Genomic DNA, 288,358 nt, shown 5'->3' with positions numbered 1-288,358 from the left:
CTTTTTCCGAGGTCCTGGATCATCTTCACTGTCATTACTCTGAATTCTTTTTCTGGATGGTTGCCTCTCTCCACTTCATTTAGTTGTTTTTCTGGGGTTCTATCTTGTTCCTTCATCTGGTACATAGCCCTCTGCCTTTTCATATTGTCTATGTTTCTGTGAATGTGTTTTTTGTTCCACAGGCTGCAGGATTGTAGTTCTTCTTGCTTCTGCTGTCTGCCCTCTGGTGGATGAGGCTATCTAAGTGGCTTGTGCAAATTTCCTCATGGGAGGGACTGGTGGTGGGTAGAGCTGGCTGTTGCTCTGGTGGTTAGAGCTCAGTAAAACTTTAATTGGCTTGTCTGCTGATAGGTGGGGTTGGGTTCCCTCCCTGTTGGTTGTTTGGCCTGAGGCAACCCAACCTTGGAGCCTACATGGGCTCTTTGGTGGGGCTAATGGCGGACTCTGGGAGGGCTCATGCCAAGGAGTACTTCCCAGAACTTCTGCTGCCAGTGTCCTTGTCCTCATCGTGAGACACAGCCATCCCCTGCCTCTGCAGGAGACCCTCCAACACTAGCAGGTAGGTCTGCTTCAGTCTCCTATGGGGTCACTGCTCCTTCCCCTGGGTCCCGATGCACACACTACTTTGTGTGTGTCCTGCTGGAGTGGAGTCTGTGTTTCCCCCAGTCCTGTCAAAGTCCTGCAATCAAATCCTGCTAGCCTTCAAAATCTGATTCTCTAGGAATTCCTACTCCCGTTACTGGACCCCCAGGTTGGGAAGCCTGATGTGGGGTTCAGAACCTTCACTCCAGTGGGCGGACTTCTGTGGTATAAGTGTTCTCCAGTTTGTGAGTCATCCACCCAGTAGTTATGGGATTTGATTTTATTGTGATTGTGCCCCCCCTATCATCTCACTGTGGCTTCTCCTTTGTTTTTGGATGTGGGTTATCTTTTTTGGTGAGTTCCAGTGTCTTCCTGTCGATGATTGTCCAGCAGTTAGTTGTGGTTCCGGTGCTCTCGCAAGAGGGTGTTGAGAAAGGAAATCTTATGTGCCCACAAAAAACTGTACATAATTGTTTATAGCAGTTTTTTTCATAATTTCCAAAAACCAAAAATAACTTAAATGTCTTTTAATGGATGATGGATAAACTGTGACATATTCATGCAATGGAATACTACTCAACAATATAAAAGAATGACACACTTACACACACACAAAACAACTCGGAGGAATCTCAAAGCATTATGCCCAATGAAAGAAGCCAGTTGCAAAAGGTATCATGCTTTGTGTTTCTATTTACAAGACACTTCAAAAAGACAAAACTATAGTGATCAGTGGTTGCCAGGGGCTGGTAGGGTGGGGGTGGAGGAAGTGGCCACAACAGGTGTTAAGAGAGTTTTTGTGGGGTTGATGAAACTTTTATCCATAAAGAAGCCTGCATTTCAAACTGCTGGGTTTTCTTTGAAGGTGAATGTTAAATACTTGTCTTTTAAAAACTTCTTTTAATAAGCAGCTCTATGAGTAGCTCATGGCAGGTAGGAGAAAAATCATGCCCAAATTCTCAGTTCATCAAATGAATTATGAATAAATACATATTAACCACACTTCAGTGTTTTGATGCAGGTGGGATTCATTGAAGGGATGATTATTTTGGATCTGGCTTCTCCTGGAGGGAGTTTTGTCCTCTGATGGCAGCAGAGGGGTTTTGTCCACCGACATGTCTCTGGGGACAACAAGATGACTATTTCAGGAAACAGCTTGGGGAGCGGTGAATTCCATTGGAGCCCTCCCACCCCATCCCTTTTCCCATAGCAGACCTGTGAGCCCTCTCATAGCATCTAATCACAGCTCTCTTCTGTCTTGTTTGGGAATCAAAGTGACAGGTTTCTCCCCATTTTATTTATGGAGACAGATATCAGAAGAGCAAGCAAGCAAACAAGAGCTCTAAACCCCAAGCACAAGGTTTACATATGTTGCAGATTTGCGTTCCCAGTACAGATGTGCAACCTTGCTTTTCAGAAGGGACCTGAGACCTCTAACCCCTCGCTAAGAACAAAAGATAATAGTCTCAGTTGTGGTATCACATGTGTTTCCCATGAGAAGGGAGACTCTCTAGGGTCACCCCCCAGTGGCCGGGCTGTCCTGTGCGCACCCCCTGGTGGTCACTTAGATGGAGTGTCTCTCTGTTCCTTGCCTCTAGCTGCTCTCAGGCTGGAACCCTGGTATAAAACAAAGAGAAACATTCCGATTTATTTATTTGGAGTAGCAAGAAAGAAATAGCTGACCACCAAGAGAAGAAGCAGCAGAAAAAAACAAAGTATCATCTGACCAAATGGTGTTAACTGTGATCATCAGAGCTAGGAGTCCTGGCGTTTTCTTCAGCTCCATGAACAGGACTCTTTGCCACCCCCTGCCCTTGTGCTTTAGTTTTCTCATCTGGAAAACAGGAAATTTAAACTAGGTGATTTCTAAGGGTGCTTCCGGCTTTAAATTGTCTATTATCTAACATATGTATATATGTGTTTAGGAGGTGTCTTCTGCAGAGGTGTTGGATGCTATTTCCACCACCTGACTTGGCACCAGCCAAGAGATCAGTGCCTGGAAAATTGAAGAAAATGGAAAGACATCTTGTAGGTATCTCTTTGACCTCCATCATCCAGCCCTTTCTACTTGTGGCAGCTCACACTTTCTGACGATTTGAAACAGATGATTGTGATTAGAGCATAATTAAAGCCAATTGAAACTTAGTTTACTTTCTTCCAAAAGGCTCTCATCCAGTCATGATGAAAACACACTAGTCTTCAGAGAGAACTGAGGATGTAAGTCTAAATCCAATGCTCCTGCAAAAAATGTAGACAAGACCCTCTTTGCACACCTTTGGGTCCTGCCCATCATTTTAAGTCTTCATAAGTCCTGAAGTTAGAAGTTATATTTTACAAACATACCTCACATTTACTTACATTTCACAGAGAGCGAGGCAATTGATCCCTACAATGCCCAGTGTATTTTTAATCCAGTTACTTAATTGCTCTCACCTTTCATCTCCTTACCTGTGAGTTGGGGCCGTGGAAGTCAGAGACAGCCCATGGGGACATGCTTTGTAAAGTGTTACACAAGCTTTGGGGAGTGATTTCACAGCCAGATCCCAGAGATGGTGCCTGAAAGTTGCACTGTTTTCCTACAGAACATCAGTCAATTACTTCACATGTTTCTTAGCTTAAAACGATAATTCCTCTTCAGTGCAAATTGTTGTCCTTATTAGAAGGAAGAAACAGAAAACATTTCTTAGAGAAAAACTCATCCTAAAAGTGATGAACTGACCACATAGAAACCCAGAAAGGCTCACAAGAAATAATGCATTTCTCATCAATTTGGCTATTAAAAAATAAATTTTGTCCAGAGGAGGGGACAGAAAAAGGTTTTTCCATTCTTTTATGAGGAAGCCTCCATTTCATGCTACTGTGGTTGAAGAACAAGGTTTTCTCTCAAGATGAATGTTAAATTCTCTTCTAAAATATTTATTTTAATAATCAACTTTAGGAGCAGTCCACAGCATGTATAAGAACAATAAGCTCTTTCTACCTTTGTAGTGTGATTCCAACTTTCCTGTCCTGTTTGAGCCACTGTATTTCTGAGAAGTGACCCCATTCCCTTTGGACCAGTCCCCAGTCTCCTCAGCACCTACATTTTCAGCAGGCAAGTCTTAGTGTGTCTCCTGCTTTATGTGAATACACCTCCCCTAGACCATGCCCATCCCCTCCTCCTTTTGACCAAGGAAGATTTGGGGACCATAGCTGTGCTTCCCATGTCACAGTCCGATTGCTCCCCCTTAGTGCTGCTTTTCCTCAGAGTTGTCCTGACACAACGCCTGGCAGGTTGGGGAAAATGCTTGTGACAAGTGGCCATGTACCTTTCAGGACTTTGATGGTGGGTGGCAGGGAATCTATGCAGAGAAATGAAATGGTGCCGCCTTTTCCCAGAGTGTACACCTAGTTGTTCCGAGGAGCCAGGAAGGACTGTGGCTTCGCTAAGCGTTTTCTGCCCTGGCTTTATCAAATGTTGTCTCTTCCTACAGTAATCCTGGGGACTCTTTTCATCCCAGGGTTTTATTCCAAATGGAATGTTAAGAGGGTTCAGATGTGGAGAGACAGGTCAGGGCGGTGGGGGTAGGGAGAGGTGTGAGCTTGTCCAGATCTGTGGCTTTGCCAGAACTGTTTTTAAGTTGACACAGGGCTAAATAAAAAGCCCCCTGGCTTTGATCTCGGGGACTTCCTGGGTAGACTGTCTGATTAGATAAAGATCACGTCTCTAGCCCCACCCCCATCATCTTTTAGGCAGTAATCTAAAGTCTGCAGCCATTCCTTGTCCTAGGCTCCTGTCTCTTTCTCAAAGTATGTCTCTCTCTGTCTCAGTGGGTTCCTTCCTGGGTCTTGGGTTTTTCTTTCTGTTTGAGCAGGAAAAGGAGGCTGAGAAAATAGAGCACTTCTTCTCCTTTAATTCTTCTTAAGTTGTCTAGAAACAAAGCAAAAGCTTTGTTCGAGAGCCTCATATGGACCTCGTCTGGTCCTGGGCATCAAAGGGAATTGATCTCTGTGTGCAACATGGTCAGCTGCTGGTATGCTATGGAGAGAGTGAGTTGGCAGGTGGAGGGTTTGGAGAGAGAAATACCATCAGTCCCTGCACTGGGTTCATCAGCCAAGACAGAAGGCTGTGAGGGGTGTGGAGGAGAGTGTCTTCTCTGTGACTCTTTAACCTAGAGCTGGTCACCCAGGAGATGCAACAGAAACCATCTTCGATGATGATGAAGTAAATTGCTCTTAGGAGTCGGGCAATTTTAAGAAATGCTTGAACCTAAAAGCTACCAGGTTGAAAATCTTCTAGGCTGGATCACAGCTTTTTAGCTTTGCTGAGAGGAGAATCTCTTTATGACATTAAAAAATGAGACTTTACACAAGAGGATTTGCACTTTTAATATTTTATTTTACTTAACCATCTGTGCTGATCACTGTTTTAAGTGACACACACACACACACACACACTCACAGTTTACATAATATAAATATTAGCTCATTAAACCTTCATGACAACCCGATGAGCATTTGCTGTTAGCATTTGCCAACAGTTCCATTTGCTAATCATATTTGATAAACTAGGAAACTAAGGCAGAGAGAAGTTAAATATCTTACTCAAAGTCACACAGCTAGGGGGGCAGCAGATTAAGGATTCAAACTCAGGCAGTCAGATCCAAGAATCTGATTCTGCTGCCTGCCCACACCCCCCTACCCCCCAACACACACACACTTAGAAATTCACTAAGAAAACACACATGGATAAAAAAGTTATGAATTTATGAATTCAAGAATATTTAAAAATATTTACATACACATGAAAAATAGTCACATTTTTATGTGGGAGGCAGTTGAATGTAGCGATTTATTCATCAGCTTCACAAACATTTCTTTGAGAGCCAACCAGGCCCTGGGCTCGGTGTTGGGGTTTGAATGGTGACTGGAAGGTGGTAGGTCCCTGTGTTTAACTTAGGCTTCAAGACACCAGGTCTGGGCCAAGAGACAAGCATCACGTTTACGCTGCAACATTACTGAAGGCTTTAGGTGCTGTGGGGCCAGGGTTCTGGAACTTCCTGGAACAGAGCATTTCTCTCCTTGGATCCAAGCAGCCATCATCACTTCCCCAGAGAGAAGCCCAGCTCCCGGCGGTGTGCTGCAGACGGACCCTTTACCTACAATTGTCACCTTCAGGGTTCATATGGTTAATGCCCCTGTGGCAGAAACTGCTAATTTTCTCTTCAGCATCTTCTTTATTCATCATAGAATCCCTATGCGTTAGCTGGGGCACATGGCTGCCACACATGAAGATGGTATTTATTCCTCATCATCTCTTGCAACTAGGTGTGGCTGGATGACTAAGTTCTGGTCAATGGGATGCAAAGAGAAATGGTGTCTGCAACTTCTGGGAAGTCCTGTTTTACTTCTTCCTCTTTTTTGCTGGCAGGAATATGGACGTGATGGCTGGAGCTTGGGACGTCATCTTAGACCATGAAGTGAGACTGCTGGCATAGAAATGTAAAACAGTGAGATTGAGGGATCCTGGACCCCATACCTACCTGGGACTATTTTCCTCCTGATGTATTTTTCACAGGAGAGGAATAAAATTCTATCTTATTTAAGCCATGGTTACCTTGTTTCTCTCTAACCTAATGCAGCTAAACCTAATCCTAAATGATATAGCATCCCTCTTCATTAACATGTGATGTGGTTTTATTCATTTGAATCTTTCTAAAGCTACATAGTATCTGTCCAATATGCTTTCATTCTGTTTAAATTAACAGAGTTAAGTTCTCGTTTTCAGCCTTGAGCCCCGACTGGTACCATCTGTCTCTAAGTTCTGCCTTAGGGTTTGCAAACACAGGATGATGCCAATGATTTTAGGGTTAAAACACCTCCTTAAACACAAAGCCAGTGTACCACACACAACTCTGCTAGTGAAGTCTGAACTCTCTTGGGAATTTGGAAAGTCGTTTTGCTCTATCATCCTTTCCAAGGATTTGTCTTCGCTCCTAGAAAAAAGACAACTTTGTTTTCAAGGGCCCCCGAGCCCCTCAGCAGTGGTGTTGAGTGAGTGGGGTGAGGGCTCTCACTGCAGGGCCGGATTAGTGGGGCTAGTGGTCCAAGTACGGGTCACTTCCCACGGGAAAGGGAGCCCCGGGCTCTTTCCCTGCAGCGCCACCTACTGCTACCCCACCAGCCTCTGACTTTGGGGACTTGGGTCACCTCCTCACAGCAGGCTGGGGCAGATTTTCTAGCCCCCAATCCTTAGGTGGGGTTTTTAGAACAGCCAGTGCTTTCACTGGAAGAGCCCTGAACCGCCTGCATGTGAACGATGCTGGTGAGAGAGCCCCTTCCTCTAAGCCGACTCCAGCTAGGCCCATGCCAGGGCCCCTGCTGGGGCCACAGGCCAGGGGGCCACAGGCCTTGATGCCCCTGTGGGCCTCTCCCACATCTCTGTGTGTGTGTGTGCACGCACACATGCACGTGTGTGGCGGGGAGGAGGTTAACTTGTGGTGATCAGTTTCCTGTAGGTAACACTTAACCCCTTCATATCTTCAGGCACTATAGCACGCTTAGAACTCTGAAAACCAGCCCTCTTTTTTTTTTTTGACAAATAGATGAGCTAGAATGTGGGATGTTATTTTCAAGGCATGTTTCAACTTTTTTTCCCTTTAGTTCTCGCTTCTCTACTCTGTGCCTTGTCCATTTCTGCTCTCCCACTCTCCGAGGGACTGTTCCCTGTTAGGATTAAGTGAGGTTCAGTCCTCAGCCCTTGGCCTCTGGAAGACGCAGACATGATGTGGACGGGCAGTGCCTGGTATTCCTATAACTTCCAGTTTCTGACTAGAAGCAGAAACACCTGCTGTGTGGGGCTCATGTCTGGTTCACCCAGCCGAATCCAGAAGGTGCCCATAGTCTAGTTCTTACCCTGTTTGACTTTCTGCAGTTTGATTTTCAGGGGAGCAGCCTGTGGGAGAAATCTGTGGGCAGACTTGAGTGCTGAGGCCACGGTGACCTGTGGGATGGGTGGCAGGAAGGCCCATGGGGGCCAGGGGCCTCTGCTTGAACTTGGAAGGTGCTCAAATGAGAATCAAATCTCATTGGCTCATATTCCAGCCAGAGGTTGGTTTGGTGCAGGCAGGATGGGGCAGAGATACCATCTCCAAGTTTGAAGCCCAAATGGTGAGAAGAAAGATGGATTTGGAGCCACACACCCAGGTTTAAATATGAATCTACGCGTGAGATGGAGGGCGCATCTCTCCAGGGTCCTCAGGGTCCTCACCTGTGACATTTGTAAAAGGTGATGGAGGTGATTTCCCACTCCGGTATCCAACACGAAAGAAATGCTCAGTAACCGGGCGTTTCAGGCTCAGGTGGGAGCCCTTGGCTCCAGAGCTGGCGATTTTATCGTCTCCAGGCTCCTCCTGGAGCAGGACAGCAGGGGGGGTGGAAACGGGGGCTCAACAAGGCGGGACGGGCTCGAGGCCTCCGTCCAGAAAATGCTGGATTTGGGACCAGGTTCCCAGTCCGGGGTTCTGTTTACCCCAGAACGTGCGTGTGAGAGAGGAAGGGAGAAGTCGGCAGAGGAAGGAAAGTGGGAGCAGGTGAATGCAGCGTCCCAGCCTCAGCATCATTGCCGTCAACCCGCACGGCTGGCCATCTCCTGCTACGTGTGTGCACCCACAGATGCCGAGGGGTGTTAGAGTCATGAACGTGTGGGAAGTCTTCTAAACTCACCACTTCATTTAGATTTCCTTCTCAGTTTTTTGCTCCTCTTTAGTAATTAGTTTTATTTTTTTTAATTTTTCAATTTTATTTTATTTATTTTTTTATGCAGCTGGTTCTTATTAGTTATCCATTTTATACATATTAGTGTATATATGTCAATACCAATCTCCCAATTCATCACACCACCACCACCACCCCGCCACTTTCCCCCCTTGGGGTCCATACGTTTGATCTCTACTTCGGTGTCTCAGTTTCTGCCCTGCAAACCAGTTCATCTGTATCATTTTTCTAGGTTCCACATATATGCATCAGTATACGATATTTGATTTTCTCTTTCTGACTTACTTCACTCTGTATGACAGTCTCTAGATCCATCCGCGTCTCTACAAATGACCCAATTTCGTTCCTTTTTATGGCTGAGTAATATTCCATTGTGTATATGTACCACATCTTCTTTATCCATTCATCTGTCGATGGGCATTTAGGTTGCTTCCATGACCTGGCTATTGTAAATAGTGCTGCACTGAACATTGGGGTGCATGTGTCTTTTTGAATTATGGTTTTCTCTGGGTATATGCCCAGTAGTGGGATGGCTGGGTCATATGGTAGTTCTATTTTTAGTTTTTTAAGGGACCTCCATACTGTTCTCCATAGTGGCTGTATCAATTTACGTTCCCACCAATAGTGCAAGAGGGTTCCCTTTTCTCCACACCCTCTCCAGCATTTGTTGTTTGTAGATTTTCTGATGATGCCCATTCTAACTGGTGTGAGGTGATACCTCATTGTAGTTTTGATTTGCATTTCTCTAATAATTAGTGATGTTGAGCAGCTTTTCATGTGCTTCTTGGCCATCTGTATGTCTTCTTTGGAGAAATGTCTATTTAGATCTTCTGCCCATTTTTGGATTGGGTTGTTTGTTTTTTGAATATTGAGCTGCATGAGCTGTTTATATATTTTGGAGATTAATCCTTTGTCCACTGATTCGTTTGCAAATATTTTCTCCCATCCTGAGGGTTGTCTTTTCGTCTTGTTTGTAGTTTCCTTTGCTGTGCAAAAACTTTTGTTTCATTAGGTCCCATTTGTTTATTTTTGTTTTTATTTCCATTACTCTAGGAGGTGGATCAAAAAAGATCTTGCTGTGATTTATGTCAAAGAGTGTTCTTCCTATGTTTTCCTCTAAGAGTTTTATAGTGTCTGGTCTTACATTTAGGTCTCTAATCCATTTGGAGTTTATTTTTGTGTATGGTTTTAGGGAGTGTTCTAATTTCATTCTCTTACATGTAGCTGTCCAGTTTTCCCAGCACCACTTATTGAAGAGACTGTCTTTTCTCCATTGTATAGCCTTGCCTCCTTTGTCATAGATTAGTTGACCATAGGTACGTGGGTTTATCTCTGGGCTTTCTACATGTTCCATTGATCTATATTTCTGTTTTTGTGCCAGTTCCATGTTGTCTTGATTACTGTAGCTTTATAGTATAGTCTGAAGCCAGGGAGTCTGATTCCTCCAGCTCCGTTTTTTTCACCCAAGACTGCTTTGGCTATTCGGGGTCTTTTGTGTCTCCATACAAATTTAAAGATTTTTTGTTCTAGTTCTGTAAAAAATGCCATTGGTAATTTGATAGGGATTGCATTGAATCTGTAGATCGCTTTTGGTAGTATAGTCATTTTCACAATATTGATTCTTCCAATCCAAGAACGTGGTATATCTCTCCATCTGTTTATGTCATCTTTAATTTCTTTCATCAGTGTCTTATAGTTTTCTGCATACAGGTCTTTTGTCTCCCTAGGTAGGTTTATTTCTAGGTATTTTATTGTTTTTTTTGCAATGGTAAATGAGAGTGTTTCCTTAATTTCTCTTTCACATTTTTCATCATTAGTGCATAAGAATGCAATAGATTTCTGCGCATTAATTTTGTATCCTGCAACTTTACCAAATTCATTGCTTAGCTCTAGTAGTTTTCTGGTGGCATCTTTAGGATTCTCTATGTATAGTATCATGTCATCTGCAAACAGTGACAGTTTTACTTCTTCTTTTCCAATTTGTATTCCATTTATTTCTTTTTCTTCTCTGATTGCCGTGGCTAGGACTTCCAACACTAGGTTGAATAATAGTGGCAAGAGTGGACATCCTTGTCTTATATCTGATCTTAGAGGAAATGCTTTCAGTTTTTCACCATTGAGAATGATGTTTGCTGTGGGTTTGTCGTATATGGCCTTTATTATGTTGAGGTAGGTTTCCTCTATGCCCACTTTCTGAAGAGTTTTTATCATAAATCGGTGTTGAATTTTGTCAAAAGCTTTTTCTTCATATATTTTGATGATCATATGGTTTTTCTTCTTCAATTTGTTAATATGGTGTATCACATTGATTGATTTGCATATATTGAAGAATCTTTCCATCCCTGGGATAAATCCCACTTGATCATGGTGTATGATCCTTTTAATGTGTTGTTGGATTCTGTTTGCTAGTATTTTGTTGAGGATTTTTCCATCTATATTCATCAGTGATATTGGTCTGCAGTTTTCTTTTTTTGTAGTATCTTTGTCTGGTTTTGGTGTCAGGGTGATGGTGGCCTCATAGAATGAGTTTGGGAGTGTTCCTTCCTTTGCAATTTTTGGAAGAGTTTGAGAAGGATGGGTGTTAGCTCTTCTCTAAATGTTTGGTAGAATTCACCTGTGAAGCCATCTGGTCCTGGACTTTTGTTTGCTGGAACATTTTTAATCACAGTTTCAATTTCATTACTTGTGATTAGTCTGTTCATATTTTCTATTTCTTCCTGGTTCAGTCTTGGAAGGTCATACCTTTCTAAGAATTTGTCCATTTCTTCCAGGTTGTCCATTTTATTGGCATAGAATTGCTTGTAGTAGTCTCTTGCTATGCTTTGTATTTCTGCAATGTCCATTGTAACTTCTTTTTCGTTTCTAATTTTATTGATATGAGTCCTCTCCCTCTTTTTCTTGATGAGGCTGGCTAAAGGTTTATCAATTTTGTTTGTCTTCTCAGGGAAGCAGCTTTTAGTTTTATTGATGTTTACAATTGTTTTCTTTGTTTCTATTTCATTTATTTCTGCTCTGATCTTTATGATTTGTTTCCTTCCGCTAACTTTGTGTTTTGTTTGTTCTTCTTTCTCAGGTTCCGTTAGGTGTAAGTTTAGATTGTTTATTTGAGATTTTTCTTGTTTCTTGAGGTAGGCTTGTATTGCTATAAACTTCCCTCCTAGAACTGCTTTTGCTGCATCCCATAGGTTTTGGATCGTCGTGTTTTCATTGTCATTTGTCTGTAGGTATTTTTTGATTTCCTCTTTGATTTCTTCAGTGATCTCTTGGTTATTTAATAATGTATTGTTTAGCCTCCATGTGTTTGTGTTTTTTACGTTTTTTTCCCTGTAATTCATTTCTAGTCTCAGAGTGTTGTGGTCAGAAAAGATGCTTGATATGATTTAACTTTTCTTAAATTTGCTGAGGTTTGATTTGTTACCCAAGATGTGATCTATGCTGGAGCATGTTCCATGTGCACTTAAGAAGAAAGTGTAATCTGCTGTTTTTGGATGGAATGTCCTACAAATATCAATTAAATGTATGTGGCCTACTGTGTCATTTAAAGCTTGTGTTTCCTTATTACTTTTCTGTTTGGATGATCTGTCCATTGGTGTAAGTGAGGCGTTAATGTCCCCCACTATGATTGTGTTACTGTCAATTTCCTTTTTTATAGCTGTTAGCAGTTGCCATACGTATTGAGGTGCTCCTATGTTGGGTGCATATATATTTATAATTGTTATATCTTCCTCTTGGATTGATCCCTTGATCATTATGTAGTGTCCTTCCTTGTCGCTTGTAACATTCTTTATTTTAAAGCCTATTTTATCTGATATGTGTATTGTTACTCCAGCTTTCTTTTGATTTCCATTTGCATGGAATATCTTTTTCCATCCCCTCACTTTCAGTCTGTATGTGTCCCTAGGTCTGAAGTGGATCTCTTGTAGACTGCTTATATATGTGGGTCATATTTTTGTAACCATTCTGTGAGCCTGTGTGTTTTTGTTGGAACATTTAATCCATTCACGTTTAAGGTAATTATCGATATGTATGTTCCTATGACCATTTTATTAATTGTTTTGGGTTTGTTTTTGTAGGTCCTTTTCTTCTCTTGTGTTTCCCACTTACAGAAGTTCCTTTAGCATTTGTTGTAGAGCTGGTTTGGTGGTGCTGAATTCTCTTAGCTTTTGCTTGTCTGTAAAGCTTTTGATTTCTCCATCGAATCTGAATGAGATCCTTGCCGGTTAGAGTAATCTTGGTTGTACGTTCTTCCCTTTCATCACTTTAAGTATATCATGCCACTCCCTTCTGGCTTGTAGCCTTCTGCTGAGAAATCAGCTGTTAACCTTATGGGAGTTTCCTTGTATGATATTTGTTGTTTTTCCCTTGCTGCTTTCAATAAATTTTCTTTGTCTTTAATTTTTGCCATTTTGATTACTATGTGCCTCGGTATGTTTCTCCTTTGGTTTATCCTATATGGGACTCTCTGCGCTTCCTGGACTTGGGTAGCTATTTCCTTTCCCATGTTAGGGAAGTTTTCAACTATAATCTCTTCAAATATTTTCTCGGGTCCTTTCTCTCTCTCTTCTCCTTCTGGGACCCTATAATGCAAATGTTGCTACGTTTCATGTTGTCCCAGCAGTCTCTTAGGCTGTCTTCATTTCTTTTCATTCTTTTTTCTTTATTCTGTTCCGCAGCAGTGAATTCCACCATTCTGTCTTCCAGGTCACTTATCCGTCCTTCTGCCTCAGTTATTCTGCTATTGATTCCTTCTAGTGTAGTTTTCATTTCAGTTATTGTATTGTTCATCTCTGTTTGTTTGTTCTTTAATTCTTCTAGGTCTTTGTTAAACATTTCTTGCATCTTCTCGATCTTTGCCTCCATTCTTTTCCCGAGGTCCTGGATCATCTTCACTATCATTATTCTGAATTCTTTTTCTGGAAGGTTGCCTATCTCCACTTCATTTAGTTGTTTTTCTGGGGTTTTATCTTGTTCTTTCATCTGGTACATAATCCTCTGCTTTTTCATATTTTCTGTCTTTCTGTGAATGTGTTTTTTGTTCCACAGGCTGCAGGATTGTAGTTCTTCTTGCTTCTGCTGTCTGCCCTCTGGTGGATGAGGCTATCTAAGAAGCTTGTGCAAGTTTCCTGATGGGAGGGACTGGTGGTGGTTAGAGCTGGCTATTGCTCTGGTGGTCAGAGCTCAGTAAAACTTTAATCCACTTGTCTGTGATGGGTGGGGCTCTGTTCCCTCCCTGTTGGTTGTTTGGCCTGAGGCGACCCAACACTGGAGCCTACACGGGCTCTTTGGTGGGGCTAATGGCGGACTCTGGGAGGTCTCATGCCAAGGAGTACTTCCCAGAACTTCTGCTGCCAGTGTCCTTGTCCCCACGCTGAGACACAGCCACCCCCCACCTCTGCAGGAGACCCTCCAACACTAGCAGGTAGGTCTGGTTCAGTCTCCTATGGGGTCACTGCTCCTTCTCCCTGGGTCCCGATGTGCACACTACTTTGTGTGTGCCCTCCAAGAGTGGAGTCTCTGTTTCCCCCAGTCCTCTCAAAGTCCTGCAATCAAATCCCGCTAGCCTTCAAAGTGTGATTCTCTAGGAAATCCTCCTCCTGTTGCCGGACCCCCAGGTTGGGAAGCCTGACGTGGGGCTCAGAGCCTTCACTCCAGTGGGTGGACTTCTGTGGTATAAGTGTTGTCCAGTTTGTGAGTCTCCCACACAGCAGTTATGGGATTTGATTTTATTGGGATTGTGCCCCCCCTATCGTCTCATTGTGGCTTCTCCTTTGTCTTTGGATGTGGGTTATCTTTTTTGGTGAGTTCCAATGTCTTCCTGTTGATGATTGTTCAGCAGTTAGTTGTGATTCTGGTGCTCTCGCAAGAGGGAGTGAGAGCACGTCCTTCTACTCCGCCATCTTGAACCAATCTCAGTAATTAGTTTTAAATATGTCACATATACAGAAAATAATGTAACAGTTGTGCTTTACCCAATACTCAGATTTAACCAGTATTAGCATTTTGCCATATGTACATATACATGTTTTAGGTTATATATATGGTTTTATATTAGGTTTCTTTTTTAAAAAAGAAATAAAATATTATCTGTAAAGTTTCTCTCCTTCCCCACCCACTCACTGTCAGCCATCCCCAGAGGTAACTGTTATCTTGAGGTTGGTTGTTAGTCCTCCCATGAATAATTAAAACTTTAATTCGCTGTGTCAGTGTCCAGTCATAATACAGTATTGTTTTGTGAATTTTTAAATGATTGAAGACTGTATAATACTTTCATATCCATTTGCAATTTCCTTTTATACACATTATATTTTTATGACACATCTGTGAGCCTATGCCTAGCTCTAGATCATTTAATAGGTGGATGGTATTCTATCCTATGAATGTAACATGGTGTATTTGTTCATTCCTCTGTTGGTGAGTGAACAATTTTACTTATTTCTAATTTTTTTTAAAAAATTTATTATTATTTTTGGTTGCATTGGGTCTTCGTTGCTGCGCGAGGACTTTCTCTAGTTGTGGTGAGTGGGGGTTACTCTTCATTGCGGTGCATGGGCTTCTCATTGCTGTGGCTTCTCTTGTTGTGGAGCATGGGCTCTAGGCACGTGGGTTTCAGTAGTTGTGGCACGCAGGCTCAGTAGTTCTGGTTCCTGGGCTCTAGACCATAGGTTCAGCAGTCGTGGCACACGGGCTTAGTTGCACCACAGCATGTGGGATCTTCCCGGACCAGGGCTCGAACCCATGTCCCCTGCATTGGCAGGCAGATTCTTAACCAGTGTGCCACCAGGGAAGTCCCTCTTATTTTTGATAATAGAAAAAAGACCCTCAGGAGGGAAATTAGTGAATTTTGCTACATTTCAGCTTCAACTCTACTAGGTATAGTCAAATTATTCTCCAGTTTACATCACCACAAGCAGAGGTGAAAAAGAGTTTCTGTTTTCACACCCTCTTGCCAACACTTGGTATTATCAGACTTGTTTTCCTAAATAAAATGTGGCAACTCTGGCTTGTTAGTTACAGTCGCCATGGTTAATCATGTCCTCATCTGTCCCCATAGCACCTATCACAATGTATTATAGTCATCTGAGTTAGTCACCCCCACGGGACAGGGTTCCTGTCTGTCTTTTTTTTGTATATCCAGTAGGTACCCAGCATGTGAATGGTGACTGGCACACACTTACTTAGTGTTCAGTACACATGTGTTGACTTAAATATAAGAATAAAGAGATCAAAGAACAGAAGAGTCAGGGAAGACTTAGTGAAAGGGGTAGAACCAATATTGGTCCAAGAACCAGAACCTTCAAACACTCCTGGATAGAGTGTCAACCAATGTAACCACTTTGGAAAACCCTGGGGCAGTATCTGCTAGATTGTGCATGTCCTCTGAACTACCCATTTCACTTCCAATAGAAATGTTGTGTGTGTGAGCCCCAAAGACACACCCTGGAGTGTTCATAGCAGCACTATTTGTAAGAGCTCCAAACCAGCAACCACCCACATGCCCACCCATGGTAGAACAGTTAAATAGACATGTGCCATACTTGGCAGCGATGGGCAAGCAAGACCTATAGCTGCAAGGAGCAACGTGGGAAAATCTCACAATACGATGTGGAGCAAAAGGTGACAGATCTCAAGGAGCATATGCTGTGTGATTCCACTGACTTGAAGTTCAAAATCAGGCAAAACTAATCTAGTGCAGAAGTTGTGATACTGATTACTTTTGGTGGGAAGTGGGTACTGACTGGAAGGGGACAGAGTGCTGGTAATGTTTTATTTATTTATTTTATATTGGGGTAAAATTTACATACGATGAAATTCAATTTTCTTAAGTGCACAATTCAGTGAGCTTTGACAAATGCATACAGTGGTGTAGCCACCACCATAGACAACACTTAGAACATTTCTATCATCCCCGAAAGCCTCTCATGAGCCTTATGCTCCATTTCTTGACCTTTGTCACAGTGTTGGTTACATGTGGTTGTTCACTTTGTGAAAATTCACTGAGCCGTGCACTTATGATATGTGTGTATTTTTTTCTGAATGCATGCTTTGTTGTAATAGTGTTCGAAGAGCATCTTTAACAAAAGATTGGCTACAAAAATGGCAATTGGCTGCAAGGTGGCCAACTGGGTGGCAGAGGGGATGGGAGAGGAGCAGTCAGGAAGGTGACTGGGCTGTAAAGTGTAGAAAAAGCAGTGAAAGGGAAACAGTGCGTCTGCAGTTTTATCTCAAGCTTTAGCTTCTTACCTTTGCTGCTGGTGAGTGGTGAACCAGCCTTTATATTTCTAGCACTGGATCACTGCCCTCCTCCTTTTTTTTTTTCTCTTTATAATATCCTGTAATAGTAGGAGAGAGAACTCAACAGTGGCTCAGAGGCAGGCTCCTTCCTGACTCAGAGGAGTCCCCAGGAAAGGGGACCTGAAATGTTCCTCTCAGAAAGTTCTACCCTCCACAGCCAATCAGCATAGGACACCTTGCTCTCTTTTGACTGGAGGAATATGTGACTTTAAGTCATGAGGTCTTTGGAAATCTCTTCCTGGTCTTGTCTGGGCAGGACCCAGCCATCCCTGAGGGGAGATTGGAAGGCTCTGTGGGGTCAGGAGCATCAGTGGTGTGGGTCTCTCCAGTCCCCTGTTTGTGAAGATCCCACCTTAGTTACGTTAATAACAGGGACAGTGAGTTATTTTAGAGGTTCCAAACAGACTTTCATCCTGGGAGATCCTGGGTTTTTCTTTTCTTTTCTTTTCTCTTGCCTTTCCCCTTCTCCATTTGTTCAGCTCTCCAAAGATTAAAAAAAGAAAAAAAAAAAAAACCCAACCCCCCAAACAAACCAAAAACACAGCCAAGCGGGGTCTAAAAGGGGTTACAGCTAACCAAATAGAAACTCCCTGGCTAATGGTGTAAAATTTTAAAATGGTGCTTTTCAAGATCTGCTACCATTCCCGGTCACTAAAGAATTAAAAGTTTACTTTACTTAGACTGTTCTCTTCCATAGCAAATAAACCTAACATTTAGCCATGACCTTTGTGAAAAAATAACTTAGGAACTTGCATAGAAAAGAGAATTCCTCTTTCTTTTTTAAAAGTCAGCCTTGAAAATTTTATATCCTTTGAGTCATATTCTTGAAGCAATTGGCTGATTAGTTCAAGAAATGTTACCTTCCCAATTCAAACATGACATTTTGAAAATCATCCATGAATTACATGCCTCGGGAATGAAAGGCTTTTCTGTGCCATTTAAAAGTTTTTTTTTTTTTTTTTTTTTTTTTTCATTTTAAGGGCAATCATGAATATCTATAAGGGCACATTTATGACTCCCAGAACAGATAGAAAATTAGCAGTCATAAAATTTTTACCCAGCTTTGCTATTGCAGCTGTATCTCAATCCAGTCTCCCACCAATTCCCCTGCCACTAAAATGGTTAAGGATGATGTTATTTTTGCCATTACAGGCAAGGCACTGGTCTTTGTATGTTGGCTTTCTAAATCTCTACATGAAGGTCTGGAAAAAAAAGGATCTGTTCTTCTGGTTCAACAAAAAGTTGCTGGTCCCATAAATTTGTTCCTGACAAGTCTTACCTTCTGGTCCCGGAAAATGCCCCTCTTCTTCTAATCTCATAGAGTAAACCAATGTTAAACCTCAGAAAATCAACTGGCTGTAAGCTTTCTGCCTTCATTTACACTACTGTATTCAGGATATGTAGACATGGATGTATGTTTCTGTATATACCCACCCAGTAATTACTGAGGCAAGCCTTTAATTTGTCTGAAACCGTGCAGGCATAATGGTGACAACCCACACATTTTTCCATTGGAAATTGTAAATGGATGACAAAGTAAGAACCCAGGCCACCCCCCACCCCCCCGTCCCTTCCTGGGAAGCTTTTTCATGACTCTTTGTCCATCAGGCCAGAATCAACTCAATGCTCATGGGCTGTTGATCACTGTCGCTCAGGTAATTAGAACAGTGAGACTCAAAGTGTGGTCCTTAGAGCAGAACTGGTCTTTAGTCAGCAAGGAGATGAAGTCAAAAATTAAGAAAAGACATTCAGAAATGTTTAGAGGTATTTGGTGGAATCCTTTTCTGCCTGTTGAACCTAATCATAAAAACTGGGGGTTTATCTTCATTTTGTAAAAACTAAATGGAATTGAAATCTAATAGAGTTTCTATCTCTGGCCAGACTGAGAGTGAATTTTCTCTTTTAGAAGAGCTGTCAGCAACACAAAACCTCGTCTCACATGAGCTCGATGGCAATAATATTATTATACACTTATATTTGAATAATGAACTTATATTTGAATATTAAAGCACGAAATGATGTCTTGGTTTGGGACCACTCAGAAGCAGATCCAGAGAGAAGGATCTGGGCAAGTAGCTTATTTGGGAGACAATTCCAGTGAGCGACAGTAGGGGAGTGGGGAGGAAAGACAGGGAAGGGAAGGAGGCCAGTAATTGGCGTGTTAGCAAGCAGGTCCCCACCGAGGGTGGCAGGACCTCAGTCTCACTGGGAACTCGGGAATGGTATAAAACACGCTTCAGAATTGCCCCACTCGAGGGATGAGAGAGATGGGGTATTCATCCACCAAGGTCCTGTTAAGCCTCCTGGGAGGCACTGTTTACTCCCTGGCACTTCAGCCCCATCTGTGAGAGCTGCGTGGCCCCTGGTTAGACAAAACCATCAGGGAAGGACTTGCAGGAGCTGCCAGTTGAAAGTTGAGCCGGTCTAAATGAGATGAGAAGGATCGCTCCCTTTGATCACTAACTTTGGGCCCATCCAGAACCCCTTTCACTAGCTTTCTCTCTTGCCTTGTGTAATTAATTAGTTGGTGGTCTACCTATGTGGCAGAGACTGATCGGGTGCTCACACAGCCGATCTCTGCTTCCTGGGCCCCCAACTGGACTCCATTTCCCAGTCTCCCTTGTAGAAGAGTGTGGCATGAAACAGCTGTACTTCCCTGGGCCACCTATATAAGTCATTGCCCATATTCTCCCTGCTCTTTACTCCTTAAGCCTCCTGGAATAGAGATGACCCGCAGGGCACCCTAGAAAGTCAAGCCTTGAAGATGGAAAGTTTGGGTCCTTGGGTCATCACTTAGAGGAGAGCCACTTGACCAGAAACATACCTTTAGAGGTTTTTGTGTTAAGCCATTGTGATTTTGAGGCTTATCTATTACAGCATCTAGCATTACTTTAAATAATGCAACATACACGTGTGATCAAATAATTTATTTTTCTTGATATCACTTACCATTATTTCAGATTATGTACTTATTTATTTATCAGCCGTCTCCCCTCCACCAGGAAAACTTGGATTTGTACACTGCTGTATCTCTGGCATCTAGAACAATGCCTGGCAACTAGTATACGCGCAATAAATATTTCTCCAATGGCTCAACACCGACACACATGGTACATGACAGGCCCTATGCTAGGAACTTCATATCTCTTATTTTATTTTCTGAACAACTGTGTGGGGAAACTGGAATATACACAGGCTGATTAACTTATCCAGTGGTACCCAGCAGGCAACTGAGGGAGCCAGGATTGGAATCTAGGCAGTCTGACTCAACCCTCAAATTCTTCCGCCCTCTGTACCTTGCCTGATGACATCTGCCAGGTACAGAGCAAGGGGCTGGGGGTGTAGAAAGCATGAGACATGGCACCTGCCCTTCAGGTCGACCCAACAGGCGACAGTTGGCGTGGGGCTTGAGTGCAGCAGGGAAAACAGACCAGTCTCATTCTTATCCATGGAGCAGGCTATCTTCTAGAAAGTTAGGCTCTGCTACTCAGCCAACCTGAGCAAGGGCTCAGATACAGGATTCAAATCCTCTTATGGAATATGAGAGAACTGAGCAGACTATATAGAGCTAAAGCCAGATCCACTGTCACCAACGCGAGACACGTAAAGGGTGGTGCAGGGACATTTGGTGGATTTGAACAATTGGAGCAAAGGCAGAGTGAGTCGGAGGCAAAATCCTGATCCTGTGTGTTGGGAAGAATTAGGAAGAGAGTTGAGTAGAGGGTAAGGTTAAGAACACGGCCTTCAACCAGCTTTGCCATGTACAGAGCCTTATGACTTGGGCAGGTTAGAAGGCCTTGTTGGGCTTCTTTTGCCTTATCTGTAAAATGGATGTAACTTGCTTGCCTCTCATGGTAAAGTGATTAGCACAGAGGCACAAAGTGTGTGCTCAGGAAGGGTGGCTGGTATCGTACCTATTCTTTGATCCTTGCTCCCGGGTCTTAGGGTGGGGAAATCTATCCCCTGGCCACTGAGCTACAAAGACGGAAAGGCTTGGAGACTAATTATGGTGGATAATAATTGAATGGGGTGAGGAGGATGCCCAGCTCTTCTGGGGCCCTGCCCTCATCCTTCCCATGTGCGGCCACTAGAGGGCCTTGGCTTCTCTGTCTGCCACTATTGGCTTGCTCAGACGTGGCACCTGAGAGGCCCAGTGGGTCACTAGAAAAAGGGATCTCTTTCCAAGGAGCAGCAAAGGAGCAAAGCATTCGATGAGAGGCATCTGTAGAGCAGTTGCTGAGGGGGTCCTATAAACAGGTGCTGCAGGTGAGGGGGCAGACAGCCTACTCTGCGGTGGGCAAAGTTGGCCCTTGCTCACATGATCCCCTTTCCATGAAGGAATTACCCAGGGTTACCCTGGGGCTGGCTTGGGGCCCTATAGTAAATGAGATACATCTGCATAGAGGCAGGTTATAGTTCAGCAAATTTCCGGAGGGGTGGCACCATCTGGATGATGGATGGGAAGCTAGCGGTGTTCTCAGTAGGCCAAGAGCCCAGGAGCCCTCTCCAGCTCCCAATTCACCCCACCTTCCAACTCTCAGTTAGTTATGTCAGGAAGGTCTTAAATAAAGAGGCAAATAGCCCACTGGAAACATGGCTCATATCAGTCATTCTCACTGTATTAGGAAACAGCTTTAATTTTCCATGCTAAATCCTTAGCAAAGACACCTTAGACACAACTCCATAACTTGCTGTTCTTGTCCCTCTGGCTCATCACTGTAAACATCCCAGTTTTCGGAAAACACCAAGCTCTTGCGTAGTTCCTTGCCTTTGCCCATACTGTTTTCTTACTCCAAATGCATCTACTTGCCCTCCCTCTTCTCTGCTTTGTGAAATACCACTCCTCCATTAGGTCTAGCAGGTACTTCCCTGATTCCTGCCTCTATTTTCCCAGAGTACTTTCCACTTACCCTTTATAGAACACTTATCAGAGGGGGTTATTGCTGTACATTTTTGTCTCTCCTGCTCACTAAAATGAGCTTCTCATGTGATTCATCTCCAGCTCTGCTTGAATACCTGTCCTGACAGGGTACTCACCATCCCAAAGGCAATGCATTCCATTGCAACCAACTCTCTTGGCAAAAATGGTATCCCTATTATTAGGAACCAAATCTGCTTCCCTGATACATGGACCTACTGATTTTCTCCCTACCAGTTCAGTTGCCTAAACTTCCTTCAGATGTGAATAAGGATTCTCATTCCATAGTTAGAAATAGGTCTTAAATATAAATATCCTGAGAGTGAGCAATACATGGATAACTCATTCTAAAGTGTAAATGACTGATAAGAGCTTTTCCATTAAAACAAGATTTTATTATGAGAACCTAAGGGTAGGCTGATATAGTAGATAGAGCACTGGACTAGGAAATGAATGATAGATCCAATGTGATCTGTTTTTTTCTGAGCTTTGGTTTCCTCATCTGGAAATGGAATAATTTGCACAATGAGGAGTTCTACTTATTACTGTAATTGCAGAATTTTGTCTGGAAGCAGTCCCACTCACCTGGGCTGTCCTAAGCCTTTGCTCTGGCTTGGATTTCTTAGCTCTTTCTTAGCTCTGGGTGGGCAAAAAGTTGCATGTGTATCAATGAGCTCTAGCCTCCTGGGGGCAGGGTTGATATTCTTGGTGCCAAAGATGCTATGACTTACACCACCCACCATCACATCAATCAATGAGCCTTTTATTCTACCTGGTTTGAACCTTCCTCTCCCCTGCCTTGAAGCCCTGCTTTACCAGGGCTATTTATGGAATTCGTATCATAAATATTTGCAGGTAACACATTTACTGTAGGTAACACATTTTATTATGATTTTATTATGTAATCTCTTTTCCCGGAGTTTTGCAAGTAAAGATTGCATAAGAACCAACTTTTTATTTGTCCTAAGTTCCACCCTACAGAACCAGGCCATATTACAATTGCTTGATGCACAAGACTCAGTGACTCAATAAATACTTTACAAAAATAATGTATTTTTTTTCTTTCTTAAAACATAAAAAAATTAGGTTTTCCTAGACTTGAGTTCCTCTCCTTGTTTTTATATTTATTTACTGAGACTATATTGTGGAGAAAAAAATTGTTAAGCTGGTATTAAAATAAAATAGATGAAATGAAGTTCATGATTTCTCCCCATTTGTTTTGCATTTTTTCTTTGGAAAAGTGCTACTCCTTGTTTTTATGTCTGACCTTCCTGTAGCCTTCTGAACCTATTAAGGCATGAGCAGAAATTCTATTCTGGGGTCTTTTAGTAGAATCATAGCATTGTGTTAATATTGGCCTTTGTTTTAAAGTCCATTTAAAACCAGGCCTCAGATTTTCTCCTAAAATACCCATTTGCCCCCCACTCCCTACCCAGGCTGAGGCAAGGGCATTTTGGAAGCTGAGACTTCATCAAGGTACCTCACTGGCTAACTAACACTTGGTTTCAGGTGGGTGTTTCCTTGTTTTGATATCTTTCTGTTGAATTCTTTATTTTTAAAGAAGTCATTACTACAAAATTCCCCTTCTCTTCCATCTCCCTAAGCCCCTTTCTGAACTCTCATGGAAGTGATTAAATAGTTTCACGATGACAACTCCAGAGAAAAGGTGACGTATAAGTCACATTCATATTAAATAAGTTATATATAAAAACCGCTTATCACGTTTACAACTTCGTTCTCTTTGCCCCTTTGCTTCTCTCGGAAATGCTGGATCCGGGGTGTGAGTTGAATCCCACCTGCTATGACCTCCAGGTTCTTCTTCCAGCTTCTTTCTCCCCATCCTCCTGAGGACATCCCCCCTAGGAAGAGTTCCAAGGAAGCCGTTGGCATTGAAGAGGCAACGGTGGCTTCAGATGGCAGTCACAAGGGCCTGGCGCACACCCCTAGTGTAACTTATGACAAATACTCACATGGTATATGTACATATACATGTATGCGGGTAAGAGGGACTCTGTGCCAGGTGGCGGATCAGTGCAGTGTGTTTGTGTCATGAACAACAGAGGTGGTGTCTCTTTAATACTCTCTGGCCTCTTGAAACTGCTTGATATAATCTTCGTCCGAGGGGCTCTCTGTGCACTTCTGTCCGTTGTTGGGAGGCCGGGCCTCGTTATACCTGCTCCAGTCGCCCTTGCAGATAATCCAGGGCAGGATGTCCACTTTGTAGTGGAGCTCCGCTGAGAACTCAGTGCTGATGAGATTGGGCGTCCCCGCCCCTTTGCCCCTGGTGATGAGCTGCATGTTGTCGCCATAGCAACAGTGCTGGGCGGCCAGTGTGGTGCTCTCCAGGGACAGCATGGAGCGAATGCAGTACCGGGCCGTGGGCTTGTAGATCTCCAGCTTCTCCTTGGGCCCGCTGGCATCCTTCCAGCGGAAGTCCTTGCGCTTGATGCGGTCGAAGATGTCGGCCGTGCTGTAGGCCACCTCGGTGGGGTAGGAGCAGGGGCAGCTGGGCAGGTCGTTGATCACCTTGTGCATGTACTTCTTTAGGAACTCGCTCTTGCAGCTCATCCAGCGCTCACAGCTGTCCGTGTCTGAAACGGGCCAGAGAAACCCTCTGATCGCATGCAAAACCGGCTGCCTGACGACTTTAAAGTCAACCTCTCTCTTCCCTGACTGGCAGCCCCTGGAACCCCCCAGGCCATGGGTGAACACGATCATGGCCCTTGAACTTGGGGACTTTGTTCTCGGCCCCACCAACTCCTTAATTTATATTATGAAAACTTTTCACATACATAGAAAAGTGGAGAGGATATACGTATACAATGACTACCCAGATGCCATCACCTAGACTTAATCATCACTGTATTTCCCTCATTAAAATTTTTTGTGGAAAGATATGATATTATTACCCCTAAGTTTTAGTAGGCGTCTACAAAAAAAGGAGGATAATTAAACCATATTTTCCATGTTTTCCTAGATAACCGTAACCCCATTTCCACCCATAACAAAACGAACAATAATTCAGAGGGCCATTTTGAATCTCCTCTCTAAATAAGCGATGAGTGGCAGAAAATGCCTCAAAGGGATATTTGTAGGACTAAGTTTTATTTCTGCCACTCACTGACTGTTTTAAACTAGGCTAGTGGCCTAACCTCTTAACCTTAGGCAGGAAAGAGTTAACAACCGTTACATGCAAATCCCTATGATAAGAGGTCTCAAAGAGGAAGAGGCTGGTGGTCCCTGCTTTTAGGGAATTTAATATTTAGGCCAGGGGACACTGACCTGTAGACTTTGAGCCAGAACCTGCCCCAAGAGGTGTGTAGTGTTTGGCCTTACGGTATTAAAAAATATTGAATTAATTGCCAACGTTTAAGAATTATGTGATTCCACTTATTAATGTAGGTTCCTGGTTTCATTTGAAAAACCCAAAGATAGGTTGACGTCAGTCCTGCATTGCCTTGTGAACAGGTAACCAGTGACCGCTTCTTGGTCAAGACAGGAGGTCCCCAGTTCACCACAGTCCCTACCTGATCCCGTCACTCATGGGTGGGTGTTCGCTCTTGGTCCCTTAGTCATGAGAGTTCAGGACCTCTGGTTTAGTGAATGTCTCAGTTTGTGTTTTCCCAGACCCTGAGACAAAGATGCCAGTGAAAACGGTTCTTTGGGAAGTGATTCTGGGAAACACCAGCAGGGAGCAGGGAGGTGGGACAGGGAAGGGAGGGTGGCAATATGGGATGTGGATCAAACAAGTAACCACTGTAGAAACTGAAGCATCTTCCCTTTGGACCTGGGAAACCCATCCAGTGACAGGGGGGAACTTTACCCAAGCCCCGTGATTTTGGGAAACAGCCTAGGTTAAGACTTTCCCTCACCCTTGCGCATTCTGGAAAACCACTTACTGTAAGAACCCTCTTCCCCGCAGGACTTGATAAGACTCACAGCTGCTGCCTTGTTTACCTATGACAAAACCACACACAGACCCTCCAGATTCCCTTTCTTGGTCTCATAAATGATTAGCTAAACTGCTCATTCCCAATCAGAACAAAACGCATCCCAACTAAACTTTAGTTAATATTCTCCCCTTCTTTCAAGCCCCTGAACTTTTTTTTTTTAACTTTTTATTTTGTATTGGAGTATAGCCGATTAACAATGTTGTGATAGTTTCAGGTGCACAGCAAAGTGACTCAGCCATACATATACATGTATCCATTCTCCCCCAGACTCCCCTCCCATCCGGGCTGCCACATAACATTGAGCAGAGTTCCCTGTGCTATACAGAAGGTTCTTGCTGGTTGCCCTTTTTAAATATAGCAGTGTGTACATGTCAACCCCAAGCTCCCTAACTAGTCCTTTCCTCCACCCTTCCGCCCCTGTAACCATAAGTTCATTCTATAAAAGTCTGTGAGTCCGTTTCTGTTTTGTAAATACGTTCATTTGTATCATTTCTTTTTAGATTCCGCATGTAAGCGATATCATATTATATTTCTCAAGCCCCTGAACTTTGACCTACCCTCTGCCTGGGCCAGCATATAGCCTCTCCTTAGGGGTCCCTACCGAAAATAGGCTGGTCTCAAGGCAGAACATTCTCTGATGCCCTATCTGATCTCACCAGCCTTCCATCCCACTGCCTCACGTGGGGTTCTTCTAGCCTTATTTACTCCTCTGTAAAAGAAAACCCTTTTGCCTAACCCTTGAGATGCTTGCAGGCCTATAGACACAGTGTTTTCTCTATTGCAAATAGGCCTTTTCCCTTTTGCAATATTCCTTTGAATACAGTCTTTGAAGAGAGATGTTTTATTTTATTTGGCGGGGATCTGAGTATTATCCACCAGTTCCCATCAATCACTGATAGGGGGCTGCTCCTGGACTTCTGGATGACCATGGATTCATGGGCTGGTGGCTCTGGGGGCCAGAGCACGCTGTCAGGCAAAGAACCACAGGGGCTGCTGGGGTGTAGGGACGTGGTGTGGGCAGTGGCATGTTTCCCATCGCGTGTGGCTCAGGAGGCTGCAGCGGGTAAGGTGAGCCATATCTAAGACCGCCCACCATGGTGGAATGTGGGGTGCGTTAAGGGGGCCAAAGCAAAAAGTCCCACCGGTGCTAAAAAGTGTCATTTCTATCAGTGCAAGTCAGGGGGTGCTTCAAGGAGTGTGTGACACCGGGCTGGCCCTGGAGCTCTTCAGGGCTGCATGGTGCCCACAAGTGTCCTGCTCAGAGCTCCGGCAAGGAAGCCTGCTGGGGGCACTTTGCTGCCTGGTGGCCTCCAGCTGTAGCCGCTGTGGATCTGCCGTGGTTTTCACATCCACGTTGTGCTCCCCCGGGGCTGCTCTCGGTCGATGACTGAGCCTTGCACGGGTGCTGCCCAACGGGGGACCCCTTTGTCAGGCAGCCTTTGCTGGGGGTCCCCGTTGGCATGGCCGAGACTTTCTCAAGCTGCTCTAAGGCTCTTGCTTCCCAGTCCTCCTTCCTTCCCTCCCTCCCTTTGCAGGGGTCAGGCCTGCATCTTGGTCTGAAAGCCTTCCCTGCCTACTCCTGCTGCTTCCCCTCTATCCTTCCCGGGCGCTTCCCCAGTGACTCTCTTGAATGTCCAATCCCACCTCAGAAGGCTGGACCTGACTCAGACTACATACAAGGGCAGAGATGGGGCCGGGTGAGGGGAGGGCCATCCAGGTTGGTATTAAGTGTGCAAACCACAGTTAAGCAGAAGAAGTCTGGGGGCAGGGTGCATGTTCAGTTTCCCTGGAGCAGAGGCTATAGGGAAGGAAGGTTGCTAGTGTCAGGTCATGGGGTCTTCAGTGTGGTTTAGGCTCGTTTCAGAGGGCACTAGGGAACCACTGAAAGTTTCTGAGTGACGGTGAGCTCTTCACTGAGCTATGCAGTAGGAAGAAAGATTCAGTGCTGATGCCAGTTGTAAGAGCCCAGGTGAGACACTCTGGGAGGAAACAGCGGGTGGGATCAAGAGTAGTCGGGGAGGTAGGGCTGCCAGGCCTTGGTGGGCTTGGGGGGAAGGGAGGAAGGTATCAGAAGTGACTCTCCAGCTCTGACCCAGGTGACTGGGAGGCTGGTGGTGTCATGAGTGAAAATCAAACGGTTGGGCTTGGGGGGCAGCTTGCAGGGGTGCTCAGGTTTCTCTTGAGGGATATGAGAAAGAGAGAGCTGGGGCACCTCCCAGGAGCTCGGAAAGGCCTGGTCTAAGATGAAACACCTGGGCTCTTGTGCCAGACTGCCTGGGATCGAATCCCAACTCAAGTATTTAGTGGCTCTGTGACCCTGAGCAAGGTATTCTACCTCACTGTGCTTCAGTTTTCTCATCTCTAAACTGGGTATAAAAATTGCACCGATCTCAAAAAGTGCAATGAGGATTAAACCAGAGGGAAAGCGGGGAGTACACAGAACAGGGCTGAGGATGCTGCCTGCGGGGATGGGCTGAATGCTATGATTCCATCCCTGAGAGCCCCTGACTGAGCAGTTGCACAGAGATTGGAGGGTCCATCCTGGGAAGTGTGTGTCTGCAAAGCCAGTGGGGGTCTCCCTTAGAGGGCAGGGTTTTCAGAAACAAAATTCAGCGAAGCCCCAGAAAATAGCTTTGTAATTTTCCTCCAGAGTAGAAGGTCATCATAATTCATGTACAGGACATAGGTCCTTTGACTTATTTTTTATCAAATTTACATGGAGTATTCAGTGTGAATGTTCTCAATGCTTTACAAGTATTAACTCGTTTCACTCTACAATAGGTCTAGGAGGTAGTCACCATTACCTTAGACCATTTTACAGATCAGAAAACTGAGGCAGAAGTAGGTTAAGAAACTTGACCTTGTGCTAGTCAAGCTTTTCTCATCTCTGCTGGGCGTCTTCTACATCCTTATTCCACATTTTTCCTTGCCATGGAAGGCCGCCCTGTATGCACCAGATCTGTGGGCTCCCTGAGCCCTGGTTTCTAATTGGGGTGAGCCAATGGGAGGACCGGGTCAGGGACCAGAGGGAGGGAGGAGCGAAGTCAGGGTATTATTCCCGAGGCTCCTCCCTCACTGTTACAGGTTGGCTACCTCCTTCTGGGAGCCGGAAGTACTGTCAGGCAGCTCTCTCTACACAGTGGCTCTGGGAACCACTCCTTCCCCTGGTCCCTTCAGGCCAGTGGGTGGTAAGGGCTCCCCATGCTCGCCAGCCCCAGGGTTCTGTACAAACCCTTCTTGGTTTCCATCCACCTGCTCACACCTTTGCCAAAAGGCCCTCATCAAATGCTCCTCTATTACCTGATCTGCGTGTGAGCCTTGTCTGCTCCTGCCCAGAACCTGCCTGACCCGCCAGCCCCCCTCATCCCTGTGTGTCCTCAGCTGCCCACTGGGCGCAGCTGGTCCCATCCCCTGTGAAAGGGCAAATAGCTGCCTGCCTGTGGGGTGAGATATGGGGAGGCCTGAGACGCTCTCTTCCCCAAAAGCCCATCTTGTTGTTTTATCATTTTATGCAAAATTCCCGCAAGTAGTCTTTAATTTTTTTTTTTTGGTCAAATGCATTGTGTGTGCAGAAGGCTTCTGCTAATGGTGTTTTGGTTGCATGTGAAGGGCTGTGATGGAAACCCCGGGCAACAGAATTTCCAAACTGCCTCCAGTGTGGCTGAGGAGGGCAGAGTGAAGAGGTGAGGAAAGGGTTTTGGGGGGTCGCAAAAAGAAATGGGGCAGAAGGAGTCTTACCGCTCTGTAATATAGAATTACATCCAGAAACACGTGGAGCTATTTTTATTCAGCAAGCTTTCCCCTTGCTGAGTAGACACTTTCAATTTTGTTTGGTCCACGTTCATTGTACTTGCTCTAGCATTTTCGAGCAGATGAGTAGCAGGGTGTACCAAAGGGTTACGAAAGATTCACGTGGCGGGGAGTGAGATGGGGGAGGCATAATGTCGAGAAATTTCTCGTTCTCTTCCTTCCTCCCCCACCCCCCGTCCTTCTGCTGGAAAACTGACATCACCATATCTTGATTTTACTGGGGACACTCGGTGAGAGTTGGGAGAAGAGATGCCCTGAGGCTCGAGGCCCGAGTGTGGACGGATCCCGAGCTAGGGGCAGGGCGTCCCGCCTGCATGCTATGGATACTGCGTGGCTGGCGGGGCAGATACAGCAGGGCTGCTGGGCTCTGTCTGGTGCAGGAGGAATGGGGCGGCTGCTCTCTCTTGCTTGGTGTATATTCAGCGAGCAAGAAGTATGCTGAGAAAATTGGACCCCGTAAGAGGAAAACGAAACATTTAAATGGATCCAAGGATGGCACGGCAAAGGCAGAAGGAATCTCCAAAACGCTAGATCAATATTTGGATGGAAAAGAAAAAAAAAACAAACTTTCCTTACCAACTTCGAACAGTTTGGTGGCATTAAACTCTTCACTTCCCGCAAGCAGACTCACTTCGGTGGCAGCTGTCCTGAAGGTGTCTTCGATTCCTAAACACAGACAGGAGCTCATTTTCCCTAGTTATATGGAAGTCAGCCCTCCACCCCCTACCCCACCCCCCCAGCCCCACTGGCAAATAAAAAAAACAAATACACTTGAATAAAGCCTTTTTTGTATTCATTACTACTCATGGGCAGAAACTTGCCAACAGAGGAAACAGTAAAAAGCAGGTAGAGAGCATAAAATATATTAAAACCCTAGATACCATTTGCAGCATGAAATCAGATCCAAATGTGCCTGAATGTGCCTAAGGAACTCATTCCTTGGGCCTAGGAATGGGATTTTGGGCGGTGCGGGACACACGTCAGGATGGCTGTCTATCTAGAGCTGTCAGGATGGCAAACTAAACTAGAGGCTGTAGAGCGTAGTGGTTAACAACTTGTCTCATGGTCAACACCAGTCTTAAGGACTGACTCACTGGGTCCAAATCATTACTAGCTGTGTGACCTTGGGCAAGCCCTGGAACATCTGTGTGACTCAGTTTTCACATCCGTAAATGGGGAGGACCAATGACCCAGCTCGTAGTGCTGAATGAATTAAATGAGTTATGTGTAAAGAAAGCACATAGAGTACCAAGTGGTAAGTGTTGGCTGACATTTTTCCCTTGAATATTTGTCTAGTTCATTTTGAGGATGCAGCAGTCCATAGCCAAAGACCCGATCTCTCATATGCTGGGACTTTTAGCATTACTGATGATGTTTCAAAAAGAATAAGCTGGGGGAGCGATGAATTGGGAGTTTGGGATTAGCAGATGCAAACTATTATATATAGAATGGATAAACAACAAGGTCTTACTGTGTAGCACAGGGAACTATATTCAATATCCTGTGATAAACCATAATGGAAAAGAATATGAAAAAGAATGTATATATATATATGTATAACTGAGTCACTTTGCTGTACAGCAGAAGTTAACACAACATTGTAAATCAACTATACTTGAATGAAATAAATTTTTTTAAAACCCCCAAATTCAACATTTAAAAAAAAGAATAACCTGGGCTTGTTATTACTTGCTCTGAGCGACTGAACCTAGCTTGCCTCAAACTTCCTGGCTCCCTCCCCTCCTCAAATGACCACCCCCACCCAGGCTTCCTTTGCAAACAGGAATCCCCTGTAAATGGGGGCAGTCAGGAGAGGAAGGAGCGTGGAACGTGGATTATTTGTTGGAGAACCTTGACTGTCTTGCTAAGCATGAGTTGATTTCCTTTAAGGGGCTCTCTCTGGTTTTATGTGAGGCCCCTAGCACTTATTTGTATGGTCAGCCTAAGGGACAAACTTTTACAGTGTAATCACTGCAAGGCCAGGGAGATGGCCTGTCCCATGAGTTTTTCCAGTAGAGCTGAGAATCAAGACACCAAAAAAGGAAAGAGATCCTGCAAAAGGAGATCCTTCATGTTCAAGGGAGCCCTGAAAAGCTGGAAGAGTCAAGAACAGAAAGGCAGAAAGGATGGAAGGAGGGCAAGTTCAGATGAGAAGAAAATGTATGAACAGGGCTGCTGGCCACTCTGCTCTCAGTGGTGAGAGAAAACGAGAAGGAAACATTCAAAATGGCGGCAGGGAAGATACCTGCTATCAAGATATCTAGGTCTACTGCTTTAGGTCTGGGTGCCAGCTCTGGGAGAGAAAGCAATAAGCAAGCCCGCCCAAGCCCTGACATTAAATGCTGTCTGTATTCACCTGTGGCTGAGCCCGATACCCTTCCGCTTGACAGAGGTGTAAGAGTCTAATGGTTAAGAACATGGATTCTGGAATCAGACTGCCTAGATTCAAATCCCAGCTGGACCACTTGCTGCCTGTGTGACTCTAGGCAAGTTAGCCTGTGTGCCCCAGTTTCCACAGCTGCCTAATGAGTACCATCATCAATAGCTAGTTCATGAGGTTATTGTGAGGATTAGATGAAGTAACACATGCAAAGACCTTAGAAATTTGCTTGATACTTAAATACTCAAAAAGGCCTACTCTTCATGAACCTCGTTATCATCTTTTTCCCTTCTTCATCTTCCCAATCTTCACCTTCATCTTTATCTTCATTTTCTTTTGTTTCGTCTTATCTTCATCATCATCTTCTTCTTCTTCCCCTCCTTATCTTCTTCATTTCTTCCTGCCTTCCTCCTCTTCTCCCTTCTCATATTATTATTATTTATTGGTTTATTTCTACCCATTCAAATCCCATCCCACCAGACTTCTAACTCAGCTGCATTATGATGAACACCGGAAAGATCAGGACAAGCATCTTGATGGTTGTTTCACTTTTGGAAATCCACCTGCATGGCTGACGGGGGCTAGAACTGCCTCTTCTCATACCATCAGCCCTGTTTTCTGCATACACCCCCTTTGCTATCACACACATCGCCAATCTGATCTCTCTCCTCAGAAATCCCTTTGCTCTTCCAATTTTTTGTTCTAAATCTCAGCCTGAGAGATTTAGAACAGAGTTTCTAGGGGTAGAAAAAGGAAGTCTGGGGTGTGGGGATCAAATGTTCTGCCTCTGAAATTTCTTTCAGAGGAAGCCATTTGGAGCGTGTGATTTCTTGGAAGAGCCCGAGATAGTATTTTAGGCTGGTTTTCTACCTGACCATGGGGAACACATGGTAGATGGAAAACTATAGACCAGGAGTTGGTAAACTTTTATGTAAAGGGTCAGAAAGTAACTATTTTAGGCTTTGTGGTTCACATATGGTCTTTTTTTATTGAAGTATAGTTGATTCACAATGTTGTGTTAGTTTCAGATGTATAGCAAAGTGATTCAGATATATATACATGTATATATATATATAATTTTCCATTATAGGTTATTACAAGATATTGAATATAATTCCCTGTGCTATACAGTAGGTCCTTGTTGTTTATCTATTTTATATATAGTAGTTTGTATCTGTTAATGCCAAATTCCTAATTTATCCCTCCCTGTTGGTAACTGTAAGTTTGCTTTCTGTGTCTCCGAGTCTATTTTTGTTTTGTAAATAAGTTCATTTCACATATGGTCTTGGTTGCATATTCTTCCTCCTCCTCTCTCTCTTCTTCCTCTTCCTCCTTCTTCATAACCCTTTAAAAATGTGTGGGCCATACTGACATGGGCCGTGGTTTGATAACTACTGCTATAGACACTATTATTTTTCACCCCAATATGGCCTCTTACCAAGTTTGTAATTAGTTAAGTTTTTAAAACACTGACAATGCAGTTTAAAGTGATACTTAACTGCCAAGCTGCCCCAATTTGCTCCCTCTAGAGCCTTCAGCAACTCTCAGGCTAACACATGGTTTTTCTGTAGACGGCCATTAAGCCTCTGGTCCTGGCTTTCTTATTAGACCATGAACGCCTGTCTTCATGTGTCTCTTTAAGGTACAACCCATCCCACATCAAAGGCTCAAATTAACCAGAGTCCCTCCTTTAAATTAAGTACATGGTGGCATTGTCTTCTAAGTCACAGTTACTGCAATTGTGTATAAGGCTCAGAAAATCCATCTTTTCATCCACTAAGCTCATTACTCGTCTCTTGTCCCAGTCTGGTCAGAATTCTTAGGAAAATGGTTGCCCTGTAAGAAGTCAATTTCTATAAGTTTTTAAATATAAACTAAAAGCTTCCCCAGACTCACAGATATAGAGAACAAATTAGTGGTTACCAGTGGGGGGGGGGGGGAGGGACAATATAGGGGTGGGGGGGTGGTAGGTACAAACTGTTGGGTATAAGCTAAGCTACAGGGATGTATTGTATACAACATGCGGAATATAGCTAATATTTTGTAATAACTGTAAATGGAGTGTAACCCTTAAAAATTGTATAAAAAGATAAAAAAATAAAATAAAAAAAAAGCTGCCCTTGAATGTGGAGCCACACCCCTGCGTAAACCCACCTGGGCAGTTTGGGCGGTCACACGTCCTAGATTCCGTTGCAGTGCACGCGTAGCCACAAGACCTGGTCCGTTTCTGGTTGCCGTTCCCACAGGTGACGCTGCAAACAGACCAGAGACTCCAGTCTCCCTCACCGTCTGTGGAATCTGGAACAGAACCAGGGAGGTGGTCACCAGCCTTGGCCAAAGAGTCCCCAAATCTCCCCCACTGAACTGCCAGCCAACTGTCCATTTCTGACGTTCCCACCGTTAGAGGGGGCCAGATGCCAGCTGGAGTCGAAAGCCTATGGCTCCAGGGTTCATTTTAGGGATTAGCTTAGTAATGGCAGGGACTCTGTCTGAGGTTTTGGGCACATGGCCAGGGAGGGCCTGCCCCCTAGAAGGTGCCCAATAAGTGCTTGTTGAGAATGTGTACATTCACAGAGTGTGGAGCCATGGAATAATATGGTAGGGATTTTCCAAAATGACCACCATCAGTTCCTTCATACACAAAGAGAGGAGTCACATGAAGGGCCCCCAAAACACTACACATGGGAATGAAGCCTTCTTGGACCTTCCAGGCACTTCTCAGTGGACAGCTGAACTCAGCTGATGCCATTGGCAGTAGAAGAGATGCCCAGTGGGGCCCCATCTGAACTCCTGAGCCACAGAATCATGAGAAATAATACACTGCTGATGTTTTAGTCACCAAGTTTTGGAATGGTTTGTTATGCAGCAGTAGATAACTGATACATAATGGTAAAGCTAGAAATGGTCCTTGAGGTCATCACTCAACATCCCTTCAACAAATACTGAGCCCCTATTATGTGCCAGGCACAAATCAGGGTATGTGAGATATATCATTAAATAAAGCTTTCAAAGATCTCTGCCCTGTGTTACTAATATTTTTGTGAGAAGATTCAGACAATAATCAATAAACACAAAAAAATGAGTAAATTATACAATATATCAGAAATCGATGAGTGGTATGGAAAAAGGAGAAGTGGACCAGACTAGGGGGGCCTGGAAGTGTGAGATCCGTGAGACAGGTTGGTATGTTATCTAGACTAACTTCCTCTTTTTAAAAGTAAGGAAACTAAGTCCTGGAGTGCTTGGGTGACCCATTCAAGGTCATAAGGGTAAGAGGAAGGAAAGCTTGGGCCCTAGTGCTAAATCTTTGATCTCTAAAGCTTGACCCTTTCTGCAGCATCTCCCCTCTGAACTACCTTTTCTTGCTTTATCCAAATCTTCCTCCAGACTTGGGGCCTCTGCCAGGGCCAAGCAAAGAGCCCCAGACATGTGCCTTGCAGGGAAGGGGTCCGCTCTGCTCAGAACAGGTCTCGGTGATCGTTATTACGAAGGCCTGGCAAGAATGCAGTCCACACATGTTTCTACCTGAACCGCGGGCCCCGTGCCAGGCTCCCAGGCCGTTGTCTACACGGTGATCACTCTGAATGCCGCTCAGGCAAACCCAGGGCCACTGAGTCTCAGCCCATCATGCAGAGTTGGTGGGGGGATTCCTGGTCCTCTTCCCTAACCCAGAGCCAAGAGTCTGCTCACACCTCACCTGCTCCCAGGGGCCCCATCCGTTTCTCCCCACTTCCCAAAAGGGATTTTTCCAAACTTTGATTTCCTTCTAAGACATGGTTTTCCAACCACAGGGCCAAGCAGATGTTTGAAACTACTGCCTTGTGTGAGGGAGGTGGGCCTGCTTCCCCCTATCAGCTGCCTCTGTCTCTCCCATCTCCTCCTGGGCATCAACGCAGTGGAACTGGACAGACCGCTGAAGAGGGGGCCGTGGCTACTCCCTCCCAGACCTCTTGGTAAACTCTCCGAGAACACGAGGGATGTGCCTGGAACAATCACAGGATAGCACTCCTGTCAGCCGGTGTATCCATGTGTAGCGGGTTATACGCACACGTGAACACACTCAGAGCCTCCTGTGTGAATCACCCGTACCAGATTTTGTTAAAGGCAACAACCAACACACCAAAAAGTCACCAGTAAAGATGATACTGTTTTTAGACTCATAAGAAGGGGGCAGTGTGTCAGTCGGAAAAAGCTGATTAAATCACACAGGTAGAGTCCATGTCACCTGTGGGGTGGGTACCGGCCTAAGACATGATCCAATGATGCCAAGAGGTGTCCTGCTTGGCTCAGAAGAAGCAACGGGGCCTCAACCATCTAGAAATTTCTGGCGACCTTTCCTCCCTGTTGCAATAATTTTGGGAAATATCATCCCTGAACTTTGGGATTTTAGCATTAAACATACCATTTTGGAATCTCTGCCGGAGGTAATTTCTTGTTTTGGTTTCTTGGTTCTGAATTACTGAATGCTAATACTGTGTCTGATGATGTGAAAAATGACTTCCATAATTCTTCTCCCTGTATCCACCCCATTGGTTACTACCTTTTCACACCAACCCTAGTCTGGGCCATGTGACTTGCTCTGGCCAATGAGAAAATAGCAAATATAGTGCAAACAGAGGCTAGAAAAGTGCTTGTGCATTAGGGTTTGCCTTCTCACTGTAGAAAAGTCTTCCACCACCACATGAAGAGCCCGGACTAGCGTCCTGGAGGGTGAGGGACCAGAAGGAGAGAGGCCCAGATATCCCAGCACCCCCCGATGTCCAGCTAGGACCCCATCATTGTGAATGAAGCCATGCTAAACTGTGCAGCCCCAGCCAAGCCAGCCCTGGGCAGAAGAACAGTCCAGACAATCTGCAGACTCTTGAGAGAGAAGACATTTGTTCTTTTAAGCCACTAAGTTTTAGGGGTGGTTTCTAAAGCAGCAAAAGCTAACTGTCACAAATACACTATAACAACCCTCCCTATGCTATGCTCTCTGGATGGCTAGCAGACCCTGGAACCTTGACGGATTTATTACTTCACTAAGTGGCTGTCTCCGTGTCTTTATTTTATTTTATTTATTTATTAAAAATTTTTTTTTCTTTTTAAAGATCCAAATCACATTTAATGAGATTAAAAACTACTAAACCTGAGGTTTATTTATTTATTTTTAATGGATAGGATTAATGGCAGATTCAACACGGCAAAAAAAAAAAAAGATTGGTAAACTTTAAGACATAACAATAGAAACTATCCAAAATGAAACAGGGAGAAAAAGATGGATTAAAATGAACAGAGCATTGATGAATTGTGGAACAACCTAAAGCATCCAAATACACATGTAATTATAGTCCCCAAAGTGGGAGGGCAGGGGTGGAAGTGGGGGTTATAGAAAAAATATTTGAAGAAATAATGGCCCCAAATTTCCCAAATATAATGGAAACTGTAGACCCACAGATCCAAGAAATGCAACAAACCCCTAGCACAAGAAGCATGAAAAAGACCACACCAAGGCCATGTCTTTATTTTAAATGCTCACAAAGCCATTTATTTTCCAAACATTTAAAAATACTGGTCCCCCAAAGTTAGGCACAGAACATGTATACAGCCATGTGGCTGATCATTTCTATTGGGCTAGCAACGAAGTGAAACAACCTCTTGGGGAAAAGTGGGCACGTCAGCCCATTCTCCGGAAGCATCTGTAGCATACAGCCCTCGATGAACACTCCATCCAAGCCCCTCCTCATGGGGATTTCTATTTGTTTAATGTGTTTGCAGCAGAGAAAGAGAATTTCTGACTGGGGGACAAAGCTTTGAGGGCAGTATTCCTTTCTGCTATAATAAAATAAGCCTGTTCTCATTGGCTCACCTACCAGGGCATCACTCAGAGCAGAAGATGAACTTGAGCAGCAGTAATTACAAAGATGACAACAAAGACAGCAGAAAACAGTCCTTGTGAACATTTACATGGTGCTTGGACAGCCCCTATATAGGTGACATCAAAGAGCTTGGTGAGGGCAGAGAACAATCCACAGGGCAGTGGGCTGAGGGCCGGGTTACAGGGATGTTGTTTGAAATTTTAAAGTGGTCATTATATACTTTCAGGGCACTAGAGTTCTGTGGGCCAGTTATAGTGTTTGGACAACTGAAGTGACTTGGGTCTTGGCTCGGCCACTGGAGAGCCTCTACCCTAATCCTAGATGATAGTGGCTGCCAGTTATTGAGGGCCTGCCTTAACCAGTTCCTCTGTCTACACACCCTGATTGAGCTCCTATAACAATCCTGCAAGGTAGATAGAAACACTCTCCTTTTATGGATAAGGAAACTGAGGCTCAGAGAGGTTAAGGTACTTGATTAAGGTCACACAGCTCAAACTTGGCAGAGCTGGGAGTAGATCTGAGATCTGCCTGCTCTGGCCATATCCTGTTCTATATCCTGATATTCCAGGAACTTTGATTCCGGCCCCAGCAGCCCTTTCTTAAGATACTCACTTATGTGGCCATAATTTAACATTACAAAGAAAAACCCTTGCAAAAAATCACTGTGGGATCTATTAAAATAAGGCCATGACCCATCAGAGAATTGCAAAGAACTGAGTCCCTGCCCAGTTACACTAAGCCGTGTCCATCTGATTTCATTATGCAGGTTATTCAGAGCAATCTGGGGAATGGTATACTACTATTTGAAAGAAAAATATTTATTTGGACTCTTTCTTTGCCCTGGATGATACCTTAAGTATCTCAAACACATACGGTCCAAAGTTGAGCTGACTCAATCACAATTTAGGTCTAACTATCTTCTGTTGTGTATTTTATAATTTATTCTACAGATGCTGTTACATTCTACTTATTCATCTAGGATTTTTTGAAATACTCTTTGGCCACAGACATTTACATTCTTATTAAAAATCCTGCCTTCAAATATTTGAGATTGACATCTTCCACTAAGCCCAGTTCCTGTGGCAATTGTAGCTGGTCTCAGACGAGGCAGCAAGTCCTCAGGTTCAGTGACGTGCACTGCTTTGCCACTGCATGGACCTCACCTTCCTGGGCTGTATATTCTCTCCTTGTATCCTCCACAGCACCCGACACAGGGATAAATACTTAGAAATTGCTCTATACTTTCTCGTTGATTGAAATAAAAGAGGACTTAGCTCATCTGATGCTGTAAAGAATTCTGGAAATCACATGTTCCCTGTGAGTCAGACTGAGAAGCAGTAATTATTCATCCATGTTGCAAATGCTACTGAGTGACTGTAGCGTGTAAGCTACACACCTACGGTCTCGCTTCTAAAAGTGTGGTCCGAGGGCCAGCAGTGTCAGCTTCACCAGGGCTCCCGGCCCTTTCCGGCATCTACGGCTTCAGAAGCTGCCTTTACCAAGAGCCCCAGGTGATTTGTGTGCACATAAAAGTCTGAGAAGCACTGCTTTAGAGGTATCATAAGGGACAAGATTTTCTTTATAAAGTAGCAATTCTGATGTCTAGTCTAATGATGGTGACGTTACTAAGAGAGACTCTAAAATCATCAAAGATGGGAGTTTCCCCATGACCCAGGGATGCTGTAAGATCCAGATGCAGGGCACTCACTCCCTAGGTATTATAGATCTAGAAAGCTGGGGTGAAGGTGGCTCTGGTAGCCACAGTAACTGCCCCAGCAGAAGCAAATTCTACCCTCAAGACTGAAATGGAGGGAGTATTCTTAATGGTCATAAATTTGGCAGAATATATTCTGTGAAAGCTTTGAAAGCTGTGAAAGATGAAAAAGTTGTTTCTAAGTGGTGGTCTTCAAACTTCAGCAAGCATGAGAATCACCTGCTGACCTTGGTTGAAAAAAGAAAGAAACAAAGAAGCCAAGAAAGACCCCAGGTCTCACTCCTGTACATTCTGATTCAGTAGAAGGACAGTAGTGACCCTTGACCTGGAATGCACATTGGAGTCACCCACAGAGCTTTAAAAAAACCTGATGATTGGGTCCCACCCCCAGAGATCCCAAGATAATTGATCTAGAGAGAAGTCCAGCCATCGGGATTTAAAAAAAATTGCCTAGGTGAGTATGAGCAACCATACTAAGAAACACTGGTGCTTTGGGCCCCACTGTTCCAGATCAGAGCCTGCTGGAGGGCTTGTTCAAACAGATTTTTGAGACCCACCCCAGAGCGTCTGATTCCGTAGGCCTGGAGTGGGGTCTGAAAATTTGCATTTCTATCATGGTGATGCTGATCAACTGGCTTGGGAGCCACACCTGGAAAGCCACTGGTATATAGGGAAGGGGCTGGGGCTCAGGATGGGTGTTAAATTTTAACGGGCAAAGGAGGGATTCTGAGGTCCAGGGTCTGAGCCCCACCCAGAGAGACCTTGTTCCATGTGGTCTGGGCAGACAGGTTCAGCTTTAGTCCTGAACCCAGGTTCAGTTCCACCCTGGCCTTTTCCTCCCATTCCTATCTTCCAATCTAACTGTCCCTTTCTAAATACACTTTACTGTCCTAAAAGATGTGCTATTTACTTAGTTTTCCAGAGAGGCAGAATAACATAGTAGTTAAGAGGACAGACTCTGGACCCAGACTGTCTGAGATGGATCCTAGGTCTTGACCCTTGAGGTCAAAGTTGCTTAACTTCTCCAGGCTTCAGTTTCCCCATCTATAAAATGGGTCCCTGCCTCAGTGAGCTGATGAAATGAGCTAATCTGTGAGAGCTGCTATGAGGAGGAACTGTGAAAGGCAAGTGCTGTAGAAAGGTTGGCTACTGTTCCCAATCCTTTGTCTTGGAAAATAAATTGGACTTCTTCTGGGAAAGGAGAAGGTTTTATGAGCCTCCTGATTGGGTGGGGTCTGGGAGCTCTCTTTCTGCTCCCCTAGCATTTGATGTATATCTCTGCTGTGACACCCTTTGCTCTATCAGTTAACTTTTCTCCTTTTGTCCATAGATAGGTGAGATGCTCTTTAGGGAAGGACTGTGTCTTAATCATTTTTGGATTCCCAGTGCCTAGCACAGTGATGGGCATAAGACGTGTTCAATGTCAGTTGAACAACTAAATGATGTGGCTGGGAAAAAAATGGTCTTACTCTTTTGGAAGTTGCCTAGGATCATCTATTAGCAGGTAGAAACAACCTCCAATATACAACTGGTCTTTCTGCTGAAAAATGGGGGTAAGGGTGAGAATGCAAATGGTGCTAGACAAGTCATCCTCATAGAGTGTTCGCTTAAGTCTGCTGAGGCTGAACCACAAGAACATCACGATGGTGGATGCATTTGTAAGATACCAAATACTCTTATTATAACACAAGGCACACTGCCTGATTCCTCATGAAGCCTGGCCAGATGCTTTCTGAATCTGTTTCCTCTTCATCTAGGACACACAGAAAACAGTTCCCAGCCTCCCTTGCATCTACGTGGGGCCATATGATGAGGTCTTGCCGATAGAATTTGAGCAGATGTGATGTGTGTCATCTCCAGGCTGAGGGGGTTAAGAGCGTGTGTGCCTTTTCTAGGTTCTATCTCTCTACTGTCTGCCAGCCAGATGCAGAGCATCCAGTGGATAATTTGCAGGCCCTCACAGTTGGTGAAGCTTCAGGATGGAAGGAGCCTGGGTCCCTGAATGACTGAGTGGAGCAGAATTCCCCCAACCCTGTCTCCCATCCCAGCTTAAGTGAGAAAAGAACTTTCATTATTTTAAGTCATTGAACTTAGAAATTGCTTGTTATCTCAGCTATCCTACTCTAAAAGCAGGGGAAACTGTAAGTCCCAATTTGGGGTCCTGAAATTTATTGGTGGGGAGGCCTCGCTTTGACAACTCGTGACATACATGTCCATGAAGTTTTCCAAGAGCCACTCCACTGCCTACGATAAACATAACACAGTTGCCTGGTCAAAGGAGACAGTGGGGTACATCTCTTTTACTAAATTGATTTTTAGTATGAATTTTTACAGTCAAACATATGAGGAAGTGAACTCGGTGATTTTGTCATTTTGGGAAAAAAGAAAAGAAAATTTTTGGGAAAAATAAGGCAGAACCTCTAAGACCCCTAACTGAAAAAAAATTTTCTCCTAGGATAATTGGTATTATTTTAAAATTATAGTCTTTCTAGAAAAATGTGGCTTTGGGGGTCTCTCAGGGCTTCTGTGGACAGAGCGGACAGAGTCTATATGAGGTCTGCCTCATTGAAGACCCAAAGCCACACACTGTAAACGGGGTTTTGTTTGGCTCCACGTCCGCTGGGCCTCATCGTCTCATTTATTCTCCCCACCAATTTTATATTACTGGGTGGTAGACTCACCATATTCTGGCTGCTCTGTGGATTCAAAAGTCCGGTGGCCTGGGGCCGGACGGTCCCACCCCCCAGGGGGGTTGAGGAAGTTGCTGTCGTCTGAGGTACTGTCGTACTTGTAGTCCTGGTCCCCGCCGTTGGCCCTTGCCAAGGACAAGGACCTCTGCCACCAGGCCCGCCAGTCGGGGGATGGGACTGACCAGCTGGGCTTATTCTCCGGTTGCTGGTCTTTATCTGCTTCAGAGTCAGGACCGTCCACCACCTCTATGGTGACCTGAAGAATTCAGAACAGGCCAGGGTCAATGAGGAGTCAACAGCCTCTAAGCCGGGTGACCCTTGGAAGACAGTCTGAGAGGACGGAGGGAAATGTGCATCCCTCACAAAGGAAAGCTGAGGCTGCACGGTGACACAGAATGGAAAACCTCCAGGGACGCCCAAAGGAACTGATGCACACGGGCCTCGGGCTGGGAGGAAGCAATGTATCACTAGGGTCCCTGATTTACTGACGACTACGTTGCTGGGAAGCCTTTAACTCAAGGAGTAAACACGTACCGTGTATGTTCTTGAAGTGGCACAAGAATAATTATAAGAAAACTGAACACTTGCTGAGTACTAACTCTGCACCAGGGACTGTTTTAAAGGCTCTACATATATTAATTTATTTAATCCTCAGAACAGCCTTATAAAGTTGGTTCTATTGATTGGCGCTTTGTGGCTGCTGATCTCCAAAGATGTCCCTGGCAATTCCTCCCATTCTGGTATGTGTGTGCCACCCCTCTCATCAAGAGGTGGAGTTTGTTTCCCCTCCCTTTCAGTCTGGGCTGGCCTTGTGACTCACTGTATCCAGTAGAATGTGTTAGGTGTGACAATGTGACAAGCCTTACCGGGTCTTGAAATTTCCATTTTCATTCTCTTGGAATGTTCCTACCATTACGTACAGAAGCCCAGCCTAGACCACTGCTCCCAGAGCCACCATGTGAAGAGGCAGGGCACACAAAGGAGATCAAAGAGTCCTCTCAGTCACCAGCCAGCTCTGAGGCCCTGGTCTTGTGTGGGGGGCCATTTTGGATCCTCCAGCCCAGCTGGGTCACCCTAGCTGATACCACGTGGAACAGAGATGAGCTATCCCGGCTGAGCCCTGCTCAAGCTCCTGACCCACTGGACCGTGAGCAATCCAGTGGTTGTTGCTTTAAGCTATTAAGTTTTGGAGTGGTTGCAAGACAGCTTCTTATAGACAGGGAAACTGGCACACAGAGAAGTTAACAACTTGCCTAAGGTCACACAGCTAGTAACTGGCAGCCATGGGTAGTCTAGCTCCAGAGCCCATGCTCTTACCGACTTTGCCATACTGCCTCTCCAAAAGTCAGTCACCGAGGTAGTGTCCCCTCCTGTGACCAAGTGAGCAAAGAGGCCACTGATGCTGGTGGGACTGGATGCCACAAGTCGTGTAGAGATGTGAGCACAAGGTCCTCAAGGTCCAGGATGTCACAGCTGTGAGTTTCACTCATCCCCTAGTCCAGACCCAGCACGTACTCCTTAACTGACCCTCAGGGTCAGAGCAGATAGTCCCAGAGTCAAGGTCAGAACTTGCTCTTGGATTTATGGAGCCTAGTTTGGAAGTCATGGGGCTGAAAGAATGCAGCTTCTTGGCTCCGAGAGACAATCAACATAGAGAAACTTGTTTAAAAAACATAATAAAAGACTCCTTGGGTTCCTTTGGCCATCGCATAGCTCTTGCAACACCCCCTGGATAAGTTATGTGCAAATGAATCAGAAACATGCGCTCCAAGTAATCAGCGCAAGATGTACTGGGCAGATGCTTTTCCAGTTTTGCCCTAACCGGACATCTGAGAGATTTGCTGACACACTCTGCCACATTGCACCAGGTCGTGCCAATCCCTGAGACAAACAGACCCTTCCTTTTGTTTTAGGAATGGGAAGGTTTGAATTCTACTTGCTTTGACATTGAAAAGAAGTTGCCCAGCTCATGGTGGGCCTCGGCTGTGGCCTTGTGTGGTCCAGACACAAAGTTAAGGGTGTGGCCCAGACACAAAGTTAAGGGTGTGGCCTTCCGTCCCAGAGTATACTTGGACCGTGGCAGGCCGAGTGCATCTCTTCCTCTGGTGTGGGATGCCTAGAAGGGCACCACTGGCTTGCTTCCATGCCACCACCATTACCCCAGTCTCATAAGCATCCCTTGCATATTTGTAAATAATTATGGAACATTTAGTAATCCCCGAAAAGGAAAAAAGAAAAGAACGAATTACATCATTTGCCCTGTATCATTGCTGTTTGCTGGAGGGATGGTTGTTGGAAAGGGATGGGGACCTGGACCCACACGCAGCGCTGTAAGGGCAATGCGGAAGAAACACACAGCTGGGCTGCGCAGACCCGAGCTGGGCAGTGACGCGGTGATGCCGAGCCTTTGAAGACATAACCTTTCTCCTCTGCAGTCCAGGCCCCCTGTGCCTGCAGACAGAACAACTGAGCCGCAACAATCGTCTGCAAGGCTATTAAGGGTTTTGGAGGGGAGAAGCTGCCAGGAGCCAGGCAAGCCTGCAATTATGGTAATGAAATCAGACTCTGGGTAGGAGATAAGGGGGAATGGGCTGGACAGTTTTGGTATTCCATTTGTATCCAGACTGGAGTCAAAGGGATTGCCTAAACAAAACGTGCCCTGCAATTTCTCCAAGCTGGGAATCAAAACAATTTCATGTTTTAAGCTATTACTGTCAGTATGATTTTTTTTTCCCCCCGCAAACTACTGCTCAGATCCAAACAAAATAGATTTGTTGCCTGGCCAGGCAATGAGTAGCAAAATATGAATTTACTCCAAAAACTATATTGATGACTAAATCTCATCAGTTTAGAGGTTTCGTTTTCCCCTTTCATTTTTAGCCACTGCTCCAACTGAATTAAAAAAAAAAAAAAAGAAAACAAAAAACACACAAACCTTAGGATCCACCCTTCCCTGCAGTTAAGAATATGGAAACCTCATACAGACATCAAATGAAGAAATGTAATCTTGAGCCTGAAATTTCATAGGCATCCAATTAAAAAGACTTAATGAGCACAATCATGACTTCTCGAATGGTGCGGATTAGTTTTATGTTTCCTGTTGCTCTTATTTTATTTACACGTTCTTTAGCATCAAAGAATCTGTTCCTAAAAATGTCTTGAACAATAATAGGTGTGATGAGCTGAAGGTGTGGTAGTGAGCACAGCAGATTTCCAAGCTGATAGATCTTACCATGCTTTTGCATCCTTAATACACAGAATTGAAGCATCTTTAGTACAATGGTTTCTTCTGGAATTTTCTGTACCATGAATCAAGATAGTAAAAGAAAGGGAACTTTTCCAAAAGACCCAACTCCAACTTCTGGCAGAATCTTGTCAGCTCTAAGAAAGAGAGTCTAGAATAGGTGCCAATTTGGAGAGTTCCATCCAAAATTAGGAAAGGAGGATAAAATCCTTTGCAACATTACCTGTTTCTTTCTTCCTCTTGAGAGTTTAAACATTTATTAGAAACAAACTCTTTACTCTTGCTCTGAAAAGCACTTTCCACTGGGAAACTAACACAATTCTTAGTCTAACTGATTAACAAACTAATGACACTGGGAATACAGAAGCCTTGACCTTCTGAACTCAGGAGAATCTTCTAGAAGCTTCTAACTTGGTCCTCTAAGCCTTGAGAGCTATGGTGACTAGGCAGATTTGGGTTTGTATTTATTTCCCAGAGAGGAAAATGAGGCCTGGGAGGTGAAATGATTCCTCAAAAGCACAGAGCATCCGGGGACAGGACGACAGTCTCCAGCAAAGGGTTAGACCCCCGATTATGTACCCCTTCTTCCTTGACAATTGCCGAAGAAAGAACACAAAGGACTAGGAAGATATATAATCCCTCCCTCTCAGACCCAATGATGCTCTAAAAACAACTCTGGCAGCTCCAGTAAGTGTGGTTAATGCTTTGAGATTTGCAGCGTGCTCGTTCAAATATCATTGCTTGTTCTACACAAGTTAAACCCACATTTCAGGCATAGAAACTGCCCTAGAGAATTCACATTCCTGAGGTGAACAGCAAGGAAGGTGGAGAGCTGGACTCAAAACTCCTGATTCTTAATTATTTTATACGTTTCCTCTGTCATCTTCACGCTCACTGACATCACCAACCAGCATCCACCAGTCTGGGGAACCTTCCCATATTCCTGTCTCTGTGCTGAGTGCTTCACATGGAGGATTTCATGTAATCCTCACAACAACCCTACTACTACAGAGTATTGTACTGCAGAGGTACTACTCACAGGCTGTGTTATCATTCCCATTGTATAGACAAGGAAACTGAGGCATAGAGTGGTTGAGTAACCTGCATGCAGCCATAGAGGCCAAGCCTGGTCAACAAAAAGTGGTACCAGAGCCCAAGGGCAGGTTGGTGTACTCTAGCTCATGATAGGGACTGCAGGGCCCCCATGAGAATCTGAACAATACCGGCTTGTCCCCTGGAGTGTGTGGGCCCATCTCTTGGGCACAGAGATTTCTTGGTTCTTACTTGGCCAGGCCTGCCGTTCCAAAAGGATTTTAGGAAAAACGGAGGAGGGGAAATCAGAAGTAGAAGCACGTACAACACCTGCAGCCCTGGCCAACTCATCTGATTGTATCAAGAGGTCTACGGCCGTGTAAATAAGTCTGTGCGAGGGGAAAAAAAAGGTCTTTAGATGACTATTTTTGAGTCTCCCTCAATGGAAGAAAAGAAATAAATACATTGGTTGAAATGAATACAGATCTCAGATTGACCCAGAAAAGAGAACTATTTGGTGGTGAATAGCCACTGTGGTCATGAACTGATGCAGTGAGCCTAATAATGAGTTTATTTTAGAGACTTTTGTCTTTGCTATCTGACCATCAGCTGCAGACCAGAAACTTAGCCAAGGATACCGAAGTTCACGTTGAACTTCTCCTGGGAGATTTACTTTCTTTCCTGAGTGATTTATTTATTTATTTATTCGTTGCCAAAACCCCCAACTTCTAGTTTTGTTTTAAATTTAATATGGAGATTGGGTTCAGGAGTTGGAGGCTATTTCTTTCTCTTTTGTGCATTGTTTTTTTTTTTTTCCCCCTCACTCACTTCCACAGCCTGAAGCCAGTCTTCAAATGGAGAGCCCAATCCACTTGGGACAGAGGCCACCTGGCTTCAGGGGTTTAAAAAAAAAACAAGCTCTAAAAAGCTGGGCTTTTTAAAGGATTTCCCTTCCTAAAAGTCAAGAGGCCCAAGAGCTCAGCATTGTCACTTTGGAAAGGTGTGGGCAGTTTGGCAGGGGGGGGGACAGCAGACCCCAGCCTTGGAGCGTGGGAAATGCTTGCAGACACAGGGTGGCTGGGGGAAGTTCAGAGAGAGGGGTATCAGATTCCTGGGCAGCTCCCGGCTCCAGTGAGGGCTGGCTAGGTGGGGGTGAGGGGCAGGTTGACAGGGGATGGGGGGAGACCAGGCCAGGGGCCCCGGCAGCGGAAGCCGACCCACTGATATGCCTTCACCTGTTTTCAGTCCGCTCCCCAGGGAGAGACAATGCTTGGACGGCCCGGGGTGACCGGTGGGACTGTCTGCTTGGCTGAATGGGCCCTGTGTCAAACCAGTGGATTTCAACAAAAGACCAGAGCTCTGAGGAAGGGGCGAGGGCTGACAACGTGAAAATCATCACCTTCTTTTAGAAAGTACCTCATCTTTTAAAGGACCACCGGGGAGCTGGTTTACTCAAGTGCAGTGGGGCATGAGGCTACAGCGGCCAGTGCTGCATGTGTGTGCGTGTGAGTTTGTGTGTATATATGTGCCCTCACACACACTCACACTCAGACCTAGGGCTGGGGCTCCCAGGGGTAGCAGCTGCGTCAGTCTTTCTTTGAGCACCTTTCTGAGTCACTAACGCTCCCCTTTCACAATCTTCCAGAAAGAGAAAGGACAGGAATGCAGTTCAGTGTTCCATCATCAGATCGAAAAAACATAGGCTGCCCTACCCCCCAAGACTGCCTGTGGAAGGTTAACAGACACAGGGCTTGTGCAAGGCAGAAATGGGATGAACCAACTGGCCGGCGGGCAACAGGACAGCACTGGCCTGGTCTTTGATTCTGATGGCATCTGGGTTGGAGCCTCATTCGTTTCGAGTCCGTTTTGCCAGAAACCCTGATATTTGGAGCTACGGGGAAACCTATACTCTTGGGAGGTATAGTGATTTCTTCTGTCCAAAGGGTAACTCAAGAAACATACAGGGACCTCATAGGAGTGGCCTGGTCCCCTTCCTGCCTTGTGCTCCAAAGCATCCCTTTCCGAAGCAGCTCCTGGAGGCAAACATCTTGTATGTGCTGGGGCGGTGCTGAGACAGAGTGAAGACAAAGTGGGGATTCCTTTGCACCTGTTAGAAGTCTATACAAACAGGTGGCTGTGGGCTCAGAGGGGACAAGGACGAATGATTTCCATTTGTCCCATCTCCGCTGCCATCCTTTGTGACGGCACAAGGGGAAGCTGCATTTTATAAAAGTCCAAGAGGCTTTGTTGGAGACTCTCAAGTGTGGTGATCTCATAACTCATCCTCCACTTATCCTCTGTTCCCTTGTCTCACCTTATAGGTCTCTCCACACCCATAAACTCCAACCACCCTCTCATCCCTCAGGAAGCCCAGCGGAACTGTTCCAAAGCACTCTTCACTTCGCGTCTGGCTAGACAACACAGCTTATTCTGATGAAAAATGGATTGCGAGCTCAGGGGCTTTACTGAGCTCGTGCACAAATCCATCGCTTCATGGTTGCCCTTTTCTTTTTATGGAAAAGTCATTTGGGTTCCCCAGATCTGAGGATCCCAACCACTTTTGCACCACTGTTCTTCCCTGACAGTCAGGTTAATGTTTTAAAAAGGCCCAAGTGGGGTCTGAGGACTTCCTGATGGATGGATTTATCTGGGAGAGAGAAAGGGGATCCTGAGAAATTTTGTTAGAAATTCGGTTCTAGGTGGAGCTCCATGCGCTTAGTAAATTTCTAATGAGGGGACTGCAGCCTTCCAGCTCCCTGTATCCAGGTCTTTTCTTGTAAGTTTATATTAGTAACTCTTAAATCGACTACATTAATAGCTCAGCATTAAGCCCCACAACGACATTTCCCATCTCTGAAAAAAGGATGCAAGCTACAGCAAACCTAAAATTGTTGTGGGCATGATCTAAGCATCCTTGGGATAAGGGTGGTTTAGTCCTAGAACCGTAAAATCTATCAACAAGGAAAAATCACTTCCTGTCAATGAAGGCGTGATGGGGAGCCTCTTTGAGCAACAGTAAGGAGATGTCTGTGCCTTTTTTTGCCAGTCTGCACCTCCCCCAAGTGGATCCTTTGTTCTTTATCAGAGAGCCATGTGGCCAGTTCCCAGAGAGAGGGCAATGGATTGAAAGGCCCGTTTTCCCCATTAATCAATTAGAACAGTACAAGACCTATTGGAAATATTAATTGGTCCATGCAGTGATTTCAGCACATGGGTTGTCAAAGAGTGACCTCCGAAACATTTTTCACTTATGTACCCTCAACGCTGCCCTGCCCTAATCTTCCCAAATGTCCCATCTATTCAGGTCTGTCCTCCATGGAACGCAGCGCTTTTTCTGCCTCTGTCTCCACAATCCTTCTGGCACTGTCTTGGGTGGTAGCCGGGATCTTTACACCTACGTCATTTCCTGGAGGGAGAACACCTTGCATTTCTTAACTTCCCAGAAGCTAACATGGCATTGAGGTGTATTCTCAGGGACATTCAGTAGTCACAACAACACTGGTGTTAGGAGCAAAACAACTCTGGCCAAGGAAATCTGATCTAAAAGGGTGTCACGCAGACAGCGTTAGTCTTGCGAGTGAGACCACTAACCTAATTATGGATCCATTGTTCCAAGGTCAGGTTCAGGAACTTTCTGCCATGGAAGCTAATTGGAATTTGATGCAGAGAAAGAATAAGGACAAGCTGCCCTTCCTCCAATGACAAGAGTTGAGGATAAACTTAAAAGTATGGAAGCAGTCACTGGAGGACTCGGGCTGTACAGGGCCAGGCTGCCTAGGGGGACGAGCTGCCCTTGGCCGCCATGGGTACCGTCTCCGGGAAGAAACAGTGGGAGGCACAAGCAAAATTCAAAATGAGGAGTTTTTGTTTTTGAAACACAAAATGGTAGGGTGAGTATTTTTGGGAGCCTGAGAGACTGGATTTGAGCCCCAACTACTGTTTACTAGCCATGTGGCCTTGGGAAAACCAAATGGGAACTTCCTGAGAGTCAGTTGCATTACTGATAATATTGAAGGAATGATGTGGGCTCCATGCGGGTATTGGGAGAGTCAAATCGGATCCACCTTTACTGTGTAAAGTAAATTGTGCTATTTCAGTGCAGATGAGAGTTCTTATTTTCAGTTCCAGGTACCTCTTTCCTAACCTCCCATTTCCTTCAGCTTCACCCCATCCCATCTTAGTGATATGTATTCCTCTCTCTCCTAGGAACTTCTGTTATCACCTCCTTTCCTCTTATCAAAAATTTTTTATCAGTCATTTACACTTTAGAGCAACTGTAGTGTTGTCAGTGCCTAAAGGGATTTCTGGTGTCTAAGGCAAGCTAGAGAGACATTTGAGAGACAGTGTCTTCCTGAGCATCTTAGAAATCACACTATGATCTGCCTCATCTACTCATATGTCTGACTGGCCTTTCCCTATAGCTAACATATTTCATCAATTTCAGGGCATATTATTTTGTTTTGTTTTGACATTTCTTTTTTTTTTTGATGTGGACCATTTTTAAAGTCTTTATTGAATTTGTTACAGTATTGCTTCTGTTTTATGTTTTGTTTTTTTGGCTGTGAGGCATGTGGGATCTTAGCTCCCTGACCAGGGATTGAACCCGCACACCCTGTATTGGAAGGCAAAGTCTTAACCACTGGGCCTGCAGGGAAGTCCCTGTTTTTACATTTCAACAGCTCTGAAATCAGGAAGTATCTTATAATCATTGGTGTGTCATACTCTAATTAGCACTGTTTTCTTTTTTCAGTGGTTGATAAAATAATGCTGCATCTCACAATCCAGGGTGTTACACAGATGAAATACAACACTGCTCTTATAGAGATAACATGATTGTCAGCAGGATTCATTAAGGGGTCAAGGAGAAAAGTGAGGTAAGGCAGCAGTTGCTTTGGAATCAGATCAGGAAACAAAGACATGGGCTGTTTCATTTTCTTTCACCTTTCAGTTGCTAAGCATTACCTGGATATTTGGATTCTGCCCATTGATATCAGCTTTGGAAAGATCTGGAAAGTTTGGTAGATCAAGGAGAAAGGATCTGGGGCCATCTCTTTGCAATGAAGGGGGCCCAGCCTCTTGCTGGAATTGCTGTCTGGGGAATGGTTGGTGTGCAGCCTGGTGGTCCGAATGCTCCCCTGATGTTTCTTTGGAGAGAGGAGAGCTGGTTTCTGATGTCGAGGCACTTTCCATGTTGAGGTTATTCTAAAACAAACAAACAAGCAAATGAACAAATAAATAGGAGAAGCATGATTTAGAAATGCCACCCTTAAAAATTCAGGACAAGGACAATTCCAGGGGCTGGAATTAAGCCAGGATGGTATTCCCAACTTGTTTTCCTTCCATGGCTTAGTTTTTCTATCTTCAAAAAGCTAAATCATCAGGAAATTTTCCTAGCCTGCAACTTGGGAATTTTCTGAGGGCTAATGTGTGATGGGATATTAATCAAACATCAAAGCATATCAACAAAAAGTGCTAATTTGAAGGAGACTATGTGCTCATTTAGAACTGGAATCAAATTATGGTTTCCTTATCACAGCTTCAATTGATTAACCACTCTGGCTTGAGTTATAGCCCCAGTATCCAGTGTTTGTTCCTTTGGTGTGGGTCAGCAGATGATCTGACCAAACTGGGTAAAATACTTTAGCCAAATCATTGATTATTTCTATCCATCCATCCATCCATCCATCCATCCATCCATCCATTTTTTCATCCATCCACTCACTAACCTATTTAACTTCCCTTCCTCCTTCCTTCAGTTCTTTCATTCATCTACTCATCCATCCTTCCATCCATTTATCCATCCATTCATCCACACAATCAGCAAGTGTCAACCACATGCTAGACACAGGAAAGCCATGAACAAGACAGACACGGGTCCTATTCTCTTAGAGAGTACGTCTAGTTGGGGGAAATAAACAATAAATACACACATAAGTAAGATCAGGTCAGAGAATGGTGATTGTTAAGAAGAAAAGGAAGAAGAAAATGACAGAGAGTGGTCAGGGCAACATTAGATAGGTAGCTGGGGAAGACCTTCCTGAGAAGGTGACATCTGAAGTGAAACCTGAACACCTGTAATTATCTGGGGTAAGAACATTCTAGCAGAGGGAACAGCAAGTAAGACAGTCCTGAGATAGGGATGGCTTGTCTCATTTGAGAAACACAGAGAAGGGCAGTGAGGCTGGGTTGGAATGAAGGAAGGGAGAACGACCCAAGATGGGGATGAAGAGGTGGAGACAGGCCAAGAAAAAGTGACAAAAAGGCATTCTGAAATTGAATGTCTTTATCCCGGAAAGAAAAGTCCAAGTCTGTTGTTTTTCCAAACTAGCGAAAAATGTCTGTGTTTAGTTGTCACTAGGGGAAATTTTTTCCAGTGACTGAAGACTGTAGTAGTTGCTGGACTTCTTTCTCAAACCAGCCCTTCTTCTGCTCTCATTCTTCATGGACCTCTTGTTGGATGTTTCCTCCATCCCTTCAGGGATAGCATTTTCACATTTACTGGTGGAGGGAGATGTGGAGATAGAATTTCACCAGTGTTTGGGTCAGTGGTTAATGTTCTTGTTATTCTTGGGCATGTTTGGGGGTTTTGGAGTGAATATTCCAGCACATTGCCTCCACACACACACCCTGCCCCCTCTCACAGCAGTGTCTTTGACCCAGTCAAGGGGTTACACCTGGTATCAAAACACTCCCGACTCTGAGTACCCAAGGTCAAGAATGGCCTGAGGATGAAACACATGCAGTGGGTAATGATCTTATTAGAGAGCTGACCTGCGGGGATGGATTTTTCTCTCTTTAAACAGACATGGGACTGCGAGGAATAAACTCACTTGTGCAGAGACCATGTTTGTGAATGTTCCCAGAGGCCAAGAAGAGGCTGAGTTAGAAAGAAGCATGTCTGCTGTCTCTTCTTTAACATGTACAGTTACGGCAGGGGAAGCGGGCTGCTCTTCATCATGTCTTTGCTTGCCCTGCCTCTTTGCTCAGGAGATGTGGCCAGGGGCAGTGTCTTTGTTCACCTCTCCTGTCACCTTTCTGCCATGTTTTCATCTCCTGGCACATCGTCCTAGGGGGAGTTGCCCTGCCATCCCCAGGCACTGCTCAGTGCAAAAGAGGCCAAATGTATTATGCTGAGATTGTATTATCCAGCACATGGAGAGAGAGAGACAGAGAGAGGGAGAGAGAGAGACATGCTAATTCTTTCCTCAACATAAGACCTCTCTATCATAGCCCAGGGGAAGATAACTGAATGAAACTGTTCCCTTGTTTTTCTCCCTGGATCCTCAACAGTGTTAGTAAGGACAGTTGACTTCTCATGGAGAATTTCTTGCACAGGTTTTTGGGAATCTAAGTCTCAGAAGGGACCCAGGATTTGCTTGTCCATGGCTTGAGGGATCCCCTGCAAATCCAGCCCTCACTTCATTGTAGCAACTGGGACATACTGTTTAACTGTGTTAAAAATGGAGCTCTTTTTCCTTTTCCCTGTGATGAAGTACTCTTTCTACTATGAAAACTTATATTTTATTTTATATTTGGTACTTTTTTTTTTTTGACCACACTGCATGGCATGTGGGATCTTAGTTCCCCAACCATGGATTGAACCCATGCCCCCTGCAGTGGAAGTGAAGAGTCCCAACCACTGCACTGCCAGGGAATTCCAGAAAAACTTGTATTTTAGAAGAAGAGATAGGAAAGGTATCTGTGCTGCTTATTTGGCATTTCACTTAGATGGCTGAAAAAACAAGGACTGAATCTGATGGGTTTCTTGATCTGACTCTGGAATTTTTCCTGAGAGGAGATACACCACCCCAGAGTGATCCTGGCTTAGACAGGGACCAAGAAAACCCCTTAAACTCTCTGTGGCTCAATAATCCTCCATGTAAAACAAAGCAGACAATAAGGAGAATCCCATGCTGTCCCAGCAGGATGGTCAAGAGAACTCAGGGTGGGTTGTGACTACACTTGAAAAGAGAAATGTAGAGTTAGGGCAACTGGGCTGGACGATTCAGGCCTCAAGTGTCTCTGCCTCAAAGACGGGGGCTAAAGTACGTTTTGGCTTGAATTATGCACACAACTGTGGCATTTCTCCATCTTTCCCCGATCCTCATCCCCCAGACCCTCAAACAACATTTGGAAGCTGAGAATGGGAAAAATAAAAAATGCTAATCAGGATCTCTGAATATCTGAATTATTCTTGCATTTTTACCAAAACATATTTATCTGGAAACCTTGGCTCCTTCCAAACCGTGGCATGCCCACAAACTGTTCAGAAACTGGAAGCTCTACGGTAGGGGGAGGGGGCCTTACAGTGAATCATATAAAATGAAGCTCCACTTTATTCAATCAATGACCAGATTCAGGGAGTAACCATTATTTTGGTAATCAAGAATTTAAATCTGGGACGGGAGACAGTAGACAGGGTCTGCTAACAAGGCAGGAAAACACCTCTTCTTCATTCTTTCTCAAAGATCCACTGTACAGCTTCCTTGTAGAGGCCCCACTGGAGGTCTTGGTTGATGGACCAAGCTCACTCACCAAGAGTTCCACTTAATTAGTCTAGCAGAGTAAAGATTCTCAGGAAGGGTGGATCTCAAAATGAAGATTTAAACAGTTTGTATGTTATTCAGAAAAGCAGACATTCTTCTCTGAAGACGTGAGCTTTGGACAGTCCAGGGATTGAAGAAAAGAAATATCACCATTCTTTCCAAGGTGCTGCAGGATTCATTTTGTTTAAATTCAAGTGACATGAGGGCATCTGCTCAGTTTGGGAAAATATTTCTTTACCCACAATGTGTCTTTGAGTTGACTTTCAATTTGTGACAATGTTGCAGCTCCAGGAGCAACGTTCTCTCTAATCTGCGAGCTGTGACTACTAATAAAGAGAGGTAGAAGAACTAAAGCTAGTTAGTGGTTTATACGCATGCAGTGTTCCACTGCTAAGGAAGGTGACCTATGGTGGCCAAATTATCCAGCTGCTGCTTAACGCTCCCCATCTTTGGGCATAGCTCCTGCCCCTCCATTATTTTACAACTTATTCTTATTTAAAATAGGAATAAAGTAATAATATTGTAAAATGTTAACAATAATAATGCAATTATAAAATAGGCTCCATGCTCATGCAGCCTGGTGTTTTGCCTTAGATGGCAGTATTATTGTGGCAGATATTGCAGTTTCCTCCCCAATATCCATTCCCCACTTTTTTTTTTACTCAGTGTTTATTTCAGGTGGCAACGTGCCTGGCTAAAACTACATGTCCTAGCATCCACTGCAGCTAGGGATGACCATGTGACACAGTTCTACCCAATGAGATGTAAGTGGAAGGTGCCTGATGGTACTATTGGACAGAAGGCAGAGTCAGTTTGCCTTTTGCCTCTTTTCTGTCTTCCATTTTCTCCTGGCTGAAGTGTGGATAGTAGTGTTGGAAGTGAAATGATGCCACTGGCAAGAGGTTGAAGATATAGGCTAAAGGTGGCTGAATGGAAAGATAGAGGAGCCGGGGTCCCCGATAGCATGGTAGAGCCTTCATACTAGTCCTGGAATGATGACCTCTGAACTTCTTGTACCCTTGATACAAACAGTAGTATTGACAATACTGCAGCCCTAGTAGCAATGTTCCCTGTTTGATTCTAATTTGAGAGCTGTGACCACCAATAAAAAGGGAAAAGCCCTGTTCAGCAAAGTGACTCAAGATTGGGTACCATCCTCAGCTGAAGGAGGTACCAACAGGGCATATAGTGAATCATCACCATGACCTTCACAATGGCAGCCAGCTCAGCTCTGCTGCTAATTTTCATAATATCCTTTTCCAAATCTGCCCTCTACCCCCTTCTCTGCATACGTATAGAATCTTCTATTGTTTCAGCATCTATACCTTACATTTCTCAAATCTATTACTCACTGGGTAATGTAATATTTCCTTTAATTTATCCAAAAATACTATCATTAAGGTTCAAGGACTTTGCCCTCAAAGAATCCAGAGCTCCTTGGACAAATGGCTGATTCCAGAGCTTGGGCAGGGAAATCAAGGTGAGTTTGGGATATTTTGCTGAGTCAGAAAGCAAGGAGGACTTCAGTGATTAATGGTGTCCTCTTGAAAGAAGACGGGAGCCAGATTGAAGGGCCCACCCTGCACCAGGATTAGACAATTTGGGCGTTAAAACAAAAAGGTTGCCGTTGACTGCCATAAATTGCATCTATGACATTCCATGAGCCTATGATGATACTCATAAAAGAGAGGAAGCCAGAAAAACCATCACCCCCATTCGAGGTAGGGATTATAAAACTCCTTACTTTGAACCTTTGTATTAAAAAGAAGTAGAGTTTTGTCTAAGGAAATAAAGTTTGAACTGAGATTGAAAAACACAGGTAAAATGAAGCCCGTGAAGCAGGTGAAGAGCACAGAGCAGAGGGGGAGATGGGCCAGCGAACACTGCGATCCTGGCAAAAGATACGGTGGGTGCAGACTCCCTGAGACCTCCCAGGGCCTGGCGCAGAGGCCCAAAGGCTATCAGAGCTGGGACGGAGTGGGTGTTAGGCTCAGTGCCAGTCTGCTGTCTTAGTAAAGCGATCACTGAGTAAATAATACAAGTGCTAGGCCCAAACCCAGACGTCTGGACCCACCAGCCTTCGGTCAGAAAGCTTTCTATCCTAGTGTACTGTGACTTTTCCATTAGGTCCCCACTTCCCCAGTGGCATTCTCTGGGTCATCTGGAGTCTTGCTAAGCTTTATGTGTGGGGATCGCCTCCCTGGCTCTCATCGGCTGGCCCTGGATGCCCCTGGGAAAGCTCTGTGAAGATGAGCTGAGAAGAGAAAACCTCTCATCTGCAGACCGGGTACAGTTTCTAAGATAACAAGCCCAGGCACTTTGTCATTCATGTCCTTTCTCCCCAGGACATCCCTGGCCCAAGACCAAGGATGCCCAGCAAATGCCCTTAGCCCCTGCGGCGTGGACTCGCTCATTTTGGCTGTCCTTGTGACCAAGGTGGACCACCACGGCCACATCAAGGTCAGCATGGTCACAGTGGACAGAGTTGCCAGCTGGTCATTTGACATAGGAGCGAGAGAGAGGGAGGGGTTCTTGGGAGAACCAAGTCACAGGGGAAATTAGGGCGATCAGCTCGAGGGGGACAATCAAGGTGTGAAAACGGGCGATGGGTCCACCTTTGGAAGAAGCGTGCTAAGCGTCATTGTCCCAAGTCTGCAGCCAGCCACCTGCCCTGTTCCGCAAACATCAACCAAAGGCTAGAGTATGAAAAACCGGGCTGATGTGACCACTTCCAGAACCTCCAGAAGAGGCACAAGCTAGTACCAAATTGTGGCTGGCTTGGACAGTTTTAGTGCTTTTTTTGTTTTTAAGGCTGTGGTAACTACTCCCAGATTAACACAACAAGGCAGACTTCTTGGAGGCAGAAGGGATGGCAAATTTCTGGAGGGCAAAGAACAGGCCGTATCTACAATCTCAAACCCCACACCCTCCAATTCCACAAGCTCGGGGGGCACCCAATAAGTACTAGTTGATGATAATGATGGCCACGGGCCTAGTTAGGTTTTGTTTTAATTAGGCTCAGGCTACAGGCCTCATTACCCCTAATGTGGCTTTTATGTGGGATTCTAAAGAAAAAAAAATCCAAGAATCTTCTATTGAGGATATTAAAGAAGATATTATTAGCAATGCTTTTGGTCTCATAGACTTTGAACAACAAACAACAAAGATTATAATTAACGTCACTGCAGCCTCTCTCCTTAAAATATATTAACAATATAGCTAATTAGCAATATGTCCTCATTTGGGGCTGGACATCTGCATATTATTATCGACAATGCTTGTTTCCTTTTTCCAGATTAAAGGCAGCCATGCTGCACACAGGCATATGGCCACACTCCTTCCACATTAAAACACTCGATATTCTTCTCCCCACGATAAACACACTTGGGGCTTTATCTGTGTCGGGCATCGATTTTTGTCTGGAATATTTCCACACGTCTAAAAATAGGTTCAAGGATGCCATGGGTGGTATTTCAAAGGGAAGAGCAAAAATTTCCCTGTTTGGGGAGAAAAAAAGAATAAAAGGGTACTCTGATTATCTTTACACATGGCTAGGGAGCAAGCGCTCCCAGGAAGAGAAAACCAGGAGAATGAACAATGTGAATTTCAGACGGGAAAACCTGCTTTCTCAGGGGGTGCGCTCTTTCTTAGGGCTTGGGAAGATGGCAGAGAGATGGTGATCACAGGAACGGAAGCAGGGGTGGTGGAGGCTTATTCAGTGCAGTGTTGGAGAGGAGGAACCAGGATCCATGGGGAGGTCCCCGCGCTGTTGAACACACCGATGGGGAGGTCAGCTACCTTCTTTTCTCTCTACCGGTGTGTGATGGTAATCACACCCCTTCAGGCAGCAGGAACAGAGCAAATATCCGTGGCTCTATTTTATGGCAAGCATGAGCATGCAATGCCCCTTTGCAGGAAAATACAAATTCCTGGCAGAGGGAAGTGGCCAGAATTGTGCTTCAATCTTTGCTGTCGGAACCTGAAGACAATCCTGGCAGCTAGTGACATAGGCACATCGTGTTTCAAGAATGCAGGAGTGTTTCATCTTGGTTGGGAATGGAGCCCTCTGTTGAAAGTCTGACTAATAGCTGAGGAATCTTCTGTTATGGGGGCAGAATGTATCAGAAGGCTGTTTACTCTAGGGCTTGGGAGTGACCTTGCTTATGATCTCAGGCGATGCTTTGGAAGGAATGAAGAATGGCCGACTCCTTGCACTTGGGCAGGGAGCTGGCTCCACAGGGGAAGGGGCCGCTGGTGTGGGTCTCCCACCCCTGTGCTTTCTCCTTGATCGAAGTCTCTTGGGGCCGGCTGACAAAATGGAAGTCAACGCCCCACTAGCTCGTCTCGGATACTTCTGTAAACAGCTTTGATCTTGAAAATGTGCGGATTATTGGTGATTTTTCAAGTTGTACTTTCTCCACTGCTGGCCAAGAAAACAGAGTGAGAACCACCCAGGCCCCATTTCCTTTATGTCCTGTTAGGCTAAAGAATGAACAGAAACGAGACGCAAATTATTCTTTTAAGTCTAAGAAAACATGTGAGAAGTAGAGTTCAAGGCTGGAAAGCCAATTTGGCTAAAGAAAACTTCAGCCATCATCTAAACCATCTCTGCCAACAGAGGGGGATGGAGAAATTATATTTTCCAGTCTCCTTCTCCGGGCAAATGGTGGAACTGCCTAGAAGGGACGCTTGTATAAATTCTCTTGGGGTGTGAGACAAACCTGCTCCCCAGTAAGCTGAGGGAAGATTTTGTCTGCTGAGAGGGGTATTTGAATTTGAGGGCAGCACTAACTTGCTCAGGGCTATAAGGAACAGGTCAAGGGTGGCCACCAGGGGGCTTCAGCCACGTGGAGCTCAGCCTCCCCTCTAAGTCAAACTTTGAGCAAATATTTAATGAGTGTGGATTATTGTGGATTTTTCAAATTGTGCTTTCTCCATATCTGGGAAGGAAAACAGAGCGGCAGCTATCCAGATCCTTTTCTGGGGCCCAGTTTGAAGAGGTACCAAATTATTAGCGTGCCTAAATGGCCTAACTATCTAAGTCCTCCCTTGGAGGACTCCTTGTCTCCTCCCTTGGAGGACTCCTGGGGACTCTCCTTGTCTCCCAGGACAAGGAGACCCCGAAGGTGAATGCCCCCTGCAGTGATTCTGCGCCTCTGCACATGGCCTGGGGGGCACCCAAGGCCAAGTCAAGGCTGGCGTCCGCTGTCACGAGGCAGAACCTGGAAAGCAAGTTGAAGGGCAAAGACTGGCAGAGTTCAGACTGGCCTGGGGGGGGTGGTGGTGGCCTTGGGGACCCTTGCCCAGCTTATTGTTTTAATTAAGAAGATGGATTTCTCTCAACACCCAAAGTTAAGACCCATCACTGAAACCTACCACAAATCTTTCTGCTCCAAGTGCCTCTAAACTAGGTTTTAAAGGGAACTGGACCTTAACCTTGGAATCCTAGAGAAGGGCTCATGGTGTTGAGGAAGGGTCCTAGGCTAGGAGGTATGAGGCCCGGTCTATGTCTCAGCATTGCCCCTACCTAGTTTTATAAGCTTAGGCAAGTTCCTGTACCTTTGCACCTAGATTGGTAGAGTTTGTAAAAACGTCCACAGATTCTCTTTCTGTAAATATCTATGCATTGGGTAGTTGTCTCCTACACTGTCTTTGCATCTGGTCATGTGACTTACTTTGGCTGATGGATAAGCAGAGATAAATGTGTCTTGGAGCTTGCTTTTTTTTTTTAATTTTTTTTTTTTATTGCTCTTTTCAATCTCAAGGTCTGGGCTAGCCTGTGGGATGAGGACAGACATGTGGAACAGAGACAATCTACCCCAGACTGAACAGCCTGCCAATGACCAGTCACTCAAATGGAGACCATCCTAGACCATCTGGCCCCAGCTGAGCCGGTCCAGACTAGGAAAGCCACCCAGCTGACCCATGGAATCGTGAGAAATGATAAACATTTGTGCTTTTAAGCTAATGAATTCAGAGTGGTTTGTTACATGGCAAAAGCTAACTGATATCAGTTAGCAAAAGCTAACTGATAACAGGACCTCAGTTATTTCTTCTGTAAAATGGGTGTGGTGACATAGGATGGGAACTAGAGAAAACCTCTCAATCCATCTAGTTCTGACCTCCTAGGAATGGAAGCCTCAAGAGACACTTGTCCTGGAGAAAATGTTCTCAAACAATTAAAGAAAAAAACCTGATACCAAATGCTAAAAACATCAAACTGAGGGTGGGGAAATTAAACAAAAATGTGATGGTTCTAAATGCATGAAGTGCAAATACTATCTTCAATGTCGACCACGCTTCCTTCTTTCTCCCATCCTTCTACCTGTTGACTCAAAGCTGGGTCAAATCTGTTGGAAAACATCCCCCTGCCTACTGCTTCCATCATTTACATGTGCTGCTCTGTTAACAGCTCCAAGGTCAGTGTTTCAAAGATTCGGAGCTGAGACTTAACAATTCTCCCTCACACATTCATGATGCACCTGTATGGCTTTGTTGGCTCTCAGAAACTAGTAATGCTCATTTATTAGGGAAACCCTACTGACACTATAAAACAATTATAGAGCCATCATAGACCAACTATAGCCTGGGGTGAAGAGAAAGCTGTACACCACCAGGACCGGTTCCCTTTCCCACCTGTCCATACAGATTGTTTTTATTTGGACTCCTGTTCTGTTCTCCTCCAGGGAAACTGTTTGATCCCTGCTTGGAAAGCTGGCAGCTGATGTGATTGTGGGCCCTGGACTTAGCTTGGCTAATCTTTCTCTATAAATGGATGGAGTTTTGTTCTGTTTATAGATTCACTCAACAAACACTTTCTGGGCATCTATGGGTTGGCCAAAAAGTTCCTTCAGTTTTAAAGTAAAAGTAAAAGACACGTTCTTCATTTTCACCAAGGACGTTATTGAACAACGTATTCACTGTTTTGTTCCACTACCTTCTGCCATTTTTCAGGCAACTTCATAATTCCATCTTCCCAAAACTTTTTATCTTTTTGAGCAAAGAACTGTTCCAGGTGCCTTTTACAGTCTTCCAGGGAATTGAATTTTTTTCCATTAAAAGAATTTTGTAAAGACCTAAATAAATGTAAACTGAAGGTGCAATGTCTGGTGAATATGGCAGATGAATCAGAACTTCCCAGCCAAGCTGTAACAGTTTTTGCCTGGTCATCAAAGAAACATGCGGTCTTGCGTTATCCTGATGGAAGATTATGTGTTTTCTGTTGACTAATTCCGGACGCTTTTCATCAAGTGCTGCTTTCAGTTGGTCTAATTGGAAGCAGTACTTGTTGGAATTAATCGTTTGGTTTTCTGGAAGGAGCTCATAATAGAGGACTTCCTTCCAATCCCACCATATATACAACATCACCTTCTTTGGATGAAGACTGGCCTTTGGTGTGGTTGATGGTGGTTCATTTTGCTTGCCCCACGATCTCTTCCATTCCACATTATTGTACAGTATCCGCTTTTCATCGCCTATCACAATTTGTTTTAAAAACGGAACGTTTTCGTTATGTTTCAGTAGAGAATTGCATGCGGAAATACGGTCAAGGAGGTTTTTTTCGCTTAACTTATGTGGAACCCAAACATCAAAGCGATGAACATAACCAAGCTGGCGCAAATGATTTTTAACTCTTGATTTGGATATTTTGAGTATGTCGGCTATCTCCCGCGTGGTGTAACGTTGATTGTTCTCAATTAATGTCTCAATTTGATCTCTATCCACTTCAACTGGTCTACCTGACCATGGAGCCTCGTCCAGCGAGAAATCTCTAGCACGAAACTTCGCAAACCACTTTTGACATGTTTGATCAGTCACAGCGCCTTCTCCATACACTGCACAAATCTTTTTTTGTGTGTTTCAGTTGCGTTTTTACCTTTCTTGAAATAATAAAGCATAATATGCCGAAAATGTTGCTTTTTTCCCCATCTTCAATATTAAAATGGCTACACAAAAATTCACCACTTTTGGTAAGTTTTTTTTTAAATGCACGCTAATATGACAGCTGTCACAATACAATCTAACAAAATTGTTTCGAATGAAGTTAAAGACAACTAAACGGTACCAGAGCCATCTTATGGAAAAAACCAAACGGATGTTTTGACCAACACAACACTTTGTGCCAGGTGCCTTGTTGGGATGAGACAGTTGAACAGCATACACCTTGTTAAGAGAAATGATCCAAAACTTGGAAATAAAGCAAAAGGATGATTGCAAGTTGATTAGTTCATAGCAGGGCATAGTATGACAGGCCTGTCCTACTTTTCTAGGAGAATGGACCTTTGTTTCACTTATTGTTTACTATTGCTTAGGGCCTAGGCTAAAAGTTACATGCTAACTTGGAGATTTTCACCCTGTAGACATATAAATTTTTTTTTTTGGTCTGGTAGAAAAAATAACTCATTAAAAGTTCTCATCACAAGGGAAAAAAATTGAAAGTATGTGAGGTGATGGATGTTAATTAAACGTACTGTGCTAATCATTCAAAATATATCATATATCGGGACTTCCCTGGTGGCGCAGTGGCTAAGACTCTGCGCTCCCAATGCAGGGGGCCTGGGTTCAATCCCTGGCCAGGGAACTAGATCCCACATGCATGCCACAACTAAGAGTTCGCATGCCACAACTAAGGAGCCCACATGCAACAACTAAGACCCAGCACAACCAAATAAATAAATTAATTAAAAAAAAAATCATATATCAAATCATTATGTTGTACACCTGGAACTCATGCAATGTTATATATCAATTACATTTCAATAAAACTGGGAGAAAAAGAAACAATAACTCAAAGCTTACTGTTTTATTGCCCTATAGGACATTAACCAGTTTTTCTTCTAACTCGCAAATTTACTTTGTCATGATTTTCCTCACTAATTTTATAAATATCTGTTCCTCACATGCTCTGAACTAGAATTAGCATGTCCCTAGTTCCCTCACTAATTAGTTAAATAAACCTTTGACATGTATTCATTTTATATGAGACATTTTTAACATCATGAAAATCATATTTGGAGAAGGTTTTGTCTTGAAGGACTTCAGACTCCAGTGGGGAAGTTAAGAAATGCTTACATATAAAATGCCAGGTAGAAAGTGGGAAATTCTCTAGGAGTGAAAGAGTTCAGCGTCAGGAAGTAAAATGATCCATACTTCTAATTATGATTCCACAACTCACCGTCTACTGAATCTTTAACAATCACCACATATTCTTCTTTCATTTTCTCTAAAAGACCCCTATCTATCAATAGATACCGGTCCAATGCACTAACAAGCTGAAATAAGTATGGAGAAGAACAGTTTGTGAGCAGGACTTTTTGTGGGTTTCTCCTTTTACTGGGGAGGGCAGAAGGCCAAGTGTCAGATGGCAGAGGGCACACCCCCCCTCCCCCGCTTTCAACCATTTTATTACCTCCCTTCCCCCATACAATTTCCTACTCTGACCTTAGAGAAACAAAGCACCTACTAGTTTTTTTCTCAACAAAGATCATTCTTCCACTAGAACTCAGTTAGCTGAGCTTCAAGGAAAGAGAAGAGAAAGTTTCTCAGGGGCTTTCTTTTGGGGATGGTCATGAAAGGGGGGTACGATAGAGAACGTGTTTACATGTTACTACTCTCCCCAGGATAAACATCACGGTACTAGGATGTATCCATCTGAATCTGGGCAGCAAATGGATGGCACTGAGGTATGTGTGGGTGACCAAGGGAGCTTAATGAAAGAACAATTGACAGATGTCTGGACAAAGAGGCGGGAAACCACCAAAGATGCTACAGTATGGCCAGGAAAGCCAGGGAGATCTTACAGTCCCAGGCCTGAAGAGGCAAGGAAAGGGAGAGGTTACTCTTCCCCAAAGGGAGAGAGAGGTGTGGCTGTGTGTGTGTGTGCATGCACACGTGCACGGGGGCCTTACTAAATACTGCAACCTCCCTCTCCTCTTCCTCTCCTCTCTTGCCACCTTCACCATTGGCCAAGTCCAAACAGAAGCTCCAGAGCAAGGGAGCCCGTTGATGGGATACATTCCGATCACACATCTGAGGCACAAGTTAGGATGGAGAAGGGTGAAAGGTGGATCTCGAGAGGTGAATGGAAGATACTGAGCACACAGGACATGTCTGGGAGAAACCACACTATCACCCAGGCCAGGCACTGGAAGTTAGATCTAATCTTCACAACGTCCCTTTGAAGGAGACATGAGCACTGGTGTTCCAGGGAGAAAGAAATTAAATCCCAGAGGCCCCTGGCTGGCAAGTAGGCACCACAGTCCCGTTCCTTCCACTGCGCGGTGCCGTCCTAATTTCTCTCCTGGAGGTCTTATTTAGAGTAAAAGGATCTGCAGCCACCTTGGAGTTCCCATCTTCCCCCAACTGCAGCCCTCGCCCAGGTAACAGGTCCAAGAGGCCTGGTTCAGGCACACTGGCCTGCAGTGCACTGTTGATTTAATCCTCAACTCTGCTCCCCTACTTTGTTTGGTAGGGGGGTCCTGGCCGCATTTTCTTAGGAAAACTCTTATCTAGATACCAGTCCAGCCCAAAGCTGCTTGGCTTGTGCAGGCTGATGACTTCGCAGGTCCAGTTAGTGCTGGTCAACAAAAACAGTTGGTATAATGAGGCTGAATTACAATAATGGCAGCAAACTCGTGATGGAAGAAGACAGGAATGAAATGGCGCATAGCACTTCATGCAAACGTTATGGGAGTTATTTCGATGGGCCAGATGAGGCAGAGAATGGAGAAAGTAGGTCACAAAGAGCCAGGTTCCAAACTATCGCTTTGGATATTAGCTCTTGGGGTCATCACATTCCTCCTGAGATTTGCTAAGCATTTGGGGTGAACTTTGAAAGTGACAGGGACCCAAATGGCCATCTACAGTAGAACGTATAAGGAAGGTGTATGCATGCAATAGTTATAGAATGGAATATTATCAATGAAGCTTTCAAATGAAATGTTGAACAATCCAGATAAAACATATGATTCCATTTATATAAAGTTGAAAAGCAGGTAAAACTAACCAATGTCGTTAGAAGTCAGGACAGTGGTGACCCTGGGGGTGCTGGTGACCAGAGGGAAGCCCGGGGAGGGGGGTGTCTGGAAGGAGCAGCCATATTCTGTTTCTTGACCTGGCAGCTGGTTACATGATGTGTTAGCTTAGGGGAATTTGTTGAGCTGTACACGTATGATTTGTGCCCCTTTCTGTATGCAGGCGACTTATCTACGGAACTTATATAACTACCAAGAACACAAGGGAAAATAATAAAATAGAAAGGGAATCATAGAGAAATGGCAGTTGGCAAGGTCACAGAGATTTCTGAAAGACACCAAGCTTCTGTTACTGCTACTTTCTGAATAATTAAACGACGCAGGAAAATATGGTATTTGAAACATGAGGGCCTCCACTCTGCCCATTATTTCCCTGTAACCTAGTGTTCTCACCTCTAAAATGAGGAGCATCTCTGTAATAAAAACATTTCTTTTCTCCCCTTTATTATCCCCTCTCCCATTGGTCTTTCCTAGGTCTCACTCTTACCTTGTTATCTTTTCTCTTGAATGTTTTCTTCTCAGGCCCAGCGCCCACCTTCCCTAGTCCAAACCTCCACCTCCACCTCCACCTCCACCATCACCATCTTTTCCAGTGTTGTGCCTCCAAACACTCTTTATGGATCATCTCAATCAATGTCTCCCGAAGCTCCCCACCAGATGGGTACAATTATCATCACCCCCATTGTACAGATGAGAAAACCAAAGCTGAGAATGTTCCCAAAGTCACCAGCTCCTGAAAGGTCCAGTGGGGACTGACCATGACTGTGAAATCTGGCCGACAGGCAGGTGCTGATGGGGTTCATGCTGGACCAGTGGAGACAAGGGAAAGCAGCCTGTGTTGGCTGAAGCCACGGGAAAGAATGTCAATACCTCTTTCAACCACCGCAGTGTCAAGAGTGGCCAGGATACAGAAGGAGGACCTAGACTCTGGCCAGCAGCCTTTCCAAAGAGGCCCGACTTTGGGAAGGATGGGGAGGCCGGTGCATTAGTCTTTTGAGTTTTAAAGCCATTTTCATCTCTACAATCCATATTAAAATACAGCTAGTCCTGAGAATAGTTACACCAGACCTGCCAGGCAGGAGCAGGACACAAGGTGGGTCCCAGGATTCAATGCCCCATCTTTACAGAACATGGTGCAGGGGTTCATTGGGCGGAGGCGGCACATGAGAGGGTATCTGGCCTGGCCCTGGAATACAGGGTTCCTGCCTCCCAGCCTGGTGCTCTTCCTATTGAACTGGCTGCTCTGGCTGTCCCATTGCCCTCCATGCTTTCCCAAGATTGAATTATAAAACATTAGCCTTTCCCTTTAGAATTGCAGTCACACCAAAAAGTCTGGACCTTGCTAAGTGCTCTCTGAGTGAATGGATGGATGGATATCCATCCATGGATGGGTGAAAAAACAGAATTTCAAAGCCTGATGAGTGTGGGCACAGCTGACTCCCTGTGGTTTCATTCAGGGCCACCATGCAAGTGGTGTAATCTGTGTATGGAAGAATAGAGTCTGGTGGGGGGCAAGTAGGGGTTGAAATTGAGACTGGAGGAAGGGGTGTCGTCTGCCCAGACAGAGTGCCTTGCTGTAACTCATATAGAGGCTAAGAGGTGCTCATAGATGCCTTCGGGTCAAACCTCTCTGTCTCCTCTAGCTGCAAAGACTTTCTTTCCCTTGGCTACATAGAAAACTCCTATGCATCCTTAAAAACCCTGTTTAGATATTGCCTTCTTTGTGAAGCTTCTCTGAGTTTCAGCAGAATTAGTCTCTCCTTGCTCTGCATTACTTCCCATACCTTATACATACTTTTTTTTATTGTCTTTTTATACGTTATTAGAATTTTTTCATTTTTGTCCAGTTTCTGGCTAATAAAGGCACACAAAAAGTGATTGAACTGCAAACTCAGCTGCACAAGGGGTAAACTATATTAGCCATGTTAGCTTCTTCAAGTCCATTGATCCCTGCTGACAGCACAAAGAGTATTTTGTCTATTTCTGAAATTCCTCTGCCATCGTCCTAGTCCAGGCTACCATCATCACTTTCTCCTCTGTCTTTCAAATCTCAGCTTAAATATCACCTCCAGAGAGGGAGGACTTCCCTAATCATCTAAGTAGTGTCTCTCCTCCCAGACAGTTCCCTTTCATCATTCTGCTTATTTCCTTTATAGTATTTGTCACAAGCCAAAACATTTCCATTTATAGGCTTTCTACTTTGTTGTCGGCTCCCTTCAGAGTGTCACCTCCTTGAAGAAGGGATTGTGTCTGTTCTGTCACTTCCATATCTCAGCACTTAGCCCAGAGCCCGGCACACAGTAGGACCTCACTGCTGCCCTCTGAATGAATGGATGGATGGATGAATAAATGGACAAACAGGATTTCAAAGTCCGATAGGCTAGGCACACTTTACTCACCCTACATGTCTGGAACCACATCTGGGTCTCGGGATGTGGGAGTGAGGAAGGTCTCCCTGGCTTGGTTCCTGGCTTGTTCTGCATTTGCATGGTGACTGCAAGTCCTGGCACAGTCACTTCTCCCCAAGTCATGTCATGAGCAATGCCTGGTGCCTCCCTTTGCCCAGAGAGAGAATGTGGAGACTGCGCTGGGGGTACCAATGGTGACAGCGCCTGGGTGGAACCAATTCACCGCTCAACACCCAGCCAATGCAGCAAGGAGCGGCCCTGGTGGAGCTCAGGGGACAGTGGGATTGGGAAGCAGGGGCCAAAAGGAGACTCTGAAGGAGACGAAGCACAGGGACCCAGGTATTTTGCTCTTTGGAACTCATTTCTGACCCTGAACATTCTCTGAATCTACTTGCTTCTCTTCAATGTCAAATAATTCAAAGACTTTATATAGATGTATATCTATATACGTATTTATTTATAAATGCACATTCTTATGTGTACATAAGTGTATATAAATATATATTTGTGTATATAACCATGTATATAAGTATATATATATGTGTATAAATATACACACATATTTATATATACACATATGGAGATGTGTGCTTTAATTTTAATTTCTGTTTTAATTTTTAATTTAAAGATATCCTAAGTAGCCCATTCTCTCCTAACCAAGCTCAGAGAAAATATGGTAATAATGCAGAGTTATCACTTTAAGTTAGTGGTTCTCAAAGTGCCGTCCTCAGAACAGCAGCATCTGGCTACTTGTTAAAAATGCTGATTCTCAGGACCCACCGTCACCCTGCAGAATCAGAGTCCCTGGGGTAGGGCCCGGTACCCTGTGTTTTAACACGTTCTCCCAGTGATTCTGATGCAGGCTGACATCTGAGACCCTCAGCTCAAACCAGGGGAAGACGAGGAACGGGCGGCTGAGCAGTAGTTAGGAGCTCTTCTTCTGAGGGTCACTTTGGCAAAGGGAAAGATTTCCAGAAAACGAAGGGCTCTCAAAGGGTTGGTGTACTTTTTTTAGGGGAAATGTAAGCAGGGAAACAGCAAATGAGCCCCAAGCACCAAGTCTGGCCTGGGGAGACCCTCTGAGCAGTCAGGGATCCCCCCATGATGAGGACACTGTGATGCGAAGGGCAGAGCCCCTCGCCCTCCAGGGTCCCTGAGTCAAGTGACATTCGACACCGACACACAGGGTGAAGAGACCAAGCCCTGAAGATGGAGGGTGAACCGCACAACTCGACCGGCTTCCCACTTTCCCCGGCATCCGTGCCTTCCTGTCTCATCACGCTCGCTTGGGTAGCAAGTGCCCCCCATGGGGCAGCAGAGGGCTTCTGGCTGATTTCTCCCTCACTGTGTGTCTGTCTCCGAACCAGCCACATGGGTCCGTGGGGAAGGACAGGCTTGTGTCCTGATTGGCAACTGGATAAACTTTTCTAGCTCAGGGGGCTGGCAGAGGATTAAACAGGGCCTGGAAGGGGGCCCTCAGGCAGGCCTAAGAGAGAGAAATTATCCGTCAGTTTATGAGACATGTGGAAGAGAGATGATGGGAGATGGAGAGTTGGACAAAGAGTTTCTCCAGGTGCCCCGATGCCAGGTGACTGTTCCCATGGTTTGCAGATGGCTCCTCTTTCACCTGGGAGCTCCCTGGTGCCCATCAAGCCCCTCCACCCGCAACCCCATCGGCAAGGATCAATCAGAGACCATCCAACTCCTAACTTGCAGTTTTCCGGGAGATTTAAGCAAAGACTCGTGTGAAGTTGGAGAAGCAAAATCTATCTGTTCCCAACACATCCACAGCAGTCACCGTCTAAGCCAAAGGTTCCTTCTTGAAGGGAGAGCGTTCATTCACCAACTTGCACACCTGCTCCTGGTTCTTCAGGGTGATCTTCCAGAAAACAGAAGCCTGATGGATGCTTTCACCCTGGGGGTCTGAAGTCCCTGTAGGCAGTGTCCGCTCCTGCCAGGAATCCAACCCTACAAAATGGTCTCTTCAAACAAGCCACACAGGCCCCAACTGGAAAGGCTCATGTAGCAACCAGAGCTTTGCTCTCCGCTAGCAAATTTATCCCTCGTTCATTGACAACACCATGTAACTGCTTTAACTCCAAATCTTTCCTATTTACTCTCCACGTCTGCACATAGAGGGACTGGTTTTTAGATAGAGCCAAACCCATTTTTAACCAGAGCCCTGGGTATTCAGTCACTAAAAGCTCCAAACACCCTCTCCAGGGCCTACAGAAAAGGCACACTGTCGGCAGAAAGTTCTCCACCATGGCCCATTTCATGAACTTATGAATGGCTTCTTTCAAAATCCTGATTTTGAAAGCAGCCTCCAGAAGGTCAGGAGACAGTTTGTTACAAGTGGATCTGTTCCCTCTCTGACCAAAGGAAATAGTTTCTAGCTTTTCCAAGGAGAAAGGAAGCATCTTTTGCCCAGTCCTGGTTCCCTCCCTCCCTCACACCTTGCTCTCTCTCTGCCGGATCATGATCTCAGGCCTGAAGCCCCAGGAATAAAAGATCCCTGTCCTCGGAATTCTCGTCCCCGCCCCAAGCAGAATTTTGCTCGTTCCAGGTCTTGAACAGATTCCCCGGCACACGTTTGATCTCTTCACGCTCCGTTCTCATTAGTCCTTCACACTCTCCATCACTTGGAAAAATACAAACAGCATGGTTCAGTTTTAAGGTTAAGAACTGACAGTCTCCATAAACATTGTTACAGTAAAAGCCGACTTATCCACTGCCAGCATTCGGTGTCTGCGGGAGGGGGACGTGGAAACCCTGAGCATCAGAACAAGAGAACAAGTGCTGAACTTCCAACTGCTGGGTGAAGGATGCCCCCATGGCGTGGCTGGCAAAGACCTGTGTGGATCCATCCCTGGATGATAGTTAAAGGATTACAGGGAGAGACAGGGAAATTCAAGGAGCAGGGTGGCTCAGGTATAAATTTCTGACCTATGAAAAACACAAAGCCATCAACGGTCCTAAGTTGTGAGATCGCAGAAATTAAAAGTGGTCCATGAAGAGGTTATACAATCATTCTCAGGATGCTATAAGTAGGAAGAAGCAGAGGGTGAAATAGATGGAGGCAAGGAAGACCTTGAACTTCAGCCACACTCCACCCTCAACCATGTCAAATATTTACGTGCTGAAATCATCTAATTAGCAGGGATTTATTTTGATGGTGTGTGGGCAGATGAGCATCAGAACCCTTATTCATTTACTCACTTATTCATGCAACATATAATCACTGAGAGCCAATTGCTCTGTTCCAAGTGCTGGGAATACAACAGAGGGGAGACAGGGACAGTCCTTGCCCTCATGGGGTTTAATAGTCTCCAGCGGCAGTTCTCAAACTTTGCTCACCTCCTGATGTCCGGGTCACACCCCATGCCGTTTAAATCAAGGTGACTGGGTGGGATCCAGGTACTAGCACTTTTAAAAGATCCCTAGGGGATTCCAATGTGCAGCAAAGTTTGGGAACAACATAGGAGTTTTAACTGTGTTGACACGATTGGCCCGATCAGTGAGCGTGGAAGCCTGGCCCGTGGCTCACCTTAGCAGCTCCTACTCAGCTCTGTGAAACTACATGTGCCCGCAAAGACTGCATCCTAACATCTTCAGTGCAAGGGCAAAATTCTCTGTCAGCTCAATCCTCTCTGAGCTCTCCCCAGGGAGTTTCCTAACTAAAAGGAATAGCCACATCCTCACACGCTGGTAGGGAAACTTCCTTAATCCAAACCCGAAATCAGGACACATTACCCTGCACCTGATCTGATAATGGTATAAAATATTTGAAACCCAGGCCATCCCAGAAGCCCTAAGCCCCCTGGCTCCCGTATTGACAAGGTCATTTCATGGCATGAATCCTGGAAGCAGACTCCCAGCAGGCTTAAATCACACGATTTCTTTGTTAAGGTTGAAAAAGAGAACTTGCTTCTTAAGCCTTTGCCTTCCGTTCTCTCTGAGCTTTGATATCCTTCAAGTGATCAATGGAAATCCATTATAGACTTTCTTGGACCTACTCCTGGATTTTCATCAATTTAGAAAGGAAATGTTACATTAAGTCTTTTTTTTTTTTTTTTTCCTGGAAGTCCCCAGGAATTTTCAAAAATGAGAATAAAGGAAAAGAGAAAGAAAAGAGGCGTCGGCTTTGAAGTTGCAATGACCACGCCAGAAAACAAAATAAAACAAAACAAAACAAAGATGGATCTTGAGAAAAGTGTTTTAGGAGAAGGACGTCCCCCTGCTTCCCGTCGCGCCTTCTTAAGGGTGAAGTGGTCTCCACTCAAACCACCAGAGCCTGCCAGTTGGCCAACTCAGCAGCATTCCGCTATAGAGATTAAAACCAACTTTATGATTGTGGTGCAAATAATAAAGAGCCTGGCAGGATTTCCTTCCAAAATGAAAGCTCATTTATTTTCTGAGGTGTATAATTTGGTTGTAAATGTTTCCTTTGGGCCCAAACATCCCAGATTGGGTTTTTGCCTGGAACACATCACTGCTTTGCTGGGGAAGAATGGACTCTGTGTGGTCCCTCCACGTCCATCCACTCGGGGCATGGAGGGGTTCAAGCAGGTCCACTCTTGCTTCATGTCTGGTCTGGCGGCAGCAGTCTAGGAGACAGAACCAGGCATGGGGAAGCAGGAGGCGCTGGGCCTGGACTGGCTGCACCCACTCCCAAGTCCTGGTCCATCTGTGAAATGGGCGGGTTCACTGCTGGCTCCCACTCAGGCCTGTTCCCATCCCTCTCAGCGGTGGGCAGAGTGGAAGGGCCTTAGGAACCCTGTTCCCTGTGAGACGTGTCTTCCAGGTCTTTGCATCCTTATTTTGTTGATCTTTTCCAAAAAAATCATCCTAAAAAAATCCACCCAGAAATGACTAATATTTGGATAAAGGCAAAGCCAGCTTCTTTCCAGGGCTCATGGGCTTACCACACGTACCTGGGACCAGAGTTTGGCCCATGGTGTTAAGCGAGTCTCACCCAAATATAAATAGCTTTCTCTCCTATACAAGTAGATTAAGAAATAACAAGGTTTGCTACCATTTTCATGTTTATCAACCCTCTTCCTTACGTCATATACTTTTAACCTGCCTTCCATTTGCATCTTCACATCAAATTCAAAGCCAGTGCTATGCTTTGTAGATGAAAACATATTTATTCCACAGTTTTTTTTCTTTTCCTTCCAAACAGCTGGTAATGCAGAACAGGAAAACATCTTGTGGGATCTAAGGGATGGCATCAAAAGTCATCATGTGACATCCCTTTAGGATATCAGAAGTTGTTCCTCTAACACTGGGATTGGGTGAAGGAGGGGGAAAGAAGTGGGCTGAAAGGGGAAACAAAATCAATGCAGTTCACCCAGGGAGCATGAGAAGAACAGTGGTAGAAATTATTAGGGTTACGGGACCTGGCTCAAGAGGTGAAGTTCAACGGTGTCATGTATCATGAAGTCACCTGCCAGGAAATGATGGAGCATACTTTCACTGAACCTGAGATCCTCCTGAAACAGACCTCAGCAGTATGTCAGGCAAAAGGTAACATAAAAATAGCTTCCTATGGCGTGTAGATGTCTCACTGCTAAGATGAATGATCTACCCACTTGTCAAAATTATATCTAATTTGCCAGTTGGCCATGGCCACTCTGAGTCAGTTCATACACCAGCTACACAGTTCATGTTCAGCTTTTTGGATAATCACCTGCTACTGGACATCAGGCCCCTAATTCAAGTGGAGCAATAAGAAATGTTCTCGAAGGAGAATGGAGTGAAGAAATGCTAGAGAATAAAGGTTTCTGACGATTCATGTACAAAAAAAGATTCTAATATGGACTGGGCAGCCACAGCCTCAGTCTCCGAGTAACCCAGCGACTCTAGATAATTCCTTCAGCAGTTTCGGCCACTGCCATAAGCAACACATCGCCCACCTGCAACTTGGAAAATCAGATTCACACGTTGTTTGGAAACCACAATACTGACACAGGATGAAAAAGTCGTAGAGGAGATTCCGGCTTTCCTCAGTGTCAGACGCACAAAAGCAAGGGATTCAAACCATGCCTGCTGCATGAATGTCAGTTCTGCACTGTGGTTAGAGGGTTTTATTCTAGGACACACACATCATACTGCAATAAAAGAAAGGCCAAGAGCGACTTCTTTTTGAAAATCATAATTCTTTCCTACTTCACTACCTTATGTCAATACATCTGAGCCTCTGGGGCTGTAAGTCACTTCCTGTCGTGGTCAAGTTTCATTTCCTCTAGAAGCTTTCAATCCTTTTCACAGTTCCCAGGTGCAAAGATGACTTGACTGAAAGTCATTTTGAATTCAGAATGTTGCTCACAGAGTTTGGACAGTGGGGTTTAAGAAATAATTATCCCTCATGCCTTAGTCCCCCTTTTAAATTACTCTTCCTCCTGTGAACATGCATGCACAAAGAATCACACACACACATACATCAGCAGACACATACAGACACACACACACCAACAGACAGACAGACAGACAGACAGACACACACACACACACACACACACACACACCACTTTCCTGCAAAAATGCCTGTGGTTCCTGCCAAGGCATCTGGCAAAGGGATCCTAAGTCACTAGAACCTTCCTGACCTGTGCAGGCTACAAGCTGCATGACACCTTACTTCATCTCATGGTCAGAAGTGAGTCAGGGGACAGCAAGAGACATACAAAGTGACATTTTAAAACATGATGTTTCCTGACATTGCTTTTTTGGGTAAGTCGAAATGGTTAATTCACAGAAGAACAAGAATTGCAGATCCAGGCCCTCCTCCTGCCCTGATGGTCTTTTATTTATTTATTGAAAAAAAATCTCTGTTCTACTCCATCCTTTGCCCTGGAGTGGTTAAAAAAATCAAAGAGTAGGATATTCATTACAGTGCAGGGGTTGGTGAGTGACTGAACTGTTCCATTAAAAAATCAGGTCAAGTTAGGTGGTTTTACATTTAGAAGAAAAAAACAAATATGAACAGAGAAGCCCAAACTAGTCACTTCCTGCTTACAGGCCAGGCCACTGGGAGATTGGGTGATACCTTGGAACTCGGGAATTTAATCAGGGCTCTGCCACAGTCTGCTGTTAGCAAATAGGTAAACCTTCCAGGTCTCAGTTTCTTTTCCTATAAAATGAAAATAACAATATCCACTCCCCAAATGTGGGGAAGGCATTTTGGAAAGCACAACACTAAGTGACATATCAGATTTTACCAAACAGGTGCTATATGCCGGGGGCTACAGTATGTGCCGTGGGGTATGAAAGAGAAGTAAGTTACCATCCTGTTCCCTTACTCCATTCTGGCAGGCAGAGTGGGGAGTAGGGATGTTTTGTATATTTTATCTATACACATATATATGTATATATACATATGTATATATGTATGTATATACATATATATGTGTATATATACAACTATATATACACATATATCTATAGCTATGATTGCATTATATAGATATAGATTAGACAGATAGATAGATAACTGTACATAAGGAGGAATGTAACCCTCGCTTAATGGATGTGCAATGCTGTAAGTGTTAGAAATGAGCCATTTCTACATCGACAGTTCACAGGAAAGTTTTTGTGGCTTGTCCAGAATTTTTGCATCTGGAAAGAGGGAGAAGTTAGTTGTAGCTTGAGCAGAGAGGCAAAAGAGCATGGGGAGGCCACAAGGACTAGTAAGAGTCTAATTTGGCTGCAAATACAGCCTATAAAGAAAAGGGCAAGAAAAGTTGATTAATTCCAGATACGCAGCTCCTCAATACACGTTTTCAGGCAAGAAATGGGGCGGGTGGAACCACTGGACTTCTTAAACAGGGAGGGCAACAACTTTTAAGAAGATGAAGCTGAGTATTTATTATATTTTGATGAGTATGAGAAGAGAGACACTGGAATTGAAAAGGAGATCTGGGAAAGTAAAGACACAGGTTGCCGCACCAGAGAGCAAAGGGGAATTGTCACCATTGGGACAAGAGAAATAGGTAGGGACCGATGTCTGTTTGGAGGGGAGTATGATTCCATCTCCTGGAATTCACACCTCTGTGCAGTTCACTCCCTTTGAGTGTGGGATGGAGCAAGTGACTTGCTTCTAACAAACAGAATGAGGCAAAAGTGATTGGGAAAAAAAGAAAAGTGATTGGAGGTCACTGAGATTAGGCAGCAGAAATCCATGGATTTCATCTTGCTAGTGCTCTCTGGCTCTGATGAAGCCAGCTGCCGTAGTTGGGCTGCCCCATGGAGAGGCCCACATGGCAAGGAGCTGAGGGTACCCTCTGGCTAACAGCCCTCAAGAAAATGGAGAAAATGGAGTCCTCACCCAGCAAGTGAGCTCGGAAGCCAGTCTTCCACCAGCCACACCTGGACATGACTGCAGCCCCAACTGATACACTGGATCAGCCTGGGAGAGGCCCCGGACCGGGGCTGCCCAGCTAAGCTGTGCCCCAATCCACAGAAATTCTAAGATTATAAGTGTCTGTTTTTTAAGCTGCTAAATATTGGAACAAGAGACAACTAATACAGGGAGGAAGATACTTAACTGACCTGGATGTTGAGGAACAGATGCTCTCTGAGATTAAAATCCCAGACTCATGGGCCAAAGTTGTACATACTCTTTCTTCTAGGCTTTGTTGATTTTAGAACCTTTTCATAAAAAGAAACCTCTCCACCACCCCTTTCTTTCACTGTTTCCTAGGGCTGATTAAAGAAACATGACTTGATTTTCAATTTCAAGAGACTCAGGGGGGCATTCCAATAGAAAAGCGTCAGGAAATTAATGCCATACACACCAGGCAAGGCAGATGCTTCTGAAGCTGACACGTAGGTGAAGCACACCTTTCCTTTGTACACATCTTACACTCTTTTGATTTTACACTGGTATTTGTTTTGGGGGGCCTGGGAAAGGGGGACACATCCTCTCAATATAAAATGAGTCATTCCAGAAATGCATGAGTGGCACCAAAATACTTGAATGAGAGTTAAAAAAAAACTTGGCCATGGGATTTTTAGGAAATCTCATTATCTCTTCATTTATGTTTGAATTACGGACGTATTTAGAAAATATCGTGCCTGTGAACTGTGAGATAAACCTCCATGCTAACCTTTCTATTACATTTTTATATGAAGCATGATTAGTTGTAGTTAAATTCTTTTTACCCATCTTTTTGCTGTGAGTAAAAGAAATTGAAGAACTGTCTTGCCACATAATTTGTAGAACTTAAAGATATGTAACGTCCAAATAATGAACCACACTCTTTTTATCAGCTAAGGCTGGTTTTGCATGGTAGTGGAAAACAGAGCCTCCGTACTTGAGCTTGACACCTCAGTGACACTGGTGGTCCTCTCAGTGCTGAGGGACTGTCACTTGCAAACCAGTCAGAGGTAAGCTGTTCTGAATCATCTCTTGCTCCTGTAGACTTTTCAACCTTTGAAAGGGCGAGCAGATCTTTGCATTTAGTCCAAGACCGAGGCCAGTTTTCTCTCTGCCTGAGTTTACGTCCCCTGTCCGTGAGTGAAGGAAAAGAGAAAAGTACCCTGTTTGCGCTTGTTCATAAGTGTTACCTTTTTAAACTGGCTAAGGGGGTATCTCTCTTCCTGAGCTGTGGGGTATGAGCACTGCCTCCACTGCAGCTGTGGTAACAGATAAACATTGCCTTCTGCAAACACCGTGAGCTCTGAGGTTTCTGTCCATTCCACTAAAGCAAACCTATTATCTGGATAATTGAGGGAATGAGTCCATCTTTCCTTCAAACACCTGACTAATTCAGGGAAACTGCACCTGCTACTCTAACTGCAGAAATACTGTGAATTTCCAAGTCTTGTATTCCCTGTCAAATGGGTTGTAACAAGTCCTACCCAAACTGTGTTTTGCTGATTAGTATCCGGATAAATATTCACAGTGCAAATAGCTGCTTACAGGTGATGAATATGGCTTCAAATTCTGGGCATGCTTAATTTCTCCCCTGGGTTTTGGCACTGGGGAAGGACTAGGTTTTTTCTTGACTCAGGCCTTGTTTTCTGAGAAGTGATGGGCTGCACGGCAGGTAATAGTCAGTTATTGGTCATGTGATGAGAAAACCGAGAGGTGAGGCAGGAAGAAGGCAAACAGATGACAGCCCAGGCCCAGGTGTGGTACCCAGAAGTATACATACAAAGTCCTGAAAGCACAAGCCACCGTGAGCAATAAGGCAGAGAGGGCCAATTGTCCACCAAACATAGGCACTCCTGTTCCAAAGTAGAGGCAGCCCCCCGCCCCACCCCCCAGGGAATGAATTTCCCAGCCACCTTGCCTCAAGTATGATTGATGTGGGCAGAAGTGATGTGTGTCCCTTCTGAGCTGATATTGTTAAGAAGACATCGGAGGCTCTATCAGCTCATTTCCCTAGTTTTCAGACTCAACGAGATCCTCATTCCACTACCATTTTCTCACCCTCCTTCAGCTTTCTCTTACTTGTGCTCATACAACACATGTTCTTTCATTGTAACCATTCCTTTGCAACTGCCCTCAACTCTCCTTGCCCCCTTCTCTCCCTCTGATCTATTCACCAGCAAAACTTCAGTTCTGGTTGAACCCAGTTATTCAACTTCTCTAGGTTAGTGGGCAAGCAGATGGGTGATGGGAAAAATAAAATAGCCCCACTTGAAAACCTCGGTCCATTTTGGATTCATGTTCTCAGACCTCAAGTGAGCACTCAGGACTGTTCCAAAGCCCACTGCCCTTTCCTGAGAACCTCGCCTTCTCCAGTATCCAAGATGACTGCTTAGTATCTTCTGTCTCCAAATTTCCTACTCTTCCTCGTTGTCCTCACTGCATATTCATTGAGGGAACAGGAGTCACCCATTGGATGGTAACGCTCACATTCCCGCCACTAGGTCTGCACTCCTAGTGGCATCGCTCACCTTCTCCCTCATCCCAACTGTTACATGGAATGATCATCCCTGCTTCCATCAAAGGCCAATTCCCACACTCATGATCTTGCCTTCTTGAGGAATTTACTCCCCATCCCTCCTCTCTCTATCTGGCATCATTAATTTCTCCCTTTCTACTGGCTCAGTTTCATCAGCATCAATGATGCCCTGGTATCTCTGATCTTAAAACAAATGAACCAAAAACCCCTCTTTCAATCCCATGTCCATATGTTTCCCCTTCATAGCAAAACTTTCCTAAGACTTTCCTTTAGTTTCTATTTTCACTTCCTCACTTCCCATGTGCTCCTTTACCCAGGAGAGGCTGACATCTGGTCCCGTAATGCCTCTGAAACCGCTCTCATCAAGGACGCCAGCCATGGCCATGCTGCCCACGGGCACCTCTCTATCCTCAGCTTCTTTGCTCTGACAACAGCATTCAACAGGAGGGCTCTTTCCTGAAGGCACTCTCCTCCCTTGGTTTCTGTGACACAACCCTTGATTTTCCTCCTACCACTTTGGTCATGACGTCCCAGTCTCAATTCCTGGTCCATTTGACCACTTCACTGCTCATTACCTTCACTTAGACATCCACAAATATCTCAAATGCCATATGTCCAATATAGATCCACTGACATGTACGCCCCCCTGCACCCCCCCGCCTCCATAAAACTGGAAGTTATCTGGGACTCTGAAGTCCTGATTCATCAGCACATCCTGTTGGCTCTGTGTCAGAACTGTGTCTTGCATCTGTTAGCCATCGACTCTTCTCCACCCTGGTCCATGTCCCTTCCTCTCTTGCCTACTGACATGTCTGCATCCTTCCTTCCCATTCTCCACAAAGCAGACAGAGCCATCACTCAAAATCTCTTTAATGGCTCCTTTCTTGCTGATCTCAAAAGAACAGGCAGATTCTTCACCATGGCCTACAAGGCCCCACCCTCTTCTGCAAGTTCCTAAACCACTTTCTCCCTTACATGGTGTTCTTCAGTCTCTTTTCTGTCCCTTAGTCAAGCTGAAGTCCTTTCCACCTTAAGGCTTCAGTACCTGTGATTCCACCTGCCTGACCTGCTCTCCCCCTTGTTCTTTGAAGATCTGGCTCTTTCTTATTCCCCAGCTCAGGACTTAGGTGTCACTTTTCCACCAAGTCCTTCCTTGGCCACCCTCTTTTAGTAGGTACCCCCAGGCATTTTCTATCTTTGCTCCCGTTTATGTCCTGATAAGCACATATCACAATCTATAATAATTACTTTATTTATGAATTAATTTTTTTCAATCTCCCCATCTGGAACACATGCTTGTTCTCTATTAACCTCCAGCGTCTGGTGCAACACCTCCATACAGCAGGCACTCAATATGTGAGTCCTGAATGAATGAACGGAATCGTGGAATGCTTACTCTACGGTTGGGTCGTGTCCTATACTTATATGTACATTATTTCATTTCCTTGACTGCCACCTGGTTGTCTCTGAAATAAGAGACACAATTCATGTTCATTTAATTTCCTTTCAACACACTTAACAATCAAACAGCAGCTGTAACATGGCAGAATCTGGGCATCTGAGATGAACATTTGCTCCAATTCCCTTTGGCAAAAAAAAGACCATGAAAACTCTTACAGATGTTCAGAAATGGGGTTGTGCAGCTTTGTGAAGGAGGAACGGGGTCAGTCACCATGGAATGAGTATTATGGTCTTGGGCAAGTCCTTTCATTTCTCTGGGTTTTTGATTCCTCATATATAAGAGATGTCAGGACTCAGTTTTCCAGGTTTCTTGCCAACGACGAAATTCTAGGATTTGGTGAGTGTCTGCAACCTGCCTCCTAAGCAGAGTGCCTCGCCGTGGTGGTGGGGATGGCGTTGAGCTTAGAGGAGCCCGTTCAGCCCACAGAGCAGGGCACTGAGCATGTGCGCAGCAGTGTGTAGTGACCCTTGTATACATGAGCACCTGCCATGTGCCCACATGTCCTGTCGACACAAAAGTCATCCTAGTCATATTGTAGGACCAAGACAGAAACTTCCAGGGGCACAGCCATAGCCCTTCCCTGCCAGCATCCAGCTCTCCTTGGATCTCAAGGGGGAGCCCGCAGATGGCCCCCCGAGTTCACTCCAGGCTGAACACGTGGGGTTTTGTGGGCGCCGAATTTTTCTTTCTTTTTTTTTTTTAAATGAATAGCCCAGTTTGCTTTTCTTTTTTTAAAGAAATTCACGTTCTTTTATTTATTTATTTATGACTGTGTTGAGTCTTCGTTTCTGTGCGAGGGCTTTCTTTTCTCCAGTTGCGGCAAGCGGGGACCAGTCTTCATCGCGGTGCGCGGGCCTCTCACAATCGCGGCCTCTCTAGTTGCGGAGCACAGGCTCCAGACGCGCAGACTCAGTAATTGTGGCTCACGGGCCCAGCTGGTCCGCGGCATGCGGGATCTTCCCAGACCAGGGCTCGAACCCGTGTCCCCCGCATTGGCAGGCAGACTCTCAACCACTGCACCACCAGGGAAGCCCCGAATTTTTCTTTTAAAGGGAGTCTGCGTAGTGTTCTGGCAGCTCCCGGCATCCAGGCAGCCCCCACTGCACTGGCAGGTTTCCACAGTGCTTCTTTTATACCCCATCCTAAGTGGCACGAAGAACCCCAACCCAAAGGAACAACGGACACACCCGGGAGCCCTCCGAGCAAAGTAAATTGAGTTAGTGGTTTCAGCAATCTTGGAGCAACGATTCAGAGGCCCAGGGAAAAGATGCGTCTCCTTAATGAGAGGGTAGCTCTTTGAAGCTGCGATTCTATCTCTTTGTTTTCCCCTGTGTTCACATCCCCGTCCTTCATTCACATGAGGAAGATGTGAATCTTCCTGGCCCCACGGCACACACGTCTCCCCTGACTCGGGGCCACATCGTTCTGTAATTGAGTTTTCTGGGTCTGATCAGGCCCACTTCCGTTCTCTTATTCCCCTCCTTCCCCATTTCTGAGCAAGTTTAAGGCCAAGGACAATTGACGTTCATTTTGGGGTTATTGCAGAGCCTAGCACGGGGCAGAGAATACGCAGTGACAGAAGCCCTGTGGGGCCTGGGGACCACACTGGATGGCGCTTCAGGGTGGCGAGGCCAGCGGGGAGAACCTGGAACAGGAAAGCTGCCTGCGCAGGTGCCTTCCAGGGAGCCTGGCTCTCATCACTCCCACCTGAAGTTCAATATGACAGTCACTTTCTTGGGATTCCACGGCCTCTCCAAATATTTCCAATGTCTTCCAGTTGATGCTCATTCTCATTTATAGGTGAGACTGATCTCATTTCCTAGGTGCCTTTGGAATTGAGTATTTGGCCTCCATCAAAATCTCAGCAGGAAGATTGCAGCCGTTCATACAGTTGGCGTGTCTTCCTGAACGTGCCATCCAGGGGAGCAGAAAGCAAAGGTTCTGCGCAGTCATTAGCCTTTTTCCAGCAAAGTGTGGCGTGCTGAACTTTTCAAGAGTAATGGATTAAACAGAAGGGGAAGCTCCGAGCCAGGTTGACTTGGACATTCTTTAAAATGCTGTATCCTCCGAGGACGGATTCGCTGCTGTAATAAGTGATCGCATATTGGAAGGTCCGTTCTGGATGGTTCCATTTGGGCTGGTAATGTTGATTGCAGATGCCTCAGTCTCCACCACCTGGAGAAAGACTCCAAGTCAAGCCAAAGACATCCTTTAACTTATAAGTCATTTTACTTGTATGCTTGGAGCTATTTTCCCTCTATATTTCCCTCTTAGGGAATAAGGTGCTTCATTTTCTGAGAGTTGTACAAACAGCTCCATTCCTTCCTCACCCAGTTCTAGTATGTGTAAATGCTAACAACTCCCTGAGATTTCCGCACCAGGGTGATGTAAAGAAATGCTGTCCATGTAGATATTGGGGGACTGCATAGAACTGATCCAGGAGCTTAGTTTGGCCTCAGTCCTTAAAAAATGTTTACTCCATGAAGCATAACTTCAAATAAGTTAATGAGTAATGGGATATGAACTTTGCCATTTTGCCCAAGTTGGGTGAGGTGGCGCTCTGATTTGAGGCAGATCCCCTTTCTTGAATGACTTTCCCAAGACCTTGCAGACCCTAGGGAAAGGGTTGGAGCATAAAAATATAGCTCAATTAGTCAAAAAAGTCACCATATTGAATAGAAGGCTCTCAGACCAATGGTTAGACTTTCGGGAGTGTTTGGGCACATGTAACCACAGTGATGGAATGCCCATCTTGCAGTGCTCTCAAAGGTATTCTTTTTAAAAAAAATTTAAGTTACTGCCTCGCTTTATTGTACACGGTGTCCTATAAAGAAGATATATGTTCACAACTGAGCTTTGAAAGAGGACCGTGGGGCCAGTTCCATTTAAAGGGAGTGAAGTCAAGCAGTAAATTTGCTGGTCACTCTTTTCATACGGACTGTATCTTAGCCAGCAGTTGGTCTTTGATGTCATAACAATAGCCCTGGGCTACGGAGGCAGAGGAGGATGCCCCCTAACACTGAAACTAGTCCACACTCATTAAAATCTGGAGACCAGTCTGCAGGGTAGCACACATGATGGAGCACAGGGAGTGGACTCCAGGCTGCCGGGTGCCTTTCTCAGTGAAAAATGGCCATCTCTTCTCTACTATCTACCCTGCCTGCTGCATCCTTTGCTGTATTTTTAATTGAAGTATGATATACATACAGAAAAATGCACGTATGTAACCATACAGCTCAATGAGATTTCACAAACTGAACACACCTGTGTAACCAACACTCAGATCAAGAAACAGAACATTACCAGCACCCAGATGGCCTCCTTGTACTCCCTTCTAGTTACTTCCTTGGCAAGGGTAGCTGGTGTCCTCTCTTCCAATAGCATAGATTAGCTTTTCCTGGTTATTCAACATAAACAGAATTATCCTGCATGTTCTCTTTTGTGGCTGGCTTCTTCCACTCGACACTACATTTGTGAAGTTGTACAAGTTGTGTGCAGTTGTTTGCTCTTTCCCAGTGTTTACACTTACTGCCTTACTAGCCATTCTACTGTTGATTGGCATTTTTGGATGTTTCCAGTTTGGGGCTATTTTAACTAGCACTGTTATGAGCATTCTTTTTCCAGTTTTTAAGTCCACAGATGAATACATTTCTATTGGGTATGTACCCAGGATTGGATTGCTGGGTCAGAGGGTATGTATATATTCTGTCTTAGTAGTTACTCTGGAAAAACAATTTTCTAAAGTGTTCATATCAGTTTATATTCCCTGTGGGTGCTCCACATTCTTGCCAACATCTGGTGTCTTCAGTTTTTGTTTTTGTTTTCAATTTGCCATTCTGGTCGGATAATATAGTGATTTCACATTTCTAGCGGTCATACGGTATTAAAAGTTATTTTTTCTATTTTAGCGATCTACCCAGTCAGTGCTCAAATCTGTGACAATCACAAAATTAATAAGCTATTAAGATCGTTGAAATGAGACTGGCCCCAACTCAACATTTGGGGAGCAAAGGGAGAAGAGAGAGGGTGTTATAGAACATATCCAAAGTATGAGACAAGTTCTGTCAGAACCAAAGCAAAAGAAAGGATAAAATTCACTGGGGGTACAGGGCAGTCAGAGACTTGGGAAGAATGACAGAGACAGATCTAGAACCAGAGTCACCCACAAGCTGATCAGATATTAGCAATGTAATGCCATAACCAAGAAAGGAAATATGATACTCCTCTCAACTATGGGAAACATTTTAAAAACCCTGACCACTTGTTCCTCAGAAGACCTTGAGGAAATAGACTTTGTGACACACTGAGGAAAGGGAAAATCTGATTAGTCACAAGGAAGAGATTCTTCTGGCCAGCAACCATAATCAGAAAGCAGAATATACAGCTCAGAGAGCTTGTGAAACTCCTGTCCCCAGGCATGTCCTGTTTCTCTTGTTATGTCTGGGAAAGGAAGGTAGGAAAGGGTGCCCCTTCGTCAGGGAAAGTGGTTGCAGGCTTCGATTGTTAAAGCTCAGTGGGTGAAGAATAACATATTTGTGGCCACGGTTCCATCCCTACCATGGAACACACGATTTTTAAGCAGTAACACTGCACAAGAGAAACCATTCAGAAGGAAGATGGAAAGAGAGGGACGTGTGTATCTTGACTCAGAAACAACCTTTGGTGGAATCCAGTGCTGACAGAGCAACCCATGGCCTTTCTGGGTCTGATTTCTCAGAGGCAGGGTCCTTTGGGCCCCACCCTTCCCCTCGGCTCGACTCCAGCCCAGAGTCAGGCTGAGCAGCTCCACAACACAGCCCTGGGCAATGGTTGGATCCCACTGGAGATGTTCGCATGTCCATCCGGCATCCGCTTCCCGGGACGTGGACTTGGACGTGGCCGCATGGTGGGTGGGGTGGGAAAGGGGGCTGTTTAACCAGGAGGCCAGCTTTTTCCCAGTCTCTCCTACTTAGCTGTCCCTGTTCTTTCCTTTCCTTGTCCCACATGAGAGAAGAAGCCAGGAATAACCCTTTTTAGAAGCATCGCTGATTAGCATGAGGCACAATGTGTGTGTCAGCACATGGAGCCAGCCTGGACTGCATCCCTTCTGTGATATGTTTCCCCGCATAGGAGGTGCTCAGAACAATCAGGCATTAAACCTTGATTTCCTGACATAGCTCTGCCTCAGTTTCTTCAGCTGCAAAATGAAAAGAATCTTCGTTGGGCTATAATGAGAATTAAAGGTGCAAATACATTTAAAGTTCTTACAGCAGTTCTCGGCACAGAACAACACAGAACAAATGCTCAAGGTTAGCTTCTGTATCACCATCACCATCATTATCACCAGGTTTGAAGGTGAAGTTCAAAAATCAGTAGAATTATCCCATTAGGATGTCCCTTTTTATTTATTTATTTTATTTTTTTAGGATGTCTATTTTCAGATAAGGAAAATGAAATGCAAAGAGTTGAAGTGACTTGTCCAAGGTTTCACTGTTCTGTAATACCAGCATCCATGAGTTAAACCATTCCTATGCACCAAGGATGGTCCTTACAACATTATAAACTCCCAGGGATATAACTTTCATTATCCCATTTTTCTGAATAGGACACAGAAGCCCAGAGAAGTGTGAGACTTTTGCCTAAGGGCACACACATAAGAAGCAGATGTTGAGTTGAAACAAATCCAAAGCCCATGCCTTTGGCCACTTTATTGGGCCTTGTGACTAGTTTTGGCTGATGGGATGCTAATAGGTGTGACCCAAGCAAAGGCTGGAGTGTGCTTGTCCATCGGGCTTGCCTCTGCCTTTCTGTGATTTTTCATCACCGTGAGAGAAATGCAGGACAGGTAGCCTGCTGGTTGCAGGAATCTGGGAGATGCACAGAAGAAACCCAGACCCAAACCTCAGCCTGGAACCCAGCCCGCCTAGATCTACTGAACCCCAGCCACCCATAGACCCACGAGCGTGAGAACACATGTTTATTGTTACAGGCCACTGAGTTTTGGGATAGTTTGTTGTGAAGCATAATTGGATAATAGCTAAATAACACCTGATCTGTACTGAGTGCTTTCTGGGACTTGTAACTTGCAAGAAAAGCATGCATCTCAACCAGTGCTTCTTAACCTGTGTATACGTTTCACCTGGGGCCCTGATTAAATTGCAGATCCTGATTCAGTCGTGCTGGGTGGGGCCTGAGATTCTTATTTTCTAACAAGCTCCCAGGAGACGCTGCCGCTGCTACTCCATGGACCACACCGTGGGTGCAAGTGCGGAGAAGTCATCCTGAGCTTCTCACCTGTACCTGTGGGTCACGACTGCACCTGGTGAACTCGGGGCAGTGGTGAGCCACCTTATGTGTAAGGGAAGGACAGTTCTTGCCCTCCAGTGAGAATCCTCTGTGGGTTTCTAATAATCATCACTCTCCTCATGTCTAGTGTGGTCAGGGGGTCAGCTCATGTTAACATTTCTGCAGCCTGTTTCATGGGCTAAGGATTAGGAACACCTGATGAGATCTTCCCTTTGTAATTTTTGCCCCTCCTGGAATTTGAAGGTTCCCAGCAATAAACCTGGCTTCCAATTAATTTTGGGCTCATAACCAATACCAGATTTCCAGGTCACAATGTAATTGAGTCTCTAGGCAGGAGAGACACAAAATCTATTTCTGGTTTTCTTAATTTCCAGTCAGGCAGGGCTTGGGACATCAGACAGCAGCTTATGGAGGAAGCCGAGTCTTCTGTTGGGAGACTTTTCCAGCTGGTTCCAAACAGTCCAGCAACTATGTTTCTTTCCACCATCACCATCACCACCACCAGCACCACGATCACCTGGAGAATTGAGCCCCATGAGACTTTTGTACTTGGAGAATCCTGAAAAGATAGGAGAATTCTTTCCAAGGAAACAGTATCTTCTCCCCTTCCTTCAGTGTTTCATAATATATTATAGATTATACACCTATGTATTAGCTGTAGGAAGATATCATCCTGAGACTCAACTTCCAAATTCTCTGAAGTTTTCTAACAGTGTCTTTGGTTGTTGTAGATCCTAAACATGCTATGTGAGTACCTTTAAAAGATCACCACAATTTTTAATAAGCTAAACATACACCCAGCCATTCTGCTCCTAAGTATTCACACAAAAGAAATGAAAGCATATATTCATGCATGGACTTATACCCGAACGTTGGTAGCATCTTTATTTTAATAGGCCCAAGTTGGAAACAACCTAAATGTGCTTCATTGGGTGAATGGAAAAGTATATTGTATGTGCATACAATGGAGCAATAACTGGCAATAAAAGGATCAAACTCTTACGCACCAAACAACATGGATGAATCCCAAAGCCATTATGGTGAGCAAAGGAGCTCACTGTGAATGGAAAAGCATATTGAATATGCATACAATGGAACAATAACTGGCAATAAAAGGATCAAACTCTTATGCACCAAACAACATGGATGAATCCCAAAGTCATTATGGTGAGCAAAGGAGCTCACTGTACTGTACGTTCTGTATGAGTCTACTTATATAAAACTCTAGGAAATGCAAAAACTGATCTATAATGGCAGAAGGCAGATCAGTGGTAGAGATTTCTGGGGAATGAAGGAGGAATCCCCAAGGAGCACAAGGAAGCTTTTGGAGATGGTAGATTTATTCATCATCCTGATGGTGGTGATGGTTTCACAGGTGTCAACTCCTCAGACTGTTCACTTTAAATATGCACAGTTCATTGTATATCAATTACACCTCAGTAAAGCTGTATTTAAAAAAATAATAACACAACTGCCATTTTCCCCCTCATTGTCTCCCCATCGCCATCTCTAAGAGGTGGCTGGGCGCCAAGGCACGTGTTTTATTTGTTTCATTGGCTTTGGCGCGAATACTCTCTCTGGATGCTGGTGGGAGTAAGGTAACATCTGGGTGGCCTATGACAACATTTCTAGCCTCCCTGTATCCTTCATATAGATTCTAGCCACACCTTGTTATTTTTAAAGATAGAGATGAGATATCCAGTAGGAAGTAGCCTCTTGAATTCACAGTTGACCTTCCTTTTTCCAGGTCACTTCTGGTGCATATCTGGGGATCGGGGTGCCCCAAACTGTGAGTCTGGCAGCCCAGAGCCCCAAACTTGAAGCTGGAATTCTCCTATTCCATTGGCCCTGCAGCACTGTTCCTTTCAGGGGGCCCAGGGGTGTTGCTCTCTAATGGAGGTATATCAGCCACAGACAATGCTCTCTGTGAGATGACTTGGTTTACTAAAATGTGCATAGGTCAGGTCAACAGGAAGAAGGGGTAGTTAACCTACTGTTTTTACTTCTACTCAGTTTACAGAAACAACTTTCCAGTGACACATGCTGGTCTGTGCCTGGGGAGTTGATGCAAAGCTACATTTATCAAAGCACCCTGGCCTCTGCCTTTTTTAGGCATTAGAAGACAGTCCCACACACCATTGATAACTTCCCATCGTCGCTCATCCTCCCACTTAAAATAGCAAACAAGCACGGGATGAGGCTCTCAGGAGAAAAACAACAGTCATCTCTCTAAACACCAGCAATTCGTAGGCTTTCCCTAGGCCTGAACTTTCCCATTCCTACAATTTTGGAATTCCTCTCTTTCCAGCTGCTCTGGGAGAAGATGGCATAACCTGATTCTGTTGCTGCTGCAGCACATCCCTTTCTGAGGCTAACAGACTTCAGCTTTGTTAACAGCGACAAGAAGCAGCAGGTGCCTCATGGAAACTCCACCCTGTACCTTTCCTACGTCATCACTACCTAGAGAAATGGCCATGTTCCCATGGCGAATGTTTGAGTAGTGCTTTGTTTAGTTTGGGTTCTCCCAGAAGCAAACCCTGGGACAAAGAGGAAGTGGTATACTTGGGAGATGCCCCCAGGAAGCTCTGGTAGGAGAAAGGGAAAGAGGGTAGGGAAGGTAAAGAGCCATAACTTTATGTTATCAAGTCAGTGACTAGAGTGGGCCGTGAGTGCTTAGTCCCAAAGGGAACACTGGGCACTAGCATGTTGACTTCATTTTATTAGCATTGTGCCCCATCCAACCTTTGCACTGATACACCACAGAAAGAAAGAAATTAAGCTTTATATCTTTTAAATTCAGGGCATCTTATGAAGTTCTTATGGAAGAGGAGTACAGACAAAGTTTAAATAAAATGCAAAATGAGACTTTTTCAGTAACACACTCCCTTGCTATTTCTTTAACATCATTGCATACAATCCCAGGAATTAAATGGACAACCCCATTCCCACGCCCTAAATTATCTTCTGTCTTTTGGGGGATGAGTATAGACAGAGGGACACCCTTAGCTGTCACTGAAGAAAGGGGCTTCATCACCATCCTTTTCTTTATAAATCATAAAATCTTGAGCCAAGGATTGCAGAAGAAAGATGTTCTCAGATGAGAAAGAAATACAAGGACCACAGAAACCATTAAAACGTTGTAAAATAAGATCAGTGAAGACAAATTAAAAAACTGAGATAATCAAATCTGGAGAAGACAGAGGAACTATTAAATAATAATCTTCAAGTCCTGCATGAGATGTTTCTTGAAAAGTGAATGAATAGTGGGAAGAAAAAAGCAAACATGAAATTAAGATGTATCATAAAAGATTTAAAGGACACATCAGAGAAAAAAGTGTTCTGTCATTGAAGGTTGTTACAAAGTACTTGTACAGGTACTGGGTTGGCCAAAAAGTTTGCTCGGGTTTTTCCAAAAACCCGAATGAACTTTTTGGCCAAATCAATACAAGTGGGATTCTTTCCTTTGGAGGCTTTAAAACCACAATAGATTCTTCTTTACTGAATGGATAGTTCTCATGACTTCTGATGGTGTCCCCAGGCCTCAAAAATCAATGCCTTTTAGAACATGGCTGGAAAAGAATGAATGAAGCAGCTGCACAAATAATAGAGATTTCTTCTGGTTTGTATACAGGAAAATAAAAGGAAGGAATAAAATTATAGTGTTTCTGTTCAAGGTGGCAGACTAAGCATTTTTGTTTACTTCTTTTCCTTCTCCAAATTCTACTGAAAAGGAGACGAAATATGAAAATAAATCCCCAACAGAAGTGGAAAGCTGTGAGGGGAACATCTACAGAAGAAGGAATGATTTCTGGTAGATATGAAACCAATGGTAACCAATTGAAAGTGAAACATTACAGAACTGAGAAAGTGAGAGAAAGATCACCAAAAAAATGAGTTTCTTTAGAGGAATTCCCATAATAATATAAAGAACTGAGCCTGTGTCAGTTTCACTAGCAGGTATTTACTCACAAGAAATAAAAACCTATGTCCACAGAAAGGCTTGTACAAGAAAGTTAACATGATCTTATTTATAATATCCAAACCATTAGAAACAACCCAAATGTCCATCAATGGGGAAATGGATAAATAAATTGTGGCGTACTCATACAATGGAATACCACTCAACAATAAAGAAGAGAAATCTGCTGATGTGCACAGCAATGTGAATGAATGTCAAAAATACTACATTAAGAAAAAGAAGCCCAGACACACACACGTACACACACACACAAATGCACACAGTATGATTCCATCTACATGAAGATTTAGAAGAGGCAAACTAATCCGTGGTGATAGGAGTCAGAGACTGGTTGGCTGTGGGAGGAGCAAATTGCATACGAAGGTGCACTAGAAGGCTTTCTGGGATGATAGAGATGTTCTATATTCTAATTTTGATGGTGCTACATAGGTGTATATAATTGTGAAAAACTGGAACTGAATCTTTAAGATGCATTCATTTTATTGTATGTAAATTATTCATAATTTAAAAACTTTTAAAAACGTAAAGAGAAAAAAGAAGAGGAGGATAGGAAGGGGAGGGGTGAAGGAAGAGAAAAGAAGGGAAGAAAAGAGAAGAAGCTATAGAAGCTGGGTGAAAAGGATGAGGACAGAAAACTGATAAAGAGTGAAAAAGCTAGCACTAGGGTGGCAAAAGCTGGAAGATTAAGCTAAGACATAAAACACATTAGAAAAATGCAAAGAGATAAAACTACAAGAGAAAAAAATTGAGACATGGAAGACTGATAGATCTTGAAATATCAACATTAGTTTCAAAGTCTAATAGGAGTTCCAGAAGGAGAGGACAAGGATATTGGAAATAAGCAAAGAAATTACTGAAGAAATATTCTTAAGCTGAAGACAACCTTGAGGATTCAGATTGAAAGGGTCCACCAAGTGCTGAACAGGACTAACAACTAAAGCCTTAAATCTAAACACAAACAGATAAAATTTCTGAACATTGTGAACAAAGAGAAAAATCCTAAAGTCTTCCAGTTAAAAAAAAATCACCTGCAAAGAAATAGCATCAGACTTTTCACTGAAACATGAGACGGTGTAAAAAAAAATGCATTATATCTTCAAAATTCTAAGGCGAAACAAGATAGAACATAGCCACTGCCAAATTAGCATTTAAATGTGAGAAGCAAATAAAGATGTGCTTAAAAACTTAGGATCTCAGAGAGTTTATCCTTTGATAAAACCTTTCCGAGAGAACTTTTTGAGAATGTATTCCAGCAAAATAAAAGATGAGAATATGAGATTCCAGAAGCAGCAGCAGATAAATCAATCAATCAATCAATCAATCAATCAATCAATAAACCTTATAGTTAAGTCTAAATAAGTATTGGGAGAATATACTACTGCTAAGAAATTGTTCCTAAGATAGATATAATGAAAAAGAATGAAAGAAAAAAGGAAGAAAAAAAGAAACAAAGAAGAAGGAATGATCTAGCACTAAATGTTCAGATAATGTGATTAAAATTTGAGAGAGAGAGACAAGAGAAAAAATAAAGCATGTTAGAATCTTGTTTTGGGGAGGTTTAGGTTATAAATACTGACTGACTCTCAGCATTGATAGAAAAGTGTAAGTTCAAATCTGTTTGTTAAAATGTTAAGAGTTAGAGAAATAGAACAATTTCCAAACTTGAGGGGTAATGAGCAAAGTAAATAATATTTAAATACTTATTAAATGTTTAAGTGCCAAGTTCTAACAGAGCACTTACATGCATTCAGTGTTTTAATCCTTACAACAACACTGGGAAATAGTCTTTGTATACCTATTTTACAGATGAGGAAATTTAGACATAGGCTAACTCTCTTGCCAAAGTGAGAGATAATAAATTGGAAGGTGGGAGGCAAAATGAAGAAAATTGGAAATTTGAAAACACCAAATAAAATCGAAAATACATCTTCAAATCTATTAGTAATCACAATAAATATAAATGGGTTATATTCATTGACCTATTACATGGCAAAGAAAATTTGGCTATTGGTTATTAATAAGAGAGATATTCAAACAAAAAAGGCAGAGAAAAGTTGAAAATAAAGGTTGGAAAAAGACACATAATGAATGGCAAGAGAAAAAAAATAAGCAGGAGATGCAAAATTACTATCAAACAAAAAAAAGTGTTCAAGACAAATGTCAATAAAAAGATACATATAAAGGAATTTCACCTTGATAAAAATATAACCATCAAAAGAAGACATTTTACGTCCTAACACCATGGATTCTAAACAAGTAAAGCAAAAATTAAGGGGATAATAAGGAGAAACAAACAAATCCACAATGGTAGTGTCAGAATGCAATTAAATTTTTTGAGGAATCAGCAGATTAAGTAAACAATAAATAAATCAAGATTTGAAGGGTTTTCATAATATAATTAACCATCTTGATCTGACAGGTCTTATAAACAGATTTAAGACTGTACATCATAAACAATATGCAGTCATGAAATAGTTTAAAAATATGCTTGTATTACATACAAACTTTATACTGATAAAGTAAAAATCCAGTAAAATGTATGATTTTCTGAGAAGATATAAATTATCAAAAATGACTAGAGAAAAGTTATAGTATCTGAATAGGCTATTGACCATGGAGTAACATGGAACATTAATCAGAGATCTCAACCAAAGAGGTACCAAGCCTAAGACAGCTAAAATGAGTGAATTCTAACAATCTTATAAGAAACAGATAATTCTTATTATTTAAAGTGCAAAAGTGGAAAAAGAAGGGTTTTCAATTAATGCCATGGAACTATAATGATATCACTACTGAAATGGATACTGTTAGCTCTCATGTACACACCAAGAAAAATGTAAGCATATATTGCTAAGTATAGCTTTCCTGGATTCCAGAACTAACAAATTGGAGAATATAAAAGAAAATGAAACAGAAAATTCACAATAGCAATCAAACCTAGAAAACAGCTTGTCAAAAGAAATGTGAAAAGATGAAGAAAATTCTAAAACTTTACTCAAGAAATAGATACCTTAACCATGTCCTTAATGAGAGGATTAAATATTATAAAATTCTCAATTCTTCTAAACTTACCCCCTCAATATATATAGCAATTCCTATTAAAAGCTCAATGAATTTTTAAACAAAATAATTCTAAAGTCTGTTTGAAAGAAAACATTTTATAAAAATTTCTAAGAAAAAGAATGTTAATGACAGGGCATTTGCCCTATTAAAAAATACTGTGAGGCTACATGAAATAAAAGAGTGTGGCGTTGGTACATGAATAGAAAAATGAAGGTCAAGAAATAGACTAACATATATGTGAAAATTTCAATATGTGATAAAACTGGTATTTTTTACCAACAAATATAGAATGGAGTATTTACCAAATATGATGGGAGAAGTGGCTACTCACTTGGACAAAAACCAAAGTTATATCTTTATTTTAAACCTAAAACCCACAAATAACTTCAAAGTAGATTGTAGTTCTAAACAACAACAACAACAAAAACACTATAAAACTGTTAGAACAAAATATATTTAAAGATTCTGACAATCCTTATTTGAGTAACCCTTTCTCAAGTAAGGCAAGAAAACAAAAAGTCATAATGGAAATGATTCAGATTTGATTATATTTAGAATGGAAAGTTTGTGCATGGCCCAAAGCAGCATAAACAATGTTAAAAAATGAGTGAAAGATTGGTTCAACATTTGCAAAGTATATGAGATAAAAGGTCAGTATGGTAGCTATTTTGCAAAGACAGCCACAATGACTCCTCCCATCCCTGAACACACGCTCTTTTGCAATGTTATTTTGCTGGTCCTCCCATCAAGAGGAGTCTATTTCTGGTCCCCTAGAATCTGAGCTGACCAAGTGATATGTTTGGCCAATAGATTGTGGCTGAAGTTGTACAAGTTCATCAAGAGGCCTTGCAATTTCTACTTTACTCTCTTGCTGCTCTGAGTCCACCATGTAAAGACATGTGGAATAAATTCCTTGAGGATGAAGAGAGAGCATAGGTGACAGCCAGCACCAACCATCAAACATATGAGTGAGGCCCTTTTATTTTATTTTTTATTTTTATTTTATTTTATTTTTTTTAAACATCTTTATTGGAGTATAATTGCTTTACAATGGTGTGTTAGTTTCTGCTTTATAACAAAGTGAATCAGCTATACAGATACATATATCCCCATATCTCCTCCCTCTTGCATCTCCCTCTCCCCTCCCTATCCCGCCCCTCTAGGTGGTCACAAAGCACCGAGCTGATCTCCCTGTGCTATGTGGCTGCTTCCCACTAGCTACCTATTTTACATTTGGTAGTGTATATATGTCCATGCCACTCTCTCACTTCGTCCCAGCTTACCCTTCCCCCTCCCCGTGTCCTCAAGTCCATTCTCTACGTCTGCGTCTTTATTCCTGTCCTGCCCCTAGGTTTGTCAGAACCTTTTTTTTTTTTTTTAGATCCATATATATGTGTTAGCATATGGTATTTGTTTTTCTCTTTCTGACTTACTTCACTCTGTAGGACAGACTCTAGGTCCATCCACTTTACAACAAATAACTCAATTTCATTCCTTTTTATGGTTGAGTAATATTCCATTGTATATATGTGCCACATCTTCTTTATCCATTCATCTGTTGATGGACACTTAGGTTGCTTCCATGTCCTGGCTATTGTAAATAGAGCTGCGATGAAGACCATGGTACATGACTCCTTTTGAATTATGGTTTTCTCAGGGTATATGCCCAGTAGTGGGATTGCTGGGTCATATGGTAGTTCTATTTTTAGTTTTTTAAGGAACCTCCACACTGTTCTCAATAGTGGCTGGATCAATTTACATGCCCACCAACAGTGCAGGAGGGTTCTGTTTTCTCCACACCCTCTCTAGCATTTATTGTTTGTAGATTTTTTGATGATGGCCATTCTGACTGGTGTGAGATGATACCTCATTGCAGTTTTGATTTGCATTTCTCTAATGATTAGTGGTGTTGAGCATCCTTTCATGTGTTTGTTGGCAATCTGTATATCTTCTTTGGAGAAATGTCTATTTAGGTCTTATGCCCATTTTTGGATCAGGTTGTTTGTTTTTCTTGATATTGAGCTGCATGAGCTGCTTGTAAAGTTTGGAGATTAATCCTTTGTCAGTTGCTTCATTTGTGAATATTTTCTCCCATTCTGAGGGCTGTCTTTTCATCTTGCTTATGTTTTCCTTTGCTGTGCAAAAGCTTTTAAGTTTCATTAGGTCCCATTTGTGTATTTTTGTTTTTATTTCCATTTCTCTAGGAGGTGGTTCAAAAAGGATCTTGCTGTGATTTATGTCATAGACTGTTCTGCCTATGTTTTCCTCTAAGAGTTTTATAGTGTCTGGAGTGAGGCCCTTTTAGACCATCTAGCCCACGTCAAGCCAACAGAAAGCTATAGCCACATGAATAATCCTAAGCAAGATCAGCAGAAGAGCCACCCAGCTGGGCCCAGAGTAAACTGTTGACACACAAACTCATGAGCAAATAAAATGTGATTGTTTTAAGCCACTGCGTTTTGGGATGGTTTGTTATATAGCAATAGCTAAGTGGGACAGTTATTCATAATTTACAAACAATACCTGAGATAAAAGCAGACAGCCTGCCTGGAAAATGGGCAAGGCAAGTCATGAAACGAGAAACACAATGGCTGTTGACTTGTATCAGAGCTGGAGGCATCTTGTTGATGAACTGGAACAAGAACTCCAGCCTCCTTGGGTCTGAATCCTGGCCCTGCCAACCATGGTTGTGTGGCCTTGGGCAAGTTACTCAAATCTCTCCAGGTCTCAATTTCATCAGCTGTGAAATGAGTATATAAATACTATCTATCTCATAGGGTCATTGTAAGGAAACTCAGTAGCATTAAGTACAAATAAATGTTGCTTCTGCTTTTACTGCTATTAATAGCTCAGATCAACTGGTGAGTCTGAAGCAATGAGTGCAAGATGCTAAGCAGTTTTGTTGAAGGCAAGTAGAGGGATGAAGGAGGAATGTACTGATAAAGATGGTAGTTAGGAATTAGAGAACAAAGACATTTAGTTACATTTCAGAGTTTGGTTTGCTTTAATGTTATTGTAAAAATGATCAATGTGATGATTTCTAACACTTCCTTAAATCTCATTGTTTTAATGAATTCTAGCTTTACTATGTGAAATCTGTAGAAATTCATGCTTCTGAATCTGACTGAGATTTAGTAGAGGAACACTCATTTGAATTTCAAGTAAAAGAGATACTATTATTATCATTATCATTCTTCTTATCATTGCCTGTGGTTCTACATTTTGGGGTATTCTGTCTTCCAGACTGCTTTTTATTATATATAATTGTTTTCTTACTATTATCAATTAAAGACATATGAAAGAACTAATCTGAGTATCTGATCAACATGACACAAGGGGAGATAAGATTTCATTCGAAAGTGAAAAAAGTTGATTTTTCTGTGCATTTTTATACAGCTGTTGCAGACCACTGTAAAATTTCTTATTAGATGTTTTAAACTACTGAAAACAGTACAAAGACTAACATCATTATTTATTATTCTTATGAGCCACATAACCAATAGAAATAGTGTGTTCAAAGCATTTTACTACCACCTCATAACAGCATACCTAACAGTACAGGGACAGCCACGTACAGAGTCAAAAAACCTATCTCCTACTATGTTGAAACTACCAAAAAAATCATGTTAGATCATGTTTACATATGTGTGTTTATGTATGTATATATCATTTAGATAGATAGATAGATACGTTCATATTTGACACAATAAGACTGTCAAGATGTGTTTGAAAATGTCAATCGTTAGGGACTTCCCTGGTGGTGCAGTGCTTAGAATCTGCCTGCCAACACAGGGAACACGGGTTTGAGCCCTGGTCTGGGAAGATCCTATATGCCGCCCAGCAACTAAGCCCGACACAACTACTGAGCCTGCGCTCTCGAACCTGCCACAACTACTGAGCCTGCCACAACTACTGAGCCTGCGCTCTCGAACCTGCGAGCCACAACTACTAAAGCCTGCTCACCTAGAGCTCGTGCGCCACAACAAGCCCCTGCTTGCCGCAACTAGAGAAAGCCCGAGTACAGCAACGAAGACCCAATGCAGCCAAAAATAAAAATTAATTAATTAATTAATTAATTTAAAAAACCCCAAAAAACCTAAGCCCTGAAAAAAAAAAAGAAAGAAAATGTAAATTGTTAAAAGCCTTTTTCTCTTTTGTAGCCAGCAGGATGACTTTCTCAAGAACTTGGAATACAAATATTCTTCAAAGATTTTTACACTTATAAAATAACAACAACAAATTAAGCAGCTTCCGGCTCTGCAACTCTGGGCAAGTTACCCAACCTCAGTTTTTTCATTTGAAACAGGGATAACGATAATGCCTAATTCACGAGATTTTTGTGAGGATTTAAAAAGAAAATACATGAAAAGTGCTAAGAACAGTGTCTGACACATAAAAGGCACTTGACAAATCTTAGCTACTATTGTTATTCTTACTATTTTATTGGGTGCCCTTGATATGCCAGATCTCAAATAAAGGTGCATCTCTTTTAAATGTTCCCAAATATACTACAATTTGGGAAAATAAAGCTACCATTGTGTATTTCTGACTCCAACCTCATATTTCAGAATACTTTAAGCAGAGATAACAACACAAATAATGCAATATAAGGATTGACGAACTTTCTGGTTACAAAGAATGATTTTAGCAGCTTAAGATATCCCAGAGGCAGCAAACTTAAGTTTAAATGTAGTTGGTTAAGATAGGTTATGACTTCCCTGGTGACGCAGTGGTTAAGAATCCACCTGCCAATGCAGGGGACACGGGTTCAAAATCCCACATGTCACGGAGCAACTAAGCCCGGGTACCACAACTACTGAGCCTGTACTCCCGAGCCCGTGGGCCGCAACTACTGAGCCTGAGCACCACAACTACTGAAGCCCATGGGCCTAGAGCCCATGCTCCACAACAAGAGAAGCCACCACAATGAGAAGCCTGCGCACCGCAACAAAGACCCAATGAAGTGGAAAAAAAAAAAAAAAAAAGATAGGTTAAACATGACCAGTAAACAGAAAGAATATGGCACCCACAGTTTTGTTTTCAAATATACCTGCTACTAGCTAATTCACATCCTGGGCCCTGAAAACGATACACTAATAAAGGTCTTTTGCAGACCTCCTCACTTGAAGGAATATATTCTCTCCATTTGAATCATAATACCTTTGGAGAGTCAGAGGGTCAAAGAAATAACTTTAGTCAGGAAGAATATAAAACTTTTATAATAACAAATTACAAAAGAGAGTAAAATTATGAACTAAACTGTTAAACTCATCATTCTGCTTGAATAAGTTCATTGAGTGGACAGAATAACCAAACACGATTACAAAACAAGCTGAAAGCTGATGAATTAGCAGCTACTTGCGACCCAAGATACTCCTAGGAGCATTACTCTTTTTAAATCCCCCATTTCTTCTGCGCTCTTGGGACAGTTCTTCAGCCACAGGCTCTTTTGAGAATTTAATCCACTTCCGCTTTGCAGTTGCCACTTCCACCAGCTGCTTCTCTCATCACCTTACCAGTCAAACGGAAAAGGCCAAGCCTAGGTTATTCTAATGATAGCAGACACCTCATAAAGGAATCTGCCAAATTTACTTTTCCATAGAACATCGTTTTTACAGCTTTTCATGAGTCTACGAGGAAAGAAAGCATCATGTATAAAATGTGACTTCCAGAAATCTCGAAGATATTAGGAATTGCTCTTACAGGGTTAGAGTGGGTGGGTGTACCACCATCTACAGGATGGGGTGTCTTCAATTTCCCCAAAGGAATCCTGTCAGGCTGTCACTGTACCTCTTTGCCCACAGGAGAAGAGAAGAGGGCCTCATAAAGTTAGGACATTTTCAGAAATGTTCCCAATTTAAAAGAACTTTAGGCTTTGGGGTGCATACTTTTTCATTCCTGGTTTTGCATTTGGGTGTAAGGATCACCTTGCTTTAGTCTATAACATCCTGGCAGAGAGAAAACATGGTGTAACTAATCAAGAGTTTGGAATGTGTAAACTTTGCAAGTTTCTTAACCTCTGTACCTCAGTTTTTGCATCTATCAGGGGAGGATATTAACAGCATAGTACATCATTAAATCGGTTAAGTTCTGTAAAGCACTTAAAACTAGCACATGGTAATCACTGTGGAAGTGTTTAAGTGAATTCCTTCTCTCTACAACAGTAGGGTTTTCAGGCAACAAATTACATAAAGATGTGAGAAATGAACTAATAGGGGCAATGGTCTTAAAGCCCTTTGGGAACAATGAATAATGCTTATCTCGACATAAAGAGTTTTAGAGGGGCTGGCTTGAGGAGGAGATTTTAGGAGAGAGTTCCCGCTGCTTCCTGGGAAAATCCCTGCTTACTTCTACCCATGCCCCAAGTTGACAGTTGTCACACGCCTGATAGAGCCAAGGAAAGGCGCTTCTTCCCAAGACAGCGGCAGGAAATCCCTACCTGGACAATCCTTTATTTGGAAACCAGAGAATTCCTCTTGTGTCTGACGCCCACTACCCGCTCCCCAGTTGTGTCCCCCTCCCCTGCCTTGGAGCTGCACAGATCATTAGAATTCTATTCCTAAGGCGACCTTCAACAGGGGCAGAATGCTGGAAGAAGTCTTTGCTGTAAGTTTAAAAGCCCCAGGTAACGCCGGGCCAAAGTACAACCGGTGGCTTGACTCCACGCCCTCCGCCCGGCTGGGGAGGTATAACGGAGGCACGGGTACCACGTGGGCGAACAGGGGATGTCTGGCCATTCTCTTCGGGAAATTATTTCCTGACCTTTGCGTAGCTTTCTGAGGGGGCAGATTCACTGGGGTTCTTCCTCCCAAACCCAGTTTGGGGATTTATCCTAAAGTCTCCTTCCGCTCCCCCCTCCTCCCAGAGTAACGTTACTCAGTCTCCAAAGGGTAACCAAAGAGTGGCAGCACCCCAAAGCAAACCCAGACATACTCCACACTTCCTCCGCCCATCTCAAGCTAGCACCCTCAGGTACCTGGTGACAGACCACCTGGAGGAGCGTGCCTGCCAGACCTCGAAAGCGGTCCAGCCTCCAGGCACGTACCCCGCTCCGCCTCAGCCGGAGATCGGTGGTCCCGGCAAAACTGCTGCCAAAACAGATGCTCTTTGGTGGGGCGGGGACCCGCCTCCTCGCTACCATCAGGTGCTAGCTAGGTCAGCTCCCCGCCACCCGGGTCCCCGCGGCCACGCGCGCCCCTCTCCGGCAGCGCACTCACCTGCAGCTGCGTCCGGCTGGCGTTGGCCGCGGCCGCGTCCGGCCCGTCGGCGGCTCCCGAACCGCGCAGCACCGTGATGTGCAGCGTGAGCAGCAGCAGCCCCAGCAGCAGCAGCAGCTCGGCCGCCAGGCGTACCATCCTCCTGAGGCGCGCGGCTTTAGGACCCGGCGCGGCGGACGGCGGCGGCGGCGGGGGAGGAGGAGTCGGAGCCCGGGAGCCCGGCGGCGCGGCTCCCGCCTCGGCCCCCGCCGGGGCCCCGCTCCCCGAGCCCGCGGGGCTGGCCCTGGGCGCGGTGGGGCGCGCCGGGCCGGGGGAGCAGGAGCCGCCGCCGCCGCCGCCGCACCACGGCGGAGCCACGGCGGGGCCGGGGGCGTCCAAGCTGGCTGCGGAGCAAACCCCGGCGCTCCCCGGCGGCGGCGGCGGCGGCGGCGGTGGGGACGGCGGGCCGCCAGGGGCCCGGGCCGGGCCGGGAACCACCCTGCGGGCAGGGGGCAGCGGGGGCGACGGCGGGGCGGGCGCAGCCGAGCCCCCGAGCGCACATGGGCGCCCCAGATGTGGCCGCGGCGCAGCAGCTGGAGCGGGAGCGGCCGCCAGAGGAGCGCGGGGAGGAGGAGGAGGAGGAGAAGGAGGAGGAGGAGAAGGAGGAGGAGGAGGGCTTCAGTGGCGGCCCAGAGTTACCTCCACGCTGGGCTCCCCCGCCCTTGCCGCCCGGAGCCACTCACCCGACGAACCACCTCCCCTCCTCCCTGCGCTCCTTCGGGCCGCGGGCCGCGCCGCCCCGCCGCCGAGTCCTAGGGTGAGCCGGCTCCGGATGGGGGCTCCGGGACCCGGGGGCTGTCACTGTCTGGAGGTGACCTGCGCGCCCCTCCAGAGTCCGCGTCCGCCTGCCGGGCTGTGCGCCACCGCTGCCGAGGTCGCTGTGGGCGGCGAGGGCCGAGCCCTGTGCGCACTGCGTCTCGGGGCTGTGGGTAGGGGGCGGGGAGGGGTAGTGCCTGGACGAGGTTAGAAACCTTTATTGACAAGGTGGAGTTGGGAGTTGTGGTGTTGGAGACGGAGAGGGTGCCGGACCAGCCAGGTGTCTGTCTGCGACTGTGCGCCCCTCCCTCAAGCTGGCGTGCGTATGTATGAGGGGGAAGATAGAGTTTCGTTCCAGAAAGGTCTTGACACTCGCTCCCGCACGGTGGGCCGCCCGCTCTCTGAGCGCCTCTGCTCAGGCGCCCGCGGCGCGGGGTAGAGCCTGGGAAGGCAGGCGAGTCCGATTCGCTGGGCGTCCGTCTGGTCCAGTGCGCAGGTGTCTCGGCGGGAAGCTGCAGGGGCCGAGTGCCCGCGGGCTCGGGCGCGCAGAACGGAGGTGGGGCACTGGGGGTAAATCTCAGCTCAGGCAGTCGCGTGTCGGGGGGCTCATCCCGGAGGCGCCGCGCCCGGAGGGGACCTGGGGGCTGCCGTCGCACAGCCGCCGCTCCCGGGCCAGCGCCTCATGACCGCGCTGAAGCCTCGGGCTCCCGCGCGCAGCTCATGCCTTGCAGGGGTCAGCCGGCGAGTGGAAGGGCTCGAGGGTCGAGCAGAGGGCAAGGTGTCCTCGCCTCGGATGCAAGAGAGAACCGGGTCCGGTGCCGGGCTCAGATCACCGCAGCGGCACCGGCGCGTCCTGCTCGGGCTCCCGCCTTCTCCAGGAGGCTCGGAGTGGCTGGCGCTCGCTCTGGCTGGGGCCTTTTATATTACTCTTCCTCCGCCTCCCCCTCGGTTTCCTCCTTCCCTCCTCCCCTGTGCCCGCCCAGTCCTTTCCTCCCCGTGAGCGGAGCCTTCAGCCTAGGCATTCACAAATTTCGCAAATTTCCAAGCCCATCTCGCATTCTGGATTCCAGTGTCCCCGGAATGGATCCTCTCCATTCTCCCTTGGGGACTGAAATTAAATAAATAAACAAACCTTTCTCTCCGGCACGCCCCCTCCCCCCGCCCCCATCCCTACAAACTGAAGTAAGATTCTTAAGTCAACTACCTTCCGAGTTCACGTCTTTACGCAAGGCACCTCATCCAAGTCTTACCCAAATTAAGACAAAAATACACTTCCATCATTCCGAAAGTTCCTCGGGCCACCGTGGCGGTGGTTAAAGTATGGTATGCTGGTTGGTTTTATTTGTGTCAGGGTCAAGAAGGGCTAGTTGCTGCTCTAGAGATGCGTTGTGAGCATCTTTAAAATCTCAACCAACCCTAGCATCTTATTAAGAAATTGACAGCTTTTTAAAGCATTCGATTTCTTTCCTTTTCAGTAGTTTTTTTGTGGGGGACGTTGGGAAAGGGGAGATGTTTGGAGGGAGTGAGTGCTTTAAATGTTTAGGCAGCCGGTCCTGTCAGGCATCTTACTGAAGTCCCCAGGCTCTAAGATGCCAATAATTGTCAACTGCAGCGCTGGGGAAGAATTTGAAACAATACACGGTCCCTGGTTCAGATGGCAGATCAAAGAGGAGATCGCAGCGGTTTTGCGATCCCACAAGGTTCCTCCTGCGTGTTTTCTAATTAGAATCACTTAGAAAAGGGTGGGGGAGTGCAGGATAATCAGCACATGGATGGAATATATAAATTAAGATGGCAAACTAGAATCCTGTATGCAGAGAGAGTTTAATGCTGGCTCTAACCCCTAGTTGTGCCAGATTGTGATGTGGGCACACAGGGACAAATGACTTTCCTATTGCCTGAGGCAGGCTGGTCTAAATTAGAATCCAGGCGCTGCTGCTGTTATCCTGCGTTTCCATCACACACAGTCCCCACATGTTAGCCTCAACGACCTCTACTCTCATCTAAAATTCACATTTTTCTATCCCAAGGAAAAATAACTTTAAAAAAAACCTTGGAAAGAAATCCTTGCAGTGAGTGTAAATTCTTGTAAATTTATAAAAGGAGGGCTGGAGATCAAAGTCTTTGTAAAAGGTTGTAAAAATTGTAAATTGAATTTTGGGGACAGAAGTCTTTATAAAATGTTGAACAAATGTATGAATGAATCCTATTAAAATTCTTACATGCTGTGAGATCCAAATTCCAGGTGAGTTTATGTTCTAGTAAGTACACATAAATAGTATTGATAAACCTCCATGCTCTGTGACTACCATTGCCAAACAAGGCTACCAGCAGTGCTCTGCTTTTGAGGAGTTAGGGAAAACTGGATTGCAATTTTGGGGAAAAAAGAATTACAAATTTAGTAGCCCAAACAAATTAAGTTTTTCAAGCTCATTTAGGAAATCATACCAATAGCTGATGAAAGTTTTAAAAATCCTACCTCCTTCTACAGAGTTCCCACAGCACCTTATTCATATCTTTATTATTGATCTTACTATGCCCTAATAGAATGGGTCTGTTTGCATGTCTGCGTTTTCACCAAACCTGTATCACCTTTATGGTAGAACATTCCGGAGTACGTCCCCCTTACCCCAGTATCCAGTTTTCTTCTTTCTATGTTCACAGCTAGAGAACATTTTCCAGCAACACTGGGTCTAGGTGGGACTGTGGCGAGCTCTGTCACTTTCAGGTCTGGCCATAAAACATACCGAGTGATCATCTATCACACTCTCTCTTTACTTTCTACATGTCAGAGGACTCTGAGGTGGAAGGAGCCCAAATCTCTGAGTTACTGCTCAAAAGAGAGCTAGCAGGAATACCTGCATTTAACCTTGCACAGTGAGAAATACACTTTGTTGTTCAAGGCCACTGTGATTTGGGGATGTTTGCTATGCAGCTAGTTCAACCCGTCCTGACAAGTACAATCCTCAAGACAGGGACAGCTGCCTCCTCATCATTATATTTCTAGAGCTGAGCACAGTGCCTTGCATGGAGTAGATGCTCAATCCATGTTTATTTAATGAATGTAACAAATGTGGTTTTTGTACAGACCCTACCCAGTAAATTAACTCTTCTTAAACTGTTCCTACTATAAGTAGTTGACCTATGAATATTAACTCTTCGGTCTTGATTATACTATTCTCTCACAGATGTTATCTTTTATTATCAGTCCATTTCTTTTGCAGACGAGCTTATTTGACTGGAATAGTTGGGTAAAGCAAGAGAAATTAATAAGCCAGTGTACCTATAGTAAATGTCATTGAAGAGAATCTTGTAGTCTATTATGGTCAGGATTTTATTGTTTTTACTATGTATTTTTTTCTAAAAACTGTTGGAAGACAGCAAAGAGTAGTTGTAGTGTACTCTTTAAAAAAAAACCTTTTTATTATGGAAAATTTTAAAAATATATACAAAACTAAAGAGAATATAATAAATAACCCAGCTTCAACAAAACTCATGACCATTCTTGTCTCATTTGTATTCTCACTTTCTATTCTCAGATTATTTTGAAGCACATCCATGACATCATATCATTTCACTGGTACATATTTCAGTATGCATCCCAAAAAGATAAGGACTGAATCAAAAAAATGTTAAACACATGCATACTCTATGTGAGGTGTAAAACAGATTTGAGAAGTCAAAACCAGAGACTTTTTCTGGATGTAAGAATAATTAGCATTTAGGGATTGTGATGGAGGCTGCTAGGTGTTCACCAAAACCTGTTTCCTCTTCTTCCTCGACCTAACAGTAGACTACATTGCCCAATATCCTCTGCAGTTAGATAGAGCCATGTGGCTGGGTTCTGGCCAATAGGATGTGGGTGGAAGTGATGGATGCCACTTTCATATGTAGCCCATAAAAATCTCCTGTGTGTGAGCCTCTCTTTTTTCCCTTGTCTGCTGGCTGGATGTTTCTGTCCGGGATGACCTGAGAGGAATGATCAGTTGGAACAGGCATCCCATTCCAACTCTGCCCAGAACACCCTAGCTAGGCTATTTTGTGATTAGAAATACACTTTTTTTTTTTTTTTTAAACTGAAGTATAGTTGATTTACAATGTTGTGTTAGTTTCTGGTGTACAGCAAAGGATTCAGTTATACATATATACATATTCTTTTTCATATTCTTTTCCATTACGGTTTATTGCAGGATATTGAATATAGTTCCCTTTTCTATATGGTAGGACCTTGTTGGTTATCTATTTTATATATAGTAGTTTGTATCTGCTAATCCCAAACTCCTATCCCCTACCCCTTTTCCCCTTTGGTAATCATAAGTTTGTTTTCTATGTATGTGAGTCTGTTTCTGTTTTGTAAATAAGTTCATTTGTATCATATTTTAGATTCTACATATAAGTGGTATAATATAGTATTTGTCTTTCTCTTTCTGACTTACTTTGCTAAGTTTGATAATCCCTAGGTCCATCCATGTTGCTGCAAATGGCATTATTTCTTTCTTTTTTATGGCTGAGAAGTATTCCATTGTATATATGTACCACATCTTCTTTTTCCATTCATCTGTTGATGGACATTTAGGTTGCTTCCATGTCTTGGCTATTGTGAATAGTGCTGCTATGAACATTGGGGTGCATGTATCCTTTTGAATTAGAGTTTTCTCCAGATATATGCCTAGGAATGGGACTGCGGGATCATATGGCAACTCTACTTTTAGTTTTTTAAGGAGAAATAAACTTTTAGAAAAATATGTTAAGCCACTGAAATTGGAGGGTTTGCTCCAGGTGCTTACATTGCCCTGAATAATATGTTCTGTGAAGGAGGGGTGACAAATCTTTTCTTTGGAGGGCCAGATAGCAAATATTTTTGTCTTTGTGGGCTGTCAAGTCTCTGTTGCCACTACTCAGCTCTGCTACTGCAGTGGGAAAGCAGTCAAAGAAAATGTGTGAATGAGTGGGTGTGGCTGTGTTTTAATAAGACTTTGTGTACACAAACAGACAGCTGGACCACATGACTTAGTTCACCAGTGCCTGTTCTAAGAGATGGGCATACTTTTACCACCTCGTCTCAGGGGCCATACATGGAAGAATTGTAGCAAAATGGGGTTGAATGGATTCTACTTACTAGCAGTGTTAACGTCTCAGGAAAGTTATTTTAGCTCTCTGAGTCTCAGTTTCCTCATCTGTAAATTGGAGCTAAGAATGCCTCCTCTAGGGCTGTTGTGAACTTCCACCATCACTCCCACAGAAGACAAGATGAGTGGTTCCAGGTCTCTGTCCAATAGACGAAGGACGTGAGCACAGGGAGCTGGTCTGTCTCATTCACTTCTGAAGTCACATCACTTCATAAATATTTGTTCCATGGAGGCAACTTTTAGAAAACTGCTGAAAAATGTAGCTGTAAGGAGCCCAAGAGGTAAACTCTAAGCCCTCAAGGAAACACAAACAAAAACTCCAAAATGTTGTTCCATTAGAGTCCTTTGAACTGTGCAGGGGTCACAGTGCTCACAAGTGAGAAAATCACCACCCTCAGAGGCTCAGAGGTGCTCCTGGGGACTCTACCCGCTAAAGCAACAGCTAGGCTGGTGGGACACCTGGACCTCCGGCATCGTTCCAATTTCTGAGGCTCTAACACACACACACACGCACACACACACAACATGTGAGAACCAAGGGGATGCTTGTGTCTCTCTCCACTTCATCATAAGAGCCCCTATGTACAAAGGACCCCCCATGACTCCCCTGAGTGTATGACCTAGGAGGTGGAGAAGCTGCATTCCCGGGTGAGGGCTGTCCTTCCCAGGCACGGACAGTAGTGGTGGCAAAACAGGGTTGCCTTTTGAAAGGGTTCATGATGGTTCTTCCTTATGTGGCAGGGTCCTTTACTGCATTTCCAGCGTGATATTAAAATGTGATGTCCTGCCTGTCCGCTGACTTCTTCTGCAAATAGCTAGCCCTTGTAACTCTCATTTGTACTTAAAAGAGACCCCTTTAATACTTCTGCTTTGCTATAATTATTTCTGTGCAAATTCTGGAAAGCAAAATAAAATCTCAGGGACATGTTATAGCTGGAGGAGAAAATATATAATTTGCATAATTATGATGTTATATATTATATATCCTGACAAATAATTTGCAGGCAAAAAGAGAGCAAACTATTCAGTCAGAGTTGAGTCTCAGAGTCTAGAGGATGGAAGGGGCCAACCAGAGTTCATCCAGCTTCCTTTTACAGATGAGGAAACTGAGGCCCAGGGAATTAAATCGACATTTTCAGTGTTGCAGAGGGACTTGGTGGCAGCATCAGGTTTCCCAGCTCCAAGGCCATTGCTCTTTCTATTTTCCAAAGTAAAGTTTAAAAAATGAAAATATGACATACATACAGAAAAGGGTGCATATCCTAAGTGTATGTAGCTCCATGGAATTTTTACTGTTCAGATCAAGAAACAGTATAATACCAGCACCCCAGAAGCCCAAATGTTACCAGTATTCTGACTTCCATCACCATACATTTGAATTGACTTAGACAATTAATATAAATTTAGTTTTACAGGATATTCTCTTGGTATCTGGCTTCTTGTGCTATCTTCCGTCCCTCTCCCCAACTTTTTATGTTGAAAACTTTCAAACCTATAGAAACATTGAAGGAACACCGGTCCATCCTTGTGGTAGATGGCACAAACAACCACAGTTTTCCCTTCATCATATCCAGGCCCTTTACGATGTGACTTCTTGGCTTTTCCCACTCTGCTGTGAAGGCGTCCACCCCTTGATGCTGTGCTGGCCTTGTGATTGGCTTTGACTAAGAAAACACAGCACGAGTGAGGCTGTGTTTGTTCTGCCATCAGGCCTCAAGAAGCCTTGCAGGCTTCCTCTCTCTCTCTCTCTCTGTCTTGGAATTTGCCTCTGCCATGTGAATAAGCCAGGACGAGCCTGCTGGAGGGACAGGGACAGGGTCCTAGTCACTGCAGCCAATGACCAGCCTAGTCCCAGAAGCAGAGCCACCCAGCTGGTTGGCTGCTGATCACATAAGGGACCCCAATAGAGATCACAGGAACACCCCCAGGGGAGCTGAGTCTAAATGGAAAAATAAACTAAATACATGTTTGCTCTTGTGGTGGTTTGTCATACACAAAGGTGCTCAATACAACCCTTTACCGCAAATATTACAGTGCATATCTCCTAAGAACAGAGATTCTCCTACATCGTCGCAATGTAATTATGCTCAGGACATTTACCATTGATACAATTACACTATCTAATTCACATCCATATTCAAAATTTTCGAATTGTTCCTACAGTAGCCTTTATAGCTCATGTTTTTCTATTCTGGACTCAGGTGAGAATTCCTTATTCCATTTAGTCTCATTACCTCTGTCTTGAACAATCCCCATTTCCTCCCCACCCCCTTTTTCTTTTGGTCTTTTGTGTCATTAACATTTTTAAAAAATTAATTAATTAATTATTGTATGTGTTGGGTCTTCGTTGCTGTGCGCAGGCTTTCTCTAGTTGTGGAGAGCGGGGGCTACTCTTCATTGCGGTGCGCGGGCTTCTCATTGCCGTGGCTTCTCTCGTTGCGGAACACGGGCTCTAGGCACCTGGGCTCAGTAGTTGTGGCTCGCTGGCTCTAGAGCGCAGCCTCAGTAGTTGCGGCGTACAGGGGCTTAGTTGCTCCATGGCATGTGGGATCTTCCCAGACTAGGGCTCAAACCCGTGTCCCCTGCAATGGCAGGCAGATTCTTAAGCCCTGCGCCATCAGGGAAGTCCTATGTCATTAACATTTTAAAAAGTCTAGGTCAGTTGATTTTGCAGAATGGCCTTCAGTTTATACTGGTGTGGTTGTTTCTTCAGGATTAATTTCCGATTCTGCACTTTAGGCAGGAATATTGCCCCAGTGGTGTCCTCTTCTCTGTACATCACATCACAGGGTCCACGTCCTAATTGCCTGGTTGTTGCGGAATCCCTCTCAAGATGCAGAGGTCTTGATTAAATGGGAAGAGTTCCTGATTGAGAATCTGGTGGTGTGTTACTTGTGTTATATTTGTCCTATGTGGAAAAAGAGTTCATCTAATTTCCCGGGAACCTACTCCACTTTGTTTTAAATTGTTTGTTGACCTTGTCTAGCCCCCTTGTAACCATATTAGAAGGTGACTTTCCTATATGACTCAGTTATTTATGTATTTGTTTATTTAGTCAAAATATGCCCTTTAACGGTCATAATCAAACATCTTCAAAATTCTGTGGAATATAAAGACACTTGTTTGGAAACTGCATAAAATAAGAACTTCTTCATGTAGTAATGTTGACTGGGTTTTTTTGCGGGGAGGGGTACAGGTTTGATTTTTTAAATTGAGATATAGTTGGTTTATAGTTGTGTTAGTTGCAGGTGTACAGCACAGTGATTCAGTTATACATATATATAGAGAGATATATATCTATTTTTGAATCAGTTATTTTTTTGTTTGCTCTAATCAAAAGTCATTATCAATTAATTCTTAATAGTTTAGCTTCAATCATCTCTCTCTCTCTTTCTCTCTCTTCTCTCTCTCTCCCCCTCTCTCTCTTTTTCTTTTTGTTAGTAAGCCAGACTTGATATAAGGCAAAAGAGAAATAAACTTGTTATTCATCACCCTTGACTTCGTTGATGACTTAGCTTTATGATGCATTTTTTAAGAAATTGCAGGGAACCTGAAAATACCTAGGGAAGTTTAAAAGAAATGAAGAAAACACCAACAGATTGGTCATGTTAACTCTTTTTTAACAACTAAAGAGTAGTTGAAATATTTTTTTCAACAGCTCCAGGTGAGGTTATATCTGCAAGAAAGCTAAAACTGGTCAATTTGCATTTAGAAGTGAATTTAATGACAGCAGTTCTTCAGCAGAGAAAGATCAAGCTGACACCTCTAAGAAGCCACATCAGAGACCTCTCCACTGAAAACAGCTTTGCAACTGACTGGTTCTCACATCTTTACTAATAAACACGAGATCTCATCACTAATGCTTCTGGCCAGGATTTCACAATGATTGGGGATGTCGTGGCTCATTTGTGAACCAGATGTGTCTAAACTGAAATCTGAAAATTCTCACTTGGTAAACAGGATGATGAAAGCTAGATATGAAATGGCCCTGTGGAGGAATAAGCATGGAAAAGCTGTTTACACATTTTGGAAAAGCTCAAATTTGGGGCGGTTGTTATTTTACAAAGATCAGGATTTTTCCTTTATTTACCTGGTGTCTAATTTGGTTCTCAAATTATAGTTTGGTTTTATCCACGGCGACAAAAGCAGCATTTGGGAATAAAGCTTTTATTTGTTGGGGATATGAAAACCAAATAATCTTTTCAAGGGATGTTTTGGTTACTCACAAAGACTGAAGGATAAACTATTCTCACATTTGTATGTGTGTGTATGTGAGTAAATACATGCCATGGTGATATCAGGCCCAGCAATATTGAAAAACAAAAAAAAAATCTACATATACCAGCCAGGTATAACCAGCCAAAGTAACATTGGCTGCTGTAAGAAACACTCCCCCAAAGCTCAATGACTTAACACAACAAAAATTTATTTTCTTGCTTGTACTGTAATACTATGAATACCTTGGTATTCAATACTATGAACACTATGAATACCTTCCTTTGATTAAAGGGCCCAGGCTCCTTCTATTTGGTGGCTATGCATTTTCTAGAACCTTTATCCAGCAGACAAGGGAAGAGAGAAAGGATACATGGAAGATTGCTCAGGAAGCTTTAAGGGCCAGACCTTATGCCATTGGCCAAAACTCAGTCACATGGCTCCACCCAACTGCATGAAGATCTGGGAAATGTAGACTTCCTGTATGTCTAGGAGGAAAATAAAATGGCTATGTTGAATGCATGGTGCTGTTTCCATATAGAATTATCTCTGCCAAAATACCTCTCATTTTCACCAGTATGTGAACAAAAGCTTGTAGTGTCATGGGTGGGTTAGATAGAGCAGGGGTTAACATTTTTATTTAAAGGGCTGGATAGTAAACATTTTCAGCTTTGTGGGAAAAGAAGAAATATTAAGTACATTTTGTATGTACTTTTATAACCATTTAAAATGTAACTGCTTAAAAATGTGAAAACCATTCTTATCAGTGACAGTACAAAAAGAAACAGTGTGGGCTTGTTGTGGCCTGTGGGCCATAGTTTGCTGACCCCTGATCTAGATAAACTCTAAAAGGAAATATTCAGCTGCAGGATTTTCTGTTTCTCAGATTCTTCCTAAGCTGATTTTGACTTTGGTTGAGTTTTTCAAATAACCTTTTATGGCAAATTATAGGAGAATATAGACTTAATTGAGGTTATGAAGATTAGGTAGAATTAAACAACAGTTTTGTGTGACAACAGTTACAGGAGATAGCAGTTAAAAAAAATTTACTCTAAACTGGATAATAATAGGAAATATTCAATTATATTTCAAAGTATAGTAAACCTGTAGGTCATTATAGAAGGGTTTGCTTCTGTAACATAATGCACAGTTATATCATGCTAAGATTTTCTAGGCACTTTGTAATGACTATGTTTATTGAGATTCATCTACTAATCTGTGATCTCAATTAAGCACTCAGATGTTGCCTTCCTTCTTGCGCTTCCTTCTCTCCTAGTGTTAAGATGGTTATTTTTCCTGGTTATTATACAACTGTATAATAAATAATGAGAATCTGGACTCACACAATAGTCTAGGGAGAGCCACGGAGCAGGATGTCTGCTTGGCTTGACCACATCAACTCTGACTCATTAGCTGGTATGATGACGGCTAAGATTTTATATATCATTTAGATTAAGTAAATGTAACACATAAAAAAGAACATTGCAAAAATGTGGTTTGTAGTACAAGATTTTACTAATGAGTAGATTTCTGTTCTTACTGTTAATCATTTCTTTTATTAAGCATTTTTGTAATTATGAAAGTAATATATTTTCACTGCTGAAAATATGGAAAATTATTAAAAAAAGGAAAATTGAAATTATGTATATTTCTGTCACCTAAAGATGATCACTGTTAGCCTTCTGGTAGAGATATTTTCTGTTTACACACACATATACACACACCAGACACATACACATACATCCACACACAAATATACATAGCCCCCATACCTATTTAGATATTTTTACATAGTTTGGGGACATGATTGAAACAATATTGCATATGGTCATTAAAAATCCTCTAAAAGAAAACTTTTAATGGCTGCAGCATATTATCTTGTATGAATATATTGTAATTTAATTAGCCTAACTTCTAGTTTGGGACACATGTTGTACAAAATCCCCTTAATTAAAATGCCCATTAAGAGAGATATACCCAACAAAATAAGTGCTTATATCAACAAAAAGACATATGTAGGAATATTCATAGCAGCTTTGTTCCTAGTAATCTGCAACTGGAAACAATCCAAATGTGTATCAATTTTAGAATGGATAAACAATGTTCAGTATATCCATACAATGGAATAGCATTAGTGGCTGGCTGCTGCACGTAACAATATGGGTGATTCTCATGGACATGATGATTAATGGGAAAAATAGATACAAAAGAATACATTCTATATCACTCCATCTATATGAAATTCAAGAATAGGTCCAACTAATCTAAAGTGATGAGCGATCAGAATAGTGTCTTGGGAGGAGTGTAGACTGGGAAGGAGCACGAGGAAACCTTCAGAATACTAGAAGTCTTCTATTTTTTGATCCGGGTGCTGATAAGTTGTACCTCTATAAACAGAAATAAGAATAAAAATACTGTGTGACTGGGACTTCCCTGGCAGTCCAGTGGTTAAGCCTCCAGCGCTTCCTCTGCAGGGGGCGCGGGTTCGATCCCCAGTCAGGGAACTAAAATCCCACATGCTGTGCGGTGCGGCCACGCACACACACAAATAAATAAATAAATAAATAAATAAATAAATAAATAAATAAATAAATAAATAAATAAATAGCTTAAACAGTAAAGGTTTCCTAACACACATAGGGAAAAAAAATACTGTGTGATACATCTTTGAAGATAGGTTGGCACTACATTTCTTATAAATTCCTTAGTATACAGTAATCTCATAATTTCTAAAAAAAAATGCTATTTTGAATTAAATAGCATATTATTTTTCTAAGAGTCTATAATTTCTTTTTCTATTACACACACTTTAGCCGTGTGACTTGCCTTGGTTTGTGGCATGTTGTGCAGAAGCAGTGGTGTGTCAGTTCTGAGGTCGGGCCTTAAGAGATACTGTGTGTTTCTTCTCACCCTCTTGTGCTTCTGCCCTGGGGCAGCTACTGTCCTAAGGAGGATGAGAGATGTGAGCGGAGCAGCCCTGGGGCCAGGGCCAGCTGGGCCTGAGTAAGTCACGCACCCCCCACCTGCTCTGCAGATATGTGAATAGTTGATTATTGTTTTAAGCCACTGAATTTTAGGGGGATTTTTATCCAGCATTAGCATAGAACTAGTTACCTGATCCCTAAAATTTCCAGAAAAATGACCCGAATTGTTTGTCGTTGACTCAGGTTCACAATTACTGACACAAAATTTGAATAAACAAATTATATGTAAAATTGTATAGCTGGAAGATAATGGTATCCCACCTTTACAATTTGTCACATCTACATAACTCCTCCATCAGTATTAACCTAATTCCTTTCTTTGACTTAATTTTAAATGAATCATTTAGATCAGCATTTCCACCTACCCATATCCAAGCAATAACGTTCATGAAATTAAAGTTTGATGTGTTAAATTTTTCATATCTATATCAGTACCTGTATCTATATGTGTATATGTATATGTATCTATTGATACATACTGTGGCAGTTATCATTCTACGTGTGCATTCATCAAAGCTCATTTGTTATTTTCCTGGGCACATAGAAAGATTGCATTTCCAAGCTAGCTGGGGCCATGTGATTGAATTCTGGCCAAGAATGCTTAGATCAAGAATAGTCAGGATCAGCGGTACTGATTTATTCATTTCTAGACTCAGTTCCCGAAATCTCCTGCACTATCTCTCTCTCTTTTCTTGTGTACTGCCCGGATGCAAAGAATGTAGTTTAGGACTCTAGGGTCCTTGAAAATGGCAGAGTCAGTAGAGCGAAGGAACCCTGATTTTTAAACCACCTTGTAGATCAGAGGTCTTCCCACATCCCTTCCACCCCTCCTCCCACCCCACCAGCCTGCCCTGGACATCCAGGAGTGAGAAATGAGTGCTTACTGTGTTAAGCTACTGGGAATTCAGGAGGTATTCATTTTAGCAGTTAGAGGTACCTATCTAATTAAAATACATAACCCTTAAAATGAGAACATATCCATCCATTTATCACCTGAGCTTACCTCTGTGCCACCTGTGATCCAAATGCCCCACTTTAGAAGCACCGCTCTGATCCAAATCCCCATTTGACAGTCAAAGAAACTGAGCCCCTGAGAGGGAAGGTGCCACCCAAGCATGCACAGTGAGTTAGAGCACGAGCTCAAGTCGCAGACTGGATATATTCCAGGAACGCTGTCCATGGATTTAGTCCCCTCAAGATTAGGGAAGCGTCGGTCACTGACACTGCCGACGCCCCGTATTTCCTTGGTGCCACTGATAGATGCCAGGGACTCCCCACTTTGATCCCCTGTGTCTCTGGGAGCTGCCCTCCTCCAAAGCACACACAGGAGGTGGTGGGCAAATACCACTACTTCCTTCCTTCAAGGCCTCTTCTACACAGTGTCCCAGTGGGTGTTCAGAGGGGCTGAGCCCCCATGGTCCCCAGGGGTACCTGCCCTCTAACACCACTCTCCACGCCCTCCCCTCACTCTCACTCCCCCCACTTCCCCACAGGCCATGGCAGACAGCATGAAGGAAGGCACCTCAGAGGAGGTGACTTTTGAACAGAGTTGAGAATTTGAGGAGAGACAGTGTCAGGCACTTAAAACGGTCCTGGAGGTGGGAAGGGCCTGGCATGCCCAAGGCCTAGCAAGGAGGCCTGTATGGCGGAAGCAAGCGGGTGGACGGTGCGGGGAGCTCTGAGAGAGGTGGGTATGCGCTAGACTGCTGCACAGAGGTCTGAATGTGCCCTAAGAAAGATGGGAAGCCAGCAAAGCTCCTCAGGTTAAGCAGAGGAGCCATTTAACTTGATTTACGTTTCCGAAGTTCAGTGACAGGCCTTTCCAGAAGATGTGGGACCCAAGGCATTGGCCCTTTTGATGGGAGGCAGCCCTCACTTGCAGCTCCACACATGCTGACCGCCCCCCGCCCCCTGTTCCTTGTCTGCCACGCTCGCCGCGGTCTGTCTGGGGCTCCTTCCAGAGAGAATAGGCAGTAAAAGTGGCCCTGGAGGGGCAAAGACGCCCCAACTGCTTTCTAACCTGATACCTTGGGCCCTCTTCTGTCTTAAGCCCCTTGAACTGCAAGCTACCTCATACCAAATCCAAAGTGGGCTCAATTCAATGGGGAAGAAAATATGAGCCACGATTAAAAAGGCATTTCCCCCACGCTAGGCCTCACAAGATATAATTATCTTTTTGTACCACACCCTGTTAAAATTATTAAAGGAGGCTCCGGCCATATTTCCATGCCCAGGGGAAGAATTCTATTACAAAGGTGGACAGAATGGGCCCTTGAAAACTCCAACAAGGGATCCTGGAGATGACAGGGGTGGGGTTGGGGGGGGGGATTGTGAGCTGTAGATGTAAAATAATTGACTAAAAGTGGCCCAGACCGACTTAGTGCTCTGAGGGGAGCTTCTGTCACCCCACTCCCTTCCAAGGTGGGGAATTCTGTTATGAAAGCAATTAGGCTGTTCAAGACTTGGAAATAAGACGTCTCAAAATTAAAATAAAACTATGGAAATCCAAAACCAATCAGTACTCAAAAGATGGATTAAATCTGTCTTTAAACATGTAGATGCTGGGGTAATATTATTTGAGTTATTATATTCATGAGGATTCTGAGAAGCCTTATGACGCTGTTAAGGTTTATGCGAAATAATTTTGCAAAGCTGTTTTTGGTGTGAGCCAAAGTGACAAGCACTTGGATAAACACTATGTTTCCCTCTGAGAGACCCATTTATTGTCGTTTCAAAATGGATTTAAAGAGTTGGGTCAGAAATTGTTTTAAAAGGTGAGCTTATCCTTGTAGTTCTTGCATTTCTTAGTCTGAAGCTCCCAGCCCCCAGCCCTACTCTGAAGTTTAAAAGGATGGTTTGACAGTACAAATTACTTTCTTTGTTTTCCATGGAACAGAGCTTCTGGTTTTTATAGGCATACAAACTATTTTTATAACTTAAATCTCTACAAGTTGTGGCATGAAGAGAAATAGTCAAAGGCTATAAAAAATGTATGATAAATCGCTGCTGATTAAAAATGCAAGTATTGGCCATGTTAACTGAATCCAATAATTGGTTTTTCATATTGTCATTTGACTAACTTCTGTTTTTCAATCCGTAAAGGCACATTTTATGAAAATAGACCACTATTTCAAGAGCATTGAGGCAGTTAAAAATGCAAAAACACTTCCAGTATCTGAACAAGATAGGAAAGATTGATCCGTGGACATTAAGATGAGTGTTTACATGTGAAATAGATACATATGCACATGGATCATCCTGAGATTGCTGAAGGAGAGATTGTGCTTCATTTTTATTTATTTATCTTAACTTTAGAGAAAGGGTTCAAACTGTCATGTTTTCAACCTACTGACATCTGTGCTCCAATTTTCCTCATAAAATGGGGACAATAATAGTATCTGCTTGTAGTTACTATGGTTGCAGGTATTAATTCAGTTAAAAATCTAGGCACAGTAACATTCAATATATGTCACTTATAGTCTCCATCCCCTAGTTATTGAGCATGTAGCTAATGCTTAGTGATTGCTTATTAATGAATATTCAGTTAGAATAGATCTTTTCTAGAATTTGAATGAGAAGATAGATGTTTTCTTAGTCCAGGGAGGCCAATGGTCATTCAACACACATTCATTGGTATGTGTCACGAGTTACAGTGAACGATCAGTGCTGTATTGGAGAAAGACAGACTGACGTGTGACAGTCAAGTGTTAAATTTCCAGGAATTTTGTAAGCTTGCTTTTAAACACGGCCAGTTTTAGGAATTTAATTACATAAATGAACAATTAAATAAGTTATATTAAAAGCAAAGGTAATGCTCAAAATTTATTTCCTCATTATTTTCCATTTTACAATTACCTATGGTCTTGAATTTATTCCTATCTGTTGCAGCTACACGGTGGAAATACTATATAACGGTGTGCTTTTGTACATCTCCTCCCAACTCTGTGTTCAGTGACATTATTTATGTTGGTAACTGAAATCAGCCATGGAGGGCATATTTATACCATAGAAATCAGCAAATATACAAGTCAGGGCTCTCCCCATCCTCTACTCTCCCCACCAAGCCTCCCTCCCCCCAAAATAAATATTTATCAGCACACCACTGACTCTGTCTGGGCTGCAGGGGGAATTGGGAGGGGTGGATATCTTCAAAAAGTTTATCATCTAGAAGAGTCTACAATGTATTATTGCTTCATCCCTAATTTTTCTTCACATTTAAGTTTTCACAGGTCATTATGTCAGGGAAAACTGAACTCATATCATGATATTTCTGATAACTCAGAGTGAAATCTGCATGTATTTTCCCTTATTTTTTTTTCTTTGCATGTAAACATTTAGATAGTTAGCTTTTGGTAGCATATGAGTAGCATTTTAGGAATTCAGAGGAGAATTGGATATTACATTTCTTTCTTTTTTAACTGATTGATAATGTTTAAAGCTGTGTACTAATACAGGGAGCTATGGCATGGAAAATACAAAATAACATCGAATTAAGCACCACCATCCACCCAGGTACTCACATTTATCCTTCCCCTCACCCTCCACAGCCTATGCATCAGCAAGCCTTGCTGGTTCTTTACCTCCAAAAATACATCTGAAACCCACTGACTTCTCACCCCCAATGCCAGCCCCTCAGCCAGACCTCCATCAGCTCTCATCCAGGCTCCTCCAACAGTCTTGACCTCATTTTCATTCTTCCCCTTCTCCAATCCCCTTCTCTCATAGTAGTAGGAATGACCTTTTATTTTTTTCAGAATACATTAATTCTATTTTTTCCATTAAAAATCACTTTATTGAGTAATCTCTGACATACAAAAAGCATAAGTATGCATTTGTAAAACCATCACCACAATCTATGCCATAAACATATTCATCATCTCCAAAAGTTTCCTCCCACCCTCTTTATTTATTATTATTATTATTTTTGTGTGTGTGTGTGTGATAAGAACACTCTTGTGATCTACCCTCTTAGCAAACTTTAAAGTCTACAATACAGTATTGGTAATTATAGGCACTATGCTATATAGTAGATCTCTAGGACTTAGTTATAGGAATGCCAATCAGGCCATGTCACTCCCCTCTTAAAACACACTGGGGTTGTGAATTGCACTTAGAATAAAATGCAAATTCCTTGCCGTGGCCCACAAGACTCTACAAGATCTGATCTTTGCCTGTTTGCCCCACCTCATCTTGGGCCATTCTCCCCCTGACTTTCTAACCTCCAGGGTCATTGTTCTTCCGACAGTTCCTGGAACACATCCATTCTCTTCTGTCTTGGGGCTGTAAAAATTAATAAACGGAAACTTCAATTAAAATAGAGTTGGAGGCCAGAAGGGGGAGCTCTCATGCCCTAGGACAACAGTAACCGAGCCCAACAGAAAGAAGAAAGACTTCCTCTCCTTGCCTGGCAAGAGCTCAGCCAATGAGAGACTGTCACAACCCAGCCAATGAAAAGCCACTATACTTCAAACTCTCAATTCTGAAGTCCTGCAGATCTTAGCTGAAATGTCACCTCCTCGGAGGGGTCTTCCTTGATCATTCTGTATAAAATATGTCCCTCCTCTGATATGTCTTCACCACAAGTCTGTATCTCCTTCATTTACAGCAGTTTTCATCATTTGTCAATGTGTATTGGTTTACTTACTTGTCTTTTGTGTGGTTCCCTAACTAGTCTGTAAGCCCCATGAGCTCAGGGGCCACGTCCGTTCCATCCGAGCCCACCCAAAGCTGAGCACAGTGCCGGAAGCACGGTGGGCACTCAGAAACACTTCCTGAATGAAAGATGGAAGTGTGGCCACGTGTGAAGATTTCTTTAAGCCCAGAGTTACATGTTACTGTAACTACCACTTTCAAATGAAAATAACCCTCATTTTGCTTTTTTCTCTTCTGACAAGATAACAAGAATTTGTTTCCCAACGCTTGCATGCATGTCTTCCCATTTTTATATCTCTACTTGTCGGCTGCCGCCCCACCCCCTGCTGTCCACAAGGTCCCGTCTCAAAGGCTTTCCCGTGAGCTTACCTCCGTGAGCTTTCCCCTGGTCTTCCCTGATGGTGTGCCCTTTATCGAACCTTCCTCCTCTCTCTGGTGCCTTCTTAAAGGCTCTTACCTTGCTGAATGCAATTGTAAAGTGGACCAGAAACTTTTCCAGAGCCCAAACAACCCTACATCCCCGAGGAACCTAGCAGCACGCTTTGTAAATAACCCTGCTCTCAGTAAAAGTTGATCAATTAATGTGTTTATGATGAAAAACTGAAAAACTTACTGGAAAACATTTGAGTTAATTACCCAAATGTTTCCAAATGTCCAGGTGTTTATCTTCATGGAAGAAAAAAAGAAAACTCTGAATGAATGATTAGACGTCTTCCTTTTCATCTTGGTGGTTTAGAGCTGTTTAAACACAGGTCCCTGGTTTGTTTCTTTTCAGCTTCCCTTGCTCCAGGAGCACAAATTTGCCTCGGTCTAGTGCTTCCTCTTTAAAAACCATCTTTAAAAAATTTAGGGTTTCCTTTTTAAGGAAAGGCTGAGAAACACTACAAATACTAATATTGAATAATAAATGTCATGAAGTGAAATTCCTTTTGCACATTTTGTAGGAAGAGCCAAGGCAGACCCGCTCAAAGGACTGGCGGTCTCTCTATGTCGGGATCAAAGGGCAGGTGACCTAGATTCCAGCCTGATGTTTGCAGCATAATGTGTTTGCTGCTCTGCCTCTAAATTCCAAAGAAGGTCACCGTGAAATGAGTGGGGTTGTGTGACTCCATTTTCTTAACTTAAAATGTTTGGAGAAGTAACTTGCCTCTCAGTTTAGAAGTTCCAATATCCCTTTTTATTCTGACCTTTTACAGAAATATCCTATACCTTGGCTACAAAGAACGGGGCTGTGAACTTCCTGGGGTGATGGCAATGATCTCCATCCTGATAGGATTGTGGATCACCTAGGTGCATGTGTTTGTTAGAACTCATAGAATCAAGTACTTCAAGACCTATGTACTTCCCCCTACAAATATCATACAGCAATTTTAAAAGGAAAAAAAAAGATAACACATGGGTTCTGAAAATAGTCAAGTAGTACAGAATGGGATGAAGAAAAAAACTTAACAATTAAAAAAAAAAAACTACAGAGGCAATTATCACACAATGTGGTCCAAGGCCAGCAGCATCCATCGGCATTCCCTGAGAGCTTGTTTAGACGCGAAGACCCTCAGGTCTCACCAGGGACCTGCTGCATCAGGATCCATAGGTTAGCAAGGTGCCCCAGGAGATTTGTCTGCACGTTAAATTTAGAGAAGCCCCGCCTTAAAAAAATGAGGGCCAGTGGTCTAAATGCTGATGTCCATCTCATCAGCTGAGCTGCACTGCTTACCTGTGACTTTGGTTAAAATTTAGCCGTTTCCTCGCTTTCCCTGATTTTGCTGAATCTCTCCTACCTCCCCCCCACCCCCCCTTGCCCCGAGGAGCCTCCCTTGCCTGAGACTGGCTTGGGAGGCTGCCATTCAGACCCGATTTTGTTCACAGCTATGCAACTGGCTGGCCCTGGCCAAAGGAGCCTAGTGAAACCACTTAACTTCCTGCACCTCTGTTTACTCTTCTTTACAAAAGACATAATGGCACTGAGCTACCAGGAGCTTAAATTAATTAATGTTTATAGAACACTTCAAGCTTTGGGGATAAAAGCCTCTTTGAAAGTGCATGTAATTATCATTATGGCTAATGAAGCTCCGTGCCAACCCCTCCCCCTCACTGGGGGCGTGGAGAGCTGCCCTGGTAACATAATCCAGAGAAGGTGGCAATTTAACTCCAATGTCACTTTCCTTCTTTGGTCACTCTATTAGTATTTTCAAGTTTTTTTTCTTCTTTTTTTAAGTACACATTGGATGTAGCTGAACTAACTGGGTTTATGGTAAAATAAGCAAAACATGTTCTAAACGCAGTGCTTTTCTCCAGCCTCAGACGCTGTGATTCCACTGTTTCCTTAGTTGGGAAATGAGATCCAAAGAGCCAGAGAGAGAGAAAGAGAAGGGTGGGGCGGGGGAGAGAGAGAGAGAGAGAGAGAGAGAGAGAGAGGGAAGCTTTTACTAGAAGGTGACTTGGAGCTTATAGCGATGGTTCTCATCATATTGAGGTTTATTGTTTAGTCTTGGGGTTGACCAACTTCTGGGAACGTATTTAGTGCTCATTGCAGTAGAGAAGACACCCTCAGTAGGTCTCTACTCTGGGAAAATTACAGTTTAACGGAAAAAATGCATCATCCCAAGTGGGAAACTCAACAACCAACAGCATTCACAGGGAGGCCTGTTTCCTTAACACAGATTATGGTGCAAATGACAATTTGAAATTACCCTCTTCATTTCTACTCTTTATGTCCCAGCTCGTTTGCTTGATCTTGCAGATCACGAAGGATGCAACTGCAAAAACGTCAGTGAAGCAGCCACCGTGCCTTTGTGAATTTATTTTAAAATGATTTATTATTTGAGTTTTGGGAAATCAACTCATATTTGTACAAGTTGGAGAAACTTGCTGCTTTCTCTATTTGCAATCATTTTGAAGAGAGACACTGGAGTTTAAAAGGATCTTGTAAGGATAAATTCACATGCTTGTGAAACTGGGTTTTATCACTGCTGGTAAAGCTGCCTAAGTGTTAAGAGTTCTCGAATTGGGCCTCGGGACTGGGCCATGCACACAGCGGCCTTTAACACCCTTACACCCTTGGTTAAAGGAGTTAAGCTACAGCGCAGGCCACCCTTGCTCAGAAGAGGAAGAATCCCTGAAACTGGAGCGCAGGCAATGTCTTGACTTGTGAATCCCTAGACTGGGCACCATCTTGGCGGCTTCTTGAGGACAGCCTCTCCCCTCTTCACTTCCTTTGTATCCCCCAGAAAGGTTGAGGATGCTGCCTCCGGGATGGTGGGCTACCGTTCACTGAAAACCAGAGTTAGAGTCATAGAGGCAAACACACATGTCAGTTATCAACATAAATATCAAATTCACTTACAGGATCTCGGTCAATTTAAGAGGCATTCCTCAGAATCTCCTCTGTCCCACAGAATGAAAAGGATTTAAGAGGCATTCCTCAGGATCTCTTCTGTCCCACAGCATGAAAAGCGTTCCTCGCCTCAAGGGGCTGGTGAGTGAGGTATGGAGTTGAGATAAATATGTTCATGTTTGTCTCTTCCACTAGAGAGCTTTAGGAGGGAAGGAACCAGGTCCGTTTCACTCACTGTTTGGGTCTTAGTGAATAGTAGAAGCTCAATACATATGTTTTTGAATGCATGGAGGAAGGGAGTGAGGAAAGAAGGAAGGAAGGAGGAAATGAAGGAAGGAAGGAAAGAAGGAAGGAAGGAAAAAAATGAATTAAACTATCCATTCCATGCTGTTGTTATTCAAATAGAAGCCAGTTAACATGGGCAGGTTTCTAAGGAGGAAGGCGATGAATAAGCGTCTAATGGCAGGATGGAGAAACAGATGGGAAAAGGAAGAACATTCTAGTGGAGGAAAATGACAAGAAAAAGAATGAAAATTAATATGTAGGCTTGTGGATTTGTGGATGAGGTGGAGTTATTGCCCCCCAAAAAAGAGAGCATGGGGCCAAGTTCCAGGCATTTAGGTATGACATAGGAAGAGAGAGTTGCACTTTATTAGGTCATGTCTACTTAATAATGAGAATCTAATTAAAACCGAAAAATTTAAAAATGCAGACATTCCCAAGTAACTGAATATTTGTGATATATGGAGAATAATATCAAAATATTAATTAGGCTGAAATTTTCCAGGCTTTGCTATTTACATATTCATGCTAGATGATATTTTCAATTAATTTTTAGGAAACAATTTGTATCTTAGGAAAGGCATAATTATTACATGAAAATAAAATTCTTGTTTTTTTGTTTTTTTTCCCATGGCAACTAAAGTAAGATCTTATGCAAAAACCCTAACGAACTTTTTGGCCAACCCAAATTTTGGTGTGGGCATATCCAAAATCAGGAAAGAGAAACAGGAAGGGGTTAAAAATGTGTTTAAAACCTTCCTGTAAATCATTGGCCAGGATAAAATTTGAACCCTAGACTCTCTGGATCTGAGCTGAAAACTACACACCTCTCTGTTCTTTGAATATAGAAATCTCTATTCTAGGGTAATAAGGAGAAAAAGTTCAATTTATCACGTAACTTGTAGAGCATGATGGTTGCATGATGGTTGCCTAACTCTTGACTTTCTGTACAGGACAGAGCCAATTCAGTGAACAAAGGATAAGTAGGTTTGACTTGGTCTGGACAAAGTCTTTGAGTCTTTAGACAGGCAAATCTAAAAATAACAGTAGTGAGTAAAATGTGAACTTTCCCATTCATCCTAATGGGGTTGTCAACTATGAAGTTTAATTATATCACTGGTAGCCATTTAATGGCAGTTATGGGACTTAGAGGCCAGCAATTAGCAGTGACTTCTAGTCCAGCGAAGTACCTCCAGTTTCTTGATTGTTGTAATGATTGTTCGCTAAGCAGAAGGTCAGTTAAAGTCTTTTTGATCCCAGTCAATAGCCTTAGTTACTGAGCCATTAGTTTCCTAATAACCGGCAAATCCTCTGCTCAGCTAGATCTGTCTTGGGTGTGTTGGTCATTCTTACCAGATGAGCCAAATGGTCTTGTATTTCTGATTGCGATTTTATAAAGAAAACCACAAAATAGAATTGAGAAATGGCCAGCAAGCAAGTTCTGTTTCTTTTGTGTGCCTGCCCTTTCTCTCTCTCCAGGGGGATCTGGGCTAGCTCATCAACCTGGTAGGGACTGAATGAAGTTGGGTTGCTATTGACAGGGGAGCTCTCAGGACAACAGAGTGCCTGGTCCACTCATTCCTTTATTCCTTCATCTATTCATTTCATAAAGTATGTTTTCAACTCTCCTGTGTGCTAAGCACTGGTGTAGGGTAAGCTTGGCTGACAAAAATCCTTGGAGCTTACAGTATACAAGTAAACAATTTAGAATGTACTTGTATAATTCTAGTATACAAGTAAATAGTTTGTTTTTTAAATTGAAGTGTAGTTGATTTACAATGTTTCAGGTATACAGCAAAATGATTCAGTTATATATATATATATATACACACACACACATATAACTTTATATAGTACATATATAACTATACATATATAGTTATATATATATATATATATATAGTTATATATATATATATGTATAATCTTTTCAGATTCTTTACCATTCTAGGTTATTACAAGATATTGAATATAGTTCCCTGTGCTAGACAGTAGGTCCTTGTTGGTTATCTATTTTTTATATAGTATTATCAGTTCATCCCAAGCTCCTAATTTATCTCTCCCCCCGCTTTCCCCTTTGGTAACCATAAGTTTGTTTTCTATGTCTGTGAGTCTATTTCTGTTTTGTAACTAAGTTCATTTGTATCACCTTTTTAGATTCCACATATAAGTGATATCATGTGGTATGCCTTTCTCTGTCTGACTTACTTCAGTTAGTATGATGATCTCTCGGTCCATCCATGTTGCTGCAAATGGCATCATTTACGAGTAACTAGTTTAGAACTGGCTTGTGTAAGAGTGATAAAGTGCTGTGATGACAATAAAGCAGAGTGCTGAGGTTGGTGTGGGCCTGACTTTAGGTCATCACTGAACAGCAGAAATATCATGTGGGCCAAAATGTAAGCCGCATATGACATTTAACATTTTCTGGCAGTCACACTAAGAAAAGTAGAAAGAAACAGGCAAAATTAATTTTAATAATATACATTTAACTCAATATATCCGAAATAGCATTTCAACAAGTAATCAATATAAAAATTATTAATGAGATGTTTTATAGATTTTTTTTCATACTAAGTCCTTAAAATCCAGTATATGTTTTATGTATATGGCACGTATATGGCACCTATGAAGTGCTCAACATCCACATATGGCTAGTGGCTACTATATGAGACAGTGTAGTTTTAGATAGTGGGTGAAGAGGGACTTTCTACCACCTAAATAAGGAGAAAGAGCCAGCCATGCAGAGATATGCACTCCAGATAGAGGGATCAGAAAGTGCAAAGGCCCTGAGGCAGGGTTAAGTTTTGAAACAAATTTGAATTCAACTGGAAAATAAGAAAACAAATATAGCTAGACATTCAATTTATAACACTTGTAGGCAGCCCTGCTAAATGGTTTAAAACCAAGTTATTTTTTCAAAATGCTCACATAACACAACAGGCCATCATTTCTTATGAGCCTAAATGAAATGGTCTGTTCAGCTCAGTTTAATCACTTGATTATAATAAAAATGAACTCAGTGCAAAACAAAACTTAAAAAAAATATATAATGGGTAAGTGGATGCATATTGAACATATTTTTTTTTTCTTTTGCCTTCAAACATGCAAATTCATCACAGTCTAGTGTGTCTTTTACTGATAAATATACTAATTATAGATTCTGGGTTCTAATAGCATTATCTATCTTCAGGACAGGACTTTGTAAAAAATACATCTGGGGACCATTGCTTGTGTTTCATCTTTCTCTGGAGTCAGGCCATGTTTGACCTCTCAGTGAGCCTAGCAACATAATGAATTCATTAGCAACAAGGGTACACTATACATAGAAAATGAAAACTCACACAGAAATCACTTTAAAAGAATCATTGAATGTATTTTAAAATACAATGTCCGGAATATACTTTTCATGGCAAATAAGCATTCTCGCATTTGCGTGATACGAATTTGATATATGTCTTCATTTGGATTCCTCTAGAAGGCAACTCTGAGAAAAGGATATGAGTGCATGGAGTTTATTTGGGAGGTGATCCCAGGAAGCAGGGGTTCGTGGGAGGAATGAGACAGGGAGGGAAGAAACCCAATACAAGGTGCATTAGCAAACCAGTTACAAGAGCAGACAACTGGAGACACCACTCTGGGATTTGTGCAGAACACGCCCCAGAATTTTCCCTCCCCAGAAGCAAGGAATTTATTCCCCAACTTCGTCAGTCACAGGCTGGGCTGCTTCTGGGCTGGAGACAAGGATGTTAGTTCCCAAGCGCTTGTGACCTGACAACCATATGGACAGAGAGGGCTCTGGTGCCCAGAGAAAAACCTCAGGCAAAGGTGTGGCCAGTCAGAAGGTGTATGGTGTGAACAGGAATGGGAAAGGCCAAAAGAAGCAGGTCAGTTACAGTAGCTGCTCAACGTGTATAATGGAAATTCATCCAGAAGCTTACCTTTAGCACTTAATAATTTGTGTATGTTGTAGCATTGAATACTTTACTGCTTACAAAGACCTTCATTTATGTTATCTTATTCAGTCCTTACAAGGACCCTGAGGGGTGTGTTGAGCCGGTGAGCAGGTTTTACTAGTCATATATTATAGAGGCGGGATCTAAGGTTAGTGAAGACCCATGTTCACAGATGGTAGGAAGCAGTGCAGGGATCTGGCTCTAGTGGAACTTGTGGTTCCTCCTCCTCAGCAGCCACAAGTTGGTTCCCCCCCTCTTCTCTCTTCTCTCTCTCCCACTGTCTAACTATGCACTTTGCACTTTGTGTGGGATTGACCCCATCCCCAGCTGTGGGGATGGGCCTTGATTTTGCTGAAGCCAACCAGATCTTTGAGTTCTTAATCGATACAGTGACTGGTTCAGTTCAGTCAGAGCAAAGTGAAGGACTGTAGCAAACTAAATGGCCAGGATAAAAGAAAGATATCTTTATCTCTTTATCTTTTTTATATTTTACATATGTATCAGAAAATATGTGGCCCTGTAGTTCTTGGCAGCCATTATGTGAGCATGAGGCAACTCAGTCCGAGGGTAAAGCCAATGGAATCGATGGTAGAAAAGACAGATTAAAAAAAATAACAAACCCAAAAGTGAAAAACAAAAACAGGGTCCTTGGTGACATTCTTGATTCAGTGGTTAAAACTGCTGAAGCTGAGAAACTCCATCTATTTTTTAAGAAAGCCGTCTGAGTTGGATTTTCAAACACTTACAGTTGAGAATATTCTGAGAGCACCTGGTTCGGTGCTCCACACCAAATGCCCCATGTCATCTTAGGATGAAATAAGTTAAACCTCATGTATTCAGAACCTAGAGACATTTTACTTTTCATTTGCACAACATGTTCACCTAAATTATATCTTTTCACTTGAAGTGTATATCATAACCCATGGAAGCGTTAATACAGTTCAGGTTATAGCTTGGAGACCAGCTCTATGTTAGGGAATGAAGGGCAAAAGAGTTAAACAGATGAAAAAGAAAGATGTTTTAGTTTTAGGTGAAGTTGTGACTCATATGGCGAATATTCAATGCAACCATTTTTCTTTTCGAGAAATCGTAAGTTCAAGAAAACAAAAGAAGAAAAAGTAAACCTAATGATAGCTAGAAAATCAGATTTTCTCTTTTTATTTGGATATGCAATGGTAACCACTATAAGGGAGTTTGTTTACCTTCTTTTCCCTCACCTACCTCACTTATATACCTTGGAAAAACGAAATTCTCATTTTCTTAGCCTCTTGCAGCTACAGGTGGTTATGTGACACAGTTCCAGCCAATAAGATGTAAGCAGGTTCTTCTGAGAGAATTTCAGGGAAAACATTTTCTTTCCTTTTAAAATGGGACATAGACTACCAGCATGCCTCTTTCCTCTGTTCCCTGCCTTGAGTGATGATGTGAAATCCAGAACTATGGTTGCCTTTTTGTGTTAATTAGGCCACAGACACGAGGACAAAAGCCAAGGGAAGTGGGTTGAAAGGACAGGAATAATCTGGCTCCCAGATGGCACCGTTGAGCATGCTAGAAACTGCCTGTGTCTGGACTTTCCTTTAGGTGAGAAATCTAAACCCTATTTGTTTAAGCCAGTATTTATTGAGTATTTTTTTTCCTTGCAGCCTAATGCATTCCTAAGTAGTACATGCAGTCACTTTAACAACTTTTTGAATATCTAGGTTTATTTCAGATTTCTACTCTTTTTTTTTAATGTTTTGGTGGCTGTAACTTAACTCAGGAGATATTTATATATCAAATGTTTCAGTGCAGAAATTTTTTTTTTCTTTTTATAAAAGAAACACCTGCTCTGGTAAAGCAGAAAGAACCTCTAGGGCTTCCCTGGTGGTGCAGTGGTTGAGAATCTGCCTGCCAATGCAGGGGACACGGGTTCGAGCCCTGGTCTGGGAAGATCCCACATGCCGCGGAGCAACTAGGTCCGTGAGCCACAACTACTGAGCCTGAGCGTCTGGAGCTTGTGCTCCGCAACAAGAGAGGCAGCGACAGTGAGAGGCCGCGACAGTGAGAGGCCCACGCACCACGATGAAGAGTGGCCCCCGCTCGCCGCAACTAGAGAAAGCCCATGCACAGAAACGAAGACCCAACACAGCCAAAAATAAATTAAAAAAAAAAAAAAAAAAAAAGAAAGAACCTCTATTGTGGATTCAGTCTTGGTAGCATATCTGAGCTCTTCCACTTACCACCTCTTTGATCTTTCAAATACTGTGACAATCTCTGTCTTTTAATTGATGTATTAGAGTATTCACATTTAAAGTGATTATTGGTATAATTGGATTAACATCTACCATGTTTGTTTTCTTTTCATTGTATTGTTTTTTGCCTCTTTCCCCTTCTCTTTTTCTTCCTTCTCTGTTTTAACTGAGCATCTTACATGATTAATCCTATTTTATCTTCTTTCTTAGCATATCAGTTATACTTAAAACATTTTTTGTGGTTTCCCTGTAGTGTAAAATACACCTTTTAAAAAAGAGCTAATCTAAATCCACCTTCAAATAACTCTATAACACTTCACATGAAGTCCAAGTACCTTTTAGCAGAATGTTTCCAATTCACCTCTCCTATTCCTTGTGACATTGCTGTTATTAATTTCACTTATCCATATGCTATACTCACTGTAATACATTGTTACTATTATTACTTTTAAAAAGTTATCATTCAAACTGGTTGAAGAATAAGAGTAAAATATTTTATTTTACCTCTACTTATTCCTTCTCCAACACTCTTCTGTTTTTATGCAGATCCAAGTTTCCTACCTATATTATTTTCCTTCTGCCTGAAGAAATTTTAACATTTCTTGCAGAGCAGGTCCACTGGTGATGAATTCCCTCAATTTTTGTTTGTCAGAGAAAGTCTTTATTTCTCTTTCATTTTTGAAGGATAATTTCACTGGACAGAATTCTAAGTTGGTGGTATGTTTTCTTTCAACACTTCAAATATTTCATATCACTCTCCTTTTGTTTGCATAGTTTCTGATGAGAAGTCCACTGTAATCCTTAAGTTAGTTCTTCTCTAGGAAAGGTGTTTTTTTTTTTTTCCTCTAGCTTCTTCAAGACTTTTTCTTTGTCTTTTCCTGCAGTTTGAATATGACATATGTAAGGTTTTAATTTGTTTTGTTTGTTTGTATTTATTCTTTACCTCTGAGCTTCCTGGATCTGTGGTGTTTTACTGTTTGTCATTAGTTTTTGGAAGTTCTCAGCCACTCTTACTTCAAATATTTCTTGTGCTTCATCATTTCTTTCTTCTTCTGGTCCTCTAATTACTTGTATGTTACCCTTTCAAAATTGCCCTGCAGTTTTTGGATGTTCTGCTCTGGGAAGTTTCTATCTTCAAGCTTACTCATTCTTTCCTCAGTCATGTCAAATCTACTGATGAGCCCATCAAAGTTGTTCTTTATTTGTGTTACAATTTTTTCCCTAATTTTTTCCCTTTTGATGCTTTCTTAGAGTTTTCACTCTCTGCTTATTATTACCCATCTGTTCTTGCCTATTTTCTACTTTTTCCATTAGAGCCTTTAATATATTAATCATAGTTATTTTAAATTCCCTGTCTTATAATTCAAATATCTATGTTATATCTGGGTCTGGTTCTGATGATTGCTTTGTTTCTTCAGACAGTGGGGGTTTTTTATTTTTGTTTGTTTGTTTTTGGGTTTTTTTTTTTTCTTTGTATGTTTTATTGGATTATAGGACCTGAGGTAAATAAGCCTTTAGTGTGAGGATTTACATTTTTCTGGTTAGGAGTTTGAATTTGTTTAAGGCTTGCTGTAGCTCTAGGTTCAAGAGGTTTTAATTTCCTCTGGTGTCCTTGTTTTTGTCTTGACTTTGGGTTTCCCTAAGTGTTCCTTCTCAGAGAAATTCTGGGTCTACACTTTCAGCTGTAACCCACTGTTGTTATACGGGAGTCTTATTGGTGTGCTGATAATGTGTTGAGAAGGGGGAATGTTTTATAATCTTGCAATTACATCTCAATGTTTTAGTCATCCTGTGTCTTTGGGCTGTGACCTTCACAAGTGAGTTACTAGTGGTACAGCTACTTTTTCCTCTGCCCTCTACTTCCTTCCCTGGTTGTAGCATTCCCAATCTATTTCTTCAGAGCCCTGACCTCTGTTGACCTTGCCTCTCCCCCACATTAGATAGAACAGGAAGGCTAGAGGGGACTGGATTGGCAGACATGCCCCTTCCCCAGATGGAACAAGGCTCTTGCAATATTTTTTCCCATGGAGGTTTCAGGTTCATCTTTGTGGTGGAAAATGTTCTGGACATATTTTCACAAGGATTCCTCTTTCTCTCCCTAGCCAGAGCCAGGAGCGGATCCTTCTCAGATCTTCATTGTGAGGACTTGGTGGAATTCATGGGGGTAAAAACCCATGAAAGTTTCCCCCTGCAATACTGGGGACCTCAGAAGTTTCTAATTCCCTTGTTAGTCCACACTCAGCCTCCAGCAATTCATCAAAATTACCATTTGAATGTTCCTACTGCTTTATGGCTCCAGCAGCTTGTGACTCAGGTAAGCAGATTTGACCGCGACTTTCTGGATGCCCTTGTCTCTTCAGATTTCAGACTGGCTCTTTGCCCTGTCACCTCAGTTCTCTGATGGGTCCAAAAAAAAAAAAAACAAGTAATTTTCGATCTGTTTAGCTATCTCCTGTTGCAAGGATGGGAGTGACAACTTCCAAGTTCTTTACATATCTGAGCCAAACCAGAAGTCCTCCTATCTCTTCTTTGAATCTCACTTTCTTCAACTATAAAAATGAGTACATTTATGGCTACCTTGCAGTGTTATTGCCATGATTTTATGAGACAATAATCTACAAGAAAGTAATGGAGCACCCAGAGGAGACGATCAATAAAATGGCATTCCATACTTAAATTTTAGAGAGGATTCCAATGTCATAAAGAAACAAAGTGGAGTTGAACCATGCATACACTTACTATTACATGAAATCAACTAGACATGCTCAAAACAAAAATTAACAAGGAGAGAGAAAATAATTTAAATAATGTGGTCAATTCTGTCTGTCAATCATAGTACACTTGTGTCAATTAGAAGAAAGGAGCAGTGAAGAGCTGGGTAGTAGGAGTGAGGACGAAGAGGAAGGAAAATGTCCAGGCAGAAGGAACAATGTATTGTGGCGGGGGGTGGGGGGTGGCTGCCTGAGACAGGAAGAAGCTAAGAACATTTAGGAAATATGGCAGTGGAGCTGGAAGGGGACAGAGGTGGTCAGAGGGGAGGACTTGTGATCACTGCGGAGTGCCTGGACTCTGTTTTAAGAGCAGTGGACTAGTATCTTCAAAACTCAATTTCTATCATCCTCATATTTAATAGGTAGAAAGCTGGAAATGGTGTCTTCCTATGAATTTATTTTATATTTCTTTTTATTGCTGTCCAAATTCAGTACTTTATTTATTTATGTGAAATTATTATCTCATGTCTTTTATATAGTGGTTCTTTGTGATATTATTACTATTTCAGGAAAAAAAATCTTCCTCAATTAAAAAAAATTAGTTCTTACCATTCAGTTATTTAAAATGTATAGGTCTTTCCATCTGATGGTGTGACAACTCAGTGGCTTAAGCATTTATTTCTCATTCATCTGTCTGGGGGTGAGCTGAGATCCAGCTGACCTAGCCTGGGCAGATGTAGTTGGTGGCATCTCTGGAAGGATGGTTCTCTGGAAAGGCCAATGTTTGGTTTCTTGGGGAAGGTTGTAACAATGTCATACTCAACTGGGCAAGTTCTTGTGACTCCAATAAGACCATAGACCTCAAGATTAGGTGTTGGTGGGTCAAAGGGAAGAGGTGTCTTGCTTGGGTTCATCCGACAGCAGACAGAGGGACAAGGATTTGGGTGCTAGGAGTTTATATGGGAGATGATTTCAGAAATATGGTGAGAGAGTGGGGAAGGGAGATGTGGAAAAGAAGACAGCAAATAAAAGGTTCGTTGATCAGCAGGTTACCACTGTGGGCAGCTGGAGTTCTAGCCTGTTGAGGACACTCTGAGAGACTGTGTAGAACATGGCTTCAAATTACACCCCGAGATGGAGAAGAGCTCAAGGTTCTCATCTGCCAACTCCCGTCACTCACTGAGGAGGGTTGCTCTTGGGGTATCAACTCTCGCTTCCTGTGGGTGGGAACTCCTGGGTCCACAGAAAACCCTTAGACAGAAAGATGTAGATGCTTGTAATAGAAAGCTGTCAGTGTGCCTGGTTACTTAGACCATAATGTTGCCAGGACTAAAGTTTGTCCTCACTGGGATATCTTATAATTCAAGAACACAAGAATGAATACAGGATAGCTTTTAAATAATTTCTTAGCTCTTTGGTTTACTGAATCTGTGTTCAACTTGCCTGTCTCTCCTTTTAAGCATCTTTTTATTAAAACTTTAATTTTTTTCCCAGAGGCAAAAAAAGCAAGTTTCAAAACGTGAAGCTCACTGTTAGATTTTTGTTTCTAGTACCTTCCCCTTTTCATAGAACATCTGTCTCATCATGAACTTTGGAAGTATAAATTTAAAAGAACTGAACATGAATGCTCTTGGAATTCTGATGAACAAGTGTTTTCTGAAAGTTTGTCACCCCACCCTTACTTCTGCAAGGTGAGGACCTACCACATATAAATTCCATTTTCACATCACTCACATATATTCATATTTAAGGCTGAATGGTGAACATGGAAGAGGATACCGCATAGAGATGGGGGCAGGAATGAATTGCTGTGCATGCTGTTATTTTTAGTGGCTACCTCTCATCGTCCTTCAACTGTCACTGAAGAATAGCTTTTAACAAGCTGCAAAACCCTGAAAGGTCATAACCCAGGAGGGAAGAGACCCCAGGAACGTGCACCAGGGAAGATGCAGTTGGATAAACAAGCCATAAAGTGCACCATATTTTCTTGTTTCTAGCATTTCACTGAAGAGCTGACCCCAGGCTATTCCCCTGTGAAAGTGGAATTTTAAAAGAAGCATCCCCAAACAAACCTATACTAATCCCCAGTTGGCTGGCTTTCCCCATCACTAATGAAACCCAGGAGGGTCCCTAAGTGAGGTGTGACAATTTGAGAGGCAGAGTGAAGATCACAGAGGTGAGAAACCTACCACCTCTCTTTTCATATCCTGAGGAGCATATGGGCCAGACTTAGCACGCTCAAAGTTCTGGTGGCCAGGACAAAGTTCCCACTGCCTGAGAGCTGTAGATGGACACCCACCACTGTGACGCCCCCTCCTCCAGCACGGCCCAGCCCAGCCGCTTCAAAGATGCCTTAGCTGAGAGTGTTGCACATATTTTTTTCTGAGGAGTGAGGTGAATGTGTCCACATGAGACGAAATGATGGGAATGAGATATGGGATAAGGGACTGGCTGACCTTCTCACCAGGGGCTGTGGGGACATGGCTCTGGACTCTAGGACCAGAGTATGGATAGAGCTTACAAGGTCTCATCTATCAGGCAGAAGTAAAGGGGGTTAGTGTTGGAGCAGGGTTGGGGGAGGAGGGCTGCATCTCTAGGAACTGAGAAATCAGGGTGCTATCTGTAGCAATTCTGCTTCTTAGAGATCTCTGGATGCTCCTTTTGGGACTGTGGAAACAGGGCCTGTCATCCTCCTTGGAAGGTGTCCAAAGGATCAGAGTTAAGTCTAGCATCAGACAGGGCTAAGAGGTGGGCCTCCTCCACGGTCACCTTTCCTTTCTCACAGGTTGAAATCTGGAGCCTCAACCACACATGACATGACAAGATCCTAGGGCTTGGTGGAGCCATAGGTGGGTGGCTGAGAATAGCCTGGTTCCTTGAAATACCATGTGGAGGAGGGTGCTTGCCACCCAGAGACATGACTTTTGACTTCCCTATGAGCAAAAAGCGGCCCATCGCCTTTTCTTACAAATGTTTAATCTACTTTAACTAATAAATTACCATTTTGGGATTTTAAAAATTATACTCCTGGGTTAATTCTGCTCTTTTCTGGATAACATGTCTTTCTTTTCCTTGGATGTGTTTATTGGAGTATTGGGTAAGGAATTTTTTAAAGAAAGGGTACTGAGGAGGTAAATCTTGTGAACCTTTTATGTTAAAAAAAAAGTCCCAATTTGTCCCTCCCTTGATTAGACATATTTTTCTGGATATAGGATTTTAGACTCAAAACTATTTTCCCTCTGAATTCGAAGGCATTGCTTCATTGTCTCCTAGCGTCCGGAAATGCTAATGAGACATTCATGATAGAAAAAGCAGCAGAGGATACAAACAAAAAAATGCACAAAAGACCAATACAAACAGCCGTACACACATAAAAAAATTGTATCACTCGTACATTAATAAGAACCCATTTTCTTCTCCATCAGGTTGACAAAGATTATAAAAATGGTAATATTCGGCATTGGCACAGATGGGGGAAATGAATATTTTTATACACTGCTTGATGGGTGTGAAAATTGGAACGAACCTTTTGGAGGACATGTTTGTAATATTCAGAAGTAAAATCTGGTACTTTTACTTTTGTAGGTGAGATTGTTTTGTTTTTCTAGTTGGCAAGTTTTAAGTTTTCTTTATCCTTGGTGTAGCAAAGTTTCATGAAGATGCTTTTAGGTGAAAATCTATTTTTATTCATCAACTCAGTACTTACTGGGCCTTTCCTACCTTCTGTTTTGTTTCAGCCTCAGGGAACTAGTTCTTTTATGTTATTTCTTAGATTATTTTTCCTGCCTTCAGTTTTCCTTATTCCTTCTTTCTCAACTTTTTGGTAGATGGATATTGGTCCTCCTGTATGGCTCTGCTATATCTTTAAAATTTTCTCTCATGTTTTCTATCTCTTTTGTCCTTTGCCTTATATTCTGAGAGAGATTTAGAATTTTTTATTATTTGCTTTCTATTGATTTATTTTCACCAAACATTTAAATAGCATTTTTAATTTTCATGAACTCTGGTTCCTTTTCATATCAACCCAGTTTTGTTTTGTGGGTGTGATATCTTCATACAATCAGCTTGACCCACAAGAATAATAATTAGAATATTTTAAAAGTTCCCTTTTCTATGATTGTTGCTGTTGGTGAAAGTTTTTCTCTTTTTTCATCTTTGCTACTCATTTTGGTGTTGTTGTGTTTCTTCATATATCTGGTAATCCCTATCTTCCATCTATATTCACAGTCAAGGTACATGTTAACAGTTTGAATAGCTGACATGTTTCTTCTCTACTTGGCTATTATAAGTAATAAATGCATAGTAAAAAATGCAATTTTCAAAAGAGTTAGTGTTCATTTTATTAGAAATAGACCCACTTTAATAAAATATTTTAACTTTTCTGTATAATGTGCCTGTAACAGTAACTATCCATAGGATTTATAGAAGTATCTATGTAGGAAATCTTTAACATTTGGTTCATCCTACTTAGTTGATCCAACTTAATGAGTTGTCTCATTAATATAAAATCTTACAAACATATACTTTGAAGTTTTGTCTAAGATTTTTTTGAGTTAAAAACTCTTAGATATTTAGTTGAAAATGTTTTAGGGGACCTGGATTATATTTTTTAATATCAACACACTACTTTATGTATAAAGAAAAACCCCTTTTGTCACAGGTGTCTATAATTTGTGACCGAGATTTATTGATGTTTTATGTGTGCAGAGATACTTTTAAAAGACTAGTATAAAGTATATGAAATTGATATGAACATTATTAAAATAGTTGCATGACAATTATGTACAAACTAGATGAATTATGAGGAAATCATGTATTGTTGGCAAAAGAAATTATTTTTCCCTTTAAAAAAACTCATAGTCTGATTGGCTGCATCAACCTGGTGAAACACCAGATGCCAAGATCTTCTTCCACGATCTCACATGGCTACCCGTTCATTTTTCACACACAGAGCCTTATTCATGCTGGGGATCACTAGTTAAGTAGGCTAGATTGATCTCACCTCACTGAAGCCATTACACTTCTTTTGGTCTTCCTTGCACATTTGGTCCATGCAAGCTTCAAATCTGGAAAAAAAACAGGCTCATGGGCTGGAGAAACAAAGAAGCAGCAATTTCCTTGCCTTTTTCCTTGGCCGGTGATGAAGTAGAGAGCATGTGGTGATTGGAGCCAGACCTAACCCTGGCCACGGGCAGTGCACCCAAACCTAATTAAGAAAGATCCTGAATAAACTTGGGTGAGAGCCAAAATCACTAGCCCCTTCAATCAATGTTTTTGATATAGAAATTAGCATCTGGGCTGAATAAAAGAGAGCACTGTTTCATGCCAGAGGGGGGAAAAAACCCATCTCTTTCTTCTACTCTGACTCCTCATGTTCGATATTTCATTGATTTGTATCAGTGATAACTTTTCTGAGCAGTTGACTTGCAACCATCAGATTTAAGCCTCTCATCTGGACAAAGAGGTACAACAAGAATGAGTGTGACAGGTTCTACCTTAAACTCTCACAGGCATCACCCTTTTTCAAATGGGTAAGCTGGTCTCACTAGTTCTTATTCCTGCTTGAATCACCCCTGCTGATATATAAAGTTTAACTGAAATAACTTTTTAAGAAACTTGATTCAATAAGGAAGAGGGCATTCTCAGAAAAAAGCAATGCCCCATCAGAGTCTTGGAAGTCCTCTTTAGGCACTGCTAATCCCCTGACGTCTTCAACACTGTGCTGTCCAAGATGAGCCCCTTATTCGTCTCCACGGGAGTCCCCCAAAGATAATGTATGTCAGAGTTCTTGGTACAGTGTCTGGCACATGATAAATGTCCCAAAAGGATTGATTTATTATCGTTCAAGACACCATATACCTACTTTTTTTTTTAAACATCTTTATTGGAGTATAATTGCTTTACAATGGTGTGTTAGTTTCTGCTTTATAACAAAGTGAATCAGTTATACATATACATATGTTCCCATATCTCTTCCCTCTTGCATCTCCCTCCCTCCCACCCTCCTTATCCCACCCCTCTAGGTGGTCACAAAGCACAGAGCTGATCTCCCTGTGCTATGCGGTTGCTTCCCTCTAGCTATCTATTTTACGTTTGGTAGTGTATATATGTCCATGACACTCTCTCACTTTGTCACAGCTTACCCTTCCCCCTCCCCATATCCTCAAGTCCATTCTCTAGTAGGTCTGTGTCTTTATTCCCATCTTGCCACTATGTTCTTCATGACCTTTTTTTTTTTTTCCTTAGATTCCATATATATGTGTTAGCATACTGTATTTGTTTTTCTCTTTCTGACTTACTTCACTCTGTATGACAGACTCTAACTCCATCCACCTCACTACAAATAACTCCATTTTGTTTCTTTTTATGGCTGAGTAATATTCCATTGTATATATGTGCCACATCTTCTTTATCCATTCATCCGATGATGGACACTTAGGTGGCTTCCATGTCCTGGCTATTGTAAATAGAGCTGCAATGAACATTTTGGTACATGACTCTTTTTGAATTATGGTTTTCTCAGGGTATATGCCCAGTAGTGGGATTGCTGGGTCGTATGGTAGTTCTATTTTTAGCTTTTTAAGGAACCTCCATACTGTTCTCCATAGTGGCTGTATCAATTTACATTCCCACCAACAGTGCAAGAGTGTTCCCTTTTCTCCACACCCTCTCCAGCATTTATTGTTTCTAGATTTTTTGATGATGGCCATTCTGACTGGTGTGAGATGATAGCTCATTGTAGTTTTGATTTGCATTTCTCTAATGATTAACGCTGTTGAGCATTCTTTCATGTGTTTGTTCATATACCTACTTTAGAAATAATTCCTACTCTTATTCCAGGAAATAAGAGTGCATGATATGAGACTGAGAAAGAAAATTTGACTCATTTTGGTGCCTTCGTGATCCTGAAGACTTACCTTATAATGAGGTTGAAACAAATTAAGACATCTCTACCTTTTAGAGAGACTCAGTGAAATATATACTGATGAAATCATAAGACTTCTGGGGCTCACCTCAAAGCAATCTGGTGGGAGGGTAGTGAAGTGGGGGGAAGGGAAATAGATGAAAATGACTGGCCATGAATTGATAATGTTTGAAGCTAGGTGATAGGCACATGTGGGTTCATTATACTCTTCTATTTTATCGTATGTTTAGATTTTTCCATTATAAATTTTTTTAAGTGTGTAGATTAGAAACAAATTTTTTAAGAGGATGGACTGCTGTCAGCTCAAAGCTGAGTCCCTCCCCAAGAACTGAATTGCCTTCAACTGAACAGAATTGTCTTGCCCAATGTAACACTCTCCCCGACACCTCTACCCTGGTAGCTTGCATCCCGTGACTAGTCGATAGGGAGAAAAGACCTGGCTCTCATGCCTCCTTGTGAGATAACTCTAAAGGCCCATCTCAGTTGCATAGCTCCCCTGGGGCTTACTGAAGCCTTCGCTATGATGACATCACAGTGCAACTTCTCCTGTTTCCAATCCTGTTCCCTCACTCCAACCTAGATATTGCACCATTGTATGTGGTCTCAGTGGTGTGCTGGTAAATGTCTAACCGCCAGCTCTCCAGATCACAGATTTGCAGTGTTTGCCAGTTTCTGTGGTGTAAATACTCCCAATATGGCCAATTTCAAGCCACCAATGTGATGTCACTGAAAACAGAATTGGGAAGAGATGAGCACAATTGGTTCTTGTGACACAGTGCAAGCCAGGGCTCTCCACCTTGCGCCAATTTTTCTCAATGAAATTCTTAAAAGCAAATCTCCACCTCAGTCTTTTTTAGGGCAACCCAAACTAAATCAACACAAAAACCATCAATTATTTTTTATATTGCCAATTTTGGTGATTTGTTTATTAAAGAAATTAACACATCGCAGGCAGAATGAAATGACGTTGGTCACCTCACATCTTTCAGTGAAACACACACACACACACACACACACACAACATACCACAACACCATAAGACAACGTCCCACAATAACTGCCTAGAAACATTTAAAATACAGTCTCCTTTTAATTTCCTAAACATTACACAGCTGCGTATGGTATTCTGAGAAAACAGACTTCAAATATGTTGTTCTTACTGAGGCCAGGAAAAAATTGCCAAGAAAGCATCAGATAAGTTCAAATTACAATTGTTATTATTGCCATAAATCAGAGGGTATATTTAAGAGCTAAGGTTTTCTCATCGGAACTTTGAAGTCAGAGCAACCCATTTATAATATTTGTTATCTCTGATGAAAAATACAGAGGAGCATTGCAAGTTTGAAGACCTGTTAAGACTTTCACCCAACTCAAGAGCTATTGTTGGAATAAATAAATAATCAGAGGTTGAAGATTTTTTTAAGGGGTAGGAAGAAAAAAAAGAAACAAGGTACCACATTCAACGGAACAAGGGCATGAAAAGGAAAAGGAACATCTTGTAGGAAATGACACAGAGGGAGAACTAGAGAAGAGATAATTTTGCTCGAATGAATGGCAGATTATTCTTCAATATTGGGTTCCTTTTTGTAGAAAGAGAAGGTACCTGGAAATGGGAACAAACGTCCCATTGAGGTGAAAAGTTTGAAATAATTCATTTTATTTTAGTAAAATAAACACTCTTAACCATCAACAGAGAATCAGAACAAAGTTCCTGGTATGCTTTTAGCACTGACCAATCTACCAAAACAAAAGTTCCAATAGTGGTTCTCAAACTATGACCTGGATGAGAATCCCCTGGGAAGCCTGGCTGAAATGAAAGATTCCTGGGCACTGTAGCTGTTCTGATTCAGTGGAGGTCTGGTCTGGGGCCCAGGGATCTGCATTTTAACCAGCTTACTAATATGTTCTGAAGCCCATGGCCTCTGCCAAACCAAAACATGATGAAAGGGAAGATAGCCAAACACCCAGGATATTGCATTCCATAACATTAGGAAGGTGTCTACATGATTTTGCTATTATGCAAATGTATCCTCCTTACAAATATCAGTCTGGATCTTTTATCTTCTGCTTCCCTGAAGGTCATTTTCAGAGACAGCATCTTCCGTCTATCTATCAGCCAACCAAATTCTCATCTCTGTATCTTTATACTCTTGCTTGATCTGTAAAGGAAGGGGAAAGTGTGTGTGTGTGTGTGTGTGTGTGTGTATGTGTGCACACCTGTGCACACCACAACTGGGAGGGTTGGGGGTGCATAACATTATGTTCTGTTAGAAAATTACCTTTGCAAACAGAACCAACCAATGGGACACTTTTGGCTCTGGTATCGTTTTAGAGACCCAATAATCCCTATTGAATTGAAATCATGGTTTTACTAACCTAGCAGTAGATTTTTTCTTATAAAAAATTCTCACTAGCACCCTCTTGACCAACCTTACTCTATATGACATACATTCTTATATTACCAGCCCTTTGGGACCTGAGCCCCTCTAATATGCTCAGGAAACATTCCACTTGGATTAAAGTTGTTCTCCTAAGTGTATATTCAACACAGACTTTCTGACAGAGGTATGTCCTTGATCTTGTATTGGAGAATGTAATCAATTTCCCAGGACTCCGGGATCTTGATGAAGATGCATTTTGGACAATTAACTGAGATCAATTTCATTTAAATGTACATTTTCAAGAGAAAAGATCTATGTGTCTTGCTTTTCTTGGCACATTTATACAACATACGTTGTCTTTGCACAAGGAAAGCTGCAGTTCACTGAGAAGAGTGGGAATTAATTCTCTGTTGGAATTTAGTTATCAAAATCAGTCATTGGATTGGGCAACTGCATTTTCAGGACCCCCTTCCTCTCCTCTTCTGCTTATAGGACTCCTTGCAAATGTCCAGGAGGAGTTTTACCATGTGATCCACTTTTAAACTGATGTACCTACTGGGGGGTTATAATCTCCCCATAAAAAACTTTCCGAAAGCTGATCACCTTTTTTTTAATACATGTATTTTCCAGCTTTATTGAGATATAATTGACATACAACACTGCATAAGTTTAAGGTGTACAGCATAGTAATTTGACTTACATACATCATGAAATGATTATCACAATAAGTTTAGTGAACATCCATTATCTCATATAGATACAGATTTAAAGGAATAGAAAAAAAATGTTTTTCCTTGTTGTGAGAACCCTTACCTCTCTTAACAACTTTTATATGTAACATTCAGCAGTGTTCATTTATTTATCATGTTGTACGTGACATCCCTAGTACTTATTTATCTTATAACTGGAAGTTGGTACCTTTTAACTGCCTTCATCCAATTTCCCCTCCTCCACCCCCACCTCTGGTAACCACAAATGTGATCTCTTTTTCTGTGAGGTTGTTTGTTTGCTTGTTCCTAGTATACAGCATAGTGATCCAATATTTCTATACATTTCAAAATGACCACCAAAAGTCTAGTTACCATCTGTCACCAAAGAAATTATATAATAATTGACTATATTCTCCACATTCTGCATTTCATACCGGTGACATTTATTTTGCAACTGGAAGTTTGTACCTCTTACCCTCCCTCACCTATTTCTCTCCTCCCCCTATCTCCCTCCCCTCTGGCAACTACCTGTTTGTTCTCTGTATCTATGACTCTGTTCCTGTTTTGTTATTTGTTCATTTGTTTTGTTTTTTAGATTCCACATATAAGTGCAATCATATGGCATTTGTCTTTCTCTGTCTGACTTATTTCACTTAGCATAAAACCTCTAGGTTCATCCATGTTGTCATAAATGGCAAGATTTCATTATTTTTATGGCTGAGTAATATTCAATTGTATATATATACCACATCTTCTTTATCCATTTATCTATTGATGCACACTTGGGTTGCTTCCATATCTTGGCTATTGTAAATAATGCTGCAATGAACATAGGGGTGCAGATGTCTTTTTGAATTAGTATTTTTGTTTTCTTTGGATAAATATCCAGGATTGGAATTGCTGGAGCATATGTTAGTTCTATTTTTAATTTTTTGAGGTATCTCCATACTGTTTTCCATCGTGGCTGTACCAATTTACTTTCCCACCAGCAGTGCATGGGGGTTACCTTTTCTCCATATCCTTGCCAATATTTGTTATTTCTTGTCTTTTTGACGATAGCCATTCTGACAGGTGTGAGGTGATATCTCATTGTGGTTTTGATTGGAATTTCCCTAATGATTAGTGGTTTTGAGCATCTTTGCATGTGTCTGTTGGCCATCTGTATCTCTTCTTTGAAAAAATGATTTAAACTTTTTTCCTTAACTGACACACCTGAGGGACAGAACATTTTCCAATTAGCAGCTTTTTACTGTAGTGATTTAGAACCGGGAGGAACCCCACCTAGACAGGATATATATAAATGTTGGAGGCACGTGAATTTCCTGCAAGTGCCCCTGATGACTCTTGGTGATGTTTGTATTTCTTCTCCCCCAAGGTGACAAGTGATGAAGACATAGTGATTAGGAGGACACAGGCTATTCTCAATCTCAGAGGAGACCTCAGTGCCCTCATCTCTACTGTGGGGATAAAAATAAAACAAAATTACAGAATTATTTTGAAGATTAAAGAAGTTAATTTATCTAAAGATTCTAGCATAGTACATTATACATGGTAAACATGCAATATGTGCTATCTATTGTGATTATTATTTTATAGTTAGTATTATTTTAAACTTTAGCTCAGCTATATCTGTGTTGTTTTAGAAATACTTTTATTGAACTCCTTGATCTTATTATTTCAGCTTGAAATGAATAGTATAGGAGTGTAAAATTTGCTCTATATTTTTCTTTTTTTAAATTTAATTTAATTAATTTATTTTTTATACAGCAGGTTCTTATTAGTTATCTATTTTATACATATTAGTGTATATATGTCAATCCTAATCTCTCAATTCATCCCACCACCACCACCATCTCCCTGCCCCCCGCTTTCCCCCCTTGGTGTCCATACATTTGTTCTCTACATCTGTGTCTCTATTTCTGCCTTGCAAACCGGTTCATCTGTACCATTTTCCTAGATTCCACATATATGCGTTAATATACGATATTTGTTTTTCTCTTTCTGATTTACTTCACTCTGTATGACAGTCTCTAATTCCATCCACGTATCTACAAATAACCCAATTTCTTTCCTTTTTATGGCTAATATTCCATTGTATGTATGTACCACATCTTCTTTAGCCATTCATCTGTTGATGGGCATTTAGGTTGCTTCCATGACCTGGTTATTGTAAATAGTGCTGCAATGAACATTGGGGTGCATGTGTGTTTTTGAATTATGGTTTTCTCTGGGCATATGCCCAGTAGTGGGATTGCTGGGTCATATGGTAATTTTATTTTTAGTTTTTAAAGGAACCTCCATACTGTTCTCCATAGTGGCTGTATCAATTTACATTCCCACCAATAGTGCAAGAGGGTTCCCTTTTCTCCACACCCTCTCCAGCATTTGTGGTTTGTAGGTTTTTTGATGATGCCTATTCTAACCCGTGTGAGGTGATACCTCATTGTAGTTTTGATTTGCATTTCTCTAATAATTAGTGATGTTGAGCAGCTTTTCATGTGCCTCTTGGCCATCTGTATATCTTCTTTAGTGAAATGTCTATTTAGGTCTTCTGCCCACTTTTTGAATGGGTTGTTTTTTTAGTATTGAGCTGCATGAGCTGCTTATATATTTTGGAGATTAATCCCTTGTCCGTTGATTCGTTTGCAAATATTTTCTCCCATTCTGAGCATTGTCTTTTCATCTTGTTTATAGTTTCCTTTCCTGTGCAAAAGCTTTTAATTTTCACTAGGTCCCATTGGTTTATTTTTGTTTTTATTTCCATTACTATAGGAGGTGGGTCAAAAAAGATCTTGCTGTGATTTATGTCAAAGAGTGTTCTTCCTATGTTTTCTTCTAAGAGTTTTATAGTGTCTGGTCTTATATTTAGGTCTTTAATCCATTTTGAGTTTATTTTTTGTGTATGGTATTAGGGAGTGTTCTAATTTCATTCTTTTACACGTAGCTGCCCAGTTTTCCCAGCACCACTTATTGAAGAGACTGTCTTTTCTCCATTGTATATCCTTGCCTCGTTTGACATAGATTAGTTGACCATAGGTGCATGGGTTTACCTCTGGGCTTTCTATCTTGTTCCAGTGATCTATATTTCTGTTTTTGTGCCAGTTCCATATTGTCTTGATTACTGTAGCTTTATAGTATAGTCTGAAGTCAGGGAGTCTGATTCCTCCAGCTCCGTTTTTTTCGCTCAAGACCGCCTTGGCTATTCAGGGTCTTTTGTGTCTCCATACAAATTTTAAGATTTTTTGTTCTAGTTCTGTAAAAAATGACATTGGTAATTTGATAGGGATTGCATTGAATCTGTAGATTGCTTTGGGTGGTATATTCATTTTCACAATGTTGATTCTTCCATTCCAAGAACATGGTATATCTCTCCATCTGTTTATGTCATCTTTAATTTCTTTCATCAGTGTCTTATAGCTTTCTGCATACAGGTCTTTTGTCTCCTTATGTAGGTTTATTTCTAGGTATTTTATTCTTTTTGTTGCAGTGGTAAATGGGAGTGTTTCCTTAATTTCTCTTTCACATTTTTCATCATTAGTGTGTAAGAATGCAAGAGATTTCTGCACATTAATTTTGTATCCTGCAACTTTACCAAATTCCTTGCTTACTTCTAGTAGTTTTCTGGTGGCATCTTTCGGATTCTCTATGTATAGTATCATGTTATCTGCAAACAGTGACAGTTTTACTTCTTCTTTTCCAATTTGTATTCCTTTTATTCTTTTTCTTCTCTGATTGCTGTGGCTATGACTTCCAACACTAGGTTGAATAATAGTGGCAAGAGTGGACATCCTTGTCTTGTTCCTGTTCTTAGAGGAAATGGTTCCAGTTTTTCACCATTGAGAATGATGTTTGCTGTGGGTTTGTCATATATGGCCTTTATTATGTTGAGGTAGCTTCCCTCTATACCCACTTTCTGGAGAGTTTTTATCATAAATGGGTGTTGAATTTTGACAAAAGCTTTCTCTGCACCTATTGAGATGATCATATGGTTTTTATTCTTCAATTTGTTAATATGGTGTATCACATTGATTGATTTGCATATATTGAAGAATCCTTGCATCCCTGGGATAAATCCTACTTGATCATGGTGCATGATCCTCTTAATGTGTTGTTGGCTTCTGTTTGCTAATATTTTTTGAGGATTTTTGCATCTATATTCATCTGTGATATTGGTCTGTAATTTTCTTTTTCTGTAGTATCTTTGTCTGGTTTTGGTATTAGGGTGATCGTGGCCTCGTAGGACTTCCAAGTTTGGGAGTGTTCCTTCCTATGTAATTTTATGGAAGAGTTTGAGAAGGATGGGTGTTAGCTCATCTCTATATGTTTGATAGAATTCACCTGTGAAGCCATCAGGTCCTGGGCTTTTGTTTGTTGGAAGATTTTAAATCACAGTTTCAATTCATTACTTGTGATTGGCCTGTTCATATTTTCTATTTCTTCCTGGTTCAGTCTTGGAAGGTTAAACCTTTCTAAGAATTTGTCCATTTCTTCCAGGTTGTCCATTTTATTGGCACAGAATTGCTTGTAGTAGTCTCTTATGATGCTTTGTATTTCTGTGGTGTCTGTTGTAACTTCTCCATTTTCATTTCTAATTTTATTGATTTGAGTCCTCTCCCTCTTTTTCTTGATGAGTCTGGCTAAAGGTTTATCAATTTTGTTTATCTTCTCAAGGAACAAGCTTTTAGTTTTATTGATCTTTGCAATTGTTTTCTTTGTTTCTATTTCATTTATTTCTGCTCTGATCTTTATGATTTCTTTCCTTCTACTAACTTTGGGTTTTGTTTGTTCTTCTTTCTCTAGTTCCTCTAGGTGTAAGGTTAGATTGTTTATTTGAGATTTTTCTTATTTTTTGAGGTAAGATTGTATTGCTATAAACTTTGCTCTTAGAACTGCTTTTGCTGCATCCCATAGGTTTTGGATCATCATGTCTTCATTTTCATTTGTCTCTAGGATTTTTTGATTTCCTCTTTGATTTCTTCAGTGATCTCTTGGTTATTTAGTAACATGTTGTTTAGCCTCCATGTGTTTGTACTTTTTACATTTTTTCCCCTGTAATTGATTTCTAATCTCATAGCATTGTGGTTGGAAAACATGCTTGATATGATTTCAATTTTCTTAACTTTACTGAGGCTTGATTTGTGACCCATGATGTGATGTATCCTGGAGAATGTTCTGTGTGCACTTGAGAAGAAAGTGTAATCTGTTGTTTTCAGATGGAATGTCCTATAAATATCAATTAAGTCTATCTTGCCTATTGTGTCATTTGAAACTTGAGCTTCCTTATTAATTTTCTGTCTGGATGATTTGTCCATTGGTGTAAGTAAGGGGTTAAAGTCCCCCACTATTATTATGTTACTGTTGATTTCCTCTTTTATAGCTGTTAGCAGTTGCCTTATGTATTGAGGTGCTCCTATGTTGAGTGCATATATATTTATAATTGTTTTATCATCTTCTTGGATTGATCCCTTGATCATTATGTAGTGTCCTTCCTTGTCTCTTGGAACATTCTTTATTTTAAAGTTTATTTTATCTGATATGAGTATTGCTCCTCCAGCTTTCTTTTGATTTCCATTTGCATGGAATATCTTTTTCCATCCCCTCACTTTCAGTCTGTATGTGTCCCTAGGTCTGAAGTGGGTCTCTTGTAGACAGCATATACGTGGGTCTTGTTTTTGTATGCATTCAACCAGTCAGTGTCTTTTGGTTGGAGCATTTAATCCATTCACATTTAAGGTAATTATCGATATGTATCTTCCTATTACCATGTTCTTTACTGTTTTGGGTATGTTTTTGTAGGTCCTTTTCTTCTCTTGTGTTTTCCATTTAGAGAAGTTCCTTTAGCTTTTGTTGTAGAGCTGGTTTGGTGGTGCTGAATTCTCTTAGCTTTTGCTTGTCTGTAAAGCTTTTGATTTCTCCATCGACTGAATGAGATCCTTGCTGGGTAGAGTAATCTTGGTTGTAGCTTCTTCCTTTTTATCTCTTTAAATATATTGTGCCACTCCCTTCTGGCTTGTAGAGTTTCTGCTGTTAACCTTATGGGAGTTCCCTTGTATGTTACTTGTCGTTTTCCCCTTGTTGCTTTTAATACTTTTTCTTTGTCTTTATTTTTTGTCATATTGATTACTATGTGTCTTGGCGTGTTTCTCCTTGGGTTTATCCTGCCTGGGATTCTGCACTTCCTGGACTTTGGTGGTTATTTCCTTTCCCATGTTAGCGAAGTTTCAACTATAATCTCTTCAAATATTTTCTTGGTTTCTTTCTCTCTCTCTTCTCCTTCTGGAACCCCTATAATGCAAATGTTGGTGCATTTAATGTTGTCCCGGAGGTCTCTTAGGCAGTCTTCACTTCTTTTCATTCTTTTTTCTTTATTCTGTTCTGTTGCAGTCAATTCCACCATTCTGTCTTCCAGGTTACTTATCTGTTCTTCTGCCTCAGTTATTCTGCTACTGATTCCTTCTAGTGTATTTTTCATTTCAATTATTGTATTGTGCATTTCTGTTTGTTTGTTCTTTAATTCTTCTAGGTGTTTTTTCTTTCATACTTCTAGGTCTTTGTTAAACATTTCTTGCTTCTTCTTGATCTTTGCCTTCATTCTCTTTCTGAGAATGAGGTTCTGGATCATCTTCACTATCATTATTCTCAATTCTTTTTCTGGAAGGTTGCCTATCTCCACTTCATTTAGTTGTTTTTCTGGGGGTTTATCTTGTTCCTTCATGTGGTACATAGCCCTCTGCCTTTTCATTTTGTCTATCTTTCTGTGAATGTAGTTTTCATTCCACAGCCTGCAGAATTGTAGTTTTTTTGCTTCTGCTGTCTGCCCTCTGGTAGATGAGGCTATCTAAGAGGCTTGTGCAAGCTTCCTGATGGGAAGGACTGGTGATGGGTAGAGCTGGGTGTTGCTCTGGGTTTAGAGCTCAGTAAAACTTTAATCCACTTCCCTGCTGATGGGTGGGACTGAGTTCCGTCCCTGTTGGTTGTTTGGCCTGAGGCGACCCAACACTGGAGGCTACAGGTTCTTTGGTGGGGCTAATGGTGGACTCTGGGAGGGCTCATGCCAAGGAGTACTTCCTAGAACTTCTGCTGCCAATGTCCTTGTCCCCACAGTGAGCCACAGCCACCCCCCCCCACTTCTGCAGGAGACCTCCAACACTAGCAGGTAGGTCTGGTTCAGTCTCCTATGGGGTCACTGCTCCTTCCCCTGGGTCCCGATGCACACACTACTTTGTGTGTGTCCTGCAGGAGTGGAGTCTCTGTTTCCCCCAGTCCTGTCAAAGTCCTGCAATCAAATCCCACTAACCTTCAAAGTCTGATTCTCTGGGAGTTCCTCTTCCTGTTGCCAGACCCCCAGGTTGGGAAGCCTGACATGGGGCTCAGAACCTTCACTCCAGTGGGTTGACTTCTGTGGTATAAGTGTTCTCCAGTTCGTGAGTCACCCAGCCAGCAGTTATGGGATTTTATTGTGATTGCTCCCCTCGTACCATCTTATTGCAGCTTCTCCTTTTTCTTTGGATGTGAGGTATCTTTTTTGGTGAGTTCCAGTGTCTTCCTGTTGATGATTGTTCAGCAGTTAGTTGTGATTCCAGTGCTCTCACAAGAGGGAGTGAGTGCACATCCTTCTACTCCACCATCTTGAACCAATCTCCACGCTTCTCCATCCAACACGGGAGCTGTGGGTGGAGTTTCTATCCCAGCTCACAGCATGAAAGCCTTGGTCCATCTGTGTCATGCAAAGTCAAACCTCTCTTGAAGTGATTTGTTTATAGTGTCATTTGATGGAGTGGAATGCTCTGTAACTCATTCGAACTATTACAGAAGCTTTGCTAAAAGGTCACCACTGCTTTTTAGTGTTTCCCAATCTGGGCACCATCTGGAAGCTTGATAAAGATAAGGTTTTCCCCTGGTTTCTTCCATACCAACTAGATCCAATTAGCAAAGGGCTACTTTTGCAGAGAAGTTTGTGTTCACATTTGGAGAGAGAGAGACAGACAGGCAGACATAGAGAGACAGACAGAGAGATAAAGAGAGACAGAGACAACTCAAGTAAATTCCAGTTAGTTGCCCAATAGTGTGCAAGCCCACTTAGCACCAAATTGGAGTGCTTATGCCAGACGACAGTAGTATTTAATAGGCCTGAATGGGGAAGGGGGTCAGAATTGAAAAGTGGAATAGCATTTACTTTTAAATGTCATTTTTGAACATTAGAACATTTTGAACATTTTTGAACATTTTGAATATGTTCTTCAAGTGTAGTCTTGAGAGGCAACTCTAAAGGAACTTGAATTTCCCCATGTACTCCAAATTTAATAGGAAAATGACCACTCAGTCGTTAAAGTAGTAAAAGCAATGCTAAACATTCAGTCTGCGTGGCACCAACAACATTCAAGTTGTTATAACTTTACAGTTTTAGTCTAGGCCTACCATTGGCTTGCTTGCTTTCTGCCCTCTTCCTGATGAAACAAAAGTCTTGAATTTTCCAAACCTCAAAACTCAGCTGTAAAACTGCAGGAGACCAGCAAGCGGAAAAGGAAAATTTCCTTTAAAGATGTTTGGTCGCTGCTGGCCAGGCCTGCACTCTCCCTTGAAACATTAACTATGGCTTTTGACACTTGTCCTTGGAAAAAGTCCAAATGTGGCAAATGGTAGAGGCAACATTTCTTTACCCTCCTGCCTGGAACTCCCCGTGATACGGATGAGTTCTAGCTGGTGTTTCATGGGTAACAAGGAGTCCAGCTACTGCCCACCACCCTTGCCCCCATCTGCAGATGAAATTAGCAAACACATAATGAGATCTACTGAACTAAAAAGTCAAAACCCTCTTGTTTGGTTGGAACTCCTGAAAGGGTCTGGACCAAAGAGGCTGCACGGTAGCAACTAAAATACAGGCTCTTTGCTATTAAAAATATTCTGAGACGTGCATGTGTGTATTTGCAGCAGGATACTTGGGGGAAGAGAAAATTAAACTCTGGAACCATAGTTTTGTCTCTGCAGAGACGTTAAAAGCACAACAATCGTGTCTCCCTTGGCTCAATGAAATTGGTTTGGAAACCAAAACTGTCCTTAGAAAAGAGAAGAAATCTATTTATATTTCTTTGGAGGCAAGGAGGGAGGTCTTTCTGGCAAAGTCTTTAGGCTCCATTCAGGTCCAGGAAACTCAATCCTCAAGTTCAAAGCTCGTCTCGTCGTAGAGCTCGGGGCGTGCTGACTTCCTGTTCCGGGAATATTTCACATGCAGGAGGTCACCCATCTCATCCAGGGCTTCCAAAACCTGCAAAGAGATTCCTTCCATCAGTTCTTTTTAAACCCCCAAGTGGCCTTGCTCTCTGGGGGTCTCACAGAGAACCACACTCTTCTTTTCCCAGCTTATTCGATTTTAAAGAAAAGGAGAAAGATCCAAATCATTAAGCTGTGGTTCAAAAGCCAGCCCTAGAGGAATGTTAGAGGCTAATGCATTTTATTTTCATACTCTTTAATACTCTAACTCCACATTACGAATCTTTAGTTTATTTTGGGGGTGTGAGGAGAGGAATAAAATCATCTGATCCATGCTTACCCTTGAAGGATTTATTTTAAAGTTTAATGACATATATAAACTTGTGGAAGAAAAATAAAACTTTGCAGATTAAATTTGCATTAATTCTTCATGACACAGCAAACCAACCTGGCCAGGAAGAAAATGGAACATTATGGGAGCTAATTAGGATCCTCCTCTCTCTCCCATTCTTCCGCTGCCCCCCTCCTCCCACCCCCAACTTTTAAATACTCATCTCTATGCTCCATAGAATAATAGAATTTAAAACCACAAGAGACCAAGAACTCATCTGTTTCAATTCTCTCAATCCAGGCAGGTAAATGTATCCCCAGTTTTACAAATGAAACAACGGAGATCCAGAATATACAAAACGTAAGTTTTTCCTTCCAGTCTGTCACTAATCCTACTGAATTGGGCATGCCTTTTTAACCTTTTGGGCCTGTTTTTCTCAACCAGTCAAAAGAAAAGGGAAACGATATTAGAGTCCAATGTTTTGAAAAAGGTAAAGTGAGAATCGTTACCATCAGGATGAATGACTCATGGGGCTTAGGGATTTTCTCTGTTGGGAAATCTTCCAAACTGACGTTAGTTAAGATCCCTACCAAGATGTTAAGAATAGTTTATTTCTGGGTGGTAGGATTATGGGTGATTAAATTTTTCTTTTTACTTCAATTTATTTTCTTAATTTTTATGCCAAATATAAGCCCTAGGAAAAAGTATCAGGCTTTACATTTTAAGTGGCATCAATCTGGGATATTTTCTGTTGCTTTTCCTGAAGGTGGGGGATGGAGTAGCTCTGTGGCTTTGAAACTGAAGGGCCCACACACCTGGGGGAGAAGTACCACAATTCATGAAGGATGTGGGAGGAAAACATAGAATTTTGATTCATTTTAATCTCAACCTTTTTTTAAAAAAATGTTTTTTATTTTTTTGTACAATTTTAAAGGTTACTTTCCATTTACAGTTATTACAAAGTATCAGCTATATTCCTTGTGTTGTGTACAGTACATCCTTGAGCCTATCTTATACCCAATAGTTTGTGCCTCTTGCTCCCCAACCCTTATGTTACCCCTCCCACTCTCCCCACTGGTAACAAGTAGTTTGCTCTCTGTCTGTGTCTGCTTCTTTTTTATTATATTCACTGGTTTGTTGTATTTTTTATATTCCACACATAAGCAATGTCATACAGTACTTGTCTTTCTCTGTCTGACTTATTTTACTTAGCATAATGCCCTCCAAGTCCATCCATGTTGCTGCAAATGGCAAAATTTCATTCTTTTTTATGGTTGAGTTATATTCCATTGCAAATACATACCACATCTTCTTTACCCATTCATCTATTGATGGACACTTAAGTTGCTTCCATATCTTGGCTATTGTAAGTAACACTGCTATGAACATTGGGATGCATGTATCTTTTTGAATTAGTGTTTTTGTTTTTTTCATATATATACCCAGGGATGGAATTGCTGGATCATAGGGCAGTTCTATTTTTAGTTTTTTTTTTTTTTTTTTTAAAGAAATTCACGTTCTTTTATTTATTTATTTATTTATTTATTTATGGCTGTGTTGAGTCTTCGTTTCTGTGCGAGGGCTTTCTCTAGTTGCGGCAAGTGGGGACCACTCTTCATCGCGGTGCGCGGGCCTCTCACCATCGCGGCCTCTCTTGTTGCGGAGCATGGGCTCCAGACGCGCAGGCTCAGTAATTGTGGCTCACGGGCCCAGTTGCTCCGTGGCATGTGGGATCTTCCCAGACAAGGGCTCGAACCCGTGTCCCCCCCATTGGCAGGCAGATTCTCAACCACTGCACCACCAGGGAAGCCCCTATTTTTAGTTTTTTGAGAAACCTGCATACTGTTTTCCACAGTGGCTGCATCAATATACATTCCCACCCACAGTGTACGAGGGTTCCCTTTTCTCCACATCCTTGCCAACATTTGTAATTTGTGTCCTTTTTGATGCTAGCCATTCTGACAGGTGTGAGGTGGTATCTCAACCTTTTTAACTTCTTTTTTTGTGTCTGTTATAAAATGTACATAATATATGGGTAATGCATGTATTATTTCTAAATGGATTTATGTTGAGGCCCACTAATCAACTACCTGAAACACACCAGTACTCAAACAAAGCCGGGTTTATTCAGCTTGCTGTAGCAGGGAATACGCACTCCAGAAGAACCATCTTCGTAACAGGGAGTTGGGAAGGGCTATGTATCACATCTGGACTTGTGCACGAGATGATTCTAAGGAAGCAGGGACCAGTTCTGGCTTGGATGCTGTCGAGAAGCTGGAGCAGCTCAGTGTTGTTTATATGTAGACTTCTTATCTAGAAGGTGGGAGCATTATAGCAAGGCTAGAGCTGGCCTTGGTAAAGGAGCAGCTGCCACTCATGTTAGAAGAGGGACCTTTTAAGTCATTTTGTGTTTGTAAAGTGGCCTCCTTCTTGTCTTGTTCCAAACATGGTCACTGAATAGACTTCTCTAATATTGTATATTTTCTGCGACCGTCATTTATGTTCAGTTGCTACCTTAATGCCCTGACTGTTCAAGGGGTCATTTTTCACTTCTCTTATAGTAAGAAACTTGCCCAAAATTTTGTATTGATTTGACGATCTCAAAAGTTTAGAGGCATTTGTCTAGATGAGGTTTCCGTGCTCCTTCCAAACCAAGTATTCCGCAGGAATTAACTCATGAAAACAATCACAAGGTCTGATATCTATTGAACCGGGTATTCATGAGTGCCTCCATGCCGTTTGGATCAGAAAAAAGATGCAGATCGACCCAAGCTGTCCATCCCCTCCTGCCATCTCTGGAACTTGCTTCTGGGCACATCCTCTTCTCCCCATGTCTGCAGTGCTCCTCTCTTCACTCCCTTTTCCCTTGATGTGTAAACATGCTCAAGTCTTCCCCCACTTTCAAGGGCTTTTTCTAAACCTATTTTTCTTGCCTTTACACGCTTCTCAAAAGACTTGCCTACCATTTCTTACCACCCACTCATTACATTTAGAAGAAACAATTTGTTAAAATTAATATTCTCTAAAATATACTCATTTTAGAGAGTCTGGACAATATATGGAACAAAAACAGCAAAGTTCTCCCATCATCTCAAAATCTAGAGTTAGCTCAGTTATTAACGTGTTATCTAATAAATTGTTATTGTGTACCTACTATGTTCTGTACATTGGTTTAAGTCCTAGAATATAATGGTGACGCAGAAAGTTATGGACCCGTGTGTGTGTGTGTGTGTGTGTGTCTGTGTGTGTGTGTAATTCGAGCTCAAAGTATCCCTTTCATTTTTTAATTCTTTGTATTCTTATTTCTGTTCCCTGCACTCCCCTAAAACTCTCTGTTCTGAGCGTCAGCAAGATCCTAACTAACTGCTAAGCCAATGGTTTCTTCTCATCTCTCACCCCACTTGGATGTTCTGCTGTTTTGTAGAGACATATTTAAAAATTAATTTTTATCGGAGTATAGTTGATTTATAATGTTATGTTTGTTTCAGGTGTACAGCAAAGTGAATCAGTTATACATGTACATATATCCACTCTTTTTTAGATTCTATTCTCATATAGGTCGTTACAGAGTATTGAGTAAAGTTCCCTGTCCTATACAGTAGGTTCTTATTATATATTTTATATATAGTAGTGTGTATATGTCAATCCCAATCTCCCAATTTATCCCTCCCCCCACTTTTCCCCTTGGTAACCATAAGTTTGTTTTCTACATCTGTGACTCTATTTCTGTTTTGTAAATAGGTTCATCAATAGAATATTACTTAGCCATAAAAAAGAACAAAATAATGCCATCTTCAGTGACATGGATGGTCCTAGAGATTGTCATACTGAGTGAAGTAAGTCAGACAAGAAAGACAAATATCATATGGTATCGCTTACACGTGGAATCTAAAAAATCGCAGGGACATTTGATCCTCCCCCTCCTTGAAGCTTTTTCCTGTTTACTGTGTTGAACACTGCACTAGCTCATGACTTTTCCAATTGATCTAGCTCCATCTAAGCCCATTTCCCCATCTGTGATTCCTATATCCAACCAGGGTTGTAGAGGGAGTCTGCGCTTGGCCCGTTCACTTATATTTGGACAATTATATCTTCTACCATTGACTTTAATGATCCCTTAGTTCCTCAGATTACAGCAGCTCCAGCCTTGCATACTCTCCTAAGCTCCAGAATTGGATTTTATTTTCTTTAAATTTTATCGAAGTATAAATGACTCAGTTACACACACACACACACACACACACATTCTTTTTCATATTCTTTTCCATTATGGTTTGTCACAGGATATTGAATATAGTTCCCTGTGCTATACAGTAGGACCTTGATGTTTATCCATCCTATATATAATAGTTTGCTTTTTCACAGATGGCCCATAGACTTGTAATCCCAACATGTCTAGAAGTGAGCTCATTTTATTCCCTCAGTCCTGTTGATGTTATGCTGTTCCTTGCCATATACCTTATCTCATATATGTGCTTAGTTTTGCCATTCTTTATTTGCTAGAGGGCTAGAGACCTCGGATTATTCTTGATTCCCTCGCCCCATATGTGCCCTGCATCCAATATTTGCCAAGTCTTGGCAGCTTCATGCATGCATAACGTCTATTCCTAGACCCATTTCTTTTGTTTCCGTTGCCCTTGACCTTGTCGTCTCTTGTTTTGTTCAAATAGCTCCATATATAATAACCCACTCCACCCTCATGCAGTTGTCTATATTTCTTTTTCGAGATGAATTTATTCTGTCTGATATTATTATGAAGTGCTTATTTATAGTATGTTCTCTTAGACTTTTTGCCCCAGGGTTTTGCATAGAGCAGACACCTGATAGTGTTTGCTAAACTGCATTGATTTTATGAGACGGTTTCATCAACCCTAAACTGACTGACCTGGCTTGGTTCTCTGATATTACTCATTCACACAGAGATCGAAATCCAAGGGCAATGAAATGTGGTTTTGAAATCCTTTACACCTCACGTAGGATGAGCTTATATGATAGATCTGTCTTTGTTGTTGGTTTCCCAACATGTGGCTTATTTGGGTCATATTTTCTTATGATGGACGTGGTGGCTATGAGCAGTGCCAGGTTGCAGGCAGTTACTGCTGAAATAGCACGTGAGATCAGCGTCCGCATTTAAGAACAAGCAAAGAGCAGGATGTCTGGCTACTCAGTGGGTCTTTGCTATGAAACCAAAACACCGACTTGACTCAAGTCTTCACTGAGCTGATTTTCCTTTCTATCTGCTGAGTTGATCACATTGTTGGACATTGTTAGGATACCCCTTTTTTTTTTTTTTTTTTTTTTTTTAAGCAGTGAGTGTTATTAGTGTTGTTTTCTTAAACCATCCAAGAGAAACCCAGGGAAACCCAAGCGAGCTCAGTAAAAGAACGTGCTTGGAATCCGAGGACCCCATCCTGTCGCTTCTGCTGGGCTGTGGAGTACTTACTGCGTCTAACATCTCCCGGGTATGTGCTGCTGAAACACAGAACCGAGCCCGGGCTTCTGCAAGGGGAGTAGCTGGAAATCCAACGACCACCACGCCGATTTTTCTCTTTAATAGATGCCTTGCAAAAGCCCTAAGGGAAATGTTAAAAAGGAGATTAACTGAGAGATGACAAAATTACACTGCAAAAAAACAAGAAAAAAAAAAGGAATGTGGCTAATTGACTTTTTTTTTTTTTAATTTATATTTATTTTGGCTGCACTGGGTCTTAGTTGCGGCATGTGGGATCTTTAGTTGCAGCATGCAGGCTTCTTAGTTGTGGCATGCGGGATCTATTGGGTTGGCCAAAAAATTCTTTAGGGTTTTTCCGTAAGATATAACGGAGAAACCCGAACGAATTTTTTGGCCACCCCAATAATTCCCCGACCAGGGCTGAACCCCGGTCCCCTGCACTGGGAGCACAGAGTCTTACCCACTGGACCAACAGGGAAGTCCCTACTTTTAAAAAGTAAGTAGAAGATGACTGAAGTAATGAAACTTCTCTCAGATGCAACCGATAAGGAAATGTGGCAGCCAGTCACTTGATGGTACCCATAACTGAGTGTGTATATTGCGGGGTATGGCACACTCATTAGACAGCCACGTGTACAGAGTCTTCGACATTGAGCACAAAATGCTGGTGCACGTGACCCTGGTTTAACAAGTCTGCACATATGTAAAATCTTTTGTCTGCAGGGTTCTTAAGGAATAAAAACCATTACTCAATGCGATTACCTGAAGAAAGAACATGTTAGATGCAAACCTATATGCTTTAAAAACTTAATACTGATAATGCAGTGTGGAAATTGTAAGAAGCCTCTACTTCGTGACTATAATTTCAGGATCAGGATCAGAGGGTCTGCAGGAGCCAACCCCAAACCATGTTATCTCTCCAGAGACAAAGATTTTATTTTCCATCAAGCCAAAGATAGGAAATAGCAAGGGTCTCCTCATTTGTTACGTGTATGTTCAGGGATAATAAACCCATTGGCTGGATTAAGGGGGGATGGTGAAGGAGGGAGGGAGAGGAATGCAGGCACACAGAGGCTGGTCCGTAGAAGCAGCCTGGAGGCTGTAGGTCATAGAATTACAAAGCTCTTTGATACTGAGTAAAACCTTTTTAAGCTATGATTCCTTCCCCTTAACTGCTTCTAGCCTCTTTTTATTTCAGAGCTAATCTCAGTAACGATTCTAGAATACCCAGCTCTCAAAGTCTGTAAACTTCTTGCTCTGAGATCCAATGTCAGACACAGGCATGTGCACCCAAGTGAGCCTTTTCCCCTTTGTGCTCCGTCGCCCCCGCAGGAACCCTTAATCACTAAGATGCTTTGCCCTCAAGTGGGGTAAACGTCTCAGATCTGTTCTTAGCATTAAGAGGTTGCTGGTGTCTTATTTTAGGCTGGAAGCTGACAGCACCACAGAAACCTTGAGTCATAACTCAGGAAGAATCCGCCACACAGGGGTCTTTCATTCTCCTCCCATTTAGCTGTCTGCCTTTTGGTTTACTCGTGCAGAACGCAGGTTATCAAAGAAAGCGATGGAGATTGCAAGAACTACCAAACACGCAGCCTCTCTGGCCCCCTGGCTTGGCCATGGCAAGATTCAGCCTTTGATTTGGATTGGGAAGTTTACAAGGAGATGGAGCTTTCTAACTGAGGAAGCTTGAAAACAGCCATTCTTTCTTTTTCTTGATCACCCTATGGAAGGCTGCCCACGGAACTGCACAGGATGAGAGCTCGTAATTGTCTGAGAAACAAGTCAAGTGCTTTTATTGCTAGAGTACAAACCACCTGACCCATGATCGGGCCGGTTTTTGGGACTCCCCAAAGACCATTTTCACTGTCTGCACTCTTCTCTTTGTACCAGAGGAAGTAAGTTTTGCCAAAGAATGTAGAGCAAAATATATGACTGTTGATTCATTAGGCTAACCTGAAGCCTCCCCGGAGCAGTTCTAAGTTTAAAACTTAGACTACTAAACCTAGCCTCCTTCAGCTAAGGTATATGATTGCCTCTGGGTTTGTATTCCCCAAAGCAAATTAGAGCTGGCATAGGCTGAAAGAAACTAAACTATGTGAATAAGAATAATAATAATACAACATTAGCATTGCATTGCACGCAGCATCACTGCATTTTCTGCAGCACCATCCTCCAAGTGTATGATGAGGCCTGAGGATGGAAAATGTCAACCCTGTACCAAATAGTAAATACAATATATTCTTGATTATTTAAGTGAATGTTTTATGGGTGAAATCACATTATACTAAACTCCATAGAAGATTCCAGTGGTAGAATTGCAACAGGACTTTATCCAAAAGGATACCTGGCTAGAGATAATGTCTCCATTCTGTGGTAGGTGGAAATGTGGAGAAATCACAGCTCTTTGATAAAAATCAAAAGTTTTTAAATGAGCAAATGAAACAAGTGCTCATACACTGGTTTAGCCAATTAACTCCGTTTCAAAAGGTTCTCTGCCTTCAACTTTCCACTGAAGAAATAGTGCTTACCCAATTACTATATGGAGTGCTTTATATACATTATTAATACTATTAATAATAACAGCCAACACTGAGTAGCTCCTATGTAAGACACGACATGCCAAATGCTGATAGACTTCATCTTGTTTAATCTTCAAATGATCTTAGGAAATAGGTCCTATTCTATCCCATTTTCAATATGAGAAAAGTGGGGCTTCAGAAGGTTGGTTAACTTGTCCGAGATCCCCCAGCTAGGAAGAGGCAGAGTCAAATTTCTTTTTCATTCCAAACATCTCATTATACCTTAGAACATAACTTTTCCAGGAAACTCCCTCTCAGTTTAATTCTCCTTTTTCACATTAGCTTTGTCTAGTCAGGACTCCTGGCATATAAAGGAGGAGGGGAACTCCCTCTTTCATTCTGTCATCTTGCACTTGAATTCTTGTGTTGAAATGCATTTGTTTTTATTCTTCATGGACTCTTCTCATTGGATGGACTCATGTTCCCAGCCTGTTGAGGTTCTAATTCCAGCTTCCATCATCAAAGTCAGAAGTATCCAGCACACTCCCTACCGCCACCCTCTGGTGTTGACACTCTCTAAAATGAAACAAGTTTACTTTTGGTGTCTTCATTTGAGCTAGTCATAAAATATTAGATAGGCATGGGCTACGTGTGGAGTCAGAACATACCATTTCCCCAACAACTGAGTAAACGTGGGTTTTCTTTCCTGTCATCCAAGATCACATGGTAAAGGGTTTTGGGTTATCTGCCACTTGGAATCACCATTGTCACTCCTTCCTGCCATTAGCACAGAGCAGTATCCTATGACATTACTGAAGCACACTGTCTTCTTGGCTACTCCAGACATTGATTTCCTGATCCAGATCCATGAACAAAGGGCTGAGTGGTGGACGGTTGCGGTGCATGAGGCAACTCATGTGTGCATTTTAACTGCTTATTATTTTGCTGTGGTGAAATGACACAAGAGTGTACTCCAAAAAATCCGTCTTTTGGGAACATATAACTCTGTCCTATCCATCATGAGTTTTCAACTAATAGCCCCAGAACTTCTTTTCTATACTATGTCTAATACTCTGCCCCATCTACTTCGACTGTTAAGAGAATCAAACAGAAAGTTCCAACAATGGGGTTGTGTTAAAGGAGTGTCAGGATGTCTAGAATCTGATAAACATTTGTTGAGAATTATTTTCTACCATGTGCTTCATCAGATACACAAACATTTTATATTAGAAAGGAGTTTAATTAACTTCCTTTTAACAACAGAGTTAATTATTCTCTAGCAGATCGGAGATGGCTCATGTATAAATTCATCTGTGCCATACTGAGAAAAAGTCATTTTTCCTCTTTATGCAGTTTTTACTAATGCTCAACCTCAGAGTTGCAATCGATGGAAAACCACCCCAAATAAGCTTACAGGAGTGGTGCTAACATTTTTTGTTAAGAGCAAGAGCTTTGGAGTAAGCCTAGGTTTGGGTTTGCCTCTTGGTTTTACTACTGCTTGACCGGTATGGCTTTGGGAAGCTATTTAACTGCTCTCAACCTCAGTTTCCCCACACATGAGGGTGCCTTCTTTTGAGGATGGTCGTGAGAGTGCAATGGGAGAAAGCACAGAGCCTGGTAATGTTGCTTTTGAATGTTGGGAGAGATGGTCTTTTGAGGTTCTCCCTGAGAAAGATCTTGGGGGAGGAGGAAGTGCAGGATCTTCATCAATTTACAGCTGAGGCCTGAGTTAAGTGACTCCACCCAATTCACAGAGCTTGGAAATGATGGGCCACAGTACCTGGCTCCCTTCCCACAAGATCTGTGAAAAGGCCTTGATGATGGGCAGGCAGGTAGCTTCTGAGAAGCTGGACAAGTGAATTCTGAACTCGGCGTCCCGCTCAAAATGCAAAGCAATACCTATGCTGAAAGAGCCCCCTGGTGTCAAAAGCACCATCTCTGTCAGATCACCTTGGAGCTTAGGTGTTATTCTGGGAGTCCGCTGGATACTCACGCTACTTTAGCAGGCATGTAAAGCAGCAGGGGAACAACGGGAGATTCCTCATTGCCATAGATAATGAATCCCATTTCACTCAGTCTCTGTCTGAAGTATCTTGTGTTTTCTGCAAGTTGCTGTACTCTCTGCAACCCTGAAAGGAAACAGGCGTGAAATCCATCAATTCCCACCTGGAAGAGGGAAGCAAAGGTCAGACTGTCTTGGCAAGTGTTCCTAAGTCTTTCTGTAGTCCTGCATTAAGAGTTGGAAGGGGGTCAAAGTAGGGTAGGGAAATATCTCCTGGTGAGCAGGTGTGGGCACTGATGCCTGGGATCTGCCCTGAGTCTAGAAGGCAGGATCCGGGGGAATGGTGCTGCTGGGTACTGCCGGCAACCAAAGCCAGGCTAGGCTGCAGGGCAGTAGGGGAGCAGGAAGGGTGTCTAGCAAGAAAGAAGGAGAAGAACTATCATTTACTAGGCAACTATTGTGTGTGGATTCTGCTAAGTACCATAGACACATTAGTTCAGGGGAAGAGAGTGTGACAAGAAGTCACACATACACACACACACACACACTCCACCCCATACAACTTGTTGGTTGCAGCTTTTTAGCGAAGCTGAGCTGGCCCATTAAGTAACCCTTCATCTAGGTCTCTAATCAAAGAACACTTCATCCAATCTGAATTTGAAGGGGTAGCATATCCTTGGACAGATAGATCCATTGGAGACTGGAATTATTTTGTGAGGCACTCAGTGGTGATAGAGTAATAGAGGAAAGGGAAGAGGGGGCCCTCTGCTTTCTCCAGACAGAAAAAATGACAGGGTTGGCCCCCAACAGAAGGTCAAGCAAGATACATGTGCCCATTTATTGGTACTTCAGCTCAAAAGCTTATCTTCTGTCTTAAGTGTGTATCCCAGTGGGAAGGTCACACACATTATGAGATGACCAAAGGGAACTGAAGAGTAGAAAGAGTTCTGAAGATATCTGTCTACTCAGTTCTGCCTCTAATCAGGTAAATGAGTAAACTAGCCAAAGCTAGAGAGTGTTTGCTCAATAAGGAAGATTGAATAGGTTTGGATATTTAATTCCCTGAGAAATCAGTCCAATGTTTGCATTTGATGCAGCATTGCCATTCAGCAGGAATTTGCTGGTACAGCTGACCTCCATTCTGATTGGTCAGGCATCCATTCAAACTGATCAACTCTTACTCTACCAGTTATTCAATATTTTGAACATCACTCCTGGGTGTGTTTGTAACTCTTTAGATGGAAAAGGGATAAAAATTTCAGTAAACATGTCATCACGGTCTTCTAGTTTCTTCTTGGAGACATGGCCCCAGACCGTGCCTTGACAAAGGGTTGAGCAGTGGGTATCTCCTGCTCAGCATCTTTCCTCCAGGGGACCATGATGTTCAGGTAGAGTTGGCTCCACCTTTCCTCTTGGCTACAGGGGTATTGTGTGACCCAGGCCTGGCATATTGGAATACTCCACCCCCCTGATAATTGGGTCATTGATGGAACACAACCAGGGCCTATCAGTCTTTCAGATCTACTGAGGAAGAAGTGTAAAAACAAGGTCATCTTCAAGTTACATCCTTGCCACCATGGAGGAAACCTGCTTGAGAATGATGTTGATTCAGAAGAAAGCCAAGGCACAAGACAGACATATGGACACCAAGGGGGGAAAAGTGCGGTGGGGTGGGGATGGTGGTGTGCTGAATTGGGCGATTGGGATTGACATGTATACACTGATGTGTATAAAATTGATGACTAACGAGAACCTGCAGTATAAAAACAAACAAACAAACAAAACAACTAATACTAAACTTTCATTGGGTTATTCGTATGGAAATATGTTAATATAAATGTTTCAGACATTACATGAAATTTCTAAAAATCTTATATGTTCTGGTATAATGTTATAAGTCATAATTCTAGTTATTACTTTAAAATGTATATCTCAGAAATAAACAAACAAAAAAAAAGATTAACTATGAGTTGAACCTGGATGATGGATACAGAAGAGTTCATTATACTGCTATTTTTGTTTATATTTTATTGTTTTTATTGTTTTCTATAATAAAATGTTTTTAAAAATTAAAAAAAGAAACTAACACAGCATTGCAAAGCAATTATTAATTAACAAAATTTAATTTATTAATTAAAAATTTAATTTATTAATTAAAAAATTTAATTATTAATTAAAAAAAAGGAAAACAGAAGAGGGGCTAGAGTATGACTTGTTTTAAAGAAGGTGATTCAGATACAAATGAACTTATTTACAAAACAGAAACAGACTTACAGATATTGAAAACAGACTTATGGTTACCAAAGAGGAAACGTGGGGGAGAAGAATAAGTCAGGAGCTTGGGATGAACATGCACACACCACTATATATAAGAAAAATAACCAACAAGGACCTACTGTATAGCACAGGAAACTCTACTCAATATTCTGTGATAACCTATATGAGAACAAAATCTAAAAAGAATGAATATATGTATAACTGAATCACTTTGCTGTACACCTGAAACTAGCACAACATTGTAAATCAACTATACTCCAATAAAATTAAAAACAAACAACAAAAGTAAAGAAGGTGATTCAAATGAAGGCACAGATATACATCCCAGCTACCAAAATGTATTCCATATGGCTTGTCCCCTTGTGTGTTCAGCTCTTCTGTTGATTGTTAGTTGCACAATGAATAGATGAGTTCATCAGGCTGAGTCTGATGATTCCTAAATGATCCCCCTCACAGACTAGAAGGATTTCCTGGCCTGGAACTGCATGAATGACTTAAATTGCTTTTCCCAATGGCATTATCTTTGCACTTGCCCATAATGACTCATCCATCATTGGGCTGCCCAGCTAATTAATTGGCCCCGTCTGTCCTCTCTGCCTTGATTAACCCAAGTAACTGGATCACTAGCTAATGTCATCACTTTACTGCTTCTAGATCCTTTGGAGAGTTGACCAAACAGATCAGAATATCGATCGGAGGGGCAGCTGACTCTTGAGAACTGAATGTTTTATTCTTGCCCCGTCTTCTCCCTCTTTGAACCATTTAGCACAGCATGGCTGACAAGCCATTACGACACACTTCGTGGTCACCATGTTTACTCACATAGGGACACTATAAATGCCTTGAGGTCTTTTGAGTTGGCCAAGACACAGCTCCTTTCAATTACTCTATTGCTCACTCTGGAAAATTGGAAACATTCTCCTTCTCTTGGAGGGCCTGGGGGCAGAGAGAAATTTGTACATATAAAACGCTACTCACCTACAGGATGTGGGTGATTTTATTAATTATGTTGTGCTTTGAGATCCTTGTTTGAAGAGCGTTTTATAAAAGTAGAAGGAATTTTTAGCACTTATCCTTTCGTACGGGGATGGCCACGCCAGGATGGCATGGGGACTGGGCATGGCAGTGACCTTCCCTTTGCAATACACAAAGTCCCTAATTAAATAGTTTCTGATTCTTCTTCCACCTATTATAATACATAGAAGTCAGGGAAGCCTCCACACAGATAAATAAGTGAAGGATCTGATCTCTTATGTAGAGTGCTGGAGAGTTTATACGAGTGTCTTATTTTGCTGTATTCTGGGTTCTCTGGAAAAGGAATAAGCTTTGGAGTTAAATGGACTAGGAACCAAACTCCACCTGGACAACGTAAGGCTTTGAAACCTCAGTTTCACCTAGAGATACATAAGCTTATCTCACAGGAAGATTGGGAGAAATAAAGGGTTAATACAGGAACATGCTTAATACTGTGTCTGGGAAAAAGACACTTGAAAGGTTAGTTACATTTTTCCATTAGCAATACTTCTGGGCAGCCTCAGTGGCACCTCAAAATCATTTGGAGAGCTTGGCAAAATCCCATGCCCAGACTGTACCCCAGACCAATGAAATCAGCATCTCTGGTAATGAGATCAAGCATGAGTTTTGGATTTCACCAGGTGCAGCCAAGGAGACTCAGATGTCTCAGAAACAATGGCCATTACCAGCTCACCCCCAAGGTCATGCATGGCTGTGTTAGGTGCCTGACTGTGTCTTGGCTGAGTCATGCTCCTTGGTTGGACATGGAAAGTAAAAGATGGGCATATGTCCTAGCCTCTTGTTTGGCAAGATGACATCCCAGCATTTACTGAGTGCTCGAGGTCTCCAATGGTATGTTTGTGGGATCACTTGCTCCTCTGACAGTTATCGGCTCCAAAGTGCTCACTCGACTTGAGACCAACCTCACTGTCAACCTCGCCCCTCTCATGAAGCTGGATAAAATCAGGGATGGACCCAGCTGGGCAGATGACCTGTAGGTTGTCATTCTACCCACTTGGATTTCTAGCTCTGCCAACTTGAGAGATGGACTAGGTTTAACCTTCTCTCCAATGTTATTAAAACAAAAACAGCTGGGGCAGGGGAAGGAAAACAAATAAAACCCAAAGTGTCACCACTACAAAGCCATGCTGTCCCCAAATAAAAACAATCATCTGTGGCATTTCCAAAAATATGCTCAGGTCAACTCAATCTCCAGAGGGCCAGAAGGAATTGTGGACAGTAGACACTCCCAGAATGACCTGTCAAAAGCTAAAGAAGGAAAATATCTTCTCTGTCAAACCATGGAACCATCATCTGCTGGCAAAAGAGGACAAAGGCATTTCCCCCTGTAAGACTGAGTGTAAGAGGCGGATTTGATGAGTTTGCAAGACAATACCAACTACACTCTCTATTTTCTGCAGACTTTGCGAGCTTGCTCTCTAACAGAGGAAACGTGCATAGACCCAGATGGCACGGGGGTGGCGGGGGGGGACTTATTTTATTATTCCCCAGGCTGAAAAAGGCACATACAGAAATACACACCGCCCTCCTTTCACCAGTGCGGAATACAGACTGGGCAACCTCGAACATGCTCCTAGGCAGTGACGCTTGGGAAATGCGGTTCTCTTCTTTAGCGATAGGAAGAATCTTTCCTGTTCCTTAAAAAACTACAAATAGAGCTACCATACGACCCAGCAATCCCAATACTGGGCATATACCCTGAGAAAACCATAGGTCAAAAAGAGTCATGTACCAAAATGTTCATTGCAGCTCTATTTACAATAGCCAGGATATGGAAGCAACCTAAATGTCCATCGACAGATGAATGGATAAAGAAGATGTGGCACATATATACAATGGAATATTACTCAGCCATAAAAAGAAATGAAATGGAGGTATTTGTAATGAGGTGGATGGAGTTAGAGTCTGTCATACAGAGTGAAGTAAGTCAGAAAGAGAAAAACAAATACAGTATGCTAACACATATATACGGAATCTAAGGAAAAAAAAAAAAAAAAAGGCCATGAAGAACCTAGTGGCAAGACGGGAATAAAGACACAGACCTACTAGAGAATGGACTTGAGGATATGGGGAGGGGGTGGGGTGAGATGTGACAGGGTAAGAGAGTGTCATGAACATATATACACTACCAAATGTAAAATAGATAACTAGTGGGAAGCAGCCGCATAGCACAGGGAGATCAGCTCGGTGCTTTGTGACCACCTAGAGGGGTGGGATGGGGAGTGTGGGAGGGAGGGAGATGCAAGAGGGAAGAGAAATGGGAACATATTGTATATGTATAACTGATTCACTTTGTTATAAAGCAGAAGCTAACACACCATTGTAAGGCAATTATACTTCAATAAAGATGTTTAAAAAAAAAAAAACAAACATGTCTCACAACTTAAGAAGCAGTCGCATAGCACAGGGAGATCAGCTCGGTGCTTTGTGACCACCTAGAGGGGTGGGATAGGGAGGGTGGGAGGGAGGGAGATGCAAGAGGGAAGAGATATGGGAACATATCTATATGTATAACTGATTCACTTTGTTATAAAGCAGAAACTAACACACCATTGTAAAGCAATTATACTCCAATAAAGATGTCTAAAAAAAAAAAAGAAGTCGATCTTTCTGAACAACCAGTTTGATCCTCAAGAGTGCCCCCAGTGGTCTGAGAAGGCCTCCCTCCCCCCAACCCTGCCCCCTTGCCTCCTTCCCCTTCTTTGTCTGACGCTCACACTAGGCTTCTGCTCCGGGCATGGGGAGGGGGCGGGAGCAGGGGTGCCGGGGAGAGACCTTGGAGTAAAGTTTCAATGTGGCAGCAGGAACCCAGCGTCTGTTATTTTAAGCTCTGGACACCAGACAGGACATTTTGTTTCCTACACACTCAGGGCAGAGAGATCTCAGGAAAGATCAAGAGGCTACAGAGCAGCAAGCATCATAAGAATCACATTAGCAGTGACAAGCTTCCCAGTGGGATGGAGAAGACAGCGTTTGGAGTGGTTTGCTGAGAGGAACACATATTTTTATCAGGCACTGAAGCTCTCCCTTTTGATGTCTGGATTCCAAGGTTACGGCATGTTTTATAGTCACATACACGTGTGCCAAGGACGGTCCAGGCTGCTCAGTCCTGCCCCTGTGGAATGCACACAGGAGTGGAGTGGGCAGGCCGGACGTCGGGGTGGACGGCTGTCTACACGACAGGATTTCATGCCCCTGTTTCCACCTCCCCACCCACTGCTCAGATACACCATCAGGGGCTTAATCCACAAGGAGAGGTGACAGTGGACATGTCTTGTGCACCTACTATGAGCCAGGAGCTGTGCTTTTGGGCCCCCTTCACAGATGAGGAAACCAAGACTGGGAGACTGTTCATGCATTGCACAGCTGACCTGGAAATTGGCAGTGCCTAAGAGTCTATCAAAGTCTGCTCCTTGAAAGAAGCTCATAAACTCATTCCTGATGAGGTGTGAGCCCCATGATTCATGGATTCATACATTTCACAAATGAAAAGCACTCACTATGTACAGGAGCCAGCTGCTAAGATGGAGGAGAAGATGAAAAAATTTTGGGGCTATTTGGCAAGAAATAACCTAACAGTAGAGAGAGCAGATATCAGATAATATACACACGAGAAGAGCCATAAGACAGTTATAGACAGAGTCAGCTGGCCTGTCACATAGTAGTGCTTCTTGAATCCTTACAGAATGAGTGATAAGGTTTAATGTTAACTTGCATTTAAGTAGAGAGCAGTATCTTAGCAAGTCTCTAATGATGGAGTTTTGCTCATCGAATGGGGTAATTTGGAAGTCTGGGGCCTTTGGGAACCTTGCAAATTGGTGATTCTTAAACAGGGGAACACAACAGAGTCTTCAGGGAATATTTTTTTTTCTGGAATACTCACAGGTAAGCCTCTTCTGCAGAGATTCTGCTCCAGAAGGACTGGTGTGGACCTTTTACAAAACCTCCCCCTGGGTAACTGCGGTGTGCACCCCAGCTCTGAACCACCACTCGTAGTCATAAACTATTGTGGTTGTTGATTCTATGAAGATAATAAGGCTGATTCTAACTGAAGCCGCCAGAGAGCAATTTGTCTCCAAGTACTTTTGCATTTTTCCCCTCCATCAACAGGTCCGTGTGTCAGCTCCCATCTGCCCTTTTCTTTTTTCTATGGAGATGAGGAAGTCACTCGTATCTGAGCCTTAATTTACCGCTCTGTTAAATGGGGATGATAACGATCTGTTTCCCAGGACTTTGGGGAGAATGTTATTTCGTACTTTTCCGTGTGAGTGGCTGTTGTGTTCAGGGGAGAATTAAAAGATGAATATGTCTATTATTTTCAAGGAACTTATAGCCTAGAAAAAGTATGTAATAATCACAGACAGTAGAAAATTGAACGCCCCATGGAAGAAATTCTCTGGGAGTTTGGAGCAAAGACCTAGAGGTGGTAAGTGAACACCTTGTGCGCCAGGAGGGATGGTTAGCTCACTTGCCTAGAACGTTTGGTTTACAGTCATGAGAAAGATCAGTGGAATCAGACCCAGAGGGCTGCAGATGCCAACCTAAGAGGTGGTGGGCACCAGGGAGCCAGGGCAGCATCACGAACAGGATATGCCATATTCTGAGGGGGTTTAGGAAGAGGAAGTTATAGTGTATAGTACATGGAGTAGGATAAGGGGAAAACCAGAGGTGGCCAGACACGTAAGGAGGCCAGAGTGGCAGCAGAAGTGGGTGAGATGTGCTTCAGCAAAGATTGTGGCAAGAAGGCAAAGGAGAGGTCCTGGCTGAGGAATTGGGTTAATGGGGGTCCCCTGAAAGCGCTCTGAGAAACAGTGCAAATGAAAGTAGCCTGTAGGAAGCCCCATCGAGGCAGCGTGTGCATGATTCAAACCTCTGGTTTTCAAAGTGTCTGCTGGGCAGGGGGTGCACTGAGGAAGCCTCAGGGAGGGGGTGCAGGGAAAAACTGAGGGAGGGGCTCAGCGGCTGGGAGATCGGACCACTCCACCCTCCAAGCTGTCTCCATGACAACAGCATCTCTGTCAAGTGCTCAAGGACCGTGAGCCTAGTTTTCCTGGGTTCAAAATCCTCTCTGCCATCTTGGGCAAGGCATTTCATCTTTCTGCAGCTCAAGTTCTTCACCTGTAAAATGTGAATAATGACAATGACAATAATAATAAGAAGGATGCCCATTTCATACTGTTATGAGGATTTGATTTTAAGCACTTTGGACAGTGTCTGGCACACAATAAGTCCTACAAGAGTGTTGTAAAATTTTAAAAATTTGTATAAAATGGACTTCCACGTACATTTCATTTGAAAAAAAAAATTCTGTGGTTCAGAAATATTGAAAACTATTCATTTCCAGTCTTCACCAAAGACTGAACTGACTTGCTTGGATTTGCCCTCTAAGGCTGGGCCTCTGTGATCAATGGAAGTGACCTGTGGTGTCTACAGCCAATCTGGTTGTTCCTGTACCCTCCACAGTTTCTTTTGTTTTTTTGTTTTGGTGCCTAGGACATGCCTTTTGATATTTTCTTAACCCCCAGAATTAAATAGTCACCAGAATAATGTTCATTCTCAGTATTCAAGTTGAAGCATATGACCACTGGAAATCTAACTACATAAAGTCCTATTTTATAAAAACAAAGTACATTTTAGCGACATTAACCAGTACTTAAGACGTAATCACGTGAGCTCTTAGAAAGGACTGGGCTCTTTCTGAAGAAAGAGATTCTCCACTGCTGGCTTTGAAGATGGAGGGTGTCACATGGTAAGAAATTCAAGTCTCCAGGAGCTGAGAGGGGGCCCCAGCTGACAGCTGACAAGCAAACAGGGACTTCAGTCCTGCAACCCCCAGAAACTGAGTTCTGCCACCACCACACGTGAGCCTGGGAGAGGAGTGTGAACTCCAGAAAAAAGCTGCTGACACCTTGATTTCTGCCTTGCCAGGGCCTGAGCAGAGAAGAAACTGCCCAGACTCCTGACCCCAGGAGACTGTGAGATAATAAACGGATGTCATTTGAAGCCTGAAGTTTGTCGTCATCTGTGACGTAGAAATAGAGAACTAATACATTCTGTCTAGCCTAGAGCACACGCTGGCCTTCTCCAGCCACAAATCCACCTGCTTAATCCTCCCTGGCTGTGGCTGACCTGATTTTCTCCCCAAACTTCTCCAGACAAGAGTAGGGCTGGGGTACAGCACTCCCCTGCTTTTGGGGTTTTTGCTGCTGAGCTGAAAATGAACCCGTGATGGAGAAAACAAAGATCATTGTGGAAGAGTGACTCCCCTTCACCCTCAAGATCCTGCAGCTGGAATCATGTTCTTCTCCAGTTGGACTGAACCAGCAGAGAATTCCATGTGTGCTACATCACAACTCCCCCATCTCAGACTCCATCCACACAGAGGAAACAATAATGAAGAGGTAACTTCTGTAGGACTCATGGTGTAAAAGGATATCTTGTTTGTAGGACGGGAGGAAGGAAGTGGCCATGTTATCCTTTTGCCCCAGTGCCATCTAAAAGACAAACAGATTCTCTTTACACTCTTGCTGGGGAAATCTTTTAAGGCCTCAAAGCAAGTGCAGAATTTACTGAACTGCCATAAAATTCTACGCTTGGCTAACTCTTAAGGCGAAGTAAATGAAGGGACAGAACGTTGTGGAACATTTTTCAAGCCATTTCTGCACAACCAGACAAACTTCCCCTCCTAGCTGGGGCTCCACAGTTTGGCTAATTCTGTGTTTATTGGATGCCCACCCCCTTCCCCGCAGCATGGTCCTACAAGCACGTGAGCAGCAATAGGGCAGAGAGGCAACACCTGTCACTTTGCTTGCTGACCCCAACCTTAGGATCCCCCCGCTACACACAAAGACCAGGTAGAACTTTCTTACCCCCCAGCACAGGTGATTAATCATGGACGGAGGCAGCCCCTCAGTTGAAAGCCAGCTGAGCGTAGCACTGCCATCTGTTCTGCGTTAGCTGTTGCTGAAAGGCCAGTGGCTTGAAACCATTTAGAAAACGCAGCCCTCCGTGCCTTCTGTCTCTTTCTCTGCCTCTCTTTGCATCTCCAGCTGGTAACCAAGTGGCAAATATATTTAGGAAGCAGTGGCTGGGTCCTCCCTCAACAATGCCATGGGCCTTGGATGCCAGGGGCCTCAGACGGCCCATTATGGGTGGGATTGTCTATGGGCTCCTCTGCATTCATGGAGGGACTTCAGAGGGACAGAACCAATGATATGTGGTTGTGTTTAGGGGGAGAAAAGAACTTGGAGGAAGTCAATTTTGTTTTCGCTGAACTCTACGACAAGGTAGATGCTGAGATGACCTTTAAAGACTCCGCGTCTAATTATCACAGTTTCATGTCCCTAACCACAGTCCTTTCTGGTTCTCACTGTCTCTTCCTCACAGAGATTCTGGGTGAAGAGTAAGTCAGTAAGAACAGCCACGAGATAAGCCTGATAGTTTGGATGGATAAGTGTAGTTTGCAGCCCCCAAAGAGCTTGCCCTGCAGAGACGCAACATCTTACAAGAGATGTTTGTGAATGGATCTCGTGTCAAATATAAACAGTAGGAAAGTGAGAAAATTCCACTCTGGAGAGTGAATTGCTGTCACCCAGTGTAGTCCTTTCTTTCCCCCTTCAAAGCACTAAATCTTCCCAGTTAGTCACTCCCGTTTTTTAAACCTATCAAACTCAAGTGTAAAAATATGTGTGCCCTGTTGCAGGGACCAGAGCAAAGGTCCAAGGTCACAGCTGGAAGGTGCGGGGGCCACTTTCTCCAAGTCCATGTCGGGTTAGAAGCAGGGTCAGTCCCTCACCTGCCAATCTCATGATAAAATTTCACAAATGATCAGGATGAATGAAATAATCCAGACAAAATAATTTTAAAACGAGGCATGGTTGTATTTTCCAGTGTGAATGCATTATATTTTAAGTCTCACTCTTTTTTCTTTTATCTTCAGTTTCCTCTCCAGAGGGTAAGGAAAAAAAAAAAATGATTGAGGTTCATAAATTAATTAAGTTATTTGAAAGACCTTGCCATTTTATTCAATTCCTTCTCCTAAGAACTGAATACAAAACAGAAATATAAGCCTTTGGAAAACATTTTTATAAAATCCCAGATATGGTACAGAATGAATTATGTGGAGTGCATTTGCCCACATGTACATAACAGAAGCACACAGCTTTTAGTGCTTCCTAAAGTAGATGGAATGCTTAAAGCAATGTTGAGTAGAATCATATTTTCATATAAATTCAATCTTGATATGAAGTTGCTAGTTTTATTTTTCTACCTGGGCTTAGAATTCAGTTTTCCCTTGTGACTAGTTTACCTTGATTAGTCACGTGCTGGGTGCTGATGTGATGAACATCAGAAGTTTGATACTTTTTAAAGCCTCTTAGCCTCCTTTTAGTCCATGGTCTCAAAAGAACCAAAGTGTGGCTGAATAAGAGAGTTGGGGTGACTCAAAATAAACCCATCTGATTCAGATAACTAACCTAAATGTCCATGTGTTTAAATTGTATGTTTTAAATTGCAATTTATAATTTTCTGATAATGATGCAATTTATAATTTCCTGTCTCATCTCATCCTCCCTTTCAGAAAAATGGCCTGATTTTCTGAGAGTGTGTTACTACTTCCAAAATATACATTCTCTCCTGTTCTGGCCTGACTTCCAGAGCTGTTCCAATTTCATGTCTTTTTAGCTTATTCGGGGGAAGCATTATGCCCAGGGTCCATTTTCTGTTTCCAAAAAGTACACAGCATTGGGGAATTGAGCACCATCATAATGATAATGATCTCAGTACCTGCCATGGCCTGGGACTATGTTCTACAAGAAAGAAGCAGAAGTGGTTATAGTAAAAGCCAGACTAGAAGCCCCGAGAGTCCCTATAAAAGGAAGAGATTTGTCTTCAGTCTTTTGGACTTTGTTTTTCTTTTTCCTTGAGCTACTTTTATTCCACTCCAGGTCAAGAGTTTATTTATTAAGTCAATAGAGAAAGATTGGGCAACTGTCTAAAATATACAATGTCTTCCCATAGTATACGTCCATCAGAAAGGCTGGGGAAAGAATTTCCTGGGCTGAGGTTAAGTCCTGTGGTAAAGACTGGCTGGCTATTCACCAATCCCATTTCCCCCTCCTAGGCAGGTGGTTAACTTCATTTCCCAGGATGCTTTGTGGTTAGGTAAGGTCCTGTGACTGAGTCACAGCAATAGGATGTAGGCAGAAACAAAACATACCATTCCAGTTATGGCCTCTGAAAACTTCACACACACGAACCTCTTTGCTCCTCACCCCTTTGATGGCAACCTTGGAAGCCATAAGTTGGAGGAGCCACAAGATGGAAGGAGGCTGGGTTTACACCCATTTTGGGCTCTATATGAGCAACAAAAAAATGTCTACTGTGTTATATGTTGGAGTTTGTTACAACAACTAATTAACCTTAACTAATACTGACCTTGTAAGAAAGATACCATGAAAAATTTTCAAGGATTCAAAATCCTAACGCCCTTTTACTTTTCATTGGCTAAGTGGTGCCCTGGTAAAGGGAAACTCTAATTTTTCAGTGTTAGTTTTATTTTTTCAACCTCTCATTACTAGTCACCAAATAATGTCATGAAAACATGAAGTCTCTTGATTGAAAAAGACCCTAAGTGCAAATCAACAAAGAGATGGAGAAGAGGAGGGGAGGAGGTCCCTCCAACATACTCAGTGGAAAATGCCATTTTGGATGCTAAAGAACACCTGCTCGCCTCTGTTTTGGAAATGTACTTCAACTTGGACAGAGAGGATCAGCTGGTGCCCAGTCTTTGCTGATTACTGTGTGAGTCAAATGCATTTATGAGATTTGGATGGTGCCTTCCTAGGAAACCTTAAGTGAGGGATTCAGCTAACTGCTTGGATAATTAAAGGAAAAACTCCATTTTTGCTTCTGCTATTTGGTAACAATGGCTTGAGTTATCTGGCTTACTCACCTCTGTATTAGATGGTGTCTAGACAAAGCCTTAGCATATGTAATAATGTAAAACCATTCATTTCTCAAAAGAATAGGAAAGGAACTCTGCATTTTGGCTTATGCATATATCTACCAAGGAAGTGATTATAACTCCAGTATTTGAACCAAAATAATTCCATAAGTAACCTCTAAAGAAATGATATTGTAGTTGTTTATAGAGAGTGATTAGTTTTCAAGCCTTGTCCAGGAAATCTGCTTAGTCCCAAATTTGGTCATTCAGTTTTCATTCATTCGCATATTTGATGCTTAAGGCACAATTAATTAATTAATCACTACCAATTTGGAGGACTGAATTAGGGTGTGTGTGACTAACATAAGAGCCAAAGATTTCATGAGACAGAGGAAGGAAGGATTATTTCTTGACTGTGGCCACTGTGAGAGGACTTAGAAGGCTGAACAGAGATTCAGGAGATAAAGAATGGGTGTAGTGGGTTTGTGGGGAGAGATGAGAATCTTCTAGATAGACGGAATACCAATTGGTGGTACCAATGCCTTATGAATAGTTGCTGTGATATGGCCAAACCTTACACTGAATGGGATCATTCATTCAGCCAACATATACTGCTTGAAGTTGGGGACAGTGTCCCTGCCCTCATGTGACTTGTATTCTCCTGGGGAGACAGAAAATAACCAAGGAAACAAGTACATAATTCCAGGTGGTGGTAAGTGCTATGAAGGAAAATGGTGCAGAATAAGGGAGTAGATAGAGTCGTCCACAAGGGAGGGGATGATATTTTAGAAAGGGTGGTTAGGGATGGTCTCTCTGGGTTGGTGGCAGGTGCTAGAAGGGTCACTCCAGCATGAACCCCCATTCCAAGCTGTCCTGAGTCCAGATTTCACCTGGTATCCAAGCTTGGGTATGAGCCTGTTCTGAGAGGTGAGCTGGAGTAGCAGAAAATACAAGGGCAACTGTGTCCAGGCTCGGGAACAAGGAAGGGCTGGGTGGTGGTCAAGGGGTGAAAAATGAGGGAAGGTGGAAGCTGCTGGAAATCAGAGAGGACTCCAATTGTTTTCTTTGATTTTGACTTATCTGTGTTTTTGAACATGATCTGAGCTTCATCCACTAACAGAATGCATCCCCCCTTTTCCACTGCTGTTCCTTTTTGCACAGAAACCACAGTGATCTTTAACCCCTCAGATATTCTCAGGGACTAGAACCAGGGATTTTGCAGTGAAGGGACAGAATACTCAGTTTTAATTTTAGAATGGTCAATGTCACCATAAAGTAGTGACACCGTAATATAACCAAATGCACATTTAAAAGACATCACCTCCCCAGTTCAGGAATGGAGAGCCTCGCTACCCCAGAAGCTGATACTCAGAAGAAAAAGAAGAGCGATCCCATTAGCTGAGGGTCTTCACTCCTCAGTCTCACCAAAGGCAGCATGAGATGTGCAAGCAGAATTCTAGGGCCGAAGTAACAGCTTCTTCACAGATGGAAAGTTTTGAATACCTCTCAAGTCATGCAAGAAAAAAAAAAAAAAAAAAAACCTCACAAAGTTAGTGTGAGGAGGCCCTCTGTTGGGGAGCATGTCTATTTAATACATCCTCCTCAGATCTTGGGCTCATCACAATTCTGATTTTCTAAAGGGCAAAGGAGCTCAGCTTGAGGCAAAATTCCTGTACTGGCACAATGGCTGGGGTACTTAGCTCTAATTTTCGAGTCAGTTTCCCCATCCTTCTCTTATTGACCTTCCTGCTACAGTTCACCAAAGCCTACATCTCCATATTGAAATATTGAAAGTGGAGAATTAAGGAAATTATCTGGATAATACCTAAGATGATTGAGGAAGGATGATGGTAATACTATTTGTCTCATCTTTTTGTAGCAATAATCCCAGAATACTATATTCAGAAAATATATTAAATTAAAAAGGAAAAACAGCCTATTGCATTCCATCCTGTCAAATTCCTATATTTTTTGAGGATCCTGTATAGCTAATTCCTTTATTTCCAGTAAGAACACAATTCATTATTCCATCTTGATTTTACCTTTAGTTTTTCTCTATCTATACAATATCCAGACACGTCCCCCACCCTGCCACCCAGAAACTCCTTCTGTTTACAGGCAAAGAGGGACAAGTGTGACTTTGAAGAAAAATAGAAAATTCTATTTTTCTTAACTTTATTGTTTAAGCATAAGAGATTTTATTAGCAATGATGAAGGTGTATTCTACTGAAGTTGGATATTACATGTTAGGAATTGGAACTCTGTATTTACTTTCACTTGTAAGTAATTTCCACTACTCTTTTCCTCTCTAGGGAAACACTACTGACCACTCAATGATAAACAAATCAAATATTTCCATGCATATGATAGCAAAAAACGGTTTTGTGATTCACAACGTTGGTGATTATCCCATCAGCCTAGCACTGAAGTAACAGTAGGAAAAGTTGATGAAATCACAGAGATTCTTTTTCCTAGAGCCATTTTGGTCAGATAAGGACTGCCTTAGCCAATGGAGTGATCTATTGTCTGTTCTGAAGTGGAGAAGTTTTCGTCACCTTTTCAGGAGACACTGGTACAGGCTCAAGTTTGAGAAGCACGTTTCTACATCACAGAAAAGAAAAAAGGGGGCATACATGTGCAGAGGGGAATGTAAAGAGAGCAGAGGATGGAATTCTGGCAAATGCAAATGGGGAAGAAGAACTAGCAGAGAAGGGAGGAAGAACAGACAGATAAATACAAGAGAACCAGAAAAGAACAGCATCTTCCACAACTAAGGGAAGACTGTTCTTAAGGAGAGAGGATGAGGTGGAAAGGTCAGTCAAGTTCAGCTGGAAAAGGACTAAAACAGGGTCGGTGGGCAGCGGCGACCTCTGAGGGAACAGAGTCCATGGAAATGGGCAGAGGATGAGGGCTGATGGCGGAGGGGGAGGAGTAGGGGGAACAGGCAGACGGCCATTCTTCTGAGAAGACTTGCAGCAACGGAAGGTGTGCGACTTGACAGCTATTGAAACAGAAGGGGTGAGGGGAGGCTTTTTACAATGAAGGAGATGAACAGATTCCTGGTTGAGAAAGGGGGCCGGTGCCTTTAGAAGGTGGGAAGGGAGAGAATCAAGCACAGAGATGTGGAAGAGATAAGGGTCGTTTATTTGCTGAGCTAAGAGGGAAAGAGAGAAGGATTCAACAAATATTTGTTGAGAACTTGTTACTGCTAGGCACTGTTCTCGGTGTCAGGAACAAGACAGACAAAATGCTTGTTCTCCTGGAGTTTACATCCTAGTGGGAAACCAGAAAATAAGCAGATACGTGTATAATTTGTCAGGTGCTCATAAATGCTACTAAGACTGAAGCAAGGTGAGGAGAATTAGAGGGACAAGAAGGGGTGTGCAATTAAGGATACAGCTCCTCCTCTCATAAGGCTGATTTTGAGCAAAGATGTGAGGAAAGTGAGGGAGCGGGCTATGCAGGTGTTGGCTGGACATGATGTTCTAGAAAGGCCAGCAAGTGCAAAGACCCTTTGTGGGAGCTGTTCTCTGCATTCTAGGAAAACAAGTATGCCAGCTACTTGGAGTGGACCAAGCAAGGGAAAGAGTGGTGGGAAATATGGAAAACCACATCAGGAGAAGCCCAGAAGGCCAAAGTCTGGACTTTACACTGAGAAAGATGGAAAACAATGAAAAGTTCTGAGTGAAAGGGTGATATGGTCTGGGTTACATTTTTTTAAAAGATAATTTTGGCTTCTGTGTGGAGAACAAGTCATAAAATGGCAAGAGGGGGAGTGGAGATCATTCCAGTGATCCAGGTGAGAGGTGATGGAGGTGGTGGTGGAGAGGGTGAGAAGGGACCTGATTCCTGGGATATGTCAAAGGAAGTGCCGCAGGATTTGCTGATGGAGTAGGTGAGGCCTGAGAGACAGGAAGATTCCAGGGTGCATAAAAACTATTGGAAAAATTAGAGAAGGAAAGGGAGAAAGCAGATGAGTTAAAAATAATAGTAATTTTCACCTTTATTGGGTGCTTACTATGCATCAAGCATCATGCTAAGTTCATTATCTACATTACATCACTTAATCCTCCCTACAACCCCAGTTTACAATGAAGGAACTGAAGCTAACAGAGGGTAAGCAACTTGCCATTCATGGAGCAAGTGGGGGGTCGAGGACCGGGCCCCATGCAGTCTGGCTGCAAAGCACACACCCTAAACCCTCCACGCAATACAACTTCTATTTTCTCTGAGAAGTGAAAGGTTACCCAGAGTTAGGGGACAGAGAGCCCAAACTGGGGGTTCAAAGAGAATGTTGACTGATTAATTGAAAAATATGCATCAAAGATTTAAATAAATAATAAGACAATTGTTGACGATGCTTTCTTTAGGGGAGCGGCTGGTGTCTCTTGGGCCTCACCCTCCTGCCTGGACCATGTCTTGATGAAGAAAATGACAGAGCTGCCATCTTTCTGGACCTCTTCAAAAGTGGTGTTCATCACTGAGGTATCCCCATCACTGAGTCATCCCTTCAGCTGCCACAACTGGTGTGGGACTGACTCCCAGCTCCCAGTCCTATGAGATAAACATTCCCTCCATCTTGGTGCCTTTCAAGGCTCCTTGTTTAGCATAAATGCTGACCTGAAATCGAGTGGGTCTGCAAGATGGAAATTGAGTCATGGCATATTTATTAAGCTGAGCACTTGGCTTGGCACTCAGAGGGACACCAAATGAATTTATGATACAGCTCTTGCCCTTGAAGGGCTTACAGCACTTGTTTGGCTGGGGGACCACCCAACATCCATTAGGATGGAGAAGCCAAATCTCCACTTTGCATTCATTGTGCTGCACGAAGTGACAGGCCAGGAGATGAGAAGGGCCTCGGTGCCTGTGGAAGGCCTGGGTAGCTTGCAGCCCCTCAGATTGTGGTGCATTAACTCCACGAGCAGCCTGGCTGCAGAGTCAAGGTGGCTGTTTGTGCATAAACATTGTCATTTCACTGGGACTGCTATTTCATCTTTGAACCTTGGCTTCAAAGAACGCTGACCTTATTCCTGTAGTCTGCCTTTCTTTGAAGCGTATGGCTTTGCCTTGCAGATTAAAGTGAAGACATTCATCAAGCAACAGATCTGGCCAACCGCTCCCCAAACTCAACCCAAAACAAAGCCTTGAAAGGCTCCAATCACAGCGGCAGGGGAGCAGCCGAAGATCAAGGCTCGGAGCGGGGTGTTTTCTCAGATCCCGTAAGGCAGCTCGACGAAGTGCAGCCCTTTTAGCTTTGGGCAACTTTACCCTGAGAGTTGGTCTATCTCTGCAGAAAGGGGTGAGTTACTGCAACGTTCCCAACCAGACTTGTTTATCTTATTTAAAGCGGGCATTGTTGTCAATGAGGCCAGCGTGATGATTCATTGTGTGCTTTTGAATTCTTCAAAAGCCATGTCAGGCCGAACTATCTGAAACTTGGCTGATGATTTCTGTCAGTTTTCTTTTTTATCACTTTCTTTTGTTTGTTCCTTTGAAAAGAAACTGTCCAATCTTTCTCCCTGATTCCTCTTAACTTGACTCTGAGAACACAGACTGGACACGTATCCTTCTCTCATTTCTTTCTTTTTTCTCTTAAGATGGCAAGAAGAGTGAAGTGAGACCCTTTAACTGGGAGGTTAAAAATAATGACCAGGCAATTCTTTAATTATAAGGCAGGAGAGAGAACCAAGGGAAATATCTCTCCCCTCAGAGGAAGAAAAACTGATAATAGATAGCTATCAAAGTTCTTATGATCATGTCTTTAAATGTAACTTTTCTGCAGATCTTTTGGTCAGATAAACAGAGTGAGTTCTGTCTGTGATGAAGTGGTAAAGCCATCCAGAGGCGGGAAGGAAAAGATTGTCAAGCTGGGGACACGTTAATCAACGGATGCTGATAATATATACACTACAGGGCTTAAGAAATTAGTGATCTTTATTAAGACATAGGCTAATTTTCAGGGTAACTTTTTTCTAGTTATTCATCTTGAAAATATGACCAATGGATAATTCTGGTCATCATAGGACAATTCATTTAACTGGCATTTTAGCTTTAGTCTCAAATAATTGTTTTCCATTAAGAAATGCACATAGTCAAGAAGATCATTAAGATGACTTTGCGAGAGTTCCAGTGGTTCCGGACCAGTTTTTTCACACAACTGGACAGCTCATGTGGGAATGGAGACAGGTCTATTTTGAGTTTTGGCTTTAGAAGGTTGAAAGATATCTGCTTATTCATATCTATATCCATATCTCTTAATTTACCACCACCATTTCCCCAAATTCAGGTGGGCCATGTGACTAGTTTTGGCCAATGGATGGTAAGCAAGGTGATATGTCACTTCCAGGCTGATGTTCTTTCTCTCTACCATGGTGACTGTGGAGGCCAGGTGCTGAGATGGCCAAGCCTCAAGTTCGCAGAAGCCTGAGTCACTTCCTACAGAGAGGAAGTGGGCAGGGAGATGTCCGATTTGTATTAGATCTGGTATTAGATCTGTGAGCAAGAAATAAACCTCGATTCAGTTAAGTCACTGAGATTCTCAAGGTTTATTTGTTACACTGGCATAATTTAGCTTATCCTGACTAATCCAGGACCTTGAAGGAAATCTAGTCTTACCTCACTTGCATCACAAGAATCCTTCCTACAGCTTCTCCAAGACATAGTCCAAATACTTCTTGAACACCTCAGGAATAATACCAAGTAATGTAGTAAGCAATTATACAATGCTTACTATTGATGGAATTGTTTTCAGTCATAATGAAGCATTTTATATGTCTTATTTTACCTAATTCTCACAAAACCCTTAGTTCATCAATATCCCTTTCCTTATTTTACAGCTGGAAGAACTGAAGCACAGACAAGTAACTTGCTCAGGGTTGAGCAGATCAGTGAAATCACTTGCCTAAGACCACACAGCAAGTTAAGTAGTATCCCAGGAGTCAAGTCCAGGCAGCTGCTTTCAGTTTATGCCTTAAGCATTGCACCATGGATGGACTGGATTCGCATTTCCTTTTTTTTTTTTTTTTAATAGATCTTTATTGGAGTATAATTGCTTCACAATACTGTGTTAGCTTCTGTTGTACAAAAGTGAATCAGCCATATGCATACATATATCCCCATATCCCCTCCCTCTTGAGCCTCCCTCCCACCCTCCCTATCTCACCCCTCTAGGTCCTCGCAAAGCAAAAGAGAAAAACAAATACCACATGCTAACGCATATATATAGAATCTAAAAAAAAAAAAAAAAATGGTACTGATGAACCTAGTGGCAGGGCAGGAATAAAGATGTAGACATAGAGAATGGACTTAAGGACACGGGGAAGGGGAGGGGAAAGTTGAGGCGAAGTGAGAGTAGCATCGACATATATGCACTACCAAATGTAAAATAGTTAGCTAGTGGGAAGCAGCAGCATAGCACGGGGAGATCAGCTCGGTGCTTTGCGACGAATTTCTTTTTCACACGGACTATTCAATAAGACACAGAATCATAAATCCCAAAAGACGTGGCTGGAAATGACCTGAGAGGTCAGTCAATCATTGCATTTTACATAGAGGAACAAAGTCACCCTCCATGCCATTTTCTTGCTTTAGTGAAAAAGAAAAGTCTATCCTTTTCAACCCAGTGACCTGAGGAGCATGGGGGCTCAGTGGAAGGGCTTCAGGGACCATTGGTTTGGAGGTAGGTAGAGACACTACGTCATCCGGACCAGCCTTGTTTTAATCTGTTGTATATATGGTAGGCTTCTGGGTAAAATGTGTATGTGAATAAAGTATTCTACTGTTTTAATAAAATTGAAAAATGATGGATCTCTCCATATTTCTACTGAAATAGTAGGCTTGGAACATTGCACTAGACAGTATAGGGTTTCACATCAGCTGAGAGGTGGGTCAGGGCACAAGGATCCAGTGAGCAGGTCTGAGGCCAGGGTAATTTGCTGCTTCTACAAACACACTCACTAGATTGCCTGACAGCAAGAACTGCCCTAGTCATCACTGTCCCCCATTGTGATAAATAGTAGAAGCTCTATAAACTGTATATGAAAGATGGAGAGTTCCAAGAGCCTTTGATGAAACCATTTTTCAAAAAAAAGGTTAAGCTCATTTGAGTTGAACAAAGTAGCACACCTTGGCTGTGGTGATCCAACATCAAAGAAATGGCTGGTAAGTTATCGTTGTGAGTGTTTTGTCCATATATTCTTAAATGGGCAGTGGTGAATTTCTTCTCCCCAGCTCCTGGCTGGTAATGAATGAATGAATGAATGAATGAATGAATGAATGATGAGATAGATGGGTGGGTGGATGAAAAAAACGAATATTAAATTGACTAGTTTGTTCCCAGGGAAACACAAGTGACAGTTCCAAGGAAGCACAGGCAAACACACACCAAGTGTGGCTTCATAAACAAAATTATCCACATTTGCTGATCACATTAAGAGGTGAATTAGAAAGTATTCATTGCTTTAAAAGAGCATCCTCTGCTTTTTGTGTGCTGACGGCAGTTCTAGTACATTTATGTACTCTGTACTATTATGTATTATGTACTATTGATTAAGACAAATGTGCATAGGGACTTCCCTGGCGATCCAGTGGTTAAGACTCTGCACTTCCACTGCAGGGGGCATGGGTTCAATCCCTGGTCTGGGAACTAAGATCCCACATGGCACGCAATGTGGCCAAAAAAAGAAAAAAAAGAAAAAAAGACAGAAATGTATATTTGAAAAGGGGGGAGTTGATGGGGCAGAAGGGAGACAGGGAGAGGTCTAGGAAAGGAATTCACGGGAGATTTGCTTGCTGCAGACCCTCTTACCTTGCGTGGTCCCATCTAGTCCCATGATGAGTTTCATTGCTCTGATGATTTGCTCTGCTATCGGGGGGCTCATGGAGGTGGCATAAGCAGCGCTATGTGAGTGAGCCCGTAAATAATCCACAAGGTCCTTTAATAGAGGAGAGAAATCCAAAAAGAAGGCAAATAAATCTCAGTGTTGGTGGCCCCATCTCCACCCATCATAGCACAAGACATTTGATTCTCAAATGTGGTCTGATTTTCAATGGGCATCACCAAACTCTTTATTTTTTCTATCCCTTCTTCTTAGTCTCTCCCTAAACAACCTAGGAGGTATATAAAAATGGGATGCTGCTAATTTGGAGTTGAGTTCTATAAGGCAAAACCAGATGTGTAAAGGAAAAGTGGTTTCCTAGACATTTATTTGGGTACCTAGCCCATACGAGCACTGGTTTAGTATTCAGGAGAGTCCAAAGAAAAATCCGGGATGTGTTTTTTGCCCTTGAGCATATTACATTAGCTTGTGCCCGTGGAGGAGTAATGGCAGGAAAAATAACAAGACATGCAGACCAGTTTATGCAGCAGGGCTACCAGATGACCGAGGAAGGAGAGGGGATATTACCAGCGGGAGTAGATAAGGGAGGCTCTAGTGAGGAAGTAGCATTAAGTCTTGAAGAAAGAAGACAGACAAAGATAAAAAGAAAACTTTCAGGAGAAGGGAGCAGCAGAAGGGAGAGGAGAGATATTAAACCAGTGTGGAGGTGAGGACCAGATAAACTCTAGTTGTGCCTTGAGCAGGAGACAACTATTGGGATTTGTGTGTAACCCTATTTGAAGCGCTGACCCATGCAGGGTGCTGGTCCGTACAGTGGTAGGAATGATTCTCTACCTGCATGTCTGACCCTTGAGGCCAAACCTGAGGTTCCAGGTAAGCATGCTGAGAGCCTGAAGAAGCTCCAATCACCTCATTCTACAGCGATGGTGGGGGACTCAGAGCTGGTACATGGAGGCACTCAGCCCTGGCCAGGCAGACCATCCATTGGCCCACCTGTCCTGACTCATAGCCCAGGACCCTCGGGGTTGTCCTGCAGAAAAGCTAGTGGGCCCATAGGGGCTCTGCATTAGCAGTGGGGTCTGTAAAGCATCAGCCACCTTCTCTTCCAGGATAATGAGACAGCTTAGGATCCCACTTAGGATCTACTCTGACCATTCCCTGGAAGATGAACTGGGGAGAGCTCTGCTTTGAGCAGGTCCATCTCGTCCTAAGTCCCCTTCACCTGCCACATCCACTCCCACCTCTGCGCCTGGGACTGTGCCCGCCCGTCACTTTTCTCCCTCGGGTTATGGGTGTCGTGTTTGCTCCCAACCATGGGTCGTTACCCAAGCATTTAAAATGTATATAGTTTTTCTTCCTATGAACTACTAACTAAAGTTAATAGGTAAGTAAGTAGAGAGTACCTAAAGTTACTATGAACTTTCCTAAACGTTCATAGTAAAGTGAGTGGCCTGCCTTACAGGTGGTTGGTGACATGATGCCTCTACCTGGCCCACAGGCTTGCTTCCCCGACTTCCTTTCTCCTTCATTTCACGCTCTTCATTCATTTTTGTTGGTTTGTTTCTTCTTTTCCTTCCCCATCGCTTCTACTCTGGTTCCCTCTCTCTCTCTCTTTTTTTTTTTTTTAACATCTTTGTTGGAGTATAATTGCTTTACAATGGTGTGTTAGCTTCTGCTTTATAATAAAGTGAATCAGTTATACGTATACATATATCCCCATATCTCTTCCCCCTTGTGTCTCCCTCCCTCCCACCCTCCCTATCCCACCCCTCTAGGTGGTCACAAATCACCGAGCTGATCTCCCTGTTCTATGCGGCTGCTTCCCACTAGCTATCTATTTTACATTTGGTAGTGTATATATGTACATGCCACTCTCTCACTTTGTCCCAGCTTACCCTTCCCCCTCCCCGTGTCCTCAAGTCCATTCTCTAGTAGGTCTGCATCTTTAGTTCCCTCTCTTTAATTATTTTAATTTTAAATTCTCCATTCAAATCCTTTTTCTTTCCATTTCTAAGTATTTCTTTCCTTCCTTTCTCTCTCCTTTCTTCCCTCCCTCCCTTCCTTCCTTTCTTCTTTCCTCCCTCCTGCCCTTCTTCCTCCCTCCCTTCCATCCTTCCTTCCTTCCTTCCCTTCCCCTCCTTCTCTCCCTATCCCCTGCCTCTTCCCTCCTTCCATCTTTCCATTCAGCAAGTTTGTACAAAGATGTGCTCTGGGCTATGTTCTGAATGCCGGAGCCCAAGAAGAGGAGGAGGATAGAAAGCCTAGTCCCTGGCAGCCATTCTCCACTTACATTAAAATCAAAATTAAGTTTCTGTCCATTATTTTGTTTAGTGAATCTCATAAAAACAGCGTTTTCACTGTATCTGAGGAGGATGTGTGTGACGTTGGCCTGACTGAAGGCACTGGCCACACGGTGTCCAGGAGGTTCACTTTGAGGATGGAGGATGTGGTGGGAGGGTCAGGGTGAGAGAGGCGGTCATTTTCCAGAGTAGCTGCAGCCAAGCTGCTCTTCACAATCCTCCGTGAGCAGCAGCAGGTGTTTTCTTTCTCTGCTGAGAGCTGGTGCCTTCCAGCAGGATGCTGGGGAAGCCAGTGAAGAGGGAGCGGGTGGGATGCAGGAAATGGGATGATGGGGCTCATGTGGTCAGGAAAGAGCTGTTTTGAGGAGATGATCTGACCTGGAAGGATGGGTAGATTTGGATAGAGGAGGGGAGAGGCATGGACACGTGCTGAAATTAGTAATAAAGATGGCATCTTAATCAGCACAGGATGGAGGAGTCAAATGGGGGCAGAGGGAGAAGCTAGTGCCTCCAAGAAAAGGTGATGAGGGGTTGTTCCCTCGAGGGGAGTTCTGACCGCAGAGTTACAAGACAGGCTGTGGAGACTAGATCACTTGGGTTCAAATCCTGGCTCTGCCACTTACTGATATGTGACCATGGGCAAGTTACTAAGTCTCTCTGTGCCTTAGTCTTCTTCTCTGAAAAATGAGATAATGGTAATACCTAACTCAGGGTCCTTGTGAGGATTCAATAAGTTAATACATACACAGTGCTTAAAAAGCATCTGGTACATATTGAATACCTGATGCTGTTGGCAATTATTGTTAATGGATTGCCATCTCAGAGATTCTTAACACTGGGAGCACGCGTTGGGAGGAGGGGATCAAAATATAAAAACTTCTTACAGTGTCTTTATTCCAGCTCCCTTGTAATGCTGTAAGGTTACATAACTGCACGTTGGTAGACCCGGGCATCAAACCAAAGATTTTCAGCCCAGCACTTCCTCCATCCTTATCGGGTGGTTAACAGTAGTAGCGAAAAGAAAGGAAAAGAGAGGCATTCTAAAGAAAGGAGAACCCAGACCTGATGGCAGATTGCATGACTGCAAAGATGGTAGAGCTGACAGTTCATTGATAGACCCAGAGCTGATATTCACCGGCTGCTTGAAGCTCCATTTTAAGAATTTTACGTGTATTTTACATGTATATTTACATGTATTAACTCAGCTTCACAATAATGCTATGAGATAGGTATTATTTTAATCTCCATCTTACAGGTGGGATCACTGAGTCATGGAACAGATCAGAAAATTATCCAACTAAAAAGTGCAAAAAGTGGCTGGATAACAAGGATTTGGACCCAAACAGTCTGTCCCGAGATTACCGCCCCCCTGCACCCCCCTTAGCTCTGCACTGTATTACTTCTTCAGACCAGAGGAGTTGGCTTGGCATGGGGTGGGGAATGGCCCAGGGAGCACAGAGAAGACCACCTTCACTGCTACTTATCCCTGTGGTGCTTTCCCTAATCCACAGAGATTGCACCCCTGGAGGAGGAGGGGAAGAGGAGAATTCCTAATATACTCAAGTGTTCATAGTTCTAAACCACAGATTGAATTGTATCAGTCGCAAAATGTTTCCTGTCTATTACATTTATTTCTCCAAAGAAACTGGAACCTCCTTGAGAGTAGGGAACTGAGTTATATACTTTATTATACACTCTCTTATAATCCATAGTGGTGGGTACTTAGTGGGGTTCTGGTAAATACTGATGGTCTAATGGGAAGCAGAAGGGTTTAGGGGCTAAGGAAGGATGGTGAGGGTCCCTGAAGTATAGAGGGAGGTATTAAGCTGCATTCTTAGGAACAGGTATAGCAATATTCTCATAGCCTTGGGGCATTGCTGACAAAGATCAAAGAAACAAAACAAAGCTGCCTTTGATCCCTAAAGGGGTCTTTATGTCCCCAATCCCCAATTTTCCTATCAAATTGAGAAATTTCACAAAGTCAAGGTCACATGCATCCTTAGTTTGAATAGATGCCTCATTGGCACAGTATCACTTCCTTTTAACAGTAAGAAGGTCTTGCGCATAATCTTATTTCTTTCAGACTGAGTCCACTTTCTCTCAGAATCTGAGTGTGTGGATGGGAGGTAATTTACCTGTGTGGTTCAGAAAGTGGGACTCTTGGAGTCCCCTCAGCAGAACATCAAGGAAGCCTTGGTTCCTGGTTTTCCGATTTCCTCCTATCATGTGCCCACTGGATGCCATGAGCCATGAATTAAGAGTTAGCTTTGGTCTTAAGGAGAGTCCGTGTTGTGTTTTCCTTCAGGCTGGGTTAGAGGTCTCTTCAGATCAAGGTTTCCAAGGCCATTAGTAAATGCAAAACCCTGAGCCTGGAGTTCAAGGACAAGGGTGGCTTTTCTGAGAAAGTTAGACAAGAGGCTCTTAGGGTAAACATCTTGGCGTTCATTCCATGACCCCCATTTACCTCAAAGGGCTGTTAAATACAGACAGGGCTGAGCACGCAGGGCACAGCTGGCTTCTGCCTTTGTCTGGCGCGCAGGCTTCTGGGCTAACACTCATGCCAAACTTTGCTGCCCAGTCCCCTCCTCCAGAATCTCAGCCCTGCAACATATCAGTCAGGAGGGTCACCTTTGCTTCATTCATTTGCAGATCTCTGGTCAGCCAGTGGAGGCTTTGAAAGCCAGTGCTCAACCCCAGGCATGCAAGAGGACTCAGGATCCTTGCCTGAGAAAAACCTGGATCCTAGAAGCTGGGGTCTGCAGTGTTGACCCCATCTCCGCAGCAACTGAATTAATGCAAATTAAAAAATAAAAATAAGGAAACTAGCCCCATCAGCTCAGGCTTTCTTCCAAGAAGCCATTCATGGCATGGAGCTCTGATAGGTGGAGAGAAGTAAGTACCTGACATTTCACCTGAAGGTCTTGAAAGGAGAGAAAGATTCACTGTAGGTTGTTCATGGATCAGCTACAGCAGCTCTGAACTCACAGTGGGCAAAACAGTAAAACCTTGCTGGCTCTTGAGAGACTGTTTTAGCAGTTTCCCTGAGGTTGGGAGAGTAGGTCAGGCCAAGGCAGTAAACTCCAAGAGCAGAGATGGATTTGTAGGACATTTTGTTACAGGAAGGCTGAAGTGAGGACAAAAATCTCTACTCTCTGTAGTTGTATCTTAGCACCAAACCAATTTTTCTTTTGTGTGTTTACAAATATTTTTTCTCACGTGACACATCTGCCTTGACCTGCTCCATAAAGATTTCTAGAGCCTGCTAGAAACTATTATTAGGAATATAGTCCCTGTACCACTAACACTGACCTTCACATTTAAAAAGAGAGTTAAGAGCTAGACAGTTTTATAGTTTTCTAGATTTTTGGACTCAAGTAATTATTTTCAAATCTCAAGGTTTACTAGGAAGCCCATGAACAGAGTGAACTTGAAATTATTAAGATTTCAGAAAAATGTAAAGTCCTAGTGTGTGCACTTTAATGTTTTTTATGGTTAATTTTGTTGCTTTTGTAGTATTTAGTATCTAGAATGCTGGATATTTTTGCAGTACTCCCCCAAATTGAGATATATACTTTAAAATATCCAGAAAAAATATGTATGATGAAACTCTGAAAACTGAACTCAAAGTATTTAAACAGATACTAGAAAGATTTTGTTTTTCAAACAAATCTGCAGCATTTGCCCAATCCTATGTCCTATCAATTAAAAAGCATAGTTTAAAACAAACTGAAAGTGAAAATTCTTCAAAGTCCAGGGGGATAAAAACTATGATTTAAATGGAAACTATACATAATATAAAATTAACTTAGTTTAACAAATTAAATGCACAGAGGAGCAGATGCATAAGTTCCATTAACTCATGGGCTCATTAGGCTAGAAGGAAACCACAGTTTATCTGGGTTTATCACAGTCTCACCAAAACGATTCCAGACAGGTGTTTATCTGACTGATTTTTAAATCATCAGGGAACGGCACAGGCAGACACTTTCTCAAGTGACCTCCTATCTCCTGCTCACCCTTCACATCTTGAAAACTACCCTGTGTTTTCTAGGTTTTGCATCTTGCTGTTTCAGGACAGTAGGTCTCTGCATGGGTCAGCCAAACACTCTCTAATTCTTGCTGCCACCTAGTGGTAAATTCAGAGACTGCAGAGTATTTGTGGAGGGAGTAGGGGGAACGGGAGGGGGAGCGAGAGGGGAAGGTGAAGGGGAGGGCGGGGGGGGGTGGGGAGAGGGGAAAGGGGGAAATGATGAAGCCCTCTGGGTCTAAGTATGAACAAAATGAGTTTTTTTAAAGGGCAAAAAATGATCTACATACTTTTATCTTCCCCTTGATTAATGTAAATACTAAATAATTTTCACAATTGCTCTGTATCTACCCCAAATCAATAGAAGTTACATAGACAAGAGCAAATACACTTTTAAAATAGTCCACCTGACTTCAGGATGGAGAGTATGTGAGAGAACCATACTGAACGGGCCGACGGGAGCCTTTGTTTAAAGCGGGTATCACTTGAAGGAACTCTAAGGGGGACATGATGACAGCTACCAAATTTGACAACGTTTCAAGGATCCACTCGCTTCGGTTTATTCAGGTGCCTTTGGTTCAGGAAACAGAGTTACGCTTGGTTAAACATTTTGTAGCTCAGAACTTCTGCTAAAGTAATCACAAAGCCAAGTAGCCTGGGTCGGGGGCGCGCCTACTCTGAGACCCTCTGATCCCATTGCTTTGACAGTCGAGGAGAGGGAAGTTTAACCTCTCACCAGATTTAGCTGAGTTTTGTAAGATCCTGGGCATTCCCTATGTTTTTAGCATCACCCAGCGAATTCCCACAGGCCAGTGGAAGGACGCTGAACAACAATGCTTTGAGCTTGGAAGAAAGTGATGCTTCTTGAAGGGTAAAGACCACTAAAAGCTCTGGACATTTTAAGCATTTGTGCATCTCATGGCAGGGTCAGTGGCCGTAATAAAATCTGTTGTTCTAAATCATGGGCTTTCCACAACCAGACTGTTTTCGGCCGTACTCCCTGGTTTGTCTAACTGGTTTACCAGGAGTCTGAACTCCTGTTCCTGCTGGGGACAATGAGTGAGGAATCAGGAATTTTAGAGAAGCCATCGAGCCACCTGCATGCACTGCTTTGGGGCCTTCTTTGCCCTCCTGGGTGGAGCCATCTACACTGTCACAGTGTATCTGGGACAGGTGTAGGCCTGGGGGAGACAGCTATCAGGATTTGGATTAAACCGCCATATAAAGCAGCAGATTAACTGGCTCTTTGAGCCCTGAAACCCAGGTTTTAATATTTCATTTTCCTTCTCTCCGCCCCTTCCCTCTTCTTTTAAAATCCTTTCAAGCATTTGTTTTATTTTAGCAACCCCCTTGGTGACATTGGCAGTAGAATGACAGGGATAATACTTAACAGTCTGATTCCTTCAGATCAGAATCTTAAGTCACCTAGATAAGGTATCAGAGGATGACAAGATTTGACCCATGGCTTATCCAAAATTGCGGAAGAGAATTATTTTGCAGAGAAAATCTCTAAAAAAGACATTTCCGATCTTGCTTCTATTTTGATTAAAACTCTGAAAACCCACAGCTTGTAGCACAGGGTCAGTGTCCTTAACATCTGACGTCTGCTCACTGTTTCTACCACCCACCTTGCGTTTTTCACGCCACAAAACCCAAACGACTTACAGTTCTGCAGCATCACTTCTGTGGCTTGTTAGACATCATTCCCTCTTTCTGAAATATCAACCCCACCGCCCCATCCTTTGTCTACAAGACTGGCATTCATTCTAAGACTTCTTAGGTACTGCCCTTTCCTTTGTACTGTCTTTGCCTGTGTGCACAGCTGGTGTTGTCTTTTTATGATCATGTGATTACTCATCACATGCAACTCTGCGCTATCAGAGGATGAGCTCCTTGACCTTCTGGGCCTCCCGTGGCTGTGAACACACGGTGGCAAGGCTGCCCTCATCAGTCAAGTGTGCTGAACTGAACTGAAGCTCTCAGGGAAATCAGAAGACCCTGCAGACTACCTTCCGAGGGCATTCAGGTTTTAAACAGACACAAGGGATCTGTCTCTTACCTTCCTTCCAGCTATGTAACCTCCTGAGGCGCCAAAGCTTTTGGTGAATGTGCCCATAAATACATCAATATCTCTGGGGTCCATTGCAAAGAACTCCATCACACCCCGGCCGGTTGGGCCCAAGGACCCAATACTGTGAGCTTCATCTACGTAGAGGTAAGCCTTGTATTTCTTCTTTAGAGCCACGATCTGGGGCAGACGCACGATGGAACCTTCCATGCTAGGGCATAAGAAGAAATGCTCGTCACCGGTGTGTACCCTCCGGGGAAGCTCTGTGTCACTCTCCCTCTCAGTACTTCTCAGACAGCCTGCCCTGGCACCAGACGGGGATGACAGGGACATGCCATTCCTTTCTTCTTAAGGCATATTTTATTTGGTGGAGACCACCCTCTCAATCTTGTAAGGCTGCTCTGGCATTATTTCACTTGGGGAAAAAAAATAATTTACATTCAGTGGATTTAAGTGCTTTGAGTTGTTATAGCTAATTCCCAAGTAAACAGCTCACTGCATTGTTGATCAATTTATCAATATTAGTAAAGCCGACTAGCATAACTAGACTGACCATGTTGGATTCTAGGTATTTTGCTAGTTTTAATTAAATTGCTCTATGTTGATGTGTCTTTATCAGCCTGCTACTGTCTATTTGCCCAGTTCTGTCTGACCTAAACTCAGTGCTTGAATTGCCAAAGATTAAAAGAAGGAATTAAAATCACACAAAAGAAATTTAAGACATCATAAATTTATTAAAGCATGGGAGAAAGTCCTTAGGGTCTCCTGTTCAGTCCTTACTGAACTCAAAGGCTTATTCGAGGCTTCTGGCGGTGTCCCTTCTTTTCCTTTAGGGCAATGGTTCTCAGTCTTGAGTGAGCATCAGAATCCCTTGAATGGTTTGTTACAACACAGATTGCTGGGTCCCACCCTTAGAGTTTCTGATTTAGTAGGTCTGGGATGGGCTTCGAATTTGCATTTCTACCAAGCTCCTGGGAGATTCCCATACTGCTAGTTGGAGACAGCACACTGAGAACCACTGCTATAGATCAACTTTTGTTTTAGCCATAAGTGCTTAATTTTTCATGGTATTATTGTAATTTGGTAAATTTACATGGTATTTTAAATTGCAAAAACACTTCTAGTCCTCCAGCAAAGGGAAAGACAGGAAGTAAATAAGCAAGTAAAATGAACATTCATATTTACATGGCACCTCTTGGAACCCAATGGATTTAGAAGAACTCTTGTCTTTAATCAGTTCTCAGAACACTTAGTAAGCTGTGTCCACAGCTCACACAGTTTTGACTGCACTGACTGGCGAATTCTATGAAAACACACAGACTCACACCCTCACCCCCATGAAGGAGCTTGTCAAACAGTTCAAGCAACCCATTAATTTAGTTCAAGAACTAGTCAATTGACACAAACAGAGTTGAACTTCTCCCTTCTTCTTAATTAGTTTATGTATTTATTTAATGTATTAAAAAATAATTTAAGTGTTAGGTCGATTCAGTCAAAACAGTCCAGCTGTTATGTAGTTACCCAGACCAACAGGTGTTGGATGCTTTTTTTTTTTTTTTTAAAGGACTTTATTTTTCAGAGCAGTTTTAGGTTCACGGCAAAAGTGAGTAGAGGGTACAGAGATTTCCCATATACCCCCGACTGACATATGCATACCCTCCCCTATTAGCAACATCACCCACCAAAGTGGTACATTTGTTTCAACTGATTAACCTACATTGGTGCATCATCATCTAAAGCCCATAGTTTATATTAGGGTTCACTCTTGGCATTGTATGTGAAACCAAGCAGGACCCTGTGGGGATCCTGGGCACAAAAGCCTTCTGTCCCCTGTTTCTTATTTGTAGGAAATAGGTTTCAGCTTTCATGACCTTCCCTGAGTTCCAAAGGGCAGGTTCAAACAGTTGCTAATCAGGGAAGAGAAGGGATGCAGAGACAAGGGAAGAGCAGTCAAGAAACAATAGTGCGGCCTTGGGTCAGGGTCCTAGTTATGGCTCAAGGGATACACATAACAATATCTTCGAGCTCTTCTCATATTTATCCATTTGCCAACTGAAGGACATTTTGGTTTCTTCCAAGTTTTGGCAGAACTAAAACCCCCAACAAATGGAAAATGTTAACTACTTGATGAAGCACTCTTCATTCCAGAGAGGTCAGTTTGATAACCTCCAGAACCACAGGAGCTCATCAAAAGACCACCCGAGGCCAGATTAAAGGAATGCAGGCCCTGCACACACCCTGATCCTTATCAGCAACTCCATCCTTGAACCTTTGTTATAAAACTCCTCACCAAATCCCCCCAGGTTGGGACACACAGTTTTGAGGGCATTAGCCTGCTGTGTCCCCCTTTGTCTGGCAAAGCAATAAAGTTATTCTTTTCTACTTCACCCAAAACTCTGTCTCCAAGATTTGATTTGGTATTGGTGCACAGAGGCTGAGTTTCGGCATCATACAGTCTATGGGTTTGGACGAATGCATAATGACACGTATCCATCATTATAATATCACACAAACTACTTTCACTGCCCTAAAAATCCACTGTGCTTACCTACTTATCCCTCTCCACACCCAACCCATGGCAACCAGGGATCTTTTTGCCGTTTCTAGAGTAATGCCTTTCCCAGAACATTATGTAGTTGGAATCATACAGTACGTAACGTTTTCAGATTGGCTTCTTTCACTTAATAATATGCCTTTAAGTTTCTTCCACATCTTTTCATGGCTCCACAGCTCATTTCTTTTTAGTGCTGAATAGAATTCCATTGTCTGGATGGACCACAGTTTATTTAGCCATTTGCCAACTGAAGGACATTTTGGTGGCTTCCAAGTTTGGGCAATTATAAAGAAAGATGGAACAAACATCTGTGTGCAGGGTTTTGAGTGGACACAAGTTTTCAGCTCCTTTGGGTAAATACCAAGGAGCATGATTGCTGGATTGTATGGTAAGAGCATGCTTGTAAGAAACCACCAATCCGTCATCCAAAGTGGCTGGACCATTTTGCATTCCCACCAGCAGTGAATGAGAGCTCCGGGTTACTGCACATTCTCGCCAGCGTTTACTGTTGTCAGTGTCCCAGACTGTGAACTTCTAACAGGTGTGTAGTGGTATCTCATTGTTTTAATTTGTATTTTCCCTGATGGCATATGATGCGGAGCATCTTTTCACATGCTTATTTCCATCTGTAAATCTTTGGTGAGGTATCTGTTAAGGTCTTTGGCCCATTTTTTAACCCAGTTGTTTGTTTTCTTATTGTTGAGTTCTAAGAGTTTTTTGCATCTTTTAGATAATGATGCTTTATCAAACGTATCTTTTGCAAATATTTTCTCCCAGTCTGTGGCGTGTCTTTCTAATGCTCTTGGCATTATCTTGGAGAGCAAAAGTTCTTAATTTTAATGAAGTCCTGCTTATTACATTTGTGCTTTTTACAAGGTCATTCTGAAAGGCTGTTTTCGGATTTTAATGACATGAAGACCAAATAGAGTCATCTTCTCTTATAGAAGTTTGCGAGTTAGTTCCAGTATTTTCTTAGAGTAATTGCTTGTTAAAGTTGTTTCCATTGAAGGGGAGGAGGTCCAGCCAGCTGACTGCCTAAGCTGAGATGATAGCCACACCACTTACTAACTGAGGACTTGGGCAACTTATTTGCTGTTCTCTGCCTCAGTTTCCTCGGATGTAAAATAAGCATGATGATGGCACACTGCTCATAAGGCCTTTATAAGAATGACTAGAAATAATACTTGTAAAGTGTCTGACGTATCACGAGCACCCATTGGGTTGTTCTTGTTCTCAGGTGGAGCTCAGGAGGAAATGGTAGCAACGAGGCCTAATTTGAGAAATTGGGAGCCCTTGACAATGCTCTGTGTTGAATTTTCCAGGAAGAAAGCATATGGGTGTCATACATAATAAATGGCTGTATGCCCTCAAAATTCTAGAAACTTCTCATCTTTTAAAATGTTCTAAATTGGTAACACAAACATGCTAAAAACCTGACATGTCGCAAATAGCCATTCTTTGTTCTGGAACTGAGTTTGGCAGGAACCGGAGTTAATGTTGAACAGTTTGCAGACACTCCGGGCAGCTAATTAGCCGTCTTTGCTTGGGCCGATCTAGCTGATGTTAGGGGCCTGCTCACCTGGTTTATATTTCTTCCTCGAAGATTAATGACTCCACAATACTGCTGATTTCAGGAGTTAATGTAGGGCACACATGAGTCCTAGAGGGAATTCAGTTTTTATAAAGAGCTATATTTACCCACACTAAGTTTTCATTCTCTCAATGTGACCAAATTTGAATTGAACCTTTCCCTGTAGTGGGATATTGAGTTTGGTGTTTACATGAAAAGGCTATCTATGTTATTGCTGCAAATTGCTGTCAAAGAACACTGTGCCAGAAACGATTTAAAAAAAAAAAAAACCAAACAAACCCAAGAACAGTGTTTTATTCTTTCTTCCTGAGTGGAAGGTTGTGTTTTCTTTTGACTTGAATAGAAAAAAAAACAACTAAAATACAACTGTAGGTAAAGATAATTCCACCAGTTAATTTGAAGTTCTGTGCAGGGACTTGAATGATTCTTAAACCAGCAAGCCAGTGAATAATTTCTTTATATCTTTTCTATTACATAATGTATTAGCTAAGTGACAAGACTCCTTTTTGAAATCTCCCTCTCACCACCTTCCCCTCCACCTATAAACCATATTACCCACTGACAGGATTGGGATTTAAACCACTGGTTTGCCAACTTACATGGTGGAAAAATCTCCTTGGTGGGCCCTGAGTACAATCCAAGGGGAGAAAGGAAGGTGGAAAGAAAGGGGAAAAAAGGAACTAAGCTTAATTAAAAATAAAGTAACTACTGTTTTCTTTTTCTTTGTTTAAACCACAGAGATATAGGTGAGAGTTTACCACTGAAGATCTCAGTCCTTAAACTTACATTATTTTGAGCAGGAGAATGGCTTACATTCTTAGAGAAAATGGCATTCTGAGATTTCAACATTTGTTTATATGTGTATTTTTGGAAAAGGTTGGATAGTATTTCTTGATTAATTTTATTTTGAAAGTTTGGGCTCCAGCTATGCTAGTTTATATCCCCAGTTATTTGGGATCTCTCTCCCCATCTCTAGTGTATTTTTGAATAATTTTGAGATTTTTTGACCACCATGAATCAACCACCAGGCTTCTCAGAGACACAAAACTAGAAGACTGTGACTTTAAAGCAAAACTTAAAAGAAAATGCAGGGGAGAACACTAAAATAATACTATTTACTTCTAAACCCCAAATCATGGAATCATGGAACTCTACACTTCAAGTTTCAATCTCCCGATTTTATAGATGAGGAAACCGAGCCCTAGACAGGTTGATGGTGAAAATCAAATGGATGACCTTGCATTTTCCACATTTATTTCATTGGATGTGGACACATGGGCTGATTCTTCTGTTTACATTGGGTCTCTGTCCCAGCAGGGCCACCTGGTTTGAATCCCAGCTCTGATTTATCTCAGCTATCTGCCCTGGGGCAAGTTATCTAGGTCTTGGAACCTGAGTGTCTTCATCCTCACAATAAACTTAGGAGTACTGGAGGCGCTTACTCAAGATAGCACATGTGAAATGTTTAGCAATAACACATGATAAATGTGAACCCTGTCCTCTGACACCCATCCTTCAGGAGTCAAACAGCTTCGCCATGCAGATGGCTTATTGTTTTCTGAGTTGCAACTTCCTCAACTGAAAATAAATTTGATGATGAAGACAGCTACCCTTGGTTGTGGGTTTACTATGCGCTGGGATTCTCCAAGCACTAGCTTATGTGATCTCATTTAATTCTTACAAAAGAACCCTATGAAGGGCACATAGTTATAGGCAGCAACACAGGATCTACACCCATGTCCCAGGCCTCCCTCCAAATCCTGACTCCCCTATAGTCTATATATAAATATTAATACATACATGATCTATAGATGATATTATTATTGTTACTATTATTATTATTATCATAACTGCTTTTGTGGAGTTTACTGACTTCTTGGATTTGGTATCTAGCCTTTTCTACCTTGATACCTACCTGAAACTGTCTGATTTGGCTGACTGCTCTTTTTTGGAGTTTTGAAGAAATTGATTTATGTGAGCTGTATGTGGTAGGGAGACTTTGCCCATGGGGGCAAACCACAGCCAGAGATAAGAAAGATCTGGGAGTGAAACTCTAAGGAGGTTTTGTGTGGATTCTAACAAGGTATACATACATAATACATCTCTGGAAAGTAAAAGTACATTTGTCAACTACTGGTTTCACATTTGTAACCCTGACCCTTTGGAAAATCTTGTGGGAAATAATTTCATTTTCTGGTGAGAGCAGCAAATGAGAACATCCATATGTTCCAGAACTCTACTCTAGGCTAGTCTTATTTTACAGACGAGGAAACTGAGGTCCCAGGAGGTACTGAGGTCTGTTTAAGAAGGGTCCTGTTTCCTATCTATGAATGAGTACCTTTAGGTCACAGTCTCATTTAAAGACAAGATTCCTGTGCAGGTGAGAACAAAGGAACATCTCTGAGAAGGCAAGTCCATGGACAGTGGAGACTTCTCCCTGTATACATGTCGGGTCGATGGAGCTGCTGTGGTAGATTGCCTCCAAAGATGGTTGCCTGTAAGTCTTCCCCTCCCTGTATACACAAGCCAATCCTCCCATCAAAAGGTGGGGTCTGTTTCTCCTCGCCTTGAATCTGGGCTAGACTCGTGTCATGTTTGACCAATAGAATATGGTGATGTTGTACCAGTTTTGGCCCAGCCCTTAAAAGGCTGGCAACTTCTGCTTTCATTCTCTTGGAAGCCAGCCACCCTGTTGTAAGGAAGCTCTAGCTAGACTGCTGAACGAGAAAAGCCTACATATAGAGAAAGCACCCCAGAGAAGAGGAGAGAATAAGGCACCTCAGTCAACAGCCAGTACCAAGAGCCCACATGTGTGAGTGAGGTCATTTTGGATGTTCCAGCCCCAGCCAAACACCCCATTGAAAGCAGCCGCATGAATGACCCCAACCCATGTCACGTGGAGCAGAGCTGCCCAGTTGGTCCAGACAACCCACAGTAGCGTGGGAAATAATAACTCATTGCTGTGTAAGCCATTGTGCTTTGAGGTGGCTCGTTTCACAGCAGTAGGTCACTGGGCAGTCACCATTGCTAGTGAACCCTAAGCTGTGGTTTGTTGCCACCCTGTTTTGGAGCCGAAGTCCACACCTGGCTCCCCTATCCTCCTGATATCATGGTAGGACCCAGGCCCAACGTAGCCATTAGCAGAGGGGTTTCTTTGTGTAGCTGATGGGAATATTTGACAGTGAAACGCTGGTGGTCCACTTAATTCCAGCCATGATCAAAGTACTTAGAACACAACTTCCCTTTAGTGAAGCCGAGTTCTGTTTATTTGCAGTTGGGCTCTGTTTACTCTGGTTAAAGGGGATGCCCGTCTGCTCTCCCTCCGCTGATCCGTGCTCCCACCATTCCAGGCTTGATTGACAGGTGTTTAGATAAGGCCTCCCCTCCCAGGCTGGCATCTGGCACAAATCACACAGGGAGAAAGACCCGTGCTTGAGGCTATGACAGCCCAGAGTCAAGATGAGATTATTTCCTAAAAGTAGCAAGTTCAGGGCCAGTGAGGGGTTACATTATTCTACAGCAGGGTTTCCCAAACTCGGCACTGTTGACAATCTGAGCCGGATAATTCTCCGCTGTAGGGGACTATCCTGTGCGTTGTAGGAGGCTTAGCAGCATATCTGGCCTCTGCCCACCAGATGCCAGCAGGACTTTACTGCAGTTGTGACAACTGAACATTGCCAAATGTGCTTGTGTGGTGCCCCCAGGGATGGATTCCATTAGCTTCGGAAGAAAAGGCTGCTCCTGATCTCAAGTCTCCTTTGCAGCCACACTTCCCCTTGTTGGGAAGTTAAGCCCTCATTCCCTTCCTTTTAATCTTGTTCACTTTCCCATAATTAATCCAGAGGAAACATTGCCCTTGCTTCTTCTAACATGAAGATTGAGAATTGATTTAGGAGTGAGTAACTCTGAAGTAATGTTTCCTTGACTCATGGACTAGGGCATCCAACAGAAGACAAACTTGGGAGCAGTTTCTACCTTAGTAACGATCATCAATTCAGACATAGAATGAAGCAAATTCAATCACAACCAGCAATATAAAAGTGCAGCTCTGACTGGCTTAGTGGATGTTTTGTCTGCTCAGCCTAAAAGCTGTGGGAAGACTGAACATGCCTTCAGATGCTAAGACCATCTCCCCCTCTTCCCAGCTCTGTATCAAGAATTGTACTCCAGGTTAGTCTTACCTTGAAGAAAATGTGCAGGCTTTTTTGCAGTCTGATGCCAACAATTGGCCAAGTTCAGCAAGCCTGGAGTTTGGGTGCACTATTGAGTTAGGGGCAGCTGGGTGCCCATCAGCAGTATCTACTTTCCTGCCTTTGTCATAAAGGCAAAGAGTGTTCTGAGGTTGAATAACCTATCCCCTAAAAGCCTTTGAAACTGTGGGGCAGCCAAAGGTAGTGGAATCAATACAAGTTAGCAATGCTCTGTCAGGACGTTTCTGAAGACACCTTCTTAAGTATGCCAGCCTCCAAGGTGCTCCGCCATATGTACGGTCATTGAAAAGACAGGTGACCCAAGACCTGATGGTTCACATTGATAGCTCTGACTCAGGTTCCTTCATAACACCTATATCTAACTCATTTTTCCATTTAACTAGGAGAGGTCAGCCTTGCCCCATCTGTCAGCTTGCTGTGGGCCTCAGTGTGTGAATAGGTCTCTGGTTATTTACATACCTGTAGATGCCCTCCACTAGGATGAGAATCTTTTTCCAAGCTCTGCGGGTTCGAGGCTGGCCGTAGATTACAGCATCTCTCAGGAGCTTCTCTAGGCTTTGCATGTCTTTAAATAATACACACAAAAAAATTGAGTTATGAGAGGGCTTTTCTTTTCCTCCTTCATTTTCTTTTTGGAGAAGGCAGCAGATATTTTAGGCTCAGACTTGGACCCAAACTTTCAGAGAGCAAAGTCAAAGTCAGAGAACACCTTGGGGGAGAGACAAGTCTAGTTTTTAGTAAAAGTTAACTCTGACAAGCTGAGTAGGCAGATTTGTAAAGCCAGCAGAATAAACCCCTAGTGGAGGCACATAGTTTCACAGGGTCTTCAAAGGCTGTCCTCACCTGCCTTAGCAGAGATTGCAGCTTTACATTAAATGCATTTCTTAAACTTAAGCTTTGTTGCCAGGTGAAAATTAGCCCTGAGGGATATCATTAACTAACACTCACCAATCAATGGTTTAGCCGCCAGCATGGTAGAGTTTAGCTGGGTTTGCACAGAACAGCAGCATTTTGGGCTGGCAGGGGTCTCACTGCCTAAGTTTTGGGAGGTGGGTAAATGGATGTGGTGTGGAGGCCATGTTCTGGTACAAAGCAGTCCTGGTTTCTTTCAAAACTTTAAGGCAGTGTCATTTTTTGTCATTTATCCACCAGTGGGCCTCAGACTTCAGAGACTGTGAATCATCATTTGGGGAACCAGTAAAAATGTAGATTCCCTGTCTCACTCCTAGAGATTCTGGACCAGTTCGTGTGGGATGGGGTCCACAAGTGTTCATGTTTGGGGTCTTGGCACTCCTGGGTCCATCACTCAAAGCCAGACCTAAATTTTGAGCTACATAACTGTTTTCCAAATTTTAGACAAAACCATGGGTACCTCAAACTCAGCATTTCCAAGATAGAACTTGTGGCAGATGGCATTATTGGCCCCAATTCCTACACTCTCCCAATTGGAGTCCTTTGACATGTGACCTCAGAGCCCTCCCACTAAAGGAATGGAAGATGTTTCCCTGCCTCTGGCTTGGGTTCAGCCAAGTGACATGCTTTGGCTAATAGAATCCAGGGAAGAGAGAGCAGGTTAGTTCCGCGCCTCCGCCTTAAGAGACCTTACACGTTTCTGCTTTTCCTCTTGTGCTTCTGCCAGTAACATGAAAAGAACACTCCCAGGCTAGTCCACAGGACCTGGGAGGGTCCCAGGAGAGGCTGAGAGACAAGTAGGGCACAGTTAGCCCAGCCCACTTGCAGTCATGTGTAAGAAATAAGTGATATTTGTTGGATGCTACTGAGGTTTCGAGGTTGTTTGTTACGGGACTAGCTAAAGAATGCAGTCTCCAAAGGCCATTCCTGATCTAGTCCCTGGCTGTCTTCCTCATATGGTTTCTCAATGTTCCCCAGCACACAGCCTCCCATCTCTCTTACATGCTTCCCCGCTCTTGTCTGTCTGGAGAACCTCCACCCACCATGCAAGCCTCCACTCAAACTCTTTTGGCCAATAGGACAGATTTTCTTTCTTCTTTGTGTCCTTGATGACGTATCTATTCTGGATTTAAGCACTCATCACACTGCTCATTATTTGAGCTCATGTCTCTCCTCCAGGGAAGGCAGGGACCTTATCTTATTCATCCTTTTAGCCCTAGTCCTAATGCACAGTGCTAGAGCTAAAGCGATATGTGATAGTTGAATCACTTGTCTTTTCATGGAAAAGATTGTAGACCAGGAAACAGGAAAGGGAATGACACTTTGGGATCTAAATAGGAATTATGAGAAAGGATAATTGCCTCATGCCTGCAGTAATATTTCTTTAATTAACTGCGTTTTTAGCTTTCTTTTTTTTTAACATCTTTATTGGAATATAATTGCTTTACAAAGGTGTGTTAGTTTCTGCTGTATAACAAAGTGAATCAGCTATAGGTATACATATATCCCCATATCTCCTCCCTCTTGCGTCTTCCTCCCACACTCCCTATCCCATCCCTCTAGGTTAAAGACAGGCAGATATATCTTCTGAGTCTTCACGTAAGATGTAGTGTTGTTTTAGTGTCACTACATCACTGACCACTAGATGGCAGCCAAGGAAACAGAAAGCAGCTTTCTTATTTTGAGAATTTCAGGGATAACAAACGTTCATCTTTAGACATTTTGCTTTCGGCTGGTTTCCTAAAATGTTGAAGTAACCCATGTGATTGGGGGAAGCAGCTCCCTTTTCTATAATCTACCGCAGGACTGTTAGTCTCTGAAGGGAATAAAGAGCTGATGAATATAAGTATACCTGCTTACAGAGTTTTTCCTTCTGGGACTTGGAATTTACAAGTTTTTATACAGAAATGACACATGGTGAGTGTGACTCCTATGCCATAGTAATAAAAGCAAACCCAGACTCCAGAGAGTGGGCACAGAGGGAGCCGACCTCCACATAACAAAGGCCACACACGACAAAGCCACAGCAGCCAACATTGTTCTCAATGGTGAAAAACTGAAAGCATTTCCTCTAAGATCAGATATAAGACAAGGATGTCCACACTCACCACTATTATTCAACACAGTTTTGGAAGTCCTAGCCACGACAATCAGAGAAGAAAAAGAAATAAAAGGAATACAAATTGGAAAAGAAGAAGTAAAACTGTCACTGTTTGCAGACATGATACTATACATAGAGAATCCTAAAGATGTCACCAGAAAACTACCAGAGCTAAGCAATGAATGTGGTAAAGTTGCAGGATACAAAATTAATGCACAGAAATCTCTTGCATTCCTATACACTAATGATGAAAAATCTGAAAGAGAAATTAAGGAAACACTACCATTTACCATTGCAACAAAAAGAATAAAATACCTAGGAATAAACCTACCTAAGGAGACAAAAGATCTGTATTCAGAAAACTATAAGACACTGATGAAAGAAATCAAAGATGACACAAACAGATGGAGAGATATACCATGTTCTTGGATTGGAAGAATCAATAGTGTGAAAATGACTATACTACCCAAAGCAATCTACAGATTCAATGCAATCCCTATCAAATTACCAATGGCATTTTTTACAGAACTAGAACAAAACATCTTAAAATTTGTATGGAGACACGAAAGACCTTGAATAGCCAAAGCAATCTTGAGGGAAAAAAACGGAGCTGGAGGAATCAGCCTCCCTGACTTCAGACTATGCTACAAAGCTACAGTTATCAAGACAATATGGTACTGGCACAAAAACAGAAATATAGATCAATGGAACAGGAAGCCTAGAGATAAACCCACGTACCTATGGTCAACTAATCTATGACAAAGGAGGCAAGGCTATACAATGGAGAAAAGACAGTCTCTTCAATAAGTGGTGCTGGGAAAACTGGACAGCTACATGTAAAAGAATGAAATTAGAACACTCCCTAACACCATACACAAAAATAAACTCAAAAGCAAACTGAAGTGAACTAAATTAGCAGTCACTTAAAAGTGAATATTCTAAGATTTTCGAAAATCTATACACGCAGAGATTATTGTACTGTTTATGCAATCAAGAGGGTCACATACATGTTAGAGCCTGAGTTTGGGAGTTTAAATGAACCCCACTAAAGAAGAGAAATTTCTCTCCATTCTTTTAATATCGGGCAGGACAGAAAACAAGGCTACAAAAGACCTTGATATGTTTTTTGCATTTTGCAGATGGCAGGAACTCATAGTGTTTGTCATGAATGGAGAGTTCGATGAGGAGAAGCTTTTAGCGGAACTTCAGAAAACCCTCCGTGTCCACACACTGGGATCCTTGAGCAAAGGGAAGATCAATCAGCCATTGTTCCACCTTGGGGGACAAACTCACTAACCTCTTAGAATCACAGAAGCTAGACAGAGAAAGGTATGACTTCACTCACTGTGGGATTCTGGACCCATGTTAACATCTGGTAGTTTTTGAATTTTAGGTCCTTGCTCTATAATTCTACAGTGTGTGGGTCACAGACCCATAGGATTCAGGGGATTGTGGTTTATGTTCTTGCAGGCCTTATGAGGTTCTACTGTTTCAGCAAATCACATGCTAACATCTGCAAGAGATTTTCAAATAATGATGCTTATTAAAGCACTTATACCCATATTACTTTAATCCTCATGACACCTCTGAACGATTAGGTTTTGGGTTTTTTTTTCAGATAAACAAACTAATGCCAGAAGGTTTGTAAAACCAATAACAACCAAAAAAAAACAACAACAACAACAACAAAAAAACAAAAAACAAAAGACCCTAAGCCCAAACAAACCAGCTTCTTGTCAGAGTATAGAGAAAATCCTGAGATACAGAAATTAAAAGAATACAGTTGATGCCATCAAGGTGCACCCACACAGTGTTACTGTACCATCATGTTACAAAGTTATAATGACACACTATGGACTTGTAATCACCACAAATTTGAGTACCAACAACGCCTTAGACATTATTCACCACCAAGTCTGGCTCATCAAGGCGGGGTCCTTTGGTTTGTGACGGACTGAGAGGAGGGAGCCGGCATGGTGGGTGATGAGACGTGGCCTGGTGTCCACGTTCTGGTGCAAAGCAGCCCTGGTTTGTCACAGGTTAGAGAATTACTAAATCCCAGGGAGAGCCCAGCTATGTGCCCAAAGCTCCAATCAGGCTTAGGTGACAATGATGCTCTGTGAGCCTGTTCCTGCACCTGTCCTTAAATTCAAAACCCTCATAATATCAGCAAGCCTCTGGGATCTGCGGAAACTACACATACAGTCCTGTGAGAAGAGAGCCCAAGTCAACAAAGAAGCCGTAACCTTCTCAGAAGGAAGGTTGGTGTAGTTCAAAAAGTGTCTTCCTAAAGATAAGAACTAGGTCTCTGGCTTCTTACTTACTTTCCTGTACAGCAAAAACACTCTTTCTCCTGCCTCGGCTGCCTCTTTCCTCATCTCTTGTGCAACTGAGCTTTTGTTGAGACACGAGAACTTGGCCACCCCTCCGTGCCCTGCCCTGCTCTCCATCTAGGGCCCGTGGTCGGGGCTGAAGGGCAGCCTCCACTTTCCTTGTGCTGCCCAGAGGGCTTGCTGGTTCACCTTTATCACTCAAAGCTCCAGGAAACCTGCCTCCACCTGCATTTAGATATGTCCTCTTGTTCCCTGCTCCGTGGGCTTCTTGCCAAAATCTTTTCATGCCTACACAGGATAGACACTCAACAGCTATTTCTTAAGTGAAAAGATGGTTGGATGATGAAGAAATACTACTTGTTACTCTAATTCCTTACCCTCCCCCCATCTTTTCCCTGTTCCTCGTGTTCCTTCAGGGATAATCAGTTTCATCCTTCAATACTGAGCCCAAATGTGAACTATTAAGCAGTAGGTACTTAAACAACTGTGAATGATGATAAACTATTCTTATTTTTAAGATGGTTTGGGGGGAACTGCCCCCTTGTGTAGCCTTTGGGGGAAAACATAATCATAATGTCCAGTTCTGGCCAGCAAAGCAAATATTTCTCTCAAAGTGACATTTATAGAGTGTCCTCCATGAGATCAATGAGGGCATTTCTGATGCATTGAAAAATGGGTGCGGGACTTCCCTGGTGGCACAGTGGATAAGACTCCGCACTCCCAATGCAGGGGCCATGAGTTCGATCCCTGCTCAGGGAACTAGATCCCACATGCATGCCACAACTAAGGAACCCGCCTGCTGCAACTAAGACCCGGCACAACCAAATAAATAAATAAATATTAAAAAAAGTAAAAAAAAAAAAAGAAAAATGGGTGCCTTCAGTTTTGCAAGGCAGTTTGGATACATACTTTGGTTCAGGTCTTCTGAATGGGTCTGCAAATATGTTTACAGGTGTCACATGGTCTTTTGTAGGTCAAAGAAGCAAGGTGAGCTTCCTGGAAGTAGACAAAAGGCAGCTGGGAGCAGAGGAGCTGGGCTGGGCAGAGGGTGAGGTAGGTGCTAGGGGCAGGGCCTACTTACCCAGAGGAGAGGGTCATCCCAGAAACTTCTGGCCTTGGGCACATGAGGTGAAGAATGGGTAGAGCCTAATGCACGGGGACAGAGTGTCCCATGCACTCAGGCTCTGGGCCTGATGAAGCATGGAGGGCTCTGATCCTTAGAGAAGGGTCTGTGGGACTAGACAGAATGCTGAATAGGATCCCTGGGGACTGGGGTCAGTGCAGGAAGGTGAGCCTTGATTCAGGGAGCACTGTGGGAGCCCAGGGGTCAGCACCTGGATCCTGCATCTCAGGTCAGGGTGCAGTCAAGGGCGCCCAGTGAATGCTGGTTGCGTCCGCCTAACCCAACTGCCCTGACCCGGGACAGTTGCATGGGAGATGGAGGCTATGGAGTATTTCATACATCACTCTACCATCTGGGGGAGGCAGGGAATGGAAAGGAGGTCAAAGTTCATTGTGTTTAGAAATGGGAACTCTGAAGTCAGACCTCCTCAATTTAAATCCCAGCTCTGCCTCTTTCCAGCTGTCTCTAAACAAGTCACCTCACCACTTTGTGCCTCTTTCTTCATCTGTAAAAAGGGGATAATCGGTAGGTGACTTGTTGTGAAGTTGGGGCTAAAAGGAGTGAGTGCATGTGAAAGTTTCATTACAGCAAGGGTTGAATACTCTTACTGTTAAAAGATATAGGGGCAATTGCTTTATTTGTTAAACAACCTACTTCAGGAGCCTTGAGATTGAAAGGGTCGTGGCTTGTAAAGTAATCTAAGTGATGTTTATAGGTTTGACCTTCCACACGAATGACACTCATGAGCCCTCACTCCGCAGAAGAGGTAGGGCTCAGAGTTTTCCCACAAACACTGCATCCTTTGTTCTTCTTCCTCTCGGCCTTTAAATGCCTCTAGATAGAATCCTGGTTCTTCCTCTCCACTTTTTTTTCCCCTAAACCACTTCAAATTCTTGGCCTGCTCATTCCTCTGACCTCATGGCAACTCTCATAGCTGAAAAGACTGCTTCTCCTCTTCAAGACCAGCTCAAGAAGCCCTTTGTGACTCACTTGAGTACAGAGATTACCTACAGCCTTGCTGCTCCAAGTACAGTCCTGCACCAGCAGCATCAGTGTCGCCTGGGAGTTTGTCAGACATGCAGGTGCTCAGGCCCCCGCCCAGAAGTACCGAATCCAAGTCTGCATTTCAACAAGAACCCCCATGGTGACTCCTTGCACCTTAAAGACTGGGAAACATTGTTCTAGAATCTACATCGTATGCATTTACCAGTAAAGTGAGCAGATACAGGAAAAAAAATAACTCTGTTCTGATTTCCCCAAATCTCTGAAAGAAGTGGTTGACCTTTCCAGAGAGTTAAAATTCACCCAGGGTTTGAGGTCTTGGAATTCTCAGGGTGCTAATATACTCAGCCCAGAGGACATGTTTACCAAAGGCCTCCGGGTACCCCATGGTGCTTGGACCCATTTCCTCAATACACCAGAATCATGAAGGAGACCAAGACTGTGGGTCCCTCGTTGGAGCTGATGCCTCGGCTTGTGCTGTAAAATGGCTGGAGAGTCTGTTTTGTGGTACCAATGAGTCACAAAGGCAAACTAAGGGTTGGCTATTTCCCTGAAGCTGCCCAAAGTAGAAAGTGCAAGGAGATATTCTCAGCACATAGCCAGAGGGATTCAGAGACCAAACTTCAGCTTCTGAGTTAAGATTCATGTTACTAACAGGATAAGGCATCACACTAGATTGATTTTCACACAAGAACCCACAGCTGTTTGCGTCCTACATGTGGTCTGGCAGTAGCTGGACTTAGCGAGTGGGTAAGAGTGTCATCTAGAGCTGTCCATGTACCTGTATCCTCTCAGCCCAGCTCCTTATTGCAGACACAGGCTATTCTTTGTCCAAAACATATTTTTCTGGCTGTGGGAGCATACTCAGCCTGAGTCAGGACAGCCCTCAACCAACCACAAGTGGGAACTGGTGCATAAATACCCCAGCTCCCACCCCTCAGGTGGGATAACACTGAGGCATGTCTATACCGGCACCCAGAGTTTCCTAGTAGGCTTGAGCTCCAGGTGTTTACTGTGCTAACATGTTTGACAACACGCCCTTTATTGGCCACCTCCCCTGCTCTGTCTTCATCCCCTGCTTCTCTGACTCATCCTGGGATCACTTCCTAAATAAATGACTTGCCTTCACATCCATGTCTCAGGTCTGCTCCTAGGGGAAATGAACCAAGACAAGAGCAACAGACTTGGGTTTGAATTTTGACTCTTACCGCCATGTGTCATGCGTGTGTCCTTGGGCAGGTCATTCAATCACTTTGAGCATTGCTTTCTCTTAATAAGTGGGAATAATGAAGAGAAATAGGAATCTGGATTTTTGTTAAATTTAAATGGTTGATTATATAAAGGGCTTAATGTAGTGCTTGGCAGCAGTGAATGCTGAATAAATGAGAGTTAGGATCTCAGTACAGTTGTCCCTTGGTATCCACGGGGGATTGGTTTCAGGAGCCCCTGTGGACACACGAATCGCAAATGCTCAAGTCCTTTATATAAAATGGCATAGTGTTTGCATATAACCTACGCACATCCTCCCATATACTTTAAATCATCTCTAGGTTATTTATAATACCTAATACAATGTAAATGCTGTATAAATAGTTGCCAGCACGCAATAAAGTTTTGCTTTTTGTAACTTTCTGGAATTTTTTTCCCAAATATTTTCCATCTGTAGTTGGTTGAATCTGATGGGTGTGGAACATGCAGAAATGGAGGGCTGACTGTAATTGTAACATTTGCAATCCAGGAAGAAATAAGCCCTGGTGATAAATTCTGCTAAAACTGCACTTCTGAGTTGTCTACTTTTCCTTAGCGAGTATAGCTTTTGGGTGTTCTGATTTTGTTCAGTTCCTCATTCTGATTTTGTGGGAAATAAAGAAATGATGAATAGCTTGAAGTTATTGGTCAGTCCAGGTCACATAGGATTCAAAGTTTATTATGATGGTCTGCAATGGTTTGACTACACTTCAGGTATATTTTTCGCATACAGAATGCAAAAATTCAAGGGCCCAGAATTCTGATTTATTTACTATGGTTCTAAATAACAAGTGGGTATCCTCTAGTATTGATCTACATAAAAATAGGACCTCTTCTCCCCCCAAAGTCAGGAGAGTATCCTTAAGATATAAGCAGAGGACACAGGTGGAGCAAAGTCCAGGAACGCAGAGCAAGTGTAGTTGTATGAAATCCCATAATCCTGATGTTTAAGAACATTCCAGTTTAGGGGGCCATTCTTAAACTCCATCTCATAAGTTATTAGCTCCTATCTGGGCTGGTTGCATGCCTCCTGCACACATAGGAAGGCAACTTTCATCTTCTGCAGATCCTTCAAAAAATCTCCATGTTATCATTTCAATCTGCATGGATACGTATTAAGGATTAAAGCATCATTGTTTACTGAGGTGTTTAGTATTATCCTGGGAATAGTAAAACAAGATAGAGCGCCAGCAGCAACTGATGCCTTACCTATTAGGACTCCACTTAATTATTTTCCCCTCTATATGCCATCTCACCTCCAGGACCTCTCAAGTGAGAAGTCATTTCAAGGACCCTGGAGGTAACCTTGCTCTCAAAGGTGGCTGTTTCTGTGGTGTAAATACAACAGCAGAGAGAGTTGTTCATGGGTAAAAGTCCTGTTGAGCACATTAGTGAGTGAGAACAAGGGATCTGTGTACCTGAGAATGAAAGTGTATTAGTTTCTTACAGCTGCTGGAAAAAATTAACACAAACGTAGGGCTTTACGAAACACAAATTATCTTACAGTTCTGGAGGCCAAAACTGTGAAATGGGTCTTACTGGGCTAAAACCAAGTCGAGGTGCTTTCCTTTCTGGAAGCTGGGTCGGGGCGGACCCATTTCCTTGCTTTTTGCAGCTTCTAGAGGCTTCTGGCATTCATTGGCTGTGGTTTCTTTGATCTCCAAAGCCAGCAATGGCTTGAAGTTTTTCTCACATGGCATCACTCTGACACTCACTCCTCTGTTTCCCTTTTCCACATTTAAGGACCCTGTGATTACCCTGGACCCCGTGCAACCTCTTTACTTTAAGATTATCTGAGTAGCAACCTGAATTCCATCTGGATCCTTCATTCCCCTTTATCACAAAATATAATATGGTCACAGGCTCTGGGGATTAAGACACAGGCATGTTGGGGGACCATTATTCTACCTCCCACAGAGAACTAAAGAGCCATAGCAGTTCATACATAACAGAATGTCATGGATTAAATGATGGACTCTGACCCTCACCGCATGCGATCCTTAATTGGGAAAAGCAGGATTTGTACAGACAGTGCCAGGCTTCACCACTGAGGGGCTCTATGATCTTGGACAGGTATTCAACAACCTATTTAGGCCTGAATCTCCTCACCTGTAAATGAGGACCGTCCACAGGGTTAAATAAATACATAAGAGAAGGTTATTAGCTCAGCATCTGGCACAGAGTAAATTCTCAATAAGTGCTATTTGCTGGTATAACATAACCACAGCGAACATGTATTATAAAGATATAGATAAGAAGTGTTATCTATTATCTGGGGGTATAAACAGAGAGCATGAGGGTTAAGTTACTGAATGTTTTAAAAGCTGTGTAAAATTGGAAGATAAAATGAAATCCTTGAATTATAATTTCGGCAAAGGATTAAGGAATTACAATTTTGTCTGAAAATAATTTCAAACTTAACAAAAATATTTGCAAGAATAAGAATACTACAAAGAACACCCAGGTACATTTTACCCAGATTCATCTATTAACACTGAATCCCATTTACTTTATCATTCTATCATCTATCTATTATCTATCTATCTATCTATCTATCTATCTATCTATCTATCTACCTATCTATTATCTATCTATCTATCATCATCATCATCTCTATAGAATTTCCAAGGGGAGACTGGTGAATGGTACAATTTGGGCTGAATTCCAAATGATAAATGCAGATAGAGAAGGTGAGATATTGCGATTTGTAATAAGAAATGATGTATTTGGTCTTCATCCACTACACTGTTCCTGGCACATAGCTCCTAAAACACTTAGAATTTCCTGAGTGCTGAAAGCTATATTGGTGTCTTTTGTTATGTTAATGATGTGACTTTTGGAAAGCACCTAAGGATGGGGACTGGTTGCCAGGGGAACTGACCAGTGATTAGAGGGTTGGAATTTTCAGTCTTTCCTCCCAACCTCTGGGGAGGGTTAGGGGCTGGAGATTGAGTTCAATCACGAATGGCCAATGGCCAATGATTTAATCAACTGTGCCAATGAGACCTCCATAAGCCCCCAGAAGGATGGGGTTCAGAGAGCTTCTGAGTTGATGAAACAAACCTGGAGATTCAGGGAGAGGTTGTGGAAGCTCCTGCATGCTTTCCCACCCACCTTGCCCTGTGCATCTCTTTCATCTGGCTGTTACTGAGTTATAATCTTTTATAGTTAGCTGATAATCTAGTAAGTAAACTGGTTTCCTGAGTTTTGTGAGCTGCTCTAGCAAATTAGTTGAACCTAAAGGAGAGGGTGATGGGAACTTCTGATTTTTAGCTGGTCACTCAGAAGGACAGGTGACAACCTGGACGTGAGATTGACATCTGAAATGGGGACAGACCTGTGGAGTCTGATGCCGTCACCAGGTAGATAGTGTCAGAAATAAGTTGAATTGTTGGATGCCCAACTGGTGTTGCAGAATTTCTTGTTGGTGTAGAGAACCCCACACACATTGGAATTGGTTCCTGAATCATTAAAGGGACAAGAGAACTGCTTTGAGGAGAGCTGATCTTTACAATCCATAAAGACAAATCTTTTCCACCTGATGCTCTTCAAAGTTTTAACTCAAAGTTGCTTGTATCTCTGTTTTCAGCTCCCCTGGACACCTGGGAGGGCTACTAAATGCTGTGAGCAAAGCTAATCCCTCCAAGGGACAGCATGGCACACAGCAGAACAGGCACTTTTCCTTGCTTCTTGAAGTACATACATCTTGGCTTATATGCATGTCTTTGTGGCTCTACATTACCTGGCCAAGGCCTTAATTTTAAGGCTCTTCTCCAGTAGTTCAGCCCACACTCAGGACACACTTGGGGGTCTTGCTGTCTTTGCACACTGCAGATTAGTCTTCTGTTTGAAACTTCCTTTCCCTCACCCCTGATTAGAATTCTCTTAATCCTTCAAAGTCTATGGCAAATGCTATGCATTTCATGCAGTCTCCTTAATGAGATGACCTCTGCATTCTTCTGGGTCACCATAATGTTCTCTACTATCCCTTAGTGGCGCTGGTGATGACAATGATGAGGATAATAATAATCATAATAACACAGCAGGTACAAACAATTCAGTAGTTTCTATTACCAGGTATTGTGCTAAGCACTTCATATTCCTTCTCCAGCATATCATGAATCAGTCATAATAATAGAGATTATTTTTGGAATTAGTAAATAGAGATCTAAGAAGGTTAAGTAATTTTCCTAGGACCACATGATAATAGGCTATAGAACAAGGAAACTAATGTTTAGGTCAAGGCCTATACTTGTTAGAAAAAATACCAAATTGATGGTTTTAAATTTATATATGCTGTATGATAATTAACATTTTAGGAAAATTTATTTATAAGGAAATGTATAGATCTTAAGTGCACAATGCAATGAATTTTAATAAGAACGTGAGCATCACCCCACTCAAAATAACAACATTTCTATCATCCCAGAAAGTTTTTCATGCCTTTTCTTACTAATTTTCCTCCCCTACAAGGAGAGGCGAATATTGTTGTGATTTATATCACCACAGAATTGTTTTATCTGTTTTTGAGTTTTCTATAAACAAATTCATACTGTATGTACCCTTTTGTATATGGTTTATTTAATTAAAAATGATGTTTCTTGAGAGTCATCCACTTTGTATCAGTAGTTTATTCCTTTTTTATTGTAGAATTGTCTTCTATTATATGAATAAGACATTTTTTTTTCTATTCTCCTATTGATAGATATTTGGGTTGTTTCTAGTTTTGAGCATTATGAATAAAGCTCCTATGAACAGTCTTGTACAAACCTTTTAGTGGACATATGCTTTCATTTTCCTGGGAATTCTGAGCCGTGGGATTTCTGGGTCATAGCATAGGGATGTGTTTAGCTTTACAAGATTTGCCAAAGGGTTTTCTAAATGAGTTGTGCCACTTACACTACAGTTATGGGATGGGTGAGTGTTCTAGTTGCTCCACACCTCTGACAACATTTGATGTCATCTTTTGGATTTTAACTATTCCAGTGGGTGTGAAAAGATACATTTGTCAAAGGCTTTACTCTTAACCACTGCCCAATACCACTGTGGCCCTTTTTCACTTCAACCCATGATAATTACTTTTTTATATATCTGCTCCTCCTGCTAGATTGTAAGCTCTCAGTTAGCTAAGATATTACCTTATCATTTTTATAGTTCTCCAAAGCCCTAACATAGTGCCTGAATCAGAAAAGTTGTTTGATAAATGTTTAGTGAGTTTTGGCTTAGAACACTTTTTCTGCATTTTGTGACTCCCTTTACCAACTTTAGACCAGGAGTGTAAAAGAGTGCTCATCATGGTGACAGGAAGCCTGAGGATAGTTAATGTGACAAGGTGTGTCTGGTGATATATCTCCGGGCATACTGGCAAGATCCAGGGTCAGCTTAGACTAAATGAGTTTAGAAAATAACCTTATATTAGGGCTTATATCCCTCACTATGCATCAGAATCACGTGGGGAGCTCTGAAGAAATGCAACTGCCTTGGTCCCAACCTGAATATTTTGATTCACTTGTTCTGTAGGTGGACTGAGTCATTGACCTTTCATAGATATTCCTAGATGTTTCTATTGTGCAACTAGGACCGTGACATTCCTTTGCCCTCAGTAGAATTGAGTGAAGAAATGAGAGGCTGCCATTGATAGATGTTTCTCTCCAAGAGTGAGCTCATCACGTTTAATCATATCCATGGATGCAACTACAGTTGAATAATTATCCACTATTTCCTTTATCCTTCCTCAAGAAGACAGAATTTTTGATCACCAATTACCTGCCTTGCCAAAGAATCAAAAAGGCATAGCACATTGTTCTAATGTCAAAAGCATTTTCCTTCATCTCCTAATAAGTTCATTTTTTGAACCCCTGAAAGATGTCTACTCCAAATATGAATTCCCAACCCTGTGAAGATAATTTGAATCTGGATGTAACAATTGATGATAAATGAAGAAAAAGGAACAGAACTGGAGGAACTAAACTTGGCTTATCAGAGATGAAAGCAAAGACTGAGTGGTGATGTAACATTAAGAAATGGAGTCAACATATTTTGAATTAACATTGAGCTAATGGTCAGAGTTGAGCTGTAGGTCTGAGGGGCCTCAAGTCTGGTTCTTGCAGAGTTCCTGGCCCTGAACTTCACTCTAGAGTGTTCTTCTCACACAGCCGCTGAAGGGGTTCAGTAAAGGCATAGCCAGAACTCACCCCACTCAGTGAGAGGATATATTTCATCAGAATAACTCTACAAGTTGGAAAAGGGGGGTCACTTTGGAATGCTCCCATGCATTGGCTTTCCTCTCCTGGGGGATAATTGTTTTACGGTTTGAGGTTTCTGTGAGGTGGGCACAACAGAACTGGAACAAGTCTTCCTCACTTCTTTGTTTTCTTCTTCTCACTTCAATCTTTGTTACTTCCTTGGAGAACGAAGGGAGAGTGCCAAGGAAGAAGAACAGGGAAAAGTGGAGGGGGAGGGAAAGCAGGAGAGAATAGCAGTGAGAAAGAAGAGAGAGAAAACAAGTGTGTGTGTGTGTGTGTGTGTGTGTGTGTGTGTGGACACATGCATGCACACAGAAAGAAAGGAGAGTTCTGATGAGAGTAATGAAGAATTAGGATCAGGAACTTTGAACTAGGAGGATCCTTACACATCATATAGTTGAACACCTTCATTTTGCAGTTGGAAAACTGAGTACAAGAAAGAGGAAAGGATCTACACAAGGTGATGCAAAAAATCAGGGGCAGAGCTGGACGAGAGAACTCAAGTGTCCACCACCACCTCCTTCTAAGTATTTCCTAATACTTCCCATGCTGCCTTGACCTCATCACAAAACCTCACACCCAGGGGCCTGAAAGGGCACTGCAATGACACTGACTAAATGGTTTGTGTGTGTGTGTGTGGGGGGTGGGGTGGGGTGGGATAGTGAAAGGAGGCATTTAGGCTAAGGAACAAGATCACTTTTTACCTGACTATAACATAAAACTTAAGTCTTCACATGGAAACAACCTAAATGTCCATTGACAGATGAATGGATAAAGAAGATATGGTGTGGCTACCAGCGGCTTCTGCGTAGAAAGAGTTCCCAAACACGGCTGCTGCTGGTGCCTGTCCCCAGGGAGCTCCACCTCTTCGGGGGACTCTCCAACACCAGCAGCCGTGTGGATGACAGGCTCTTGGTGCTCCAGCCAGGCTTCAGGGCTGTGTCTCTGGGGTGGGAGAGCCAAGTACAGGGCACTGGTCCACCAGAGACCTCCCAGCTCCATGTAATATCAAACGGCGAAAATCACCCAGAGATCTCCATCTCAATGCCAAGACCTAGCTCCACTCAACGACCAGCAAGCTACAGTGCTGGACACCCTATGCCAAACAACAAGCAAGACAGGAACACAACCCCACCCATTAGCAGAGAGGCTGCCTAAAATCATAATAAGGTCACAGACACACCAAAACACACCACCAGACATGGACCTGCCTACCAGAAAGACAAGATCCAGCCTCATCCACTAGAAAACAGGCACTAGTCCCCTCAACCAGGAAGCCTACACAACACACTGAACCAACCTCAGCCACTGGGGGCAGACACCAAAAACAATGGGAACTACGAATCTGCAGCCTGTGAAAAGGAGACCCCAAATACCATAAGTTAAGCAAAATGAGAAGACAAAGGAACACACAGCAGATGAAGGAGCAAGGTAAAAACCCACCAGACCAAACAAATGAAGAGGAAATACGCAGTCTACCTGAAAAAGAATAATGATAGTAAAGATGATCCAAAATCTTGGAAATAGAATGGAGAAAATACAAGAAACATTTAACAAGGACCTAGAAGAACTAAAGAGCAAACAAACAATCATAAAAAACACAATAAATGAAATTAAAAATTCTCTAGAAGGAATCAATAGCAGAATAACTGAGGAAGAAGAACGGATAAGTGACCTGGAAGATAAAATGGTGGAAATAGCTACTGCAGAGCAGGAGAAAGAAAAAAGAATGAAAAGAACTGAGGACAGTCTCAGAGACCTCTGGGAAAACATTAAACGCACCAACATTCGAATTATAGGGGTCCCAGAAGAAGAAGAGAAAAACAAAGGGACTGAGAAAATATTTGAAGAGATTATAGTTGAAAACTTCCCTAATATGGGTAAGGAAATAGTTATTCAAGTCCAGGAAGCACAGAGAGTCCCATATAGGATAAATTCAAGGAGAAACATGCCAAGACACATATTAATCAAACTATCAAAAATTAAATACTAAGAAAAAATATTAAAAGCAGCAAGGGAAAAACAACAAATAAAATACAAGGGAATCCCCATAAAGTTAACAGCTGATCTTTCAGCAGAAACTCTGCAAGCCAGAAGGGAGTGGCAGGACATATTTAAAGCGATGAAAGGGAAAAAGCTACAACCAAGATTACTCTATCCAGCAAAGATCTCTTTCAGATTTGATGGAGAATTTAAAACCTTTACAGACAAGCAAAAGCTAAGAGAATTCAGCATCACCAAACCAGCTTTACAACAAATGCTAAAGGAACTTCTCTAGGTAGGAAACACAAAAGAAGGGAAAGACCTACAATAACAAACCCAAAACAATTAAGAAAATGGTAATAGGAACATACATATTGATAATTACCTTAAATGTAAATGGAGTAAATGCTCCAACCAAAAGGCATAGACTGGCTGAAAGGATACAAAAACAAGACCCATATATATGCTGTCTACAAAAGACCCACTTCAGACCTAGGGAAACATACAGACTGAAAGTGAGGGGATGGAAAAAGATATTCCATGCAAATGGAAATCAAAAGAAAGCTGGAGTAGCAATTCTCATTTCAGACGAAATAGACTTTAAAACAAAGACTATTACAAGAGACAAAGAAGGACACTACATAATGATCAAGGGATCAATCCAAGAAGAAGATATAACAATTGTAAATATTTATGCACCTAACATAGGAGCACCTCAATACATAAGGCAAATGCTAACAGCCATAAAAGCGGAAATTGACATTGGTACAATCATACTAGGGGACTTTAACACCCAACTTTCACCAATAGACAGATCATCCAAAATGAAAATAAATAAGGAAACACAAGCTTTAAATGATACATTAAACAAGGTGGACTTAATTGATATTTATAGAACATTCCATCCAAAAACAACAGAATACACTTTCTTCTCAAGTGCTCAGGGAACATTCTCCAGGATAGATCATATCTTGGGTCACAAGTCAAGACTTGGTAAATTTAAGAAAATTGAAATCGTATAAAGTACCTTTTCTGACCACAATGCTATGAGACTAGGTATCAATTACAGGAAAAAATCTGTAAAAAATACAAACACATGGAGGCTAAACAATACACTACTTAATAACCAAGAGATCACTGAAGAAATCAAAGAGGAAATCAAAAAATACCTAGAAACAAATGACAATGAAAACACGATGACTCAAAATCTATGGGATACAGCAAAAGCAGTTCTAAGAGGTAAGTTTATAGCAATAAGATCCTGCCTTAAGAAATAAGAAACATCTCAAATAAACAACCTAACCTTACACCTAAAGCAATTAGAGAAAGAACAAAAAAACCCAAATTTAGTAGAAGGAAAGAAATCATAAAGATCAGATCAGAAATAAATGAAAAAGAAATGAAGGAAACAATAGCAAAGATCAATAAAACTAAAAGCTGGTTCTTTGAGAAGATAAACAAAATTGATAAACCATTACCAGACTCATCAAGAAAAAAAGGGAGAAGACTCAAATCAATAGAATTAGAAATGAAAAAGGTGAAGTAACAACTGACACTGCAGAAATACAAAGGATCATGAGAGATTACTAGAAGCAACTATATGCCAATAAAATGGACAACCTGGAAGGAATGGACAAACTCTTAGAAATGCACAACCTTCTAAGAGTGAACCAAGAAGAAAGAGAAAATATGAAGAGACCACTCACAAGCACTGAAATTGAAACTGTGATTCAAAATCTTCCAACAAACAAAAGCACAGGACCAGATGGCTTCACAGGCAAATTCTATCAAACATTTAGAGAAGAGCTAACATTTATCCTTCTCAAACTCTTCCAAAATATAGCAGAGGGAGGAACACTCCCAAACTCATTCTATGAGGCCACCATCACCCTGATACCAAAACCAGACAAAGATGTCACGAACAAAGGAAACTACAGACCAGTATCACTGATGAACATTGACGCAAAAATCCTCAACAAAATACTAGCAAACAGAATCCAACAGCACATTAAAAGGATCATACACCATGACCAAGTGGGGTTTATCCCAGGAATACAAGGATTCTTAAATATATGCAAATCAATCAATGTGATACACCATATTAACAAAATGAAGGAGAAAAACCATATGACCATTTCAATAGATGCAGAGAAAGTTTTCGACAAAATTCAACACCCATTTATAATAAAAACTCTCCAGAAAGTAGGGATAGAGGGAACTTACCTCAACATAATAAAGGCCATATATGACAAACCCACAGCCAACATCGTCCTCAATGGTGAAAAACTGAAACCATTTCCACTAAGATCAGGAACAAGACAAGGTTGCCCACTCTCACCACTATTATTCAACATAGTTTTGGAAGTTTTAGCCACAGCAATCAGAGAAGAAAAAGAAATAAAAGGAATCCAAACTAGAAAAGAAGAAGTAAAGCTGTCACTGTTTGCAGATGACATGATACTATACATGGAGAATCCTAAAGATGCTACCAGAAAACTACTAGAGCTAATCAATGAATTTAGTAAAGTAGCAGGATACAAAATTAATGCACAGAAATCTCTTGCATTCCTATACACTAATGATGAAAAATCTGAAAGTGAAATGAAGAAAACACTCCCATTTACCACTGCAACAAAAAGAATAAAATATCTAGGAATAAACCTACTTAAGGAGATGAAAGACCTGTATGCAGAAAATTATAAGACACTGATGAAAGAAATTAAAGATGATACAAATAGATGGAGAGATATACTATGTTCTTGGATTGAAAGAGTCAACATTGTGAAAATGACTCTACTGCCCAAAGCAATCTACAGATTCAATGCAATCCCTATCAAACTACCAATGGCATTTTTCACAGAACTAGAACAAAAAATTTCACAATTTGTATGGAAACACAGAAGACCCCGAATAGCCAAAGCAATCTTGAGCAAGAAAAATGGAGCTGGAAGAATCAGGCTCCATGACTTCAGACTATACTACAAAGCTACAGTAATCAAGACAGTATGGTACTGGCACAAAAACAGAAATATAGATCAATGGAACAGGATAGAAAGCCCATAGATAAACCCACCCACATATGGTCACCTTATCTTTGATAAAGGAGGCAAGAATATACAGTGGAGAAAAGACAGCCTCTTCAATAAGTTGTGCTGGGAAAACTGGACAGCTACATGTATAAGAATGAAATTAGAACACTCCCTAACACCATACACAAAAATAAACTTAAAATGGTTTAGAGACCTAAATGTAAGACCAGACACTATCAAACCCTTAGAGGAAAACATAGGCAGAACACTCTATGACATAAGTCACAGCAAGATTCTTTTTGACCCACCTCATAGAGAAATGGAAATAAAAACAAAAATAAACAAATGGGACCTAATGAAACTTAAAAGCTTTTGCACAGCAAAGGAAGGCATAAACAAGACAAAAAGACAACCCTCAGAATGGGAGAAAATATTTGCAAATGAAACAACTGATAAAGGATTAATCTCCAAAATTTACAAGCAGTTCATGCAGCTCAATATCAAAAAAACAAACAACCCAATCCAAAACTGGTCAGAAGACCTAAATAGACATTTCTCCTAAGAAGATATACAGATTGCCAACAAACACATGAAACAATGTTCAACATCATTAATCATTAGAGAAATGCAAATCAAAACTACAATGCGATATCATCTCACACTGGTCAGAATGACCATCACCAAAAAATCTACAGACAATAAATGCTGGAGAAGGTGTGGAGAAAAGGGAACCCTCATACACTGTTGGTGGGAATGTAAATTGATACAGCCACTATGGAGAACAGTATGGAGGTTCCTTAAAAAACTAAAAATAGAACTACCATACGACCCAGCAATCCCACTACTGGGCATTTACCCTGAGAAAACCATAATTCAAAAAGAGTCATGTACCACAATGTTCATTGCAGCTCTATTTACGGTAGCCAGGACATGGAAGCAACCTAAGTGTCCATTAACAGTTGAATGGATAAAGAAGATGTGGCACATATATACAATGGAATATTACTCAGCCATAAAAAGAAATGAAATTGAGTTATTTGTAGTGTGGTGGACGGACCTAGAGTCTGTCCTACAGAGTGAAGTAAGTCAGAAAGAGAAAAACTAATACGATATGCTAACACATATATATGGAATAAAAAAAAAAAAAAAAAAAAAGACGTGAAGAACCTAGGGGCAAGACGGGAATAAAGACGCAAACCTACTAGAGAATGGACTTGAGGACACTGGGAGGGGGAAGGGTAAGCTGGGACAAAGTGAGAGAGTGGCATGGACATATATACACTACCAAACGTAAAATAGATGGCTACTGGGAAGCAGCTGCATAGCACAGGGAGATCAGTCCGGTGCTTTGTGATCACCTAGAGGGGTGGGATAGGGAGGGTGGGTGGGAGGGAGATGCAAGAGGGAAGAGATATGGGAACATATGTATATGTATAACTGATTCACTTTGTTATAAAGCAGAAAGTAACACACCATTGTAAAACAATTATACTCCAATAAAGATGTTAAAAAAAAAAAAAGAAGATATGATTCACATACACAATGGAATACAACTCAGCCATAAAAAAGAATGAAATAATACCATTTGCAGCAATATGGATGCAACTAGAGATTATCATACTAAGTGAAGTAAGTCAAACAGAGAAAGACAAATACCGTATAATATCATTTATATGTGGAATCTAAAATATGACACAGATGAACCTATCTACAAAACAGAGACAGACTCACAGACATAGAGAACAGACTTGTGGCCCTCCAATGGGGAGGGGGAGTGGGGGAGGGGTGGACTGGGAGTTTGGGGTTAGTAGATGCAAACTATTATGTACAGAATGCATAAACAACAAGGTCCTACTGTACAGCACAGAGAACTACATTCAACATCTTGAGATAAACCATAATGGAAAAGAATATAAAAAAGAATGCATATATAAGTGAGTCACTTTGCTGTACAGCAGAAATTATCACAACACTGTAAATCAACTGTGCTTCAATGAAAAAATAAATTTAAAAAAAAACTTAAGTCTTTAAACTTTCTCAAGGCAGAGTTACAAAAGAGGAGGCATTATCACACTTCTGATAATTACGTGCAGTCTAAGAGCTCAGTCATGGCTTCAGAGGCCGTGCTGCAAGACCACTAATGACAGCGACACTAATGTGTTTGGGTTACACTTAGCAATCTGGGTGTTTAATGCAGTTCAACCATTTGTTCCAGGTCAGCAGAGGTTAACAAGCCAGTAGTGAGTATAAACATGACTGTGTTTCATTAGCTAAGCTCCCAGGTCGAAGAGCAAGGACTAAGCCCCATCAATAATCTTTACTTTTGTCTAGAAGCAAGAGGTACCTATTGGATAAAAACACTGATACTCACTGTTGTGTTTGAAGATCCTTATGGTTGCACCCGAGAGTCGGGCCCCAAGCACAAGAGATGCATGGTTTAACTCATCGCTTAAAATGAGGCATCCCTGGTAGAAAACAAGCACATGAAACATAGGCCAATAAATAAAATGAAGGGAAAACAACATGTGGGAACAGGGACTCACTTTAAGATCTATAACACAGATTTTCCAAAACCCTCTTTAATTTTAAAGGCCAAGAGTTTAAACTGGTGTCTACATGGATAAAATCCTCTAGAGCAATTTGCTGATGGAGTTGGGGATCTGTTAAGGGTTAACACATTTTTGAAACATTTGCATATAATTTTCAGCAGAGGAGGTCATCCAAGAGCTTGGTTAAGCACCGGGTAGAGTCTAAAGGATTGATGGTTGGCAGGAAAACTAATATGATTTTGGGTGGGTTGTGGATTTGCTGAGGCTTTTCAATCCCATGCTGGATTACTTGGAATGGTTTCGGGGCACTCCTACTGGAAGGCAGGGATAATTTCTGCAAAACATTTCAAGCTCTTGTTTTCTGATTCTCATTCCCTCCTATATTAACATCCACGTAGACAGAGGCATCACTGCTTTACAGTTAAAAACTTTGCATCTGGAAAAGTATGGATGGCAATTCAGTCTGAGGCAGGGAGAGAAGGTCACTCTAATTTACTGCTCATATAAATTACTGTTTGTAAAATTACTTTTCCTTACTAATTTAAAGATTTCTAAATTATGAAATTGCTCAAGCAGACTCAAAATGCAGAGACATGCAAAAAAATTAAAAATAAAGACCTTTTTTTAATGGCCACCCAGAATCTTAGAGTTCTCCCTTATATTTTAGAAATCTCACACATGATACATTTTTAAGTTTTTGAGGCCAAAGCCAGCAAAATTCTCACACCTCCATACCCCAGACATTGTGTGTGTATTTATAATTTTTTTTGGTGGACATTTGAGAGTTACTTGTAAACCTCATAATACCTCACCCTGAAATTCTTTAGCACGTGTCTACTAGGAAAAAGGACATTCTCCTACACGATCACAATGCAATTATCACACCTTTGAAATTAAACATTAATACAATGCTATCATCTAATATACAGTTCAAATTCAAATTTTTCCAACTGTCCTAAAAATGTTTTGATGCCTTTTACAGATGTTTCCTTTCCTTCTATTTTTTTCAATGCAGAATCCAATTAAAGATCATATACTACATTATATTAGTTGTCATGAGTCAGATTTTTAAAAACATAAATCTGATTATGGCACTTGCTTACTTAAAATGAACAAACCAACTCTTCATTTTTCTCCAGGAGAATTCCCAACACTCCAGCATGATTTACACTATAAGGCTCTTTACAATTTGGTAACTGCCTTCGCCTCTGGTATCTTCTTCATCCACTCTCCTGCGTTCTAATTCTTCCAAACCTCAGTGCTTCACACATGCTGCTCACTCTTCCTTGTCTTAAGAAAATAACTTACTTATCTAAACAGATAAGTAACAGATTCTGTTCTCATGTCACCTACTTTGCACAAGCATCTCAGCCTTTCTCGAGAAGAGTTAGGGGACAACTCTTTTGTCCTTCCTCATTTATGGGCACCCCTTTTCTGTGGTATTTATCCTATGTTATTTGGTGTGTTATTACCCCCATTAGAAACTATATGAATTTGCAGGGCAAAGGTCTTGTCCATCTCTGTATGCTCTGTAACTTGCCTCATATGAGAACACAGTAGATTCTCAATAAGCGACTTATTGAATGAATAAAGGGACAAATAACACAAGAAAAACGTTTTGTTAAAATAAATGCTTAATAAGCATTTGTTATGCTGAACATGGTGACTCGGGGGCCTAAAAATTTAATTGATTTTGCAAAACTATCACTGAAGAGGAAGTTTGGCTCCCATCTAGGGCTGCAGTTCTATAACCAGATATCATGATGAAGAGATTTGCTGGACTCAGCTGGTACTTAGACAGGCTGGGACCTGGGACCTGGGACCCTTTGCTGCAGTGCTTGCACCTGGACAAACCTCTTCACCTCCTTGTGCAACAAAATAGAAAGAAACTATATGGGACTAAAAATAACTGTGTACTTGTGCAGTTGGGGCAAATTATGGACAACAAGATACAAAAAGACCAAAAAACCCAACTGCCACTTCTGAAGAGCCGGAAGCAAAAGCAGGGTACTGCATATGCCTCTTGCACACAACACCACCAAAGCAGTGGTCAAACCACCTAAGCCACGCCTCTGGCCTTACCCTGGGACCTGCCCCTACCCTCACCCCATATGAGGAACTAGCTCGCCCCCCTCCTTGGGGGCAAGCTCCCCCGCTGCTGCAGCAGGGGCCCCAATAAAGCCTTGCCTGAATCTCTTGTCTGGCCTCTTATCAATTTCTATTGATTAAGGAGGCCAAGCATCCTGGTCGGTAACAGTACATGTATTCAAAAAGCTGAACATCCAAGCCCAAGAAAAGAAACTTCTCAGTCATATGTCTAACAAAGGACCTGCTCAGAGTTATGTCTTAGGAATAGCACAGCAGAAGACAATTATGTTAACAAATTCTCACCTTTCCAACGAGTGCAGGGATATTCATTGAGTTCGTTGCAAATCCCATCCCAAAGACCATAGCAGCTTCTACATTCAGGAACTTAGCCACAAGGTCCTCCAACTCTTTATGTTTATCCAAGGTTCCTGCTCATGAAATGATAGGATGGGTGAATCTCCTGTTCTCAACAAGTCCAAGATTGAAAACTCAAATTCCAATGCTTACCCATTACCAAAAGACACATACAAGAGTGCACATAGCAGGTCTATTTGCCATAGGCCGAATCTAGAAACAACCCGAATAACCACACACTGTAGAATGGATCAATACATATACAGTAGAATTCAACACAGCAGTGAGAAAAAACAAACTAATGTCCCACACAACAACACGGAAAATCTCACAAATATGTGGTCGAGAGAAAAAAGTCAGACATTTATACACTCATATTGTATGAATCCATTTATATGAAATTTACAAACAGACAAAACTAACCTGTAGTGTTAGAAGTCAGGAAAGTGGTTTCTTTTGTTGAGAGCACGGAGAGAACTTTGAGATGCTCTGTTTTGTTTCTAGATCTGGGTGCTGGTTACGTGGGTATGTTTGTTTTGTGAAAATCCATTTTATATTTATGATTGGTGCACTTTTCTATATATATACTTTATAATGCAATAACATTTATAAAAAATGTCACAGTTCCTCTTTCTTTCCACCTTACATCCCACGAATAATTAATTAAATTCTAACTCCTTCAGAGGGTTCCCGACACTCAAATGCAAACAGAGCTCATGACTTCCATACATGCATCGAGCTATAATTTGTTAAACCTTTGGAATGTGCTAGATTTCAAAGCCCACTATTTAGGTTATCTCATTTAATTTTAATGGCCCAATAATGCAGGTATTATTACTTTACAGATAAGAAAACTGAAGTGGGAAGAGGTCACAGATAAAAAGCAACAGAGATACTCAAGTCTAACTCCAAAGTTCATATTTTTACGACTCTACTACCTTTAAATGCTTACCCTCTGACCCCTTCTTATAAATAATGCCTCATACCTTACTGAGAGTAAATACTAATGCTTCCCATAGTCTTGTTTGCCATCACTCTAACTTCTAGATCTATACTGTCCAATATGGTAGCCACCAACTACATATGGTTAGTGCAATAGAGGAACTGAGTCTTAAATTTTATTTAATTTTAGTTATTTTTTTCCACTAAACACAACTTTACTGTTTTGGTAGGATTATTTCCCACTTATTTCACTTTAACCAGTGAAAATTTGGTGTCTGAATTGACATGTACTGTAAGGGTAAAATATCCACCATTTTTTGAAGAGAGTACAAAAACAATAAAAATAATATAGTATAGTTCATTAATATTTTACTTATTGATTACATGTTTAAATGACAATACTTGGGATATATTGGATCAAATAAAATGTATTATGAAATTGTTTACCTGATTTTTAAAAACTTTTTAAAACGTGGCTACTAGAAAATTTTAAATTACACGTGCCTTGCATTATATTTTTATTGGTCTAGATGATACACTTAACAGAATTGAAAAAATGTACAAGTGGACAGGAATTTGCATCCATCCGTATGCAGATTTAACTCAGATTTAAGTTACAGGAATGTTGTTAGCATATTCAGGACTATTATAAACAAGCTTCTATTAATCTAAAGATTAACATATATTACTAAAGAGTGTGATATCAGAATTTTATTTAAATTGGTAAATTAGCTTGCTTATTGAGCTAAAATGGTGAGGAGTTGAACTTTAGAAGGCATTGCATGGTGAGTTGAAGTTTTATTTTGCATTTAACATAAAAGAGAACATGAGATGGCCCATCTTTGCCCTTCCCCTCTCCTCACGCTGCTGGCTGGTGGCCTTTTTCTCAAATCAGAATACATTTACGCGCCAAACTGTCAGAAAACATAGTAAAACAAACATTCTAGCAGAGTCAATTGTACTCAAGATTTGGGGGTGGGGAATAGTTAGAAATTTAAATTGTAATTTAAAACTTTATTATCCAAGATACACTATAGTGTGAAAAGAGAAACTGAAATTTAAAGATAAAACGTGGGCACATAATCTTTTGTCCGATTTGTTTTTACCCAGCAGAGACTGCATTCCAAAGGGAACAGCTCCAAGAACAGGTAGTGAAAAGTCCACCGGCCTGGCCGTGAGGAGAGCTGGTTCTGACCCCAGCTCTTCCACTAAACAGCTGGGTGGCCTCTGGCTGCCCCTCCCGGCAGTTTCTGGAGAGATTGGGAGAGGTGTTGTTTTAGGCATCTTTGACCTTGGGAGTGGTCTTTCCTCCACCTAGAATGGTCTTCTGGCAGCTCCTAGTCACTCTTTGAGATCCACCTAACATGGCCTCTTTTCTCGGATGCAGTCTCAGCTTCCCCAGGCAAACTTGGTCATTTTCTCCTCTGAGATCGCATGAGCCTCATCACATAATGATTACAGCACTTAGTAAGTTTCACTGGGGATGTTCATGGGGCCATCTTCCTTATTACAGAAAGAGCCCTTGGAGTGCAGATACTGGGTGTGCAGATACTGGCACTCCTATTGCAGTACTGACACGTAGTAGGTGCTTGCTGAGTTGCATTCTGTCTTTTGATGGAGAAGGAGGCCAAGACTGAGGCTAGAGGAGGGGATGGCACAGGGAAAAAGGTCAAGAAGTCATGCGATGCCAGGGCAACAAGGCGACCAGGCAGTGAGCACCAGCTTGGAAACGCTGATACCTGAAGAAGGTCTCCAGCAAGGATGGAGGGTGCCCAAACTTTGTCAACGTGGTAACTTTCCCCATGAGGCTTTCCTGCTCAGATGTCAGGGGACAACTGTGTCCTGGCCCAGTCACCCAGAAGTGCATGAGTAGATGTTCACGCTGAATCTGCGTGAGGTCTTCCTCCGCCTACATCTTCCCCAAATCTGCCATAACAGTTACATCACTAAAAGTCCTTAGGATAATACAGGATGTCTTGTAAATGATTAAACAGCCAACCAACTAATGAGACATGGGTGTGTCTAAGAACAGCCTGAGAAATCCCCCTCTACAAGGTCTCTTTCATTATCTTGACTTAAAGAGAGGGAGAAGCAGGGAGGGGCATGGGGGGGGGCGGCGGTGGAGGGTGGAAGCAGGTGACCAGATTAGGTCTCCAGAAACCAGACTTCTTCTGGATTTCCAGTGGTCAGGTGGTTAGTAAAGTAATTTTCAAATATATCAGTTTCTACAAATGGATGTCTCACAGCTGGGTTACGAGTTGAGAGTGGTTTTGCATCTAGGGGCTTACCTTCAATTTGTAGAAAAGAATAGTTCCCACTCCCAAACCCCATGATCATGGAGTTTCTCTGTTTAGTGTTCATAGCTCAGATTTTATCAACAGATTTGAGAGATTCCCAGGATGGCTGGACATTTTCTACTCTAAGAAGCCATGCCTTGCAACGTTAGACTGGGCTGGTCTGGGATGGGGTGGGGTTTTTAAGGAAAAATAGATAATATGTCTCTTTCATATTAATGGACCACTGCTTTCTGCCTCCTGTTCCTTGAATTCAAGAAATAAAAATGTAGGAATTAACACAACATTGTAAATCAACTATACTTCAATAAAAAATATTAAAACTGAAAAAATATGTATAATTGAATCACTTTGCTGTACAGCAGAAATTAACACAACGTTGTAAATCAACTATACTTCAATAAAAAATATTAAAACTGGAGAAAAAAGAAATGAAAATGTAGGAGGACCTTGGGGAAACAAAACTGTCACTAGAAACGTAACTAGCTTGTTTCCACCAACATTCAAGCCATACCCTGATTGAATGGAGATGCCTGAGTCCTGTCAAGTTTGCCCTTGGTGGTCTGAGTACTTGAGGAATTCTAGAAATCATATTCAACATTTTGTTGCTGACATATAACTATGGGCCTTTTTTTTAAATCTCAAGAAAGCAGAGCTATAGTCTTAACTGAAGGTACAAATATATCCACAATAATCTTTATTTCTCTGTGACTTTTGTTTTTTTCTTTAGTCTCTGAAAGTCACATATAACCTGGTGAGAATGGATCTCCAAATTGCAGTGTTGTGCATATATTGACACTTGTTCTTATCCTGAAGGTTTATTTATCCAGTGGATACTGAAAATCTGCTTTGTGAATAAAAGAATAAATACAAGCTGGGTGTATCCTCTTGCCAGATCTCTCAGCAGTATTTTCACATGCCAAGCACAGGGTATGCCGCCATCAGTCAAATCTATAAAAATCAGACTCGGGAAAAAGTAGCAATATTATGTTTATGAACTCTACATTTCAGCTGATTTTTTAATGATATTGGCCTTCATATTGACACTGATTAATAGTAAAGAGTGTAGGTGTTATTAACAAGTCTGTTTCACAACCACCTATTCTTCCTGTGCAGCACACGTGAAGACTAATTTCCAAACTGTGACAGTAGTCTCTTTTCGCCCAGAATATCCTGTTTGTTGATTGTTCCTTAGATGTGACCTAGGAGTAGGTGGTCATTTATTGTGGCAACCTGCCAGCCATCTCATCTGGCTGTTCCTACTGTGCTATGGCTCTCAACCCACTTCTGAGCCACTTTGCTTGAACTGGTGATTCCTGCGTTAAAATCAGCATCAACTCTTCTGCCTAAAAGGAGTCCACCTTTCAGCTCTTCACCCAAAAGCACTTAGAACACCCTGCTCTTCTGCTTATTCCACTTGTGTCCAGTCTGGTAGGGGTTACAGAGCTACTAAGCCTCTTGAGTACCTTTGTTTTCCTGTGAAACATTCAGAGAAAAATCTTGAAGCCAGATGGGTTGTCTGAAATGGGTCTAGAACACACTGTCACACTGAGCAGAGGCCACCACTGCTGGGTCAAGAGACCACCCACCCTGATGAAGTTCAGTAAAACAGCAGAAACAATTTTTATCTACCCAACTTCCCAGGCCTTTATTTTTAGCAAACCACTTGCCATCTCTTGGCAGGTTAAAACGTTAATAGATAATTAGAATCCGATGCAAACAAAAACCTTGAGGCGTGGATATGTAATTATGATGAGCTTTCCTGTCACAAATCATCTTGATAAGAGAATTTTTAAGTGGACCAAGTGATGACCTCTACCTCACCTCTTACCACATACTCAATAGAGTCATGTTTCACCCTTCTTTTTTTTCTTTAACATTTTGTTTTGATGTAATTTTTGACCTACCGAAAAGTTGCAAGAATAGTACCAAGAATCCCCAAATGCTTTTCACCCGGATTCCCCATACGTTATCATTTTAGTACGTTTCTTTAAATATCATTCTCTCTCTCTCTCTATGTGTGTATATATATATACACATACACATGTGTGTGTATATATATACACACACGTATGTATATAATTATATATAATATATACAATTATATGAAATTTTTTGCTGAACTATTTAATAAATTGCGATCATGATGTCCCCTCTACTCTTAAATATTTCACTCTGTATTTCCTAAAAACAGGGCAGTCTCTTATGTAACGCCAGTACTATTATCATTGATATAATACTATTATCTACTGTACAGATCTAATTCACGTTTGATTCTCTCACTTTAAAAACCCACCTCTGAAAACAAAGATAGGAGAAGGAAGGGGAATGAAGCAACTTATAATGAGGGTCCACTTATGTATATGGTTATTTAATCATTACACCTCCACACACTCTATAAAATAGGCATCCTGGTCCTTATCAGTGAGCAAATAGATGCAGAAGTGATGCCACTTACCCAAAGGAGATAGAGCTAATAAGTGCAGGCCACCTACTTAACAACGTGACAACCTACGCTGCTGAAACATGTCAAGCTTTATCTCAATTAATTGTCATAAAATTTTTTGAAGTTGGTACTGCTGTTATCTCCTTTTATAGATAAGGACACCAAAGCCTGAGAGTTTAGTTCACTTGCCCAAGGTCATGCAGTTAGTAAGTCTAGAGCCAAGGTTCAGATTCAGCATGTGTGACTCTAGAGAGGTGACTCTTTCCCTTCCTCAGAACACTCTTTTGGGTTGGTTTTTTTTGGCTGCGTTGGGTCTTCATTGCTGCATGCTTCTCTAGTTGGGGCGAGTGGGGACTACTCTTCGTTGTGGTGCACAGGCTTCTCATTGCGGTGGCTTCTCTTGTTGCGGAGCGTGGGCTCTAGGGTGCGTGGGCTTCAGTTATTGGGCCGCGCCGCCTCAGTAGTTGTGGCTTGTGGGCTCTACTGCGCAGACTCAGTAGTTGTGGCGCATGGGCTTTGTTGCTCCATGGCATGTAGGATCTTCCCTGAGCAGGGATCGAACCTGTTTCTCCTGCATTGGCAGGCAGATTCTTAACCACTGCGCCATGAGGGAAGTCCCCCACTCTTTCGGTTTTACCCGAATCTGCGTTTTCTGAATTACAACTCTTAAGACACAAAATAAAACTCTTTGTTCTTGGCAGCCTTGATACTAATTATTGTTTGACATTACCAGTGGTTAAAGGATATACACAGGTACTGATATCTATGAAAGTTAATCTATATTCTTAGTATATTTGGATGTAACAGGATTTTTAGTCTAAATGAAGTAAAGGAGGGCTTCCCTGGTGGTGCAGTTGTTAAGAATCCACCTGCCAATGCAGGGAACACAGGTTCAAGCCCTGGTCCGGGAAGATCTCACATGCCGTGGAGCAACTAAGCCCGTGCACCACAACTACTGAGCCTGCACTCTAGATCCCACGAGCTGCAACTACTGAGCCTGTGTGCTGCAACTACTGAATCCCGTGTGCCTAGAGCCCGTGCTCCACAACAAGAGAAGCCACCACAATGTGAAGCCAGTGCACTGCAACAAAGAGGAGCCCCTTCTTGCCGCAACTAGAGAAAGCCCAGGTGCAACACCGAAGACCCAACACAGCCAAAAATAAATAAATAAATAAATTTATTTATTAAAAAAAAAAAATAAATACCTAAATTTATTTATTAAAAAAATAAATAAATACAAGATAAATAAATGAAGTAAAGGAGACTATAATTTGATGTACACTGATGTACACTGGATTTGGAAATGTGGACAATTGTTATTCAATCTAGGGGATTCTTCTTTCCAAGTTGCTGTGATGGCCAGTACTTACCTATATCAGCAAACTTTTTATAGAGAGGCAGAGAGAATATTTTGGCTTTGTGGATTGTGTGGTCTCTGTTGCAACTAGTCAACTCTGCCATTATAAACTGAAAGCAGCCACAGACAATACACAAAATACTGGGTGTGGCTGTGTGTCAATGAAACTTTATAGGTACTGAAATTGGAATTCAATATATTTCATGTCACAATATATTATTTTTATTTTTTCAGTCAATTAAAACTGTAAAAATGACTTGTAACTTGCAGGCAGTACCAAGACAGGGGCAGATGGATTAGTTTGGTAACCCCTGATGTAGCTGGTCTCTGATTTAACTTTGAACAGTATGGGGCAGTGCAAAGAGCTCGTCAGTGGGACTCAGGAGAACTGGTATCTAGTCTTCTCAGCCTACTGACTGCATGAACATTGATTGGCAAGTCATTAAAAATCTCTAGTCTTCATGTATCTTATGGTATTTTTCTAGGTGAAGGGAAGTGGTAGATGATCTACGTATTCTGAAATTCTGTGAGTTTCAATTTTTTCGATCATTCCAGGTGTTACCCTGATGGCAAGTATTATACTTATGTAAAATCACTGGCATATCTTGTTAAATTGTTATGCTTGCTTGGCTTTGTTGAACCTACAGGGCCAAATTCTTCACTTGCAGAAATATCTCTGCTAGTTGAAATTTGGCTGTGCTGTAATTTCTATCACTCTCAAGAGAAGGGCAATTACCTTGTCAGAATTATAACAGGTATCAGGAAATTGCCAAAAGGCTTCCAGAAACCAAGATATACTTTCATTTTCCTCCTCCCAAACTATTCCCCTGAGGGTCCACCTTCCTTTACAAATATTCTTAAAGGAAAATAAAAAGGCTTGAGAGAAATGCAATGAAATCTCATTGATCAGAATTTACAACAATTTAGTCTGAAAGGAGCTGGCACTGTCTATGAATAAAGGTTTTGCTGTGTAAATTAAGAAGGTAATACTAATTGAGATGGAGACCTTTATAGCCTATTTAACTGAATCCACTACTTTAAAGCATATTTATAGCATTGATTTGCATCAAATCCTGTTAATTAAAATTGCTTTTTTTAAAAAAGAAAGCAAGATCTCTACTTGGTAGCAATTTCTTAGAAACTTCTATTTCCATAGGAATTTAAAGCTGATACTTATTTGAAATATGTTTTAAGTTACACATTTTGCAAATTCAGGCTGGCCCCTTCTTCAATATTTAGGTCAGCAAGATTGCATATTCCTGGAATCTAGGTACAAAGGTTTGAGAAAGAAACCCAAGAAGAGCCTAAGTACTCTGAATGAAACAATAGCAGAGAACTTGTCAGGTAGAGAAAGAGGGAGACACAACTGTCTAACGGCTAAGAGCAATGTTCACAAACTGAGAAATAGAAATTTCAGGAAATTTTTACATAACTAACGTGAAAATCACATTCGAAACCTGAGAATGGAAAATAATATCCTATTATATCCAGTTTCATTGATTCCTAAGTCGATGTGTTCTTTCTGATGTTTTTAAGATGAAAATATTTCAAGCCTACTTCTTGAAATTGCAACTATAATTTGAAAGAAGGTTCTCAACTAGGCAGTTTTTAGGTAGACGTACTACTCAGGTTTTCCTGATGTAATGAATCAAGCACAAGGCTTTCCTTCTCAAAGGAAAAATGTCTCCACATAGAAATGATCTTTCATTGGCACAGAATTAGTCTTCTGGCATTCCATGAGTTTGTTTTCTTAGAAGTGAACTTCTGACTAACAGTTGCTAGGTGAAACTCTGGCATCACTTATACAGCATATAGATTTAGATAATGTAATGTTACTACACATCCACTTTTAACCATCCAGTGCTTAGGGAAAGAAAGACCAAGAAGCTACACTTCCTTGTTGACCAAAAGCAGAGAAGAGGGGAGAAAGTGAAGGAAGAAATTTCTACATATTGAGGTATAGGGAAACCATTCTGGCTTATACATGATTTAACAAACTTTATGCTAACTAGAACAATATGTCTATGGCCTGTCAAACATGCATTGTACATCTGATTTAACCATTTAGAAAAGAATGCATTAAAAAAAAAAAACAAAATGGAGTAATTGTAGTTCAGGCATCTAAAATGGAGCCAGGCAGCCATTGTGGATGTGGTTTCAGACATGTTCTTGCATCACTGAGACTTGAATTTTCTGAACTTTGTCAAACTCAAGGACACCACCAACCGTCCTCAAAACAATATCAGCTAAGAGCTGCCAACTGCAAACTTACGGTCTCACGGTCTGCCCTTGTAACTATGCAACCATTTCAGACCTCAATCAATCCTTACTTAAAAACACGCTTACCTCTTGCCAGTTCTAGTTATAGTTCTTGATAAAAAACTCATGTAACTAACTGGAATCTTGCAATTTTTGCCTTTATAAGCCTCCCGCATTTCATAGACTGGCGGGATACAATTCTAGTGCTTCTTGAATTTGTGTCTCCCAGGCTGGCTATAGTCCTCAATTTGGCTGGAATAAAACTCTTTTCTACTCCTGCTATAGATTGTTTATTGATTCTTTCCATCAACAAACAGAAACAAAAGCTTCTCTCTAGTTTGCCTGAGTTTATCCTTTCCTAAATTTGGAAATCTGGACCAGCAATGTGTGTCAGAATAGACTCAGAGATAAAAATCAAATTGCTTCAATGATTTCTGGGTGTATCTTACCTACTTTCCAGTTTTTATTTATAGGCTCCATCCCCCAGGTATATGTGGTATTCATTCCACACAAGGTGAAAGACCATTGCATTTTGGAAACATTTTGACAATTTGGTCAAGAAAGTCAGCCGTGCTACATAGTTTCCAGTGGTTCCCAAAGTGTGGTCCCCAGAGCAGCAGCATCAATATCACCTTGGAACCTGTTAGAAATGCAAAATCTCGGGTCCTATTCCATACTGACTGCATCAGGAACTCTGTAGGTGGGGCCAACAATCTGTGTTTTTCCAAGCAGTGCAGGTGATTCTAATGTGAGCTAAAGTTTGAAAACCACTGGTTGATGGTAAAAAATCCACATAACCTGCAGCAGAAACCCTCCAGTACACTGAAAAAATCTGGTCAGTCTGAATCAGTGGTAATGTCTTAGAAGTACTATAACTATTTTCATAAGACTGTGCCTTCATCTTAGGCTCCTGGTGACTTTTAAGCAAATAATTAAACCAAAAAATGTGAGGTCATTGTGGAAAAAATAGAAAATACTACACAATAAAATATAACCATCTTTATCAATACAGATATTCATGTAAAATATATTTTAAAAAGTGGACTCATAATATACATACTGTTCTTGTTTTAGTCTCTTAACAATGTATTTTCTTTTTTTATTGAAGTATAGTTGATTTATAATGTTGTGTTAATTTCTGCTGTACAGCAAAATGATTCAGTTATACATATATATACATTCTTTTTCATATTCTTTTCCATTATGGTTTATCACAGGCTATTGAATATAGTTCCCTGTGCTATACAGTAAGACCCTATTGTTTATCCATTCTATATATAATAGTTTGCATCTGCTAATCCCAAACTCCCACTCCTTCCCTCCCTCCCCTCCCCTCCCCCTTGGCAACCACAAGTCTGTTCTCTATGTCTGTGAGTCTGTTTCTGTTTCGTATATAAGTTCATTAACAATGTATTTTCCATTTTACAGAAGAGAAAATTGAAGACTAGGAAGGTGTATATAATAGTTTATCTCAGGCCCTAGCTAGTTAAAAGTAAGGACTAGGATTTGAATCCCAGCAGCCTCATCCCAGAGCCTTTGCTCTAAATCGTGGTGCTGAGCAACTACATTATAACTTTGTATGGCTAAATAATATTATGTTAAACAGATCTACCAAGTATATTCAATCACTTTCCTTGCTGGAAACGCCTCATTTCCCCAATTTTTCTATTATCAAATACAATGCAATGATTATTCTCGATCATACATCATTGAATACTTACTCAAAATTTTCAAAGCAAAATTTCTCAAAATAGAGTTGCTGAGTTAAATGGTTTGCAGTTGATACATTTTCAAATTGCCCTGCAATTTACTCTGTCAGTAGTATAAAAGGGTGCCCTTTTCTTCACTCCTTTGAAACTTTGGGATATTATTTTCTGTCTTTTGCCAATTAGGTGAAAAATGGTAACTCTGTGTCTTAATAATTTTTTGATTATTTAAGGGGCAGAGTATTTTCCACAAGCTCGTTGCCCATTTATATTTATTTATCTTTCTTAATTGTCCATTTATGTACTGGATCTACTTTTAAAAGTGAAATTTTCATTTAAACTAGAATATACATAGAAAATGGGAAACAAATTGTACATATGGAGCTCTATGAAGTTTCATAAAGTGAACTCGCATAACTGTATCAAGGTTAAAAAAAACAATATGAACAGCTTCCAGGAAGTCCCTTTTTGCCCTCTTTGTCACCATCCACCTCCCCCAAAGGTAAAGTATGCATTCTAAACAGGGGTGAGATTGCTCTCAAAGAGGTGAAAATTGGTTTTTGGAGGGGGAATATCTTACTCTATTTATGTGTAAAGCAGAGATATCCATGTACTACATAAACAAATATATAGTGTATCTGTGGTATTAAAGTATCATGAGAGGAAGTGATAATGAAAAAAAAAAAAGGTTGAGGGACATCACACTATCCCACTCTGTAGTTTTGCCTGTTTTGAACTTTGTCAAAATCTTGGCCCACTTCTTAAACTGGGATGTTCTTTTCCTTTTGATTTGTAAGCGTCTTTACACGTTAAGAATATTAACATTTTGTTAAATATATGTGAATAATTTTTTCTAATTTTGTTCTTTGACTTTTAACTTTGTTGACATTGTTGTTGGTTTTTGTTTGTTTGTTTTGTTTTGTACAGCAGTTTAAATTTTTCATTTTGTTGGATCTTTTCCCTCCATGTTTCTGGGAGAGCTTTCTCTGGTTCCCTGGAGTGTGAGTACACAGTAGACTACTGTCTGAATCAGGCTTGTGAAATCTGAAGGGCAAACAGCTGTGGCTGCTGGTTGGGTTGGGAACAAGCTGTCTCTCCTAACAGGGAGAGTGCCTGTTTTCCATGGACCTGAGTGGCCTGTGTTGCATGGAGTGAGCCTGGGCATCATTTAAAATGCATCCCTGCCATGTAAGAGGGCATCTTGCCAGGTGAGGTGAGTTTTGCTGGAAAGACTGGAGGTCATTATGGGTTGTAGAATGGAGGGGTGATCAGAAGTGACAAGCTAGAGAAGAGGCTGCTGTGGTCTGAATGTTTGTGTCCCCCCAAAATCATATATTGAAAACCTAATGTCCTAAATGATGGCATTTGGAGGTGCGGTTTTTGGGAGGTGATTAGGTCTTGAGGATGGAGCCCTCATAAATAGGATTAGTGCCCTTACAAAAGAGGCCCAAAGAGCTAGCCCATCCCTTCTGCCATGTGAGGACACATACAAGGAGATGTCTGTAACACAGAAGAGGGCTTGCTTGACCATGCTAGCTCCCTGATCTTGGACTTTCAGCCTCCAGAAAGGTGAGGAATACACTTCTGTTGTTTATAAGCCACTCAGTCTGTGGTATTTTGTTATATCAGCCCAAATGGACTAAGACACAAGCATTGCTCACATCAAGGGAGCTGCAGTCTGACATTTCTAACAAGGCCCTTACCAAGGAACACACACAAGTGCCTCTTGTATTTGAATTGTCTGAGTAGTTTTATTCTGTTCATTTGTTCATTCATTCATCCATTTAGTCATTCACTCAGTTTCAATTTTATTTATATAGTTATTTCTGCTGGTGATTGCTTTTGTTTTTGCATTGAAATTGCAAATGCATTTGCAATTTACCTAAGTGTAACTTACCTAGATACAATGCGTGAGATAGGAATCTGGCTTATTTCCTTATATGATCAGCCAGTTATCACAAAACTAATTATGATATAATTGATCCTTTTCTAGCTGATTTGAAATGTTGTTCTTTTTATATACAGATGAGTGGACCAAACTGTGTTTGTCTCTAGACTTTCGGTTGAGACCCCCCACCACCCATCTTGTCTATTAATGTCACTGGATTGTGTTCAATTTACATATTCATTTTAAGGAAGATTTGATAGAATTGTAATACTGAGACATTCCCTTCTAGGATATTGGTGTCTCTGTTTCTTTCAAGTATTATTTTAGGTCTTTTATAAAAATCTTACAGTTTTCTTCAAATAGGTTCTAAACATTTTCAAAATAAGCTTATTCCCTAAGTCTGTGCCATTTTCCCTCATATTTACTAATAATATTATTTTCCCTAGTATGTCCTCTTATTGATTGTTGATTATAGACTTTCTGAATTTTAAAAATTGGTGTTTTTTTAAATAAAAATTTATTTATTTATTTATTTATTTATTTATTTATTTATTTATTTATTTATTTATTTTTGGCTGTGTTGGGTCTTCGTTTCTGTACAAGGGCTTTCTCCAGCTGTGGCAAGCGGGGACCACTCTTCATCGCGGTGCGCGGGCCTCTCACTGTCGCGGCCTCTCCCGTTGCGGAGCACAGGCTCCAGACGTGCAGGCTCAGTAGCTGTGGCTCACGGGCCTAGTTGCTCCGCAGCATGTGGGGTCTTCCCAGACCAGGGCTCGAACCCGTGTTCCCTGCATTGGCAGGCAGATTCTCAACCACTGCGCCACCAGGGAAGCCCAAAATTGGTGTTTTTTGAGTGTAGCTCTTTATTGAATTCTTTATTAAATGTTTATTATTTCTAATAAATTCTTGATAGTTTAATATGTAAAATGGAAGAAAGTGGACTAAAACTCTGTCTCTCCTGCTCAGCAGCCCCTCATCTCTACAGTGGCCTCAAGAACAGCCCCTCCTGAGCATCACTTTACTCCTCACAGATCATGGCTTAAAGAATAGAGAAAGGAACAACCAGATCGTCTACAAATAATGGTTAGTTCACCTCTTCTTTTATTGCACATATATTTCTTATTTTGTCACATGGTAGTTATTCAATAAATATTTATTGATGTAAGGAGTAAAAAATAAATGAATAATTATATTGCCTAGTACTTCCAAAGGTTATTAAAATGGTGGTAAAAACACATCTTCATCTTTTCCCTGACTCAAAGTGAGAGCTTCTAGTAACTAGAAGTTTCATCACAAAGTGTAGTACAAGTCTCATTGTTTGAAGTAGATATTTTTTATTCCATTCAAGAATCTCCTATTTTTATTCTATTAAAAGTTTTATAAGGAATGGATACTGAATTTTATAAATGTTTTAGTGACATCTATCAAGATACTCATATGTTTTCCTTCTTGGATCTTTCAAGGTTACAAATTTTCTTATTGAACTCACTATCCTTATAGTCCTTGCATAGAACTACTTGATCATGGTATCATGTTATTTGACTATTCTGTTGAATTTGCAATGTCAATTTCTTGTATAATTTTTTCCCAAGTAATATTGCCTTATAATTTTCCTTTTATTAAATGCTCATTTGTCAAATTTTGGGATCAGGGTTATGCTAGCTTAGTGGTTGTCAACTCTGGCTGGTCATCAGAATCACCTGTAGTGACTTATTAAAATTTAGGTGCCTCAGCCCAATAGAAATTACTCTTCTCTAATTTATAAGTTCCTGTTTATATCTTTAATAGTGCAATACTTTTGCTTTCCTTTTATTCCTTACTCTATTGGTGGTTAGTTTACTAGCTTCGATCTTACTTCTTTAGTAAAGTACGAATACACATTTTCCTCTGAGTACACAACTAGTTGGATCCTATGGTGTTCTCATAATTGTTAGTTTCTAAGCATGATGTAACTGTAACTTCATTTCCCTGTTGATTCAAGAGTTACTTATGAGAGAGCTTTAAAAGTTTCAAGTGATTTTTAAAAAGGGTTCATTTCTAAGTTTGGTATTAATTTTTAGCTTTATTTCACAGTGGTCTAAGAACGTGACCTATGTAGATTTCACTTTTTGGAATTCAATGAGGTTTTCTTTGTGCATAATATATAGTAAATTTATATGAAAATTCAATAAATATTTAAAAAGATATCATCTACTGGTAATATGTTTCAAGGTTCAGCATTCAATATATAAATATTAAACTAAACTCAACAATTACATTGTTAATGTCTTCTGTGTCTTTATTTGCTTATTTTTTTGTCTTCTTCATTTTTCAAGGACTGGGAGGAACTCTAGGGTTTCCTATCACTATTTCATTTTTTATTTTTCTCACTTTTGCTTTTAATCAAGTATGTTAAGTTGACCCATATGATTTTTGAAGCCTCCCATAATTCATTGTCCTACTAATTTCCAGTTTGCATAGAAAAATAAAGAGCCATATATGTCTCTGCTGTGTTACTTAATGCACAGAGGCTCTAGGAGTTGCATCAATCTTCATTATGGGCTCTCCACATAATTTTTATAAGGTGAATCTCTCCTTATGTTTAATAATTCATACATTAAGCTTAACTTCTGCTTTCTTTTCTGTTTGCATTTGCACCACACCTTTAGGTTGTTTGTTTATTTATCTTTAAAGTTTCAGTTTATTCTTTACTTGAAGCTTAATTCATATGAAGGAAGAACAAGCAATTCTGCATTGACTTTGCATTAGGGGTGGCTGCAGGAATGTCTTCCATTGTTAAATCAATATATTCAAACAAACACCTTCCACATACAGCAAAATTAAATAGTTCTTTCCAGTAATGAAATTCAAAGATAATATATAGAAATATCTTGCATAAGGAAGTTTTACTGATTGTTTTTTTCATTTTATTTACTTATTTATTTAGGCCATGCTGAGCAGCTTGTGGGATCTTAGTTCCCTGACCAGGGATCAAACTCAGGTCCTGGCAATGAAAGCACTGAGTCCTAACCACTGGACCACCAGGGAATTCCTGAAGATACTACTGATTGTTTGATGTTACTACTCAGACATTATGAACAATTTTTACACAATTCTCAATCCTAGTGCTAAAATCTAAACATCCATGTAGTTTTAGAATCTGTTTCTAAACAAATTATAGTGGTTATTCTAGTGTTTTTCAGCTAAGACAGTTAATCTACAGACTTTGCAGCTAAAATTTTGAAGGCAAGCCAGCTTAAAGAGTACCAGTCTCAACACTTGATAGGTTGTTCACTCCAGAGGTCCCTAATTCACAATGTAATGTCACACACACCTAAACTCAAAAATTTCTAATCTTTCACAACACATTAACAACATTATTAAAAAAACAAAACAAAACTAGGTTGTAATTACCAAAGATGTCACATAAGGCATGCAGTTTCAAGGAGACAGCCCAGATCAGGGAGCATTCTAACCAAAACCAACACGAGTATAGAAGATAGGAATTTAAAATGTGTCAGATATTTAAAATGCTTGATGATGACTCCGATTTGCCATTTCACTCTGTCTCATATTTAGGATGTATGAAAAGCACAATCATCCCACCCATATCAGCATGTGAAATGTTAAATCCACCCACAAGAGGGTCAAAGCCTCCCCTAATTCCATATTATGCTATCTTTTAGTTGTACAGAAAAATAAGCAGCACATCATTTTACATCTTAAAATATCACTTAAAATTCTGTACATATCTGTCTGGAAATGTGTCATTTCCAGCTCTATTTTGGGCCTAGTTTTAACATTTGCAGGTGTAGATTTGGCAAACGACCTTACTCTTGGGCACTTTTTGCTGCTCCTTCCACTGACTTGACCTCCCTCTTGGGCACTGAGGGTATTTTATTGTTGGTTGCAACGGGGAGGTGGAACCAGGTGCCTGGCTGGGACCTATCTTTCCACTTTTCATCCTTTGGAATAACTTTAATTTAGTTGTATTTGTTTTTGATTACAGCACATAATTGAGTTTAGTTTTTGGCCAAATCTCAGTCCTTTGCTTCTAGTAGGCAAATATGTTCTAGTTATATATTTTTGGTAAAAATAAATTATGTGATCTTTTATCCTTTTACTATATTTTATTTTTATTTATTTATTTTTTACTTGTTACTTTTTGTTTTTGGCCATGCTGTGTGGCATGTGGGATCTTAGTTCTCTGACCAGGGATCGAACCCTCGCCCCCTGCATCGGAAGTGCGGAGTCTTAACCACTGGACCGCCAGGGAAGTCCCTTTTACTATATTTTATGTGTTTCCTCTTGATTTCTTTTTCATTGAATTTTCCGATTTTGGAATATGATTTCTGTGTTCTTTTCCCCCTGGAACATTGGAAACTACTTTTAAAAGCTCTAGGAAGTATTTTAAGTGATTAAACGTCCCTAACCTTTTGCTTTGGGTTCCTCAAGAAGTTATTTTGGTTACTAAAAATTCTTAAGCCTCTATATTACCAAAGTTTCACTGTTAGTCCATTGACCCTGTTAAATATTTTCTTAAGACTATGTAGTATACATTTTCCAAAAGTTACTTGTATATCTTGAAGTAAATGGCATTCAAAACTATACAGCAGAAACTAACACACCATTGTAAAGCAATTATACTCCAATAAAGATGTTAAAAAGAAAACAACTATATTACCAATTCTTGACTGCTATGCTCAGGTTACTATTTATCTTGCAGAAGACTTTCAGATGTGCCCTGTTTATTAATTTATTTTTGGACTGCTTATATTCTTGTTTTCAGTTCTTCTATTTGCCTAAAATTACTGTGGGTGGTTTTTATCTTGCTGTCTGTTTCCTTGGAAGCTGTTAAAATCTTCCTAGAGCTTGAGCTGGAGAGCTCAATGAAGCAAGTAAATATTAAAAGCCCAGTGATTCAGAAGGATGAGTAGGTGGAGAAAGCACATAGGCTGTAGGCAGTCCAAACAGGAATCTTCATCTCTGCTTGGCTTCTTTGGGTTTGTTGAGTCTGCAGAATCAGGGACCCTTATTCCATATCTATCTTTACTGGAAGCAAACCATCGCCTGTGTCAGGCTGCCTCTCTTTAGTTTCTGGTGCTGTGATTGGAGACTGTTCTATCTCAGTGTGTTGGGGGTCCTCATCTTCAGGACTGTGTTTCCTGATGAACAACCCTTGTATTTGGTGTCACCAGCACCAGAGGCAACATCCCCAAAGGTTGCTGCCTCCGTGTCTCTTTTGACGGGTGTATCCTTCCAGTCTCGGTCCCACCTCCAAGTGGGGTCCTGTGGGTGACCCAGCTCTTCTAAAGGAGTAGAACCTTTCTTCCACTCCCTGCTTATTTCTCCAGCCCTCATGCGTCAAAATAAAGATACCATGTCTTTCCTAAGAAATCTGGGCAACTACTTATACACTCTGGAGTTTTAGTTAAGTATTTACTGGCTATGTGGATAAGAAGGTGATTTTGTTCAATCTGAATGGCTATTTATTGCACAGGTCTGAATAATTACATGTTTTTAAAGGCCTTCTGCCAAGGGGTTATCTGAGAGAGGCATGCAGCTCATTTTTCATGAATGGTAAATCCATTTTTAGCAGATTTACCTCTGATTCTTAGTCCTGAAACTGACCTAGTGAGCCCTGCATGTATCCTGGTTGGGAAACTGCTTAATAGGAAAGCTGAGCAACCCCGGGAGTTAGGATGGGTCATTGGCCACCATGGGCACATCACTGAGTCACTGTGGTCCTCAGTTTCCTCCTCTGGAAGATGGGAATAACACCACCTGTGCTGCCCCGCACAGCATGGGGCTTTGTGAGGAACACATGAGATAATATAGGAGAAGACAGTGGGCCAGAAAGAGCGAAGCAGGCCACAGGAACAAGCTTGCTCTGCTCATCCTCCCGGAAGTGAGGGGAGCAGAAGTTTCCTTCTCAAAGATCTTACTCCTCTAAGAGAAAAATGTTTCAGCTAAAAAAGAAATAAATATCAAATTACCAATGACATTTTTTACAGAGCTAGAACAAATCATCTTAAAATTTGTATGGAGACACAAAAGACCCCGAATAGCCAAAGCAGTCTTGAGGGGAAAAAATGGAGCTGGAGGAATCAGACTCCCTGACTTCAGACTCTACTACAAAGCTACAGTAATCAAGACAATATGGTACTGGCACAAAAACGGAAACATAGATCAATGGAACAAGATAGAAAGCCCAGAGATAAACCCACGCACCTATGGTCAACTAATCTATGACAAAGGAGGCAAAGATATACAATGGAGAAAAGACAGTCTCTTCAATAAGTGGTGCTGGGAAAACTGGACAGCTACATGTAAAAGAATGAAATTAGAATACTCCCTAACACCATACACAAAAATAAACTCAAAATGGATTAGAGACCTAAATGTAAGACTGGACACTATAAAACTCTTAGAGGAAAACATAGGAAGAACACTCTTTGACATAAATCACAGCAAGATCTTTTTTGATCCACCTCCTAGAGTAATGGGAATAAAAACAAAAATAAACAAATGGGACCTAATGAAAGCTTTTGCACAGCAAAGGAAACCATAAACAAGATGAAAAGACAACCCTCAGAATGGGAGAAAATATTTGCAAACGAATCAACAGACAAAGGATTAATCTCCAAAATATATAAACAGCTCATTCAGCTCAATATTAAAGAAACAAACACCCCAATCCAAAAATGGGCAGAAGACCTAAATAGACATTTCTCCAAAGAAGACATACAGATGGCCACGAAGCACATGAAAAGATGCTCAGCATCACTAATTATTAGAGAAATGCAAATCAAAACTACAATGAGGTATCACCTCACACCAGTTAGAATGAGCATCATTAGAAAATCTACAAACAACAAATGCTGGAGAGGGTATGGAGAAAAGGGAACCCTCTTACACTGTTGGTGGGAATGTAAATTGATACAGCCACTATGGAGAACAATATGGAGGTTCTTTAAAAAACTAAAAATAGAATTACCATATGACCCAGCAATCCCACTACTGGGCATATACCCAGAGAAAACTGTAATTCAAAAAGACACATGTACCTGAATGTTCATTGCAGCACTATTTACAGTAGCCAGGTCATGGAAGCAACCTAAATGCCCATCAACAGACGAATGGATAAAGAAGATGTGGTACATATATACAATGGAATATTACTCAGCCATAAAAAGGAATGAAATTGAGTCATTTGTTGAGACGTGGATGGACCTAGAGACTGTCATACAGAGTGAAGTAAGTCAGAAAGAGAAAAACAAATATCGTATATTAACGCATGTATGTGGAACCTAGAAAAATGGTACAGATGAGCCGGTTTGCAGGGCAGAAGTTGAGACACAGATGTAGAGAACAGACATATGGACACCAAGGGGGGAAAACTGCGGTGGGGTGGGGATGGTGGTGTGCTGAATTGGGCGATTGGGGTTGACATGTATACACTGATGTGTATAAAATTGATGACTAATAAGAGCCTGCAGTATAAAAAACAAACAAAACAACTAATACTAAACTTTCATTGGGTTATTTGTATGGAAATATGTTAATATAAATGTTTCAGACATGAAATTTCTAAAAAAGAATAAATAGACAGTCTGTTTCATCTTTCCCATTCATTCATTCATTCATCATTCATTCATTCAACACAACAGTCAATAAGACCCATTCCTCCCTTCATGGAGCTTATGTTGCAGGAGCAGAGATGGGCAATATACAAGTACAAAAGCAAGATCAGTGATAGGCATCATTAAGAAAAGTGGGAGAAAGAGCCAAATCCAAAGGAGAAGTTGTTCAATGGGTACGGAGCTTCTGTGATACAGGATGAATGAGTTCTAGAGACCTGCTCTATCACACAGTTCCTGGAACAATTCTGTACTGTGCCTTTGAACATTCGTTAAAAGGGTAGATCTCTAAATACAGAATTACTAGGGTTTCCCCTGAAACTAATATAATAAGTCAACTTTACTTCAATAAGTAAAAATAAAATAAAATTTTATTTAGGGGAAAAAGTAGAAAAAAAGATCGATCTCATTTAAGTATTCTTACCACAAAAAGGAGGGCGATATGACACTTCCTGAGGTAATGGATATGTTTATCACCGTGATTGTGGTGATGGTTTCACAGGTATATGCATATGTCCAAACTCATTAAATTATATATACTAAATAAGTACAATGGTTTTCTTTGAATAGCAATTATAACTCAATAAAGCTGTTAAAAAGAAAAGTGGAAAAGAAAAAGACCCAGAAAAGGACCAGATGGAAGAGGCATTATAGCTGCTTTTTTAGATAACGTGGTCAAGAAAGAACAATTTTTTTTTTTACTCTGGAGAATTAAAATCTTTAAAAACTGCCTAGTAAGCTCATAATGTTTGAAATTTCCAAAAAGACCGTTATATACTTCTTCCTTTTTGTGTTTTATAACAGCATTTTGAGGCACACAGTCTAGATATGATCTAGATTTGAGAAGTAACCACAAGGAATCTGAGACCCAACTGGAAAAAAATTTCAAAATAATGAATGTACGTACCCATTTCATGTCTGGTGCTGCCCACGCCCAGGCCATATGTCTCTAAAGCATCCTTTACTGTTTTCATAGATTCATCGTACTTGGCTGCTAGGCCAAGGAAGTTATAGGAACCCATGTTGATGACATCTTTGATGATTCTTCCAGTAAACCTGCAGAGAGAAGGGCAGGTGAACACAAAGGGCTTTCTCATTTAATATCATCCTAGCGCCCCAGAAAAGACTCTCACAAAGAGACCTTGGGTTTGGCCCAAGTCACATCTTTTCTTTTTGATTTGCCTTGTTGTCACCACAAAATGATTTGTCCTTAGAGGAGAGTCACCTCATAATGAGGCTGGGCAGAGCATTGGGAAAAGGTTTCCAGGCCATGGAGTATTACTCAGCCCTGGTTTGTCTTGGGTACTTGCTTTCATGACACATGTGCTCTGGTTTAAATTTCAGCAGGGACTTTCTAAATCAGAAAGAGCCATGGTCATCACTGGCTCCCTCAGCAGGAAGTAGGAGGGTACAATTTGTCAATAAAGCTGAAAAGGACTCTTCCCGGCTGGCTCTGTGTATCCTGCACCTTCTGCCACTGATTCCTCTTTAATCACAATACAAGTAAGCTGCCCTTGGCAACTTAATTACTGTGACTTCTCCCATTGGCATCATGAGGGCTTGCAAAGGGCTGACTGATGGAAGAGCAGCTGTTCCATTGCTTTGTGTTTTTTTCAGATCTGTAACCTGGTGCCCATGCTAGAATTTCCTTGAAAGCATTTTCTTTCAACCAAGCCCCTCCAGGTGGCCGCCTCACCTAAATGTCCAGTTGTAGTCATCTGACACCCTCTCCATCACATCGAACAGAGCCCCCGGGGCACTGCAGATTGGCCGGTTCCAGTTGTCTCTGATTCTCATGTAAAGGTTCCGTGTATAAAAATTCTCAAAGCTTTGATACAGCGGCACAAAATCCTGTTATAACAGAGGCAGAAGTTTACCTTTGGTCTCTCGCTTTTTGTAGTTCATTTGCAATTGAACACTAAAAGACGTGGAGGAACCATGAAAATATTCCGTCTGCAAATATTTTGAGCAAGGTTCTTGGGTAAGGGGTTGGATGGGGTCCACAAATAACTCTGTGAGTCCTCCACCTCCAAAGAACTTACCTTTTAGTGGGGGAAGTAAAACCTGTGGCAAATAAAAGTAACAAAAATGACAGCAAAATACAAGTCCCCAAATGAGTGCTGGAGACAACGAATCCCAGTGTTCCTGAGAGGGAGAATTGAGCTTAGGAACCTTCTTAGAATTCAAGAATAATGCCACTTGCCTCAACAGGGATGGCCTGGAGATGATCATACTAAGTGAAGTAAGGCAGACAGAGAAAGACAAATACCACATGATATTGCTTATATGCTGAATCTAAAAAAAAAAAAAAAAAAAAAAAGACACAAATGAATGTATTTACAAAACAGAAACAGACTCACAGACTTAGAGAACAACTCACGGTTACCAGGGGGGAAGGGTTGGGGGGAGGGATAGATTGGGAGTTTGGGATTGACATGTACTCTCTGCTATATTTAAAATAGATAACCAACAAGGACCCACTGTATTGCACAGGGAACTCTGCTCAATACTCTGTAATAAGCTAAGTGGGAAAAGAATTTGAAAACCAACAGATACATGTATATGTATAAAACTGAATCACTTTGCTGTATACCCAAAACTAACACTACATTGTTAATCAACCATACTGCAGTATGAAATAAAAAAAAAAAAGATCTGGTCCAGAGAAGAAGGCCTGCTTTGAGGGTACAGTTTTCCTATTCCTCTGCACCGGTGAGCTTCCTGCCTCTGTGTGGGTGTATTTTCACCCCAACCCATTCCTTTGAGCACCAGTGAGGTTTCTTCAGGAACAGTCAATGCCTTCCAAAGGTCACTGTCCTCTAGTCTCAGGTAAGCCTCCCACAGCTTTGTAACTATACCAAAAAATGAAACTGGACTAGATATTGCAAAAACAGAAGCACTGCAATGGGGTGTATCCTTATCTACCTGTAGATTTAACTCGTCACATGGCCTACTCACTATATTTTTCTTCCTGACACAAAAGGCTAAATGTGAGAGTGAACCCCAGGCCACAAGGACACAATCATTTTTGGGAGCAGGATACAGGAGTGTTGAACAAAACCTAATAATGCAGCCACAAAAGTGCCTTTGTTTCTCCTACAATATGGCACTCTTTCTTTTTCCACTGTTAAGCTTGTAGGGTACCTTATCATTTTCCAAGTGTTATAGATATATCAATCCTACTTTTATAGACAATTCAACAGAAAGTCAGAAAATCTGAGTGGACAGATTGGGATTTGTACCCAGTTCTATAACCAATGCTCTTTTGAATAAATCATGCTGCAGGGATAGGAATTTAAAAGGGATTGAAGAGAACATATCCATGGCACATTGTAAAAAATACTACCAAATTTGGAAGCATGTCCCTTCTTTTTTTGATTTAACTACTTGCCCGTTCAGTAGCAAATAGAATCATGGATTTGTAGAGAGAGAAAGAATCATTATCAAACATAGTTTTTCATTTGTGCCTACATTGATGCTTCTGTTCTCTCCTAATATTTCATTTTTTATCATTATTTCCTCTTGAGAAACAGCTGTTTCTCCTACCAGGGTTGAGCTCAGAATAATAATAAAATATGTTTGTGTTTTCCTTTTTGTTGGGAAGGGTAACTGTATTTTAGACAGTTCTTTGAAGTATGAGAAACACAAAGTAAGGATGGGTAAATTTAATTTTTCTTATTAAGAAATTAGAGGAAGGTTGAATAAAGATGGCAGATTCAGTGCTTGTACGTATTCTACCAATCATCTAAAAGCCCTGTGAAATGACAAAAAGTAGATACTTAAAAAACAAGATAAATTTATAAATTTATACATCATCAATGAATCAGAAATATTGAAGGATCACAAAAGATAGAACATAAATAAGATCTGTTCAATGCAGAAATAAGACCACAGGAAACCATAGCTCTAAAACATTTGCAGAGAAGAATGGTATGGACATACACTAACTGTAGTGAACCTTAAAGCCAACAGTGGATAGCTACAAGAAGTTGATACCCTGGGTGATTAATGAAGCAATATCTATTTGTTCTTCTTTTATTGGGTTAATAAGTAAGAAGCAGTTACATTGTCCACAGCACAAAGCACTGTAATGGGCAGCAAGAACTGACTGGAAGAACAAGGCCCCACTGTAGAGAGGTGGGGAGACCACACAGCAAGAACACAAGCCCCTGGTCCAGGCAACACATTCCATTTTCTTTCTGCAAACACTCAAGACAGGTGGATGTGTAAGCAAATAAGGATTCCTAAATTCAAAAATGAGCATAAAACAAAATGTCATCACCATTACAGGAAAACTAGCACAATAAGAGGCACCAAATTCAATAAGCAGAACTGACATTTAGTGAAAAGACTTCATAGAGCAAAGAGAAAAAGAATTTAAAAATATGTAAGTAATGTGTTTAGAAAGACACAACAAAACAATGGATCCTTTTAAAAAATTAAACGTTCAAAAGTACAATGAACACAGCTGAGAAGTAAATTAATAAACTAGCATAGTCAGTTGACTAATCATTCCAGGACAGAGAAAACATGAAGGAAAAGTCAAGAGATATGAAGGGCAGATTCAGAAGGTCCAATATCTCCCTAGAAGGATTTGCAAGATTGAAGGAAGGAGGAGAAGGAGGAGATGAGGTGAAAGAGGAAGAAAAGGAAGTTAAAAAAAAAAAGGAGGAGGAGGAGGTGGGGCAAGTTCCAGAGAGGAAGGAAGTTTTGAATCCTAAGACGTAAATAGTCTATCAGGTCCTGAATAGAGCAAATAAGGAAAAACCCATGCCAAGCTACATCCTGGTTAAATTTCTGAAGTCAAAGGGAAGAATCTCAAAAGGCTTCAGAGAAGGGGGAAAGGCAGTTTATAGACAAGAGAATATGAATTAGACTGCTTCAGACTTTTCTTAGGTGACAATGGTGGAAAAGAGTATGAAGGAAAATTATTTTGAACTTAAAATCCTATAATCAGCCAAGCCAGCAAACAAATGTGAAGATCCAAGTAAAAACTTTCCAATATATGTAAGGAGTCTTGAGTTTAACTCCCTTTTCTATAATAATTGAGCATGTACCTCAATAAAACAATGAAATAACTATGGAGGAAGACAGATGCCAGAAAAAATAGTGAGTGAAGAAACTGATGGAATATGGTTTAGCCCAAGTAGTTTTATATTTGTAGTATAAAGAAACAGAAACTAAAAATTCACAAATAAATGACAACATGGAGAATGGGTATATGGGAGAAAGAAAGTGAAACTTTATTAAATTCTTCTCCTGGTCAGGGGAAGACTCTAGTTACTAAATAATGGTAACTAAATTCTAAATATATGTGTTAAATATTCTAAGAGAACCATTAAAAAAACAGTGAGGGATATATTATATATAACTTCTTAACAGGGACAAGGAGAAAAAAAATGCAGAACAAAGAAAACTCAATCAAATGTACCGAAAATATGAAAGGAGAAATATTAAAATTTTAAAAATTAAAAATAAGCAACAGAAAATGTGAATGTAAAACATAAAGATGGCAGGAATAAGTTTAAGCAAATGAGTAATTAAAATATTAAGTTCAACCATATGGAATTGCCAATGTTTGACTCTTTTTGACCTATAAAAATAGCAATTTCATATGGTTCAAGTAGGTAATTGCTCATAGGTTATATTATTAAAATACAGAAGCTTTCACATTTGTTTTAAAAATAAATCTATGTGCTTCTCATAAGAGACATGCATTTCTGAAATTGATGAAGACTGAAAATAGATGACTCTTGAAGAAAAAGCAGATATATAAATATTAATATCAGGCAAAATAGAGTACAAGGTGAAAGCATGATAAAAGGAAAAAAATCCACCAAGAACTATAAGAGCCATGGTCTTTTGTGTATCTGACAGTTACATTGAAACACATAAGAAAAAAAAAAAAAGACTAAGAAATCCACAATCACAGTGAAAGGCATTAATATACATTTCTCTGAAATTATAAGTTTGAGTAGACAAAAAATAAATCTAGGGGATTCGAGTAACATAACAAGTTTATTGTAATAGACCAAAAGACAATATACAATTTTTCATGGCACACGTGGGAAATTACAAGAAATTCCAATACGACTATCTGAGAAGCTGTGACAACTAAGGTGACAGCATTTGAGCTTAAAATATGAAAATATAAAGAGCTTTCCTATATGCCATCAATAACTAATTAGAATATGGGCTAGGGAAAAAAGATAGTATTCAAATAGCACCATCATCAAAAAATTGTACCCAAATAATAATCGTAAGAGGAAATGGTAAAGATCTCCAGCGTATAGTTAGGTGAAAAAAAAAGGCAGTCAGTCACACAACAGTATGTATGATATGAACCTATTTATGTTAAGGAAAGGACAGTGTAAGTGCAAGTGAGCATATGTGTAACTAAGTGCATGAAAAAGAAAGGAAGGATGAACAAAGAGATGGCTTTTGCTGGCTAGTTCCACAATAAAAAGGAAAGGGAAAAAAAGACATGAGAAGGGGCTTGTCATAAGCCATTCATTTCACACATTGGCTTAGCACTAGTTGATAGACATTAGCAAAGCTCTACCTTATTGAGATCAATCAACCTTGCTACTATTCTTGCTACAAATCTACTTTTGCAGATTCCTTCTTGCTAAGGGAAGCAGAGAGTTCTATATTGTAAAAAAACTAGAAAAATGATTTGACTAACATTTTAATGACACATCAGAAATTGTGTGTGTGTGTTTGGATATCTGTATATTTATATATATCCAAAGAAATGTTGACCTGAGGACTCACTGTAGGAGGCTGTAATCTGATTTTACTGATGGTTTTATTTTAAAATGTATTTCTCAAACTTCGATTTTGGAGATTTTTCCCCACCTATGACACACACTCTAATGCTAGATGCAGTCATGGAAAATATTCATTCCTTGTGAGGGTGCATTTGCTATTTAGAAGCAGCCAGAAGGTATCTGGAACCAAGCCTGGTTGGGGAGATTGGGGATACCACTGCTAGTGATTCCTGATGCATTTAAAGCTGTTGATTTCTTGGTGTACTTAATCAAGGAAGTGAGGGAGTGAGTCGTGCTGATACCTGAGGGAGGACCACTCCGGGAAGAGGGAAAGGCAAGTGAGAAATCCAAGAGGTAGGTGTGGGTGGGCTGTGTTTCAAAAAGAGCAAGGAGGTCCTAGTGTTTGAAGCAGAGTGATGAGGCTCATAGAGGGGGCTGCATTCTGTAACACCTTGGCTAGTTCTGGCTCTTACTCTGAGTGAGAAGGGAAGGCATTAAAGGGTTTTGGCCAGAGATACCATGGGAACCCACTTAGGTTTAAAAAGATCATGTTGGCTGTTAGTTGAGAAGAGACTGAAGGTATTGAAGTATTCCCATCCTACAAGCTGCTGGCTAATGGGAAACCCCAGGGAAACTCTTTCATTTTGGACCCACCCAGATCCAAACAGGAAGCCCAGTGCTTGGGCCGTTGGTTTGCTTTGGACAAAACCATATCTCATACCCAGTGACCTTCATGGACCCCATCCTTCAAAACACTCGGAAGAAAGTCCCTCTGGGTGAATCCTGCTGTTGTTTCAGAATGCCAAGTGTGGATGCAAAAGAGCAAGTTTTAATTCATGCAAACATTTGGAGATTTATGTTAAAGTTTTCTACAGTTACAACTTGCTGAACCCCCTTTGTTTCATGTGTGAGTAAACATCTCTGGGGATGGGCCAGATATGTCTGGGATTTACTTGTAGGGGCGCTGGGACTAACTGGATCTAATGTGAACGTGGAATTGCAACTGATATGTTTTATACCAGCTGGGGCCACGTGGAGTGGGTCTTGCTGAACCTACTATCAAACCATCAGGATTGAGACATGTGGCTGTGCTTGAAGTTTTTAAAATCTCTGACGATGCTTGATATTCCTTTGATTATATTTGCTGACATCCTTTTCTGGATTTAGCAAAGGTGGGCCATGACATCATTGAGAAAGTAACGTATCTACAGATCTTTAATAAATTGCAGTTCAACCCTAAAGTTGCCTTTGAAGGGTTAAAGGAAGAATTTAAGCAAAACGTTGAAACGTTATATCTGTCTGGGTTGTCTTTTTCCTTGTTAGTGTCTTGTGATTATTAATGAAGTCTACTGAGGTAGCGGGTGCTCTGGATCTGTGATTTTTTTAGTGCTCTCTTGGAGGGAGATTTTGCTTTTTTTATTCATTTCACTTAGTATTACTGATTCAGTAATCAAGTAATGGGTATGCCACTACCATTCTCATTTCTGACCAAAGTAGAAACTTGGGATTATCCTGGTTTCCTCCTCTGTCTTATTTTCTGTACACTCAACCACCAAGACTTGTTGATTCTACCTCCTAAGTGTCTTTATAATTAGTTCCTTTTTCTTCATTCCATCTGCCTCTTCCTCAACTCAAGCACATATTATCTCTTCCCTAACTATTACAAGGCTTTTTATTGTCACATTGTTTCTAGTCTTGAATTGGAATTCCATCTCTAACGTCTATGTTTCTAGTCTTGAGTTGGAATTCCATCTCTAACATCTATTATTTTCTCTAAAGTTCTCTGTCCTCTTCTCAGCCTTTCTTTTTTTTCTTCCATGGACTTTCCCTGGGAGATCACATCCACTCCACTTCTATGGCTTTGCTTAATTTAATAACACTCGAGATATACCAAAGATGTCACAATATCCATCCGAAACTTTTCTCTGGAGGTCTAGACCTCTATAGCTGCCAGTTCTTTAAACTCAACTTGTCAAAAAGTGAATTGACCACTTTGCCCCCCCAACTGGATCTTCCTTCTCTATTTTCCATCTCAATAAATGATACCTCCTTCTTTATACCCAGTTGTCCAAGTCATAAACCTAGTGTGGGCTTTGATTTGTACATCTCCCTAATTCCCCAAGTCTAATCAATCATCCCTAACTCCACCTCTTTTCTTTTTTTATTGAAGTATAGTTGATTTATAAAGTTGTACTAGTTTCAGGCTTACAGCAAAGTGATTCAGTTATACATACATATTCTTTTCAGATTATAGGTTATTATAAGATTTTGAATATAGTTCCCTGTGCTATACAGTAGGTCCTTATTGTTTATCTATTTTGCATATAGTAGTGTGTATCTGTTAATCCCAACCTCCTAATTTATCCCTCACCGGCTCTTTCCCCTTTGGTAACCATAAGTTTGTTTCTATGTCTGTGAGTCTATTTCTATTTTGTAAATAAGTTCAGTTGTATCATTTGTTTAGATGCCGCATATAAGTGATATCGTATGATATTTGTTTTTCTCTGTCTGACTTATTTCACTTAGTATGATAATCTCTAGGTCCATCCATGCTGCTGCAAATGGCATGGTTTCCTTCTTTCTTATAGCTGAGTAATCCTAACTCCATCTCTTAAACCTCTCTTGGCCTTGTCTATTATCACCATCCCTATTATCACGACCTTGGTCCCAGCCCAAGGGCTCATCTAGATTTTTTTTTCAAACTGGACTTCTGCCTCAGCCTCTTAACTGATTTTTTTGGCCCCTATATTGTCGTCCTGTAAATCCATTTTTTATAGGGCAGTGAACATGATCTTTCTAATCTGCAAATCTGCATTCCTCTGCCTGAAATCCTTCAATGCCTTCCCATTGTTCTAATAAATGTCCGTGGCTTATAAAAACCCATTATAGTATGGTCCCTGCTTGCCTCTCAAGCAATCTTTCTCCCCACGTGCTCCCACTCTCACTTGCAACACTCTGGTCATTAGAATTCATTGTTTCCTTAAATGTACAATGCTTTCTCTTACCTCTGGGCCATTTTGCACCATATTTCCTCTCCTTGAAGACTCCTTCCAGCTCATCTTGTCTCACCCTTTGCCTTACTACTTACTCTTCAGCCCTTAGATGTCCATTTAACTTTCTCTTCCTCCCAGAAGTCTTCCCTGAACACCAAGTTCAGGTTAAATGTTTCTCTTCTTTGCTTCCTTGATGTCATCTACTTACCGCTATGGTACCTCATATCAAATTCCATTGCAACTGCTTTTTTTTTTATGGTTAGTTCTCTGAAGGCAAGAACCGTTATCTGCCTTAGTTATTCCTATATTCCAAGACTGTAATACAGTGCCTGGCACAAGATACGTGCTCCAAATGAACCTGACTTGATTAGTGAGTTAATGAATGCTTTGACACAAGCAGTGCCCTCTTCAGAGAGTGTCTTCCTTCTCACCCTTGCTCACTAGGCAAACTCCTGCTCACCGTGCAAGCCCCAATATCATGCCTTCCTGACTTCTTAAGAGAATCACAGGGCACAGATCCCTGTTTCCTATGTCATCTTCTGCCCCATCATCACTTTTTATCATTTGTTTCACTGGTGAGTCTGTTTTGCACACCAGACTTCAAATTCTCTCATGGAAGGACCTATATTTTCTTCTCTATTAGCCTCCATTACTTGGTAGAGAGCATATACTCAAATATTTGCTAAAGGTAGGAGAGAGTACAATAATAAAGCTGGGCCTGATTTTCTTCTGAAGGTGATATGCTTGACTTAAGGTAATTGCAAAATAAGTGTTCTACATGATTTGTTCATGGTTATGTTACTGTAACAAGAGTTTAGCTTACCATGGGTACTAGTCACTAGGTTACAAGATTTGAAGTTCTCTCATTACACTGAAGTTCATGCCTTACCTATGTTCTTTGCTCAGATGTGTTCAAGGCTCCATCATGTGGAATAATCTATGGCCACAATCGTATATTCCAAAGCAAGTTTTAGGAAAAAGAGATTCATGGCATCATAAATCATTTGAACCAATTTTGGAAAACATGTTAAAAGGATGCAGGCTGTTCACAGGTCTCTTAATATTTTCCAGGTTGTCCTGTTAGCTCTATGTGAAAAGGGGATGATGTAGATTTTTATAGGTTAATTATTGAAAGTATCTAGATCAGTGGTTCTACACAGGGTGATTTTGCACTCTGTGAGGCATTTGGCAATGTCTGGAGGCATTTTTGATTGTCACAAGTATGTGGGAGAGTGCTAATTGCATCTAGTGGGTAAAGGTCAGGGATGCTGTTAAAAATTCTACAATGCACAGGGCAGCCTCCCATATCAAAGAATAATCCGGTCTGAAATGTCAATAGTGCCAAAGTTGAGAAATTCTGACCTAGATGAAATAAAAGTCCCACATTTCACTCAAACACACTTTCCTCTTCCAGGATAGAACATAAATAATACTCAACTGACAACTAGAAGACCAGAATACAGTTCCACTCATGTGCCCTCACTCTGATATTTTGATTTTTCACCTTTAAAATGCTATTTTAATGTTTATATCATGGGATCATTATAAAAATTAAATATGATAATGTACAAGAAAACCTTTAGTTCAGTCTGGCAAATAGTAGTTGCTCAATAAATATTTGTAAAAAACAAGTCCGTGAATACACAGGGAATGTTTGGGGGTTTATGGGGTGCAGGGGAATAGGATTTACCCTGGATAGTTCCTGAGTGTATCACTCTTTTTAGGATCTGTACACACATCACCACTTGTGAGAACACTTTACAGAAGAATTGGCATTGACAAAGACCCAGGGAGGTGTTCATACGTACTTTTTGCTCTTCTCTCTCTATGGCTGCATTGCATTTTTCTATTCCCCAGTTTCTCAAAAAATCTCTGAGATAGCCAAACAGCGTTCCAATTCCGTATCCCAAGTAAGTGAAAACCATAACATGTAGAGGTGCTTCCTCAAAGGATTCAACAACTGGCTTATAAAAATTTGAATTTCCATTTTGCTGAAAAGACAAAAAAAAGTGGAAAATTACCACTCTTCCATTACAATAAACTATGATATTAAAAATTTTGAACTTTCGACCTTTTACATTTCAAAGAACATATTTAAGATTGGAAAAACTGCTTGGAGAAAATTGGAAATCGATCATTGAAGAGAGTAATCAGCAATGTACATTTTATTTCACAAATCCTAATGAAATAATTAATTCAGGCAAAAATTCTCAACAGATTCTAAATCCATTAAGTGAAAAATTAATAAGCAATAGGGCTTTTGCAAGATGCCAAAGTATAACCCTATAAGTTACTCCCCAAACACAAACTTGGGGTTACACCTTAGCCAGGTGATAAAATTACATCACAGATGTTAGAACAACTCACCACTCTATGCTCTCGTCATGATGTAATATTTAATACACTGATGGCATATTTAATCTGAATTTAGTCAAGCTCTAATATTTGACTTCCATTTTACAAGAAATATCAGGTAAATGACTTCATGAGGAAACAGATAATCCACAATGTGGGACTTTTTATATGACAACTGGCTTGGTCTTTAAAAGCAAAACTTAAACGAGTGGGACTACATCAAACCAAAAAGCTTTTGCACAGCAAAAGAAATGATCAATGAAATGAAAAGGCAACCTACAGAATGAGAGAAAATATTTGCAAACCACATATCTGATAATAGGTTAATACCCCAAATATATAAGGAACTCATACAAGTAAAGCAAACAAACAAACAAATAATCCAATTAAAAATGGGCAGAGGACCTGAATAAACATTTTCCCAAAGAAGACATCCAAGTGGCTAAGAGTTATATGAAAAGGTGCTCAACATCACTAATCATCAGGGAATGCAAATCAAAATCACAATTAGATATCACCTGACACCTGCTAGCCCGGCTGTTACCAAGAAAAGAGAGATAACAAATGTTGGTGAGGATGTGGAGAAAAGGGAGCTCTTGTGGACTGCTAGTGGGAATGTAAATTGGTACAATCATTATGGAAAACAGTATGAAGTTTCCTCCAAAAATTAAAACAATTACCATATGACCCAGCAATCCCACTTCTGGGCATATATTCATAGGAAATGAAATCAGTATCTTGAAGAGATATTTGCACTTCCATGTTCACTGCAGCATTATTCACAACAGCTAAGATACAGAAATGATCTAAGTGTGTATTGATGGATGAATGGATAAAGAAAATGTGGGTTTTGTACACACACACATGAATTTTTTAAATATTAATTAATTAATTAATTTATTTTGGCTGTGTTGAGTCTTCGTTTCTGTGTGAGGGCTTTCTCTAGTTGCGGCAAGCGGGGGCCACTCTTCATCGCGGTGCGCAGGCCTCTCACTATCGCGGCCTCTCTTGTTGCGGAGCACAGGCTCCAGACGCGCAGGCTCAGTAATTGTGGCTCACGGGCCTAGCCGCTCCGCGGCATGTGGGATCTTCCCAGATCGGGGCTCGAACCCGTGTCCCCTGCATTGGTAGGCAGATTCTCAACCACTGCGCCGCCAGGGAAGCCCACACACACATGAATATTATTCAGCCACACACACAAAAGAAAATTCAGTCATTTGTGAAACATAGATGAACCTAGAGTACATTATGCTAAGTGAAATAAGCCAGACTCAAGAAGCCAAATACTGCCTTATCTCACTTATATGTGAAATCTAAAAATGCTGAACTCATAGAAACAGAGAGTAGACTGGTGATTACCAGACAGTGGGTGGGGAAAACAGGGAGATGTTGGTCAATGGGTACAAGCCTTCAGTCATAAGATGAAGAAGTTTCGGGGAGCTAATGTACAGCATGGTACCTATAGGTAGTGATGTTGTATAGTATACTTGAAATTTGCTAAAACAGTAGATCTAAATTGTTCTCATCACACGCAGACACACACACACACACACAGGTAGCTAGGTGAGGTGATAGATGTGTTAATTGATTGCAGTAATAATTTCATAACGTATACATATATCAAATCATGTTGTACACCTCAAGTACATACAATTATTAGTTATTAACTATACCTCAATCAAGCTGGAAAAAAAAGTAAAGAGTGGGGAAGGGAACTTAAGAGACACCCAAGTGCACTGTGTGTTCTTTCATTAGATCCTCTTTTTTTGTTTTTTGTAAAAAAAACTGGTAAAAAATACATATTTTGAACAACTGTGGAAATCTAAATATGGACTGGAAATATATATTATTGAGGAGTTAATTTTGTTAGGAGTGAGAGTAGTAGTATAGTTATGTGGGAGGATTTCTTTTAAATTAATTAATTTATTTATTTATTTTTGGCTGTGTTGGGTCTTCGTTTCTGTGCGAGGGCTTTCTCTAGTTGCGGCAAGCGGGGGCCACACTTCACCGCAGTGCGAAGGCCTCTCACTATCGCGGCCTCTCTTGTTGCGGAGCACAGGCTCCAGATGCGCAGGCTCAGTAGTTGTGGCTCACGGGCCCAGTTGCTCCGCGGCATGTGGGATCTTCCCAGACCAGGGCTCAAACCCGTGTCCCCTGCATTGGCAGGCAGATTCTCAACCACTGCGCCACCAGGGAAGCCTGGGAGGATGTTTTAATCTTTGTCAATGCATGCTGAAGGATTAAGGAGGGTGAAGTGTTATAACAGCTCTAATTTTCTTTCAAATGGTTCATCAAAAATTAAACACATACATATACAATTTTGGGAAAATGTTGAATCTAGATGGAGGTTATACTGGTGGGCGATTGTTATATTGTTACATTATTTTTTTCATTTTTCTGCATGTTTGAAAATTTTCATAATAAAAAGTCAAAGTAAATATTTCTCTCATTTATTTTAGGCGTCACCATGCCAGTGGAAAGTAGACTTTTAATATCAAACCATTCTTATTCCTGCTTAATTGATTTTCACACAGTAGCTCAATGTTTGCTCAATGCATTAGTGAATAAATTATTCTTAACACTACTAATTAAGTTTTTGTCCTTAATAAATATTTATACATTTATTCAGTTTTTTATTCAACAAATATAATACAATCCTTGGATTACCCATTTCCCAATGAGATGATCCATAAGAAGTGTTTTGACCATTTTTAGTGATTTACAGGAAACTGTCAAATGTCTACTAATACTTAATTTATTAATTTAGCTTACACTAAATGTATTATATACACTATAATATACACATATACATATATATAATATACAATATATATAATATACAATATAATATACAATATGTATACAATAATATACAATATAATATACATATATACATTATATTATATGTATTATATAAAAATTATGTTAATTAGAAATAACGTTTTTGCTACTCTCATACTATAAGCACCATCAGATTCCACAAACACAGTTTTCTAGACTATATTGCCTTTATTTCCTCTATTCTGTTTGAGATGCAGTAGTTTTGGAATCTGTGTGACAGTCCCTGGAAGTTTTATCCTAAGCCACAAAATATGTGACAATCAAAAAAAAATCTATCTGATAGATGAATATTTTTTATTTATACTACTTGTTTTTAAAGTAATTTTTAAAAAGCCCTTTTATATTGAGATTTTACACTTGAATTGCTCAGTCAAAAGCCCACAAAATACTATTAAATCTTATTAAAATTCCTTAACTCCTTATTATCCATTATACCAGTGTTGTAACTGAGCAGCGCCCTATGAGGCCTTCCCAGAATAGACCCACCCCATGTCATCCACCTGCCGTTTTTCTGCAGAAAATCTTTAGTCAAAGAATAAATTTAATCAGAGAAGTGAGAAAATGCAGAAAGAAAGGAAAACAGTCAAGCAAGACAAAATAATAATACTTTAGCCAATAAACAAACTCAAGGACCTTTAGTTCTTCCTCAAGGACTATAGATAATATTCTGAGCCATGTCCTTTGAGCTGTTTTGCAGATACTGAAGCCCCCAGCAGGTGGGAGCAGTTAACTGTATGCTGCCCACAAGCACGTAGACCCCAGACCAGTTGGAACCAGGAGGTCGAGGATGCTGATTCCTCATTACTTCACCACCGACCAGTCAGAAGAATGCCCACGAGCTGACCATGCCCTGCTTTTTGAACACTGTAAGACTCCTCACTAACCCTTCCAGGGTGGGACACACAGTTTGGCGGGCATTAGCCCACCGTGACCCCCTTTGCCTGGCAAAGCAATAAAGCTATTCTTTTCTACTTCACCCAAAAGTCTGTCTCCACGTTTCTATTCAGCACCAGAGCACAGAGGCCGAGTTTTGGCAACAGTGTCTTCTCCAGACAAACCAAGCTAACATTAATGCATGTTGCTTTTGTCTAATATCTTCCCCAAATGCTACCGGGTGGTTTAAAATAATTAAAGTGAGAGATCATTGCATAATATGAGGTCTTGAATGGAAGGTGAAGGAACGAATATAACAAATACCTTGTATTTGGGAACATAGGGCACTAATTGGATGTCTTGCACGAACCGGCAACATGCTAGGTTCTGGGAATTCCAAGATGAATGAGACAGACCCCGTCCCTGCTCCTGAGTCCTTGACCTCCCTCTACGCCCTCACACCAGTCGTAGGTCTGATGGATGGCCAACCTTCCTAGTCTAGTGTGAAAGTTTGGCTCCCTTCCTGGGTTCTGTTCTGTCTGTGACCTTTGAACTGCATCCATCTCTAGCATGCCTGGTGACTTCCTGGCCCAGTTAAGATCCACCTCCTGGTTCTTTCCACATCATGGGGATACCCAAGGGGCTTCCTTCCTTCCTGGAGTTGTCCAGACTCTAGCAAAAGGGGCTGAGAGCCTCATGAAAAAGGTTTGACGAACTTTTGTGACTGGTTCGGTATGAGGTCAAGGAAGAGGCCATGACAGTATCTGTGAGGAGTGTTATAGGAATGTGGGTAAGAAGAAAGTGGAGATTAGAAGGAGGACTGCTTGTGGGGGAAGACAATCAGTATGCACAGGACCTGCTGAGTTGGGGTGGTGTCTGCCTGCATAAATGGGGGTATTTGTGGGCAGTTAGAGGTGCAGGAAAAGAGAAAGGCCTGGCTGAAGTATACGATCTAGGACTCAACTACTCTGAGGCCCAGCGTGAGCCACGGTTAAAGGCAAATGTGATAAAGCACAAAATAAAAAGAAGAGCAGGAAGCTTGGGACCAAAATTTGGGAGCCCCTGATTTTAAGGGCACCGTAGACGAAGAAGGGTGAGTGAAGGGCATCCAGTGTGGGTGACTTCAGAACCTTGATTTAATGTGCTCACAAATGAACCCCTTGGGCTGACTTAGAGGATGGCTGAGTCACATAGGCACATATAAAAAGAGAAACTTCCAGGACATTCAACGCCATCCTGTGAGGATCAGTGGGTTTTCCCCTTTTCCTTACCTGGCCCTGTAGCCATTTCTGAGCTCCGTATATGGCCAAATCAATGGGAACTTTCTGCTTGAATTGGTTCTCAGGCAAAGCTGCACTGTATATAAGAGACTGTCTACCTAGATGCAGATAAAACCCTCAGCTGGGTGCACAGACTGGGCTTGTGTAACTATTTCTTTCTTTCTTTCTTTTTTTTTTTTTTTGTTCCTGTGACTTGTTCTGGGAGATAGTTATATCACAAAGGAGAAGTTTCCAACAATGTCTGTCGGCGGCAACTGCTACCTACTTTACTCTCTCACATATAACTTTATTTATTTTTAATTTAGTTTAATGTAATTTTGTTTGGCAGAGAGAAAAAGAGATACCTTCATGGAGAGCAACATTATTTGGAAATGTATAGGTCTTTCTTAACAGATGAAAATTGATGCATTTACCGAAATTCTTTATTTAAAATTGAAATAGGTCACACCTCTTGGGAAATGTTTCTCAGTCTGGGGTTGGATAGTTCTTTTGAAATATGAGAATCGGTCCTATCAAAGTAAACAAAACCTAAATCTTGCTTAATACATTTGCTAGCCAAGGTCAACACAGCATGGTAATCTGTAATGCACTTCCTTTGTTTGTTCTACCTGCTGGAAATACAGCTTTTGATGTTCTACTTTTTCTTTCATAGTGTTGAAAATAAATAGATCCTGAGCCACCTTTCCCAGAGCGCCCGGTCATCTGGGACTCTGTGACACCCTGGAGGTTGTTTACGTGTTGTAATCCTGTCACATCTAGAAATAAACAATGTTGGGATGTCCTGGAAGGATGATTACTCTTCCATTCAAATTAGCAGGTCTTTTACTGCCTGTCTGTTTTGCACTGTCCTAGGCTAATATTAGAGGGGATAGGAAATCAGTAAATATAGTCTCTTTCTCCCAGAATTGGTAGCGTAATTGTGTGTGTGGTGGGGGGAGGGGAGCGAGCATAATCATAACATAGAGCAAAAAGTAAACGTCGTAAGAGTGACACAAATGGAGGGACCGTATCACATTGGGCAATCAGGAGTGGCTTCCTGAAGGAGGGGGCATTTGAGCCCAGTGTTGGTGGGAGGCAGAGCATGATGGTGGAGAGAGCTTAGGCAGGAGGGAGAATGCCTGGGTTCAAATCCTGGCACTTTCACTTGCTGACTGTAAGACGTTGTGCAAGTCAGCTAATTTCCCTCGGTCTCAAATGCCTCCAGTGGAAAATGGACTAGTAAAGTTTGTTTTGAAAATGAAATGGGATAATATATGCAAAGTACCTGCCCCAGGGTAAACACTTATTAAATGTTGAGATTTTCATGAAATCTTCTGAGTAGAGAAGTTAGAGGAAACTGTTAGAATGGATGATGCTACTTTTAGAGAAATATTTGGGAAAGAAGAGAAAGAATAGGTATAGAGCCTTGGCCAGTACCTACACACAGGGAGAAGCAGGAGAGCAAGGATCCACTGAAGGCAGTAAGTGTGAGGGGGAAGAAGGGTGGGGATTAGAGGCATGGGGGGCTGAGATATTGAACTTGAGAGAGACCATGATGCTTGGGTCATCTGGAATTGCAGCAACCATTTGTGGCCACAAGATGAAGATATTTAGTTATGCACAAAAGATGGTATTGATAGAAAGAAGAGATGGAAAACCCTGAGGTCCTTAATGAGACTCTTCCCAACTCTAGACTCTTCCCAACTCTAGATTCTTATTATGTGAGAATAACAAAATCTTATTTTTAATCTACTTATATTTGAGTCTTCCACTACTGGCAGACGCAAGGATCCCGTCGGATCAGTTCTCATCCCCAGTCAAGGGAGTAACAAGAATTGTAGACTAGATGAGAGGCTGGTGGAGAGGGATGGGACTGATGCTCATCTAGTACACATGATATACTCATTTCAGTTGTTTATCCCAAGCATCCTTTCTGATTGGTTAATGAATGCCCTGTTCTGACTGGTAAGTATACATTCCTTACTGTGTGTGTGTGTTTGTGTGTGTGTGTGTGTGTGTGTGTGTATGTACATGTATGTATATGTATATTCCTTACTGTGTGTGTGTATGTATGTACGTATGTGTGTGTGTATGTGCATGTAAATACATATGTATATACATACATATGTGTATGTATATATATGCATGTATGTATGTGTGTGTGTGTATATATATATATATATATATATTTAATTTTCATCCCTAATGGCAGGTAAAATTCAAAGCAACTCTTTCCTCAGTGGAATCTTCTACTTTTACTCTAAAACATTTGAGAGTCTTATTGGTTTCAAAGTTACCATTTATTTCTCTTCTAAAATACTTTGGAATGTCAATTAGATCTGGCTGAAGTTATACAAAATGATGCAGCACCAAAACTCATGAAAGTGGAATGATACATGAATGATGAGAATACACAGCTCTACCTTAGTAGAGAGGGTACTTAATGTGTTAAAGTTGTCTGGGATTTTAAGAAATAAGTATTTTAACCACAGCCTTCTGTCATGTATTTTGTAGATATAAATGTTTAGAAATGCTTTATGAAGTTCATATGCCTCAGTCTAGTCTAACTCATCATCTTGTCACAAATAGGTGAGTTGCTTTCATTCCAAACCCTGATTTTTATCCCCTCCAAAACCTTCTTTCATGCTGCCACTTTCCTGTAATTTCTTCAGTTTCTACTCCTTTTCCTAACTGTCCTCTGCTGCCCCCCCTCCCTCACCTCCACCCCACACACATAGACACCTTGGCTTGCCTAATATCCACTGTTTAAGACCCAGTTCTGGCTTCATTTCTTAAAAAGATCCAGGCTAGGTGTTCTCACTACATAATACCATTATAACACTCACCACTTTGTATTACAATAATATTTTTAGGAAGACAAGTTATTTAATAAAAGGACAGAAAATAAAGGATCACTTGCAAAAAATAATAGCTTTTATTATCTCTCACTCAGGCCTTTTGAATATTTCAAATATTTTCACACTATTGTCCATTGTGGTGGAGACTGGCTGTGCATCAGACCATTTCCCTCTCCTCTTTCTCATGGCTGGGCTACATGCCCCACGACCCTTGCAGACATGCGTGGCCATACGGCTGACCAATGTGAAGTTGGTAGAAGTGAAATGTGCCATTTCTGTGCCTGGCCCACAAGAGCTTCTCTCATGATCCATCTTTTTCTCTTTCTCCTATTGTCATCTGAATTCTGATGGCCAAGGTGACCTTGGAAGCCACACAATGTCACCTGCAGAGCTTTGTCAGCCTGGTGCCCTGAATTACCATGTGGAGCAGAGTCTTTACCTCCTCTCCCTCCAGCTTCCTGTCACTGCCCATAAGACTTAATATGAGTGAGAAATAAACTTCTATTGGGTTATGCCACTGAGATGTGGTGGCTCATTTTTTATGTCATCTAGTATTACCTTAATGAATAGATACTATAAGAATTGTGTTAAAATTCTTTCATGTCTAAATCTTGTTTAGAAGCATTTGGAAGGAAGTCTGAGAACTGAGTTACTTCCCAAGCAAAAGGGTGCATCAGGACCTGTCTGCACTGGCCAACATTCAAATTTAAATCTGGGGAATGTAAACTGGTGCAGCCACTATGGAAAACAGTATGGAGGTTCCTCAAAAAACTAAAAATAGAACAACAATATGATCCAACAGTCCCACTCCTGGGTAATTATCTGAAGAAAATGAAAACATTGATTTGAAAAGATATATGTACCCCAATGTATGAGTGTCTATATATATATATATATATATACATAAAACAGAATATCACTCAGCTATAAAAAAAGAATGGAATTTTGCCATTTGCAACAACATGGGTAGACCTGGAGGATATTACATGTAGTGAAGTAAGTCAGACAGAGAAAGACAAATACTGTATATTCTCATTTATATGTGGAATCTAAAAAAATGAAACAAATGAATATAACAAAACAGAAGTAGACTAATAGATACAAAGAACAAATTAGTGGTTACCAGTGCACTGGGGAGGGGCAAGATAGGGGAAGGTGATTAAGATGTATAAACTACTATGTATTAAATAAATAAGATACAAGGATGTAATGTACAGCACAGGGAATATAACTGATATTTTATAATAACTTTAAATGGAGTATAATTTATAAAAATATAAAATCATTATGTTGTACACCTGAAACTAGTATAACATTGTAAATCAACTGTACTTTAATTTAAAAAAAGATGGAATGAGATAATCAATCAGTCAATCAATAAATCTGGTGAAGTTGTCAAAGATTCAATTCTTGATTTATTGAGCATCTCTGAGTGTTAGGTGGTGCATGACAGAAAGAAGTACGTTATAAGACTTAGGCTTCAGGGACCACAGAAATCAGCGAGAGAGACAGACAGACAGATTATAATCATGGAACTTTTTGAGGGGACAAGTTCTTTATGTATGAACTACTCCAACCTTTCTTTGTAGTGATGCACAAGTTCAGTCACTGAGAGGCTAAGTTGCTTTCCCATCATCTTGGTTTTCCCATCCACCACCAGAGAAGTTAGCGAACAAGTCAGGGAAGCCCATGAAGAGTCCCAGCTTCCACATTTCCAGATTGGGAAGTCAGGGTTTCACAGAAAAGGCAGGATGGCTTGGAGGGGACTAAATGGAGTCCCTAGCAGTGTGCCCCATGAAAATCTGCTGTAGGATTGAGTGAATGAGAGAGAAAAAGGGGGCCAAGACTGGGAAATGTTGAGCAAGGAGGTGAGGGCCTTCCAGGACAGGAGAACCAGCATGGGCACTTGCTAGTGAGTAGAAATGAGAGGAACGGGACCTTGCAAGGACTTCTGGCTGGACCTCATGTGTTGCCTGCTTGGAGATGTGGTGTGTAGTGCCTGCTGAAATTGAACAGGTCTTCTCTGCAGGGTAAGCCAGACTTTCTGTTTCAAAGAGCAGTGAAAAAGAAATGCAGGGAAGAAAGATTTGTAGGATCCCAGGATCCTACCTGGGATGACAGCTGGTTTGGAGGCCCTAAAGTCAGTTGGACATAATTGAACTTTGGAACAAAGTGGCTGTCCTTCACCACCCTGCAATGACTGCAATCTTCTAATTTTACTCACAACCAGCTGGATCACTTGAGAGGCACAGAGCTTTTCTGAAGTTATCCTGATAAACCAGAGAAAACAATGCATTGTTGTTTTAATACCACTGAAATTAACTACTACCTACTATCTTCTTGTTCAGTTATGATGTTCTCAGTCCAGGTGAGAACAGTGCTTATCTCTGAGGTGCTCAAAGCTTTTGTGGCCATGATTTTATTTACTTACATGATATTCCTAAGAGGTAGGTTGTGGATAGCTGTAATAGAATTAGAATTATCTTCACTTAATAAGACAGTCACAGGGCATTAAGCAATTTCCCCAAGGTTATAAAGCAGGCAAAGTCAGGATGAAGTTGAATTTCTCAAGTCCACAGCACCAGGGTTGAATCAGAAAGAAGCTTTAAGTTAGACCTTTGAGATGTGACAGATTGGAACATGTTTCAGAAATAGCCATGGGGCTGACTCTTTGTCCTTCCCAGGTGGGTACTGGCAGTTGTCAACACTCGTGGGAAGGCTGACTGCCATGTGCATGCACCTGTGCTAGGCACTGGATCATTTAGGTAGTTTCTCTTACGGCTTCCATCCCCATGGAACTCATGCACTAAGGCGGGGATAAAACGTGTGTACAGAAATACAACACTTCATGATTAGAGAGCAAGAAGTCTCCAGTGGCAACATCCCAGAAGTCTAATGTCATTCCATATTTATATATTTGTTCATTTTTTTCCTTCCTTTATTTATTTACGTTTTTAATTGCAGTAGAGTTGATTTACAATGTTGTGTTAGTTTCAGCAAAGTGCTTCAGTTATACACACATACACACACATATATATATTCTTTTTCACATTCTTTTCCATTTTAGGTTATTACAAGATATTGAATACAGTTCCCTGTGCCATACAGTAGGTCCTTGTTGGTTATCTATTTTATATATAGTAGTGTGTATCTGTTAATTCCAAACTCCTAATTTATCCCTCCCCCCCACCTTTCCCCTTTGGTGACCATGTTTGTCTTTTATATCTGTGAGTCTATTTCTGTTTTGTAAATAAGTTCACTTGTATCCTTTTTTTAGATTCCACATATAAGTGATATCATATGATATTTGTCTTTCTCTGTCTTACTTCACTTAGTATGATCATCTCTAGGCATATTTGTTCATTCATTCATCCAACAAACACATATTGAGTACGTACTCCGTGCTAGCTACTGTGCTCTGTCCAGGTGACACAGTGGTGACCAGGAAGGACAGAACCCCTGACCTCATGACAGTGATGGTCTATATGTGAACCACCCAATACAATAATCATTAGCCACATGTGGCTACTTACATCAAACTTAAATCATTCAAGTTAAATACATTTAGAGATTTAGGTTCTCAGTTGCATGAGCCACATTTCAAATGTTGGACAACCACACGTGGCTGCTGGCTACCTTACTGGGTGGGACGGTCACACAGTATTTTTGTCATCACAGCAGGTTCCGTTGTTCTGAGGTCTGCAAATTGTGGCCCACAAGGCAGATCTGGCCTACCCCTTGCTTTTGCTATTTTCTTTCAAAATAAAGTTTTATTGGAACACAGTGACACCCATTTGTTTATTGCTGTCCATGGCTGCTTTCACACTGCAAAGGCAGAGTTGAGTTACTGTGGCAGGGACTTCGTGTCCCAAAGAACTGAAAATATTTACTGTCTGGCCTGTTACAGAGAAAGTTTGCCAACCCCTGGTCTAGATGGAAATACAGACCAGAGCAAACACTTACAAAAAGGGAAATGAAGAATAAGTCAGGGACCTATGGAGTGGGTAGGACGGGATCTGACCTAGTCCAGGAAAAGAGAAAGGCCTCCCTAAAGAAGATGATGTTTAAAATAAGATCTGAATAGTCAGTAGGAGTTGATGAGGCACAGTGTTCCCAGCAGGAGGAAGAACCCGAAGAACTGTGGGAAGGGAAGGGGGTAGGGTGGTGGGCTGGCAGGGGTAGTGAGGGGGCAGGCATGGCTGCAGGTCGGTTCTAAAAGGGGAACTCCATCCACTTTGTCCATCATTAGTACTCCAGGGCTTAGAAGGGCATCTCATACGAAGTAGGTATCCAATAAATCTTGGATGAATCAATGGATGAATCGGCGGGGAGGTTGTGCAGAGTTCTTAAACCGAGCTTAGGACCACAGGCTTGATCCTGACAAGGGAAGCCATTGACGAGCTGTAAGCAAATGCCGGCCTAAAAACTTGATCTGATACGTGTTTTCAAAAGGCCCCCTGCAAAGCCATGCATGTGAATGGGTCTTCGGGGAGCCCTGACATACCAGTGATTCACAGTGATTCATGGTTGTAAAGTCGGTAATTTTGAGAAAGATAAATATCATATGATATCGCTTATATGCAGAATCTTAAGAAAGATGATACAAATGAACTTATTTGCAAAACAGAGACTCACAGACTTAGAGAATGAACTTATGGTTACTGGGGGAAAAGGATAGGGGGTGGAGGGATAGATTGGGAGTTTGGGATTGACATATACACACTGCTATATTTAAAATAAATAACCAACAAGGACCTACTGTATAGCACAGGGAACTCTGCTCAATATTCTGTAATAACCTAAGTGGGAATAGAATTTGAAAAAGAATAGATACAAGTATATGTATAACTGAATCACTTTGCTGTACACCTGAAATTAACATACCATTGTTAATCAACTATAATCCAATATAAAATAAGGTAAAGTCTCTCTTGTATCCCTTGAAGAAGAATATTTGATGAAACATACTCGTTCCATTGATCCTGAACTTTTGAACCTATGACCAAAAATCAAAAGGAAAGTGTCTCCTAAGCTGCATGAAAACGAACCAACACCAGAGGCGTGCTTTGCCATGGAAGTGAGGTGTGTACTGTAGCATTTCCTTCCTGTGCCAGGCAGCCAATGACTCATAGGTGAATTAAAAAAAGGGTGGGGCTCTGGAAGCACACAAAATGTGGTGGGCTGAGCACAGGGGAATGAACTTGGATTAGAAACAATGGCTTTTCTCTTCGAATCAAATTGAAACAATTTCTTCTTGCACCTTGATGATGCTGAACTACCATCTCTGGACCACAACCAAAACTTCTCATTCCCTGAACACGGACCAAAGAGTGCCTGCCATTCAGCAACCTGAAGAAGCAGAAAACCCCCCTACCCAGAAAGAGGGAAAGTAGCCGAGGATTCCATTGTTCTTCCTTCCCTGTGTGTTTATCAGGATTTGGCTCATGGCTGTACAGACCTATTCTCCTTGCCTCCTTCCCTCCTCTGCCTGTCACCCTATAAAACCACTCACAATTTATGCACATCAAGAGCAGCCTAGGTTCATCTTCAATCTATAACCTGGCTCATCTTTTGCTTGCCTTTGAAGACAGAATGTGTCCTTAAAGAGATGATGCTTAGTTGAATGTATACAGTTTTTTGGCTGGAATCTTTGGTGTTCACGGAAGGCAGAGCATATTTGATTTTCCATGAAAACCTTTTGCTTCTTGGGAAAGTAAGCGTAATGTCTCCAAACAACCAATTCCCTAAGAATATGACAACACAACAATTTGTTTCTTTGCTTCCAAAAAATCTGATAACATCCATGGTCACAACTATAATTATCTGATTAACTTTTCTTATGTGGCATATAATGTTGAAAAAAAAGTAACTTCTCCCAGAGCAGTGCTAGTCTTGACTAGTTTTTACCTGTACTCCTGAATCAACTATTTAAAAATTCCAGGCATTTTTTTTTAGCCATCATTATTTATGAGTCCTAAGTAATGGCTGGGTGCAAAGCATGAGTCATCTGATTGGTATAAAGATTGATATTACACTTAAAAAAAGAAAACTGACATTCGTGACCTATTTATTTCAGCCATTGTATCATTTTCCCAGGTCACTATGTGGAGAACTTCTGTATCTTAGTCTGTAGACACCTGATTCAGTGGTTTTGTGAAGAATTGACCCATGGGAAGCATAACCCCATAGACAAAATGCCAGCCCCTTTTGCATAAACTTACAAACCAATCCGTCAAACCTTACGTCGGTTGTGAGATTTTCCCAAGTACCCCTAAGTTATTTGCATGGTTTGGCAAAAGCTGGTATTGCCAAGGGCTCCTTCGGGGTTTGTTTTGGATTCTGTACTATGAAAAGCAGTATTGTGTAGAGGCTCTAGAAACTGGCAGTGGACAGGTGTGTGTCTTGCCCTGGATTGGCCATTTTGAGATATTGGGCAAGTGTGCCTCAGTTCTGTTCTCTATTCTATTAAGTGAGAAATGTGTCACTAAGATCTAGAAAATGAGATAACATGCTTCTCTGAGATCTGAGATCATTTCTGCCATGATTATTCCAGTGTTTGAGACAATCTGGAGCCTAGTTTCTTTCAGACTATCAGAGTAGGTGACTGGGAAACATGCTATGTTGCAAGACCTAAGAATCCTTAACGCATCATCAATGTCATTGCCTCAGGGAGGCTCAGCAAAGGAACCAAGAAATTAATTGACTCGTGCTCCCCTGCTGGGTCTGGAAGCAAGCCTTCATGATGGCACATGTTTGAAAATGAAGTTGAGGCTGCACAAGGGCTCAGAAGAAGGTAATTCTGGGGAGTACACATGCTACATGCCATAAGGATGTAAAGACAGAGGTCAATGATTTTTAAAGAAAGATTTATAGGAAGTTGTGTCTGGTGTGCCATGTAAAATCACTTTGCTGCCTGGCTATGGAAATCTAAGGTAGAAACTAACAGTTTGCAAGACTTAGAATCTTACAGATTTTAAAAAATTACTAAAACTGACTCCCAAATCTGCTCTTCTGAGTAAGTGTAATAACCAAAATAGCACTTTTTCTCTTGCTGTGAATTAATCTGCTGAAGAATAGAGGTGCTGATTTTTTTTTTTTTTTACTTCCTACCTGTTCTTATAAAGGAACAGTTGACATAGTTGTATGAACTGAGTAAGGGTTTGAAAAATACCTACGTGTCCAGTCCTTTGAGACATTCCTGAACTTAGAGTTAAAAATGTCTGGGATTCTTGTCCAGCTCTGTCCCCATCATCCATGTGTCTTTGGTCTCATTATTTTTCTTAGCTCTGTTTTTTTCATCCCTAAAATGGGTCATTAGCACTCAAAACTTCACAGCATTGCTGTGAGAGTCCAACGAGACATTGGATATAAGGATCATTATAGTTGATGCTGAAGGTTAAAGGGGCAAAACATTGGTTGCATTTTAAAGAAATCATTCTAACCATGCATGCGCCACCATATTTACTTCTTACAACGACTCTATTGGGCAGGCACTACTATTATCCTCATCTTCCAGATAAGGAAACTGAGGCACAGAGAGATTAAACTGCTTGTCCAAGGTCATAGAGCGGCCGATGTGAAGCTGAAATTCAAGCCCAGGCAGTGCGAAGGGGAGGCCCTGCTTCCAACCTCTATATGATGGTTCAGTTCACTAGGACAGTAGGGCGGCAGGAGGTGGCAACAATTTATGTGATATTAGGGGTCAGAAAATCCTCCTATTACATGCCACCCGTGTGGGCGATTATCTGCCCTCTTTGAACCTTGGGTCCTTATACGTGAAATTTGAAAGCAATAGGTGAGAATTAACAATACTTCAAAAAGCGTAAATACGTGGTGGGACCTTGTGTGTGGCAGCAATCATTAACTGTAATTAATACTGATTTCTCTGACATGGTTTTCTAAGATAGGCAAAGAAGGATGCTCTCTCCATGTGGCTCTTATTTTGGGAAATAGGAGAGGTCTTTACATCTTCCATGAGACAAATGCAATTTTGCATCATCAATTTTGAAATTGAAGCTAAAGAATTTGCAATAGCAGATACCACTCTGAGCCATCAAATACTGTAGTCCCTGGCTGTTTGCTTTCACAGGTTGGAGGTTTCAGAAACAAATGCACCTTTCCAGAAAGGGCCTTGGTCTGGGTATCAAGAGACCAGAGTGGGGGAGGGCGCCTCACACTGGTGTGACCTCTGAGACAGTCACTTAGCTTTGTTGAGCCTCATTCCTCCACATGTAAGAAGACAGGGCATGGTATGGAATTTTAAGAATTTCTACAGTGAGTTCCCTTCCTGCCAGCTGGATTATACTCCAGACAAAAAGGGAAAATGGCTCTTGAACCCATCAGAATTATAGGTTTACAACAGGGGAGTTTCTCGAGTGAGGTAGCCTCCTGCTGAGTCTTTCATCTCACTAGACGAATTTACACTTGATTCAGCTCACGGTTTTATAAAATCTTTGCACAGTCGAAACTATATCTGCACATTTTGTCTCAAAAGAAGAAAAAAGAAAGAACGATGGACAAACATTGAAATCTGGTTAATAATTTGCATGTGGAAGAGTTTAGGGATGAAGTCTATTGATTCTCCAACTTTCTTTGAAATGTACCAAACATATGGTTTGATGGCTGGATAGAGGGACAGATAGAAAAATGTGTGATGAAACAAATATAGTAAAATGTTAATTGCAGTTTCTAAGTGGTAGGTATATGAGTATTCAGTGTAGAACTCTTTAATTTTTCTGTAAGTTTGCAAATATTCACAATAAAATGTTTGAGGAAAAGGCATTTTTTTCTTCTAGTGATAAAGACACAGAACCTGGGGCCAGTCTACACTAACTAGAGGTTTAATCTTAGACAAACTTACTTAACTTTTCTATGACCAGTTGCCTCATATAAAAAATAGGGATAGTAATAGTATTAAAGTCATAAGGTTGTGGGAATCAAATAAGTTTGTATTTAGAAAGTTCCTAGCATATAGTGTGATGGAAAAGTTTGTTAATTGAAATTTTAAAAATCATTTCATATACAGGGTTATGAATGGGAAAGCAGATTATTCTGATTTTTCTTGGACATTCAACCCTGAGAATGCAGAATTTTATTAAAACCAGATGACAGGTCTATATACCTTGAGGTATTAGTCATTTTCCTTCTAATCCAGGCATATTTCATCTCCTATTAAGAGGTAGTAGAATCATCAGGATAAATCAATAATATTTAATTTCTATTTTCATCTCCTTCAAAAAGTTCCACCTCCTTAAAGCATGTTCCCTGACCCCAAACTTAGAGTATACATAATATCTGGATATCGATATAAAAGCACGTAGTTACCTGGTCACACAAAAATCTAGTGATTTAGCGATTTTTAAAAAGAAGGCAGCGAATAGTATTCATGTTCTCCAACAAAGGATGGGAAACCTTTAATTAATAGGTAGGTAAATTACTAATAAACTAGTAATTAATTAGTGTATTAATTAATAAGAGGTTAGACACCTTGATATCTGCAAGAAGCTTGTGTATCATATGAGTGGGGCCTTTTCAGTCTTTTAAAGAACCAGGCCTGTGGACAACAAATGGCAATTAAAATAAACAAAACAAACTGAAATCCGAGTTCTTACAAACACTAGATTAGTAAAAACAGGTGGCCTTTAATCATTGCACAACTGTTATTGAGCAACTATTGTGTACAGGCTCCGGTCTAGGTTCTGGGGATTTGGCAGTGAGATAGAAATCTCTGCCTGGGTGGAGTTCCCATTCTAGAGCCAGAGGCAGACAATAGATAGGAAATAAATTCAAGTGTGTGTGTGTGTGTGTGTGTGTGTGTGTGTGTGTGTGTGTAGATGGTGTTAAGTACTAAAGAACCAAGCAGGATCAGGAAAGGGAGTCAGGAAGAAAGCATGTTGCAATTTTAATAGGATTGTGAGTAACATTTGACTTGAAAGGAGGGAGGTGCAGGCACCTGGATTTCTGGGAAGTGCAAATGGGAGAGGATGTGGGAATGTCCTGAGGTGGGAGGATGCAGGGCTGCTGGCTCTAGTGTGGCTGGAATACACTGAGCACTGGGAAAAGGGGCAGGAGATGAGTCAGTGAGGACCAAGCCATGGCTCCTTGTGGCCAATGTAAGAATTGCAGCTTTTACTCTGAGTGAAATGGGAGCCATGGGAAGGATTTGGGCAGAAGACTGAGATCTTGGTATCATTTCAACGGGATCATTCTGGCTGGTGTGTTGAGAATAGTCTTGCTGGTGGTAGTGGACGGGATGGCAGGGGTGGAAGCAGGTTATAGCAATTTAAAAGTATGACCATGAGTTCTTTAATAATCTTCCCGTTAAGAGTTGGGAAGGTCCTATCCCCTTGAACCTGGTGGGCTTGTTTGTGACTGCTTCAACAGGGTAGATGTGAAGCTGAGCTCTGAGGCTAGGGTATAAAAGGCCATGAGACTTCTTCATTTACTAGAAAACTCTCTAGAGCCCTCCCTGCTGTAGAAGCTGTCTGAGGCAATCCTGCCCACAGTCCTGGCTTGTCCTTTTTTTCAGCCGACCCAGCTTGGACATGGTAGTGAGGACGCCATCTTGCAGGCGAATCCTCCTGGCTCAGCTGTTCTAGGTCCAGCCGATCGAGGCCCCAGATATCATGGAACAGGGAAGAGCTGTCTCCACTGAGTCTTTTCTGAATTCCTACCCAGTGGAATCCATGAGCATAACAAAATGGTTGTTTAATGTCATTCTGTTTTGGGATGGGTTGTCATTCCATAATGAATAACTGGGACACAGGGAAAAGGCATGAGGCTCCCGTAACAATCAAGGTGAGAGGTAGTGGTAGCTGAGACCAGAGTGGTTGCTGTGGGGAGGTGAGGAGTGGTCAGATTCTGGATATCCTGTGAAGGTAGGATCATGAATTTGCTGACTTATTGAATACGGAAGGAAAAAGTCATGAACGATACCCAGGTTTTTGGTTTGAGCCACTGGAAGGTTAGAGTTGTCATTTACTGAGATGGGAAAGACTATAAAGGAAACACATTAGGGACAGAGGGAGGGAGTATCGGGGGCTCAGTGGAGGGAGTATCGAGGGCTCAGTTTTGGACATGTTAAGTTGGAGATGCCTTTGGTCATCCAAGCGAAAGATCAAGGAAGCAGTTGGAAATGACATATATATATATATATATATATATATATATATATATATATACACACACACACACACACACACACATACACACACAGCTGCACATATATACATGTACATATAGTAATAAGACAAAGTCAGATCATCAGGAGAAATCTGCAGTTAGAAAAGAGAACGGGTACAAGGACTGAGCTTTGGGTCACTTTATTGTTCAAAGATCAAGGAGTTGAGGAAAACCAGGAATAGACACTGCAAAGGAACAGCTGGTGATATAGGAGGGTCATAACCTGGAAGCCAAGAGAGAAAAGTGCTTGAAGGAGGAGGAGTAATTACTTGTGTCAAGTGCTGCTGACAGACCAAGTAAAATGAAGCCACCATTGGATGAGGGAATTCAAGGATTTAAGACTATCATTTATTGAGCACCTATTACGTGCCAGGCATTGCACTGAACACTCTTACAATAGCAGTAGAGGGGTAACAGCTGCAGGCAGACTTTAATAGATAATAGCCACTATTTATCAAGTATCTACTACACATGTGATAGTTACTGGGAGCCTTACATACACTCTCTCATCTAATCTTCACCATTGCCTTGTGAGGTATGGACCAGAGCCATGACGCTACTTCCCCAATGTGGCACAGCTAGTAGGGAGCAAAGCTAGCACTCATACCCAATTCTGCTGATGTCAAATCTTGTCTTCCTGCTATCATTCTTCCTTAAGTGGTTCCCTGGGAAATCCTGAGGGGTGCTGGGGTATGAAAAGCCACCAGGAAAGAAATATCTTCCTGGGGAGTTCATTTATACTCAAGGTTTTCAAGGAGGATATAAAAGTAGTTTTATAGTAAAATAAATATTGTTAAAATAGTATTATAAAGCGGGGTACAAAATTCTAATATAAATTTTTAAATAAATTAATACCACATGTGGGCTTGTGGTCTGAGTCACTTTGGCTTATGTTTGGTTTTCTCTCCTTGGTAGATCAATTTATGAATCCCTTTACCCTGTCTTCTCTGGAAAGGCTGATTTGTTGATTTTTCTGAGCAGGGTGTGAGAGCTGAAGTTCTTAACCTGGGGATCTGAGAAAGTCATGGAACACATGAATCCTCTACATGGAAAATTCTGTAATACAGAAAGTATCTATCAGCTTCTCAAAGGATTTTTCACTTCCAAAAGGATAAACTCCACATGGCAGAGAAAGAACCGTCAGGTATAAGTTGTAGTTGACAGGATAATCATAATTTACACATAGCCTTTTCCTGGGCAACTTTTGAAGGCCCAGTTATACCACATCTAGAGAATAATAATGGTGACCAAGCTATATGAGTGCATTGTCTAACAAAAGGTTTGTGTGTCACTTCCTACAAAGTCTGAGAGATGAAGTTCGAGCAGTGAAATGGTATCAGTTCTATGACATTTTGTCATCTAATATTTGAAATCAACGTTGGTCAGAGAAATCTAGTACAACTGGTTGGGTCATAATTGTTCCTAAAACTTGCATACTCCAGGATCAAGTATTAATATAACAACTCAGGAAAATTAAGATGTAAGATACATCTATTGCTTTTAAAAAATATAAAGTAAGTCTAAATTAAGAAGATCCAAATTCCCTGAATCACTCTATTTATGACCTCTTATTTTTCTCATCCTATTTGCCTATAGTTCAGAGATTACAGATCTGTGACTGGTAGCAATGTCTCATTGAACTCTACACTATTGGAAATTTGAAGCATTAGATGCCAATACTTAAAAATCAGGATATTCTCTCTCCCTCCCACTCCATCTGGATTTCCAGTTTCTTTTGAAAATCATAAGATCTGTCAACATAGGGCCTGCTTTCTCTCATGGTGACAATGAGCTTTGTTCAGGTAAACCCATGCTGACCACTTCCTGTCGTCCACACCAGGATTTACCAGCCTGCTGGGCGTTTGTAATCTTAACCTCTGCTGTAATCAAATGATCTTCAATGTGGCAAAACTTTTGGTTGAAGCAGGATTTAGAGGGAACTGTGATGGATGAAGTACATTGTGGAGAACAATTCTGAATACTTCTCTGAACTATGTTCATAGTGTTCGTTTGTTTGTTTCCAAAGGTTTAATCTAAATTGTGAATTACTGGGCCAATGACTTTCTTTCTAATATGGTGGCAACAACTTCTTCTCACATGAATTTACAGGTTGATATACTTTAGAATTCCAGTAAAACTACATTAGTTCAGGCCAGTTGAGACAAGGTGACAATACTTAGTAGAAAGATTAAATCAAGTGTATTTCAAACTAAATGTAGTAGATTTCTTGAGAGTAATTAGGTTAACGTCAATCTACCTCTACTTGTGTTTCTAAAGAGAATCATTTTCTAGGAAACTTTAACCAATAGATAAAATTAATTTATAATTGGCAGATATTAAATATACTCTAAGACACGTATTCATTTAGTTAACAAAACATCTGAACCAGAACACATACATGCTTCTTTGCCTGCTCTTTCTTCATAGATAAGGCAACAAACTACAGACCTCCTCAGACTGAATAATTACACTTCAGATTTGACAACATTCAAATGATTGTGCTTTTGTATAGTTGTTATTTGAGTTCATTGTATTTGGTTTTACCAGCCAGACACTCATCTTAAGCATAAAGTCCTTATGCAAAACACAAAATAAAACACAACAAAAGTGTAAGGCTTAGGGAAAGGCATCTTTGCCAAAGATTGATGGCCAAAACAAACTCTTTCCTCAAAATGAAAGCACTGAAAATGGTTGTAATGAGACTGTACAATGATTTTTCTAGGCATTTTAAAGAAATAGAATATACATGTGTTTACATGTTTATTGTTGCTTAGCAAACCACCACCATACTTAAAACAACAGTCATTTGTTTGCTTGGGACTTCCCTGGTGGCACAGTGGTTAAGAATCCGCCTGTCAACGCAGGGGACACGGGTATAAGCCCTGGTCTGGGAGGATCCCACGTGCCGCGGAGCAACAAAGCCCGTGCACCACAACTACTGAGCCTGTGCTCCAGAGCCCACGAGCCACAACTACTGAGCCTGCGTGCCACAACTACTGAAGCCCGCGTGCCTAGAACCCATGCTCCACAACAAAGAGAAGCCACTGCAATGAGAGGCCCGCGCACCACAGCGAAGTGTATTTCCCACTCGCTGCAGCTAGGGAAAGCCTACGCACCGCAACGAAGACCCAATGCAGCCAAAAATAAATAAATAAATAAATAAATAAATAAATAAATAAATAAAGGTATTAAAAATAAAAAGTCTGATAAACAAACCCAGCTTAAAAAAAAAAAACATTCATTTGTTTGCTTAAGAATCTGTAATTTGGGGCTTCCCTGGTGGCGCAGTGGTTAAGAATCTGCCTGTCAATGCAGGGGACACGGGTTCGAGCCCTGGTCCTGGAAGATCCCACATGCTGCAGAGCAACTAAGCCCATGCACCACAACTACTGAGCCTGAGCTCTAGAGCCCACGAGCCACAACTACTGAAGCCCGCATACCTAGAGCCCGTGCTTTGCAACAAGAGGAGCCACCGCAATGAGAAGCCCGCACACCGCAAGGAAGAGCATCCCCCGCTCGCCGCAACTAGAGAAAACCCATGCGCAGCAACAAAGACCCAACACAGCCAAATAAATAAATTTATTTAAAAAAAAAAAAAGAATCTGTAATTTGGGCAGAGCCCTGTGGGGACAAGTCATGTGTACTCCATGAAGTATAATTGGAACAGATAGACTCCAGGGCTGGAGGATCCACTTCTAAGATAGCTGACTCACACAGTTTACAAGCTGGTGCTGCGTCTTGCCTAGGCGCACAGCAAGGATACTTGGTCTATCTCTACTTGGGCTTCTCTTGAGCTGCTTGGGCTTCCTTCCAATGTGGTGGCTGGGTTCCAAGAGTGAGTGTTCTACGAGGACTCTGTTCAAGCTTCAAGGTTTTTGGTAAAGACTCAGTTTGTTTAAGGTCCTCAAAGCAAAATGGCCTAAAACCAGTGACTAAGGGTCATGATAGTAAAGACAACTTCATCCATATCACAGAGGGGAAAACAGGCCCTTACCTGCCCTACTGCACTAAGAACTCAGCAGGGTTTCTTCTTTCTGGAACATACTTTTTAAGCCATAATTGAGGTTCTCAGTGGGAGCCAATTTCAACTGAGTAACACCTAAATATATCTGAGCAAATAGGTTCTGGATGGTCCCTCCTTCAGAAAGAGCTGTTGGAAAAGGCAGTAGCCTCCCTGATATGTCCTGATGCTCTTAGGGAAGCTTCAGTGTCCAAAGATATTCACAGTCTTGTAGGAGCACTTAGTAATGAACCTTTATAAGGATCCTGGCTCTTGTCCTTAGGAATGGTTGTAACCATTTAGCTAAGTCTCTAACCTCAGACACTAGAAGGTGGTTATAAAACCAAGATAAAAGTAGAGAGAGAGAGAGAATGGCTTTGACGGCATCTCTACCCAAATGAGAGACTTCAGGGTCAGAATGGTCCAGAGGGTGAGAAGGCCAGTGGCCAGTGTTACAGCCATTTTAGGGGCAAAGAGTGTCTTGAGTGGTAGTGGTCTGATTCGATACAGTGACAAATAGATGGTGGGTATTAGTATGATTGCCCTCGTGCAAAGAATGAGAGTTGAGTATTTTCTCTTCACATTATACTCATCTGGGAGAGGCCAGACCTGAGGTTTTTGGTAGACAATTCCAAGGCTAGGGCAATGCCTTTTGTCAAGAGGGGAACCTATTTGGGGGACCACAGCCTATTCACACACAACCCAGGCTCCAGAGTGCCCACCCCCCACACACAACTCTTTCATTCCAGTGGACACACAAATTTCCTTCACTGAATGGCGGGCTGGCCCCCAGCCAGCCCCACCTGTGTCCTGTGATCTTAGAACAATCTCACTGCCCTACCTCCCCACCCCCGACCCCGGTTCTCCTGCACAGGTTCCTTGCCCAGCTTCTCATTTTGCAACGGTGAAGCTGCCTGTTTGGCTCTGCTAATCTGTTCCCAAGCAGGTGAACTCACCCCTGCTGTTCAGAGCAGAGGGCCTGGGCATCCAATGGGAAGCTGGCGATGGCCTGCCTGTTCGCAAGCAGCTTGCAGACCCGGCTCCCTCTTTGAATGAGCTGACAACATTTCTTGGGTTCCTCCTCCTCCTCCTCCTCCTCCTCCTCAGTACATTCCCCTCAAACATTCTGTCAGAGCAGGAGCCAAAAATTTTAAAAAAAGTATCACATGGGAAAACAATTCAAAGTCTGTTCGGTTCCTGTGTGCAGCCTGTAACAATAAGCCGCACTTTCTGAAGTGTCTTAAAAAGGAATGCTTGTGATGTCAAGTTTCAAAGAAAGACTTTGGCCCCAAATCAAGCTGTAAGCTATGACAAGGCCCCACCAAACACCAAAAAGAAGTCCCCTTTTAATCAGAGAGGCATTCCTCATGTACCAGGGGAAAATGCCACTTACTCCACATAATCTCAGCAGCGTTTACTTTCACTTCCTTTATTTTTCCCCTATGAAGTATGGTGAATGTAGTCTGTTGTGATTTCCTGATAGACTGAAATTTAGCTGGAGAGTTTTAGCTTTCACAACTGTTTTCTCCAAAATGCTTGAGAGAAAACAAAAGTCTAGCAGGGATGTTTTTATGTTAAGGGTTTAAGGCTCTTGGATCTACGTGTGTCCTCTCTTGTACAGAGAAGAAATTCTCTCCTTAACCCACATCCAAACTTTTTAGTAGCCAAGCATTTGAAATTAGCTGAAGTGAAGAGTCAAAACACAGAAAACACTTCCTGCCAAGAACTTTCAGCTAGGACAGCTTCAAACAGCTTTACAACAAATATTGAAACGTTCAGGTCATTCAGAGTAAGGGGGAGAGATTGCCTCTTACCTGGGCTTCTTTCACCATCCCGTTCCTTGTGCAGTTTTTTCTGTGACAGTGGTCACTCTGATTGTGAAGTGTTCCATTGCAAACAGCACCACCTCCAGGATCAACCATTTGTGTGAAATTGATGGAAGCGGCAGGTTTTCCTCCAAAGGCTCTTGGCAAGCTTGTGTTTTGAAGCTGGTGAGGGAATGGGATAAAGCACTTCAGACTGAGTGCTTGAAGGAATCCTACCAATCAGGCTTTTCCAGAAGAAGAGCGACAGCCTATCTTTTGGGAAGATCTTTGAAACTAAAAACAAATGATTACCTTTACACTCTTCAAATCAGAATGTGGCCTCCATGGTAACAGAACTGCTCCTGAAACTACAAAGGAGATTGCCAGCTCCTTGCCTGGACTGAGGCAACCAGGAGGCTGCAAAGCCAGTGGCAAACTGCTAGGAGGCCAGCAGGGAGGTGGAGAATCTTTTAAAGACACACACACACACATGCCACTGTACACTCCCCAGGTGTCTCCTACGGAGGACAGTCAGTGCCGAATTGACGTCTATCCCCTTCTCACCTCCCTCCTGCATCTAATTACATTTTTTGTTTGTAAACCAAGGTCAAAGTCAACACTTCTTTTTGAGGTAAGATAACATTCAGAAGTGGTTGCCAGGGGCCACAGGGAGGAGAGATAGGAAGCTACTGTTTAATGGGTACAAGTTTCTGTTGGAGAAGATGGAAAAAGTTGGGGCGACAGAGGACGGTGGTGATGATTGCCATGTGAATGCCACTGAACTATACACTTCAAAATGGTTAAAATGGTCAATTTTATGTAATGTATATTTTACCATAATACAAAAATGGCAAAAAAACAATTCAGAACCCACCTTATGTTAGAACCAGTGACATTGGGACTTCCCTGGTGGCTCAGTGGTTAGGAATCCATTTGCCAATGCAGGGGACACGGGTTTGAGCCTCGGTCTGGGAAGGTCCCACATGCCGTGGAGCAACTAAGCCCGTGCGCCACAACTACTGAGCCTGCGTGCCACAACTACTGAAGCCCGCGTGCCTAGAGTCCACGCTCCGCAACAAGAGAAGCCACCACAATAAGAAGCCCGTGTACTGCAACAAAGACCCAATGCAGCCAAAAATAAAATAAATAAATAAATAAATTAATTAAAAAAAAATTTCTTGGTGAAAATGAAAAACAACAACAACAACAAAAATAACAGTGACATCAATGAGAGGTACTGACTCATCCAGAATTCCAGTAAGACAGAAATCTGGGAGACAGGATATTTGGTTTCTCATTATGGCTGCATCACCTTGATCATGTGACCTTGGGAAAGCGATATTTCTCTCTTTTTGCCTCAGTGTTTCCAGCTATAAGATGAGATGAAACATTTTTTATGGGCTAACGTCTGATGCAGTAGTTTGTTACAGACACAGGTGTTGTGAGGCAGCATCCTAATCCTGACACCTCTGGTTTACTCATCAACTCTTATTCTCTCAATGCACCAGTCACCAGAGAGGTCTGTTTTCTCCTCTCACCATCTAAAGGCATTGTGGTGACATGGTTGGTTGGACAGTGTCAATCATTTACAGCCTGTTGAGTCCTCCCAGGCTCGCCCTCATGGTTCTCCTGAATGGAGGCTTCTTTAACATCAGGCACTTAGAAAAGAAACCCATTTATTGGGTCAGTAGGCACAAACAAGCAAGAAACACAACAAAAAGACAGACATAGTCCAGTTGTCAGAGCCTCATTTCCTGGCTCTCGGTTCTCTTGGGCAGGGTTTGTTTCCCCTCTAGGAAGATGTGGCAAACAGAGGAAGTGATCATAATGCCTCTCCCAAGCATGATTAGCCTGTGAAGGTGTCCTTTTCCCCCATCCCACAGAGACCTAGAGGAATAAAATAAGGTCTTGGGCCAAATGATGGAATTAGTACCAAGTGTGCCCTCCCTTTCGTGTTTCAAGATGAGAATTTTTATTGCATTTCTCCCAACCTTTGTTATCAGAGCAGAACTTGTCTCTTCGGTGGCTGTTACAGTAGGATTTGGGAGTTGAAACTGTGTTGGCTTATTTCCTTCTAGACTTAACACAAAAAAGAGAAGAAAAGGGAAGAGGGAGCACTGATAACTGCCGGCGTGACTGCCTCAGTTTAGAAAGACACACTGAAGACATGGTGTTATTTTGACTGAGCTCTACTGACCCTTACGAAGTTATTTTTTGAATAAGGATTTTGAGATAAAACTTATGAACCTTATATGTTTCCTCCCCTTCTCCTTTTTTCCCCCTCTTCTTCCCTCATCACTGTCCTCTTTTGAATTTCCTCTCATCCTTCTTCCTCCTCTTCATCTTATTCTTCTAATTTTTCTTTATCTTTTTCTTTTTTCTTTTTTTTTTTTACAAGGGGACAAAAATCACAAATAAAGAAAACATGTCAAGGGGAGGGGAGAGGGATAAATTAGGAGTTTGGGATTAAAATATACACACTACTATATACAAAATAGTTAATCAACAAGGACCTACTCTATAGCACAGGGAACTATAGTCAATATCTTGTAATTACCTATAATGGAAGATAATGTAAAAAAGAATATGTATATTTATATGTACATGTATAACTGAATGACTTTGCTGTACACCTAAAACTAACACAACATTGTAAATCAACTGTATTTCGATAAATTTTTTTGAAGAAAGAAATGAAAGCATGTCAAAATGCTGAAATCTTCTTCTTTTTTTTCCCTTCCTAATCTCAATTGCCAAATTTAGGTAACCATACATTAACCTTCAGGGAGTATCTACTACATGTTCTCACTTTTGAAACTTGTCTACTTGCCATATTGGAATATGTGAATTTCTGTGTGCACAGAATCATCCTAACACTCCAACCATCTGGCATCAGGTACCGTGGATGTGTACAATCAGTGTGTCTATTGTTTCATATCACCTCCAGTCAAAATAAGTGTGGAGGTCTGTTTGAGCGAGTGGTTGCTTTCAGTTTTAAGATATCAATTGCTATTGGTCTGAATGTTTGTATCCCCCCAACATTCACATGTTGAAATCCTGGCTCCCAAAGGTAAAGCTATTAGGTGGTGAGGCTTTTGGGAGGCCCCTTATAAGAGGACCAAGAAGCTCCCTTGGTCCTTCAGCCATGTGGGGTTACCTCGGAAAGGTGGCTGCTTAGGATGCAAACCCTCACCAGACACCAAATTTTCTAGTGCCTTGATCTTGGACTTCTCAGCCTCCAGAACTGTGAGAAATAAATTTCTGTTGTTTAACAGCTACTTAGTTTATGGTATTTTGTTACAGCAGCCCGAGTAGGCTAAAAACTCAACCAACACTAAAACACAAACTAAATATTGAGTATGATTCTGTGTCTCTGAATAACTAAATGTATTTCAGATCAACCAGTAAACTCAACAGATGTTTGAATAACTACTATATATTGGGCTATTTGCTCAGCCCTTTTACACAACAATGAAAAAGACTGTTGCAATCTCCACCCTCACAAGACCAAGAGCAGCACCTGCACATCTTCTACTTAAGAGATGTCTTAATTGAAGCAGCACTATTTACAATAGCCAGGACATGGAAGCAACCTAAGTGTCCATCGACAGATGAATGGATAAAGAAGATGTGGCACATATATACAATGGAGTATTACTCAGCCATAAAAAGAAATGAAATTGAGTTATTTGTAGTGAGGTGGATGGACCTAGAGTCTGTCATACAGAGTGAAGTAAGTCAGAAAGAGAAAAACAAATACTGTATGCTAACACATATATATGGAATCTAAAAAAAAAAAAAAAAAAGGCTCTGAAGAACCTAGGGGCAGGACAGGAATAAAGATGCAGATGTAGAGAATGGACTTGAGGGCACGGGGAGGGGGAAGGGTAAGCTGGGACAAAGTGAGAGAGTGGCATGGACATATATACACTACCAAATGTAAAATAGATAGCTAGTGGGAAGCAGCTGCATCACACAGGGATATCAGCTTGGTGCTTTGTGACCACCTAGAGGGGTGGAATAGGGAGGGTAGGAGGGAGGCTCAAGAGGGAGGGGATATGGGGGTATATGTATACATATAGCTGATTCACTTTCTTACACAGCAGAAACTAACACAACATTGTAAAGCAAGTGTACTCCAATGAAGATGTAAAAAATAAATAAATAAACCTGCCCATTAGTGTATTAGAGGCAAAGATCTAATTAGTTAATGATGCCCTTGTGGTATTTCCTGAAGGGACGTTTTTTCTTGCCTAGATACCAGCTTCTAGGGGTAGACAAGAAAGGGGTGCTCAGAGGCTTGATAATGTGTTCTGAAAAAGCTCTGGGAACAACTTAGAGATGGAAAGTTGGCAGAAAATGGAGGAAACAAACAAAACAAATGGTCAGAATTGTACAATGTCTAGTAATCCATTAATTCTCAGTGATTCAATCTTTACTCATATAATAGTCGGTGATGCTGATGCAAAAACTAAAGTTCCAACAAGTTAGATGACTCTTCCAAAGCCACATGATTATGTGACAGAAGTATGTTTTGAATCTAGAATTTCTGGGTCCAGAGCAAGTCCCAGATATGATATCTCTCTTTCAGCTGTTATCTTGAAAATCATCAACCACCAAGAAGAAAAGAAAAACAGAAACTGTTATGATTTGGGAAATTTCATTGAATTGGCCAAATAATAAAAAATATTTTATTTTGCATTCCTAATCCATTAAAACCCTGTGATTTCTTAAAAAGATGTAATGACATTGCAATATCTACTGGAATTTGATACTCTGGGATTCCTCTACAAGGAAGTACATTTCTCAAAGAATTCAGTCTGGAAAAGTTCTCAGTGTAGAGACAATTCAGTTCCAAAGCTTTTCTCATCCATAGTTTGTAAACACCACGAAAGAAGAAGGCTAGATACCAACATTACAGATGTCAGATATTAGTCTGTTTTTTTTTTCTATCAAGACATTCGCTAATAGGATGGCAATGCTATTTTAAGTTAGAAAAAAAAAAAGTTATTGATTATTACCCCAATGTCTGCAACAGTGGGAAAATTCTGTTTTTCTTCATGGAATAATTCTCCAGGGACGAGTGTCACCCAAGCCCTTATAGTAGCAATTACCTTCAGAATGTCCCTTAGCAAAGAACAGG

General features: G+C 41.8%; 2 protein-coding genes across 2 annotated transcripts; both read right to left on the bottom strand.

The window, feature by feature from the left end:
* Positions 1 to 23,541: 23,541 nt before the first annotated feature.
* On the bottom strand, positions 23,542 to 101,275 carry ISM1 (isthmin 1). The gene is made up of 6 exons (XM_068524828.1): positions 101,135 to 101,275; positions 51,191 to 51,430; positions 41,944 to 42,208; positions 33,845 to 33,988; positions 29,887 to 29,976; positions 23,542 to 24,138 (listed from the first exon to the last, which is right to left on the bottom strand). The coding sequence occupies exons 1-6, from the start codon at positions 101,270 to 101,272 to the stop codon at positions 23,621 to 23,623; spliced, it is 1,395 nt and encodes a 464-aa protein (XP_068380929.1). The 5' UTR covers positions 101,273 to 101,275; the 3' UTR covers positions 23,542 to 23,620.
* A 50,216-nt stretch (positions 101,276 to 151,491) lies between these two features.
* On the bottom strand, positions 151,492 to 283,640 carry SPTLC3 (serine palmitoyltransferase long chain base subunit 3). Its single transcript, XM_068524204.1, has 13 exons — positions 283,528 to 283,640; positions 283,225 to 283,398; positions 257,852 to 258,034; positions 247,977 to 248,131; positions 247,188 to 247,336; positions 225,719 to 225,843; positions 223,150 to 223,243; positions 201,262 to 201,367; positions 192,438 to 192,657; positions 184,021 to 184,147; positions 161,948 to 162,083; positions 157,424 to 157,553; positions 151,492 to 151,704 (listed from the first exon to the last, which is right to left on the bottom strand). Exons 2-13 carry the CDS (start codon positions 283,330 to 283,332, stop codon positions 151,591 to 151,593), a joined length of 1,647 nt encoding a protein of 548 aa, XP_068380305.1. The 5' UTR covers positions 283,333 to 283,398; positions 283,528 to 283,640; the 3' UTR covers positions 151,492 to 151,590.
* Positions 283,641 to 288,358: the final 4,718 nt, after the last annotated feature.

The sequence above is a fragment of the Eschrichtius robustus genome, chromosome 16, assembly GCF_028021215.1.
Source record: "Eschrichtius robustus isolate mEscRob2 chromosome 16, mEscRob2.pri, whole genome shotgun sequence".
In the NCBI taxonomy this organism is placed as follows: Eukaryota; Metazoa; Chordata; class Mammalia; order Artiodactyla; family Eschrichtiidae; genus Eschrichtius; species Eschrichtius robustus.
The sequence above is the reverse complement of the archived record's forward strand: the minus strand, read 5'-3'. Positions and strand labels throughout refer to the sequence as shown.

Bases quoted from the DNA above. Each gene is read 5' to 3' on its own strand.
- ISM1 (XM_068524828.1), bottom strand. From the start codon at position 101,272: ATGGTACGCCTGGCGGCCGAGCTGCTGCTGCTGCTGGGGCTGCTGCTG. The intron at 42,209-51,190 runs GTAATGCTTAGC...TGAATTCTTCAG, and splicing joins GGCAGAATCCAAATATCCAG to GTCACCATAGAGGTGGTGGA. The intron at 24,139-29,886 runs GTAAGGAAAGTT...GGCCCGTTTCAG, and splicing joins CACCAAACTGTTCGAAGTTG to ACACGGACAGCTGTGAGCGC.
- SPTLC3 (XM_068524204.1), bottom strand. From the start codon at position 283,332: ATGGTTGATCCTGGAGGTGGTGCTGTTTGCAATGGAACACTTCACAAT. The intron at 184,148-192,437 runs GTAAGAGACAGA...CCTCTATTAAAG, and splicing joins GTTACATAGCTGGAAGGAAG to GACCTTGTGGATTATTTACG. The intron at 162,084-184,020 runs GTAAGAGGGTCT...GTTTCCTTTCAG, and splicing joins ACTAGATGGGACCACGCAAG to GGTTGCAGAGAGTACAGCAA.